Consider the following 228,627-nt stretch of genomic DNA (forward strand, 5'->3'; position numbering starts at 1 on the left):
TCCGGAGGAGACCCGTTAGGGGAAGGGCTCTATTCTATCTACATCGCCTCTGAGCGCAATCACCTCTATATTTTCCTAAAAATAGTAGATGTTCTCTGGTTGAGAGGAACAAGTTGAGGGCCTACTAGAAATAAGATCTTGACCGATTTCACAAACACATTCGCCTTATTTCATTTTGGGACCTCATAAAAACAGGTTTGTTCTAGCAGTATAATTTCCCCGTTAAGGCTGGGGAGATAGCTTAGAGTTTATGGGAAAGGCTTTAATGCCTGAGGCCCTGAAGTCCACGTTTAAACCCAGGACCTAGAGCAGCGTTCTGAAAAGTAAACACAAAAATTAACTTCCCGGGTGTCCGGCGGTAGCGCAGCGGGTTAAGCGCGCATGGCGCAAAGCTCAAGGACACGCTTAAGTATCCCTGTTCAAGCCCCCCGCTCCCCACTTGCAGGGGTTTGCTTCACAGGCAGTGAAGCAGGACTGCATGTGTTTTTCTCTACCCCTCTCTGTCTCCCCTCCTCTCTCAATTTCTCTCTCCTGTGCAACAACAGCAGCAATGACAACAATAATAATAACGACGACCACGAGGGCAATAAAATGTGAAAAATGGCCTCCAGGAGCAGTGGATTTGTAGTGCAGCCACCGAGCCCCAGCAATAACCCTGGAAGCAAGTAAATAAATAAATAAATAAGTGTTTAATAAATTAATTAAAATTAAAATTAACTTCCCAACAAGTCACAGAAGGAATAAAACATTGCCATTAGGCTCACTACTCAATAGTTTATGAAGAGATTTAGATACTTTACATTTGTAGTGTTGAGTATCTATCTATATGTCAACAGGCAACATCCTTTAAACTTAAAAATCTCCAGGGCTGGGGAGACATAGTTATCAGGACACTAGACTTGCACACTTGAGGTTTTCCCAGTGGGATCCCTGGCACTGCAAGTACCAGAGCAGTGTGCTCTGATTTGTCTCTCTTTGACTTTGCCACATTTAAAACTCTGACGTGTAATAAATGATCTTTATTATCTCTAGATACTTTTTTAAAAAGATTTATTGGGGGCGTGGTGGTGGCGCACTTGGTTGAGCGCACATGTTATAGTGCGCAAGGACCCAGGTTTGGGCCCTTGGTCCCCACCTGCAGAGGAGAAGCTTCACGAGTGGTGAAGCAGGGCTGCAGGTGTCTCTCTGTCTCTCTCTGTCACCCCCCTCTCTCTCAGTTTCTGGTTTTCTCTAGCCAATAAAATAAAGATAGCAAAAACAAAACCCAACTTGGGAGTCGGTCGGTAGCGCAGCGGGTTAAGCGCACATGGAGCAAAGCGCAAGGACCGGCTTAAGGATCCCACTTTGAACCCCCGGCTCCCCACCTACAGGGGAGTCGCTTCACGGGCGGTGAAGCAGGTCTGCAGGTGTCTGTCTTTCTCTCCCCCTCTCTGTCTTCCCCTGCTCTCTCCATTTCTTTCTGTCTTATCCAACAACGACATCAATAATAACTACAACAATAAAACAACAAAAGGGAATAAATAAATAAATACATGAATAAATAAATATAAAAAAATTATTTAGGATGGGAACATGGCAAAAGATTATGCCTGAGGGCCGTGTTAAGCACACATATTATGAAGCCCAAGGACCTGCGCAAAAATACTGGTTTGAGGGGGCCAGGTGGTGGCGCACCTGGTTGAACACACATGTTACAGTGTGTGAGGTCCCAGGTTCCAGCCCCTGGTCCCACCTGCAGGGAGAAAGCTTCACAAGTGGTGAAGCAGAGCTGTAGGTGTCTCTCTGTCTCGCTCCTTCTCTATCTCCCCCTTCCCTCTTTGTTTCTGGCTGTCTCTATCCAATAAATAAATAAAAATAAAGATAATTTTTAAAATATTTTTAAAAATTACTGGTTCGAACCACCCCCTCCCAACCCGCTCGTCACCTGCGGGGTTCTCCTCCCCTCACAATTTCTCTCTCTTATCCAAAAAAATCGAAAAAATGGCCTCCACGAGCAGTGAATTTGTAGTGCAGGCACTGAGCTTCAGTGATAACCGTGGAGACAAAAAAAAGATTATGCCCGGAGTTAGACATCCCAAATTCAATACCTATCAGTACCGTAAATCAAAACCGACCAGTGCTCTAGTAAAAATAAATAAGATTACACTGAAAAAATGAATGTGGGGCCAGGCAGTGGCGCACCTGGTTAAGCACTCAAACTACAGTGTTCAAGGACTCAAGTTCAAGCCCCTGGTCCCCACCTGTTGGGGGAAAAGCTTCATGATTGGTGAAATAGGGCTGCAAAAGCCTTTCTTTCCCTGTCTATCTCCCACTCTCCTCTCAATATCTCTCTGGCTCTAGTCAATAATAAACAAACAAAAATATTAAATAAATAAATGTAACAGGAGCGGGAATATATAGCATAATGCCTATGAACAGATTAAAGAGATTGTCGCGGGTCGGGTGGTAGGGCAGCGGGTTAAGCGCACGTGGCACAAAGCGCAAGGACCTGCGGAAGGATCCCGGTTCGAGGCCCGGGCATCCCAACTTGCAGGAGAGTCGCTTCACGGGAGGTGAAGCAGGTCGGCAGGTGTCTGTCTTTCTCTCCCCCTCTCTGTCAGAGAGGGAACCTCCTCTCTCCATTCCTCTCTGTCCTATCCAACAACGAACGACATCAACAACAATAGTAACCACAAGGCTACAACACGGGCAACAAAATGGGGGGAAAAAAAGAGATTGTCATCCCTGAAGCTCTTATATCCCAGGTTCAGTCCCTGGCACCACCATAAACCAGAGCTGATTAGCACTCTAGTAAAACAAAAAAATAAATAAATTTAACTAACATCCAGCTATTTTGAAGTGCATTTGCCCTAGTCCTTTACCATTGCTCCTAGTTACTGCAGCTAAAGGACATTTTGTGGATGAACATATTAATTCTATTAAGATAATCCAATGATAGCTGGGAAGATAAAATAGCTGTTTATGTAACTCCCATGCCCAAGGTACTAGAGGTTTACATTCAATCCTTGGCACTATCATAAACCAGAACTAAGCAGTGCTCAGATTAAAAATATGAATTAATTACAACAATAAAAAACAACAAGGGCAACAAAAAGGAAAATAAATAGATATAAAAAAATGGGCACCAGTAGCAGTGTCATCATAATGCAGGCAGCAATAACGCTGGCTGTGCTAAAAAATTAAAAATAAATTTAAAAAATATAAATTGGGGAGTCAGGTGGTAGCTCAGCGGGTTAAGCGCAAGTGGCGCAAAGCACAAGGACCAACTTAAGGATCCCGGTTTGAGCCGCCAGCTCCCCACCTGCAGGGGAGTTGCTTCACAGGCAGTGAAGCAGATCTGCAGGTGTCTTTCTCTCCCCCTCTCTGTCTTCCCCTCCTCTCTCCATTTCTCTCTGCGCTATCCAACAACGACTACATCAACAATAACTACAACAACAATAAAAAAAGGGCAACAAAAAGAAAATAAATAAATATTTTTAAAATCTTTAAAAATGAATTAAATTCCAAATGGAAAGTATACAAAGGTAGTTTCAGTTTCTCACATTGTTCACAAATAAAGTATTTTTGATAACTGAAAAATAAAGAATTAATTAACTAATTAATTATAGTTGTTCATTTAGCAGCCTGGAAGGCAGCACAGTGGTAGAATTTACTTTATGCTTTCATTATTCTTTTAGTGATAGAATTTTGGATTTGTGATCATGAAGTCCTGAGTTTGATGTCCAGCATCAAATGGGGTAGAGTAATGCTCTGGTTTACTCTCTCCCTCTCATTAATATAGATCTAAGTAAACAAATACTTAAAACTTTTGGGGCCAGGTGATGGTGCATCTGGGTAAGTGTCTCATCCTCACCTGCATGGAAAAAGTTTCAGGAGGCTTCAGGAATGGTGAAGCAGGGATGCAGGTGTCTCTCTGCATCTCATTCTCTATCTCTCCCTCTCAATTTCTCTCTGTTCTATCAAATAAAAGTAAAGTTTTAAAAAAAGATTTATATAAAAAAAAAGACTTTTGGGTGGGGGAGTATAGCATAATGGTTATGCAAAGAGACTTTCATGCCTGAGGCTCTCAAGTCCCAAGTTCAATCCCCCATACAGCCATAAACTAAAGCTGAGCAGTGCTCTGGTAAAAAAAGAAGAAATTTTTTTTAAAATTATTTATTTATTCCTTTTTTGTTGCCCTTATTGTTTTATTGTTGTTGATGTCATTACTGTTGGATAGGACAGAAAGAAATGGAGAGAGGAGGGAAAGACAGAGAGGGGGGAAGAAAGACAGACACCTACAGACCTGCTTCACCACTTGTGAAGTGGCTCCCTTGAGGTGGGGAGCTGAGCTGGAACCGCCGGCATCCTTACACCACCGGTCCTTGCGCTTCGCACCACATGCACTTAACCCACTGCGCTACTGCCCAACTCCCAAGAATTTTTTTTTAACCTTTATTTATTGGATAGAGACAGCCAGAAATCAAAATTCATTGTTTTTTTTTCCCTTTTGTTGCCCTTGTTTTTCATTGTTGTTGTAGTTAATATTGTTGTTGTTATTGATGTCGTCGTTGTTAGATAGGACAGTGAGAAATAGAGGAGGGGAAGATAGAGAAGGGGAGAGAAAGACACCTACAGACATGCTTCACAGCTTGTGAAGCGACTCCCCTGTATGTGGGGAGCCAGGGGCTTGAACTGGGATCCTTATGCCAGTTCTTGCACTTTGCACCACATGCGCTTAACCCGCTGTGCTAACGCCCGACTCCCCTTTTTCTAATTTTTAAAATATTTTTAATATTTATTTTCTCTTTTGTTGCCCTTGTTGTTTTTCATTCTTGTTGTAGTTATTGTTGTTGTCGTTGTTAGATAGGACAGAGAGAAATGGAGAGAGGAGGGGAAGACAGAGAGGGGGGAGACAAAGACACCTGCAGACCTGCTTCACCGCTTGTAAAGTGACTCCCCTGCAGGTGAGGGCTCAAACCTCGATCCTTAAGCCGGTCCTTGCGCTTTGCGCCACCTGCAGTTTGACTCGCTGAGCAACCGCCCGACTCCCTGTGGTTATTATTCTTGTTGGATAGGACAGAGAGAAATCAAGAAAGGAGGGGATAGATTAGAAAAGAAAACACAAGTCGAACCTGAAATGGAATTGGAGTATTACACCAAAGTAAAAGACTCTGGGGTGGGTGGGTGGGTGGGTGGGGAGAATACAGGTCCATGAAAAATGATGAATGAAATAGTGGGGGTTGTATTGTTAAATGGGAATCTGGGGAATGTTATGCATGTACAAACTATTGTATTTACTGTTGAATGTAAAGCATTAATTCCCCAATAAAGAAATAAATTATTAAAAAAAAAGAAAGAAAGAAAGAAAGGAGGGGAAAACAGAGGGGGAGAAAAAGATAGACACCTGCAGACTTACTTCACCGCCTGTGAAGCGACCTCCCTGCAGGTGAGGAGCCAGGGTCTGGAACCCCGATCCTTACTCTGGTCCTAGCGCTTTGTGCCATACACACTTCACTTTTTATTTTTATTTTTTTATGTACACTTCACTTAACCCGCTGCGCTACCACACGACCCTTAAATAAATAAATAAATAAATAAATAAAAGACTTCTAATGGTGCTGGGAGGGGCACACCTGGTTAAGCACACATGATACAATCGCTAAGGACCCAGGTTCAAGCCTCTGGTCCCCATCTGTAGGGGGAAAATTTCACGAGTGGTGAGGTAGTATTGCAGGTATTTCTCTGACTCTCTCCCTCTCTATCACCTCTTCCCCTCTCGATATCTGGCTGTCTTTATCCAATAAATAAACAGATAATTTAGTGGGCTGGGAGGTGGCGCAGTGGATAAAGTATTGGACTCTCAAGCATGAGGTCCTGAGTTCAGTCCCCGGCAGCACATGTACCAGAGTGATGTCTGGTTCTTTCTCTCTCCTCCTATCTTTCTCATGAATAAATAAATTCTTTTAAAAAAGTAAAATAAAAAGATAATTAAAACATATATATATGTATATATATATATATATATATAGAGAGAGAGAGAGAGAGAGAGAGAGAGAAGAGAGAGAGAGTATAGCATAATGGTTATACAAAGAAGAGACTCACACTTGAGGCTCCAAAGTCCCAGGTTCAATCCTCCACACCACCAGAAACCAGAGATGAGCAGTGCTCTGGTAATAATAATAATAATAAATAAAAATAAAGAAAACTTTGTTTATATTTATTTATTTTCCCTTTTGTTGCCCTTGTTTATCATTGTCGTTATTGTTATTGTTGTCATTGATCTTGTTGGATAAGAGAGAAAGATATTAAGTGAGGATGGGAAAATAGAGAGGGGGAAAGAAAGATAGACATCTGCAGACCTTCACTGCCTGTGAAGCAAACTCCCTGCAGCTGGGGAGCCGGAGGCTCGAGTCAGGATCCTTATGGGGCTTGAGTCAGGATCCTTATGCCGGTCCTTATGCTTTGAGCCACCTGCACTTAACCCGCTGTGCTACCACCCAACTCCCTTTTGTTTGTTTTTTATCAGAGCACTGCTGCTTCAGGAGATTAAACCTGGGCCTTTGAAACCTCAGGCATGAGGGTCTCTTTGTATAACCATTATGCTATCTACCCCTGAAAAAAAAACTTTTATTAATACGAGACAGAACAATTCAGAACTTAACTGTGCCAAATGTAATGCAAGTGATTAAACTTGGAACTTCATGCTTTTAAGTTACATGCTATATCCACTATGTAGTCTCCTAAATCACTCATTTCTCTCTTTAGAAAAATTAAAGCAGGATGGGGGGTGTCGTGGGTATGGGCGGTGGTATGCACAAAGTACTAAGCTGGGCAAGGATCCAGCAAGGATTGGGGTTCAAACACCCACTCCCTACCAGGAGGGAGTGGGGTGGAGGGAAGCCTCACAAGCAGCAAAGCAGATCTGCAGGTTTCTATCTTTCTCTTTCCCTCTCAATTTCCCCCTCCTCTCAATTTCTCTGTCCTATGCAATAAAATGGGAAAAAAATCATCAGAAGCAGTGGATTCATAGTGTTGGCACCGAGCCCCAGTGACAATCCTAGAGGCAAAAGAAAAAAAAAATTAAAGGGGTTGAACAGTGGTGCACCAACTAAAGTATACACATTACAGTGCATAAGGACCTGGGTTCAAGCCCTAGTCCCCATCAGCTAGGGGGAAGCTTCATGAGTGGTGAAGCAGTGTTGCATACTGACTGCCCCATTCCCTGCTCTCTCTCTCTCTCTCTCTCTCTCTCTCTCTCTCTCTCTCTCTCTATATATATATATATATATATATATATATATATATATATATATCTCCACCATAAACCAGAGCTGAGCACTGCTCTGGGTAAAAATAATAATAAACTAAAAGTTAAAAAATAAAAGAAAAAAATAAAATATTTTAAACTGTCAATTTAATGGGAGGGAAATACAGAGGGAAAGAAACAGGCAGGAGTAGATAGCATAGTGTTTATGCAAACAGACTGTCATGCCTGAGGCTCCAGAGTCCCAGGTTTAATGCCCTGCACCACCTTAAACCAGAGCTGATCTGTGTGCTAGTAAAAAAAAAAAAAAACCTGGTTCCAGCCTCCAGCTCCCCACCTGCAGGGGAGTTTGTTTCACAGGCAGTGAAGCAGGTCTGCAGGTGTCTGTCTTTCTCTCCCCCTCCTCTCTCCATTTCTCTCTGTCTTATCCAACAACGACAACATCAATAACAACAGCAACAATAAAAACAACAGGCGAAACAAAATGGAAAATAAATAGATTAAAAAAAAAAAAGGAAAGTTGTCTGGGAGGTGGTGCAACTGATAGAACACTGAACTCTCAAGCATGAGGTCCTGAATTCAACCCCAGGCAGCACATCAAATCTGGTTCTTTCTCTCTCTCCTCCTATCTTTCTCATAAATAAATAAAGATCTTAAAAAGGAAAGAAACAGAAATAGACCAGAACACTGCTCAACTCTGGTTCTCTGGTTTATGGTGGTGCTGGGAATTGAACCTGAGACCTTAGAGCCTCAGGCACAAAAGTCTTCTTTGCATAACCATTGTGCTATCTCCCCAGACCCTATTTTTTTTTATTATTATTTTTGTTCTTGTTGCCTGGGCTTCACCCCTTCAAACTAACTTTCTTTAATTCTTTTTTAAATATTTATTTATTTCTTTTTGTTGCCCTTCTTGTAGTTATTATTGTTGTTATTGATGTTGTTGTTGGATAGGACAGAGAGAAATGAAGACAGGGGGTGGGGAAGACAGAGAGGGGGAGAGAAAGATAGACACCTGCAGACCTGCTTCACTACCTGTGAAGCGACTCCCCTAGGTGGGGAGCCAGGGGCTTGAACCTGGATCCTTACGCGGGCCCTTGCGCTTTGCGCCACCTGTCTTTCTTTCTCTTCCTATCCTCCCTTCCTCTCTCAATTCCTCTGTCTCATCAAAATAAATAAATTGTGGATGGGGAGGGAGCATAATGGTTATGCAAATAGGCTCTTATTCCTGATGCTTCCTACACTACCAGAAACCAGAGTTGAGCAGTGCTCTGAGGGTAAAAGAAAAGTAATTTAGAAAAAAAATAAATAAAAAATTTAAAAAGTAATTTAGAAAAAGAGGGAAGGAGACAGAAAGAGGGAAGATAGCACAGCACTGAAGCTTTCTCCAATGTAGCAGAAGCCAAACTCAAATCTGGATCTTACACGTGACAAAGCCGGTGCCTATCAGGTATTCTGTCTTGCCAGCAGCAGTGTTTCAGTTATTGTGCTAATTAGGCGTGTAGGGAATAAAGATAATATAGTTGTTGAAACACATGATACTCTCTAATTAATACTTGGCTAAGTTAATATCTTCAACTGTGTTCCAGGACTGAGAAATCATGTTGGTTAACTTAATTTGTGTTCATTTAGCTTCATAATCCCAATTTTTGCAGAGGCTATTCAGTTTCCAGATCTATCAGCATTTGTTTCTGTATTATCACGTTTGCAGTAGAAGTCTCTATTTATTCTGTGTTGTGGGGCAGAAATGAACAGAAAATTGACCACCTACACTGACCAAATAAATGCACACTCCCCTAAATGGTTCCTAGATGGACCCAATTGGCCAACTCTAAAGGTGCAGTAAAGATCCTTACCACTAGGTGTCTCAGTGGCTGTGCCACTACTTCCATCTCCTTGCAAAGCTGCTCCCTGCTCTCCCTCCATTACTCATCGAGTCTCCAAGTGAACAACCTTAACGAAGAAGAGATGATTTCAATACCTGGGTAAAATTTCCAGCAGATCTAATCAGCGTCTTGATCTCCTGTCTCAATAATAAAATACTGGCTTAACTACAGTGTCTCAGTATTATTTCCTTTCCTTTGTTTAGGGATGACGTGTTTGTTATCAGTGTATTCATGGTATTCATTCATTCATTCATTCACTCATTGATTTATTATGGGGTACATTTGCTTTAATTAGTTTCCTATTTATTTTTTATGAAATTCATCTTAACCTAAAGTAATTATGATGACATGATCTTATAATGAACTTTATAATGAACTAAATGTTCATCTAGGCTTTGTCCACATATGTACTATGATCTTGAAGGCATTCATTAGTTATTTTTTTTCTTTGTGGGCCCCCATATGACCTTGCCCTCAACCTGGATCAACAATGGTAGAGAATGTTCCATGCTCCGAAGGGAGGATGGACAACATACTCTGTGCTACACCTGAGGAAGATGAGTTAATATTGGGGCAGCATGGAATGTCCCTATTCATGACCACAGAATGTGAGCTCAGATCTAGAGGGATGTAGAGGTCACACAGACTCCTAAGCTGATTATGAGCCCCAGATCACATCAAATTGATGGGGTTTAAAGTAATATTTATACCCCTTTCCCATATTAGGGAGCTACTCTCTTCCCTGATCTAGCTTTCTGGTCCTCTTCCCAGCCATGACATCATCTCCCCAGACAATAATTGGGATTCACCTGGATATAAGATTTCAGGCTCAGGCAAAAAAAAAAAAAAAAACACCAAAAAACAAAAACAAACAAACAAAACTCATATAGCTACAGGCCCTTTGAAATATAAACAGCAGCAAATGCTGGAAAGGGTGTGGGGTCAAAGGAACCCTCCTACACTGCTGGTGGGAATGTCAATAGATCCAACCTCTGTGGAGAACAGTCTGGAGAACTCTCAGAAGGCTAGAAATGGACCTACCCTATGACCCTGCAATTCCCCTCCTGGGGATATATCCTAAGGAACCCAACACATCCATCCAAAAAGATCTGTGTACACATATGTTCTTGGCAGCACAATTTGTAATAGCCAAAACCTGGAAGCAACCCAGGTGTCCAACAACAGATGAGTGGCTGAGCAAGTTGTGGTATATATACACAACGGAATACTACTCAGCTGTAAAAAATGATGACTTCACCGTTTTCAGCCGATCTTAGATGGACCTTGAAAAAATCATGTTAAGTGAAATAAGTGAGAAACAGAAGGATGAATATGGGATGATCTCACTCTTAGGCAGAAGTTGAAAAACAAGACCAGAAAAGAAAACACAAGTAGAACCTGAAATGGAATTGGAGTATTACACCAAAGTAAAAGACTCTGGGGTGGGTGGGTTGGTGGGGAGAATACAGGTCCATGAAAGTTGATGAATGACATAGTGGGGGTTGTATTGTTAAATGGGAATCTGGGGAATGTTATGCATGTACAAACTATTGTATTTACTGTTGAATGTAAAACATTAATTCCCAATAAAGAAATAAATTATTTAAAAAAAAAGAAAGAAATATAACTATAATATGCCTTCTAGCTATCTACAAAATGGAGAACCCCCAATGCTTCACCTGCACTATTCCAGCCTTTAGGTCCATGATTGTCCAACAATTTGTTTGGCTTTGTTTATTAACTCTTTTTTCAGCCACCAGGTTCCAGATGCTAGAAGGATGCTGACCAGACTTCCCTGGACAGACAACCCCACCAATGTGCCTTGGAGCTTGGCTTCCCAAGAGCCCTTCCCCACTAGGGAAAGAGAGAGACAGGATGGGAGTATGGATCCATCTGTCAACACCCATGTTCAGCAGGGAAGCAATTACAGAAGCCAGACCTTTAACCTTCTGCATCCCACAATGATCTTGGGTCCATACTCCCAGAGGGTTAAAGAGTAGGAAAGCTATCAGGGGAGGGGTTGGTATACAGAGGTCTGGTGGTGGGAATAGTGCAAAGTTGTACCCCTTTTATCCTATGGTTTTGTCAATGATTCCCTTTTATAAATAAATTTTTTTAAAATGCTACAAATGTTTATCTGGAATGACAAAAGACCTAGAATTGCCAAAACAATCTTGAGAAGAAAAAACAGAAATGGAGGCATCTCACTCCCAGATCTCAAATTGTATTATACGGCCATTGTCATCAAAACCGCTTGGTACTGGAACATGAATAGACACACTGACCAGTGCAATAGAATTGAGAGCCTGGAAGTAAGCCCCCACACCTATGGATATCTAATCTTTGACAAAGGTGCCCAGACTATTAAATGGGGAAACCAGAGTCTCTTCAACAAATGGTATTGGAAAAAATGGGTTGAAACATGCAGAAGAATGAAACTGAACCACTATACTTCACCAAACACAAAAGTAAATTCTGAGAAACACATGAAAAAATGCTCCAAGTCTTTGATTGTCAGAGAAATGCAAATAAAGACAACAATGGGGCCAGGTGGTGGCACACCTGGTTAAACACACACATTACAGTGCACAAGGGCACAGGTTCAAGCCACTGGTCCCCACCTGCAGGGGGAAAGCATCACAAGTAGTGCAGCAGGGCTATAGGTGTCTCTCTGTCACTCTCTCTCTCTCTCCTTTCCCCTCCCTTTTCAGTTTCTCTCTGTCTCTACCCAATAATAAATAAAATAAATAAAATAAAAAGATTTTAAAAGAGACAACAGTAAGATACCACTTCACTCCTGTGAGAATGTCATACATCAGAAAAGGTAACAGCAGCAAATGCTGGAGAGGGTGTGGGGTCAAAGGAACCCTCCTGCACTGCTGGTGGGAATGTCACTTGGTCCAACCTCTGTGGAGAACAGTCTGGAGAACTCTCAGAAGGCTAGAAATGGACCTACCCTATGACCCTGCAATTCCCCTCCTGGGGATATATCCTAAGGAACCCAACACATCCATCCAAAAAGATCTGTGTACACATATGTTCTTGGCAGCACAATTTGTAATAGCCAAAACCTGGAAGCAACCCGGGGGTCCAACAACAGATGAGTGGCTGAGCAAGTTGTGGTATATATACACAATGGAATACTACTCAGCTGTAAAAAATGGTGACTTCACTGTTTTCAGCCGATCTTGGATGGACCTTGAAAAAATCATGTTGAGTGAACTAAGTCACATATGTTCTTTTTTTTTTTTTTAATAATTTCTTGTTGGTATGCATGAGACCCCTTCTGTTTCATTTGGTTTAAATCCCCCCTGCTTAACACTATTCTATTTACATAACCACTGCATTCTATTTACATAACCACTATTAACAAGCACCACCCTCCCTCCAGGGCATTGGTGGTTCAGTGATAGGATTCTCCCCTGCTCTGCCCCCTCCTTGTCACACTCTGATTTTCACCAGTCACTTTTCTCTCCACCCTCTCTATGTCACATCCTGTTTCCACCCTACTTGGCAAGTATATATAAAGACAGCATTGTGAGTTTTAGGGTACCTTGAGTTTAGCTTAGCTCGGCTTAGATTGGGCTGCGTCCTGAATGAATAAAGAGATACTGCCTACAGCTCAACCATGAGTCCCTGGTCATTTGTTACCTGCCCGTGAAGCCAGCCTGGTGAAAACAACATAACCCGTTGAAAACAACAATTTCTTTCTTTATTGGGGAATTAATGTTTTACATTCAACGGTAAATACAATAGTTTGTACATGCATAACATTCCCCAGATTCCCATTTAACAATACAACCCCCACTATGTCATTCATCATCTTTCATGGACCTGTATTCTCCCCACCCACCCACCCACCCCAGAGTCTTTTACTTTGGTGTAATACTCCAATTCCATTTCAGGTTCGACTTGTGTTTTCTTTTCTTCTTTTTTTTTTTTAATAATTTATTTCTTTATTGGGGAATTAATGCTTTACATTCAACAGTAAATACAATAGTTTGTACATGCATAACATTCCCCAGATTCCCATTTAACAATACAACCCCCACTATGTCATTCATCATCTTTCATGGACCTGTATTCTCCCCACCAACCCACCCACCCCAGAGTCTTTTACTTTGGTGTAATACTCCAATTCCATTTCAGGTTCGACTTGTGTTTTCTTTTCTAATCTTGTTTTTCAACTTCTGCCTGAGAGTGAGATCATCCCATATTCATCCTTCTGTTTCTCACTTATTTCACTTAACATGATTTTTTCAAGGTCCATCTAAGATCGGCTGAAAACGGTGAAGTCACCATTTTTTACAGCTGAGTAGTACTCCATTGTGCATATATACCATGACTTGCTCAGCCACTCATCTGTTGTTGGACACCTGGGTTGCTTCCAGGTTTTGGCTATTACAAATTGTGCTGCCAAGAACATATGTGTACACAGATCTTTTTGGATGGATGTGTTGGGTTCCTTAGGATATATCCCCAGGAGGGGAATTGCAGGGTCATAGGGTAGGTCCATTTCTAGCCTTCTGAGAGTTCTCCAGACTGTTCTCCACAGAGGTTGGACCAATTGACATTCCCACCAGCAGTGCAGGAGGGTTCCTTTGACCCCACACCCTCTCCAGCATTTGCTGCTGTTACCTTTTCTGATGTGTGACATTCTCACAGGAGTGAAGTGATATCTCATTGTTGTCTTGATTTGCATTTCTCTGACAATCAGAGACTTGGAGCACTTTTTCATGTGTTTCTCGGCCTTTTGGATCTCTTCTGTGGTGAATATTCTGTCCAAGTCCTCCCCCCATTTTTGGATGGGGTTATTTGTTGTCTTGTTGTTGAGTCTGGCAAGCTCTTTATATATGTTGGTTATTAAACTCTTATCTGATGTATGGCATGTAAAGATCTTCTCCCATTCTGTGAGGGGTCTCTTGGTTTGGGTAGTGGTTTCTTTTGCTGTGAAGAAGCTTTTTAATTTGATGTAGTCCCATAGGTTTATACTTGCCTTAGTCTTCCTTGTAATTGGATTCTTTTCATTGAAAATGTCTTTAAAATTTATGCAAAAAAAAGTTCTGCCAATATTTTCCTCTAAGTATCTGATAGTTTCTGGTCTAACATCCAAGTCCTTGATCCACTTGGAATTTACTTTTGTATTTGGTGAAATACAGTGATTCAGTTTCATTCTTCTGTATGTTTCAACCCATTGTTTCCAACACTAAGTCACATATGTTCTTATCCTCACAATTTGTAATAGCCAAAACCTGGAAGCAATCCAGGTTCCAACAACAGATGAGTGGCTGAGCAAGTTGTGGTATATATACACAATGGAATACTACTCAGCTATTAAAAATGGTGACTTCGCCGTTTTCAGCAGATCTTGGATGGACCTTGAAAAATTCATGTTAAGGGGGTCGGGCGGTGGCTCAGTGGGTTAAGCGCATGTGGCGCAAAGCGCAGGGACCGGTGTAAGGATCCCGGTTTGAGCCCCCGGCTCCCCACCTGCAGGGGAGTCGCTTCACAGGCGATGAAGCAGGTCTGCAGGTGTCTATCTTTCTCTCCCCTTCTCTGTCTTCCCCTCCTCTCTCCATTTCTCTCTGTCCTATCCAACAATGAATTGTGTCAACAAGGGCAATAATAATAATAACCACAACGAAGCTACAACAAGGGCAACAAAAGGGGGAAAAAAAAACGGCCTCCAGGAGCAGTGGATTCATGGTGCAGGCACCGAGCCCAGCAATAACCCTGGAGGAGGAAAAAAAAAATTCATGTTAAGTGAAATAAGTCAGACCAGAAGGATGAATACGGGATGATCTAATTCTCAGGCACAAGTTGAAAAACAAGATCAGAAGAGCAAACACAAGTAGAACCTGAACTGGAATTGGCGTATTGCACCAAAATAAAAGACTCTGTGTGTGTGTGGCGGGGGTGTGTGTGTGGGGGTGGGGGGTTAGGGGTGGGAGAATACAGGTCCAAGAAGGATGACAGAGGACCTAGTGGGGGTTGTATTGTTATATGGAAAACTGAGAAATGTTATGCATGTACAAACTATTGTATTTACTATCGAATGTAAAACGTTAATACCCCAATAAAGAATTTTTTAAATTATATTTTTTTATTATTTATTGGATAGAGACAGAAATTGAGAGGGAAGGAGGAGACATGAGGAGAGAGAGAGGAGAGAGAGAGAGAGAGAGAGACTTGCAACACTACTTAACCATGTGTGTCTTCCCCCTGCAGGTGGGGGTTGGGGATTTGAATTCAGCTCCTTGTGCATTGTAACATGTGCACTCAACCTGGGGTGCCACTACCTTGCCCCTGGGATTTTCATAGATCTGAATTTGAATCCTAACTTCATCAGTCATGTGCCCCTAGTAAATCAGTTTCAGTCGCTTCACCTAATAACAGGTGATAATCACTTCCTCCTAACATTGATGAGAGAATTAAATAGGAAGGTGAGGCAGGCAAAATAGCTCACATGAATAGTGTGCTGTATTGCTAGTCTTAAAAAATTTTTTTAAATATTTATTTATTTATTTATTTTACCAGAGCACTGCTCAACTCTTGCTTATGGCGGTGTGGGGGGATTAACCTGGGACTTGAGAACCTCAGGCATGAAAGTCTCTTTGCATAACCATTATGTTACACCCTCACCCATCTTTATTTATTTATTGGATAGAGACAACCAAAAATTGAGAGGGAAGTGGGAGATGGAGAAGGAGAGAGTCAGAGAGACACCTGCAGCACTGTTGCACCATTTGCAAAGCTTTCCCCCTGCAGGTGGGTACCACAGGCTCAAACCGGGGTTCTTGTGCATTGTAACATGTATACCACCACCTGGCCCCAAATGTTTTTATTTATTTATTATTGAGTAGAGACAGAGGGAAATTGAGAGGGCAGAAGGAGAGAGACAGCCCAGATTCAACAGTCATGAAGCTTCCCCTGCAGGTGGGGACCAGGGCTTGACCCTGGGGGTTCTATGAGCACTGTAGTTTGTGTGCACAATCAGATGTGCCACCACCTGGCACCTGTGTCCTGCATGGCCATGTGTGCAACCCAGGTTCAAACTCATCCCCCACTGCACTGGAGGAAATTTCAGTACTGTAGTCTTCTTTTATCATATTTCTCCCTGCCACAGCCTCTACCTCCTTCTCTTTCTCCTTCTTTTTATTTATTTATTTAAATTATTTACTCTGTAAATATTTATTTATTTTCCTTTCTGTTGTCCTTGTTTTATTATAGTTATTGTTGTTGTTGTTGTTGATGTCGTCGTTATTGGATAGGACAGAGAGAAATGGAGAGAGAAGGGGAAGACACACAGAGAGATAGACACCTGCAGACCTGCTTCACCGCCTGTGAAGCGACTCCCCTGCAGGTGGGGAGCTGGGGGCTCCAACCGGGTTCCTTGCGCAGGTTGTTGCACTCTGCACCACGTGTGCTTAACCCATGGTCTTTCTTCCTTTTTTTTTTTTTTCTTTTTTTTTTTTTTTTTAACCAGAGTGTGTGGAGGAGACAGTTCTGTGTCAGGTATAAAAGATGGGAAAAGGTTGAGGGGGCACACTGCTGCCTGCAGGCCACTGTTGGTGGCACACCCTTTTGCAAAAGAATAAAATGCCTTGGGGTGGTAGGGCAGTGGGTTAGGAGCATGTGGCACAAAGCACAAGGACTGGCAGTAAGGATCCTGGTTAAAGCCCCCGGCTCCCCACCTGCAGGGGAGTCGCTTCACAGGCAGTGAAGCAGGTCTGCAGGGGTCTTTCTCTCCCCCCTCTGCCTCCCCCTCCTCTTTTCCACTTCTTTCTGTGCTATCCTGGATGACATCAATAACTACAACAATAAAACAAGGGCAACAAAAGGGAATAAATAAATAAATAAATAAATATTAAGAAAAACAGAAAAAATTGCTTCACAGGCGGTGAAGCAGGTCTGCAGGTGTCTATTTTTCCCTCCCCCTCTCTGTCTTCCTCTCCTCTCTCAATGTCTGTCCTATCCAACAACGATGACATCAATAACAACAATAATAACTACAATAAAAAACAAGGGCAACAAAAGTGGAAATAAGGGAGTTGGGCGGTAGCGCAGCAGGTTAAGTGCACATGGCACAAAGCGCAAGGACAAGAGTAAGGATCCCGGTTTGAGTCTCCCCACCTGCAGGGAAGTCGCTTCACAAGCAGTGAAGAAGCAGGTCTGCAGGTGTCTATCTTTCTCTCCCCCTTTCTGTCTTCCTTCCTCTTTCCTCTCCATTTCTCTCTGTCCTATCCAACAATGATGACATCAATAACAACAATAATAATAACTACAACAATAAAACAACAAGGGCAACAAAAGGGAATAAATACATACATAAATATTTTAAGAAGGGAAAATAAATAAATAAATAAATAAGAAAAGTTCAATGTGTATATTCAAGTCCTCTCATGTTATACCATAATATATGAAAATAACATTTTACTTAGGGTTAATTAAAGGAATACTACTCACAGGAGGGAAATTATAAACTAGGAGTCATCAGAGAGACTGGCTTCAACTGCTCTCTCAGACATTACCAGATCTCCCCAGCCTACTTCACAGACTCTAATAGACTCCTGCTAAGTGCATCCTCCTCCTCCCCTGGGGCTACATTGTGAATCGCCCAAAGCCGATCTAAACTGGAAATAACTCAGGATTCTTCAATCTTGGTGTGTGTGTGTGTGTGTGTGTGTGTGTGTCTGAAAGCAGGGTGCTGCACCTGAGGATATCAGATTTTAAATACACATACAATGGGGCATGGTGGTGGTGCACCTGGTTGAGCGCACACGAGCACACAAACACACACACGTTAAATACACATACATTAAATCAGATAGCGAGTTCAATGTGTTGAGGAGGGAAGATAAATGAATTTTTTATTTTAATTAAATTTTGTGTGGTCTGGGAGGTGGTGCAGTGGATAAAGACTAGATTCTCGACCATGAGGTCCTGAGTTCAATCCCCAGCAGCACATGTACCAGAGTGATGTTTGGTTCTTTCTCTCTCTCTCCTGTCTTTCTCATGAATAAACAAATAAATTATTTTTTAAAAATTGTTCTTATTTTTTTAATTACCTTTATTTATTTATTGGATAGAGACAGACAGAAATCAAAGGTGAAGGTGGTGATAAAGAGGGAGAAAGACTGAGACACCTGCTTCACTGCTTCACCACTCGCAAAGCTTTCCCCCTGCAGGTGGGGACTGGGGGATCGAACCTTGGTTCTTAAGCATTGTAACATATGCATTCAACCAGATTCACCATCACCCAGCCCCTGGATTTTTTTTTTTTTTTTGCCTCCAGGGTTATCACTGGGGCTCCTGGTGCCTGCACTGTGAGTCCACTGCTCCTCGAGGCCATTTTTTCCATTGTTATTGTTGCTGTTGCTGCTGTTGGACAGGATAGAGAGAAACTGTGAGAGATGGGGAAGATAGAGAGGGAAAGATAGACACCTACAGACCTGCTTAACTGCTTGCCAAGCAACCCCCCTGCAAGTGGGGAGCCAGGGGCTCGAACTGGGGTCCTGGCGCCAGTCTTTGCATTTCTGACTATGTGCATTTAACCTGGTGCGCTTCTGCCCAGGCCCCATAAATGGAATTTCTTTTTTTTTATTTAATTTTTATTTTTCCCCTTTTTGTTGCCCTTGTTGTTTATATAGATGGAATTTCTAAGAACTCCCAAATAAATCAGATTCCAAGATTCCATAGCTGCTCTTTCCCCTAAATATTGTATGATCCCCTTTCCCCACTCCCATACTGTCTTTACTTGGATTGCTGAATTTAAACCAGGAATCACGTGTCTGATGCCTCTTCCAAACCCTCCAGGGAGTAAGAATCTGATGCTTTTGAAGCAGCCTGGTGCTCCATTGCACAAAATACTCCATATGCTTCAAACACTGTGTAGGAATGGACACAGCTATTGAAGAAATGACATTCAGTAGCCTAAAAGTCTGAATAACCTACTGGTTAAACTCCATCACCTGCCACCAGCCCCCTTGAATTATTATTTCACTACATATCCACCACTTTCCATTGCTTGCTTCTGCTTGCTGCTTATCCAACTGCTGCCCACTCATTGGAGAATAGCCTCACCAACCCCCACTGTTTTAGAAGAATTAGGAAAATTTGCAGGGGCTGGAGAGAAAACATAATAATTCTGTAGGGGCTGGGAAGATAGCATTATGGCTATAGCAAAAAGACCTTCATGCCAGAGGCTCCTTCAGTCCCAGTACCACCTTAAGCCCAGACCAAGCACTATTCTGGTTTTAAAAAAGTAATACTAGGGGGTCCGGCAATAGTGCAGCAGGTTAAGCACACGTGGTGCGAAGCACAAGGACCTGCTCAAGGATCCGGGTTCAAATCCCCGGCTCCCCACCTACAGGGGGATCACTTCAAAAGCAGTTAAGCAGGTCTGCAAGTGTCTTTCTCTTCCCTTCTCTGTCTTCCCCTCCTCCCTTCATTTCTCTCTGTCCTACCCAACAATGACAACATCAATAACAATAACTGTAGGGCAACAAAAGGGAAAATAAATCTTTAAAAAAAAGTAATACTAATAAAAAAAATAGAATCCGCGGTCAGAGAGTCATCATTCTCAGTAGAACAGCCTCAGGTCCCAGGGGTCCCAGATTCAACTCGCAGCACCACTGCATGAATGAGCTGAGCATGATACGGTCTCTCTGTATCTCTCTCATTCCCCATTCTTTCAGGACAATATATCTCACAGCAGCCTATGACACGGTCTGGCACCGTGGTCTCCTAGTTAAGATATCAAGATACCTGCATCCATGGGTGGCCAACACTATATCATTTCTTCTCCAAAACAGAAGATTCCGGGTGCATCTGGGTGACAAGTCTAGCAGATGGAGACTTGTCTCAAGTGGCCTCCCCCAGGGCTCTGTTCTGGCTCCTACGCTATTTAATATTTACATCAATGACCTTCCAGAAACTTCTTCAAGGAAGTTCATCTACGCCGATGACATCTGCTGTGCAACTCAGGCATCCAAGTTCGACATCCTCGAGGAAACAGTCACGAAAGACATGTCTCTGATATCTGATTACTGTAAAAAATGGCGACTAATCCCCAGCACTGCAAAAACGGTATCATCTGTTTTCCATCTACACCATGCCTCGGCCTCGCGTGAGCTTAATGTGCAGCTTGACAATACGAGAATCCGGCATTAAGCCCAGCCAGTCTATCTTGGCGTTACTCTCGATCGCACTCTGTCATTTCACGAACATCTCATAAAAACTGCAGCAAAGGTGGGCGCGAGGAATAACATCATTGCAAGACTGGCCAGCTCCTCATGGGGCGCGAGCGCTTCCACACTACGATCATCATCTCTGGCATGCTATTCCACTGCAGAATACTGTGCCCCAGTATGGTTCCGTAGCCCCCATGTCCACTTGGTCGATTCCAAATTATATTCCTCCATGAGGATAATTTCGGGAACCATCCGTTCCATCCCGGTTCCATGGCTGCCAGTTCTTAGCAACATCGCCCCGCCAGATATTCGTTGGGATGCGGCATCATCTAAGTTCATTTCCCACGTCTACGCTCGACCGGACCTGCCAATATACGCGGATATCTTCGCCCACCCTGTCCAACGCTTGACGTCTTGTCACCCAATCTGGTCCCCTATGCCTACACTGAACTTCTCTATTCCAGTCTCTTGGAAACAGAGTTGGAAGTCAGCTGAGGTAAAGAACAAACACCTCATCACAGACCCCTGCAAGCCTCAACCCGGCTTTGACCTAGCACGTTATGACTGGGCCCTCCTCAATCGCTATCGAACAGGCCATGGCCGGTGCGCCGCTATGTTCCATCGCTGGGGAGCCAGAGACGACCCGAACTGCCCCTGCGGCTACAGACAGACTATGACCCACATAGTCAACGACTGCCACCTCTCCAGATTCAAAGGAGGTCTCGAAACTTTACATCAGGCTCAACCTGATGCTGTTGACTGACTACGGAAGGAGGGCAAACGCTAGAAGAAGAAGGACAATATATAAAATCTTTAAAAGAATATATTAATCAGGGGCCAGATGGTGGGGCACCTGGTTCTGCACAATGTTACAGTGCCCAAGGACCCAGGTTTGAGCTCCTGGCCCACCCTTCAGGGGGAAAGCTTTCCAAGTGGTGAAGCAGTGTTGCAGGTGTCTCTCTGTCTCTCTCCCTCTCTGTCTCCCCCTTCCTCTCAATTTCTGGCTGTCTATCTAGTAAATAAAGATAATAAAATAAAAAAGGAATATGTTAATTACACAATTCTGTAGCCATACCTTTGAAAAAGTTAAAATATATATATATATATATATATATATATATTTTTTTTTTTTTTTCCCTCCAGGGTTATTGCTGGGCTGGGTGCCTGCACCATGAATCCACCGCTCCTGGAGGCCATTTTTTCCCCCTTTTGTTGCCCTTGTTGTTGTAGCCTCATTGTGGCTATTATTATTGCCATTGTTGATGTTGTTCGTTGTTGGATAGGACAAAGAGAAATGGAGAGAGGAGAGGAAGACAGAGAGGGGGAGAGAAAGATAGACACCTGCAGACCTGCTTCACAGCCTGTAAAGCCTGTAGGTGGGGAGCCGGGGGCTCGAACTGGGATCCTTGCACTTTGAGCCACATGCACTTAACCCACTGTGCCACCACCCGAACCCCTCTATTTTCTTTTTTAAAATCTTTTTATTTATTTATTATTGGATAGAGAGAGAGATAAATTGAGAGGGGATGGAGAGATAGAGGGGGAGAGAGAGAGACAGAGAGACACCTGTAGCACTGCTCCACCACTTGTGAAGCTTTCCCCCTGCAGGTGGGGACCAGGCGTTTGAACCTGGGTCCTTGTGCACTGTAATGTGAGCTATTAATCGGGTTGCTACCACCTGGTAATATATAATAATAATAATAATAATCATCATTATTATTATTATTGAACCAGAGCACTGTTTAACTCTGGCTTATGGTGGCGTAGGGGATTGAACCTGGGAACTTGGAGCCACAGGCATGAGAATCTCTTTGCATAACCATTATGCTATCTACCCCCAACCTACTATTATATTTTTTCATTTGGTAGGACAGAGAGAAATAAGAGGGAAGGGGAGATAGAGAGGGAGAGAAAGAGAGACATTCACAGAACTGATGAAGCTTTCCCTCACCCCTTACTTGCTCACTGGTTGGGCTAGGGTTTGAACCTGGGTTATTAGGCATGGTAATGTGTGTACTTAACCAGGTGTGCCACTTCCCAGCCTGTAGAACCTTTTTTTAAAAAAATATTTATTCATTTATTTATTCTCTTTTGTTGCCCTTGTTTTATTGTTGTAATTATTGTTGTCGTTGTTCGATAGGACAGAGAGAAATGGAGAGAGGCGGGGAAGACAGAGAGGGGAAGAGAAAAATAGACACCTGCAGACCTGCTTCACCACTTGTGAAGTGACCCCCCTGCAGCTGTGGGGGTGGGGTGGGCTGGAACCCTGACCATTGAGCAGGTCCTTGTGCTGTGCGCCATCTGTGCTTAACCCGCTGCGCTACTGCCCAACTCCCCTGCAGAACCTTTTCTAAAACACTAGACTTCAACCTCTTTGGAAGAGATTCCCTTTCTTTCTTTCTTTCTTTCTTTCTTTCTTTCTTTCTTTCTTTCTTTCTTTCTCTCTTTCTAATATTTTTTATTATCTTTACTTAATCGAGACAGTAGGGGAGATAGAGAGGAAGAGAGAAAGAGAGGCGTCTGCAGACCTGCTTCACCGCTTGTGAAGTTTTCCCCCTGCAGGTGGGGACTAGGGGCTCAAACCTGGATCCTTGAGCACTGTAACTAACATGTGCGTTCAACTAGGTACGCCACCACCTGACCCCTATTTTCTTTCTTTTTTTTTAACCATATATGTGAGTGTGTGTATGTGTATATATATGAAAGATATATGTGTGAAGCTTTTCCCCTGCAGGTAGGGACCGTGGGCTTGAACCTGGGTCCTTGTGCTTTGTAATTGTGCCATTAACCAAGTCCTTGTGCGCTTAACCAGGTGTGCCATTTCCTGGTCCCAGAGTTTCTTTTCCCCTTCCTTCTTTTCTGCCCCCCACTCCTTTTTTTTTTTTTTTTGCCTCCAGAGTTATCGCTGGGGCTCAGTGCCTGCACTACTAATCCATTGCTCTTGGCGGCCACTTTTCCCATTTTGTTCATTTTGTTGTTATTGCTGTTGTTGTTGGATAGAACAGAGAGAAATCGAGAGAGGAGGGGAAGACAAGAGGAGAGAAACATAGACACCTGCAGACCTGCTTCAGCGTTTGTGAAGTGACCCTCCCTGGAAGTGGGGAGCTGGGGTCTCAAACAGGGATCCTTATGCTGGTCCCTGTGCTTCTCACCACATGCCCTTATCCCGGTGTGCCACCTACCACCCTCCCCCCTTTTAAAGAATTTTGGGACTGAGGAGACAACATAATTGTTATGCAAAATGTTTCTCAGGGTTGCAGGTTCAATCACCAGCATTACCATAAGCCAGAGCTGAGCAGTGCTCTGGTTTTTCTCTATCTCTGTATTTCTGTATTTCTCTCTCATTAAAACAATACACTTTCACTTCACATATACTCCCAACTGCATGACCTTCCCACCTATACCATCCCATTCTTCTTCTTCCTCTCAAGAATAAAACCAAACCATTCCATTAATTTGAAATTGTCTATTTAGTCACAGCCATGCCCCTAGGGTTTCACTTTCTACTTGAATAAGGTTCTCAAGATAATTTTCTGTTATAAAAATCATTTTTTAATTTATATATTATTGAGAGGGATAGGAGGAGAGAGACAGGACGAGACATCACTCTAGTACATGCGCTGCCAGGGATCAAACTAAGGACCTCATGCTTGAGAGTTCAATGCCTTATCCACTGCACCAAGTACACACCACTCAAGATAATTTTCCAAAGGAAAAAAATAATATTTCCTTTATTTATTTATTTATTTATTTATTTTTTTATTTTGCCTCCAGAGTTATTGCTGGGGCTAAGTGCCTGCCCCATAAATACTTTGCTCCTAGAGGCCTTTTTTTCCCCCCGCCTTTTTGTTGCCCTTGTTGTTGTAGCATTGTTGTGGTTATTATTGTTGTTGTTGATGTTGATGTCATTGATTGTTACATAGGACAGAGAGAAATCAGAGAGGAGGGGAAGACAGAGAGGGGGACAGAAAGAGAGACACCTGCAGACCTGCTTCACGGCTTATGAAGCGACTCCCTGCAGGTGGGGAGTCGGGGGCTCAAACTGGGATCCTTACACAGGTCCTTGCCCTTTGTGCCATGTGTGCTTAACCCGCTGCGCTACCGCCCAACTCCCAATATTTTATTTTTTAAAAACTATCTTGGTAATCCGGGAGGTGGCGCAGTGGATAAAGCGCTGGACTCTCAAGCGTGAGGTCCTGAGTTCAAACCCCGGCAGCACATGTACCAGAGTGATGTCTGGTTCTTTCTCTCTCTCCTCCTATCTTTCTCATCACTAAATAAAATAAATAAAATCTTTAAAAAAAAAAGTATCCTGATTTATTTATTGGTCCCTTGCACACTGTAACATATGTGACCAACCAAGTGTGTTACCACCCTGGCCCCGAAATTGTAAGCTTTTTCTTTTATTTCTTTTCTTTTTTTTTCTCAAAAAAAAATTTCCCCTCCAGGGTTATTGCAGGGGCTCAGTGCCTACACCACGAATACACTGCTCTTAGAGGCTTTTTTTTTTTTCCTTTTATTGCCTTTTTTTTTTTTTTACCATTGTTGTGGTTATTATTGTTGTTACTGATGTCATTGTTGTTGGATAGGACAGAGAGAAATGGAGAGAGGAGGGGAAGACAGAGATGGGAGAGAAAAATAGATACCTGTAGACCTGCTTCATTGCCTGTGAGGCAACTCCCCTACAGGTGTGGAGCCTGGGGCTCAAACCAGGATCCTTACTCAGTTACTTGTGCTTCACGCCATGTGAGCTTAACCCGGTACACTACCTCCCGATCCCATATTTTAATATTTTTAAAATATTTATTACCTTTTGTTGCCCTTGTTGTTTTATTGTTGTATTTATTATTGTTGTTGTTATTGATGTCGTCATTGTTGGATAGGACAGAGAGAAATGGAGAGAGGAGGGGAAGACAGAGAGGGGGAGAGAAAGATAAGACACCTGCAGACCTGTTTCACCGCCTGTGAAGCGACTCCCCTGCAGGTGGGGAGCCAGGGGCTCAAACCGGATCTTCATGCTGATCCTTGTGCTTTGTCCCACATGCACTTAATCTGCTGCACTACTGCCTGATTCCCATATTTTATTTATTAATAAGAGGGATAAGAGCTGAGAGAAAGAACTAGACATCACTCAGGTACATGTGTGGCTGGGATGGAACTCAGGACCTCGTGCTTGAGAGTCCAAGGCTTTACCCACTGCTCCACCACTCAAACCACATAAAACATCTATTTTAAAGATTTTATTTATTTATTCATGAGAAATGATAGGAGAGAGAGGAAGAACCAGACATCATTCTGCTACATGTGCTATGGGAGATTGATCTTGGAACCTCGTGCTTCAGAGTCCAAAGGCTTATCCACTGAGCCAACTCCTGTACCACTGTAAAATATTTTTTCTTTTTTTTTAATATTTATTTCATTTATTTATTCCCTTTTGTTGCCATTGCTGTTTTATTGTTATAGTTGTTATTGTTGTTGTCGTTGTTGGATAGGACAGAGAGAAATGGAGAGAGGGAGGGGAAGACAGAGAGGAGGAGAGAAAGATAGACACCTGCAGACCTGCTTCACCGCCTGTGAAGCGACTCCCCTGCAGGTGGGGAGCCGGGGTTCAAACCGGTATCCTTATGCCGGTCCTTGTGCTTTGCTGTAAAATATTTTTTAAAAAAGAATCTATTTTGGGCATAGGGTAGATAGCATATGGTTATGTAAACAGACTCTCATGCCTGAGGTTCCAAAGTCCCAGGTTCAATCCCCCGCACCACCATAAAATCAGAGCTGAACAGACAGTGCTCTGGTTAAATTAAAAAAAAAAAAAAGAATTTTCAAGATTGATTTTATTTATTTATTACTGGAGCACTGATCAGCTGTGGCGTATCACAACTTAAGTAACAAGAGGAGAGAACATTTTTTATGGGGGGGAGGGTCCAATTTAGCATTCTGCCTACCACAGTATGGAAACCCTTTTTTTTTTTTCCAGAGTACTGCTCAACTCTGGCTTACAGTGGTGTTGGGGATTGAACCAGAGACTTTCTGTGCCTCCAGCTTGAAAATTTGTTTGCATAAACATTATCCTATCTCCTCAACCCTTACAACCCTAAATTTAAAAAATAAAGAAATACGGGGCCAGGCAGTGGCACACCTGGTTAAGCACACACATTACAGTGCACAAGGACCTGGGTTCTAGCCTCCGGTCCCCACCTGCAGGGGGAAAGCTTCACAAAGCGGTGAAGCAGGGCTGTAGGTGTCTCTCTGTCTCTCTCCCTCTCTATTAGCTCCCTTCCTTCTCAATTTCTGGCTGTCTCTATCAAATAAATAAAGTTAATAAAAATTTTAATTAAAAAATAAAGAAATACATTGGAGTGGCTGAGTGGTGGCACACCTGGTTGAGTGCACATGTTATAATCTGAAAGGAACCAGGTTCGAGCCCCCAGTGTCCACCTGCAGGGGGAAAGTTTTGTGAGTGGTGAAGCAGTACTGTAGGTGTCTCTCTATTCCCCCTTCCCTGTTGATTTCCTTTCTTTTGTTTCTTTTTAAAATATTTATTTATTTTCCCTTTTGTTGCCCTTGTTTTTTTAATATTTATTTATTTATTTATTGCCTTTTTTGTTGCCCTTATTGTTTTATTGTTGTAATTATTATTGTTGTTGTTATTGATATTGTGGTTGTTGGATAGGACAGAGAGAAATGGAGAGAGGAGGGGAAGACAGAGAGGAGGAGAGAAAGAGAGACATCTGCAGACCTGCTTCACCGCTTGTGAAGCGACTCCCCTGCAGGTGGGGAGCCAGGGGCTTGAACCGGGATCCTTATGCCGGTCCTTGCACTTGGCACCAAGTGTGCTTAACCTGCTGTGCTGCCGCCTGGCTCTCCCTGTTGCCCTTGTTTTATTGTTGTAGTTATTATTGTTGTTATTGATGTCGTTGTAGTTGGATAGGACAGAGAGAAATGGAAAGAGGAGGGGAAGACAGAGGGGGGAGAGAAAGATAGACACCTGCAGACCTGTGTAACTGCTTGTAAAGCGACTTCCTTGCAGGTGGGGAGCCGGGGGCTCGATCCAGTATCCTTATGGAGGTCCTTGCGTTTCGCGCCATGTGTGCTTAACCCACTGCCTTACCACCCTACTCCCTTTTAAAAAAATATTTATTTATTTATTCCCTTATGTTGCTCTTGTTTTTTATTGTTGTAGTTATTATTGTTGTTATTGAACCGGGATCTTTAGGCCGGTCCTTGCCCTAACATTTAAGTTATTTTGGAAGCAAATGTTTGCTTCAATTATTTTTTCATTCATCCCCTTTTTTTTCCTGAAATTGACATATTCCGGAGTTCCAGCATTTCATACTAAGTTCCTTCTTTACATGAAGTTTATTTATTTATTTTCCCCCTTTTGTTGCCCTTGTTTATTGTTATTGTTGTTATTGCTGTTGTTGTTGGATAGAACAGAGAGAAATGGAGAGAGGAGGGGAAGACAGAGAGGGGGAGAGAAGAATAGACACCTGCTTGATTTCTTTTCTTTTCTTTCTATTTTTTTTATTCCAGGGTTATTACTAGGGCTTGGTGTCTGCAGTACAAATCTACTGGAGGCCATTTTTTTCCATTTTGTTGCCCTTGTTGTTGTTATAGCTGTTGTTGGATAGGACAGAGAAATTGAAAGAGAAGGGGAAGTCAGAGAGGGCGAGAGACAGATAAACACCTGCAGACCTGCTTCACCACTTGTGAAGTGATCCCTGTGTAGGTGGGGAGCCTTAAACAGGCTGGCCTCTTTGCACAACTGTTAACCATTATGCTGTCTTCTCAGCCAAGGCATAACTATTGTGTTATCTGCTCAGGCTACTCCTCCTCCACCTTTTTCTTTTTCACACCAGGGTTACTGCTAGGGTTCAGTGCCTGCTCAACAAATCCACTGCTCTTGGTGGCTTTTTCCCCCCTATTTCTCTTTCCTCACTTTTTCTTTTCATTTTAAAAAAATATTTCATTGATTTTATTTTTAAGAAGAGAGATGAAGAGAGAGAGACACACAGAGAGAAACACTAGAACACTGCTCAGCTCTGGCTTATGGTGGTGCAGGAGACTGAATCTGGGACTTTGGAGCATCAGGCAGGAGAGTCTGTTTGCATAACCATATGCTATCTCTCCCACCCTTTCTTTTCATTTCTTACAAAGACAAAGAGAAATAGGAATGAGGAAGAAAGTCAGGAGAAAGAGAGACACCTATAGTACTGCTCCACTATTTGTGAAGCTACCCCCTGCAGGTGGGGCCTTGCACCTAGCTCCTAAGGGACTATTCTACCTGGTGCACCAAGACCCAGGCTTCAAAGAAACACTTTTTTTCCCCTAATAGTTTTTTTTTATCACATTCCTTCACCTAAATTATTATTATTATTACTATCTTTAACTTTTTGTCTTGCTGGGGTTCAGTACCTGCATCACAAATCCACTGCTCCTGAAAGCAATTTTTCCATTTTGTTGCCCTTGTTGTTGGGCTTGTTGTAGTTGTTATTATTTGTGAAGCCGCTCCCCTGCAGGTGGAATTGGGATCCTTGCGCTTTGTGCCATGTGTTCTTAATCTGCTGAGCTACCACCCAGCTCCCTCACCTGAATTATTTTAAGAATGAAGAGTTGGGGCAGTCAGGTGGTAGCTCAGCGGATTAACCGCAGGTGGCACAAAGACCAAGGACCAGTGGCATAAGGATATGGGTTCAAGCCACCGGCTCCCCACCTGCAGGGGAGTCGCTTTACAAACGGTGAAGCAGGTCTGCAGGTGTCTCTCTTTCCCCCTCACTGTCTTCCCCTCCTCTCTCCATTTCTCTCTGTCCTATTCAACAATGACGACATCAACAACAATAATAATTACAGCAATAAAACAACAAGGGCAACAAAGAGGAATAAATAAATAAATATAAAAAAAGAGGGATGATAGTCTAGCATAATGGTTATGCAAAGAGACTTTCACGCCTGCGGCTCTCAAGTCGTGGGTTCAGTCCCCCACACCGCCATAAGCCAGAGCTGAGCAGTGCTCTGGTAAAAAAAAAAAAAAAAAAAAAAAAAGAATGAAGAGTTGTAGGAGTCGAGCGGTAGCTCAGCGGGTTAAGCTCTGGTGGCATAAAGCGCAAAGACCTGCATAAGGATCCTAGTTGGAGCCCCTGGCTCCCCACCTACCGGGGAGGGGGTTGCTTCACAAGTGGTGAAGCAGGTCTGCAGGTATTTATGTTTCTCTCCCCCTCTCTGTCTTCCCCTCCCCTCTCCATGTCTCTGTCCTAACAAGACAACATCAATAACAACAATAACTACAACAATAAAAAAACAAGGGCAACAAAGGGAAAATAAATAAATATAAAAAAATTTTAAAGGGGTGGACTCATGATGCAGGCACCATGCTCCAGCAATAACCCTGGAGGCAAAAAAAAAATTTTTTTAAGGCAGGGGTGGGGGGGATAGATAGCATAAAGGTTATGCAAGAGACAATCATGCCTGAGGCTCCAAAGCCCCAGGTTCAATCCCATGCACTACCGTAAGCCACATAGTCAACGACTGCCACCTCTCCAGATTCAAAGGAGGTCTCGAAACTTTACATCAGGCTCAACCTGACACTGTTGACTGGCTACGGAAGAAGGGCAAACGCTAGAAGAACCGTAAACCACAGCTGATCAATGCTCTGGTAATAAAGAAATAAATAAAATTGATCTTTAATTTTTAAAAAAATTTATTTAACCAGAGCACTGTTTAGCTCTAGCTTATGGTGATAAGCCACAGCTGATTAGTACTCTGGTAATAAATGAAGTATATAAATAAGTAAATAAAATCAATGTTTGTGGTTTCTATAAATATGATGGAATATCACTCTGCAATTAGGTGATCTGATAAGACAAGATGAGGGGATTCTGGAGATTAAATTAGGTCTCTACTCAGCTAACTCTTAGATAATCAAAAAGAAAATTATCCTGTGTAAGAGATGGTTATGTTTTTTTTGTTTTTAACCAGAACACTGTCAGCTCTGGTTTAAGGTGGTGTGGGGGATTGAACCTGGTACTTTGGAACCTCAGGCATGAGAGTCTCTTTGCATTATGCTATCCCAGAGATGGTTATGTTTTCACTTTATTTTATTTCTTTAAAGTACTGTAAAAAAAAATTTTTTTATTTATTTTCCCTTTTGTTGTCCTTGTTTTTTTTTTTTATTTTATTGTTGTAATTGACATCGTCGTCAGATAGGACAGAGAGAAATGGAGAGAGAAGGGGAAGACTGAGATGGGTAGAGAAAGATAGAGACACCAGCACACCTGCTTTACCGCTTGTGAAAAGACTCCCCTGTAGGTGGGGAGCCGGGAACGCGAACCTGGATACTTACGGGCATGGCGGCATATGTGCTTAACCTGCTGTGAGACCGCAGACTTCCATGTTTTCATTTTAAAGGAACTTGAATACAACACTTGTTTAGGTGGTCCGGAAGGTGGCGCAATGGATAAAGTGTTGGCCTCTCAAGCATGAGGTCCTAAATTCAGTCCCTGGCAGCAGAGTGCCAGAGTGATGTCTGGTTCTTTCTCTCTCCTCCTATCCTTCTCATTAATAAATAAATAACATATTTTTAAAAAAAGAACAATTGTTTAGTACATTTTTAAAAAATAAATCGTTATCTAAAGCTGCCTGTGCCCACTAATTCCACATTCTTTAGGTTCAGATAATATTTACTTTCAGTGCTCACTGATCTTCCAAGAGAGACCCTCAGGTTCTCTTCTTTTCATTATTTAGACAATGGAAAGACTGTGAGTTCTGAAGTCCCGCCCAAGGCTGGGAGAGACAAATCTGTGTCAGGTACAAAAGAAGGGAGAAGAGTGTGGGGGTTGTGCTGCTGTCTGACTGCCACTGTTGGCTGCATGCCCTTTTGCAAAATAATAAATGCCTTGTTTCAATTCCTTCTCTTTTGTCTTGACAATTCATTTTACTAGGATGTTATCTATACCATCCCGGATAGGTCTTTCCTAATCCACTGAACTCTTTAAAAAGATGTTTGTGGGGGAGTCAGGCTGTACTGCAGCGGGTTAAGCACAGGTGGCACAAAGCGCAAGGACCTGCGTAAGGACCCCAGTTGGAGCCCCCGGTTCCGCACCTTCAGGGGAGTCGGGTCAAAAGCGGTGAAGCAGGTCTGCAGATGTCTCTCTTTCTTTCCCCCTTTCTGTCTCCCCCCCTCTCTCTATTTCTCTCTGTCCTATCCAACAATGACGACATCAATAATGACTACAACAATAAAACAGCAAGGGCAACAAAAGGGAAAAAAATATTAAAAATAATAATAATAGTAGGGAGTCGGGCAGTGGAGCAGCGGATTAAGCGCACATGGTGCAAAGCACAAGAACCGGCTTAAGGATCCGGTTGGAGATCCCGACTCCCCACCTGCAGGGGAGTCGCTTCACAGGCAGTGAAGCAGGTCTGCAGGTGTCTGTCTTTCTCTCCTCCTCTCTGTCTTCCCCTCCTCTCTCCATTTCTCTCTGTCCTATCCAACAACAACGACATCAATAGCAACAATAATAACCACAACAATGTTAAACAACAAGGGCAACAAAAGGGAAAATAAATAAATAAAAACAAAGAGAGGGGAGTCGGGCTGTAGTGCAGCGGGCTAAGCGCAGGTGGCGCAAAGTACAAGGACCGGCATAAGGATCCCAGTTCGAACCCCGGCTCCCCACTTGCAGGGGAGTCGCTTCACAGGCGGTGAAGCAGGTCTGCAGGTGTCTATCATTCTCTCCTCCTCTCTGTCTTCCCCTCCCTCTCTCCATTTCTCTCTGTCCTATCTAACAACGACAACAACAATAATAACTACAACAATAAAACAACAAGGGCAACAAAAGGTAATAAATAAATAAAATAAATATAAAAAAGAAAAAAAGATTCGTTAAAAAAACAAAGATAATAATAACAAAAGGGAAAATAAATAAATATAAAAATAATAATAATAAAAATAAAAAGATGTCTGTGGGATAGGAAGATAGCTCACTTGTTAGCGTGCAGAGGTTACTAAAGGAAAAGACCTGGGTTTGAGTCTATACCAACCACATGGGAGTACCTGCTCAGGGAAAGTTTCCCAAAGTGGTGGAGCAGAGCTGTGGTGTCTCTCCATTAGGCCTCTCTTTCTGTTCCTCTCTGTTTCCTCATCCTTTATTCAGAAAAAAAAAATTACTTAATCTTAATTTTTTTCATCTAAAAATGAAGAACTTGGGGGTTGGGCGGTAGCGCAGTAGGTTAAGCGCACATAGGGCTGAGCGCACATAGGGCTGAGCGCACATAGCTCTAAGCGCTGGGACTGACATAAAGACATCAGTTTGAGCCCTGGCTCCCCACCTGCACGGGGGTCGCCTCACAAGCAGCAAAGCAGGTCTGCAGGTGTTTATCTTTCTCTCCCCTCCATCTTCCCTCCTCTCAAGTTCTCTCTGTCTTATCCAACAATATCATCAATGGCAGAAATAACAATAACGACAACAACAAGGGCAACAAAAAATGGGGAAAAAATGGCTTCCAGGAGCTGTGGATTCCCGGTGCAGGCACTGAGCTCCAGTGATAACCCTGGAGGCAAAAAAAAAGTGAAGAACATAAAGGGAAACTAAAAGCAGGATCTGATTAAATTGAGAGTAGGGCACCAAAGTAAAAACCCTGTGGTGATGGGGAGGGTGAACATTAGGCATCCGGGGGCAGCAGGGATGATGGTGGGGTGGTGGTGGTGGGATGGGACACAGTCTTTTGGTGGTGGGAATGGTGTTTATGTACACTCCTATTAAAGTGTAGTTATATAAATCACTATTTAATAAAAATTTTTAAAAAGTGAAGAACTTGTTTATCTCAAGTGCTTTATTCTGGTAACATACATAACAAAATTTATCATTTTAACTATTTATGTGTGCAGTACATTCATATAATTGTGTTACCATTGTTATCAAACACCTGCACAACTTCTTTTTTTGTCTGTTCCTGAACACTGCTCAGGTTAATGGTGGTGCTGAGGATTAAACCTGGGATCTCAGAGCCTCAGGTAAGGAGATAATTTGCATAAGCATTATGCTATCTTCCCAGCCCTGTCTGCACAACATTGTCATCTTTCTCAACTTTGCAGCTGTTGTGAACTAAATCTACATTCCATTCTCTCTGTCTTCTTTTGGCAACCACCATTCTACATTCTATCTTTTTGAATCAGGCTAATCTAGATGCATCATAAAAGTAGAATTCTGGGCTGTTGGGCGGTAGCCTAAGAACCAGTGTAACCATCCAGTTTCAGCCCCGGGCTCCCCACTGGCTGAGGAGTCAATTCACAAGGATTCACAAGCGGTGAAGCAGGTCTGCAGGTATCTTTCTCTCCTCCTCTCTGTCTTCCCCTTCCTCTCTCCATTTCTCTTTGTCCTATTCAACAACGACGACATCATCATCAACAATAATAACTACAACAGCAACAAAACAAAAACAACAATGGCAACAAAAGGGAAAATAAATAATACTAATAAAAATTTTTAAAAGAAAGAAAAGTAGAATCCTCAAGGTTGGGGAGTAGAGCACCAGGTTAAGCATACATGGCGCAAAGCACAAGTAGCAGCATTAATGATCCAGATTTGAGCCCATGGCACCCCCCCAGGGGTCTGCACCTGCGGGGTAGGGGGTCCCTTCATAGGCTGTGAAGCAAGTCTGTAGGTTTCTATCTTTCTCTCCCCCTCTTTGTCTTCTCCTCCTCTAGGTTTTTCTCTGTCCTATCCTACAGCAATAACAGCAACAACAAAATGGAGAAAATGGCCTCCAGGAACAGTGTATTAATAGTGCAGTCATCAAGTACCAGTGGTAACCCTGGAGGCAAAAAAAAAAAAAAAGAGAATCCTTCAATACTCTCAAGCAGGAGGTCCTGAGTTCAGTTCCCAGCAGCACATGTACCATTGTGATGTCAGGTTCTTTCACTCCTCGCCTATTTTTCTCATGAATAAATAAATAGATTCTTACAAAAAAAAAACACGTGACATAGAGGTTGTGCAGGAATAATATTAAGGTGAATAGAAAGTTTGTTGGGATCAGAGCCTACAAGGGATATGAAGAGAAAGCAAAGGTGTGCCTACTCATTTTTTCCTTTGTTTTAAATTCCTGATCCTGAGTAGGGATAGATAGCATAATTATTATGCAAAAAGACTCTCGTGCCTGAGGCTCCGAAGACCCAAAGTCAGTCCCCACACTACCATAAACCAGAGTTGAATAGTGCTCAGGTCAATTAAAAAAAAAAAAATTCTGATCCTCATCAAGCCTGGTTCTGGTCCTCACTGCTTCCCATTGGTCCCCTGAGATCATCTGTCTTTCCTATTAGGTTACAGTTTCCCAACCTTTTTAAAATTTATTCCTTTGTGCTTGACAGAAACCAGAAACTGCCCTACTATTTCCTGGTGTGCTACCTCTATGTTCTTCCCCACTGGTATGGGGAAACACTTAACAAAAAAGAAAGTGACCATGTCCTGGCTACTTGGTACTTCAGGCCCCCTGTCTCCTAGAACTGCCTCTAACTATTGTAGAATAGACCTTTTTTCCTCCATGGAATACTTTAGTGGATGTATACTTGTGGGTTTATTTATTTTATTTTATTTTGCCTCCAGGTTTATTGCTGGGGCTTGGTGCCGGCACCATGAATCCACTGCTCCTGGAGGCTATTTTTCCCCCTTTTGTTGCCCTTGTTGTAACCTTGTTGTGGTTATTGTTGTTGCTGTTGATGTTGTTTGTTGTTGGATAGGACAGAGAGAAATGGAGAGAGGAAGGGAAGACAGAGAGGGGGAGAGAAAGATAGACACCTGCAGACCTACTTCACCACCTGTGAAGCGACTCCCCTGCAGGTGGGGAGCCTGGGGCTCAAACCCTGATACTTACCTTTGCGCCACATGAGCTTAACCCGCTGCGCTACCGCCCGACCCCCTGGGTTTATTTTTTACTTATTTTTTTAAAAATAATTTATTTATTTATTCATGAGAAAGACAGAAGGAGAGAAAGAACCAGCCATCACTCTGGTGGCACATGTGCTGCCAGGGATCGAACTTGGGATTTCATGGTTGAGAATCCAATGCTTTATCCACTGTGCCACCGGACCACCCTGGGTTTATTTTTTTAGGCCCTCAGTTTTGTTTCATTGGTCAGTGTTCATTTTTATTTAAATACCACACTTTAAAAAATTTTTTAAAGATTTTATTTATTTATGAGAAAGATAGGAGGAGAGAAAAAGAACCAGACATCACTCTGGCACATGTGCTGCCGGGGATCGAACTCAGGACCTCATGCTTGAGAGTCCAAAGCTTAACCACTGTGCCACCTCCCAGACCACTATACCATGCTTTTTAATTACTATTACTTTATAGTATTAACTGAGGTTGAGGAGTATACCTCTATTCTTCCCTCCCTCTGCCTTTTTTTTCCCCTCAGAAGTGCTTTGACTACTAGTTTTGTTTGTTTCTTTTGTTTTAGGGTTCCACACAATTTTTTAAAAATTAATTTCTTTATTTATTCCTGAGAAAGATAAGAGGAGAGAAAGAACCAGACATCTTTGTGGTACACATGCTGCCGGGGTTTGAACTCAGGACCTCATGGTTGAGAGTATAATGCTTTATCCACTGCGCCACCTCCTGTACTACTCCACACAAACTTTTGAATAAGCTATTCAATTTCTTTGAAGAATGTCATTGGGATTTCCATAGGGATTGCTCTGAGTTTGTAGATCACTTTTGGTAGAATGACCATTTTAATAATATTTGTTCTCTCAATCCATGAACAAGGATGTTCTTCTGTTGCTTTGTGTGGCATTCTTTCTTTTATTTGATAGCAAAGAGAGAAATGGAGATGAGAGAGGTAAAAAGAAAAAGAGAAAAAGTGAGACTTATAGCACTGTTTTACTGCTTAGGAAGCTTTCCACGTGCAAGTGGAGACTAGGGACTTGAACCTGGGTCCTTGAACATGCTAAAGTATGTACTCAATATGACCCCTCTATTTCTTTTAACAATATACGATAATTTTCTTTTTTTTTGTTTTTTTTTATTATTTTATTTTTTAAATTTATTTCTTTATTGGGGGATTAATGTTTTACATTCAACAGTAAATACAATAGTTTTTACATGCATAACATTCCCCAGTCTCCCATTTAACAATACAACCCCCACTATGTCATTTATCATCCTTCATGGACCTGTATTCTCCCCACCCACCCACCCCAGAGTCTTTTACTTTGGTGCAATATGCCAATTCCATTTCAGGTTCTACTTGTGTTTTCTTTTCTGATCTTGTTTTTCAACTTAATGCCTGAGAGTGAGATCATCCCATATTCATCCTTCTGTTTCTGACTTATTTCACTCAACATGATTTTTTCAAGGTCCATCCAAGATCAGCTGAAAATGGTGAAGTCACCATTTTTAACAGCTGAGTAGTATTCCATTGTATATATATACCACAACTTGCTCAGCCACTCATCTGTTGTTGGACCCCTGGGTTGCTTCCAGGTTTTGGCTATTACAAATTGTGCTGCCAAGAACATATGTGGACACATATCTTTTTGGATGGGTGTGTTGGGTTCCTTAGGATATATCCCCAGGAGTTCTCCAGACTGTTCACAGAGGTTGGACCAATTGACATTCCCACCAGCAGTGCAGGAGGGTTCCTTTGACCCCACACCCTCTCCAGCATTTGCTGCTGTTACCTTTTCTGATGTATGACATTCTCACAGGAGTGAAGTGATATCTCATTATTGTCTTGATTTGCATTTCTCTGACAATCAGAGACTTGGAGCATTTTTTCATGTGTTTCTCGGCCTTTTGGATCTCTTCTGTGGTGAATATTCTGTCCAAGTCCTCCCCCCATTTTTGGATGGGGCTATTTGTTATCTTGTTGTTGAGTCTGGCAAGCTCTTTATATATGTTGGTTATTAAACTCTTATCTGATATATGGCATGTAAAGATCTTCTCCCATTCTGTGAGGGTCTCTTGGTTTGGATAGTGGTTTCTTTTGCTGTGAAGAAGCTTTTTAATTTGATGTAGTCCCATAGGTTTATACTTGCCTTAGTCTTCTTTGTAATTGGATTCGTTTCATTGAAAATGTCTTTAAAAATTTTTTTTTTTTTTCTCCCTACCCACCCACCCCAGAATCTTTTATTTTGGTGCAATACGCTAATACCATTTCAGGTTCTACTTGTGTTTTCTTTTCTGATCTTGTTTTTCAACATCTGCCTGAGAGTGAGATCATCCCATATTTCCCTTTCCCATTTTTTTTTTTTTTTTTAGTGTTTTGATCATAAAGGGATGTTGTATTTTGTCAAAGGCTTTCTCTGCATCTATTGATATGACCATGTGGTTTTTGGTCTTGCTATTGTTGATGTGGTGGATCACATTGATTGATTTACGTATATTAAACCAACCTTGCATGCCTGGGATAAATCCCACTTGGTCATGATGAACAATTTTTTTGATATACTGCTGTATCCGGTTGGCTAGAATTTTGTTCAATATTTTCGCATCTATGTTCATCAGAGATATTGGTCTGTAGTTTTCTTTTTTGGTTGTGTCCCTGTCTGCTTTTGGTATCAGAGTGATGTTGGCTTCATAGAAGCTGGCAGGGAGTATTCCAGTGTCTTCAATCTTCTGGAAGACTTTTGAAAGTAGAGGTATTAGTTCTTCTTTGAAAGTTTTGTAGAATTCGTTTGTAAAACCATCTGGTCCAGGACTTTTATTTTTGGGAAGATTTTTGATAACTGTTTCAATTTCATTAGCTGTGATGGGCCTGTTCATGTTATCCACTTCCTCTTTACTTACTTTTGGAAGTTGGTAGGTATCTAGGAAATCATTCATTTCTTGCAGGTTCTCTAGCTTGGTGGCATATAGTTGTTCATAGAAGCCTCGCATGATATGTTGAATTTCTGCAGTGTCTGTTGTGATTTCTCCTCTTTCATTTACTATCCGATTTATTTGGGTCTTCTCCCTTTTTTGTTTTGTGAGTCTGGCTAAAGGTTTGTCGATTTTGTTTACTCTTTCGAAGAACCAACATTTACTTTCATTGATCTTTTGTATGGTTTTCCTATTCTCAATGTTATTTATTTCTGCCCTAACTTTAGTAATTTCTGTCCTTCTGGTTGCCTTAGGATTCCTTTGTTGTTCTTCTTCTAGGTCTTTAAGATGTGCAATCAGGCTGTTTATTTGTGCCTTTTCTTGTTTCCTAATGTGTGCTTGTATAGCTATGAACTTCCCTCTTAGGACTGCTTTAGCTGTGTCCCAAATATTTTGATAGCTTGTGTCTTCATTTTCATTGAACTCTCGAAACATTTTGATTTCTTCCTTGATTTCCTTTTTGACCCAGAAGTTGTTAAGAAGTGTACTGTTGAGCTTCCACATTTTGGCACTGTTACTAATCTTTTGTTGATTGTTAAGTGTTAGTTTAATTCCACTGTGGTCTGAGAAGATGCTTGGGATGATTTCAGTGCTCTTGAATAGGCTGATGCTGTCTTTGTGGCCTAACATATGGTCTATCCTTGAGAATGATCCATGCGGATTTGAGTAAAATGTGTATTCCAGTTTCTTGGGATGAATGACTCTGAAAATGTCCAATAGTTCTAGTTTATCTATCTCTTCATTTAGCTCCCTTATGTCTTTACTGATTTTCTGCCTGGATGATCTGTCAAGTTGAGATAGTGGGGTGTTGAAGTCCCCTACTATGATTGTGTTGCTGTTAATATATTGCTGTAGCTCTTTCAGTAGAAGTTTGATGTATTTAGATGGCTTCTCATTGGGTGCATAGATATTAATAATTGTTAAGTCCTCTTGATTGACTGATCCTCTGAGCATTAAGTAGTGTCCATTCCTATCTTTTTTAATCTTATGTATTTTAAAGTCTATCATGTCAGATATGAGAATAGCTGCTCCTGCCCTTTTTTGTGGGCCATTGGCTTGAATGATAGTTTTCCATCCTTTCACTTTAAGTCTGTGTTTGTCTTGTTGAGTTAGGTGAGTTTCCTGTAGACAACATATTGTTGGGTTGTGTTTTCTGATCCATCTTCCTACTCTGTGTCTTTTAATAGGTGAATTCAGGCCATTGACATTTATTCATATCAAAGATTGAAGATATTTTAACGCCATTCTTGTAGAGTTTTAGAGTGTTTTGATATATGTCCTATTTGTGGTGGTCTGGTTGTTTATAGGAGACCTTTCAGAACTTCTTTCAGGGCAGGCTTGTTGATGGTTGCTTCCTTCAACTGTTGCTTGTCTGAGAAGGTTTTGATGCTTCCATCTAGTCTGAATGACAATCTAGCAGGATATAGTATTCTTGGCTGAAAGCCTTTCTCATTGAGCACTCGATAGATATCTTGCCATTCTCTTCTGGCCTGTAGTGTTTGTATGGAGAAGTCTGCTGCTAATCTTATGGGTTTTCCTTTGTAGGTGACTCTTTGTTTTTCTCTTGCAGCCTTCTCGATCCTTTCTTTATCCTTATTCCTTTCCAATCTAAGTATGACATGTCTTGGTGTCTTTAGGTCTGGGTTAATTCTGTTTGGGACCCTCTGGGCTTCTTGAATCTTTATGTCTTTGGTGTTATCTAGACTAGAGAAATTTTCAGCTATTATGGCCTGGAGAATGCTTTCTTCCTCCCCTTCTCTTTCTTCCTCTGGTAAGCCAATAATGCGTATATTGTTTCTTTTGAAGTCATCCCATAGGACTCTGTTGTTGTTTTCAGAATCTCTTAATCTCTTTTTGAGATCTCTTACTTCTTTTTTAGTTGTCTCTAATTCATCCTCAATCTTGCTAATTCTGTCTTCAGCCTCATTGATTCTATTCTCTCTGCCCTCTACTGCTTTCTGGAGTTCATCTATTTTGTTGCCCTGCTCTGATACTGTTTTAGCTTGTTCAGCTAGTTGCCTTCTTAGCTCAGCGATTTCAGCTTTCAGCTCTCTAATAACCATGAGATAATTAGAATTTTCTTCCATATTCTCATTTGTTGTTCCTGCATTTCTGATTGCAATTTTTTCAAATTCTTTACTCACTCCTGTTATTATTTCCTTAGCTAATGTTTAGATGTTGAACTCGTTGTTTTGTGCTTCACCCTCTGGAGGACTTTTAGCTGGACTCTTGTCCTGGTTCGAGTCTCCAATATTTTTTCTTGTTGTTTTAACCATTTTATATAAGTTAACAGTTTTTTCAATCCCTAAGTTGGAGTTCAGTGGTGTAAAAGCCTTTTTTTTTTTTCCCCTGTAGGCTATGGGAGCCTGAGTGCTTTTAAACTATCAATAGGCTTCTTAGCTTAATCGCTGACTCCTGACCAAGAGATAAAGCAGGGTGTGGCAGAGATAATCCAGTGGTTATGCAAAGAGACTTTCACAGCCCCTCAGCTATGCCACCAAGGTATAGGTCTTCTCCTGAGTTTCCTGGTTAGATCTCTGTACCCTGGTGTACCCTGGTGTCCCTCCCTGTTGCTGCTCCAGATTCTGAGGGTAGTAGCAATGGAGACTCAGAGTTGCACTTGGTGAGTCTCTGGGGAGTCCTTTCCTCCCTTCAGCTGTCCCCTTGTTGGTGGAGCAGACTGGAGGTGGTGTCTCCACTGACGAAACTGTTGAACTGTTAGCAGTCACTTAGTCTCTCCTTAGGCCCCTCTCTCCTCTCTGTCACCAGCCACGTGTGTTTGTACTCACGGGTGATTTACTGGGTTTCTGTGGTCATTCTAGTCCTGTCTTGTTTCGGTCCGGGTGGTCTCCTTTGGTATTCCTAGTTGATCCGGGAGAGGAGAGGAGAGGAGAGGAGAGAAAGCGATCTGCTGCTCGTAGCTCCGCCTCCGGAAGTCCAAAATGTCTTTAAAATTTATGTGGAAAAGAGTTCGGCCAATATTTTCCTCTAAGTATTTGATAGTTTGTGGTCTAACATCCAAGTCCTTGATCCACTTGGAATTTACTTTTGTATTTGGTGAAATACAGTGATTCAGTTTCATTCTTCTGCATGTTTCAACCCATTGTTTCCAACATCAATTGTTGAAGAGACTCTGCTTTCCCCATTGAATAGTTTGGGCCCCTTTGTCAAAGATTAGATTTCCATAGGTGTGGGGACTCATTTCTGGGCTTTCAATTCTATTCTACTGGTCAGTGTGTCTATTCATGTTCCAGTACCAAGCAGTTTTGATAACAGCGGCCCTATAATACAGTTTGAGTTCTGGGAGTGTGATGCCTCCAGTTCTGTTCTTTTTTCTCAAGATTGTTTTGGCAATTCTAGGTCTTTTCTGGTTCCAGATAAACATTTGTAGCATTTTTTCTATTCTCCTAAAAAATGTGCTTGGGATCTTGATGGGGATAGCATTAAATTTGTAGATGGCTCTGGGTAATATATTCATTTTGATGATGTTAATTCTTCCAACCCATGAACATGGAATATCTTTCCACTTCTTTGTGTCTTTTTCAATTTCTTTGAGTAGTGACTCATAATTTTCAGTATACAAGCCTTTCACTTCTTTGGTTAGGTTTACTCCTAGATATTTTATTGTTTTTGTTGCTATAGTAAAAGGAATTGATTTCTGGATTTCAATTTCTTCTAAATTAGTGTTTGCATAGAGGAATGCCACTGACTTTTGAATGTTAATTTTGTAGCCTGACACCTTACTGTATTGCCTGATGATTTCCAAAAGCTTCTTGCTGGATTCCTTAGGTTTTTCCATGTATACTATCATGTCATCTGCAAATAAGGAGAGTTTGACTTCTTCTCTTCCAATCTGTATCCCTTGAATTCCTTGCTCCTGCCTGATTGCTATGGCAAGAACTTCCAACACTATGTTGAATAGTAATGGTGATAGTGGGCAGCCCTGTCTAGTACCTGATCTGAGTGGAAATGCTTCCAGTTTTTCACCATTGAGTATGATGTTGGCTGTAGGTTTGCTATATATAGACTCCACTATCTTCAGGAATTTTCCATCTATTCCCATTTTTTGTAGTGTTTTGATCATAAAGGGATGTTGGATTTTGTCAAAAGCTTTCTCTCCATCTATTGATATGACCATGTGGTTTTTGGTCTTGCTTTTGTTGATGTGGTGGATCACATTGATTGATTTATGTATATTAAGCCAGCCTTACATGCCTGGGATAAATCCCACTTGGTCATGATGAGCAATCTTTTTGATATACTGCTGTATCCGGTTGGCTAGAATTTTGTTCAATATTTTAGCATCTATGTTCATCATAGATATTGGTCTGTAGTTTTCTATTTTGGCTGTGTCCCTGTCTGCTTTTGGTATCAGGGTGGTGTTGGCTTCATAGAAGCTGGCAGGGAGTACTCCAGTGTCTTCAATCTTCTGGAAAACTTTTAAAAGTAGAGGTATTAGTTCTTCTTTGAAGGTTTTGTACAATTCATTTGTAAAACCATCTGGTCTAGGACTTTCATTTTTGGGGAGATTTTTGATAACTGTTTCAATTTCATTAGTTGTGATGGGCCTGTTCATGTTATCTACTTCCTCTTGACTTGTTTTGGAAGTTGGTAGGTATCTAGGAAATCGTCCATTTCTTCCAGGTTCTCTAGCTTGGTGGCATATAGTTGTTCATAGAAGCCTCGCATGATATGTTGAATTTCTGCAGTGTCTGTTGTGATATCTCCTCTTTCATTTACTATCCGATTTATTTGGGTCTTCTCCCTTTTTTGTTTTGTGAGTCTGGCTAAAGGTTTGTCGATTTTGTTTACTCTTTCGAAGAACCCACATTTACTTTCATTGATCTTTTGTATGGTTTTCCTTTTCTCAATGTTATTTATTTCTGCCCTAACTTTAGTGATTTCTGTCCTTCTGGTTGCTTTAGGGTCCCTTTGTTGTTCTTCTTCTAGGTCTTTAAGATGTGCAATCAGGCTGTTTATTTGTGCTTTTCCTCGTTTCCCAATGTGTGCTTGTATAGCTATGAACTTCCCTCTTAGGACTGCTTTAGCTGTGTCCCAAATATTTTGATAGCTTGTGTCTTCATTTTCATTGAACTCTCGAAACATTTTGATTTCTTCCTTGATTTCCTCTTTGACCCAGAAGTTGTTAAGAAGTGTACTGTTGAGCTTCCACATTTTGGCACTGTTACTAATCTTTTGTTGATTGTTAAGTGTTAGTTTAATTCCACTGTGGTCTGAGAAGATGCTTGGGATGATTTCAGTGCTCTTGAATTGGCTGATGCTGTCTTTGTGGCCTAACATATCGTCTGTCCTTGAGAATGACCCATGTGGATTTGAGTAAAATGTGTATTCCAGTTTCTTGGGATGAATGACTCTGAAAATGTCCAATAGTTCTAGTTTATCTATTTCTTCATTTAGCTCCCTTATGTCTTTACTGATTTTCTTCCTGGATGATCTGTCAAGTAGAGAGAGTGGGGTGTTGACGTCCCCTATGATTGTGTTACTGTTAATATATTGCTGTAGCTCTTTCAGTAGAAGTTTGATATATTTAGATGGCTTTTCATTGGGTGCATAGATGTTAATAATTGTGAAGTCCTCTTGGTTGACTTATCCTCTGAGCATTAAGTAGTGTCCATTCCTATCTTTTTTAATCTTATCTATTTAAAGTCTATCATGTCAGATATGAGAATAGCTGTTCCTGCCCTTTTTTGTGGGCCATTGGCTTGTATGATAGTTTTCCATCCTTTCACTTTGAGTCTGTGTTTGTCTTGTTGAGTTAGGTGGGTTTCCTGTAGACAGCATATTGTTAGATTGTGTTTTCTGATCCATCTTCCTACTCTGTGTCTTTTAATAGGTGAATTCAGGCCATTGACATTTATTCATATCAAAGATTGAAGATATTTTAACGCCAATCTTGTAGAGTTTTAGAGTGTTTTGATATATGTCCTATTTGTGGTGGTCTGGTTGTTTATAGGAGAACTTTCAGAACTTCTTTCAGGGCAGGCTTGGTGATGTTTGCTTCCTTCAACTGTTGCTTGTCTGAGAAGGTTTTGATGCGTCCATCTAGTCTGAATGACAGTCTAGCAGGATATAGTATTCTTGGCTGAAAGCCTTTCTCATTGAGCACTCGATAGATATCTTGCCATTCTCTTCTGGCCTGTAGTGTTTGTATGGAGAAGTCTGCTGCTAATCTTATGGGTTTTCCTTTGTAGGTGACTCTTTGTTTTTCTCTTGCAGCCTTCTCGATCCTTTCTTTATCCTTGTTTCTTTCCATTCTAAGTATGATATGTCTTGGTGTCTTTAGGTCTGGGTTAATTCTGTTTGGGACCCTCTGGGCTTCTTGAATCTTTATGTCTTTGATGTTGTCTAGACTAGAGAAATTTTCAGCTATTATGGCCTGGAAAATGCTTTCTTCCTCTCCTTCTCTTTCTTCCTCTGGTAAGCCAATAATGCGTATATTGTTTCTTTTGAAGTCATCCCATAGGACTCTGTTGTTGTTTTCAGAATCTCTTAATCTCTTTTTGAGATCTCTTACTTCTTTTTTAGTTGTCTCTAATTCATCCTCAATCTTGCTAATTCTGTCTTCAGCCTCATAGATTCTATTCTCTCTTCCCTCTACTGCTTTCTGGAGTTCATCTATTTTGTTGCCCTGCTCTGATACTGTCTTAGCTTGTTCAGTTAGTTGCCTTCTTAGCTCAGCGATTTCAGCTATCAGCTCTCTAATAACCATGAGATAATTAGTATTTTCTTCCATATTCTCATTTGTTGTTCCTGCATTTCTGATTACAATTTTTTCAAATTCTGTACTCACTCCTGTTATTATTTCTTTAGCTAATGTTTGGATGTTGAACTCGTTATTTTGTGCTTCACCCTCTGGAGGACTTTTAGCTGGACTCTTGTCCTGGTTCGAGTCTCCAATATTTTTTCTTGTTGTTTTAACCATTTTATATATTATGTTATGAGTTCCCTTTATCAGTACTTTTCAAATTATTGATCACTATTGCCTGGATTGACTTGTGTCTAAGTAAGTTAATTAAAGGGTTTACAGTGGTGGAAATTAACAGTTATTTCAATCCCTGAGTTGGAGCTCAGTGGTTTAAAAGCCTCTTTTTTTTTTTTCTTCCTGTGGGCTATGGGAGCCTGAGGGCTTTTAAACTATCAATAGGCTTCTTAGCTTAATCACTGACTCCTGACCAAGAGATAAAGCAGGGTGTGGCAGAGATAATCCAGTGGTTATGCAAAGAGACTTTCACAGCCCCTCAGCTATGCCACCAAGGTATAGGTCTTCTCCTGAGTTTCCTGGTTAGATCTCTGTCCCCTGGTGTCCCGTCCTGTCGCTGCTCCAGATTCTGAGGGTAGTAGCAATGGAGACTCAGAGTTGCACTTGGTGAGTCTCTGGGGAGTCCTCTCCTCCCTTAAGCTGTCCCCTTGTTGGTGGAGCAGACTGGAGGTGGTGTCTCAACTGATAAACTGCTGAACTGTTAGCAGTCACTTAATCTCTCCTTAGGCCCCTCTCTCCTCTCTGTCACCAGCCACACGTGTTTGTACTCACGGGTGATTTACTGGGTTCCTGTGGTCATTCTAGTCCTTGTTTCTTGTCTTGTTTCGGTCCGGGTGGTCTCCTTTGGTATTCCTAGTTGATCCGGGAGAGGAGAGGAGAGGAGAGGAGAGAAGAGGAGAGGAGAGGAGAGGAGAGGAGAGGAGAGGAGAGGAGAGGAGAGGAGAGAAATCTATCTGCTGCTCGTAGCACCGCCTCCTATCCTCCCATAATTTTCATTGTAAGGATTGTTCACCTCCTCTATTAGATTCACCCCAAGTTGTTTTATCTTTTTGGTTTCAATTCTAAATAGGATTGATTCCTTCAATTCCCCTTCATCTGACTCAGTTATGTGTTAATATTGATGACCTTCATATTGATTACATGTTAGAATGTTGATAGTATGATATACTGGTTTATTACAGTTTTGGTTTCTCTAGTCACCAGTGATACCAAACATGTTTTTCTATGCTTGTTGAACATATGTATGTCTTTTATTTACTTTTTAAATTTGTATTTTATTATTACTATTATTTTTGTCTTCTCTTTTTTTTATTGGGGAATTAAAATTTTACATTCAACAGTAAGTACAATAGTTTGTACCTGCATAACATTCTCCAGTTTCCCATATAACAATACAACCCCCACTAGGTCCTCTGAATCCTTCTTGGACCTGTATTTTCCTCACCTACCCAACCCAGAGTCTTTTACTTTGGTGCGATATGTACTATTATTATTTTTTACCAGAGCACTGTTCAGCTCTGGCTTATGGTGGTGCGGGGACTGAACCTGGGACTTTGGAGTCTTAGGAATGAGAGACTGTTTTTTTTCCCCTCTAGTGTTATTGCTAAGATTCGGTGCTGACACTGTGAATCCACTACTCCTGGAGGATATTTTTTTCCCCCACTTTTGTTGCCCTTGTTGTTGTTATTATTATTGTTGTTGTTGTTATTTATGCCATTGTTGTTGGATAGGACAGAGAGAAATGGAGAGACTAAGGGAAGACAGAGCTGGGGACACCTGCGGACCTGCTTCACCGCCTGTGAATCAACTCCCCTGCAGGTGGAGAGCCCGGGGCTTGAACTGGGATTCTTATATGCTGGTCCTTGCGCTTTGTGCCACTTGCACTTAACCCGCTGCGCTACCACCGGACTCACAGGCATGAGAGGCTCTATGCATAACCATTATGCTATCTACCCTCTGCCCTCTTTTTAAATTTTTATTTATTTACTTGTTAGGACAGAGAGAAATTGAGAGGGAGAGGAGAAATAGAGAAGGAGAAACAGTGACATGAGAAGCAATGTTTCACCACTAGTGAAACTCCCCTCCTGCAGGTGAATTTATTTAATTTTTAATGATGGAACTTGGTGGTGGCACACTATTGAGTGCACACCTTACAGTATACAAAAATTGGGCAGGGGTAGATAGCATAATGGCTAGCAAAGAGACTCTCAAGCCAGAGGCTCCAAAGTCCCAGGTTCAATCCCCTGCACCATCATAAGCCACAGCTAATGAATGCTCTGGTTTAAAAAAAAAAAAAAAGTAATAATAAGATAAAAGAAAAAGAAAAAATACAGGATGTGTGTATGTGTGTGTGTGGGGGAGGTAGATAGCATAATGGTCATACAAAGAAACGCTCATGCCTGAGGCTCCAAAGTCCCAGGTTCAGTTCCCTGTACCATGATAAACAAGAGCTGAGCAATGCTCTGATGGTGATGATAATAATAATAAATCTAGTGCTTTAAGGTCTTGGTCCCCACTTGCAGGTATAATACTTCATGAGTGAGTTTCATGAGGTGTATTTCTTTCTCCCTCTCTGTCTCCCCTTCCATCTCAATTTTTCTGTCTCTAACCAAAAAATTAATGAATAAATAAACAAAAATTTAAAAAAGGCGTGGTCCAGGAGGTGGCGCAGTGGATAAGGCTTTGGACTCTCAAGCATGAAGTCCTGAATTCGATCCCCTGCAGCACATGTACCAGAGTGATGTCTGGTTCTTTCTCTCTCTCCTATCATTTCTCATGAATAAATCAATAAAATCTTTTTTAAAGAATGGTTCAATTGGGGGTTGGGCGGTGGCGCAGTGGGTTAAGTGCATGTGGAGCAAAGCGCAGTGACTGGCGTAAGGATCCCGGTTCGAGCCCCCGGCTCCCCACCTGCAGGGGAGTCGCTTCACAGGCGGTGAAGTAGGTCTGCAGGTGTCTATCTTTCTCTCCCCCTCTCTGTCTTCCCCTCCTCTCTCCATTTCTCTCTGTCCTATCCAACAACGAACAACATCAACAATGGCAATAATAATAATAATAACCACAATGAGGCTACAACAACAAGGACAACAAAAAGGGGGGGGAAATGGCCTCCAGGAGCAGTGGATTCATGGTGCAGGCACCGAGCCCAGCAATAACCCTGGAGGGGGAAAAGAAAAAAGGTTCAATTACTATGCACTTCTAATTTTTTTAATTTCTTTTTTTGAATTTTTATTATTTATTGGATAGACACAGCCAGAAATAGAGAGGGAAGGGAATGAGAGAGAGAGAGAGAGAGAGACACCTGCAGCACTGCTTCACCACTTGTGAAGCTCTCCCCCTGCAGGTGGGTACTGGGGACTTGAACCTGGGTCCTTGCTCACTGTAACATGTGCACTCAACCAGGTATGCCACCACCTGGCCCCTGCACTTCTAATTTTTAGTTTGGTTTTTTTTTTCTCTTTAGAGGTAGAGAAAGAGAGACCACAGCACAAAGTTTCCTTTAATGTGATGAGGGCTGGGCTCAAACCTGGTTCACATATATGACAAAGCAGCATACTATCCATGTGAGCTATTTCGTTAGCCCATTCACTTTAAACTTTTTTTGCCTCCAGGGTGCTTGCTGGAGCTCAGTGCCTGCACTACAATCCCACAGCTCCTGGAGGCTATTTTTCTCCTTTTGTTGCTTATTATTATTGTAGTTATTATTATTGTTGTTATTGCTGTCATTGTTGTTGGATAGGACAGAGAGAAATGGAGAGAGGAGGGGAAGACAGAGATGGGGAGAGAAAGATAGACACCTGCAGACCTGCTTCACCTCTTGTGAAACGACTCCCCTGCAGGTGGGGAGCAGGGGGCTGGAACTGGGATCCTTACTCTGGTCTTAAGCTTTGTGCCATGGCACTTAACCCACTGACCCCCCTCCCCTTTTAGGAGACCACTGATCAACATTTTCTTAAGGTGGTGCTGGGGCGATTGAACCTTAAACTTTAGAACCTCAAGTATGAAAGTCTTTTGAAATACTGCTTCACTGTTTTTGAAATTTCCTCCTAGCAGATATAGACCAGGGGGTTGAACCTGTGTTCTTTTTTTTTTTTTTTTTACCAGAGCACTGCTCAGCTCTGGCTTACAGTGGTGTAGGGGATTGAATCTGGGACTTTGGAGTCTCAGGCATGAGAGTCTGTTTGCATAACTGTTATGTTCTCTACCCCCACTGTCCTTGCACTTTTTAATGAGAGCACTTAACTAGTTTTGCCACCTCCCGACCTCAATTCAAATTTTTCAGCAAATGATGTTGAGAAAACTCAATAGCCTTACACAAGACTGCAGTTGGACCCACACTGTACACCATCCACCTGAAAAATTCTAAATAGATCAAAGTTCTTTTTTTTTAAGATACATTTTTATATACAAGGACACATTTAAAAAATATTTATTTATTCTCATTTGTTGCCCTTGTTTTATTGTTGTAATTATTGTTGTTGTTATTGATGTCGTTGTTGTTAGACAGGACAGAGAAAAATGGTGAGAGGAGGGGAAGACAAAGAAGGGGAGAGAAAGATAGACACCTGCAGACCTGCTTCACCATCTGTTAAGCGACTCCCCTGCAGGTGGGGACCTGGGGGCTCAAACCAGGATCCTTACGCTGGTCCTTGTGCTTTGCACTGCCTGTGCTTAACTCGCTGCACTACTGCCAGACTCCCTAGATCAAAGTTCTATATATAAGAGCTAGAGCTGGAGTTGGGCGGTAGCGGGAATTAAGCGCAAGTGGCGCAAAGCGCAAGTACCAGCGTAAGCATCACGGTTCCAGCCCCCCCTACCCTGCTCCCCACCTGTATGGGATTCACTTCACAAGTGGTGAAGCAGTTTATCAGTTGTTTATCTTTCTCTCCCCTTCCTCTTTCCATTTCTCTCTGTCTTATGTAACAACGATGACATCAATAAGAACAATACTAATAACTACAACAATAAAAAAAAATAAGAACATCAATCAGTAGGGAATAAATAAATAAATATTAAAAAATAAAAGAGAGAGAGCTGGAGTTATGCCTGAAAAATAGCACCCTTGAAGAGTATGCTGCTTTCCCATGTGCATAACCTAGTTTAGAGCCCTAGCCCCACCACACCGGAGGAAGTCTTGATGTTGTGATCTCCTTCACTTTCTCTCTACCTTACTGTCTGTAAAGAAAGTGTGAAAAGAGGGAAGGAGAAAGGTCAAAGAGAGTGATAAAGTTCTCATAAAACAAATTAGAGGGGGCCAGGCAGTAGTGCACCCGGTTAAGCACACATATCATCATGAACAAGAACCCAGGTTTGAGCCCCAGCTCCCCATCTGTAGGGGTGATGCTTCACAAACAGTGAAGCTATTTTGTAGGTTTCTGTCTTTCTCCCTCTCTATCGTCCCCTCCCCTCTCAATTTCCCTCTGCCCTGTCAAATAAAGTGGAAAGATAAAAGTGTAAAAAATGGCCACTGTAGGGGGTTGGGCGGTGGCGCAGTGGGTTAAGCGCATGTGGCACAAAGCGCAAGGACCTGCGTAAGGATCCCGGTTCGAGCCTCTGGATCCCCACCTGCAGGGGAGTCACTACACAGGCAGTGAAGCAGGTCTGCAGGTGTCTATCTATCTCTCCCCCTCTGTCTTCCCTTCCTCTCTCCATTTCTCTCTATCCTATCCAACAACGAACAACGTCAACAATGGCAATAATAATAACCACAACGAGGCTACAACAACAAGGGCAACAAAAGGGGAAAAAAATGGCTTCCAGGAGCGGTGCATTCATGGTGCAAGCACGGAGCCCAGCAATAACCCTGGAGGAAAAAAAAAAATGGCCACTACAAACAGTTAAACTCATGTTAGTTCAGAATAGCTACTGTGAAATCACTTTCTCTGCTCTCCTCTCCTCTCCTCTCCTCTTCTCTACTCTCCTCTCCCGGATCAACTAGGAATACCAAAGGAGACCACCTGGACCGAAACAAGACAGGACTAGAATGACCACAGGAACCCAGTAAATCACCCGTGAGTACAAACACGTGTGGCTGATGACAGAGAGGAGAGAGGGGCCTAAGGAGAGATTAAGTGACTGCTAACAGTTCAGCAGTTTATCAGTTGAGACACCACCTCCAGTCTGCTCCACCAACAAGGGGACAGCTGAAGGGAGGAAAGGACTCCCCAGAGACCCACCAAGTGCAACTTTGAGTCTCCATTGCTACTATCCTCAGAATCTGGAGCAGCAACAGGGAGGAACACCAGGGGACAGAGATCTAACCAGGTAACTCAGGAGAAGACCTATACCTTGGTGGCATAGCTGAGGGGCTGTGAAAGTCTCTTTGCATAACCACTGGACTGTCTCTGCCACACCCTGCTTTATCTCTTGGTCAGGAGTCAGTGATTAAGCTAAGAAGCCTATTGATAGTTTAAAAGCCCTCAGGCTCCCATAGCCTACAGGGAAGAAAAAAGAAAAAAAAAGAGGCTTTTAAACCACTGAGCTCCAACTCAGGGATTGAAAAAACTGTTAACTTCCACCACGGTAAAACCTTTAATTAAATTACTCAGACACAAGTCAATCCAGGCAATAGTGATCAATAATTTGAAAAGTACTGATAAAGGGAACTCATAACATAATATATAAAATGGTTAAAACAACAAGAAAAAATATTGGAGACTCGAACCAGGACAAGAGTCCAGCTAAAAGTCCTCCAGAGAGTGAAGCACAAAACGAGTTCAACATCCAAACATTAGCTAAGGAAATAATAACAGGAGTGAGTAAAGAATTTGAAAAAATTATAATCAGAAATGCAGGAACAACAAATGAGAATATGGAAGAAAATTCTAATAATCTCATGGTTATTAGAGAGCTGAAAGCTGAAATCGCTGAGCTAAGAAGGCAACTAGCTGAACAAGCTAAAACAGTATCAGAGCAGGGCAACAAAATAGATGAACTCCAGAAAGCAGTAGAGGGAAGAGAGAATAGAATCTATGAGGCTGAAGACAGAATTGGCAAGATTGAGGATGAATTAGAGACAACTAAAAAAGAAGTAAGAGATCTCAAAAAGAGATTAAGAGATGCTGAAAACAACAACAGAGTCCTATGGGATGACTTCAAAAGAAACAATATACGCATTATTGGCTTACCAGAGGAAGAAAGAGAAGGAGAGGAAGAAAGCATTCTCCAGGCCATAATAGCTGAAAATTTCTCTAATCTAGACAACATCAAAGACATAAAGATTCAAGAAGCCCAGAGGGTCCCAAACAGAATTAACCCAGACCTAAAGACACCAAGACATATCATACTTAGAATGGAAAGAAATAAGGATAAAGAAAGGATCGAGAAGGCTGCAAGAGAAAGACAAAGAGTCACCTACAAAGGAAAACCCATAAGATTAGCAGCAGACTTCTCCATACAAACACTACAGGCCAGAAGAGAATGGCAAGATATCTATCGAGTGCTCAATGAGAAAGGCTTTCAGCCAAGAATACTATATCCTGCTAGACTGTCATTCAGACTAGATGGAAGCATCAAAACCTTCTCAGACAAGCAACAGTTGAAGGAAGCAACCATCACCAAGCCTGCCCTGAAAGAAGTTCTGAAAGTTCTACTATAAACAACCAGACCACCACAAATAGGACATATATCAAAACACTCTAAAACTCTTCAAGAATGGCGTTAAAATATCTTCAATCTTTGATATGAATAAATGTCAATGGCCTGAATTCACCTATTAAAAGACACAGAGTAGGAAGATGGATCAGAAAACACAACCCAACAATATGCTGTCTACAGGAAACCCACCTAACTCAACAAGACAAACACAGACTCAAAGTGAAAGGATGGAAAACTATCATACAAGCCAATGGCCCACAAAAAAGGGCAGGAACAGCTATTCTCATATCTGACATGATAGACTTTAAAATAGATAAGATTAAAAAAGATAGGAATGGACACTACTTAATGCTCAGAGGATCAGTCAATCAAGAGGACTTCACAATTATTAATTTCTATGCACCCAATGAGAAGACATCTAAATACATCAAAAGTCTACTGAAAGAGCTACAGCAATATATTAACAGTAACACAATCATAGTAGGGGACTTAAACACCCCACTCTCTCTACTTGACAGATCATCCAGGAAGAAAATCAGTAAAGACATAAGGGCGCTAAATGAAGAAATAGATAAACTAGAACTATTGGACATTTTCAGAGTCATTCATCCCAAGAAACTGGAATACACATTTTACTCAAATCCACATGGATCATTCTCAAGGATAGTCCATATGTTAGGCCACAAAGACAGCATCAGCCAATTCAAGAGCACTGAAATCATCCCAAGCATCTTCTCAGACCACAGTGGAATTAAACTAACACTTAACAATCAACAAAAGATTAGTAACGGTGCCAAAATGTGGAAGCTCAACAGTACACTTCTTAACAACTTCTGGGTCAAAGAGGAAATCAAGGAAGAAATCAAAATGTTTCGAGAGTTCAATGAAAATGAAGACACAAGCTATCAAAATATTTGGGACACAGCTAAAGCAGTCCTAAGAGGGAAGTTCATAGCTATACAAGCACACATTAGGAAACAAGAAAAGGCACAAATAAACAGCCTGATTGCACATCTTAAAGACCTAGAAGAAGAACAACAAAGGAATCCTAAAGCAACCAGAAGGACAGAAATTACTAAAGTTAGGGCAGAAATAAATAACATTGAGAATAGGAAAACCATACAAAAGATCAATGAAAGTAAATGTTGGTTCTTCGAAAGAGTAAACAAAATTGACAAACCTTTAGCCAGACTCACAAAACAAAAAAGGGAGAAGACCCAAATAAATCGGATAGTAAATGAAAGAGGAGATATCACAACAGACACTGCAGAAATTCAACATATCATGCGAGGCTTCTATGAACAACTATATGCCACCAAGCTAGAGAACCTGCAAGAAATGAATGATTTCCTAGATACCTACCAACTTCCAAAAGTAAGTAAAGAGGAAGTAGATAACATGAACAGGCCCATCACAGCTAATGAAATTGAAACAGTTATCAAAAATCTTCCCAAAAATAAAAGTCCTGGACCAGATGGTTTTACAAATGAATTGTACAAAACCTTCAAAGAAGAACTAATACCTCTACTTATAAAAGTCTTCCAGAAGATTGAAGACACTGGAATACTCCCTGCCAGCTTCTATGAAGCCAACATCACCCTGATACCAAAAGCAGACAGGGACACAACCAAAAAAGAAAACTACAGACCAATATCTCTGATGAACATAGATGCAAAAATATTGAACAAAATTCTAGCCAACCGGATACAGCAGTATATCAAAAAGATTGCTCATCATGACCAAGTGGGGTTTATCCCAGGCATGCAAGGTTGGTTTAATATACGTAAATCAATCAATGTGATTCACCACATCAACAAAAGCAAGACCAAAGACCACATGGTCATATCAATAGATGGAGAGAAAGCTTTTGACAAAATCCAACATCCCTTTATGATCAAAACACTACAAAAAATGGGAATAGATGGAAAATTCCTGAAGATAGTGGAGTCTATATATAGCAAACCTACAGCCAACATCATACTCAATGGTGAAAAACTGGAAGCATTTCCACTCAGATCAGGTACTAGACAGGGCTGCCCACTATCACCATTACTATTCAACATAGTGTTGGAAGTTCTTGCCATAGCAATCAGGCAGGAGCAAGGAATTCAAGGGATACAGATTGGAAGAGAAGAAGTCAAACTCTCCTTATTTGCAGATGACATGATAGTATACATGGATAAACCTAAGGAATCCAGCAAGAAGCTTTTGGAAATCATCAGGCAATACAATAAGGTGTCAGGCTACAAAATTAACATTCAAAAGTCAGTGGCATTCCTCTATGCAAACACTAATTTAGAAGAAATTGAAATCCAGAAATCAATTCCTTTTCCTATAGCAACAAAAACAATAAAATATCTAGGAGTAAACCTAACCAAAGAAGTGAAAGACTTGTATACTGAAAATTATGAGTCACTACTCAAAGAAATTGAAAAAGACACAAAGAAGTGGAAAGATATTCCATGTTCATGGGTTGGAAGAATTAACATCATCAAAATGAATATATTACCCAGAGCCATTTACAAATTTAATGCTATCCCCATCAAGATCCCAAGCACATTTTTTAGGAGAATATAAAAAATGCTACAAATGTTTATCTGGAACCAGAAAAGACCTAGAATTGCCAAAACAATCTTGAGAAAAAAGAACAGAACCGGAGGCATCACACTCCCAGATCTCAAACTGTATTATAGGGCCATTGTCATCAAAACTGCTTGGTACTGGAACATGAACAGACACACTGACCAGTGGAATAGAATTGAGAGCCCAGAAATTAGTCCCCACACCTATGGACATCTAATCTTTGACAAAGGGGCCCAGACTATTACATGGGGAAAGCAGAGTCTCTTCAACAAATGGTGTTGGAAACAATGGGTTGAAACATGCAGAAGAATGAAACTGAATCACTGTATTTCACCAAATACAAAAGTAAATTCCAAGTGGATCAAGGACTTGGATGTTAGACCAGAAACTATCAGATACTTAGAGGAAAATATTGGCAGAACTTTTTTCCGCATAAATTTTAAAGACATTTTCAATGAAACGAATCCAATTACAAGGAAGACTAAGGCAAGTATAAACCTATGGGACTACATCAAATTAAAAAGCTTCTTCACAGCAAAAGAAACCACTACCCAAATCAAGAGACCCCTCACAGAATGGGAGAAGATCTTTACATGCCATACATCAGATAAGAGTTTAATAACCAACATATATAAAGAGCTTGCCAGACTCAACAACAAGACAACAAATAACCCCATCCAAAAATGGGGGGAGGACTTGGACAGAATATTCACCACAGAAGAGATCCAAAAGGCCGAGAAACACATGAAAAAATGCTCCAAGTCTCTGATTGTCAGAGAAATGCAAATCAAGACAACAATGAGATATCACTTCACTCCTGTGAGAATGTCATACATCAGAAAAGGTAACAGCAGCAAATGCTGGAGAGGGTGTGGGGTCAAAGGAACCCTCCTGCACTGCTGGTGGGAATGTCAATTGGTCCATCCTCTGTGGAGAACAGTCTGGAGAACTCTCAGAAGGCTAGAAATGGACCTACCCTATGACCCTGCAATTCCCCTCCTGGGGATATATCCTAAGGAACCCAACACATCCATCCAAAAAGATCTGTGTACACATATGTTCTTGGCAGCACAATTTGTAATAGCCAAAACCTGGAAGCAACCCAGGTGTCCAACAACAGATGAGTGGCTGAGCAAGTTGTGGTATATATACACAATGGAGTACTACTCAGCTGTAAAAAATGGTGACTTCACCGTTTTCAGCCGATCTTGGATGGACCTTGAAAAAATCATGTTGAGTGAAATAAGTCAGAAACTGAAGGATGAATATGGGATGATCTCACTCTCAGGACGAAGTTGAAAAACAAGATCAGAAAAGAAAACACAAGTGGAACCTGAAATGGAATTGGAGTATTACACCAAAGTAAAAGACTCTGGGGTGGGTGGGTGGGTTGGTGGGGAGAATACAGGTCCATGAAAGATGATGAATGACATAGTGAGGGTTGTATTGTTAAATGGGAATCTGGGGAATGTTATGCATGTACAAACTATTGTATTTACTGTTGAATGTAAAGCATTAATTCCCCAATAAAGAAATAAATTATTTAAAAAAAAATCAGCTAGGCAGGTTGGGTAGATAGTGGTTCTGCAAAGGACTCATGTCTGAGCTTCTGAGTTCCCAGGTTCAAGTCCCAGCACCACTAGAAACCAGAGCTGAGCTGTGCTCTAGTCTCTGAATCTTTCTCTGTATCTCTCATTAAAATCAAATAAAATATTTTTTAAAAAAATTTAAAAAAAATTAAATAAAAGTATATTTAAAAAAAAAGAATAGCTACTGTGTCTCTTCCCAGACTACAGTGAATGATACAGTTTATGGCTTTAAAAGCAATTGTGATGCAGCCTGAGAAGTGGCACCCTCAAGTATGAAGTTCTGAGTTTTATACCTGCTATCACAATATGCCAAAATGATGTTCTTGGTCTTTCTTTCTCCTCCTCTTTCATAAATAAATAAGTCCATTTGTTTGTTTGTCTGTCTGTCTAATTTTCCATATGGGTGTGAGGATATTTCAGAACATTTTATAGAAAAGATGGTTGCGGGGGCCAGGTGGTGGCCCACCAGGTTAAGTGCATATAATGCAAGGACCCATGTTAGGATCCTGGTTCCAGCCCCCGGCTCCCCACCTGCAGGGGAGTCACTTCACAGGTGATGAAGCAGGTCTACAGGTGTTTTTCTTTCTCCTCCCCTCTCTTGTCTTCCCTTCCTCACTCCATTTCTTTCTGTCCTATCCAACAACAATGACATCAATAACTCCAACAAAAAACACACGGGCAACAAAAGGGAATAAATAAATAAATATTAAAAGGAAAAAAAGGATCCTGGTTCGAGCCTCCAGCTCCCCACCTGCAGTGGGGTAGCTAGCTTCACAAGCAGTGAAGCAGGTCTGCAGGTATCTTTCTCTCCCCCCTCTTTTTTTTTTTTTTTTGCCTCCAGGGTTATCGCTGGGGCTCAGTGCCTGCACTAGGAATCCACTGCTCCTGGAGGCTATTTTTCCCTGCTTTGTCACCCTTCTTGTTGTCATCATTATTGTTGTTATCATTGCTGTTGTTGTTGTTGGATAGGACAGAGAGAAATCGAGAGAGGAAGGGAGGTAGAGACGGGGAAGAGAAAGACAGACACCTGTAGACCTGCTTCACCATTTGTGAAACGACTCCCCTGCAGGTGGGGAACCGGGGGCTCGCACCAGGATCCTCCAGCCAGTCCTTGTGCTTTGCACCATGTGCGTTTAACCAGCTGCGCTACTGCCCGACCCCCCCCCCTCTGTCTTCCCCTCCTCTCTCCATTTCTCTCTGTCCTATCCAACAACGGCGACATAAATAACAATAATAACTACAACAATGAAACAAGGGCAACAAAAGAAGATAAATATAAAAAAAAAACAAAGGAAACAAGAAAAATTTTAAAAAAGCCTCCAGGAGCAGTGGATTCGAGGTACAAGCGCCAAGCCTCAGCAATAATCCTTGAGGTAAAAAAATAAATAAATAAAATAGAGAAAAAAGGAACCAGGCATGTACTGCAGAGGACTCAACTCAGGACCTCATGTTTTAGAGTTCAGTGCTTTATTTAATGCACCATCTCCGGAACCACCGTTTTTCTTTCTTTCTTTTTTTTTGTCCTTCAGGATTATTGCTGAGGCTCAGTGCCTACACTACAAATCCACTGCTCCTGGAGGTCATTTTTTTCTCTTTTTTTGTTGCCCTTGTTGTTATTGCTGTTGGATAGGACAGAGAGAAATCGAGAGAGGAGGGGAAGACAGAGAAGGGGAGAGAAAGACAAACAGCTACAGACCTGCTTCACCACTTTGAAGCCACCTCCCTGCAGGCCAGCCACCTCCCTGGGCTCAAACCGGGATCCTTACTCTGGTCATTGTGCTTTCCGCCATGTGAAATTAACCTATTACGCTATCGCCTGGCTCCCTCCATGGGTTTTCTTTTTCTTTTTTTCTTTTAATGTTTTATTTATTTACTCCCTTTTGTTGCCCTTATTGTTTTATTGTTGTAGTTGATGTTGTTGTTGGGTAGGACAGAGAGAAATGGAGAGAGGAGGGGAAGACAGAGAGGGGGAGAGAAAGAGTCACCTGCAGACCTGCTTCACCACTTGTGAAGCGACTCCCCTGCAGGTGGGGAGCCTGGGTCTCCAAACAGGATCCTTATGCCAGTCCTTGGGCTTTGGGCCATGTGCGCTTAACCTGCTGTGCAACCGCCAGAGTCCCTAGTTTTGGTTTTGTTTGTTTGTTTGTTTGTTTTACATATTTATTTATTGGGGCCAGGTGGTGGCGCACCCACTTAAGTGCACACATTACAGTGCACAAGGCCCCAAGTTCAAGCCCCTGCTCCCCACCTGTAGGGGCAATCTCCACAAGTGGTGAAGTAGGGCTGAAAGTGTCTCTCTGCCTTCCTCTCTCTCTCTATCTCCCCCACTCTTCTCAATTTCTCTATCTCTACCCAATAATAAATAAATAAACAAATAAATATTTTAAAAAGAATATTTAAATATATATTTATTTATTATTCCCTTTTGTTGTCTTTGTTTTTATTCTTATTGTAGTTATTATCGCTGTTGTTGCTGATGTCTTCGTTGTTGGACAGGACAGAGAGAAATGGAGAGAGGAGGGGAAGACAGAGAGAGAGGGGAGAGAAAGACACCTGCAGAGCTGCTTCACTGCTTGTGAAGCCACTCCCCTGCAGGTGGGGAACTGGGGGCTCTAATGGAGATCCTTATACCAGTCCTTGCGCTTAACCTGCTTCGCTACTGCCACACTCCTGAGTCCCTAGGATTTCTTAACTATATTCAGGAATTGAGGATCATACGTTGTACCATACTTGCATTCCTCATGCTTGAGAGTCCAATGCCCCGTCCACAGCGCCACCTCCCGGACCATACTTGCATTCCTATGGTAAATTTTACTTGGTCATATGTACAATTCTTTTAATATTCTTTTTTAAAAATTTCTTTATTGGGGAATTAATGTTTTACATTCAACAGTAAATACAATAGTTTGTACATGCATAATATTCCCCAATTTCCCATATAACAATACAACCCCCACTAGGTCCTCTGTCATCTTGGATCTGTATTCTCCCCACCCACTGACCCCAGAGTCTTTTACTTTGGTGCAATATGCCAATTCCAGTTCAGGTTCTACTTGTGTTTTCTTTTCTGATCCTGTTTTTCAACTTCTGCCTGAGAGTGAGGTCATCCCATACTCATCCTTTTGTTTCTGACTTATTTCACTTAACATGAATTTTTCAAGGTGCATCCAAGATCAGCTGAAAACGGTGAAGTCACCATTTTTTACAGCTGAGTAGTATTCATATATATACCACAGCTTGCTCAGCCACTCATCTGTTGCTGGACACCTGGGTTACCTCCAGGTTTTGGTTTTGGCTATTACAAATTGTGCTGCCAAGAACATATGTGTACACAGATCTTTTTGGATGGGTGTGTTGGGTTCCTTAGGATATATCCCCAGGAGAGGAATTGCAGGGTCATAGGGTAGGTCCATTTCTAGCCTTCTGAGAGTTCTCCAGACTGTTCTCCACAGAGGTTGGACCAATTGACATTCCCACCAGCAGTGCAGGAGGGTTCCTTTGACCCCACACCCTCTCCAGCATTTGCTGCTGTTACCTTTTCTGATGTATGACATTCTCACAGGAGTGAAGTGGTATCTTACTGTTGTCTTTTTAAAAATCTTTTTATTTTATTTATTTTATTTATTATTGGGTAGAGACAGAGAGAAACTGAGAAGGGAGGGGGAAGGAGAGAGGGAGAGAGAGACAGACACCTACAGCCCTGCTGCACTACTTGTGATGCTTTCCCCCTGCAGGTGGGGACCAAGGGCTTGAACCTGTGCCCTTGTGCACTGTAATGTGTGTGTTTAACTGGGTGTGCCACCACCTGGCCCCATTGTTGTCTTTATTTGCATTTCTCTGACAATCAAAGACTTGGAGCATTTTTTCATGTGTTTCTCAGAATTTACTTTTGTATTTGGTGAAGTATAGTGGTTCAGTTTCATTCTTCTACATGTTTCAACCCATTTTTTCCAATACCATTTGTTGAAGAGACTCTGGTTTCCCCATTTAATAGTCTGGGCACCTTTGTCAAAGATTAGATATCCATAGGTGTGGGGGCTTACTTCCGGGCTCTCAATTCTATTGCACTGGTCAGTGTGTCTATTCATGTTCCAGTACCAAGTGGTTTTGATGACAATGGCCGTATAATACAATTTGAGATCTGGGAGTGAGATGCCTCCAGTTCTGTTTTTTCTTCTCAAGATTGTTTTGGCAATTCTAGGTCTTTTGTCATTCCAGATAAACATTTGTAGCATTTAAAAAAAAATGGTCCCTACCTGCACGGGAAAATTTTCAGATGTCTCTCTGTCTCTTTCACCTATCTCCCCGTACCCTCTAAATTTCTCTCCATCTCTATCCAATAATAAATAGATAAAAAGATTAAAAAGAATTTCATTTTTAAAAAAAGAAAGTAGGAAGTCAGGCAGTAGCGCAGTGGATTAAGTGCAAGTGGTGCAAAGCGCAAGGACCAGAATAAGGATTCCGGTAGGCCCCCCCCTTCCCCCCCACCGCAGGGGTGTCACTTTACAGGCTGTGAAGCAGGTCTGCAGGTATCTGTCTATCTTTCTCTCCTCCTCTCTGTTTTCCCATCCTCTCTCAATTTCTCTCTGTCCTGTCCAAGAACAATGACTGCTATGGCAACAATAACAACTACAAAGGCAATAAAATGGGAAAAAAGGCCACCAGGAGCAATGGATTTGTAGTGTAAGCACTGATTCCAGCAATAACTCTGGAGGCAAAAATAAATAAATAAATATTTAAAAACTGATTTTGAAAAAGAAATATACAGTACCCTTACAATGCATATTGATAGGGCTCCTAAGATAATCAGACATGGGTGTTGAAAGTCTAAGTTGATAACTTTCTGCAAGACAATCTGTTAAGATGTATCAAAAGACTTCAGCAATGCTACATCTAGGAATTTATCATAAGGAAATATTTCAGATTTTGGCAAAACTGTGTATACAAGGGCCTTTCGTGAAATGTTGCTTAAATAACAAAAGCTTGGAACCACCAAATGTCCCAAAAAAGAGGGACTGATTAAAAATAATATGGTATAGCCATCTCACAATATATGTAGCCATCAGAAATTTTGTAGGATAATTTTTATTGGTGTGGCAATATTTTTATAGTATATTAAGAGAAAAAACAGGCCTTTTCTCTGCCATCATGATGGTGGACTGACTTGTCCTTGCCATGTCTTCCCACAAGACTTTCAGAATCAAGAGTTTCCTGGCTAAGAAACAAAAGCAGAAACATCCTATTAGCCAGTGGATTTGGATGAAAATTGATAATAAAATTACATACAGAATGAGACACTGGAGAAGAACAAAGCTGGGTCTATAAGGATTCCTGTAAGATGCACACACGTTTATGTTGGGCTAGGCCCACAGTATCTTGAGCAAAGCACTGTTGTCTTGCACACTTAATTAGGAACCCACTCGGCTTTGTATCCCTTTCTGTTTTCTGACTCAGTAATAAATGTTTGAGCACCCAAACCAAGAGACGCAGACCCCTCACAGAATGGGAGAAGATCTTTACATGCCATACATCAGACAAGAGGCTAATAACCAGAATATATAAAGAACTGCAAATCTCATCAACAAGACAACAAATAACCCCATCCAAAAATGGGGGGAGGACATGGACAGAATATTCACCACAGAAGAGATCGAAAAGGCCAAGAAACACATGAAAAGATGCTCCAAGTCTCTGATTGTCAGAGAAACGCAAATCAAGACAACAATAAGTTGCCACTTCACTCCTGTGAGAATGTCATACATCAGAAAAGGTAACAGCAGCAAATGCTGGAGAGGGTGTGGGGTCAAAGGAACCCTCCTGCACTGCTGGTGGGAATGTCACTTGGTCCAACCTCTGTGGAGAACAGTCTGGAGAACTCTCAGAAGGCTAGAAATGGACCTACCCTATGACCCTGCAATTCCTCTCCTGGGGATATATCCTAAGGAACCCAACACATCCATCCAAAAAGATCTGTGTTCACATATGTTCTTGGCAGCACAATTTGTAATAGCCAAAACCTAGAAGTAACCCAGGGGTCCAGCAACAGATGAGTGGCTGAGCAAGTTGTGGTATATATACACAATGGAGTACTACTCAGCTGTAAAAAATGGTGACTTCACCGTTTTCAGCCGATCTTGGATGGACCTTGAAAAAATCATGTTGAATGAAATAAGTCAGAAACTGAAGGATGAATATGGGATGATCTCACTCTCAGGCCGAAGTTGAAAAACAAGATCAGAAAAGAAAACACAAGTGGAACCTGAAATGGAATTGGAGTATTACACCAAAGTAAAAGACTCTGGGGTGGGTGGGTGGGTTGGTGGGGAGAATACAGGTCCATGAAAAAGAAGGAGATAAATATAAACAATAAGACAGCAGAAAGATGTCTGGGAGATAGCACAGTGGATAATGCAAAAAATTTCCCTGCCTGGGGCTTGACATCCCAGGTTCTATCCTATGTATCACAATAAACCAGAACTGAGTAGTGTGCAAGTGAAAATAAACAAATTTAAACAAACAAAACAGAGAAATTCGACACTGATTTGGCTAATGGGAATAATTTGTTGATATTTCTTTCTTTATTGGTGGGTTAATGGATTACAGTATAGTTGTTGACACATAGGTGATAGTTGTCTGCAAAACACTTTCACTCTCTTGTTGATTTTTATTTTTATTTATTTATTTTAAGTATTTTATTTTTTAATGAGAAAGATAGGAGGAGAGAAATAGTTAGACACGACTCTGGTTCATGTGCTGCAGGGGATTGAACTCAGAACCTCATGCTTGAGAGTCTAGCACCTCATCCATTGTGCCATATTCCGGATCACCTTTTGTTGATTTTTCATTTCCATTTTTTTTTTAAACCAGAGAGCACTGATCAGCTCTGGCTTATAGTGATGTGGGGGACTGAACCTGGGACTTTGGAACTTCAGGCATGACAGTCTGTTATATAACTGTTATTTAAAAAATAAATAATCATAAAAAAATTATTGAGGGGGCCGTGTGGTAGCGCAGCGGGTTAAGTGCACATGGTGTGAAGCCAAGGACCGAAATAAGGATCCCAGTTAGAGCCCTGGCTCCCCACCTGTAGAGGAGTTGCTTCATAGGTTGTGAAGCAGGTCTGCAGGTGTCTATCTTTCTCTCCTCCTCTCTGTGGATAAAGCATTGGATTCTCAACCTCTCCATTTCTCTCTGTCCTATCCAACAACAGCAATAATAGCAATAATAATAACAACAACAATGATAAAACAACAAGGGCAATAAACAAAAGGGGGAAAAATGGCCTCCAGGAGCAGTGGATTATTGATGCAGGCACCAAGCCCAGTAATAACTTTGGAGGCGGAAGGAAGAAAGAAAGAAAGAAAGGAAGGAAGGAAGGAAGAAAGGAAGAAAGGAAAGATATATATCAGCAGACCTGCTTCACCACTTGTGAAGCGACCCCCCTGCAGGTGGGGAGCCAGGGCCTCAAACTGTGATCCTTACACTGGTCCTTGCACTTTGTGCAATGTGCACTTAACCCACTGTGCTACCATCCAGCCCCCTATTTTAACTTATTTTAAAATATCTTATTTATTTATTTATTAAAGAATTTATTTATTTATTTATTCCTGAGAAAGATAGGAGGAGAGAAGGGACCAGCCATCACTCTGGTACATGCGCTGCTGGGGATAGAATTTATGACCTCAAGGTTGAGAATCCAATGCTTTATCCACTGTGCCACCTATTGTACCACTATTTATTAATTTAATTTAAATAAATAAATAAATTTATTTATTCCCTTTTGTTGCCCTTGTTTTTTTAAATTGTTGTGGTTATTATTATTGTTGTTATTGATGCCCTTTTTGTTGGATTGGACAAAGAAAAATGGAGAAAGGAGGGGAAGACATTGAGGGGGAGAGAAAGACACCTGCAGACCTGCTTCACCCTGCAGTTGGGGAGTCTGGAGCTCGAACCGGGATCCTCACAATGGCCCTTGCGCTTTGTGCTTAACCCGCTGTGCTACCACACAACTCCCTATTTATTTATTTTTAATGAGAGAGAGAATGATATTAGAGCACTGGTCAGCTCTGGCTTGAGATGGTGCTGGGAGCTGAACCTGGGACTTCAGAGCCTTAGGCATGAAAAACCTTTTGCATAACCATATACTGTCTCCGCAGTCTGAGAGAGATTTATTTTAAAGAACTGACACAGTTCTGGAGATTGTTTAATTCAAAGGCTTTCTGGAAAGTATCAATGGTCTGTCAATAGTGGAAAGTAGTTGAATTTAAGATGTTTTAGAGGGGGTTGGGTGGTGGCACACCTGGTTGAGCACATGTATTACAATATACAAGGACCCCGGGTGCTGGGCTAACATGGGGGTGCCTCTTCCCTGGACGCGTGCTCTCAGGGTTGGAGAGAACTCGACTGGACTCAGCCTGGGCTGCTACTCACCCAGGACAAGGGAGATAGATGACTCAGGAACTCCTGGCAGCGTGGTAATGCAAAAGGATCTATTGATCAGAAAGCCAATGCTTTTATAGGATAAAACCAGAAGTGGCAAGTCGGAAATGGAAATGGCTAGGAAAGGGGGTGGAGAAAGGCAAAAGGAAGCTGGGAAGGTGGAAGCTTCCTTAGCAACTGTGTGGGGGTTTTAATATGTCGGATTAATGTACCCTGCAGGCAGGGCGGGTCTCGAGGTAGAAAGAAGATAGATCAGTGGGATGGGTGGGGATCTTTCAGGCAAAACAATGATTATGTAAATAGGCCATAGTATCAGCAATGCAGGATGGAGGTGGGGGGGCTGGCTTAATGCTCAACACCTGGGTTCGAGGCCCTAGTCCCCACCTGTAGGGGGAAAGCTTTAGGAGTGGTGAAGCAGGGCTGCAGGTCTCTCTCTCTCTCTCTCTCTCTCTCTCTCATCCCCCTCCCTCTTGATTTCTGGCTGTTTCTACCCAATAAATAAAGATAATAAAAAATATATTAAAAAAGAGTGAAGATATTTTAGAGGAATTCTGCCAGCTATCAGTCTTAGTACTTGAATTACAACACTGGTTCTTCCATTTAGTCTCCAAACTGCTTTTCTCTCTCTCTCTCTCTGTCTCTCTTTTTTCCCTCTTCTATCTCTCATAATTATAGTCTTTTATTTATTTATTTATTTTAGATTTTATTTACTTATGAGAAAGATAGGAGGAGAGAGAAAGAACCAGACATCACTCTGGCACATGTGCTGCCGGGGATCGAACTCAGGACCTCATGCTTGAGAGTCCAAAGCTTTATCACTGTGTCACCTCCTGGACCACTTAAATACAGTCTTTTTTTTTTTTTTTAATAATCTTTTTAATGTATTTATTTATTTATTTATTTTCACTTTTGTTGCCCTTGTTCTTTTTTCATTTTTGTAGTAGTTGTTGTTGTCATTGTGGCTAATAATAATAATCATATGGGCTGGGTGGCACAACTGGTTGAACACATGCATTACCATGCAGAACGACCAGGGCTCAAGCTCTCAGTCCCCACCTGCAGGGTGGAAACCGCACAAGCAGTGAACCAGTGTTAAAGGTGTCTCTCTCTCTCTCTCTCTCTCTCCCTATCTTCTCTTCTCATCTCAATTTCTCTCTGTCCTGTCAAAAAAAATATTTAAAATGAAAAAAGTCAATAAAAAATCATTCCTCTGAGTAATAGCCTCTTTTGTAAAAATAATAAATAAAACTCAAAAAAAGTAAAAAAAAATAAGAGAAAAAATAAAACTCAAGTCTTTCATATAGTGGTTCTCTTTTACTATGCACATTTTTAAGATGGTGTTTATAATGTATGAAACATTATTTTGTTGGGAAGCCTAAGAACTTGAACTCATTTGGTTTCTTGTACTACTCTTTGTTTTCTCTGGATACTTAGCAACGTTTTGGTCACTGAGTGATGTATCTTGTAGCCTGACTTCTCTATCTTCACTAAGATCAAGAGGCAAACTTCTGTTCTTTCTGAGGTCTGGCTGTTAACTACTTTTTGTTCTGGATCCAGTGATATTTACAAAGCTACTTCTCAGTACTCTTGCTTTACCTTCCCCATACTTTCACAGAGTATATGGGAATATGTGGGTACATTCTACGTCATACAGGCCCTAAGGATACCTGCATAGCTCCTTCCAACACCTTGAATTTAATTTTTCACTTGTAATTTTGCAAATATTCTTTAAAAATTTCCACTCTAGTGGTCCGGGAGGTGGCGCAGTTGATAGGGCATCAAATTCTTGAGCATGAGGTCCTGAGTTCAATCCCCGGCAGCACATGTACCAGGGTGATGCCTGGTTCTTTCTCTCTCCTCCTATGTTTCTCATTAATAAATAAATACAGTGTTAAAAAAAAATTTACACTCTACTCTTTTTTAAATATATATATTTATTTTCCCTTTTGTTGCCTTGTTTTTCATTGTTGTTGTAGTTATTGTTGTTATTGATGTCGTCGTTAGATAGGACAGAGAGAAATGGAGAGAAGAGGGGGAAAACAGAGAAATACACCTGCAGATCTCCTTCACTGTATGTGAAGTGACTGCTCAGCAGTTTGGGATATGGAGGCTTGACCCAAGATCCTTCTGCGGTCCTTTGTGCTTTGCGCCACGTGTTCTTAACCCACTGCACTACCGCTGGACTCCCCCCTCTCTGCTCTCATCACGTGAGTTTCAAAATTCACAAAACCAGGATTCATCCCTTGATAGAAGACATTTCATGGGGCTAAAGGTAGGCTTTCTCTCTCTTCCCAACTGTACTTGACCATCACTTTTACTTCTTCTTTTTTTTTTTTTTAAAGATTTTATTTATTTATGAGAAAGATAGGAGGAGAGAGAAAGAACCAGACATCACTCTGGCACATGTGCTGCGGGGGATCGAACTCGGGACCTCATGCTTGAGAGTCCAAAGCTTTACCACTGCACCACCTTCCGGACCACCACTTTTATGTGGTGATTAGCTTACCTTTTATTTAAAAAAATATATACTTTTAAAAAAAAAGTATTTTATTTATTCATGAGAAATATAGGAGGAGAGATTGAACCAGACATCACTCTGGTACATGTGCTGCTAGGGGATTGAACTCAGGACCTCATGCTTGAGAGTCAGTGCTCTATTCACTGTACCACCTCCTAGACCATATTATTAGCTTACTTTGCAAGCCATATTTATTTGGAGTCCCAAACGGAAGCAAAACAAGAGTGCTTTCTATTTTGAAGAGTTGGTGTGGACATATAGATACAAATGTCTCAGTTGCTGCCTCTCATGCCTCTTTTACTTATTTCTTTATTTGTTAAGTTATTTCTTTACCTGTTAAGCTACTTTATGTCAAGGCTTCATGGCTTAGCTATTATAGATGCAAGGGACATCTCCTCTAGAGACCAGAAGAACTTGAGAGTCTTTATATGTTTTGAACTTCATCAGATAAACAAAATTAAGGAAATTAGCTCTTTCTTTCTTTCTTTCTTTCTTTCTTTCCCTCCCTCCAGGGTTATCACTGGGGCTCCGTGCCTGCACTACAAACCCACTGCTTCTGGAGGCTATTTTTTCCCTTTTGTTGCCTTTGTGGTTTATAATTGTTGTTGTTATTATTGTTTTTATTATTATCTTTTCAGATGAATTTGAAGTATTTATTCACACAAGCACATAGAATAGCCATTATTGCAAACTTACACATGCGAAGACACAGAAACTGACACACACACAGGTTCCCCCCCTCCCAAGCCGTAGTGCCAAATGTGGCCCCTCACTTGAGAGACCTGTTGTCAAGTGAGAGACCTGTTGTTACTATTGTTATTATTACCATTGTTGATGTTGTTTGTTGTTGGATAGGACAGAGAGAAATGAAGAGAGGAGTGGAAGACAGAGAGGGGGAGAGAAAGATAGACACCTGCAGACCTGCTTCACTGCAGGTGGGAAGCCAGAGGCTCCATCCTTGCTCTGGTCCTTGTGCTTTGCTCCACACGCCCTTAACCTGCTGAAATACTGCCCGACCTACAGTTCATTTAAATTTTTTTTTTTTTAATTATTTGGAGTCTGGCGGTAGCACAGCAGGTTAAGCACCGGTTCAAAGCGCAAAGACAGTTGTAAAGACCCCGGTTTGAGTCCCAGGCTCTCTACCTACAGAGGAGTCGCTTCACAAGTGGTGAAGCAGGTCTGCAGGTGTCTATCTTTCTCTCTCCCTCTCTTTCTTCCCCTCCTCTCCCCATTTCTCTCTGTCCTATCCAAACAACAACGATAACATTCATTTCAACAATAAAACAATAAGGGCAACAAAAGGGAATAAATAAATACTAAAAAAAAGTCAGAAAGAATGTTTGATTTTTGCAAAATATAACCATAGTAAATTATCACATTTTTAGTGAAGCCAGAAATTGGGATTTGCATGAGAGAAATAGGCTATTTTGTTGGAAAACAATTAAAATATATAATATAAAATAATAAACTGTTGTGATTTAGAGCTATTACCCAATCTTCCAAACAATCCATATTACAGAAAACTGAGGTACAAAGCAAGTAATTTCACTAAGATCACATAATTGACCAAACTTATGTCTGTGGGACAGATTTTCTGCGAGGTCCCCAATTTGTAGCCCTTATTTATGATGTGGTCCAATGAGTCAGGAGGAAAAAAAGTTATGAAATCTAGCTTAGTTTCTCTGTTCAACAACCTTAAACTATTCTCTCAGCTAAAATTAGGCTAGTTTAATTAACCTTGTATTGCTAACTACTGATTTCTCCCCCTTTATTTCATATGGATGATTATACTGAACATTCAACATATACTGGTGTAGTAATTAAATGCACAAATCCTACCTATTATTCAAGACCCAACATGTTCCCAACACCAGTAGAAACAATCTGATACAGGAAACAGTTCTGGAATGGGGAAAAAATAATCCTATTTTAATCTTGATACTATTACTAGTCCTTTGTGTGCTCACAAGCAAGTCATCTCTCTGGGCCTTAATGACTCTACTTTTAAAATATAGAATTGGATTAAATCAGTGACTTAAAACTGAATTTTGAGAAGTGGTGAGAGGGAGAATGAAAGGAAAGGACAACTTTTTTTTTTTCTTCCAGGGTTATTGCTGGGGCTCTGCTCTACCAATCCACTACTCCTGGAGGCCATTTTTCCCATTTTGTTACCCTTGTTGTCGTTATCATTATTGTTGTCATTGTTATTGTTGGATAGGGCAGAGAGAAATCGAGAGAGGAAGGGAAACAGAGAGGGGGAGAGAAAGACAGACACCTGCAGACCTGCTTCACCACTTGTGAAGTGATCCCCCTGCAGGTGTGTGGGGGGGCTAGAACCAGGATTTTAACGCAAGTCCTTGTGCTTCATGCCATGTGTGCTTAACCCACTGCACTACTGCCCAGCCCCCAGGATCTAAGATGTTTTTAAAAATTCTGACTTAACTATTCATATTTAGTGGTAATTCTTTTTTTTTTTTTTGAAAAAATCATGTTGAGTGAAATAAGTCAGAAACAGAAGGATGAATATGGGATGATCTCACTCTCAGCCCGAAGTTGAAAAACAAGATTAGAAAAGAAAACACAAGTCAAACCTGAAATGAAATTGGAGTATTACACCAAAGTAAAAGACTCTGGGGTGAGTGGGTGGGTGGGGAGAATACAGGTCCATGAAAGATGATGAATGACATAGTGGGGGTTGTATTGTTAAATGGGAATCTGGGGAATGTTATGCATGTACAAACTATTGTATTTACTGTTGAATGTAAAACATTAATTCCCCAATTAAAAAAAAAAAGACAGACACCTGCAGACCTGCTTCACCACTTGTGAAGTGATCCCCCTGCACATGGGGGGGGAGGCTAGAACCAGGATTTTAACGCAAGTCCTTGTGCTTCATGCCATGTGTGCTTAACCCACTGCACTACTGCCCAGCCCCCAGGATCTAAGATGTTTTTAAAAATTCTGACTTAACTATTCATATTTAGTGGTAATTCTTTTTTTTTTTTTGGCCAGAAGTTAAAGATGGATAGTTCTATACAAGAACCAGTATGGACACTTAAAGCAATTTTACAGGTATTTTTCTCCAAAATGTGATGGATTTGGAAACTTCTTAGTTTCAAAACAGCTATCAAGTGACACATACATACATAGAAGTTATATTTCATTATCCTGTTAAATGTTGCATGTTCCAAGCTTAATGTTTCTTGTTATGATTAATGAACTTCAGGAGGCACCTTCTATGTATTTCTTACTTAAATCATTGCCCCTAACCTATGATTATTTTTCTCTACCTAGAGTAGGGGAACTGGAATGAATCAAGTCATCATTCTCTGTTATCTGTCAAATTGAGCAAGATAGACTTAAACTTATTTTTCAGTTTCCTTCTTAGAGAATGCTTATTCTTTAAGTCATATTCATGAAGTTCTGTCAATGAAGGTGAATGAGAATATACAATATTTGTCAATCTTCACACATCTTCAGAGAATGTTCTTGAAATATCATGACACTTTCATTTTTGATTTTCTAGATCAAGATGACTTTATTTCCCTTTGCAGACAGACAGGTTGGTACATTGAAAAGCCTGAAAGGTTGTGAAGCGAATCATGATGCTAGACCAGGCTGCAGTTTTACCGTTGGGATCACTGGAGTAAATGAATTCCAAGATACTCTTTGATTTTGACATTTTAAAGACAAACCACTGTTGAGGCAATCATTTCCAGTTGTTGATTCATCTTCAAAATCACTAGAGGACCTGATGAGAGGATCTGATTAGAGGCTAGGCTACTAGTCTTGATCCCTGATGGTCTATGATCATTGATTCAAGTAGGCCTGCCTAAAGGCAGGAAAGTTGAGTTTCCTTGAGATGACTAGCTTGTTCTCTCTTTGGTTGGGATGTTTTATCTCTAGAGGTTCTCCACTGGGAACAGTGCCTTTTCAAAGCTACCTTAGTAGCCAGGTGTAAGATGGTGTCTTGGATCTATGACTGATGGTTCACCCAGTTCTTCAAAGGGCCATTTCAGTCATTTCTTTCCGTCCATCTTCATCACTACGTCATGGTCCCTTTAAGGCAGCGGCCATAGTTGAGTGGTGGGAGCAACTGCTGGCAGCAAAGAGACTTGCAGGATTTGGCCTACCCTGGGCAACTCACCGCGCACGCTCAGGACCGGGGGCTTGGTGGGAAAGGAAGGAGGGGCTTAAGATGCGCCTGCGCATCAGGGGCGCGCGCAAGGGGCTGATTTGGTGATCCCTTTAAGAAACCGCAGGCGGAGGAATTTCTCAGAGAGAAAATAATCCTACTCAGGGGGCCCCTAGGAGGCCATTACCCCCCCCCGACCCCGGCCCCCCCACCTTGTCCGGGCAGGTTCTATAGCCCACGGGCGCACCCGTGGGACCCGAAGGTCTCCAACCCTGCGCGCGGCATCCGCGGCGCCCTCCCCGCTCTCAGCGTCGGGCCCGATCCGGTCCGGGGTAGCTGCAGCGAGGCGGCCGTGCCTGCAGTGTGGGCGGGGGCCGGGGGCCCGAGAGGTTCCGCCGTCACCGCGTCGGGAGCCGCAGCGGTTCCGAGTGGGGCCCAACATGGCGGAGAGAGAGGTGGAGTCCGGCCCCCGAAAGAGGGTAGGTGAGGTGAAGAAGAACTCGGGCGGCGGGCGGCGGGCGGCGGGGGGCGGGGCGGGACCGCGTCCCGGCGCGGGGAAGGGGCCGCGCGCTGGCCCATGGAGGGGCTCCCAGGCCCGGCTGGGAAAGGCAATGCCGGCGGGGCTGCAGCGCCCTGGAGAGTGGTCCTCGGGAAGGTGGGACAAAGATTTGCTGCTGGGAGGAGGGGGAGGGGGCTGTTGTTTGCTTTAAAAAATATCTATGTAACTGGAGGTGGATCTTCTGCAGCCGGGGAGGGAAGGTGTCAGGGTTTTTAGTGCACCTTTAGTAAATCAGAGTCTGGAAGTTGAACTGGGGAGAGGTGGTCAGGTGGTGGTGGCGGGAATGAGCCGTTGGGGGGGGGTTCTCTTGAGGAATAACCAGGAGGGCTTCTTCCGTAGACCATCACGAAGGCATTTTCTTGCCTCCTTTTCCCCTCCCCCTTGTAACCATTATCAAGGGGGGAAGGTTGAAGTGGCTCTCTTAACCTGTGGAAGAGTGGTGGGGTCGTTGGCATGCCCTGATTTAGCAGAAAGGTTTTTTTTTTTCTTGACAATTAGAAATGTCATGTACTACTTAGGCTTCTTGATCAACAAAGACAGTGGAAGAGCATGACAAGTTTTTATAATAACAAGGATGTAGCCAACCAACCTGCAGAGAGAGGTGAAGCCATTTCTTCATAGGAGTTGTTGAGTATCTTTTCAAGTTTGTCTTGGAACTTTTTTTAATTTTGAATGTTTTTTTATTCTCGATGGAGAACAATACTGTTGATTGAGCGGTGTCTTCAGATTTTTTTTTTTTTTTAATTTCTGGCGGGGGTGGGGAGAGGTGGATGGTGTCCACCTTCCTTAACATATTGTTAAGCATAAGTTTCCATGCCTTTACCTTTTGGAAATGGCCTCACAGTGATCAAATTATTGTTAAGGCAAACGTTTAAAAGGTACTTCTTGATCTTGTATTGAGACAGTTCTTCATTTTAGCATAAATTTAACAATCTCAGTTAGCTTTCCGAGTGTTTACTGTGTGCCTAGCATTGTGCTTGACGGGAAGAACTTAATGCTACTGCAACTCTGTGTAAGAGCCATATTTTGCATGTGAGGAAATGTAGGCGTAGGGAAGTTAGTAGTCTTTTTTTCATTTTATTATTATTTTAAAGATTTTATTTATTTATGAGAAAGATAGAAAGAATCAGACATCACTCTGGCACACGTGCTGCCGGGAATTGAACTTGCGACCTCATGCTTGAGAGTCCAAAGCTTTACCACTGTACCACCCCACAGACCACTTTTTATTTTATTTTTTTAAATTATCTTTACTTATTTGATAGAGATAGCTAGAAATTAAGTGTGGGAGGTAGGGAGGGAGAGACAAGAGAGATACCTGCATCCCTGCTTCACCACTTCTGAAGCTTTTCCTCTGCAGGTGGGGACTAGGGGATTGAACCCCTGGCCTTGTGCATTGTAACACAAGCACTCACCCAGGTGCACCACCACCCGGCCCCAAGAGAGGTTAGTAATCTTTATTATTAAGACACATTGTGAGCTTTTTCAGGGGATAAGAGCCCATCTCACTACTTTTTGCATTTCCACCACTTTTTTTTTTTTTAACTGAAACATTGCTCAGCTCTGGTTTATGGTGTTGCTGAGTATTGAACCTAGAACCTATGGTACCTCAGGCAAAATTTTGCCTAACCACTCTGCCACCTTCCCAATTCTCCATCACCTTATAAACTTCACATAATAAGTACTTATGAGACTTATAGTGAGTCAGCCATTAATGAGCTGGGATCTGAATCCAGGTTTATTTATTTAAAAAACAGTTTTATTTATTGGGTAGAGACAGAGAAATTGAGAGGGGAGGGAGAGAGAGAGACAGAGAGACACCTACAGCACTGCTTCACCACTTGCAAAGCTTTCCCCATGCAGATGGGGGTCGGGGGCTTGAATCTGGGACCTTTCGGTTTGCTCAACCAGGCATGCCACCACCTGGCCCCTGAACCACAGTGGTTGTGTTAGTGATTTTTAAAATGTTAGTTCTCTGGTGTAGAGATAGGCTCTACGGTCCCAAGTTCAACAGCAGGGAAAACACAAAGCAGATCTTGGACTAGAGTTGGTGTTTTACACCAAAGTAGTAGAAGTCTCTGGGGTAGAGGTTGGGGTGTTCAGGTCCTGGAACATAATGACCGAGGAGGACCTAGAGGGGGTTAGATTGTTATGTGGAGAACTGAGAAATGTTATACATGTACAAACTACAGTTTCTTTTCTTTTTTTTTTTTTAATCAGAGCAGTGCCCAGCTATGGTTTATGGTGGTTCAGGGGACTGAACCTGGGACTTTGGAGCTTCAGAACTGAGAGTGTCTTTGCATAACCATTATGCTATCTACCCCTACCCACAAACTACTGTATTTTACTGTTGACTGTAAGCCATTAATCCCTCAATAAATAAAAAAAAATCCTTAAATTATAACTAAAGACTGGGCACAATTCCCACCTGTATAGCTTTACAAGTTATAAAGCAGTGCTGTAGCTTATCTCTGTCTCTTTCCTTATCTGCCACTTTCCTCTTGATTTCTCGCTGTCACAATCCAAAAAATAAAGATAATTAAAAGAAAAAAAGACTGGGCACGAAAATACTCACTTGGAAGGTGAGCTAGCTCTTTGCCATATGCAGACCTAGGTTCAAGCCCCACCCACACATGGTAAAGGACACTATTGTGGTCTCTTTCACTCTCTTTATTAAAAAAGCCACAATTAAAGACTTCTTTCTTTTTTTAAAAAAATATTTATTTTATTTATTTATTCCCTTTTGTTGCCCTTGTTGTTGTAGTTATTGTTGTTGTCGTTATTATTATGTAGTTATTATTATTGTTGTTGGATAGGACAGAGAGAAATGGAGAGAGGAGGGGAAGACAGAGGAGGAGGAGAGAAAGACAGACACCTGCAGACCTGCTTCACCGCCTGTGAAGCGACTCCCCTGCAGGTGGGGAGCCAGGGTTCGAACCGGGATCCTTTCGCCGGTCCTTGTGCTTTGCGCCACCTGCGCTTAACCCGCTGCGCTACAGCCTGACTCCCCCCTTTTTTTTTTTTAATTTTTAAAAATATTTATTCCCTTTTGCTGCCCTTGTTTTATTGTTGTAGTTATTATTGTTGTTATTGATGTTGTTGGATAGGATAGAGAGAAATGGAGAGGGGAGGGAAAGACAGAGGGGGGAGAGAAAGATAGACACTGCTTCACCGCCTGTGAAGCGACTTCCCCTGCAGGTGGAGAGCTGGGGGCTTGAACTGGGATCCTTATACCGATCCTTGTGCTTTGTGCCATGTGCGCTTAACCCCCTGCGCTACCTCCCAACTCCCAAGACTATTACTACTATTTCTTTTTTTAAAAATAATTTTTTAAAGATACTTATTTTTTATTTATCCCCTTTTGTTTTTTATTGTTTTAGTTATTATTATTTAGTTATTTAGTTATTTAGTCATTATTGGATAGAGCAGAGAGAAATGGAGAGAGAGGGGAAGACGGGGAGAGATAGACACCTGCAAGAATGTTTCAGCGCCTGTGAAGTGACTCTTGCAGGTGGGGAGTCGGGGACTCAAACTGGGATCCTTATGCTGGTCCTTGTGCTTTGCGCCATGTGTGCTTAACCCCCTGCACTATCTCCCAACTCCCCAGACTACTACTACTTTTTTTTTTAAAAAAAAAGTTTTATTTATTTATTCATGAGAAATGATAGAGGAGAGAGAAAGAACCAGATATCACTTCCGGGGATTGAGCTTGGGACCTCATGCTTGAGAGTCCAAAGCCTCATCCACTGTGCCACCTCCCAGACCACTTCTTTCTTTAAAAAATAATTTTATTTATTTATTTACTTACTTATTTATTAATGAGAAGGATAGAAGGAGAGAGAAAGAACCAGATATCGCTCTGGTACATGTGCTGCCGGGGATTGAACTCAGGACCTCAGGCTTGAGAGTCCAATGCTTTTTTTTTTTTAAATTTATTTATTAATGAGAAAGATAGGAGGAGAGAGAAAGAACCAGACATTACTCTGGTACATGTGCTGCCAGGAGTTGAACTTAGGACCTCATGCTTGACAGTCCAATGCTTTATCTACTATGCTACTTCCCGGATGCTTTATCCACTTCTCCATATCCTGGACCACAAGACTCTCTTAAGTAGTACTTTTTCAACAAATTAAAAGCAAAATTGGTAAAAATTATTAGGAATATCCACATACCCAGTTCCTAGATTCAACCATTATCATTTGCCATACTTATATGTATTTATTAACAGGTCTGCCCTTTTATCCATTCAGTTATTTTAATACATTTCACAGGATTTAAAATTTAATATTTGGCGGGGGAGATGGCATAATGGTTATGCAAAGAAACTTTCATGCCTGAGGCTTTTTTTAAATATATTTTTTCAATATTTTATTGATTTATTCATGACAAATGATAGGAGAGAGAGAAAGAACCAGACATCAGTCTGGTACATGTGCTGCTGGGATTGCACTTGGGACGTCAGTGTTTGAGAGTCCAATGCCCTACCCAGTGCGCCACCTCCTGGACCACATGCCTGAGGCTTCTAAGTCCCAGATTCAATCACCATAAGCCAGAGATGATCAGTGGTCTGGTAATAAATAAATAAATAATAAAAATTAAAATTAAAAAATTATTTATTTTTTATTTTTGAGAGAGATTCAAAGAGAGAGAGACATACACAGAAACACCAGGGCACTGCTCAGCTCTGGCTTGTGGTGCGGGGGATTGAACCTGGGATTTAGGAGCCTCAGGCATGAGAGTCTGTTTGCATAACCATTATGCTGTCTCCCCCACCCAATAAAAATAAAATTTTATGTTGACCATCTTCGGCTTCTAAAATTTTGTTTCTTGGGACCTGGTGGTGGCTCAGCAGGTTAAGCACACATAGTATGAAGCGCAGGGATTCCCATTTGAGCCCCTTGACGCCCCATCTGCAGTGAGTTCGCTTCACAGGCTATGTAGAAGGTCTGCAGATGTCTTTCTCCCTCTATATTTCTCCTTCCTCTCTCAATTTCTCTTTTTTTAAATAAAATTTTATTTATTTATTTATTTATTGGATAGAGACAGCCATATATTGAGAGGAAGGGGGGAGATAGGGAGAGAAAAGGAGACACCTGCAGCCCTGCTTCACCATTTATAAAACTTTCCCCCTGCAGGTGGGGACCGGGCTCTTAAAGGCAGGGCCTTGTGCAGTGTGTGCTTAACCTAGTGCAGTACCACCTGGCCCCCTTTCTCAGTTTCTCTCTGTTCTGTCCAATAAAATAGAAAAAATGGCCACCAGGAGCAGTGGATTCGTAGTGCTGGCACTGAGCCCCAGTGATAACCCTGGAGGCAATAAATAAATAAAAATTTGCTTCTTTTCATGCAATCGTCCATGATGGGACAAATTAATCAATTTTAAACTGGATCCTCACATTTGAGTAGAAAGCATAGGGTATGGTTTATCAATTACAATATAGAGGGTAAATGATTTTCTTTAAATTTTCATGAGCTGGGGCCTCATGCATGCTCAGTTGCTCCAGTGCTGAGTCACTTTTTCACATTCAACCCCCTCCCCCCCACATTCTTACATGGTGCTGGGAGTTGGGCCTTGGCATGGCAAGGCACCTGGTGCCCTACCTAGCAAATTATCCTTCTGATTCTGGTAAATTACTTTAGAAATGTAATATATATATATATTTTAATATTTATTTTATTTATTTATTCCCTTTTGTTGCCCTTGTTGTTTTATTGTTGTAGTTATTATTGTTCTTGTCGTTGTTGGATAGGACAGAAAGAAATGGAGAGAGGAGGGGAAGACAGAGAGGAGGAGAGAAAGATAGACACCTGCAGACCTGCTTCACTGCCTGTGAAGTGACTCCCCTGCAGGTGGGGAGCCAGGGTTCGAACCGGGATCCTTATGCGGGTCCTTGTGCTTTGCGCCACCTGCGCTTAACCCGCTGCGCTACAGCCCGACTCCCTGAAATGTAATATTTATTTACGATATCTAAATATAGTTATTAATGCTGTTTTCATTTGTCTTAAAAAGATCCCAGAAAAATCTGTATATTTTGGTAAGAACAGCTAGTTTTTTTTTTTTTAAACACCAGGGCACTGCTCAGCTCTGGCTTATGGTGGTTGGGGGAATTGAACTTGGGATTTAGGAGCCTCAGGCATGAGAGTCTGTTTGCATAATCATTATTCTGTCTCCCCCACCCAAAACAGCTAGGTTTTAAATATATATTTTTTACTTGCACACTTAAAGGTCCTACACTGGTAGCAGTCTAAGATTTTATATTTAAAACTTACTTTTTTTTTATTTATTGGATAGAGACAGAAGTCGAGGGGGAGGGATAGGCAGAGATAGGAGTCAGCGAGACACCAGTGACACTGCTTCACTGCTTGTGAGGCTTCTCTGCTGCAAGTGAGGCCTGGATCCTTGTGCATTGTAACCTGGGTGCTTTACCGGGTGTGCTCCTGCCCAGCCCCTAAACTTTATTTATTTTTTGTAGAGGTTTTTTTTTTTATATTTATTTAATTTATTTATTCCCTTTTGTTGCCCTTGTTGTTTATCATTGTTGTTATTATTGTTGTCATTGCTGTCGTCGTTGTTGGATAGGACAGAGAGAAATGGAGAGAGGAGGGGAAGAGAGAGGGGGAGAGAAAGACAGACACCTAAAGAAATAAATTTAAAAAAGAAAAAAAAAGAAAGACAAACACCTGCAGACCTGCTTAACCGCCTGTGAAGTGTCTCCCCTGCAGGTGGGGAGCCTGGGACTGGAACCGGGATCCTTACACTGGTCCTTGTGCTTTGCGCCACGTGTGCTTAACCTGCTGCGCTACCTCCCGACCCCTGTAGAGGTTTTTTTTTTTTTAATTTATTTTCCTTTTTGTTGCCCTTGTTGTTTTTCATTGTTATTATTGATGTCATTGTTGGTAAGACAGATAGAAATGGAGAGAGGAGGGGAAGACAGAGAGGGGAGAGAAAGACACTTGCAGACCTGCTTCACTTCATCTGACTTCAGCTGTGAAGTGACTCTCCTGCAGGTGGGGGGGGGCTCGAACTCTGCTCAACTCTGGTTTATGGTGGTGTAGAGAACTGAACCTAGGGCTTTGGAGCCTTAGGCATGAGAATCTCTTTGCATAACCATCATGCTATTTACCCCTACCATTAACTAGTTTTATTGTGGAGAAAGATAACAATCAGTATCTTTTTTAGACTCTAAAACTTTTTTTTTGCCTCCATGGTTATAGTTGGGGCTTGGTGTTGGCAGTTAGAATCCACTGCTCCTGTGGCCTTTTAAAATTTTTTTTTTTTTGATAGGACAGAGAGAAATTGAGAGGGGAGGGGAAGATAGAGAGGGGGAGAGGAAGACACCTGTAGAACTGCCCCTTCGGCTACAGACAGACTGTGACCCACATAGTCAACGACTGCCACCTCTCCAGATTCAAAGGAGGTCTCGAAACTTTACATCAGGCTCAACCTGACGCTGTTGACTGGCTACGGAAGAAGGGCAAACGCTAGAAGTGCTTGTGAAGTGACCCTCTTGTAGGTGGGGAGTCTGGGGCTTGAACCGGGATCCTTGCACAGGTCATTATACTTCATGGTATGTGCACTTAACCCGGTGTGCCACTGCCCAGCCCCTCTTTTAGACTCTACAGCCACGTATACATATACATATACATATACATATACATATACATATACATATACATATACATATACATATACATATACATATACATATACATATACATATGTATGTGTATATATATATATTTATATATAGATAACTTATTTTCTTGGTGGTGTGGGGGATTAAATTTAGGACTTAACTAGCCTTAGGTATGAGAATCTCTTTGCATAACCATGATGCTATTTACTTCTGCCCTTATTTATTTAAAGAATTTTTTTTTACATGAGAAAAACAGGCAGAGAGAGAGAAAGAACCAGACATCACTTTGGCTCATGTGCTGCCACGGATTGAAATTGGGATTTCATGGTTGAGAATCCAATGCTTTATCCACTGCACCACCTCCCGGACCACCCTATTTTATTTATTTTTAAATAATTATTTTACTTTCTTTTTCTTTTGCTTCCAGGGCAATCATTGGGGCTCAGTGCTGGCACTATGAACCCACTGCTTCTGGTGGCCAATTTTTCCTTTTTTAATTTTTTTTAAATTTTTTATTTTATTGGATAGAACAGAGAAATTGAGAGAAGGGGCAGATTCAGAGGGAGAAAAATACCCCCCAGCCCTGTTTTCACCACTTGTGAAGCTTCATTCCCCCCTGCAGGTGGGGAGCTGGGGACTCCAATCTGGACCTTGCTGGTCCTTGTGCTTAGTAATAGTAGTCCTTAACTGGGTGTGTCACTGCCTGGCCCCCCCTTAATAATTATTTTTATTTAGTTATTGTTGTTGATGTCATCATTGTTGGACAGAGAAATGGAGAGAGGAGGGAAAGACAGAGGCAGGAGAGAAAGAGAGACATCTTCAGACCTGCTTCATTGCTTGTGAAGCTACTCTCCTGCAGGTGGGGAGCCAGAGCTCTAACTGGGATCCTTAACGCCAGTCCTTGCACTTCGCGCCACGTGCACTTAACCCGCTGCACTACGCCCGACCACCACATAAAAAAAAATAATAATTTTATTATTGTAGTTATTATTGTTGTTGTTATTGATATCATTGTTAGATAGGACAGAGAGAAATGGAGAGAGGAGGGGAAGACAGAGAGGGGGAGAGAAAGACAGACACCTGCAGACCTACTTCACTGCCTGTAAAACGACTCCCCTGCACGTGGAGAGCGGGGGGTGGTGGTGGGGGTTTGAACCCTAGTGCTTCGCTTAACCCGCTGTGCTACCGGCCGACTCCCTCACAATTAATTATTATTATTTTAATAATAAAAAAATTATTATTATTTTAATAACAAAAATTTATTCCCTTTTGTTGCCCTTGTTATTTTATTGTTGTTATTGATGCCGTTGTTGTTGGATAGGACAGAGAGAAATGGAGAGAGGAGGGGAAGACAGACACTTGCAGACCTGCTTCACCCCCTGTGAAGTGACTCCCCTGCAGGTGGGGAGCTGGGGGCTCGAACTGGGATCCTTACGCCATCCTTGCGCTTTGCCATGTGCGCTTAACCCACTGTGCTACCTCCCAACTCCCACAATAATTATTTATTTATTTTTTATTTGTTTGTTTTTTTCACAATAATTATTTTTATGTGAGTACTGTTCAGCTCTGGTTTATGGTGGTGCTAGGGATTGAATTTAGGACATTGGAGCCTCATGAATGAAAATCTTGCTTAACTATTATGTTTTGATATATTGTTTTTGATGCTTGTATAAGATATTGAGTAGGGCTTTTATTTTTATTTTTTTAAATTTCTTTATTGGGGAATTACTGTTTTACATTCAACAGTAATATTTTTATTTATTTATTTTGGATAGAGACAGAGAAATTGAGACAGCAGGGGGAGATAGAGGGAGAGAGACAGATGCCTGTAGTCCCACTTCATCGCTTATGAAGCTTTCCCCTGCAGGTGGGGACCAGGGGCTCAAACCTGAGTCCTTCTGCATTGTAACATGTATGCTTCACCCTCACCCCCTTGGGCTGTCTTTTTAAAATTCATTTATTTTATTGCAGCCAGGCTTATCAATGGGGCTTAGTATTTGCTGGATGAATCCACTGTTCCCAGCAACCATTTTCTACATTTTTTTTTGTTTTCTTTAAAAAATTTTTTTTATTATCTTTATTTATTTATTGGATAGAGATAGAAGACGAGAAGAAGGGCAGACAGAGAGAAGGGGAGACACCTGCACCCCTGCTTCACCACTTGCAAAGCTTTCCCCTGCAGGTGGGGACTGGGAGCTTGAACCTGGGTCCTTGCACATTGCAACATGTGTGCTCAACCAGGTACGCCACCACCTGGCCCCTTATTTTCTTCATTTTCTTTGTTTTTTTGGATAGAAATAGAGAATGGGGTTGAATTGTTATGTAGAAAACTGAGAAATGTTATGCAGGTACAAACTAATTAATTAATTAATTAATTTTTTACTTGAACATTGATCAGCTCTGGCTTATGGTGGTGTAGATGATTGAACCTGGGACTTTTGGGCCTCAGGCATGAGAGTCTCTTTGCATAACCATTATGCTGTCTACCCCTGCCTACAAAATATTGTATTTTAATATCAGCTATAAATGACTAATCCCCTAATAAATAAACAAAAAATGTTTAGAAAAAAGAGAAATAGGGAAAAGGGAAAGACACATGCAGCTCTGCTTTACTGCTTGTAAAGCTTCTCTTGCAGTTGAGTACTGGGGGCTTGAACTCAGGTACTTGGCTCTGCTCATGCGTGCTCTTCTGGGTGTACTGCTGCCCTGCTCCAAGTTGGGCTGTCTTAAATGGTATACAAGCTACGTATGCTTCTCTCGTTTTGCTTTTGGTGTGTTGTGTGTGTGTGTTAATTTCCACATGGATTCTATATATTGAGTCTGTGCTGTACAATGCCTTCTAAAATAACCTGCTTGAGATACTTAAAACAGCTACATATATGTAGACAATAACTTTAGGTTGTTTAATCTGAAATTTCATTAATGACTTGGATTGTTTTTATGGTGCCTACTCTCTTTGGCTTTTATAATCATAAATTAGAAAAAGTGTTGATCATCTGTGCTAGTTCATGCGCTATATTCTAGGCATTACGCTATGGTGCTTATTATTATTATTATTATTTTAAAGTTATTTTAAAAATATTTATTCCCTTTTGTTGCCCTTGTTTTATTGTTGTAGTTATTATTAATGTCGTTGTTGGATAGGAAAGAGAGAAATGGAGAGAAAGATAGATACCTGCAGACCTGCTTCACCTCTTGTGAAGCAACTCCCCTGCAGGTGGGGAGCTGGGGCCTGGAACCGGGATCCTCACGCTGGTCCTTGGCTTTGTGCCACGTGCGCTTAACCCGCTGCGTTATCACCCGACTCCCGGTGCTTTTTATTTTTATTTTACTAACATGTGAGAGAAGAAGAACATCAGTCAATCCCTGACTCTACTCACTAACTCAAGACCTCTGCTTGTAAGTTCTTTGCTATGCCTGCTTTACCACTTCCTGAATTGGAATATGCTATGATACTTAAGGTCATTTAGGGATGGCAGCTTCAGAGGTGGTGCAGTGGCTAAAGCACTGAATTTAAAAGCACGAAGTTCTGAGTTTGATCCTCAGCATTGCATGTATTAGGGTGATGTTCTGGCTCTCTCTTTCTCATCTTTCTCCTTCATAAATAGATCTTTTAAAAAAGGTGATTTGGGGGAGTCGGGCTGTAGCGCAGCGGGTTAAGTGCAGGTGGCGCAAAGCACAAGGACCGGCATAAGGATCCCGGTTCGAATCCCGGCTCCCCACCTGCAGGGGAATCACTTCACAGGCGGTGAAGCAGGTCTGCAGGTGTCTGTCTTTCTCTCCTCCTCTCTGTCTTCCCCTCCTCTCTCCATTTCTCTCTGTCCTATCCAACAACGACAACAACAATAATAACCACAACAATAAAACAAGGGCAACAAAAGGGAATAAATAAATAAAATAAATATATATATATATTTTAAAAAAGGTGATTTGGCAGCGGGATAATCTCAGGTGGCGCAAAGCACAAGGACCAGCCTAAGGATCCCGGTTCAAGACCCCAGCTCCCCTCCTGCAGGGGAGTCGCTTCACAAGCGTTGAAGCAGGTCTGTAGGTGTCTGTCTTTCTCTCCCCTTCTCTGTCTTCCCCTCCTCTTTCCATTTCTCTCTGTCCTATCCAACAATGATGACATCAACAACAACTACAACAACAATGAAAAACAAGGGCAACAAAAGGGAAAATAAATAAATACATAAATACATTAAAGGTGATTTAGGGATAATATATACTGGTTTTTCTGTTAAATCATGTGCTCATTTAGGACAGTATCTTATCTTATTTATTTATTTATTTATTGCTTTTCTAACTAACACCTGAGTCCTCAACATAGTAAGTATTCAAAAGACATTGATTTTGGTAAGAGAAGTATACCTGTTATATTTGAACTATGGCTTGGATATCAAGTAAGCTGCTTTGTAATTTGGGAGCTTTCATAAGTATACCATCCTTTATACTTTGTAGAGTTTACTCCTCTAGATCAAGATTTAGGGATTTTTTTAAAAAAAAAATCTATTTATTATTGGATAGAGACAGAAACTGAAAGGGGAAACTGAAAGGAGATAGTAAAGAAGAGAGACAGGGGTCGGGTGGTAGCATAGTGGAATAAGTGCAGGGATGGGCTTAAGGATCCGGTTTGAGTCCCCGGCTCCCCACCTGCAGGGGACTTGCTTCACAGGCCATGAAGTAGATTTGCAGGTGTCTGTCTTTCTCTCACCTTCTCTGTCTTCCCCTCTTTTCTCCATTTCTCTCTGTCCTATCCAATAACGATGTCAACAACAATAATAACCACAACAATGCTAAAAACAAACAAACAAAAACCGAGGGCAACAAAAGGGGGAAAAAGGTAGCCTCCAGGAGCAGTGGATATATGTTGTAGGCACTGAGCCCCAGCAATAACCCTGGAGGCAAAAATAAATAAATAAATAAATAAATAAATGAATGAAAGGAAGAAAGAAGAGAAACAGAGACATCTGTAGCCTGGCTACAGGTCTTTCTCTCCCCCTCTCTGTCTTTCCCATCTCTCTCCATTTTTCTCTTTCCTCTCAGACAACGACGACATCATTAACAACAATAATAACTACAACATCAATAAAAAAACAAGGCCAACAAAGGGGAGAAAAATAAAAAAAATAAAAGAGGGGGTGCTGGGCAGTAGCGCACTATGTTAAGTGCATGTGGAGCAGGGATGGGCCTAAGGATCCAGGTTTGAGACCCCCACCACCCCACTTGCAGGCCGTCGCCTCACAGGTGGTGAAGCAGGTCTGCAGGTGCCTCCTCTCATCTTCCCCCTCCTCTCTCGACTCTCAGTTCCTCTCTGTCTTATTCAACAACAACAACAGCTATAACAGTAACTACAAGGGCAACAAAATGGGAAAAATGCCCTCTAGGAGCAGTGGATTCGTGGTGCAGGCACAGCCCCAGCGATAACCCTGGAGGCAAAAGAAAAAGAGAAAGACACCTGCAGCCCTGCTTCACCACCTCTTGAAGCTTTCCCCCTGCAGGTGGAGACAAGGGGCTTGAAAAAGACTCTGCCTTTCTCTTTTTCTTTCTCTCTCTTTCTATGTTTCTCATTAACAAATAAAATCTTGGGGGTTGGGCGGTAGTGCAGCGGGTTAAGCGCACATGGCGCAAAGTGCAAGGACGAGTGTAAGGATCCCAGTTCGAGCCTGTGCTCCCCACCTGCAGGGGAGTCGCTTCACAGGTGGTGAAGCAGGTCTGCAGGTGTCTCTATCTTTCTCTCCCCTCTCTGTCTTCCCTTCCTCTCGATATCTCTCTGTCCTATCCAACAATGACATCAACAACGACAATAAAAACTGCAACAAGGGCAACAAAAGGGGGAAAAATGTCCTGCAGGAATAGTGGATTGATTCATGGTGCAGGCACTGAGCCTTAGCAATAACCCTGGAGGCAAAAATAAATAAATAAATAAAATTAAAAAAAAAATTTATTCCCTTTTGTTGCCCTTGTAGTTATTATTGTTCTTGTTATTGATGTCATTCTCAGATAGGACAGAGAGGAATGGAGAGGAGGGGAAGACAGAGGGGGAGAGAAAGATAGACACCTGCAGACCTGCTTCACCACCTGTGAAGCGACTCCCCTGCAGCTGGGGAGCCCGGGCTCGAACTGGGATTTTACGCAGGTCCTTGTGGTTTGCGACACGTGCGCTTAACCCACTGTGCTACCGCCCGACTCCCAATAAATAAAATCTTAAAAAATAAAAAAAGAAAGAAAGCATATGTAGGTAGAATGCTTCTAAATTTATAAAAACAAAATGATCTTTTTCCTTAATTTTTTTCAACTTTTTTTGTTTATTTGATAGAGACAGCCAAAAATCAAGAGGAGGGGGGGTTATAGAGAGGGAGAGAGAGAGAGAGGCACTTGTAGCACTGCTTCACCACTCCTGAAACTTTCCTTTTTCAGGTGGGCCTTGAGAGCTTGAACCCAGGTCCTTTTGTGCTCAACCAGGTGTACCACTGCCCAATCCCCAAAGTGATCTTTTCCCATTTCCCACATATAGACATACTTAGGCATATATGAACTTGGAGAATGTTGGATGGGTACTTATTTTAATGTTGATTACCAACAAGGGGTAGAATTGAGAAAGGAAAGGGAGGATAAAGGAAAACCGTCTTCAAATTGGAAAAATATTCATGGTAGAGTTAAAAAAAAAATTATTTCCTTTTGTTGCCCTTGTTCTATTGTTGTAGTTATTATTGTAGTTATTGTTGTTGTTATTGATGTCACTGTTGTTAGACAGGACAGAGAAATGGAGAGAGGAGGGGAAAGACAGGGGGAAGAGAAAGATAGACACCTGCAGACCTGCGTCACTGCCTATAAAACTGTCTTGTGAAGTGACTCCTCTGCGGGAGGGGAGCCGGGGCTTGAACCGGGATCCTTACACCGGTCCTTGTGCTTTGTGCCACGTGCACTTAACCTGCTGCGCTACTGCCTGATTCCCTCATGGTAGAATTTGAAGTGAAAATGTAGATAATTTTTTTCTATACTCTGTATACATGTAAAAATTGAACATGCATGTAGGAATAGAAAATAATATGAACAACTGAAAACACTGATTTTACTGCATTATGGAATAGTGGAGGAGTTTTGCTTTGGGTTTCTGTTATTTTATCATAAAATTATAAGAGATTGTTTCTTCTTAATTTTTTTTTTTTTTCTTTCCCTGTTCTTTCTTTTTTGCCTCCAGGACTGTTGTTGGGGCTTGGTGCCTGCACTACAAATCTACTGCTCCTGGAGGCTTTTTTTTCCCATTTTGTTGCCCTTGTTGTCGGTATTCTTATTGTTGCTGTTGCTGTTGTTGAATAGCACAGAGAGAAATCGAGAGGAGAGGGGAAGAGAAAGATAGACACCTGCAGACCTGCTTCACCACTCGTGAAGCGACTCCCCTGCAGGTGGGGAGCCGGGGGCTCAAACCAGGGTCTTTAGGCCAGTCCTTATGCTTTGTGCCATGTGCGCTTAACCTGCTGCGCTACTGCTTGGCCCTTTTTTTTTTTTTTTTTTTTTTTTGCCACCAGAGTTATAGTTGGGACTCAGTGCTTACACAGCAAATACCCCACTCCCAGTGGCCATTTTTCCCCTTTTTATTTGTTAGGATAGAGAAATTGAGAGGGAAGGGGAGAATAGATAGATAGAAAGATAGGTAGGTAAGTAGGTAGTTAGATGGATAGATAGAGAATGAGAGAGAAAGCATTGCTTCACCGATTGGAGTTGTCCTTGGGCTTGGACTTGGGTCCTTGTACATGGTAATGTGTGGGTGTGCCACTGCCAAGCCCCACCTCTTAATTTTGTTTATTATTTCCTTCCTTTTAAAATATATTTAATTATTTGTTTTGGATATAGATCACGAGGTGTTGGGGGGATAGATGGCTGGGTGGTGTTGCGCCTGGTTAAGTGTATCGTATTATCATGCACAAGGACCCAGGTTCAAGCCCGTGGTCCCTATCAGCAAGGAGAAAGCTTCATGAGTGGTGAAGCAGTGCTATTGGTCAGTCTCTCTCTTTCTCTATCTATCTATCTATCTATCTATCTATCTATCTCCCCATCCCTCTCAAGTTTTCTCTGTTCTTTTTTTTTTTTAATTTATTGGGGAATTAATGTTTTACATTTAACAGTAAATACAATAGTTTGTACATGCATAACATTCCCCAGTTTCCCATATACTATACAACCCCCACTAGGTTCTCTTGTCAGCCTGCTTGGATCTGTATTTTACCCACCCACCCACCCCAGAGTCTTTTACTTTGGTGCAATTTGCCAATTCCAGTTCAGGTTCTACTTGTGTTTTCTTTTCTGATCTTGTTTTTCAACTTCTGCCTGAGAGTGAGATCATCCCATATTCATCCTTCTGTTTCTGACTTATTTCACTTAATATGAATTTTTCAGAGTCCATCCAAGATCGGCTGAAAACGGTGAAGTTACCATTTTTTATAGCTGAGTAGTATTCCATTGTATATATACCACAACTTGCTCTTACTAAGCTCCCCACTTGCAGGTTGGGACTGGGGACTTGAACCTGGGTCCTTGTACATTGTAACATATGTACCTCTACCAGGTGTGCACCATTCATTTTTGCTAAATAGGTTACTTACAACACAGTGTGATATGGACTTGGGAGATAACATAATAGTTATGACCTGAGGCTCCAAGTTCCCAGCCAAAGCTGAGCAGGGTTTTGGTCAAATGAACATTGTGTTACATATTATTTTGGATGTAAATATTGATATAAATTGAAAGTTTAGGCCTAGGAGGTGACTCAGCAGTGGAGCACATATACTTTTACGTATGTAAAGCCAGCCCTGTGTTTGGTCTCTGGCACCACATGAGAAAGCATCACAAGCAAGTAAAACTCTATGGACCATGAGCTGACACTTTGACCTCCTTCACGCTTATCAAAAATAAGAATTAGAGGGCTGGGTGGTGGAGCACATACCATGCTCATGTCGAGGTGGAGGGGTGCTGCAAGTATCTCTCTTCCTCTATCTCCTTCTTTCTTCTTGATCTCTCTGTCTTTACTCAACAAATAAGTAAAATATATTTTTTAAAATTTTATTTTATTTTCCCTTTTGTTGCCCTTGTTTTATTGTTGTAGTTATTGAGGTCGTTGCTGTTGGATAGGACAGAGAAATGGAGAGAGGAGAAGACAGAGAGGGGAAGAGAAAGATAGACACCTGCAGACCTGCTTCACCGCCTGTGAAGCGACTCCCTTGCAGGTGGGGAGCTGGCGGCTCGAACCGGGATCCTTACGCCGGTCCCTGCGCTTTGCGCCACATGCGCTTAACCCACTGCGCCACTGCCCGACTTCCCCCCCCCCCCAGTAAAATATTTTATAAAAGTCTTAAAAAGAAATAAAAATTAGGGAAGCTGGTTCCATGTTAGAGCTTGTGTTTCAGTTTTTTTTTTTTTTTCCTCCAGGGTTATTGCTGGGCTCGGTGCCTGCACCATGAATCCACCGCTCCTGGAGGCCATTTTTCCCCCCCTTTTGTTGCCCTTGTTGTAGCTTCGTTGTGGTTATTATTATTGCCCTTGTTGACCCAATTCGTTGTTGGATAGGACAGAGAGAAATGGAGAGAGGAGGGGAAGACAGAGAAGGGGAGAGAAAGATAGACACCTGCAGACCTGCTTCATCGCCTGTGAAGCGACTCCCCTGCAGGTGGGGAGCCGGGGGCTCGAACCGGGATCCTTATGCCAGTCCCTGCGCTTTGTGCCACATGCGCTTAACCCACTGCGCCACCGCCCGACCCCCTTGTGTTTCAAATTTATCCTGGGTTTAGTCCTTATATTGCGTTAAAAATGTTTGTACTTTATATGTATACAAGGAGTGTGTAAATCTTATTTAAGGAGCTGGTGATGGTGCACCTGCTGGAGCGCACATGTTATAGTGTCAAGGACTGGGGTTCAAGCCACCCAATCTCAGGCTGTGGGGGAGGGAGGCGTGACATGGACTTCACAAGTGGTGAAGCAGTGCTGCCGGTGTTTCTCTGCTGCTCTCTATCTCTCCCTTCTCTGAATTTCTGACTATCTCTATCAAATAAATAAAGATACTAAAAATAAACTTATTTAAGAATGGATTAAGAGGAAGTCGGGCAGTAGCGCAACAGGTTAAGTGCACGTAACACAAAGCACAAGGACCTGCTTCACTACTTGTGAAGTGTCCCCTCTGCAGGTGGGGAAAAGGGGCTTGAACCTGGATCCTTGCTTTTTGTACTATGTGCGCTGAACTGCGTGTGCCACGGCCTGGCCCCTTTAAGGTTTATTTATTTATTTTAATCATTTTTACCAGGGAAAAATGGTTTACAGGACAGTTATTGACACTTGGGTATGATTTCTCATCTTATGATGGGTGGTCTGCACACTACTCTGACCATCAAATTAAGTCATTCACTTTTAAAATATTTATTTATTTATTTATTCCCTTTTGTTGTCCTTGTTCTGGACTCAGTGATATTTACAAAGCTACTTCTCAGTCAGTACTCTTGCTTTACCTTCCCCATACCTTCACAGAGTATATGGGAATCTGTGGATACATTCTACGTCATACAGGCCCTAAGGATACCTGCACAGCTCCTTCCAAGACCTTGAGTTTAATTTTTCACTCGAAATTTTGCAAATATTCTTTAAAAAATTCCCTCTCTACTCTTTTTTATATATGTTTTCCCTTTTGTTGCCCTTCTTGTTTTTCATTGTTGCTGTAATTGATCCCCCCCACTTTAAAAAATTATTATTATTATCTTTTTGCCTCCAGGTTATTGTTAAGGCTCAGTGCCTGCACTATAAATCCACTGCTCCTAGAGACCATTTTTCCCATTTTGTTGCTCTTGTTGTAGTTGTTATAGTTGTTGTTGTTGGATAGGACAGAGAGGAGGGGACGACAGAGAGGGGGAGAGAAAAATAGACACCTGCAGACCTGCCTCATTGCTAGTGAAGCCACTCCCCTGCAGGCCGTGTTCCCCTGGGCTAGAACCAGGATCCTTACTCAGGTCCCTGCGCTTTGCATCACATGTATTTAACCCGCTTTTCTACTGCCCAGTTCCTTAATGTTTATTTTTATATCATTATTATTCCTTTGTTCTTACTTTTTTTTTAAAAAAACTTTTACTTATTTATTTTGAATAGAGACATAGAGAAATTGTGAGGGAAGGGGAAATAGAGCGAGAGAGAGACAGACAACTGCAGACCTGCTTCACCACTCTTTAAAAAAAATTTTTTTTTATTATCTTTATTTATTAGATAGAGACAGCCAGAAATTGAGAGGGTAGGGGAGATAGAGAAGGAGAGAGAAAGAGTGACACTTGCAGCCCTGCTTCACCACTTGCAAAGCTTTCCCTCTGTCGGTGGGGACCAGGGGCTCAAACCTGGGTCTTTGAGCACTATAACATGTGGCTTCACCATTCTTGAACCTTTCCCCCTTCAGATGGGACCAGGGGCTTGAACCCAGATCCTTGCACACTGTAATGTGTGTGCTTAACTAGGTGTGCCACTACCTGCCACCCCATTTTTCCTTCTTTTTTAAAAAAATATTTATCCCCTTTTGTTGCCCTTGTTGTTTTATTGTTACAGTTGTTATTGATGTTGTCATTGTTGGATAGGACAGAGAGAAATGGAGAGAGGAGAGGAAGACAGAGGGGGAGAGAAAGATACCTGCAGACCTGCTTCACTGTCTATGAAGCGACTCCCCTTTAGGTGGGGAGCCAGTGCCGGGTTGTGTAACGGAGGAAAGAGAAGAGACCAGGAACTCGTGGCTGAGCCGAACGCAATGCAATGCCTTTATTGATCAGAGACGACGCTTTTTATATGTCTCTTTAACTGGAAGTGGCAAGTGGGAAAAGGAAATGGCTAGGAAAGGGGGTGGAGAAAAGAAAAGAGTTCGAACGTAGAAAGCTTCCATAGCAGCTGTAGCGAAAGTTTTAACCAATGGGATAAACGGGTCTCAGGCAAATCAGTGACTATGTAAATAGACCATAGTATCAATGGTGTAATGCCCAACAAGCCAGAACTTGAACGGGGTCCTTAAGCTGGTCCTTGGGCTTTGTACCACGTGCACTTAACCCACTGCGCTACCACTGACTTCCCCATTTTTCCTTCATTACCAGAGCACTGCTCAGCTCTGGTTTGTGGTGGTGCTGGGGAATTTATTTGTTGGAGCCTCAGATGTGAGAGTCTCTTTGTATTACCATTATGCTATCTACCCCCACCCAAATTAAGTCCTTCTTCACCATGATGCACTGAGTCATCAACTCCCTCTCTAGCTCCTCACACCTGCCTATACACACCTGTTGTCTTGCTTTGCTACAATGCACCACACCCAGCCCAGGTTTCACCCTACGTTTCCCTCTTTTCCCCCTTGTTTCTTAAATTCTACTTATCAGTTAGATCACTCAGTACTCCCCCTCCTCTTTCTTCTTGTATCACTTAACATGATTCTTTCAAGTTTTTTTTTTAGATATTTATTTATTCCCTTTTGTTGCCCTTGTTTTATTGTTGTTGTAGTTATTACTGTTCTTGTTATTGATGATGATGTTGTTGGATAGGACAGAGAGAAATGGAGAGAGGAGGGGAAGACAGAGAGGGAGAAAGCTAGACACCTGCAGACCTGCTTCACTGTTTGTAAAGTGACTCGCCTACAGGTGGGGAGCCAGGGGCTCGAACTGGGATCCTTCTGTTGGTCCTTGTGCTTTGTGCCACCTGTGCATAACCCACTGTGCTACCACCCAACTCCCTATTCTTTCAAGTTTTATCCAGGATGAGGCAAAAGAAATGATTTCATCAACAAGAGCTGGTGAGGATGTAAGGAAAAAGGAATCCTTTTGTACTATTGGGAGGAATGTAGGTCCAACCCCTGAGGAAAAGTCTGGAAAAGAGCTTTTTCAGAACACTAGAAACAGACCTACAGTTATTTTCATAGGGATCTACAGAAAGAACACAAAACATATATCCAGCGAGATCTATGCACACATAAGTTCATTGCAGCACATCCTGTTTTTTTTTTTTTTTTTTTAAAGGGGGTGTTGAAGAAGAGAGAGTTTAAGAGCCCACAAGATTGAATCTTCCTTCAGTGCAGTGCAGGTCAGCACCAAGCCTGGGTTGCAGATGGCAGTGCAGCACACTCTTCAAGATAGCAGTGGCATTTGTAATGTCTCAGACTTAGAAACAACTCAGATACCCAGTAGCAGATGAGTGACTACAAATGTTGTGGTATATATAAACACTCATCTGTTTTATTTTTGTTTCTGGGCTTGAGTCTTTAAAGATGCTTCTGAAGCAAATATTGTGAAATGAATCTTTTGCCAATGTTTTCGTCTATGTATTTGATAGTTTCTCTGGTCTACTATGTGAGTCTTTGCTCAGTTTGGAGTTTTGTACATAGTGACATGTGATGATCCTCTTCATACTTCTGTATATTTCTCTTCTCTCTCTTTTACTTCTGTATGTTTCAACACAAATTTCCCAGCACCATTTGTTGAAGGCATGCTCCTATCTCCATTTAATGTTTTGCTTCCATATCAAAAATTAGATGACCATAGATTTTGTTTGTTTTTGGTTTTTTGGTTAGTGGAGCTTTACCTATCAAGCCTGGTTTTTAGATACAGAGGGAGAGAGGGAAAGACACAGCACAGTGGCCCCAGAGGGGGATGCAGTGGACAATGCATTGGACTCACAGACATGAGGTCCTGAGTTTGTGTGCCATAGTTATGCTCTGGTTGTCTACTCTCCCTTATCTTATTAACAAATAACTCTTAAGTGGTCCTGGAGTTGGTGCAGTGGATAAAATACTAGACTCTCGAGTGTGAGGTTCCTAGTTCAATCCCCGGCAGCACGTGTAACAGAGTGATGTCTGGTTCTTTCTCTCTCTTCTCCTCTTTCTCATGAATAGCTAAATAAAAAAATAACTCTTAAAGTTTTTTCTGTTTATATAGTTACATAATTTATCAGATAGGGGAATAGCAAAATAGTTATGCAAAAAAGACATGCCTGAGAGAGCAAAGGTTCCAGGTTCAATCTCCAGCACCATCATAAGCTAGAGCTAAGCAGTGGTCTGGGGGATGGATATATAAAGTTACTGAGAGATTTATTTAATTAATAAACATTTATTTATTTCATATGGTAGAGTTCACATGAGAAACAAGAAGCCAGAGTACAGAGCACCACTTTTGTCCATTTGGTGCCTGAGAGTGAGTGAGGAACCCATGGCATGTATAGCCTATGTTCTACTAGTTGAGCTAATCCCTGGCTGGTTTTTTTTTTTTTTTTTTTTTTTTTTTTAAAACCAGAGCAGTGCTCTGCTCTGACTTATGGTGCAGGTGATTGAACCTGGGACTGAAGAGCTTCAGGCGTGAGTGTCTGCATAACCATTATGCTGTATACCCCCACCCCATAAGCATTCATTAATTTGATGTAGTCCTATTTATTTTTCCTTTTTGGATAGGACAGATAGAAATTGAGAAAGGAGGGGGGAGACACAGGGAGACACCTACAAACCTGCTTCACTACTTGTGAAGTGACTCCCATACAGGTAGAGAGTGGAGGGCTGGAACCAGGATCCATGCACAGGACCTTGTGCTTCATTTTATATGCACTTAACCCAGTGTGCCGCTGCCGGCCCCATCCCATTTATTTTTCTTGTCTTAGTTTTCTATGACAGTGGGTTAAATCTCTTAAGTACATCTCTAGTCACACAGTGTTTTCTCCTTTCAGATCAGTTATCTTTATCCATTTGAGTTACTTATTTTTTTTTTTAAATTTTTGTATTTATTTATTTTCCCTTTTGTTGCCCTTGTTGTTTTTTATTGTTGTTGTAGTTATTATTGTTGTTATTGATGTTGTTGTTGTATAGGACAGAGAGAAATAGAGAGAGGAGGAGAAGACACATAGGGGGAGATAAAGATAGACAGACACCTGCAGACCTGCTTCACCGCCTGTGAAGCGACACCCCTGCAGGTGGGGAGCCCGGGGCTTGATTCGGGATCCTTCCCCGTCCTTGCACTTTGCGCCACGTGCGCTTAACCTGCTGCGCTATCGCCCAACTCCCTATTTTTTTATTTTTATTTATTCATTCCCTTTTGTTGTCCTTGTTGTTTTTTATTGTTGTAGTTATTATTACTGTTGTTACTGATGTCGTCATTGTTGGATAGGACAGAGAGAAATGGAGAGAGGGAGGGGAAGACAGAGAGGAGGAGAGAAAGATAGACACCTGCAGACCTGCTTCATCTCCTGTGAAGCGGCTCCGTTACAGGTGGGGATCCGGGGGCTCGAACCGGTCCTTGAGCTTTGCACCACCTCTGCTTAACCCGCTGCGCTACTGCTCGACTCCCCCAATTTTTTTTTTTTAGTGAAATACACCTGTATTTTACTATTCATTAGTGAGGGAGAGGGCTGGGGAGGTCACCATAATGTTTATGCAAAAAGCCTTTCCTGCCTGAGGCACCAGAGGTTCCAGGTTTCATCTCCAGCACCACCACAAGCCAGAGTTGATCTGTGCTCTGGTAAAAGGAAACAAAACAAAACAAAACAAAACAAAACAAACAAGAAAGCAAGAGAGAGAGAGACCAGAACATTACACTAACGTGTCATGCCAGGGGTCAAGGTTGGAACCTTATTATTATTTTTTTCTTTCTTTCCTTTTATCAGAGCACTGCTCATCTCTGGCTTATGGTGGTACAGGGGAATCGAACCTGGGACTTCAGAGCCTCAGGCATCAGAGTCTTTTTCCATAACTATTATGCAATCTACCCCTGCCCCAGGACCTTATTCTTGAGAGTACAGTGCTTTATTCACTGGGCAACGCCTTGAGCCACTCTTAACAGTTTTTCAAGGAACAGAAATTAGGATCGATGCTGTTGAGTGCACACATACACAGGAACTAGTGTAATTGTATATGAATCAGCAGATAATATCTGCAGATCCAGGAGGGAACATACGGTGACCCTGGAGCAAAACATATGATATCCTGTATGTGAGATTCTCCTCCTAACCCCTTTCCTTACTGTTTACTAAGGCTTTACTGGCTCTTTATGCCTACATGATTCCATTGCTATGGCGGACTTTTTTTTCCCCCCAGATAAGGGGTGAGAGGGAGAGAGAGAGAGACAAAAAAGGAGGAAACATGCCACAGAACTGATTCATCTCTTGTGAAGCTTTTTCTTTGTGTTGTGCTCCCATGTAGTGGCCAGACACTGGAACTTGGATCATTGTGCATGTTAAATATACTCTGTGGAATGAGCCACCTGGTTCCCATGTGCGTGCGTATGTGTGTGTATTTTTTAATATAGGCAGAGAGGCAAAGGGAGAGTGAAAGAGACCAGCACAGAACCTTGTTCAGTTCAGTAGGGGTTAGTCTGAGCCTGGGTTGCTCATATGGCAAAGCAGCACACTAAGTAAGCAGTTTTCCCTCCCCCAGTGTGTATGTTTTTAATAGCAGCATGTCTCAACTCCCCTAGGAAATTCCATCTCCCCTCCCTTAAAATACGTAGAGATGTCCTTGTCTGTATTTTGCTTGTCTAAGCTTGTCTAAGACCTTCTTAAAAGAATATGAGGAAGAAGATGAGGAATTGTAGGCTAGGCACCATCTGTAGTAGAAGATGACCCTGGTACTAAACCACATCAGGGTACTGCTAACAAAATACTGCCTCTTAGTAGGTTTTAATAGGTTAATGCTTTTGAGTAGCTAGCATGGTATTTTCTTTCTTTTTAAAAAATATTTTATTTATTTTGATAGAGACAGAGAAATTAAGAGGGGGTGAGGAGATAGGGAGAGAGACAGACACATCTGCAGCACTGCTTCACCACTTGTGAAGCTTTCTGCAGGTTCGGGCCAGGGGCTTGAACCCAGGTCCTTGTGCACTCAGCCAGGTGTGCCATGACCTGCCCCTTCCCCCAATATTTTCTCCAGTCAGAGGAGATAGAGTAGGAGCTAAGCATCATTATGGAAGCCTTACAAGTGATTCCCAAAAAGGGGCTGTAATCATTTATGTTCAATTCTGAGTAACATTTAAATTCTTCTTCTTCTTCTTATTTTTATTGTTGTAGTTATTATTGATGTCATCATTGTTGGATAGGACAGAGGGAAATGGAGAGGGGAGGGGAAGACAGAGGGTAAGAGAAAGATAGATACCTGCAGACCTGTTTCACCGCCTGTGAAGCAACTCCCCTGCAAGTGAGGGGCCGGGGGCTCGAACAGGGATCTCTAGGCCGGTCCTTGCCCTAACATTTAAATTATTTTGGAAGCAAATGTTTGCTTCAATTATTTTTTCATTCATCCCCTTTTTTTCCTGAAATTGACATATTCCGGAGTTCCAGCATTTCATACTAAGTTCCTTCTTTACATGAACTTTATTTATTTTCCCCCTTTTGTTGCCTTTGTTTATTGTTATTGTTGTCATTGTTGGATAGGACAGAGAGAAATGGAGAGAGGAGGGGAAGACAGAGGGGGAGAGAAACATAGACACCTGCAGACCTGCTTCACCGCCTGTGAAGTGACTCCCCCTGCAGGTGGGGAGCTGGGGGCTCAAACCAGGATTCTCATGCAAGTCCTTGCACTTTGCGCCACATGTGCTTAATCCACTGTGCTAACACTCGACTCTTCCCCCCCCCCCCTTTTTAACAGAGCACTGCTCAGCTCTAGTTTATAGTGGTGTAGGGGATTGAACTTGGGACTTCAGAGCCTCAGGCATGAGAGTCTGTGTGCATAACCATTATTCTATCATCTCCATATCCCATCCCATCCAAATCCATTATTGGGGCATGAGGTACCAGGAATAGGCACAGAGTCTTCTCATTGCACAACTTGTTCATGGTGCTACTTCCTGCCTGCTGTGGCTTCATCTAATTGGGCAGCGTTGGCTGGCTGGAGAGGGTCTGAATGGGCAGGATCTCAAATGTACTGAGTAATAAGTTCACACTTACCCAGGGCCTTTCTGTATAAGATCATTTTGACTTTGTAACTAGTTGTTTGCACAGGTACATTTGCATTTGTTTTTCAGCAAGGGTTCAGGTGGTTTTTAGAATCAGGAAATTTCTTCAGCAGTAGCTTGCATGTTTTGCATCTATGAGACCTTGAGCTGAGTTTCAGGCATTGCAAACAATGGCAGAGTAGTGTTGTGGACTCTCTCTCTCTCTAAATTTAAAAAAGAAATATTTTTCTTTTTGAAGGGGGGGTTGATATTTACATCAGAACCAGGACCATATACATCTGAAGCCGTTACTGGACCACTGAACAGCATTCTTGACCTCAAGAGATTTACTTACACTGTTATGAAAGTACTTTCGTTCTCAGACTGGGCTTATGACCTGAGAGTTAATAGACCTGAACTTATTATTTCTGCTTGTAACTGCTTGAAAATACTTTGAGAATCCATCTCATATAGCAGACATTCTTGACATCATTACTGCCTTTATTGCCAAGTGCTACTTAGATCCCAAAGCACTTGTGTTGGTTGGCATAAGTTAGAATCAACAACAGGGTATAGCTTGATTAACACTGATGCTACTATATGCTACAATTACTACTATACTGTTCTTTTATTTTTTTGGACCCTTAAATTTAAGCCCAAGGATGCAATCAAGCCAATGCTCAAATCCCATTTTTGTTGGTCTGTCTGTTGTGACCAATGTTAGTGCCTGTCCTTTATTAATCAAATGTTAGAAAACACAGTAATTTGAATAAGAATCAACAGCAGGGGGCCGGGTGGTGGCTCAGAGGGTTAAGCACACATGGCCTGAAGCTCAAGGACCTGTGCAAGGATCATGGTTTGAGGCCCCAGTTTAAGCCTCCTGCTCCCCTCCTGTGGAGGCTGGAGGTCGTTTCACAAGTGTCTTCCCCTCCTCTCTCAATTTCTTTCTGTCCTATTTAACAACAACAACAATAACAACAACAACAACAACAACAACAAAATAGAAAAAATGGCCACCAGGAGCAGTGGATTTGAAGTGTAGGACCAAGCCCCAGCGATAACCCTAGAGTTAAAAAAAAAAATCAACATCAATGAGTAAGAGTTAACCAGTTACAAAATTAGGCCTAAGGATTTGGAAGGTATACTGCACAGCACGTTGAGGGAGCAGCCACTATTATTAACACTGAGACACAGTAGGAGAGGTTGAATGCACACATTACAATGTACAAGGACATGGGTTCAAGCCTGATGTCCCCACCTACAAGGGGGAAGCTTCATAAGTGATGAAACAGCTCTGTAGGTGTCTCTCTACCTTTTCTTCTCCCCTGGCAAAGTAGAGTGCCTCACTGGTATGTGACACACTGTGCTTGATCCCAGATCCACATGAGACCAGCAAAGAAAAATAAGTTCATCGATGGCGGAGTAGTGCTTCGATTTTTCTGTCTCTACTCATTAAAAGTAAAACGAAAAATTGGACCAGGGACGTATTGGATTTTTGGAAGTCATTACATAATTTTTCTGTTTGTCTATGCAAAAAATGCATCATGACTTTTCTGACAATTCTAGTAACTCATCAGACTTCCACATTAAAAGTCTGGATTGCTCAATTGGTAGAACATCATATTTCTTCATCCGAGGGTCCTGAGTTCTTGTCCTTTTTGGGCAAGAATTACTTGTCTATTTTTTCCTCACAATTGGGAGATGGTGCAATGGATAAAGTTTTAGACCCTTGAGCGTAAGTTTCTGAGTTCAGTCTCTAGCATTGCATGTGCCAGAATAATGCTCTGATTTGCTCTAATTAATGAATACATTTAAAAAAATGTTACGGGGGGGTCGGGCGGTAGCACAGTGGGTTAAGCGCACGTGGGGCAAAGTGCAAGGACTGGCATAAGGATCCCGGTTCAAGCCCCTGGCTCCCCACCTGCAGGGGAGTCACTTCACAGGCGGTGAAGTAGGTCTGCAGGTGTCTGTCTTTCTCTCCCCCTTTCTGTCTTCCCCTCCTCTCTCCATTTCTATCCAACAATTTCTGTCTTTCTCTCCTCTCTCTGTCCTATCCAACAATGAACGACATTAACAACAACAATAAACCACAACAAGGCTACAGCAACAAGGGCAAAAGAAAGGGGGAACTAATGGCTTCCAGGAGCAGTGAATTCATGGTGTAGGCACTGAGCCCCAGCAGTAACTCTGGAGGCAAAAAAAAAAAAAAAGAACAAAAAAATGTTATCAGGAAGGTGCCATTGATGATGATGAATCTAGCTGATAAGACAGCTGGAGTACTGGTATACTTCTCTGGGTTGTTTCCTTCCCATTGGAGTGCTCCTGAAACTTTCTGGGCAGCTACCGTTTGAGATCCTGACTAAACTTGTTAGGAAACTACCCATGGAGTTGTATGTATGTGTCACCAAGACTTGGGAAATTGTTGTCTGGGGAGAGGGCCTTTGGGGTACTATTACACATCATTAGCTTCTGTTGGAGCAGGCAGAGTAGTGCACAAGAGAGAACCACCTTCCTTTTGTCACATTTCTTCAGTGCCATCTTCTGACAAAGGTGAATATGGTGTCAGCTGACAAAGGAGAAGTGTTTATAGTTGCCAAATCCATTATGGAAGAACAGAAAATGTGAATTTGAAGTTGAGAGTCAATACATTCATAACTTAAGTTTGTATATTTTATTTTAATTTAATCAGGGTTATTGATGGGGCTTGGTGCCTGCATTGCAAATCAGTGGCCATTTTGTCTTTTCTTTTATCTACTTTTTTTAAAAATTAGGATATAGAAATTGAGAGGGGAGGGGAGGGAGATACCTGCAAACCTTCACCGCTGGTGAAGCAACCCCCCCTCCCCACCTCAAAGGTGGGGGAATCTGGGCTCAAACGGGTCCTGCACATGGTAATGTGTGTGCTTAACCAGGTGTGCCACTGCCTGGCCCCATCTGGTACTCTTTTATTTTTTGCTTTGGGTAGACCTACCTGTACAAGCGATGTAGTTTTTTTTTTTTTTTTAATATTCCCTTTTTGTTGCTCTTGTTTTTACTGTCGTAGTTATTTTTGTTGTTATTGATGTCGTTGTTGGATAGGACAGAGAAATGGAGAGAGGAGGGGAAGACAGGGGGAGAGAAAGACAAACACCTGCAGACCTGTTTCACCGCCTGTGAAGCGACTCCCCTGCAGGTTTGGGACTCTTAACTGCCGGTCCTTGCGCTTTGCACCAAGTGTGCTTAAGCTGCTGCGCTACCGCCCGACTCCCGTGATGTCATTTTTCTTTCTGAAAGATTTACCTGTAGTACTTGTGCTGATCTATGAATTATTCCAGCTTTCATACACCCGAAAAGCATTTGTATTTTGCCTTAAAAAGTACAGTGATCGGGAGTCCGGCGGTGGCGCAGCTGGTTAAGCGCAGGTGATGTGAAGCGCAGGACCAGCGTAAGGACCCCAGTTCGAGCCCCCGGCTCTCCACCTATGGGGGGGGTCGCTTCACAAGTGGTGAAGTAGGTCTGCAGGTGTCTATCTTTCTCTCCTCCCCTCTGCCTTCCCCATCTCTCTCTATTTCTCCATTTCTCTCTGTCCTATCCAACAACGATGACATCAATAACAACAAAGAACAACAATAATAACTGCAACAATAAAACAGCAAGAGCAATAAAAAGGAATACATAAATATTAAAAAAAAAAAGTACAGTGATCGGGGCCGGGTGGTGGCGTATCTGGTTGAGTGCACAAGTACCTGGGTTCGAGCCTCCGGTCCCCACCTACAGGGGGAAAGCTTTGTGAGTGGTGAAGCAGGTCTGAAGTTGTCTTTCTGTCTCTCTCCCTATCTCCCCATCTCCTCTCAATTTCTGGCTGTCTCTATAAATAAATAAAGATAATAAAAAAATAGAGCTATCATAGGTGCCAGGTGGTGGTGCACCTAGTTAAGCGCACACATTACAATGGACAAGGACCCAGTCCAAGCTACAGGTCCCACCTGCAGGGGAAAAGCTTCATGAGTGGTGAAGTATGACTACAGGTGTCTCTCTGTCTCTTTTCCTCTATCTTCCCCATCCCTTTGAATTTCTTTTTGTCTTTATCCAATAATAAAAAATAAAAAATAGGGAGTCGGGTTGTAGTGCAGTGGGTTAAGCGCAGGTGGTGCAAAGCACAAGGACTGGTGTAAGGATCGCGGTTCAAGCCCCCAGCTCCCCACCTGCAGAGGAGTCGTTTCACAGCTGTGAAGCAGGTCTGCAGGTGTCTATCTTTCTCTCCTCCTCTCTGTCTTCCCCTTCTCTCTCCATTTCTCTCTCTCCTATCCAACAACGACATCAATGATGACTACAACAATAAAACAGCAAGGGCAACAAAAGGGAATAAATAAATAATAAAAAATATTTTTAAAAAAGTAAAAAATAAAGTGATCATAAAATACGTATAGCAAAATTACCATTTGATGCACTTTAGGTTTATAGTTAAGTGGCATTAAATGCAATTATTATTTTATTTATTTTTTAACTGAGCCCTGCTCAGCTCTGGCTTGTGATTGTGTGAGGGGTTGATCCTGGGACTTTGGAACCTCAGGCATCTCCCCTACCCCTTTAAATGCATTTATAATGATGTTTAATCATTGCTATCATCAGTCTCTGTTGCTCTTTTTTGTCTTGTAAAATTGAAACTCCATACCCATTAAAGGATCATTCTGCATTCCTCCCAGCATTTGGCAACTGTTCTCAAGTTTCAGCCATGTTGTGCTATGTGCCAAAATGTCCTTTCCTTTGAAGGGTGAAGACTATTCCATTGTATGTTTATACCACATTTAGTTATCTCTGTTGATGGACACTTGATGATTTCCATCATGTTTATTTTTTTTTTAGCCATGAACTAAAGTAAACGATGCTATAGGTGTCCTTTAGTATCTTGTTTGAACCTTTTTTTTTTTTTTTTTAAGTATGTATCATGAATTGGAATTACTGGAGTACATGGTTATACCTGGACCTCTGTGCCCGTATGGCTCCACCAGTCTAAGTGGACTCTCTTTTTTCCTCCTTACCCTCCTCCTCCTTTTATAGAGGATGAGAAAAAGTGAGAGGAAAGAGACCTCATTACTGCTCCACTGCTTATGAAAGTTCCCTTGTGCAGGTTCTCCTATGTGGTGGCCTGGGACACGACCCCAGTTCTTGTGCTTGGTAATGTGTGTACTCTTATCAGGTGAGCTATTTTCCTGACCCCCACCCTTAAATTTTTTTTTTGAGTAACTGCCATATTCTTTTCTATGGCAATTGTATCTCTTTTACATTTACACCAACAATGCACAGACTTCTCAGTCTCTCACAAGATTTATTTATTGTTTTTTAAAATTTTTTAAAATTTTATTTATTTATTTATTTATTTATTTATTTATGTATTTATTTATGTATTTATGTATTTATGTATTGGATAGAGACAGCCAGAAATTGAGAGGAAAGGGGTGATAGACAGAGAGACACCTGCAGCACTGCTTCACCACTTGTGAAGCTCTTCCCCCTTGCAGGTGGGGACCAAGCGCTTAAACCTGGGTCTTTGCAAATGTATCATGGGGACTTAACCAGGTGTACCACCACCCAGCCCCAAGATTTATATATTGCATTAGAGTTGTACATAACTTAGAAAGAAAGGAGAGCGAGCGAGCAAGGCAGACAAGCCAGGACACTATTCTATTATTTGTAGTGATAGGGATTGAACTGGGACCCTCCGGCAGGAAAGTCCAATGTTACACCAATTAAACTATTTCCAATAGCTGTAGTTTAGACCCCCCCCCCCAATGATTAGTGATATTGAGAAAGTGTGTGTGTGTGTGTGTGTGTGTGTGTGTGTGTTTCTCAAAAAAAGTCACAGTGGATAGTTTAATAAACACAAGACAATTACAGGACAGTGGAGGGCAGAATTACAGCAGATGGGTTTATATTCTTCACCCTCATCCTTTCCATCAGCACTGTCCTGTCCAGGCAGTAGAGCTCCAAGAATTACAGATCTGGATTCCAGCCTGAACAACATGGGTGGAAATGCATTCATATTTGAGTAGGATAGGATGCATATGGCTTTGCAGAACTGGAAGGGTGGATGACAGTATTCTTTCCCTGGCAGACTACCAAGGAGTCTGAGAGAGAAGAAAGAGAGAAGACCGCCCAGATGGATTCTCTATACTCTTTCCCCTGACCATTAAATGGAAGGTGGGCACCTCACCCTGACCCCTGATAGTGAGCATCTTTCTATTTGCATGTTGGTCTCCTGTAGCACCACTTCACTGCTCTTGAAGTTTCTCCCCTCAAGGTGGAGACTGGGGACTTGAACTAGGGTCCTTGTGCATGGTAATGAGTGAACTTCAACCTGTCTTCCCTTTTCTCTTTCAGCACTTTGAATCTATCAACACATACTGGTTTCTACCTCCAAGGTTCTTGATGAGAAATTTGCTCATGTACTGAGCTCTTATATGTATTGAGTCATTTCTGTTTAGCAACTTTTTTTTCCCCGTCTCCATGGGTATCACAGGGGCTCCGTGCCTGCACTAGGAATCTGCTGCTCCTGGAGGCTATGTTTTCCCCTTTTTTGTTACCCTTGTTGTTTATCATTGTTGTTATTATTGTTGTCATTGTTGTTGGATAGGACAGAGAGAAATTGAGTGAGGGGGAGAGAAAGATAAACACCTGCAGACCTGCTTCACTGTCTGTAAAACGAACCCCCTGCAGGTGGGGAGCCGGGGACTTGGAATTGCTGGCCCTTGCACTTCGCGCCATGTGCGCTTAACACACGTATTTTCTAGTTTCTCTTTGTTTAATTTTGGAAGCTTGTAGGTATCTAGAAATTTGTCTGTTTCTTCCAGTTCTCTAGCTTGGTGGCATATAGTTGTTCATAGAAGCCTTGCATGGTACTTTGGATTTTTTAAAAAAATTATTTCTTTATTGGGGAATTAATGTTTTACATTCAACAGTAAATATAATAGTTTGTACTTGCATAACATTCCCCAGTTTCCCATATAACAATACAACCCCCACTAGGTCCTCTGTCACCCTTCTTGGACCTGTATTCTCCCCACCCACCCACCCCAGAGTCTTTTACTTTGGTGTGATACGCCAATTCCAGTTCAGGTTCTACTTGTGCTTTTTTTTTTTTTTTTTTTTCTGATCTTGTTTTTCAACTTCTGCCTTTTTTTTTTTTTTTTTAAATATTTTTATTTACTTTACTTTTTGTTGCCCTCATTGGTTTTTTTTTTTTTTTTTTTTAAATCGTTGTTGTGGTTATTATTGTGGTTGTTGATGTCATTGCTGCCGGATAGGACAGAGAGAAATGAAGAGAGATGGGGAAGACAGAGGGGGAGAGAAACATAGACACCTGCAGACCCGCTTTACCGCTTGTGAATCAACCCCCCCTGCAGGTGGGGAACCGGGGGCTTGAACCGGGATCCTTGCGTTTTGCACTACCTGCGCTTAACCCACCACGCTACTGGCCTACCCTCAGCACTTTGGATTTCTTTGATATCTGTTGTGATATCTCTTCTTTCATTTATAATCCTATTTATTTAAGTCTTCTCACTGTTTTGTGTGCCTGGCTAAGGGTTTATTTTGTTTACTCTTTTGAGGAACCAGCATTTAGCTTTGTTTATCTTTTGTATTGTTTTCTTATTTTCAGTGTTATTTATTTCTGCTCTAACTTTAGTTATTTCAGACATTCTGGTTCCTTTAGGGTTCCTTTGTTATTAGTCTTTAAGGTGTATAATTAGGTTTTTTTTTATATAATAGGTTGTTTATTTGAGCTTTTTCTTGTTTCCTAATGTGTGCTTTTGTCTATGAACTTTTCTCTCTGTACTGCCTAGCTATGTCTCAAATATATTGATAGCTCTTGTCTTCGTTTTCATTGAATTCTCAAAGGGTGGGGGAGATAGCATAATGGTTATGCAAAGAGACTCTCATGCTTGAGGTTCCACTGTCCCAGGTTCAATCCCCCATACCACCCTAAGATAGAGCTGAGTAGTGCTCTGGTTAAAAAAAAAAAATCTTTATTGAATTCTCGAAATAACTTTGATTTCTTCCTTAACTTCCTCTTTGACCCAGTAGTTATTAAGTAGTGTACTGTTGACTATCCATATTTTGGGACTTTTACTAATATTTTTATTTGTTGTTAAGTGCTAATTTAATTCCACTGTGGTCTGAGAAGATGCTTGAAATGATTTCAGTGTTCTTGAATTTGTTGACACTGTCTATGGTTTAATATATGGTCTTATCTTTGTGAATGACCCATGAGGACTTGAATAGAATGTGTATTATAGTTTTTTGGGGTGAATGACTCTGAAAATGTCCAATGGTTCTAGCTTACTTACCTGTTCATTTAGCTCCCTCGTTTTAATTTTTTTAAATTATTTTATTTATTGAATAGAGACAGCCCGAAATCTGGAGGGAAGGGGGTAATAGGCATACAGAGGGGGGAGGGGAGAGAGACACACCTGTAACATTGCTTCACTACTTGCAAAGCTTTCCCCCTACAGGTGGGGACTGGGGTCTCGAACCCAGGTTCTTGCGTATTGTCACATGTGTTCAACCAAGTGTGCCACCACTCCCTTGTTTCTGTATTGATTTTCTGCCTAGATGATCATCTAGTTGAGAGAGTGGGGTGTTGAAATCTCCTACTATTACTGTGTTGGTGTTAATATATAAAATGTGTTGCTGTTAATATATTGCTGTAGCTCTTTTAGTAGATGTTTGATGTATTTAGATGGCCTCTCATTAGGTGCATAGATGTTAACAATCGTTAAATCCTCTTGATTGACAGATCCTCTGAGTATTAAGTAATGTCTGTCTCTATCTTTTTAATTTAATTTTATTTATTTTAAGGTCTATTGTGTCAGATATGAGAATAATTGTTCCTACTCTTTTGTGGTCCATTGGCTTGTATGATGGTTTTCCATCCTTTCACTTTGAGTCTATGTTTGTCTTGTTGAGTTAGGTGGTGGGATTCCTCCAGACAACATGTAGTTAGGTTGTGTTTTCTGATCCATCTTCCCACTCTATGCCTTTTAATAGGTGAATTCAGGCCATTGAGATTTATTGATATTGTAGATTTAAGATACTTTAATGCCATTATCCAAAACTTTGAGAGTGTTCTCATATATGTTTTTTTTTTGTTTGTTTGTTTGTTTTTTTGCCTTCAGGGATGTTGCTGGGGTTCGGTGCCTGCACCAGAAATCTACTGCACCTGGAGGCTCCCCCCCTTTTGTTGCCCTTGTTGTTTTATCATTGTTGTGGTTATTATTGTTATTGATGTCATTGTTGTTGGATAGGACAGAGAGGTGGAGAGAGATGGGGAAGACAAAGGAGGAAAGACACCTGCAGACCTGTGTCACTGCTTGTGAAGTGATCCCCCTGCAGTTGGGGAGATGGGGCTTGAACAGGGATCCTTAGATGGGTCCTTGCGGTTTGTGCCATGTGCACTTAACCCACTGCGCTACCACCTGACCTATGATATATGGCATGTTTATGGAGATAGGATTGTTTTTAGGAGACAATTCGGAACGTCTTGCAGGGCAGGCTTGGTGATAGTTGATTCCTTCAACTGTTGATTGTCAAAGGTTTTTATGCCTCCATCTAGTCTGAATGACAGTATAGCAGGATCCAGTAGTCTTAGCTGAAAGCCTTTCTCATTGAGTGCTCAATATATAGCTTGCCATTCCTTTCTGGCCTTCAGTGTTTGTATGGAGAAATCTGCTGCTAATCTTAAGGGTTTTTCTCTCTCTGTAAGTGACTCTTTCTCTTACAACCTTCAGGATTTACAAAAAAAATTTTATTTTATTTTTTATTCATGAGAAATGATAGGAGAGAAAGAACCAGACCTCATTCTGGTACATGTGCTGCAAGGGATTGGACTCAAGACCTTATGCTTGAGAATCCAGTGCTTTATTTACTGAGCTACCTTCCAGACCACCAGGATCCTTTCTTTATCCATATCCCTTTTCATTCTAAATATGATGTGTCTTGGTGTCTGTAAGTCTGGGTTTATTCTGTTTGGGACCCTCTGGGCTTCTTGAACCTTTGTCTTTTATGTTGTCTAGAGAAGGAAAGTTCTCAGGTACTATGTCCTGTAGAATGCTTTCTTCCTCTTCCTCTCTTTCTTCCTCTGGTAAGTCAGTAGTGCGTATATTACTTCTTTTGAAGTCATCCCATATGCCTCTTATTAGTTTCAAGTATCTCTTAATCTCTTTGAGATCTCTTTCTTAGTTTCCTATAATTCATCCTTGATCTTGCTAATTCTGTTTTCCTCACTTATTCTGTTCTCTCCCACCTGCTGTTGTTTTCTGAAGCTCAATTATTTTGTTACCCTGTTGTGATATATTAGTTTGTTCAGTTAGTTATGCTCTTAGCTATTTCATTTTTCAGCTTTCTAATCACCTCAAGATAGTGTTTTCTTTCATAGTCTAATTTGCTGTTATTTGATACTACTTTCAAAAGTTTTCCTCTCTCCTGTGACTAATGCCTTAATTTAGTGTTTGGATATTGTCGTCATTCTTATGTGCTTCTACCTTTGGGGGGCTTTTATCTGGGCTTTTGTTCTGTTCATTTCTCCAATGTTTTTTCTTGCTTTAACCATTATAAATGGTGTGTTATGAGGTCCCTCTCAGTATTTTTCAATCCAGTGACCACACTTGCCTGGATTGATTTGTGTGTAAGTAAGGTACATAAAGAGTTCACAGTTGTGGAAATTAACTGTTGTTTCAGTGTTATCTCTATTCCTGAGGTGTGAATCATAGTAGCTGTTAAAAGCCTCCTATGTTCTTTATCTTTCCTGCAGGTTGATGATGGGTTTTTCTATGCAAAAATCCATCTTGACTTTTCTAGTCTCAACTTTTATTCCTCCTCTTTTATTATCTTTTTATATTTATTGGATAGGCAGAAATCAAGTGGGAAGGGGGAGATAAAGAGACAGACTCCTGCAGCACTGCTTCACTACTCACAATGTTTTTATTGCAGCTGGGGACCAGGGGCTTGAACTTGGGTCTTTGAGCATAGTTACATTTGCTCAACCAGGTATGCTACCACATGACCCTTCTTCCTTTTTTTTTTTTTTTTTTTTTTTTACCAGAGCACTGCACAGCTTTGGCTTATGGTGGTGTGGGGATTGAACCTGGGACTTGGAGGAGGCTGGTGGGAAAGAACAAGTCAGAGCAAAAACCTGAGACTTGAGAGCCTCAGGCATGAAAGTCTCTTTGCATAACCATTATGCTACCCTCCTATCTTCCTTTTTATTAAGGTTTTGTTTCTTCATTTGTTTCTTCATTTTCTTTATTCCTTACTCTCTTTCTCTCTTTACCAGAAAACTGCTCAGCTCTGGCTTATGGTGGTGTGGGGGACTGAACCTGGGACTTTGGAGCCTGATCATATTAAGAGTCTCTTTATAACCATTATACTGTCTACCCCTACCCTTATTAAGATGTCCAGAAGTCAAATCTAGGACTTCAATCATAAAAATTTTGCAATATCTCTTTTGCCATCTATCTTTTCTTCATTTTTAAATTAATTAATTATTTCATTATATTTTAACCAGAGAACCGCTCAGCTCTCATTTATGGTGGTGCAGGGGATTGAACCTGGGACTTTGGAGCCTCAGGCATGAGAGTCTCTGCATAACCATATGCTATCTTCCCCCTTTTTAAAAATAGTTTTATTTATTATTGGATAGAGACAAAGAACTTGAGAGGGGAGGGAGGAGATAGAGAGGGAAAGCGACAGAGACACCTGCAGCCCAGCATCACCACTTGTGACGCTTTCCCCTTACATTTGGGGACCAGGGGCTTGAATCTGGGTTCTTGCACACTGTAATGTGAGCACTTAACTAGGTGTACCACCACCTGTTCCCCATATTTCTTTTTTTTTTTTTTTCTCCAAAATTTTTATTTATAAATTGGGAACACTGACAAGACCATATGATAAGAGGGGTACAATACCATCCAATTCCCAACACCGGAACTCTATATCCCATTCCCTCTCCTGATAACTTTCTTATTTTTTAACCCTCTGGGAGTATGGACCCAGGGTCATTATGAGGTTCAGAAGGTGGAAGGTCTGGCTTCTGTAATTGCTTCCCAACTGAACATGGGCGTTGACAGGTCTATCCATACTTCCAGCCTGTCTCTCTCTTAACCTTGTGGGGGAGGGAGCTGGGGAGGTCTGTCTGTCTGTCTATCTTTCTTTCTTTCTTTTTTAAATTTTTTAGTTATCTTTATTTATTTATTTGATAGAGACAGCCAGAAATCAAGTGGGAAGGGGGAGATAGGGAAAGACAGAGACACCTACAGCTTTGCCTCACCACTTGCAAAGCTTTCTCCCTGTAGGTGGGGATCAGGGGCTCGAACCTGGATCCTTGTGCATTGTAATAAGTGTGTTCAACCAATTGCGCTACCACCTGGCCCCATATATATATATATATATATATATATATATATATATATATATGTATGTATATATATATATATGTATATATATATATATATATATAAAATTTTCCCCTTTTGTTGCCTTTGTTTTTTTATTCTTGTAGTTGTTGTTGTTACTGATGCCATTTGTTGTTGGATAGGACAGAGAAATGTAGAGAGGAGGGGAAGACAGAGGGGGAGAGAAAGATAGACACCTGAAATTCTGCTTCACGCTTGTGAATCGACTCCCCTACAGGTGGAGAGCAGAGGGTTCAAACCGGGATCCTTAATGCCAGTTATTGTGATTTACAGCCAGTCATTGCGCTTTGAGCCACGTGCGCTTAACCCGACATGCTATCGCCTGACTCTGCATTTCTTTCTTTCTTTTTTTTTTTTTTAAAGGCAAAGCCTTATTTATTTATTTTATTCCCTTTTGTTGCCCTTGTTGTTTTATTACTGTAGTTATTGTTGTTGTTGATGTTATTGTTGGATAGGACAGAGAGAAATGGAGAGAGGAGGGAAAGATGGGGAGAGAAAGATAGACACCTGCAGACTTGCTTCACTGCTGTAAGTGACTCCCCTGTAGGTGGGGAGCAGGGGCTAGGGGATCCTTACCCTGGTTCTTGTGCTTTGTGCAGCCTGAGCTACAGACTGACTCCCTCCCCATTTCTTTCTTTCTTTGTTCAAAGCACTACTCACTCTTGTTGATGTTGGTTCTCGGGACTGAACCTGGATCCTTATAAAGCCTCAGGCTTGAGGATCTTGTTGCATAATCACACTGTGTCACAGCTCCTCTTTGTTCTTTTTGATTGCTATGTTTCTTTTTTTTTTCTTCTTGTTTTATAGTATTTATTTATTTGTGATTGTGAGGGAGATAGTGAACCAGAACATCACTCTGGCCCTGGGAATGCTGTAGAGTGATTGTGGGGACCTGATGCTTGAGTGTCTAATGTTTTATTGATGGTACTTACTAGGCTGTTATGTCTTCTTTTTCCTTGCACTGTTGAACTGGTTAAACTTCTTGGTACAATTTTGAGTGATAGTCCTCACCTGTCGGAAGAAAACTTTGTGAGTAGTGAAGCAGTGTTGCAGGTGTTTCTTTGTCTCTCTCCCTTGATTTCTGGCAGTCACTATTCAATAAATAAATAAAGATAATAAAAAATAAAAATCAAAGGGAAAGAGACAAATACTTGCATCCCTGCTTCAACACTTGTGAAGCTTTCCCCTTGTAGGTGGGGACTAGGGGCTTTAACCTGGGTCCTTGCACACTTATGTATATGCTCAACCAGGTGCACCACTGACATGCTTTTTTTTTAAAGAAACTTCATTATTTATATTTTTTGTTGTCCTTGTTTATCACCATTATTGTTGTTGTTATTGTTGTTGTTGAATAGGACAGAGAGAAATCGAGAGAGGAGAGGAAGACAGAGGAGAGAGAAACACACCTGCAGACCTGTTTCACCGCAGTGACTCGAACCCCCTGCAGGTGGGGAGCCAGGGGCTCAAACCAGGATCCTGATGCTGATCCTTGAGCTTTGTGCCACTTGTGCTTAATCCGCTGCACTATCGCATGGCTCCCCTGACATGCTTTTTGAATTTGTCTTTAGTCTTAACAGCAAAGCCTATTTGCAGCTGTTTGTTTTGTTATTTCCCTCCCCTCCCCTCCCCTCCCCTCCCCTCCCCTCCCCTCTTCCTTTAAAAAACTTTTTATATTTATTTCCTTTTTGTTGCCCTTGTTGTTTTATTGTTGTAGTTATTATTGATATCATTGTTGTTGGATAGGACAGAGAGAAATGGAAAGAGAAGGGGAAGACCCGGGTTGCACTACTGCCTGACTCCCCTCCCCTCTCCCTCTTACCTCCCCTCTCCTGCCCCTCCCCTCTCCTGCCCCTCCCCTCCCCCTCCCCCCTCCCCTCTCCCTCCCCTCTCCCCCTCCCCTCTCCCCCTCCCCTCTCCCCCTCCCCTCTCCCCTCCCCTCTCCCCCTCCCCTCTCCCCCTCCCCTCCCCCTTTCCTCTCCCCTCCCCTCCCCCTCCCCTCCCCCTCTTCCCTCCTCCTCCCCTTTCCCCTCCCCCTCCCTCTCCTTGCCTCTCCTTTCTCTTTTTTTCTTTTTTGTTCTTTTACCAGAAGACTGCTTAGCTCTAGCTTCTGGTGATGTGGGGGTTTGAACCTGGGACTTTGGAGCCTCAGAGAGATAGACACCTGCAAACCTACTTCACTGCTTGTGAGGCAGCCCCACAGTAGTTAGGGAGCAGGGGCTCAAACTGGTTTCCTTGAGTGGGTCCTTATGCTTTGTACTATGTGCACCTAACCCGGTGTAACACTGCCCGGCCCCATAGTTTTGATTAGATAATTCATAGACTTCTCAGTATTAGTTAATTTTTAGTAAATTATTGTCAGTTTTCTTTTATTTGTTATTGCAGGTTTATATGTGTATATATGGCCCTTATTTGTCATATAAAAAGTAATCTTAAAAAATAAATTTTTGGGAGTCGGGCTGTAGTGCAGCGGGTTAAGCGCAGGTGGCGCAAAGCACAAGGACCGGCATAAGGATCCCCGTTCGAACCCCGGCTTCCCTCCCCACCTGCAGGGGAGTCGCTTCACAAGCGGTGAAGCAGGTCTGCAGGTGTCTATCTTTCTCTCCTCCTCTCTGTCTTCCCCTCCTCTCTCCAGTTCTGTCTGTCCTATCCAACAACGACGACAACAACAATAATAACTACAACAATAAAACAACAAGGGCAACAAAAGGGAATAAATAAATAAAATAAATATTAAAAAAAATAAATTTTTATCATTTTATCCTGAAATTTTTGAGTTTTGATTTGGGCGACTTAGACTTAGGACTTTTTAATCATTCTTAATTGCATTTTGCTTTATTTGGCAGCTCTTTATAGTGTAGATTTTGGGCTGAAAGTGCAGTTCATGGGGAAGTGGGACGTCTAACAAAAGTATGATAGAAGAATATGAAAATAATGTGTACTTTTCTCTTTCCTTTTTTGCTTTTTCAGTTTGAGCAGAAAACTGGTGCAGTTTTTGATGAAATTGTAGAGAACTGTAAGTACCATTTTAGAAAAAGAAATTATGTCTTTAGATAGATGATAAATATAAGTCTAGACGGAACATTTGACTTTAACAGTGGGCTAGCTAAAGTGCTATTCTACTTTGATTTAGTTTAAATTTCATCACATCCTGCTGGTGTTTTTATCAAGGTTATCTGGATTGTAACTGTCTACCTCTTTTTTTTTTTTAAAAAAAATAAAACATTGTCATAATTATTAATATAGCCACACTGAATTGTGTAGAGATTTCTACTTGCCATTCATACTTTTTTATTTTGTTTATATGGTCTCTTTATCTTCTCTATATTCTTTCTGTTTCTTATGATTATAAAAGTAATACATTTCAGTTTTATAATACAAAAGTGAATAAAGTAGAAAATAAAGGCTTTTGTCTTTAACATTCTCCAAACATACCCAATTAAAAAAGTTTAATATATATCTTTCCAGACTTTTTTCTGTGAATGTATATGTGTGTGGTCATAGATGCATTACATATATGTGATGGCTATGAATTTGTATATGTGTTTTAGGTACTGTATGAATACTGTAATTGTTTTTTTGTTTGTTTCTTAACTACTTAGAAATCTATGTTCTTGGATATAGACTAATTGTATTCTTTCTAATAGCTTCTTAATGGTTTAGTGTGTGACTGTATCATAATTTAATTAATTTGTTTATGTTTGTAAATTGTTTTCAGTATTTCACTATGGTATATACACAGTATATGCCCCTTATATACATGCTGTTTACTTATTGATGTGCTTTTGTAGCATTAAATCTAGGAACAAAATTGATGTCATCCAATGATGTTTGTATACTTGTTTGTGAATTTCTACATCAAAGGGGAATTTGTCTTTATTTTTTCATATGTCTACTTCCACTGGCAGAATCTGAATATTTTTTTGTCTTTAGAAATAATTGATTTATGATTGTGAGTAATTATCATTTCTCTAGACTACATAGTGAGAGATTGTTGCAAGCCAAGAAAATCAATTCTAGTTAGCTTATCTTGGAGAAATTTGAGCAGCATATTAGGATATATTTTTTTAATTTTTTTTTAATGTTTATTTAATTTATTCCCTTTTGTTGCCCTTGTTGTTTTATTGTTGTAGTTATTATTGTTGTTGTCGTCGTTGTTGGATAGGACAGAGAGAAATGGAGAGAGGAGGGGAAGACAGAGAGGAGGAGAGAAAGATAGACACCTGCAGACCTGCTTCACCGCCTGTAAAGCGACTCCCCTGCAGGTGGGGAGCCGGGGTTTGAACCGGGATCCTTATGCCGGTTCTTGTGCTTTGCGCCACCTGCGCTTAACCCACTGCGCTACAGCCCGACTCCCACATATTAGGATATTTTATAGAATTTAGGGAAAACATAAAGAATAAATTCACTCCAGAGATTTCTGTGAAAGATCTTGGGCCTGCTGTTTATAGTAATATCAGAAAGCAATTAAGGCTCAATAACTTTTAGTCTTTCTGCAGATCCATCTTAAATTTCAAGTTCCTAGGAAAAATAGTATGATTAAGCCATCGTATCCCTGATGTTTTGTTTAAATGTCTACTGTCAGGTAAGATAGGATCAAATTTTAAAACATGACTGTTAGGAGGCATCCATAGCCATTATTTCTCATCTTCACCAATTTTTTTTTCTCTTTTTGACCACCTGCTTTTTGAACATACCTTTGCTTAATGAGTCTATATACTGATAATAGAAAGTAATCAATTATTGTTCAGTGAGGGCCATACTCTGCTGACTTATTTATGTAGATGTTATAGTAATAGTTATCTTCAAGTGGTAGCAGGCAACCTAAAGCAGTACCAAACTTCTGTGATCAGGGTCCATACCCTCTACTTGCTGGTTATATTTCTTGTGTCTGGCACTTATATGCTACACCTTGAAACATTTTTTGGCAGGTTTATAAGCTGAGGATTTTATACCAAATGTTGAGTGTAGATGGTTTAGTCAGTATTTCCTTTCTCTTTCTTTTTAAAGATTTATTAACACAGAGAGAAGGTGAGAGAACCAGAGCATCACTCTGGTATATGCATTATCAGGGATTGATTTAGTGCTCACCGTGCCACCCCTCAGCTGCAAGATTACTTTACATTTCTCCCTTTTTAGTAGTCATTTGGGGACTGTGGAAGGCTCTAAAGGTAGAGAAGTGGCTAGCTACAAGAGACTGGTCTCTAGTTATGGAAGGAATTCAGACTGCTACTCAGCTCGTATTCAGGTTACCACCTATTCCAAAGAGAGTCATATGAAGCCCGCCATTTTCTCTTGAGGTCCATGTCCAGAAAATAATGGAGTTTTACTGTTTCTCAGGCAAGTTCTTCAGAATACCTCACGAGCAGCCAGGAAGGTGACAACATGGATACAACATTGGACTTTCAAGCATGAATTCCTAAGTTTGATTTCAGGCATTGCATATACCCAAGTGATGATGTTCTGGTTGTCTCTCTTTTTTTAATTTTTTTATTTATTATTGGATAGAGACAGAGAAATGGAGAGGGGAGATGGTGATAGAGTGGGAGAGAGACAGAGAGGCACCTGCAGCCCTGTTTCACTGCTCATGAAGCTTTTCCCCCTGCAGATGGGGACCAGGGGCTTGAACCCAGGTCCTTGTGCACTGTAATGTGAGTGCCTAACCAGGTGCACCACCACCTGGTCCCTCTGGTTGTCTCATGAGTTAAGCAATCAGTCAACCAGATAATTAATCAGTGTTTTTCCCCCTCTCTTTTCTCTTTCTTTTTGCCTCTAAGAGTTATAATTGGGTGGGAGTGGGGGGAATGAGGGTGGTGCTCCATGCCTGCACTATGAACCTGCTGCTCATGGTGTCCATTTTTTCTTTTCTTTCTTTCTTCTTCTTCTTTTTTATTTTTTATTTTTACTTTTGCATGGGACAGAGAAATTAAGAGAGGAGGGGAGATAGAGAGGGGGAAAGATAGACACCTGCAGACCTCCTACACTGCTTGCAAATCGACCCTGCAGGTGGGGAGCGGGGAGAGGGGGACTTGAACAGGATTCTTGTGCACATCCCAGTGTGCCCGACCTCCACGCACATTTTTTAATATTTATATTACTAATAATATTTGGCTGATAATATAAGAATACTGAGTCATACTATGCACATAAATTATAGACTTTATTAACTTCTGTAAAAATTTAAAAACAAGATGTAATTGATTACTACAAATAGAAATGTTAAATCTAGAACTACTTAGTACATGTGAAGAAATAAACATCTGTATATGAAAGACACTTTATTATTATTATTATTTACTATATAACGTTACTGAACCAGTTTGCATTTTCTCAAATGGCGAATGAGACACAGATTAAGATACCTCTTTGGTTTCTGATAATGTCAGCACCATCTGTCTTTTGGAGGGTTCACTTTCTTTTTTTTATTACCATTATTCATTTATTGGCTAGAGACAGCCAGAAAGTGAGAGGAGGAGGGGAGATAGAGAGGGAGAGAGACAGAGAGACACCTATAGACCTGCTTCACCACTCACAAAGCTTTTCCCCAGCAGGTAAGGACTGGGGACTCCAACCCGGGTCCTTCTGCACTGTAACATGTGCGCTCAACCAGGTGTGACACCACTCAGCCCCGGGTTCACTTTCTTCTTCCTCTTCTTCTTCTTCTTCTTCTTCTTCTTCTTCTTCTTCTTCTTCCTCTTCCTCTTCCTCTTCCTCTTCCTCTTCCTCTTCTTCTTCTTCTTCTTCTTCTTTTTTATTTATTTATTCCCTGTTGTTGCCCTCCGGGTTCACTTTCTTTCAACATTTATGATACTCTCTACAAGGACACCAGTGGTGCTTGGTAGTAAAGAATGCTCTGCTAAGTTGCTCTGTTGTGGGTCCATTAAATTTTTTTTTTTTAATTTGTGATTAATAGTACAAGATTATAAGATCACAGTGCGTAGTTGCACACCACATCCTCCACCAAAGTTCTGTGTACCCACCCTCCCTCCTTCCATTGTCTATCATGGGTGTTTGTTCCACGTCTTCACCTTTAAAAAAAAAAAATTATTTATTTATTCCCTTTTGTTGCCCTTGTTGTTTTAGTCTTCACCTTTTTCTTATAATCTAGTTTTCAGCACTTGATCATGCGTCTCTCCATTAGTATGCACGGCATCTGTAGTGTAGCAGGTTAAGTGTACATGGTGAGAAGTGCTAGGAGCAGTGTAAGGATCCTGGTTCCAGCCTTCGGCTCCCCACCTGCGGAGGCAGGGGGCGTTGCTTCGCGGACAATGAAGCAGGTCTGCAGGTGTCTGTCTTTCTCTCCCCTTCTCTGTCTTCCCCTCTCTCCATTTCTTAGTCCTATCCAACAACAATGATGGCAATAGCAACAACATTAATAACAACAACGATTTAAAAAAAAAAAAGCCTACAGGAGCAGTGTATTCATAGTGCAGGCACTGAGCCCCAGCAATAACCCTGGAGGCAAAAAAAAAAAAAGACTGTCATGCTCTACCTGTTATTATAGGACATCTTTTAGCATATTTAGAAGACTATTACCATAGAGCATTAAATAAAACACTTGTTATATTGAAAGAAAAAAAATCCTTTGCTTCATTACCCAACTTTATGAATATTATCCTCAAGCCTGTAAGTCTCTTTTTCTCTTCTCTAAACAGGTACCCATTATCTTGATTATTTATTTATATAATCACATTTTCATTATTAGTCAATATCTTCTTTTTTTGAATCATATCATATTTGTTACCACTCTTCATTATAAATTCCTGAAGTTTGATTGTAGAGCTGCATCTAACTCTCACTAAGTAAGTCATCACTATTTTGTAGTAATTCTTTATGTAAATGTAATATTGTGATAAAAAAATACATATTTGGGGGTCCAGGTGGAACACCTGATTAAGTTCTCACTTTACAGTACCTAAAGACCCAGCCTCAATCCCCGGTCCCCACCTGCAGGGGCAAAGCTTCAGGAGTAGTAAAGCAGGGCTGCAGGTGTCTCTGTCTCTCTCTACCTCTCTTGTCTCCCCCTCCCTTTCAGTTTCTGTTTCTATTCAGTAATAAACAAACAAATAGAAACATGTGTTTGATCATTTATCTGTAGTTGTTTATCCATAGCTGTGAAACTCTTGGACTTTTCCTTCATGGCTAGAGTAATAATTGTCTTTTGCTCTGTAAATGAGATGACTTTCTGCTTTGCTTTAAGATCTTACTTATTTAGTGAAAAAGATAGGAGAGACCAGATATTACTGTACACTGCAGAGGATTGAATTTAAGACCTCATGCTCGAGAGTTCAATGCTTTACCAACTGCACCATGTCCTGGGCTGTTTTTTCTTCCTATCTAAAAATGTTAACCTGGTGCAGTAAAGTTCTTGTGATAACCAAACAAAAGAAAAAAAAAGAAAGCCAGTTTAAAATTTGCCATTCGACCCTGGAGGTGAAGTGGTGCAATGAATAAGACATTAGACTCTCAAGCATTAAGGTCCTACATTTGATCCTGATATTCCCAGTGTTTATTTTTACTCTTGTTGCTAGATGCAAGAATTACTGACTAAACAAACATCATGACATTTTTCTTTTACTTATTTATGTATTTATTTATTCCTTTTTGTTATCCTTGTTTTATTGTAATTATTATTGATGTCGTCGTTGCTGGATAGGACAGAGAGAAAAGGGGAAGATGGGGGGGGGAGGGGAGAAAGATAGACACCTGCAGACCTGTTTCACCACCTGTGAAGTGACTCCCTTGCAGGTGGGGATCCAGGGGCTCGGACCGGCATCCTTAAGCTGGTTCTTGTGCTTTGCTGCCACCTGCAATTAACCTGCTGCGCTACAGCCCGAGTCCTGTGAAGTTTTTCTGTCTTCTCCTAGGAGTTGTATAGCTTTAGGTCTTTTTTTTTGTTCATCTCTGGTTTTTACATAACCATTATGCTATGTCCCCAGCCCTCATCTCTGGTTTTTATGGTGGAATGGGGATTGAACCTTAGACTATGGAGCCTCAGGCATGAGAGTTTCTTTGTGTAACCATTTTGCTATCTACCCCCATCCTTTAGGTCTTTTGTTTAAAATATAATTTATAAATCTGGCCTGCTGTGAATATATTTTATGATTTTTCCTAGTGTTCTATCATAAAGTTCTCATCTATGAATATATTAATTTTATTTATTTAGAGACAGGCAGTGTGAGACTACAACACTGAAAGTTCTTTTTTTTTCCCCCCACTCCAAGGCATTTTTTTTTTTTTTTGGTGATTAATAGTGTTTTTGTTCCCCATTGCACCCACCACCAAAGTCCCCTGTACTCACCCTCCCAGTGATAATCACCATAGCTCTCACAGTCTTAAGACAGTTTGTTTACTTCTGTTTATCTTTTTGCAAGTTTGTTTTATTTGTTCTTTAGATATACATATGAATGAAACCACCCCCCTAAGTATAATCATCTAAAGTTTTATCCATTTTCTTCCCCAAAACACATGCTATCTTTTTTGGTTTCATAGTAATCTTTCATGGATTATACATCCCATAACTTAATACATTTATTTATTTTAAATTTATTACCTTTATTTATTTATTAGATAGAAACAGCTGGAAATTGAGAGGGAAGGAAGAGATAGAGAAGGAAAGAGACACCTGCAGCCCTGCCTCACCATTATTTGCAAAGGTTTCCCCTGCATGTGGGGATTGGGAGCTTGAATCTGGGTTCGTGAGCATTACAATAATGTGCACTCAGCAGGTGCACTACCACTTAGTCCCTTAATTTTTTTTTTCCTAGAGCACTTCTCAGCACTGGTTTATGGTGGTGCTGGAGATTGAACCTGGGATTTTGGAGGCTTTGGCATGAGGTTCTTTACATAACCATTATGCTATCTCCGTGCCCCCATAATATTTTTTTTATACAGTCAAAACCTCTTTTGAGTTCCAGAGATACTTATATAAGTTAATTAATATATTACACCATATCAACAATAGGAAAACCAAAAGATGTATGATTGTTTCAGTAGAGGAAGCTTTTTACTGAGATTAAACAACCTTTTTTTAAAAAACATTTATTATCTTTATTTATTTATTGGATAGAGACAGCCAGAAATTGAGGGGGGGGAGAGAGAGAGAGATACCTTCACACCTGCTTCACCACTCGCAAAGATTTCCCCCTGCAGGTGGGGACCAGGGACTCGAACCTGGGTCCTTGTGCACTGTAATATGTGCGCTCAACCAGGTGTGTCACTACCCGGCCCCTAAACAACCTTTTATGACTATGACTGTCTTAAGAGAGCTAGAGATTGAGGGAATACTCCTTATTTTAGTATAGATTATATGCAGTGAATTCATAGCCAACACCATATTCAGTGGTGAGAAATGAAAAGCTTTCCCTTTTAGTTCAGGAAGGTAAGATCATCCACTAGTTACTATTCAGCATAGTCTCAGAAGTTTGAAATGTAACAATTTTAAAGTAAAAGAAATAAAAGGGATCCATAGTGGAAAAGAAGTAAAATAATCACAATTTGCAGATGACATAACAATATACAAAGGAAATTCCAAAGAACTTAGAAAGCATTAGGTGGCAGATTTTAAAATGAACATATAATTTTGGTTCACATTCCTCTGAGCAAGTAATAAACTAGAAGCATAATTTAATCCTATTTATAATAGTGTGAAAAACTTAAGTATATATATTTAGCAAAAGAGGTAAGAGACCTGATGAGATAGCATAATAATTCAGCAAAAAGATCTTCATGCCTGAGTCTCTGAAGTCCTAGGTTCAGTCCCCAGCACCATCATAAATCAGAGCTGAGCAGTCCTCTCGGGGGGGGGGGGGGTAAAATGAATACTTGTACATTGAATGTTATGAATCAATACCAAAGGAAATTAAAGAAGATACATGTGAATGGAAAGGTGTTCCATGCTCTACATCAGAATGTTTTACATCATTAGAACGATCATCTTATCCAAAGCAATAAACTAGCTTAATAAATTTCCTATCAAAATTCTAGTGAACTTCTTTAAAAGAATAGAACAAGTGGGGGTAGGTAGCATAATGGTTGTGCAAAGAGAGTCATGCCTGAGGATCCAAAGGCTCAGGTTCAGTCCTGTGCACTGACGTAAAGCAGAGATGAACAGTACTCTGGTAATAAATAAATAAATAAATAAATAAATACTTTTAAAAAGGAGGGAGTGAGTGGTGGTACACTGGGTTAAATGCATATAGTATGAAGTGCAAGGATCCGCATAAGGACCCTGGTTCGAACCCCCAACTCCCCATCTGTGGTGAAGCAGGTCTGCAGGTATGTCTCTCTCCTCTCAATTTCTCTTTGTCCTATCCAATAATAATAATAAAAAATAAAAAAAAGATGGAAGGAAGAAAGAAAGAAAGAGTGGCCACCAAGAGCAGTGAATTCTAGTGCCAGCATTGATCCCCATCGATAAACCTGGAGGCAAAAAAAAAAAAAAAGAACAAATGGTATAGATAGATGTTCATCTACATCCACAAAAGACCCCAGACTCAGAAAAGCAAGTTTTGAGTAAAAAAGAATATGAATGAAGACATGCTTCCTGACTAAAAACTATACTACAGAGCACTAGTAATAAAAGCTGTGGTACTGGAATAAAAAATAGACTCTCAGATCGATGTAATAGAATTTAGAAGCCAGAAATAATCCTTTGTACAGATGGACTGTTATTTACAATAAGGTTGTCCAGAACATTAAATGGAAGAGAGTCTCTTCAGTAGATGGTGTTGGGGTAATTGAGTAGCCACATGCAGAAGAGCAAAATACCACTACTTGTCACCATGTGCAAAAGTCAACTCAAAGCAGATTTAAATGTCATACTGTGATGCTGCTTTCCAAATATCAGAGTCCTCTAGTAAGGAAAACAAAAGCAAAATTAAACTAATGGGATTACATCAAATCTGAATGTTTTTGCATAGCAAAAGGAATCATTACCAAAACCTGTCTTCCTGTTGTATAAAGGAGATACTATATCCCTTACATCAAAGGGCTAATCTAACAGACTTCATCAGTGAAGATAAGCAGAAGGCCATCAGGAATGTGAAAAACTGCCCAGTCATTGGCTATCAAAGAAATGCAAATCCAGAAAACAGTGAGATACCAGGAAGCCCAGAGTGAATGACTTACATCAATCCTGAATGAATGACCTACATCAAAAAACAGAAATAAGTGCTGTTGAGTATACTGAGAGAAAGAAACCCTTTTATACTGTAGGTGCTCCTCCTGTGGAAAATAGTTTGGCAATTCCTCAGAACATTTAAAATGGACCCATTGGCAGGGGAGATTGCATAATGGTTAAGCAGAAAGCTTTTATTATCTATGGGTCTGAGGTTCCAGATTCAACCCAGATACCACCATAAACCAGAACTGAGCAGTACTGTGGTTTATTAGAAAGTTAGAAAAAGGACCTGCCATATATATAGAAGAGATGATATCTCTTCTAGGCATCTATCCAGAGGATTTTGAAATGCTTACCAAAGAGGTCCATGTACACCTGTGTTTATGGGAATGTTATTGGTAATAGCATGAAAAAACACCAAGTTTCCAACTAACCCAAGTGTCCAACAACAGATAAGTGTTTACGGAAGTTATAGGTATGTTATACACAGTGGAATATTACACAGCTGTAAGAAATGGCATTTTTCTCTTACTACAACATTGATGAAACTGGAGTGAATCATGTTCATGAAAGAAGCCAGAAAGAAGGACAAACATTAGGTAAGCTCACTCATATGTGGTACCTATGAAACAAAGCAAGGGGTAATGCTGTGGTCTATTATAGTAGAATCAGGGATGGAGTAACGGGTGGAGGTGGGGGTGGAGTGGGAGGAGAGGGGTCCTAAGGGAGCCTAGGGAATCTAATGCTCTGGGTTTGTCTAGCTGTTGGAGGAAGACAGTGGTCTGGTGGAGGCTGAAGTGTACTGACGTCTATCTTGTATTTACATGATGACAACCCTGTAAATCAACATTTTCTCAATAAAGTGATGTTGAAGTTGAAAAAATTATATATAAAAATCAAATTTAAGGCAGAGGGTAGATAGCATAGTGGTTATGCAGACAGACTCTTAATTTAAGTCTGAGGCTCCAAAGTCTGATCCCTCCAAAGTTTGATCCGTCGCATCATCATAAGCCAGAGCTGAACAGTGCTCTGGTTTAAAAAAAAAAGCAAAAAGCAAATTTAAGGGATCAGTGGGACTCTTCACCTTGGGAACTGGCTAATTTTACCAAGTGCACAACTCAAGTTGGAGCTTCAGGTTTACCACATGGAGGAAGCTTCAATGCCTGGCCTGTCTGTCTGCTGACCGTCAAACCCATGACTGGTGCCTCAGAGAAAGAATAGTTTCCCTTAGTGGTCTGGGAGGTGGTGCAGTGACAAAACTTTGAACTCTCAAGCAGGAAGTCCTGAGTTCAGTCCTCTTGCATCACATATGCCAGAGTGATGTCTGGTTCTTTCTCCTCCTATCTTTCTCATTAATAAATAAAAGGGAGTTGGGTGGTAACGCGAAGATCGGTATAAGGATCCCAGTTTGATCCCCCGGCTCTCCACCTGGAGGGGAGTCGTTTCACGGGTGGTGAAACAGGTCTGCAGGTGTCTCTATCTTTCTCTCTCCCTCTCTGTCTTCCCCTCCTCTTCCCATTTCTCTCTGTCCTATCCAACAACGACGACGTCAATAATAACTACAGCAACAAAACAACAAGGACAACAAAAGGGAATAAATAAATATATATAATAAATAAAATCTTAAAAAAAGAATAGTTCCCCTTAAAAGATGTGAACATGAGGCTGGGGAGATAGCAAAATGATTACGTAAACAGACCCTCAAGCTTGAGGCTCTGAAGGTCCCAGGTTTACTCCCAGCACCACCATAAGCCAGAGCTGAGGACTGCTCTGGTTGAAAAACAAAACAGGGGACCGTCCAGGCAGTAGCACAGAGGGTTAAGCACAAGGACTGGCCTAAGGATCCAGGTTCAGGTCTACAGTTATCTTTCTCTCCCCCTCTATCTTCTCGTCCTCTCTCAATTTCTCTCTGTCCTGTCCAACAACAGTGAAAGCGATAACAACGATAATAACAACAATGATAAACAACAAGGCCAACAAAATGGGAAAAATGGTCTCCAGGAGCAGTGGATTCATAGTGCAGGTACTGAGCCCCAGCAATAACCGTGGAGGCAAAAAAAAAACCAAAAACCTGATGATGAACCTTAAGTCATCATCTTATTGACCTGTGACTACTTTATAGGAAACCAGTAAATGCTTTAAGTAGTGGTAATATCTAGGAGAGCACCAGTGTCATATACTTCTGATCAAAACTGGTTGAGAGTCTGATCAAGAGGGGAGAATTCCCTCCATTAGGGGAATCATTATTTATGCTGGATTTCATACCTAATACCTAATTAATAGTTTAATACCTAATTAATAGTTTCTCTTAGCGGGGTAATTTTAAATCAGTTGAAGTTTTCTGATTAGCAATAAGTGAAGAAATCAGCATCTTCGGTTCCCCTACTTAACTATAAATAACCTTTCGCTAACATCTAGCTATGCCTTCTTTGTGGGAAATCACTTGACTTTTTTTTTTTTCCCCTTTGGGACTTTGTTAGGAAGTGAACCTCCTGGAATGGAATTAGAGAATACCATGAAAAGAAAGGTCTCACCCGAGTGATGAGGGTAAAGGGTTGGCAATCCATGCCTGATGTCTCTGTACACAGTCTGAGGTGAAGCATGCTGAGATGGTACTTGTTGCATTGATTAGGTTGGAATTGGCAGATGCAATATCATTTGGTATGACATGATAGAAGCATTCAGGGAAGTGAGCCCCACCCCAGAGGTTCCAGGACTGGGAGAAACAAAGGCTCTGTAGAGGAAGCGGAGATTCCTGTTATCTTAGGATTTAAGAAGACAATAGATACTTCTTTCTTTTTAAAATCTTTTTTGTTTAATATTTATTCCCTTTTGTTGTTTTATTGTTGTACTTATTGTTGTCATTGTTGGATAGGACAGAGAGAAGTGGAGAGAGGAGGGGAGGGTAGAGGGGGTAGAGAAAGATAGATACCTGCTGACCTGCTTCATCGCCTGTGAAGTGACTCCCCTGCAGGTGGGAAGCCGGGGGCTCGGACTGGAATTCTTACACCGGTCCTTGCACTTTGTGCCATGTGCGCTTAACCTGCCGCGCCACCACCCGACTCCTAATAGATAGTTATTTCAGTAATCACATTGTTTGGCAATTGGGTTGACTTTGAAAAATCCCTTTGTTAGGATTTGCTGTATCATACACACCATCACCATATTTTATGTCCTTTGACATTTGCATATAGTTACGCCATCGGTTGCGTTTGTTCTTCCTGGACTAAGCTTTTAAGAGAGTCAACATATCAAAGACTCAGCCTATGTATTAAAAAGACTCAGTCTGTGCTTTAACACAGGTCTGTGCTTGAGACCCCACCAATGTGTCCTGGAGCTCTGCTTCCCCAGAGACCCACCCTACTAGGGAAAGAGAGAGGCAGACTGGGAGTATGGATTGACCAGTCAACGTCCATGTTCGGCGGGGAAACAATTACAGAAGCCAGACCTTCCACCTTCTGCAACCCACAATGACCCTGGGTCTATGCTCCCAGAGGGATAGAGAATGGGAAAGCTATCAGGGGAGGGGGTGGGATATGGAGATTGGGTGGTGGGAATTGTGTGGAGTTGTACCCCCTCCTACCCTATGGTTTTGTTAATTTATCCTTTCTTAAATAAAAAATAAATAAACAAAAGAAGTTTGAGATAGTCAGTTTTTCCCCTCTCACATTAAATAGTGATTTATATGACCACAAATTAATAGGAGTGTACATAAACACCATTCCCACCACCAAAAGACTGTGTCCCCATCCCATATCCCCTCCCTCCCCCCCATGAAGCTGAACATCCACCCTCACCCTCCACCCAGGGTTTTTACTTTAGTGCCCTACTACAGATTTATTCAGATCCTGCTTTGAGTTTCCCTTTCTGTTCTTCTTTCTCAACTTCTATTTATGTGTGGGATCACCCCATACTCATCTGTATCTTTCTGGTTAGCTCACTTAACAGAATTCCTTCTAGCTCCATCCAAGATGGGTCAGACAAGGTGGGTTCATTGTTCTTAATAGCTGTGTAGTATTACATTGTGTATATATACCACAGCTTTCTCAGCCACTCATCTGTTGTTGGGCACCTGGGTTGCTTCCAGGTTTTAGCTATTATGAATTGTGCTACTATTGTGCTACATAGGTGTACACATATCTTTTTGGTTGCGTGTTATGGAGTCCTTGGGGTATATCCCCAGGAGAAGAATTACTGGGTCATATAGAAGGTCCATGTCTAGTCTTGTGAGAGTTCTCCAGACTGCTTTCCACAGAGGCTGGACCAATTTATAGTCCCACCAGCAGTGCAGAAGGGTTCCTCTGTCCCCACAACCTCTCCAGCATTTGTTGCTGCTGTGAGAATGTATGTCATTCTCACAGGAGTGAGGTGGTATCTCAATGTCTTTATTTGCACTTCTCTGACAATCAGCGACCTGGAGCAATTTTTCATGTTTTTTAGCCTTTTAGATCTCTTCTGTAGTGAATGTTCTCTTCATATCCTCTGCCCATTTTTGGATAGGGTCATTTGCTTTTTTGTTGCTATGTTTGCTTAACTCTTTGTATATTTTGATTACTAGTCTCTGTCTGATGTATGGCATGTGAAGATCTCCCATTCTGTGAGGGGTTTCTTTGTTTGTGTGATAGTTTCTTAGGCTGTGCAGAAGCTTTTCAATTTGATATAGTCCCATTGGTTTGTTTCTGCTTTAGTCTTCCTTGCAAAACAAGGTTTGTTTCATCAAAGATATCCTTGAGATTCAGGTGGGAAAGTGTTCCACCAATATTTTCCTCTAAGTATTTGATAGCTTCTGGTCTAACATCTAGTTCCTTGATCCATTTGGAGTTGATTTTTGTTTCTGGTGAGATATGGTGGTTCAGTTTCATTCTTCTGCATGTTTCAACCCAGTTTTCCCAGCAACATTTATTGAAGAGAGAACCTCCTTCCTCCATTTAATACTTTGGGCTCCCTTATCAAAGATTAGATGTCCATAGGTGTGAGGGCTTAGTTCTGGGCTTTCAATTCTGTTCCACTGGTCTGTGTGCCTGTTTTTGTTCCAATACCAGTACTAACATTTAGCTATGCCTTCTTTGTGGGAAAACACTAATTTTTGAGCCTTAACATAATTCCAGTGAAAACGCCAGCAGGATGCTTCTAGAAATTGCTTGAACTGCAAAAGATCTAGAATAGCAAGAGGACATTGAAAAATATGCTTTTGATATATAATATAAAACCAATGAAGATCACAAAGTGCAAAGACCATTGGAAGGATCCCAGTTCGAGCCCCCAGATCCCCACCTGCAGGGGGGTTGCTTCACAGGTGGTGAAGCAGGTCTGCAGGTGTCTATCTTTCTCTCCCCCTTTCTGTCTTCCCCTCCTCTCTTCATTTCTTTCTGTCCTATCTCACAATGATGACATCAATAACAACAACAATAAAAAACAAAGGCAGCAAAAGGGAAAATAAATAAATATTTTAAAAAATACCAATGAAGATAACATATTCTCCACCTGCAGGGGGAAGTTTTATGAGCAGTGTTAATCAGATCTGCAGGTCTTTCTTTCTTGCTGTCCTCATCTCTTTCTTCCCTCTCAATTACTCTTTCTTGTCAAAAAGAAAAGTGAAAAAAAAAAAAGTAGTATTAACCTAAGGATGAACATACATATCCATGGAGTAGAATAGTACAGAAATAGATCCAAACACACAAATCAGTATATTTTCAACAAGGTGCCAGGCTGGGGAGTCAGGCAGTAATGCAGCGGATTAAGCGTAGGTGGCATAAAACACAGGGACTGCCATAAGGATCCTGGTTTGAGTCCATCTGCACAGGAGTTGCTTCACAAGCGGTGAAGCATGTCTCTCCCCATTTCTTGCCTTCCCCGTCTCTATTTCTCTCTGTCCTATCTGACAACAACGACATCAGTAAAAACAATAATAACTACAACAATAAAACAAGGGCAACAAAAGGGAGTGAATAAATAAAATATAAAAAACCTAAAAAAAAATGGGGGTTGGGCAGTGGCGCAGTGGGTTAAGCGCATGTGGCGCAAAGCGCAGGGACCGGCGTAAGGATCCCGGTTTGAGCCCCCGGCTCCCCACCTGCAGGGGAGTCGCTTCACAGGCGATGAAGCAGGTCTGCAGGTGTCTATCTTTCTCTCCCCTTCTCTGTCTTCCCCTCCTCTCTCCATTTCTCTCTGTCCTATCCAACAACGAATTGCGTCAACAAGGGCAATAATAATAACCACAACGAAGCTACAACAAGGGCAACAAAAGGGGGGAAAATGGCCTCCAGGAGCGGTGGATTCATGATGCAGCAATAACCCTGGAGGAGGAAAAAAAAAAACAACCTAAAAAAAACAACCAAATGAACAAAGTACCAAGCTAAACCAGTCAAATCCATCTCAGTAAACGGTGCTGATACAACTAGATATCCAAACATGAAAAAAATTTGACCTTTACAATACATATAAAATATGAATGCTAAACCTTTAGTCATTAAGACTAAAATGGGAAAGACAGTAGGAAGAAAAAAAGTAGAAATATTCATTACCATGAGACTTCTTATTAGAACACAAACACAGATATATCATCAGTGATACATACCATTGAAGTTCAAAACTTGCACATTTCAAAAAACCCGATAAGGGCCAGAAGACATTTTACTCTGTAGAGCAAGTGCTTTAGCTCTGAGTTTAAGTCCTGACACCACACAACTTAAGTACTCTGGGGATTGGCAAGAAGGATGGGAGTTGCTATACTTCAGTGCTGTGTGTCTTTACCCCTCTTTTCTCTGAAAATGACCTAGACCTGTGAAACCCCAGTTAAAGCTATGAAAGGAAGAAATGATAGTCTTCCTGAGAAACTTTATTTATCTTTATTAGAACTTAACAGAAACAGTCCTGGTAGGTGATTGATCCAATTTACGTAAATGGTTCATCTGTGGCTGGTGATTCATCTTTGCTGGGAGACAATTCAGAAGGTTGACCATTTGGTGGAAGATTTGTGTAAGAAATTCAACTATCTACAGTTTGATAAATTGCTTTTAATCTTTGAGCATAGTGATTTATTGTCTACAGTTTATGTCTGTTTCATAAAAACACCTGAAATCCTAGTTTGTGAATAAGTAGTATTTTTATTAGCCCCCCGGGGGTATGTTAGAAATAAATTATTGGGTACCACCTGTCAAGCACTGAACTCAAGAATCTGTTTCCAAAAAGTTTACCAGGAGATTCTGGTGCCAAGTGACCATTGAGAAGTGATCTTGAGTTCATTTATCCTCATGCATTATTGTGCAACAGAAACACAATTATCAAGAGGTACTTTAAAATTTTAATTGTGATATAATTATTATAAGGTTTTGTATTTATTTTAATAAAATATTGTATTTAGGTATGAAGGATAATGACGTGATTATGTATTCGTATATTGTCAAAATGGTAGTTGATATCTTTTTTTTAAGTTTTTGAAGTATTTCTAGGAATATATTATACTGAGATTTGTTTGTTTATAAATGTTTCTTGATGTGTTAGGAAGGTGAGGAAAACTCATCCTTTTTCCTTCAAGATTATTTTGGTTGCTTTAACCATTAAACCAACATAAGACAGATCGACAAAATGTAAATTGGATTTTGTATTATTATTGGGAGCTCACACAGATATGAGGGGGCCCAAAGACAGAAAGAAATAGGTTTTATAAGTCATATTTTTCTTTAAAAAGCTGTTTATTTTATTTTATTTATTCCTTTTTGTTGCCCTTGTTTTATTGTTGTAGTTATTATTGTTGTTGATGTCGTTGTTGGGTAGGACAGAGAAATGGAGAGAGGAGGGGAAGACGGGGGAGAGAAAGATAGACACCTGCAGACCTGCTTCACCACCTGTGGTGGGGAGCCAGGGGCTCGAACTGGGATCCATAGGCCGGTCCTTGTGCTTTGCGTCACCTGCGCTTAACCTTCTGCGCTACCACCTGACTCCCCTGTTTATTTATTTATGAGCGATAACCAGAGCATCATTCTGGAACATGTGATGCTGGGGTATGAACTCAGGATCTTATGATTTTCAGTTCAGTGCTCTAGCCACTGTGCTACCACCCGTTTTTTATTTTATTTTATTTTGTTTTATTTTTTTCACCCGGTTTATTTTATGAGTTGGTTCACTTTATGAGTTATCTTGAACCAAGGGTTAGATAGGGGCCTAAGATTTCAAAGGGTGGAGTGTAATCCACAGGACAATAAGAGCAAGTTTTCTTTAAGTAGATGTTTGCTCTACTATGCAGATAGGCCATAAAAAGCTGTTTCTTGTAATAACTATAATTCTGGGCAGGGTTCCCTATTTAAATTATTCTAGGTAGTTAAGGGTGAGGTTAAGTTTGTTCCTGAGTTTGTTGGGTCTTAATTACTTTTAGTTCAAAATAATATACATGTCAAATTGACTGTCTTGAGAAGATTTGTTCTGGACTTACCCAATTTCTTATTGTCATTCTGAGTGAGTTATTAAAACAATTTTGGGGTGATAGTGGTGGTATACATAAGAGCCTGGGTTCAAGCGCCCTCTAACCCCCTTGCTGGGGAAAAAAAACAATGCAGCCTCTCTCTCCACCCACCCTGTTTCTCTGTCAAAGAAAGGTTAAGAACAAGAGAGCATGGGGGTCACTGGGAATAGTAAGATTCCTCCTGCAGCCACTAAGACTCAGCAGTAGCCCTGGATGATAGAGGAGATACTCTGTCTTTCTCTCTCTTTAATAAATAAATGAATAAATATTTAATAAGAAAGTATAGCAATAAAAATGTTCCAGATTTATATTTAAGTTCATTTATGCGAAGAGAGGTAGAGGGGGATAGTCAGAGCATTACTCTTCAGTTCTCTGAGTTAAACTTGAGATCTCATGCCTGAGAATCCAACACTTATACTCCACCTCCCCGGTCACAGGATCCAAATTTCTGTCTCATTTCTTGACTAGTCTTCTTTTTGCCACCAGGGCTATCCTGGTGGTCCTTTTCTTCTCCTTTTTCTGTCTTCCTCTTTCTGAGAGACAGAAACAGGGAGAGAGATAGGGAGAGAAACAGAAAGATACCTGCAGCCCTGTTTAACCACAGTGAACTTCCCCCTGCTTCTTGGAGATCAGGACTTGAACCCAGGTCCACTCCTATGGTATTGTGTAGGCTCTAGTCAGTATACTAGTCCCTGAACCCTACACAAAAATTGTTTTACTTCAGATTTGTAGCCCATAAAACACTTATGTTACATATGTTTTGGCTTTAGGCAACTTTGACCTGAATATAGCTGTCAGGTTATTACCAAGTTCTTTCACATTATCAGTTAGCTCTGTGAACATGGTATCTCATTTCATTACTAATTTGCATTTCACTTATGAGCAAGGTTTAAGTGTTTCTTTTTGTGTGAAAATACTGGTTCAAACAGTTTGCATATATTTGTACACACACACACACACACACACACACACACACACACTCTTTAATTTTAAACAGCACTGCCCAGTTCTGGCTTATAGTGGTGCTGGGGATTGAACCCTGAACCTTTGGTGCCTCAGGCATGCATGGTTCTTTGCACAACCACTGTGTTGGCTCCCTAGCCCACATTTTGCTTTTACTTAGATATTTTGGTTTGTGTCTTTTTTTTTTTTTTAATGATTTTCATTTATTTATGAGAAAGATAGGAGAGAGAAAGAACCAGACATCACTCTGGCACATGTGCTGCTGGGGATCGAACTCAGGACCTCATGTTTGGGTCCAAAGCTTTATCACTGCTACCTCGCGAACCACTGGTTTGTGTCTTTATGGAACTACAAGAGGCATATCTTTATCCATTTAGGGAAATTATCCTTTCTGATATAAAATGTTTTGATCTCTTATAATAGTTTATAAAGAAGGCTGTCACCCTAATCTTTTTTTTTTAATTTTTAAATATTTATTTTCCCTTTTGTTACCCTTGGTTTTTATTTTTTTAATTTAAAAAATATTTTATTTATATTTTGAGAGAGATTCAGAGAGAGACACACAGAGAGAGAAACACCAGAGCACTGCTCAGCTCTGGCTTACGGTGGTACGAGGGGACTGAACCTGGGATTTAGGAGCCTCAGGCATGAGAGTATGTTTGCATAACCATTATGCTGTCTCCTCCCCCCCCTTGTTTTTTTATATTGCTGTTGTAGTTGTTGTTGTTATGGATATTGTTGTTGTTGGATAGGACAAAGAGAAATGGAGAGAGGAGGGGAAGACAGAGACAGGGAGAGAGACACTTACAGACCTGCTGTATTACCGCCTGTGAAGTGACTTCCCCACCCACCCTAATCTTTAGTTGACTATAGCCTGTTAGATTTGTTACACTATATTTTTGTGTCTTTTTTTTTTCTTTTAAAAAAGATTACCGGGGGTCAGGCGGTGGCGCAGTGGGTTAAGCGCATGTGGCGCAAAGCGCAGGGACCGGCATGAGGATCCCGGTTTGAGCCCCTGGCTCCCCACCTGCAGGGGAGTCGCTTCACAGGCGATGAAGCAGGTCTGCAGGTGTCTATCTTTCTCTCCCCTTCTCTGTCTTCTCCTCCTCTCTCCATTTCTCTCTGTCCTATCCAACAACGAATTGTGTCAACAAGGGCAATAATAATAGCCACAATGAAGCTACAACAAGGGCAACAAAAGGGGGAAAAAATTGGCCTCCAGGAGCTGTGGATTCATGGTGCAGGCACTGAGCCCAGCAATAACCCTGGAGGAGGACAAAAAAAAAAAAAGATTACCTTGTTATACAAATCATTTACATTAAACACCAAAGTTTAACCAAGATGTCTGAGGCCAAGTGTCTCTGTCTAGCTATGAAATCATGCCAGGCAGAGATAGTATGCATCAGTTACTCTAAGCAGTATTATTATTATTATTATTATAATCAGAGCACTGCTCAGCTCTGGTTTATGGCTGTGTGGAAGATTGATTCTGAGACTATTGAGCCTCAGACTTTAGAGGCTCCTTGTATAACTATTACGCTATCTAGCCTCGTCCTTGTGTATGTCTTAACATCTTTTTTTTTTTCTCTCTCTATAACTAGTTCTGTTGGTATGGAGACTTTCAAACTCATAGAATGTTTGAATATTCACATTATTGTGCACCCCTTCTGTGGTGTGCTATGTGAAAGTTGTATACATTTCTTAAAATTATATATTATTATTATTTCTCTTTCTCCTTTGCTAGCTTCTTCTTTTTATTTTATAGGACAAAGAGAAATTGAGAGGAAAGGGGCTGACGAAGGAGGGAGGTAGGGAAAGAGAGACTTGCAACATTGCTTCATCACTTCCTCCATATGTGTGGGGACTGGAGGCTTGAACCTGGGTTCTTGTGCTTTGCATAATGTGTGTTAAATTGAATGTGTCACTCACTGCTCAGCCCCACATCCCTATAATTTTAGTATTTGTTATTTGAATTGATTATTAGAGTAGAAAATATTTATTTTCTACATTTTGTCCATGCCTGTGAGAAAGATTCATACTGTCTTTTCATAATTTTATCCCTAGAGCTTAGTATACTTATTACACAGTCTATTAATGAGAAAGATAGGAAGAGAGAGAAAAAAACCAGACATCACTCTTGCACATGTGCTGCTGGGGATTGAACTCAGTATCTCCTGCTTGGGAGTCCAGTGCTTTATCCACTGCGCAACTTCCCAGACCACCACAAAAGTGACTTCTTGTTCTCCTTTTTAAGATTTATTCATGAATAAGATAAGAGGAGAAAGAGAAGGAACCAGACATCACTCTGGTACATGTGCTGCTGGGGATTGAACTCAGGATCTCCTGCTTGAAAATCTAGTGCTGTGGTCCAGGAGCAGTGGTAAAGCTTTGGACTCTCAAGCATGAGGTCCCGAGTTTGATCCCTGGCAGCATATGTGCCAGAGTGATGTCTGGTTCTTTCTCTCTCCTCCTATCTTTCTCATAAAAAAAAAAAATTAAAAAAAGAAAGTCCAGTGCTTTAGCCATTGCACCACCTCCCAGAACACCACAAAACTGATTTCTTTTTTTCCTTTTTAAGATTTATTCATGAATAAGATAAGAGGAGAAAGAGAAGGAACCAGACATCACTCTGGTACATGTGCTGCTAGGGATTGAACTCAGGATCTCACGCTTTAGAGTCTAATGCTTTATCTACATCCCAGACCACACCAAAAGTGATTTTTTTTTTTTCTTCCCTCCAGGGTTATTGCTGGGCTCAGTGCCTGCACCATGAATCCACTGCTCCTGGAGGCCATTTCCCCCCCCCCTTTTGTTGCCCTTGTTGTAGCCTCGTTGTGGTTATTATTATTGCCATTGTTGACGTTGTTCGTTGTTGGATAGGACAGAGAGAAATGGAGAGGTGAGGGGAAGACAGAGGGGGAGAGAAAGGTAGACACCTGCAGACCTGCTTCACTGCCTTTGAAGCGACTCCCCTGCAGGTGGGGAGCCGGGGGCGCTTTGTGCCACATGCGCTTAACCCACTGCGCCACTGCCCGACCCCCCAAAAGTGATTTCTTTTTTTTTTAATATTTATTTTATTTATTCCCTTTTGTTGCCCTTGTTTTATTGTTGTAGTTATTATTGTTGTTGTCGTTGTTGGATAGGACAGAGAGAAATGGAGAGAGGAGGGGAAGACAGAGAGGAGGAGATTAAGATAGACACCTGCAGACCTGCTTCACCTCCTGTGAAGCGACTCCCCTGCAGGTGGGGAGCCGGGGATCCTTATGCCGATCCTTATGCTTTGCGCCACCTGCGCTTAACCCTCTGTGCTACAGCCCGACTCCCCCAAAAGTGATTTCTTAGTATCTGTGAAGTGGATGAACTTAAGCACTGGGTAGCTACTGAATAATTTGAAGGGAAGATAGTGACTTGTAGTTTAGAAATATAATTCTGGAGAAAAGCATCTTGAAAAAGGCTTTTAAAAAAATATTTGGGGCCAGATGGTGGTGCACCTGGTTGAACACATGTTATAATGTGCAAGGACCCAGGTTCAAGCCCCTGGTCCCCACCTGTAGGGGGAATGCTTTGCCAGTGGTGAAACAATGTTTCAGGTGTCTCTATGTCTTTCCCTTTCTCACCCCCTTATCAATTTCTGGCAGTCTATACAATAGATAAAAATAAAGATAAGTAAAAGTTTTTTTTATTATTATTGCATAGAGACAAATTAAGAGGAGGGAGTCAGGCGGTAACCCAGCGGGTTAAGCGCACGTGGCGCCAAGTGGAAGGACTGGCCTAAGGATCCTAGTTCGAGCCCCGGCTCCCCACCTGCAGGGGAGTCACTTCACAATGGGTGAAGCAGGTCTGCAGGTGTCTGTCTTTCTCTCCCCTCTCTCTCTGTCTTCCCCTCCTCTCTCCATTTCTCTCTATCCTATCCAGTAATGATGGCATCAATAACAACAATAACTACAACAACAAGGGCAACAAAAAAGGGAAAATAAATAAATATAAAAAAATTAAGGGGAATGGGAGATAGAGATGGAGAAAGACAAGACATCTGCAGCCTTGCTTCAGCACTCATGAAGCTTACCCCCTGCAGGTGGGCACCAGGAGCTTGAACCTGGGTCTGTATGCATTGTAATGTGAGCACGTAACCAGGTGCACCACCCTCGGATAAAAAAGCTTTCACTTTCTTCTATCAATTATTACTCATTTACAACTAATTTATCTGAAACCTAATTACAGAAAAGTTAATTTATCATGAATCCTGGCATCCAGGGAATAATGTGAAGAATTGGCTACATGAAAGGTTCATCTGGACTTAAATAATAAAGGAAAACGGGTTCTGATGTCAGTAATCCTTTCAGTCTACTTCATTCTGTGATTTTTTTTTTTTTTTTTTCCAGTTTCAGTTTGCCTGCTTTTGGACCAGTTAAATATGGTTTGGAGGTAGAAACTGTAAAAATGTGATAGTTTTGGAGAGATCCATATAGAGTGAATTAGTATCTTAACAGGAAGATATGTGGGGTGTTGGAATGCTGCCAAATGAAGATGATTTAATTGAAATTAAGTGCAGTTGACAAAATCTGTGCAGGGAAAGAAGTGCTGGAGTGATTTTTCTCTTCTGTTTTGAGCATACTGTTGCTTTGGTGATGTTGTTAGGTGAGGAAAATAGGGAGTAGATCCCATAATGGTTATGCAAAGAGACTCTTGTGCCTGAGGCTCTGAATTCCCAGGTTCAATCCCCCACACCACTATAAACCAGAGCTGAGCAGTGCTAATAATAATTAAATAATATATATGAAGAATATACTTTAAATAAGCCTATGTTTTGTTTTAGAGATGGTACATTAAAGGTCCCTAGGCAGCCTGATCTTTAGAAGCTAGCAGCTCCTATAAAAATCTATATCTTGGGCTGTGTGGTGGTGCACCAGTTAAGTGAATGTAGTACCATGCATAAGGACTCAAGTTCTAGCCCCTAGCCCCCACCTGCAGGGAGTGGTGAAGCAGTGCTGAAGGTGTCTCTGTCTCTGTCCCTTTCTGTCTCCCCTCCCTTTCAATTTCTCTCTGTCCTATCAAATAAATAAAGTAAAAAAGAAGTAAATAAAGTAGGGGAATAGAAATAATTGAAGAAAGAAAAAATCTAAATCTTGGGATAAAGGAAGTCAACAGAAAATCTGTTTCCGTTTGGACAAAATATTTTGATTGTGTAAATTGAGAAGGGAACTTAAGTCTTGGAGAGAAACTCATACTGAGCACATGGATGGAGCAAAAAAAAAAAAGTATAGAATGAATTGTGAAATAAATTGATAGACTAGTTAGAAAGTTACAAAGAAGTAACAATGTCAAAAGAAACCAACCCTGAAGTTGATAACACAGAAGAGTTCACAAAAACAAAAAAAAAAATTGGATTTGACTATTAGGTTATTGATTATCTTGATGAGTGTAGTTCCAGTGGGCAGATGGGAATTGGGCTGCGTTGTTTTAGGGATTGATGTTTGTGAGATAAAGTAGAAACAAACACTAAATAGACTTTTCTTCTAGTTTATGAAAAAATATGGTTGAGCACAATAGAATTATAGACTTGGATGGCATTTTTAAAATTTATTTAATTGGAGAAACTTGGGCATGTCATTTCAGACAGTAGATAATTTTTTTTTTTTCCCTCCAGGGTTATTGCTGGGCTCGGTGCCTGCACCGTGAATCCACCGCTCCTGGAGGCCGTTTTCCCCCCTTTTTGTTGCCCTAGTTGTTGCCGCCTCATTGCGGTTATTATTGCCATTGTTGACGTTGCTTTTTTTTGTTGTTGGATAGGACAGAGAGAAATGGAGAGAGGAGGGGAAGACAGAGAGAGAGGGGAGAGAAAGACAGACACCTGCAGACCTGCTTCACCGCCCGTGAAGCGACTCCCCTGCAGGTGGGGAGCCGGAGGCTCGAACCGGGATCCTTACGCCGGTCCCTGCGCTTTGCGCCACGTGCGCTTAACCCACTGCGCCACCTCCCGACTCCCACAGTAGATTCTTCTTCTAGCGTTTGCCCTTCATCCGTAGCCAGTCAACAGCAAAGCTGTCAGGAGCTGCTTGTTGCTGGCTTTGAAAGTGACTGGGATCCATGTGGATTCAGTTGGCTAGGAAGGATCGTCAGTTTCCCCAATGAATGGGTACTCACGGGATGCACCACGAGAAGGTCGATCCAATGCAACCCCCACAATAGATAATTTTTTTAAAAAAAATTTTCTTGGGGAGTCTGTCGGTAGCATAGCGGGTTAAGCCCATGTGGCGCTAAGCGCAAGGACCGGCATAAGGATCCCGGTTGGTTCGAGCCCTGTCTCCCCACCTGCAGGGGAGTCGCTTCACAGGCGGTGAAGCAGGTCTGCAGGTGTCTATCTTTCTCTCCCCCTCTCTGTCTTCCCCTCCTCTCTCCATTTCTCTCTGTCCTATCTAACAACGACAACAGCAATAACAACAATAACTACAACAATTAAAAAAACAAGGGTAACAAAAGGGAAAATAAATGAATATAAAAAAATTTTAAAAAATTCTGATGGAATAAATTTTATTTCTCTGTTTTAATACTTATCCTTGAATACGTTAGATGCTGTGTTTATTAGAATTACTACACAATTGGACCTATGAGATCAGAGACCTGGGTTGAATCTTAGCTTCTCAAGGAACATATGAGAGAGAACCTAAAATGAGACACAGAGTGAGTGAATGAACATACCAGAAAGGAATCAGAACATCACTGCTATATGTGTGGTACTGAGGATTGAACTGGAAACTTTAGGCATGAAAATTCAAATGCATTACCAGTTGAGCTTCAGACACTATAATTACAACTTTTATATTTCCTTCAGTGGGGTCACATAGATTGTTTAATGGTATGCAAAAGACTCTCATGCCTGAGCCTCCAAGGCCCGTGTTCAATCCCCCGAACCACCATAATCCAGAGCAGAGCAGTGCTCTGGTAAATAACAGATTCTTTCTTTGTGTCACTCACAGTGTTAGATAGATTTTTTTTCTTTTATAACTTAAAAATATATGTTGAACATTCCCTTTTGTTGTCCTTGTTTTATTGTTGTAGTTATTATTGATGTCATCGTTCTTGGATAGGACAGAGAGAAATGGAGAGAGGAGGGGAAGACAAAGAGGGGGAGAGAAAGACAGACACCTGCAGACCTGCTTCACTGCCTGTGAAGCGACTCCAGGAGTCGGGGGGGCTCGAACCGGATCCTTATACTGCTCCTTGCGCTTTGCGCCACGTGCGCTTAACCCTCTGTGCTACCACCCGACTTCCTAGATAAATCTTGTGTGTTGCTATTCCTAGTTGTTACCACAAGCTAACTATGCATGTTGAGTATTTATACTTTGCAGAACCACATAGATTTTCATTGATCTTGTTATCATTTCAATACAGATATGGCTGATTCTGAAATTGGTATTCATTTAAAATTTTTTAATTACATTTATTTATTGGATAGAGACAGCCAGAAATCTAGAGGGAAGGGGTTGATAGGAGAGATACCTGCAGCCCTGTTTCACCATTTGCAAAGTTTTCCTCCTGTAGGCAGGGGCCTGGGGCTTGATCCCAGGTTCTTGTGCTTTGTAGCATGTGTGCTCAACCAAGTGTGCCACCACCTGGACCCCGGTATTCATTTCTTTTTCTATATCCCTTTTTTTCCCCTCCCCTAATCTGATTCTCAAAACTTAGGTTACTTTTTCCTTCTCTGTCAGGAGAAGTTGTTTCTGTCACACCTATGTGCTAACAAGAAACTGATGGTAATGTTATCTACATTTTGTCTGAAAAGGGGATTACATCTATTTGGGATAAAAACCAGACAGACCTTATAAATGTGCTCATCATTAGCACTATCGTTTGTCTAAACAGTATTTTACTTTTTAAGGTGGTGGTGTCATGGATACAGAAATGTCAGAAGATATAGACCACAACTTAACTCCTACCCTTGACAGCATGTCTTATGGAATGCCGAATCAAACAGGATCTGAAAATTCATTGCTGGATGAAGATGATTATTTTTTGAACTCTGGGGATCTTGCAGGAATTCCAGTCGTTGGTAGTGACAATGAGGATGAACAGGATTTTAGCTCAAAGGACAATCTTGTTTCTTCAATTCATACTGATGATAGCTTGGAAGTAGAGAGAAGAGTTACACAGCATGAATCAGACAATGAAAATGAAATACAAATTCAAAATAAATTAAAAAAAGACTTTCCTAAGCAGTTTGATCAGGTTTCTGTCTTTAAATCAATACGGAAAGATTTTAGTCTAGTAAGAGAAAACAGCAAAGAGACATTTTCTGGAAAGGAGAAAAATAGAGATCTAACTTACGAACGTGAAAAACGGTTGGATAAACCCCATAAAGAGTTGGACTCAAGGTTGAAAAGCAGTTTTTTTGATAAAGCAGGTAATAATTGTTTAAATAGAGCCATAAAGCACAATAAATAGCATAGTATTGGTAGTTATGTAGCTTTTATTCTGATGCTAAGAGAAGTATGAATAGTTAAATTCATTATAAGCTTGTCATTTTTTCTTTTATCCTTGTTCTTTACAGAGTGACTGAATTTCTCCCAGTAACTTTTGATAATGGTATAGATGGTTGAAACATAGCTCTAAACCTCATTTCTCCCTCCCCTGCTTGCAATATTTTGATGAGAAGGCAAGATACTTGAATCACCTGTTCATTTTCTTTGGTTGACCATTGGAAGCTGAAGTTGGATTTAACTTCTTTGTGCTGTAAGCACTAATTCAAACTGCTGTCCCACCAATTAGCCCAAATTAGGGAAGGTTTTTCTTTCTGGTTATTTACTGCTTTATGTTAAAGAAATTTCTTGAGGCTCTTCTTGAACCTTTTGTTCAGGGCACTTATACTTTTAACTCCAGTTTCATTCTTAAATATATATTTCTTTCTGTTGTGCCTTCCTTTTCTCTTGCTGCTATACTGCTTGCATGTCATTTTCTACCTTTTTTTGTGCTTGTTAAATATTTCCTACACGGCAACTAACTCAAACTCTTCTATTCTGTCATCCCTAACCTCTCTGTTTCAATTATGAATTGTCTCCTTATATAAATTACCATAGCATTTTGTTTACACCTCATTTGTAGTGCTACTTTTTGTGTAGTATTATACCTCTATACTTGTTTTGCCTTAATTGCTAGTACAAGAGTTTATTAAGGACCAGATTGTATTTTATTTATTCATCTTTGTATTCTTGGGGTCTGTTCACTTTGATTTGGTATAATGAAAATAGTAATATTTTGATACATCTTTCGTAGCTGCACAGTAAAACAAGATATACTATACAAAGTCTTGTATTCTGACAGTGGTAGGAAAAATATAGAACAGCTCATTGCTAAAAAGGATAAGTAAAGTATCCATTGTAATAGGGCTGTGCAAAAGCATACTGTATTTTCCAATATGTGTAACTCAGTCCATTCACTCTTAATATTCAGTTTTTATATAGTATTGAGTATTGTTCCATATTATTATATAGCATATTAAACATTAGGAGAGTATTTGTTTTCAAGGAACATAATACTTTCTATATTAATTTATTTTCACCAGAGCACTGCTTAGTTCTGACTTATGATGGTGCAGGGATTGAACCTGGCACTTTGGAACCTCAAACGTGAGAGTCTCTTTGCATAACCATTATGCTATCTATCTCTGATCCTAGATTGCTTTTATATAGCTGAAGCTGTCTTTTAGGGAATCTTAAGACTGAAAAGTGATTTTCAGTTCAGTGGACAAGGAGATCTTTTACTTCATTTCTTTAAATTGTTACTATTTATTTATTTATTTATTTTTGATAGGACAGAAAGAAATTGAAAGGGGAGGGCAATCTGTAGAGATGCCTGTTTCACTGCTTATGAAGCTTCTCCCCTCTAGGAGGAACCAAGTGCTTGAACATGCGTTCTTTAATATGGTGATGTGTGCACTCAACCAGGTGTGCTACCACCCAGCCCACATTTCATTTTTTTCATTTCAGTTTTTGAGAGAGAATAAATGTGCACCAAAGCTTGGTGGGGCCTGGGCTTGAACCTGGGTTACATTTATGGCAAACCAATCCAAGTAAGCTAACACAAGGAAATATTTTATAAAGGACAAGTGAATTTTGAATTGATCTGAGTCAGGAAGACTGTAAAGGTTAGATATTTAAGGGACTTTGAATGAAATACATAGAAATGAGTAAACAAAAATAACTTTAGTTTGAACAGGGCAAAAATGTGAGGAAATTCTATTAAGTTAAGTGAGGCCAGATTGTCTACTTTGATCAAAAACTGCCTTTTAAGTGTTTTCAGGACCCCATTCAGTATAATGAGCATCTTTGTTGGGAAAGAGAGATGATTACCAAATTATAGCTTTTTAGGTCACTCTTTGTAAAGTTTGTTATTCATATACATGTGTTTGTTTTGTTTTGTTTTGTTTTCTTTCAATAGCTAATCAAGTTGAAGAAACATTACATACCCATTTACCACAAACCCCAGAAACAAACTTTAGGGTAAGTTTTCAGTGTGTATGTAGATTGCTGTAACTGTGGCAAGTGTCAAAGTTTCCTTTGTGTCCCTTCTTAACTGTAACTAATACGTGTTAGGTAGAGTGCTAATCTCTCTTTTTTAATCTACTTTATTATTTGGGTAAGGACATCTTTGGAGATATTCTAAGAAGCCCCAGCTCACTATTAGTATTTGATATTTAGACATATATCACATTGACTTTTAGGCATTGGAGCTCTAATGAATGTCAATACATTTCTTCATTTCCAGTGAGCTTTTCTTTCGGTGTTAAACCTGAAGAGGAATAACTTAAATTTGATTATTTATTAATACTTTATATTGTGTTTTAGGATTCCAGCTATCCATTTGCCAATAAAGAATCCATTGGTTCGGAACTGGGAAATTCCTTTGCATCAAATATTAGAATTAAAGAAGAACCTTTGGATGATGAGTATGACAAAGCAATGGCACCACAGCAGGGACTACTAGACAAAATTAAAGATGAACCTGACAATGCTCAAGTAAACATTTCACCTTTTTTTTTATCCTTCTTTTTGTTTCACACATGAATTATTCATTTGAGAGAGAAAGTACTTGATTAAGAAGTGAAGTAGTTGACAAGTTGAGAGGAGACTCATAATGAAGACTAAGGCAATTTGAATTATTTTGTGAGAATTGTTCTAAGGAATGAGCTAGAGTGATGAAGCGTCCAGAATAGTAATTCAGTTTTTTAATACCACTGTTCTGTAATGTTTACAAAGCATTTCCATGCAGGATTAGGTAAAGTGTGAGTCTCCAAGGATTTGAGTTTGATACAGCAGACATAGTTGAGAATTTATGGAGTTTCGTGAGTATATAAAATAAAGTTATAAACCTTTTGTGCAGTTAGTACTAATCAGGTCTGGGCTAATGGACATGCTCTTTGGAAGTGTTACTTGGTTGAAGAACTAGTTCATTGGTTAGGTGGTAGAAAGTAAAAGAAGCTCTCAATGAGTGATATAGGACTTTAGGTTTGAGATTTGTGAATGACAATAGTAATTATAGATAATACTTCAAAATTGTTATGTAGGTAAAAGTGAGAGATTCTGTAATTGTGAAGTCCTGATGTCACCAAAGTTATCCATGCATTTAATGACGTTGGAGTGAGTGGTTGAAATGGAAGAAAGAAGTGTGTTAGATGCTCTAATTATTCTGGAAGATAGGAATGGGACAAGCAATGGATATATAATAGCAGCAATTAGAGTGGTCTATGCTTTACACAGATGGTGTGAATGCAGAGGCTGGGAGGTAAAGATACTATGTTCAGTAGTTACCTATGATGGAGTAGAATAGCTTTCATTTATTTCTCTGAAATGACATTTGATCTTGACAAATCTTTACCATTTCAGCATCTTTTTACTATAGTAGTGGGACTGATAATGTGAAGCTTCATTGGAAAATGAGTTTTCTTTTGGGCATGTTTGAGCATTGTTTTATAACTTAATATTTTGGCAAAGATGATTATTTGTTATGGGGGAACAGTCCTGTACATTGTAGGATGTTTAATAACATCCACGATCTTGACCAACTAGAAAATTGTACTTCTATCTCCAGATATTGCTAACCCTGCTAGGGAGGTGGGGGACTTTGTGCTATTGAGAACCACTGTTTTTAGGGTAAAGAGACAGGAGAATTTGTGTGACTCAGCTAAGTAAGAATTCCATGGTACTCAGTGGAAGATATCTGTACAACAGGTAGTCATGGTTGTGTATGAGTATGCATACTGCAAAGAAGAAGATGGTAGAGAAAATGAAATATGAAAGTATTTGAATAGGATTTAGAGTGAAACCATGTTAGTAAAAGCAGGTAATAAGGAGTTCTTCTATTTGTAAGTCAGAGATAGAGAAATGTTCTGATACCTAGGGTAGGTTCATGGGACAGTACAGAACACTACAACCTTATACATGGAAGATCTAGTATCTTTATATATCCCACTGTAGGCATAGGAAATCCACAGCAATTCATTATACTGGCAGGGTACCATTTTCTCTCTGTACATAACCCAGTGACATTTCCCTGAGAATGAAAAAATTAGTTATAGCAAAGGTCAAATACATTTGAGGAAGAGGGCATCAGGCTCTTTTAGTGATTTTGTTTTTGAAAACTGGTTCCACTGACTAGAGAATATAAATAAGATGAAACTGTTAGAACACAGTAATGCCTTTTTAAGCATATTTGTTATACACTAATTCAGAGTGTGATAATGTCTTTAGGACAGAGCTTCCACAAAGGCTCACCATCGCCTTATTGGGTTCCCAAGAATCAAGTAGGACTGTATCTTTAATGTAATGTTAGAAGATTCTTTACATTGAACCTCACAAAAGGCAATCCTAGAATTTGATTGGGTAATGCTAAGTTTAACCTCTTAATTAGCTATACTACGTAAGTAAGGTTCAGACTTTTGATAGTTCTTTAGAGATTTTCCAGGGGAACCTTACATAAATTATAGATACTAGATTTTTCCATTTTGTAATCTCTCCTTTTTTCCCCCTCTCTGCTATTTTTTCTCTCTTCCTCTCCCTTCCATCAACTATCTTCTTTCCTTCTCATTGTCATATTCTTTTAGGTATTTCTCTTCCATGAGGATTGGAAATCTGTATGCCTTTCTGTTCAACAGTGCACTCTCATTCATTTCACATAGACTAGAAAAGGGAAATTCAACGTATTAGTTTCTAAAACAGCACTCTTAGCCTAGTTATCATGCTTGAGAGTCCAATGCTTTAACTACTGCTCCTACCTCCTGGACCATTAACCTAGTTATTGTTAAATGCTTATGGATTTAACAGCTGTGGTCAACTTTTACTTTTGACTGTTACTAGTAGTAACTGTTTTTCTATGGTCAGTTAAATTTATAGCTTTTAGATCACGGCACCTTGTCAGAATTGCTTTTTGATCAACTTATAGTTTCACTTTCAACTTATTTCCAATTCCTTCTTTTCACACAATTCATTTTTGGCTTAGTTTTTTTTCTGTCCCATGTACCAAAATGTCTGTATTTAACTACTTCTAATTATTTTAAGTTATTTCTTCAGTTACTATTTTCTGGATTTATCCATTGTCATTTTCCTCTTACTGTCTTAGAATCATTTGGCCTCCCAGCTTTATTTCTTCATTAAAATCCCACTGCATGTTACTTTAATAAATTCTGTAGTATATTTTGCAGTTACGGATGCTTTTGCATATACTGTGTTGTTCTACCCTCTATAAGAAAACTATAGAGTAGATGACATTAACTGCATTTTCATTTGACAGAACTGAGATTCAGAGAGGCTAAGTTACTTGTATTCAAGCTCATTTGGTGAAAGATGATAGCTTAACCATAATCATTTTTATCCTACCAAATGTCTCTGTAAATATGTTATTTATAAGGAATGCCAAGAGAATATTTTAAAATAGAATCTTTAATAGCCAGTGACCTTAATTTTCCTGGTTTCTCTTTTCTATAGATTCTAAAAAGGTAGACATATAGTAAAGCTTACATTAAATTCTTGTGTTTTTTTTCCCCCCCTCTTTGCTCATAATAAAAGAGGAGAGCTAATTTTTAAATCTCTCAGTACTTTAAATGGATTAGGAAGGGAGAGCATATTGTCAAAACAATGACTAGTATAGTCTTGACTGTGATGATTAAATGTTGGAACTTTTTTTTTTCTATGTAAAGTTAACTTGGCTTGTAACTAGGCTCTTCATTTCTATAACACTGTCTTAGAGTACTGATGTCAGTCTTTCATTATGATAAAGAATATGATAAAGTGTTTTGTTTTGACACTTGTGTTTTTTTTATTTCTGAAAGCTTAGATAATTGAATTTCAATTCTCAAGTTAATTAGACATTTCTGTATCATCAATAAATATTTGTAAAGTTAGTCATTACTAAAGGAATACTAATATAAACATGATTCTGCTTTGAAGACACAGTGTGGTATGTAAACAGAATACTAAAATATACACACTTATTTTACTCTGTTTCATATGTAAGATGTAGATGAGGACTAAAGAGTTTTTCAGAAGTTTGTAATAACTTTCACAGACAAAAAGGAGAGATGACTGGAACTGCTAAAGTATGCTGATAAGCATTGACTTTTTTTCACCCTTCAATTTTCTGAGATTAAACACTTCTTCATTTGAAATTTGGGATGTGACAGTGAGTCACTACTAAAATATTTTGATACATTTATTTCATCAACAAGTCAAATAAAACTATATAGATATGTAGATATAGATGCCAAAAGACATCTCATGTGATTCATTATGCATTTCTTATAATAGATACTCTCTTGATCATGGTAAGGAAATATCTGCATCAGATCAATAACAGTCATTGAATTTAAAAGTAAAATGATGGAAATCTTCTGTTAATAATTACTTAAAAGAACACAAATTACTGATGTCAGCATTATTATTTAACTCTTGTTGGATTTTCGACCCAATACACATTAAAGAAATTACAAGAACAAATAATGGAAAAGGGCATACAAAATTGTCATCATTTGCTGGTAAGAGCCTTTATTAGAGAATTGATTGAATTTATCAAGGCGTAATGGGGCAGCTAGTTGAATTTTAGTTCCATAAAAGCAATATTTCTATCAATAATTTGGTTCCCAGTTACATAACACAATAAAAAGATATGTTGTTCCTTACAGTAACTAAAGAGAGTTGTGACAGTTGGGGAACTAGCTCTATTGGTAGAACCATACTAGTTCTATTGGTAGACCATAGGATATGTATTCCTGAGAATCCTGATTAGATTCCTGATGCTGCATCTTACCAGAGTGGTGGTGCTCTTACCTTTCTCTTTGTCTCTTAATCTCATGTGAAACTCTCTCTATACCTCATGAAATAAATAGCAACAAAATCTTTTAAAAAAATACCCAAAGTGATAGGTCAGATAAAGGACAACTTGGAGAGACTTCTTTTTTAAAATGTAAGACATCAGTTATTCCTAAATTAAGATACAATTGTAGTATGGCATTGACGAAAATGTAACAGGTCCTAAAGTTTTGAAAATAATAAATAGGCATGTAGATATTTTGTGTATTTTCTTTTTCATCAACATGCAGTGATATCACAAAATCAGTTCGATTGATAATGACACAATAGATGGTCACATAGTTATTGAAAAAACAGAAGATACTCATCATGAATCAAAATAAATAAGTTGCATGTAGACTAAAAGCAAGGATTGTCAAATAAGCAATAGGGTCAAGTCCAGCTAGCCTTCCTTCTGCTTCTCTCTCTCCCTTCCCCCCCTCCCTCTCTCTCTCCCCCCCTTTTTCTTTACCCCCTGTACATTATTTTTGTAAATAAATTTTTTAAAGCATTGCCACATTTATTCATTTACATGGTATCTTGGTGCTTTTGCTTATGTGAGTCAAAGTTGGTTAGTTGTAAAGGTATGGTTTGCAAATTAAAGAACTCTATTATAAAATTACTTTTTAGTGTTTCACTATAGAAGTAGAACTTTATAATGTATAAGGAATTACAAAACTGAAAACTGTCAGGTTTTTGGTATTAAACACACAAGTACATAAACATTTTGGTTCAAAGTATAAAGAGATGTTAGTAACATGTTAGACATTCTAACTGAATATTACAATATTATTGCATTATAGTGCTTTTTTGGTAAATGGATAGTAGAAGAATTGCAAATTGATATAGTAGTGGGGAAAAAACTGTTATGTGTCCTTTTCTCCAATTGGTAGAGTGGATATAACTAATTTTTAAAAAATAGTGTGTCATTATGTATTACAGGTCATTATTTTGTACCTTTTTACCTAATAATTCCACTTTAAGGATTCTTTCCTTAGGTGATAACCTAATATGAGAATGATTGCTTGTAAAGACATTAATTATGGCAATACTGATTTTGCTAAATGTGTGAAAACAAGAGAAACGATAGTGTACGTTGTGCCTTGCACAAGCACTAAATTGGAACCTAGGCCAAAAAAGAAATTAGTAATACTGATACTCTTATTTATTTAATGTTTTGGTATTTTGTTCATTGTGGATTTTTGACTTTTCAAAGATAATGTATAGACTATTGTGTTTTAATTACTGAGGTTTTTGTTCTTAATTTTTTTGGAGACAAATTCTTCACTCACCTAAACTGTCATCCTTGTGCAGTCTTTTGTCATATAATTAGCTTTGACTTACACACATAGACTTCTTACTAGGAAAAAAAATGTTGGAAATATCTAAAAATAAGGTCTTTTTCTTTCTTTCTTTTTTTCTTCCTCTTTCTTTCTTTCTTTTTCTTTTTTTTTGAAGAATTTATTTATTCACGAGAAAGTTAAAGAACCAGACATCACTCTGGTACATGTGCTGCCAGGAATTGGAACTCAGGACTTCATCTTGAGAGTCCAATGCTTTATCCACTGTGCCACAATCCAGACCACCTTCTTTTCTTTTTTTTTTTTTTAAACAATTTTATTTATTATTATCATTACTGTTTTTTTTTTTTTGTTTTTTTTTTACCAGAGCACTGCTGTGGTATGTGTGTAGAGGGGAGAGGGATTGAACCTGGGACTTTGGAGGCTCAGGCTCTTTGAATAACCATTATGTTGTTTACCCCTGCCCTATCTTTTTCTTATTTTAGTGTGATAAACAATGAGTTAAATATTTAATCTTTTTTAAATATTCAATTTTTTTCTTAATGCGCTAATTTAATTATAAAAGTGAGCAATAGCACAGAAACGTAGTATAAGCCAGCTATGTGGTGATTATTTATGTGCATGTATTAGAAGTTCTTTGAAATAAAAATAAAAGTTAAAATATTCTATCAGAATTCTCACACTCTCGAGAGTACTTCTAAAGACCTGAAGAATTATTGGATGTCAATTTAAGAAACACAGATATTAAACCACTAGCAATAGTTTGGAGTAATATGTAGTAATGTGGAAATATTCTCTCAAATGATGAAAAATCTTTTCTTAGGTATGGTATTTTCAATATAATTACAGATGTTAAAAAATAAGATTTAAGTACAGGAGGGGAAAAGGCTGGAAAGAAATATATCAAAAGAATAACAGTGATTGGTTTTCGGTGCTGAGAATATGATTAGAATTTTTCTCTTATTTATACTTGTCTAAATTTTGTATAGTGAGCTTGTATTACTTTTATAATAGGAAAACAGTCATTTTAAATATTTCATGATAAATTTCAAAATTTTAACTGACACAACTATAGGCTAGGTAACTATTTTCATCTTTTGCTTCTTTCAATGTTTACAAACATTTATTTATTTTAATTATATTTTTTCTTTCTATTATTTTTTGTTGATGCTAACATAGTAATCTCTCCACCCTTATATAGCAATAATAAAATGTCTCAAATGTCTGAATTTCTTTAGATACCTTGTTTTTATTCTTTTCTCTTCTACTTACTAATTTGTTTTCTTTCTTAAAGGAGTATAGTCATGGCCAACAGCAAAAAACTCAAGAGGGGGAACTGAAAATTAGTGCTGTGTTTTCAGTCAGTGGCAGTCCTCTTGGTAAGAAACAGAAGTGAATAAATGAATCATGTTTGTTCATTCTGACCTATGTGAGTGAAAGGAAGTAAAAAGGCCACTCAGAATGGCCCCTATTGTATATTGCAAAATTAGTGTTGGATTCCAGCACTACTTATAGAAGAGAAAGAAAGAATACGTTTTAAAATTTTATGATAAAAAGTAAAACATTTTCTCTCTCAATTTTTTTTTTTAAGCTCCACAGTTGACTACTGGCTTTCAGCCTTCACTGGCGTCATCTGGCATGAATAAAATGCTTCCTTCAGTTCCAGCTACAGCTGTTCGAGTTTCCTGTTCTGGCTGTAAAAAAATCCTTCAAAAGGGGCAAACTGCTTATCAGAGGAAAGGGTCTACTCAGCTTTTCTGCTCCACACTGTGCCTCACTGGATATACAGTTCCACCTGCCCGCCCACTGCCTCCTCCCACCAAGAAAACTTGTTCAAGTTGCTCAAAGTATAGCAGAATTATATATTACCTATTTTGTTTTCTTTCTTTTAAGATGCTTTGTTCTTAGTTGTATATTGCTTAATTTTCTACATTTACATTTAAAAAATTAATGTTATTTAGTATCAACAGGTTGCGTTTCCACTTTCTGGGCATGATGTACTCAGCTTTTAGCTTTAAAAATGTGTCTCATATATTAAGAGGGTTTTTTTAATTTTTTATATTTATTTATTTATTTATTTATTCCCTTTTGTTGTCCTTGTTTTATTGTTGTAGTTATTATTGATGTCATCGTTTTTGGATAGGACAGAGAGAAATGGAGAGAGGAGGGGAAGACAGAGAGGGGGAGAGAAAGACAGACACCTGCAGACCTGCTTCACCGCCTGTGAAGCGACTCCCCTGCAGGTGGGGAGCCGGGGGCTCAAACCGAGATCCCTCCTCCGGTCCTTGTGCTTTGTGCCACGTGCGCTTAACCCGCTGCGCTACCGCCCAACTCCCTAAGAGTTTGTTTTGAAATCAACTTTACATACTACTTATTTGGAGTACTTCATAAAACCAAAAAAGCTAAACCATTTAGGAATATCATATGACCACAATATTTTACATTGTAACAATACTTAAATCGAATACTTAATATTTAAGTCTAACCAGTATTTAAAGTTGTTTTTTTTAACATTTAATGAATGTTATATTCCTCCTTATATAATATTTTTGACTATCAAAAGTTTCATTTCAGTTTCATTTCAGTGTCTGATATAAAAAAAAACTATGGACTTAATGAGGCCATCATAATGTATTTTAGGAATTTTGAAGTATTATAGCTCTTTAAGAATTTGCCTGGCAGCTCTTCCAGTATGTTCTCGAAAGCCCCCTCCTGAACACCTTCACACCCCACCCCAAGCCCCATCCCTGTAAGGAGAATAAGGGATATTGAAACTAACTTTGTAAGGTGACTGATTGTTAGAATCGGTTTAAGTCAGATTAAATTGAATAATATTCCTGTTCTGAAACATTTGATCTCAGTCCTGTCCCATTGTCACCTGGCCACAGAGACATAAAAAGAAAAGCTGTAAGGACAGGCACTGGCACACCTGTGAAGTTCAAGCCCCAGTTCAACCTGTACAGGAGGAAAGTTTCATAGATGGTGCAGCAGTGCTGCATGAATCTCTTTTTCTTTTCTTCTTTTTTAAAAAATTTTTAAAAATATTTTATTTATTTATTCCCTTTGTTGCCCTTGTTGTTTTATTGTTGTAGTTATTATTGTTGTTGTCATTGTTGGATAGGACAGAGAGAAATGGAGAGAGGAGGGGAAGACAGAGACGAGGAGAGAAAGATAGACACCTGCAGACCTGCTTCACCACCTGTGAAGCGACTCCCCTGCTGGTGGGGAGCCGGGGCTCGAACCGGGATCCTTCTGCCGGTCCTTGTGCTTTGCGCCACCTGCGCTTAACCCGCTATGCTACAGCCCGACTCCCTTTTTTCTTCTTTTTTTAAAAAATACTTATTCCCATTTGTTGCCCTTGTTTTATTGTTGTTGTTATTGCTGTTGTCATTGTTGGATAGGACTTAGAGAAATGGAGAGAGGAGGGGAAAACAGAGGGGGAGAGAAAGATAGACACCTGCAGACCTGCTTCACCATTTGTGAAGTGACTCCCCTGCAGGTGGGGAGCTGGGTCCTCGAACTGGGATTACACCAATCCTTGCGCTTTGCACCACTTATGCTTAACCCACTGTCCTACCACCTGACTCCCTATGGATCTTTTTTTCTATCTCCTGTCTTCCCCTTCCCTCTCAATTTCTCTGTCTCTATAAAAAAATAAAATAAAAATGGCCACCAGGAGTGGTGGTGGGTTAAAAGAATGATAATTAAAAGAAAGCAAAAGGGAGATAAAAAGGAAAGAAGAGAGAGAAAATGAACGAATGAGTCTGTATACTTGCCAGAGAGGGCCCAGCACCAGTTTCCTCCAGTGTGTTAGGGACTGGGTTAGAACCTGGGTCGAATGCATGGTACAGCAGTGCATTATCCAAAGAAGCTATTGGGTTGTAGGAAAACCATGACATTTTTCTATACAAAATACATCATGGTTTTTCTGACAATGCAGTATTTTGCTGGCCCCATATGTATAATTGCTGTGTTCCAGTATAGTCATTATCAGTTTGTATGATTAAATCAACTTAAAAATTGTAATATTAAGTTTTAGTTTTAGAATTTTTTTTTTTTTTTTTTTTTTTTTTGCTATCAGGATTATTGTACTTGGTGCCTGCACATCTCCCTTGTATCTAGTGGCCATTCTCTCCCTATCTCCTAATCTCTCTCTCTCCTCTCTGTCTCTCTTTCCTTTTTATATAAAAGGTGTGTGGTCGTGGGGGGGTTAAGAGGAGACAGAGAAGGAAAGACACTGTACCTGTCCCCCCCATAATTTTTTGTTGACCACCTCAACAACAATTTTTAAGGTGAATATTACATAAAAACTAGAAAATTATATCTAGCATAGCAATCTTTACAATAATAATATGATAGAATATGTATGTATTGGTTTTAGTCCTAAAGTTTAACACATGTCCAAGGCTTTCCCCCCCCCTCTGCTGGGAAGAATTTATGGTTTACAGTTGACAATAAAGTACAGGAGTTTGCATATATGTAAAATTTCTCAATTTTCCACATAACACCCTTAATGCCCCCCACCCCACCTCTGCCACCACCACCTAGGATCTCCTCCTTTACTTTGGTGTAGTACATGTAATTTGTTTTTTGTGTGGGGTAGTGAACCCAGGTTGTGTGTGTCTCTGTGTTATTGCTGAGTGACCTCTTTGGTCCAAGGTTTTGTTCATTATTGTTTTGGGTGAGGGGGGCAAGCAGAGAGATGAAAGATCATACAGTATCGCTTTGTCATCCATGGAATTCCCGCAGTGCTGTTAGTATTGCTTCTCTGTGGTGCCAGTAGAATCTCACATACAGCAAGATGTATGCTTTACCAGGTGAATACTTTTTTTTTTTCCTTTTGATAGGACAGAGAGAAATTGATACGGGAGGGGGTGATATGGAGAGAGGAAAAGCCCCTGCAGACCTGCTTCACCACTTGTGAAGCAACCTCCCTGCAGGTAGAGAGCCAGGGGCTTGAACCAGGATCCTTTCACAGGTCCTGTGTGCCCCATACTTTGTGCGCTTCACATGGTATGCCACCACCTGGCACCCATGAACAATCTTCTCAGCTCTTAAAATCATTAAGTTTTTTTTTTTTTTTTCCTGTCAGGGTTTTTGCTGGGACTTCATGCCTGCAGATTCCTCTTTTTGCAGAGAGCAAAAGGGAGATGAGACACCACAGCACTATTCCACTACTGGGAAAGCTTCCCTTTTGCATGATGTTCCCATGTGGTGGCTGGGTGCTTGAAAACTGGTCGTAAAGTATGATAAAGTGTACAGTCTATTGGGTGGACTTTCCTGGCCCCAGCAAGTTTTTTGCTTGTTTGTTTGTTTTCTTTTTTGTATTGTTTATTTCTCTTTTTTACTTTGTCATGAAATACTTTGCATAATATTCTTTTAAAAAATTTTTACTTATTTTCCCTTTGTTGCCCTTGTTTTTTTATTGTTGTAGTAGTTATTGTTGTTGTTACTGATGCCGTCTTTGTTAGATAGGACAGAGAGAAATGGAGAGAGGAGGGAAAGATGGGGGGAAGAAAGATAGACACCTGCAGACCTGGTTCACTGCTTGCGAAGTGACCTCCCCCCCCTGCAGGTGAGGAGCTGGGGGCTCGAACCGGGATCCTTATGCAGGTCCTTGCACTTTATGCCACGTGTGCAAGAGATCTGGAGGCAAAAAAAAAAAGAATAGAAAATGAGGTAGGAGGGCTGGGTTGTGGTTTACTGGGTTGAGAGCACACATTACCATGTGCAGGGACTTGGGCTTGAATGGCTGATACCCACCTGTAGGTAGGTGCAAAGCTTCGTGAATGGTAAAGCAGGCCTGCAAAGTATCTTTCTTTCTTGCTCCCTCTTTACATCTTCTTGCCTTCTATTTTTCTTTGGCCTCTCCAATTCTCCAATGAAAGAAAGGAAGGAAGGAAGGAAGGAAGAAAGAAAGGAAGAAAGGCCCCCTAGAGTTGTAGATTCATAATACTGTAGGCACCAAGCTCCAGCAATAACGCAGGCGGCAATAAAAAAAATAGAAAAGGAAATGAGGTATAGAGCACAGTATCTGATGACTCTCATACTTACTATTATCTTTTACTGAAGTTGAAATATTTTAAATAATTTTATTTAAAAATTGCTTCGTACAGTCTTTAATATACAGGAGTGATTGTCACACTTTTATGTGGTGTTATTTATTACTACACACATTATTATGTAGGTGTTTTCTTATGGGAGTAAGTGCATTTAGAGAATTTTATTAAGGTATTTTCATTAATTTGCTTATTCATTAAATCATCTGTTGAAGGCAGGTGAAATAATTTACTTGGATTGTGTGTTGCTTTGTCATGTGTATGGCCTAGGTTTGAGCTCCACTCTTATATCGAAGGAAGCTCTGATGCTGTGGTCTCTTTCACTCTCTGCCTTTTTTCTTTCTTTCTTTCTTTTTTAAATTTTATTTATTTATTTATTTATTTGTTTATTCCTCTTTGCTTTCTCTGTCACTATTTAGAGAAAAAATGTGATGAATTGTTAGGTAGAAAGAGAGGTTTAGAGGTGGGATAAAGAGTGTGATGGGGATTGTAGGTGGTGGTGGTGCATCTGATGGGTACACACATTACAGTGCACAAGGACCTAGATTCAAGCCCCAGGTTGCCACCTGCAGGGGGAAAGCTTCACAGGTGATCAAACAGGTCTCTCTCTCCTTCCTTTTCCTCCCCTTTCTCTCTCTCCCTTCCTCCTTCCCTCTCAATTTCTTTCTCTTAGCAAAATAAGTAAATGTACTTTTTAGAAAGCTCTTTTAATATTTGTATTTGTTTTATTATTAGAGACAGAGAAATTGAGAGGGAGTGGGGACATAGAGAGATACCTGCATTCCTTCCTCACCACTTGTGAAGCTTCCCTCCTTATAGGTGGGGACCAGAGGCTTGAACCTAGGACCATGTGCACTGTAATGTGTACTCTTAACCAAGTGTGCCAACACCTGGGCCCAATAATTTTTTTTTTTTTTCCTCCTCCAGGGTTATTGCTGGGCTCGGTGCCTGCACCATGAATCCACCGCTCCTGGAGGCCATTTTTTCCCCCCTTTTGTTGCCCTTGTTGTAGCTTCGTTGTGGCCATTATTATTGCCCTTGTTGACGCAATTCGTTGTTGGATAGGACAGAGAGAAATGGAGAGAGGAGGGGAAGACAGAGAAGGGGAGAGAAAGACACCTGCAGACCTGCTTCACCACCTGTGAAGCGACTCCCCTGCAGGTGGGGAGCCGGGGGCTCGAACCGGGATCCTTACCCCGGTCCCTGCGCTTTGCGCCACATGCGCTTAACCCACTGCGCCACTGCCCGACCCCCAATAAATGTATTTTTTAAAAAGGAGTGTAATGTAATGGTAATGGTAGTGATGCTTAATTTTTAGGATTTTAATTTTTGCTGCCTTTGCCACTAGTGCCTGCACATTTAATTATTTAAATATGCAAATTATCATGTGGAATATATAGTGCATATTTTGAGTGTTTTTTTCTTTGTCTGTTTTGTTGTTTTGTGTTTTTAAACCAGAGCACTGTTCAGCTCTGTGGTTTATAGTGGTGCTAGGGATTGAACCTGGAACCTGAGTCTGAAGCATAACCAGTGTGCTATTTTCCCCACAGTGTATAGTCTGAAATGATTATTTTATATCATTACCTGTACTTCATTACTCTGAGCTGACTTTTTTCAGATAGCGACAGCAGGAGAGAGGGAAAGATAGCAACCAAACTTCCTTCATTGCATATGACAAGTCAGGTGAGCTATCTTATTGGCCCTGAAATTTATTATTATTATTTTTTTATTTATAAAAAGGAAACATTGACAAAACCATAGGATAAGAGGGGTACAACTTTGCACAATTCCCACCACCAGAATTCCATATCCCATCCCCTCCCCTGATAGCTTTCCTATTCTTTAACCCTCTGGGAGTATGGACCCAAGATCCTGAAATGTATTTTTATTGATAAAAGATAGGGACAGTGGTTTAAAATTTTTCCAAATGTAAGTTTTAAAATAAAACTGAAAAAAGAATTGTTCTATGTGTGTGCGAGTTTTGTGTGAGCTAGAAAAAAGCCAGAGCCCATGGCACCAGGCAGGGCTTGATTGTCAAGCACTGAAGTCTCTTGGTTGAGCTGTTTCCTCTGCTGCTAAAGAACATTTTGAAAATACTGAAGCACTCACAAAATTAAAGTCTCATAATCCCACCTACTGGAAATATGAATGTTAACTACTGGTTCTGTATTCCATTTATTTATTTATTTATTTATTTATTTATTTATGAGAGAAGAGAGGGAACCCCAGAGCATTAGTCAGGCAAATGTGATACCTGGGATTAAATTTAGGACCCCATATCTTTTAGTTTTGAGATACAGTATACTAACCTTACAAGAATTCTGTGAGGGAGTCGGGCTGTAGCGCAGCGGGTTAAGCGCAGGTGGCGCAAAGCACAAGGACCGGCATAAGGATCCCAGTTTGAACCCCGGCTCCCCACCTGCAGGGGAGTTGCTTCACAGGCGGTAAAGCAGGTCTGCAGGTGTCTGTCTTTCTCTCCTCCTCTCTGTCTTCCCCTCCTCTCTCCATTTCTCTCTGTCCTATCCAACAACGACAACAACAATAATAACTACAACAATAAAACAACAAGGGCAACAAAAGGGAATAAATAAATAAAATTAAAAAAAAGAAAGAATTCTGTGAAGTATATGTAGGTTACATATTCCCTTTTGTCGAAAATTACTGGGATGGATGGGGTAGATGGCATATGGTTATGCAAAGAGACTTTAATGCCTGAGGCTCCGAAATCCCAGGTTAAACCCCTTGCACCACCTTAAACCAGAGTTGATCAGTGCTCTGGTTAAATAATTTTTTTTAAAAAAGTAAACAATAATAATAATTATAACCCTTTAGAATCAAAGCAATTTGCTAGTTTGTCCAAGTTTTCTGATTTATATATGTTCTTCTTTTCCTTGTAATTTTTATCAGAGCACCGCTCAACTCTAGTTTACTAGTAGTGCTGGGGATTGAACCTGGGATATTTGGTGCCTCAGGCATGTAAGTCTTATTTGCAGAACCATTATAGTATCTTACCAGCCCCTAGCTGCTTTTTCCTTACAGTATAATCACCTCTTTTTACTCTACTAGTTTACAAATGGAAAAAAAGTAAGTTATTTTATAGCTAACTTTGCTCTGTTATCATTTTTAGAGACATTTTAAATCCAAAGGATGTGATCAGTGCCCAGTTTGAAAATACCGCCGCTAGTAAAGATTTTTGCAGTCAATCCTGTTTGTCAACCTATGAGCTAAAAAGAAAACCAGTTGTTACCATACATACGAATAGCATTTCAACCAAATGTAGTATGTGTCAAAAGAATGCTGTTGTAAGTTATCTTTTTATTTTATTGGGGTAGAGTCTCAAAAGCCTTACTTTTGATGAGTAAGCTCATTGCTGTTCTCTTAATTTCTAGATTCGACATGAAGTTAATTATCAGAATGTGGTACATAAACTTTGCAGTGATGCCTGCTTTTCTAAGTTTCGCTCTGCTAACAACCTCACTATGAATTGTTGTGAGAACTGTGGGGGTTATTGTTACAGTGGCTCTGGGCAGTGCCACATGCTTCAGATAGAGGGACAGTCTAAGAAATTTTGTAGTTCAGCGTGTATCACAGCTTACAAGCAGGTATGTTACCCTATTTGATCATTATGTTTTTGCTTATTACAGGGAGCTCTTAACATTTTTTGGTGGTACTCACGGAAAAATTGTCACAAGTCACTTCAGTAGTTTAGTCAGTACTTTTTTATATATAAATAGAATTTGTCAAATGAATATATGTTAGATTTATACTGGCCTGGGAGGTCACATAAAGTGCTATACTTAACAAGCATGAAGAACTGAGTTTTCCACACTCATGACTCAGGCTTGAGCCTGATTCTCATTGTTCTCAAGGAAGGTTTTCCTACCTGGAAAAAGGAAAGTCTGCCTGGAACAGTGAAATCCCAGTGATGACTTAACAAAAATCTTTTGTGGGGCCAGAGGGTAGCGTAGTGGGTTAATCACACATGGCGCGTAAGGATCCTGGTTCGAGCCAAGGCTCCCCACCTGCAGGGGGGTTGCTTCACAAGCTGTGAAGTAGGTCTGGTCTGCAGGTGTCTATCTTTCTCTCCCTCTCTCTGTCTCTCCCCCTCCCCCCATCTTATCCAACAACAACAGCAATAACAACAATAATAATAACAAAAAACCCCCACGATAAACAACAAGGGCAACAGAAAGGAAAAAGTAGCCTCCAGGAATAGTGTATTCGTAGTGTAGGCATGAGCCCCAGCGTTAGCCCTGGAGGCAAAAAACAAAAACAAAACCACATTTTTTGTGGCCCAAGCAGTGTTCCTATGGTAGATTCTGGACTTACAGTGATAGGGAAATGTAAGAACGTACAAAGAAGAAAATAATACATCTTCCAGAGATACCTAATCTCATCCTTTTGGTGTATGTTATTTTAACTTTCAAATAAACTTATTTGTATGTATATATACATACATGCTATTTTTCACAAATACAAAATAATGTTTACATTGCATGCTTGCCCTTCCTTTTCTTCCTCCCTCCCTCCCTCCCTCCCTCCTTTCTTTCCTGCTAGTCATCACCTGGACTTTGCTGCTCTAGGCCAACCTTTTCTGATGGAGTCATAGAGACAAAGATGCTGGGAAAGATTCATAACACCACTGTTTCCTCTAGTGTGATGGGAGCTGGACTTGAACCTGGGTCATGTGTGTGACAAAGCTGAAACACTACCAAGTGAATTATGTCACTGACCACATTGCTTATTCCCTAAATTTAACTTTTATGGTTGAAATTGCATTTTGGAAAATTAAAATTTTATCAGTAAAGGGTTTTCCTTTTTCTATATGAAATAGTAAAAAATGATCATGGCTTACCTATTTTGTAAATTGATGTTATTTGTTGAGGCCTAATTGGATGAATTCTATATAACAAATATCTTATGCTGGTTTGTATTATATTTCTATTAGTAAGATTTGATCAAATAATAGATTTTAACAATTATAAACCTGAAAGACTGGTAAGAACTTTTTTAAAAATTATCTTTATTTATTTATTGGATAGAGGCAGCCAGAAATCAAGAGGGAAGGAGGGGGATAGAGAGGAAGAGAGACAGAGAGACACACCTGCAGCATTGCTTCACCACTCGTGAAGCTTTACCCCTGCAAGTGGGGAGTAGGTACTCAAACCTGGGTCCTTGAGCATTGTAACGTGTGCTCAAGTACTTTTTATATTTTTAGTGTTTATTTATATATTGACACAAGCAGTAGTGGCAGTATTGATGGCATGTGGTGCCTACATGACACTACTACTCCAGGCTGCCATTTTTTGTTTTAAGAAAAAAATTTTTTTTTAATTTAAAAAAGAAACATAACCATAATTGTGACCATAGAGACATTTGCAGCACTGTTCCACCACTCGTGAAGCTTTCCCCTGTATGTAGAGACTGGGGCTTGAACCCCAGTCTTTGTGCACTATAGCTTTTATGGTTCTACCTGGTGTGCCACACCTAGCCCCATGCATTTCTAGTTCTTTTATATACTTTAGTGGGGAGTTTAATGGTTTGCAGTTTAGTTGATGTACAGACACAACCTGTCATCTCCCCCCATTTTTAAGCTTATTATGCCTTCTGTATTGCTGGACTTTTTTTGTTTTGTTTAGAATGCTACATTTTAATAAGTTCTTCTAAAATTGTTAATAATGTTGATTGGAAAATTTATTAAGATTTGTTATGTGGGGCTGGGTGGTAGTGCACCTGGTTAGGCACACATAATCACCATGTGCAAGGACCCAGGTTCTAGCTCCCACTCCCAACCTCTAGGAGGAACGGTTCACAAGCTTCAATTGCAGATGTCTCTCTTTCTTCCCCACCCCTCAATTTTTCTCTGTCCTAGTAAAAAAGAAAACATTTGTTTGTTATGTTCATTTTAAGTAAATTTGTATTTATAATAGATTTATGATTTACTTTATAAAGACTAAACATTCCTCTGACGTAATGTGGCACCAGACTTAGGGATTACATTTTGTGTCTCATGCTTGCAGTGAATATATTCTACTTCCTGAACCACCTACTAGGCTACAGCGACTTTTTTTTTTTTTTCAGTTTTATTTAAAATTTTTTACTAATTTTATCCATGGTATAGTATTTCTATGTATTTGTCAATGTGTGTACACTGTATGGGTATATTTACTTCTTTTAGATACACCTTGCTTTCCTTCTCACATGGAAAACAACCCAAATCATAGTACCATCACATTCCTTTATTCTTGTCCACAAAACTAATTTTCCTGGCAATTATATTAAGTAATAAAAATTACTCCAATTCAATCCATTAAAAAATAATTCATGACTGAAGATATTGTTCACCTAGTAAGGTGACCCACATTTGAGCCCCAGCATACCACATAAACCCTCAGGAAATTGAAGTGCTGTGGTCTCAGTCGGTCTCTCTCTTCTCTCCTCTCTCTCTCTCTCTCCCTCTCCCTCCTTCCCTCCCTCCCTCCCTCCGAAAAAGTTGGCCTGGATGTTGGAACTGAACTTATGCAATACCAACTACAAAGCTAGTTCATATTCTAGAGGCAGAGCTATAGATTAAAGTAGTTATAAAATTTCTTATGCACTATATATACTAGAGCAGAGACAAGTTGGATTTAGCATAGTAGGTCTCAATTTGATTCTCATACTTTCTTTTTTAATTTTAATATTTTTCATTTATTAATTACTTTAATGAGAAAGAGAAAGAGTAGACCACTGCAGAGCTCTGGCATATAGTGGTGCTGGGAATTGAACCTCGGAGCCTCAAACACGAGAATTTTTTTCGTATAATCATGAATGCCCCTCACATGATCCTCAGAATTTGTATTCAAATGGAATGTTAATGTAGGGAATGAAATTATGCTACTTGACTCGATTTTCTTATATCTAAATGGTTATTATGCCACCTATGTAAATGGCATGTCTTAAGTATGATTCAAAATGAAAATGAGAAAACTCCAGTCAGAAGTTGGCACATAAATGGTCTATTTTTGGTCCTTTATGATATAACTAATTCAATAAATATTAGATGTGATTTCTGTTTTTAGTGGTTATATATCTCCTGAGGGTGACACATACACACACATAGACATAATTAAAGTTACTATGTGTAAGAATTGTGGGGTAGACTGGAGTACAGGGGAAAAGGGTCTGTACTACCTGATAAAGCAAGTTGATCCTATCAGCAAAAAAAAAAAAACTTAAATTAAGTTCATGTACACTGAAGAAGTAAAAGATATTAGGATTGGGAATATTAATGATATTTCAGTATGAAGCTCATTTTTTTTCTTGCCTCCAGGGTTAATGCTGGGGCGCAGTGCCTGCACTATGAATTTACACTGCAGGTCCTGGAGGCCATCCCCCCCCCCATTTTTGTTGCCGTTGTTACTATTGTTATTGTGTTATTGCTACCATTGTTTTTGTTGGATAAGACAGAGAGAAATCTAGAGAGGAGGGGAAGACAGAGAGAGGGAGAGAAAAATACTCACCTGCAAACCTGCTTCACTACTTGTGAAGCGACCCCCTGCAGGCGGGGAGCCTGGGCCTCTATGCAGGATCCTTATGCCAGTCCTTATGCTCCTTGCCATGTGCACTTAACCCGCTGTGCTACCGCTCTGCTCCCTGAAGCTCACTTTAAAAGTATATCTATAAGCAAATCTAACAAATTTATCTTTAAGGGAATAATTGGTGATCACAGAATATTCTGATGTATGCTAAATATATTTTATAAGGTTTTCTGATTGTAGGATATGTTAATAATATTTAGTGTTCCTTGTTGCTGGATCCCTGAGTGGGGAACTTAAAGTAGCAGACTTTTCTGGTTGATTATTTATTCAGATACTTTTGATATCCAAAGTTAGTTGTTTATAGCGTACTTTGCTGCTTTTTGTGGTAGGAGATTTGACTGTGAGTTTGTGAGTTAATTTATTGCTAGGTTATGAATAGTATTTCACCTCTTGAAACTGAATGAAAAATATCAAAGCGTAATGTAAGTCATTAAAAATATATTTTTAAATATTTTATTATTTACTTATCTCCTTTTGTTGCCCTTGCTGTTTTATTGTTATAGTTATTGTTGTTATTGATGTTGTTGTTGGATATGACAGAGAGAAATGGAGAGAGGAAGGGAAGACAGAGGGAGTAGAGAAAGATAGACACTTGCAGACCTGCTTCACCACCTGGGAAGCGACTCCCCTGCAGGTGGGGAGCCGGGGCCTTGAACCTGGATACTTATGCCAGTCCTTGCGCTTTGCACCACATGCACTTAACCTGCTGCATTACCGCCCGACTTCCTAAATATATTATTTTATGAAATCGTTTCCAGCTCCCAGACTTAATTATATGACTACCTTAAATTATATATATATACATAATCACCTTTTCGGGGAAGAGACTCTTGCAGTTCTTAGGTTAGTATAAGAATCTGAACTTCCTGGTAGAGGATGATAGCATAGTGGTTATCAGAGAGACTCTCATGCTTGAAGCTCCAAAGTCCCAGGTTCAGTCCCTGCACCACCATAAACCAGAGCTGATCTGGCTCTGGTAAAAAAAAACAAAACAAACAGACAAAAAAACCCCATGAACTTCCTGGAGTGGGGGAAATAGCAAATGGTTATGCAAAAAGATGCTCATGCCTGATGCTCCAAGGTCTCAGGTTCAGTACCTCTTACCATCATAAGCCAGAGCTGATTGGTGCTCTGGTTAAAAAACTAAAGAAACAGATAAATAAAAAACAAACAAAAAGACTTGTTTTATTTTTCTTACTTTTTAATAACAATTTAAAAAGTACATTTAGGTTCATTAGTAGATATTGCTAGGTTGTGAGTAGCATTCCATTTTATGAAATAGAATAAAAAATATTAAAGCATAATAAGTCATTAAATATATTGTTTTATGAAACCTTTTCCAGTTTTATACACAAGCCCCAAACCTCAGGAGGTATGTATATACTAGGTCTCTTGATGAAACTTATTTCTTACTGAGGATTACTATAACCACGAAAGTTTGAAAACCACTAATTTAAAATTTCTGACAGTGTTAAAACTATAAACTTTTTTACATGTTATGCTTTTTTTCTTGCAGTTTGGTGAAAATGAATATTTTTTTATTCTCTTAATAGAAATCAACCAAAATTACACCATGTGCACTTTGCAAATCATTGAGATCCTCACTAGAAATGATTGAAAGTACCAATAGCTTGGGAAAGACAGAACTTTTCTGTTCTGTTAATTGCTTATCTGCTTACAGAGTTAAATTGGTTACTTCTGCAGGTAATATTAGTTTCATAAGCTATATAGGTTAAACGGTCATTGCTTTTATAGTACAAGTTTCTATCTAAATTTAGTTTATTTTTAAATCAAATTTAAAATACTTCAGATCTGTATTATAAAATGTCACTACCTTGATTGCTTATTTTTAAATCTTTGTAAAGTTTTTGTTTATTTTTTCAATGTCTTTTAAAAATTTTATTAAGGAGATAATGATTTAGAAGACATTAGTTGTCATATGAGTACAATTTCTTATCTCCCTGTGGTAGGCGTCTGCACACCACTCCGACCACTAACCTAAGAGTACTGTCTTGGACTGGGTCCCCAATGTCCTCCTCGTAAACCCCTTTCCCTGCTGCTTATTTTATGTTCAATTTACTTTCTTGCTTATTTGATTATTTCTCCTTAACAAAATAGTTTTATATGGCTTCTTCAATGTATTTTCTTTATTTGTAGTTGATTTATTCTAAGATTCATTTACAGAATAGTTTCAAGGTGGATGTGACAACTTTAAATCGAAAAATATTGTTGATACTATATTAGCCGGTTTTTATATGCTTAAATTTAGTTTCAGTTCCTGCACGTTGGCCCTTGAATTTTCAAGGCCCTTCAGTATATTGTATAATATTTATTATCTCACACATCTGTATATATTTCTTACTAGTTTTTAATTTTGATTTGCTAAGGTATACAAGTTCAGTGTAACAGTTGTAAGACCTCAGCAATCCCTCAGTATCACCTAGCCATGTCCGATGGAAGTATACGCAACTTCTGTAGCTACAGCTGTGTGGTAGCTTTCCAGGTATGGCTTCAGGAATCTTCCTGTTTTCCAGTCACTGAGTTGCCTGCTTTAGTAAGACAAATTTATTAGGTGCTTGCTAGTGCCTGGATTGCTTAAATTTCTGATTCATGTTATATTTGGAGGCATGTCTGTCTTAATTATTATTATTACTAAAATTAAGTTATAATATTACTACTGTGACCATCTATTGGAAGGATATTTTCAAAGATTGTTAGCTAAATCATCCCCTAAAACCCTTCTCATAGTTTTAAGTTGGTCCAAAGCAGAAATTTTTGCCAGCTAATGAATGTTCTTAAATGCCTAGATCTGTGCTTGACATACTAAGTTACTTAGGCACTTGGTTCTTATTTGCTTGAGCAAATGATTAGATTGACTTTTTTTTCCCTCCCAGAATTTGTTCAACAAACCAACAGGAATGAATTCTTCAGTAGTGCCCTTATCACAGGGCCAAGTAATTGTAAGCATCCCCACTGGTTCAACAGTGTCAGCTGGAGGAAGTAATACCTCTGCTGTTTCTCCCACTTCCATCAGTAGTTCTGCTGCAGCTGGTCTCCAGCGTCTTGCTGCTCAATCCCAACATGTTGGGTACACAAGGAGTGTGGTCAAACTCAAATGTCAGCACTGTAATCGTCTTTTTGCCACAAAACCAGAACTTCTTGACTATAAGGTAAATTATAGAATCATGATAAAGGGTTTAAGTATAAACTAGCTTATCTGTGAAGTTATTTTTAGAGTTGCCTTTCTAAAAATTACAATTTTTTGAAAGCAGGAGGGATAAAGATTTCCATAAAATATAACCAAATATTTAAATAAGCACTTAATGGTTATATCTTTACAGGGTAAAATGTTTCAGTTCTGTGGCAAGAATTGTTCTGATGAATATAAGAAAATAAATAATGTAATGGCCATGTGTGAATACTGTAAAATTGAGAAAATTATAAAGGAGACTGTGCGGTTCTCAGGTGCTGACAAGTCATTCTGTAGTGAAGGTAAAAATAGATAACAATATGTAGGCTTTAAAAGTTGTTGATTTAAATTGTTATTGTTTATCTATAAAACCAAATATTAAAAGGGTATGGGGGTATAGCATAATGGTTATGCAAAGAGACTTATATGCCCGAAGCTCTCAATTCCCAGGTTCAATCCCCCACACCGCCAATAAACCAGAGCCGAGTGGTGCTCTGATTTAAATTTAAAAAAACCCCAACAATTAAAATACTTTGTTTACACTTGATTTGCTCCTTTCTTATTTAATTCTTCATATTACATAGCTATTCAAATGAAGGAAAAGAAAGACCAAGATAGTATAGTGGTTATGCAAACAACTTTAATGCCTGAGGTTCCATGGTCCCAAGTAAATCCCAAGCACCACCATAACTCAGAGCTGAACAATGCTCTGATTTTTAATATAAATGAAATAATAAATGAAAGTAACAGTCTGGGGGAGGTAAATAATAGTTTTGCAAAAAGACTTTTACACCTGAGTCTTCAGAGTCCCAAATTCAGTCTCCCTCATCACCCTTTGTCAGAACTGAGCAGTGTTCTGGTATGTGTGTCCTCTCCCCCCTTCTCCTTTTCTCTCTCTCATTAAAATAAAAACAAGTAACATATACTTTAAAAAAGAAAAGATCAGAGGCCAGGTGGTGGCACCCCTGTTTGAGCGCACATGTTACAGTGTGCAAGGACCCTGGTTCAAACCCCTGGTCTCCACATGCAGGGGGAAAGGTTTGTGAGTGGTGAAGCAGGTCTGCAGGTGTGTGTCTCTCTCCTTATCTCCTCCTTCCCTCTTCATTTCTGACTATCTCTATTCAATAAGTAAACAAATATAATTAAAAGAAAAGTTAAAAAATAAATAAAAGACCAGGGACCAGGTGGTGATGCACCAGGTTAAGTGCACATAGTACCAAGCACAAGAACTCGTGCAAGGATCCTGGTTCCAGCTCCCTACATGAAAGGGGATGGCTTCAAAAGTGGTGAAGCAGGTCTGCAGGTGTCTTATCTTTCTCTTTTCCCCTGTCTTCCCCTCCCCTCTCAATTTCTCTCTGTCCTGTCCAAAAAGAAACAAAAAAAACATGGCTACCAGGAGCTGTGGCTTCATAATGCAGGCATCAAGCCTCAGCAATAATCATGGAGGCAAAAAATAAGTAAATAAATAAATACTGATAGTTTAATGCAGAGGTTGGTGATGATTAAGAAAACCTTTAATATTTAAGTATGTATCTGTTCACCACACTTACCTTCAAAGTCCTAGTGCCATCAGACTAGAGATCCTTTAAGCTCTTCCCATTACTTTCCCTCTTTGTTCTGTCTGTTAGCCACCATAGTTCTCATAGTCTATTAGTGATTAGTACTTTATTTTTTCTCCAAAAGTTGATTTGTTCTTGTTATTTTTATTCAAATTATGAGTGAAGTCATCTGGTAATTATCTTTCACTTTTTATTTCACTAAGCATGATCACCTTGATTTTCACCAAGTAATAGTTACTGGGCTAGGGAAATAGCATGATTCTGTAAAAAGACTTCCATGCCTGAGATGCCAAAGGTTCTAGGTTCTTCTGATTCCCAGTACTACCATAAGCCAGAGCTGAACAGTGCTCTGATAAAAAAATCAATAAAATAAAATAATTTATTATGTATGAGAGGTGAAAAAGAGCCAGAGTACTGCTCAGTTCTTCTATAACATGGTGCCAAGGACTGAATGTAGGACCTTTGGTGCCCCAGGTATGAAAGACTTTTTGCATAACCATTATGCTATCTTTCCAACCCTCCTGATTTTATTTTATCTTATTTTAAATTTTTAAAAAATATTTAGTCCCTTTTGTTGCCCTTGTTGTTTATTGTTGTTGTTGTTGTTATTGATGTCATCATTGTTGGAAAGGACAGAGAGAAATGGAGAGAGGAGGGGAAGACAGAGGGGGGAGAGAAAGACAGACACCTGCAGACCTGCTTAACCACCTGTGAAGCGACTCCCTTGCAGGTAGGGAGCTGGAAGCTCGAACCAGGATCCTTAAGCCGGTCCTTGTGCTTTGCGCCACCTGCACTTAACCCGCTATGCTACCGCCCGACTCCCTATTTATTTTATTTTTTATTATCCTTACTTGTTTATTGGATAGAGACTGTCAGAAATGGAGATGAAAGGGTGATACATAGAGGGAGAGAGCCAGAGAGACATCTGCAGCCCTGCTTCACTTCTGAAGCTTTCCCCTGCAGGTGGGGACTGGGGGCTTGAACTGGGGTCCTTGAGCACTATAACATGTGCATGCATTCAACCTGGTGCACAACCATCCGGCCCCGGATTTTATTTTTTGAAGGACCAACAAACCCTTTTCCAGAAGAACTGTACAGTTTGCGTTCCCACCAACAGTATTCCTTTTTCTCGCAAGAGCTTTTGAGCACTTGTTTTTTCCTAATTTTTTTGATGACCATTTTCACAGTTGCAAGATAGCATTGTATTGTGATTTTAATTTGCAATCACTGTATTTCTGGATGTAAATATATATATATGCATATGTGATTGTTTCTTTTTAAGTGGCTATTTTATTTTTTAAATATTTTACTTACATCAATGAGAGAGAGAGAAGTGTCAAGATCCAGAGCACTTTTCAACTCTGTTTTATGATGGTGCTAGGGATTGAACCGGGGCTGGGACCTGTAAGCCATAAATAAGAATGTGAGTCTTTAAAAAAATTTTTTTAATGTTACTTATTTATTCTGAATAGAGAAAGAGAGAATTCGAGAAGGGAGGGGGATAGAGAGGGAAAGACAGAGAGACACCTGCAGACCTGCTTCACTGTTTGTGAAGCAACTCCCCTGCAGGTGGGGAGCCAATAATGCAGCGGGTTAAGTGCAGGTCGTGCAAAGCACAAGGACTGGCATAAGGATCCCGGCTCGAGCCCCCAGATCCCCACATGCAGGGAAGTTGCTTCACAGGCAGTGAAGCAGGTCTGCAGGTGTCTATCTTTCTCTCCCCTCTCTGTCTTCCCCTCTTCTCTGTCCTATCCAACAATGACGACAACGATAAGAACTACAACAATAAAACAAGGGCAACAAAAGGGAATAAATAAATGTTAAAAAGAGAACTGACTTTAAAAAAAAAGATTAGGTTCTTTGACTAGAGGCTTTCAAATCCTTTGACCATAGCACAAGAAAAAAGTGTATGGAATATTTTACATCGTGACTTCATATATTATCACATGCACAATTATGACAAAAGTTCCATAAAATACTGTAAGTAACAAGCTATACCTTCTGACTTATTTTTAAAAGAACAGTGATAACATCCTCTAAATTGATAGCTTATTATACTAAGTTATGAGGAGTCAGGCCTGAAAACTATCATTTGAAGATGTCAATACTGAGTATTTCTCCTTAGTGCTAATTTTATCTTTCTTGTTTTTAGGTTGCAAATTGCTTTATAAACATGACTTGGCAAAACGTTGGGGAAATCACTGTAAACTGTGCAGTTATTGTTTACAGACATCTCCCAAACTGGTGCAGAATAATTTTGGTGGGAAAGTGGAAGAGTTCTGTTGTGAAGAATGCATGTCCAAATATACAGTTTTGTTCTACCAGGTAAATATAATTCACATTCCTGAGTTTTTTTTGACTTAGGGATATATTATTCTTTTATCCTTTCATATAGTATAGAGAACTGTTTAGTTATTTAAAACTTTCAAATTTTAAATATGTTATATTCTCTCTAATATAAATTCAGGGTGAGTTTACTGTCACTGAAGTTACATACCTTTTTTATTTCCTTAAGAAAAAATACCAGGGGTGGGGGATCAGGCAGTGGCACACCTGGTTTAGTGCACATGTTATAATGTAGAAAGACCTAGGCCGAAACCTCCAGTCCAGAGGGGAAGCTTTACTAGTAGTGAAGTAGTGTGCTGTAGGTGTGTGTCTCTCCTTTTCCTCTCTTTCTCCTTTTGCCCAGTTGCCCTTCTCCCTTTTTTCCCTGTCCCTCCCTATTTCTTTCTGTCCTATCAAATAAATAAGTAAAAATAAGAAATGCAAATTAGAAACAAGAAGAAGATGGAACATTGGGACCAGTCAGTGGTGTACCAAGTAGAGTACACACATTATCATATACAAGGCCCAGGTTGAAGCCTCAGATTCCCACCATTAGTGGGTGGGGTAGAGAGGAGATGATGACACCTCTTTATGAGTGTTGAAGGAGAGCTACAGGTGTCTTTCTCTTCCTTTTTTTTTTTTTTTGATTAATCTTTTTAATATTCATTTTCCCTTTTGTTGCCCTTGTTTTTTTATTGTTGTTATTGTTATTGATATCTTCGTTGTTGGATAGGACAGAGAGAAATGGAGAGAGGAGGGGAAGACGGGGAGAGAAAGACACCTGCAGACCTGCTTCACCGCTTGTGAAGCGACTCCCCTGCAAGTGTGGAGCCACGGGCTCAAACCAGGTCCTTGCGTTTTGAGCCACATGCGCTTAACCGCTGTGCTACTGCCCGAGTCCCTAAGATATTTTTTATCAGAGCACTGCCAATACTGTGGGAAGCTGAAGGTGAGACTTCTATGAGAAAGATGGAGGAGAGAGAACGAACTAGACATCACTCTGGCACATGTGCTGCGGGGAATACTCAGGATCTCATGCTTGAGAATCCTAAGTTTCATCACTGCGACTCCTCCTGAACCACATGTGCTTGTATAACCATTATGTGAACACTCTCACCCTCTTTGGATCTTCAGTAATGTACTTACGCAGTAGACACTTATAGACCTGCTTCACTGCCTGTGAATCGACTCCCCTGCAGGTGGGGAGCCAGGGGCTGGAACCAGAATCCTTACGCCAGTCTTGTGCTTTGCTCCTCGTGTGCTTAACCCGCTACACTACCGCCCGACCCCCTATTAATTTTTAACTTAAAAAAAATTTATTTATTTTCCCTTTTGTTGCCTTTGTTGTTTTTTTATTGTTGTAGTATTGTTGTTCTTGATGTCGTCTTTGTTAAGACAGAAATAAATGGAGAGAGGAGGGGAAGACAGAGGGGTAGAGAAAGACACCTGCAGACCTGCTTCACTGCCTGTGAAGTGACTGCCCTGCATGTGGGGAGCCGGGGGCTCAAACTGGGATCCTTAGGCCAGTCCCACATGCTGAGGGAAAGCTTCACAAGTGGTGAAGAAGAGCTTCAGGTGTCTCTCCCTCTTTCTGTCACCCCCTACCGTCTCAATTTCTGGCTGTCTCTATCCAATAAATAAAGATAATAAAAAAAAATGTGGGCAGAGGTAGACTGCATAATGGTTATGCAAAGAGACTCTCATGTCTGAGGCTCCAGCGTCCCAGGTTCAATTCCCTGCGCCACCATAAACCAGAGCTGAGCAGTACTCTGGTAAAATAAGTAAAATGTGGGAGTCAAGTGGTAGCGCAGCGGGTTAAGCGCATGTGGCGCAAAGCGCTAGGACCGGCGTAAGGATGAAACTTAGGACTCATGTAGGAAGGCTTGTGCTATACCCAGTTAGCCTTCTCCTGACACACTGTTCCCCTACCACCCATGCTTTTTATTTCCTGGATTTTTTTAAAAGGATTTATTTATTTCATGAGTGATAGATATATATTGAAAGAGACCGGGGGTCAGGCGGTAGCGCAGCAGATTAAGCGCACAAGACGTGAAACACAAGCATCAAGGCAAGGATCACTGTTTGAGACCCCGGCTCCCCACCTGCAGGGGGGTCACTTCACAAGCGGTGAAGCTGGTCAGCAGGTGTCTGTCTTCCCATGTTCTCTCTATTTCTCTCTGTCCTATCCAACAACAACAGCAATAGCAACAACGATAATAATAACAAGAGCAACAAAAATGGGGTAAAAAAAAAAAAGGTCTCCAGGAGCAGTGGATTCATGGTGCAGGCACTGAGCCCCAGAATGAATAAAAAAAAGAGACCAACTAGAGCAGCAATCTGGACTATGCTGTACTAGGGATTGAATTTGCGACCTTGGGCTTGTGAATCCAACACTTGAACTATCTCTACACTTCCTAGGCTCCTACTATTTATTGGTATCTTTTTTATTATTATTTCTTTATTGGGGAATTAATGTTTTACAATTGACAGTAAATACAGTAGTTTGTACGTGCATTACATTTACCAGTTTTCCATATAGCAGTACAACCCCCACTAGGTCCTCTGTCATTATTGGTATCTTTATAATTTGATTTAAAAAAATTATTTATTATGAAATCAATTTAGGGCAGTCCACCTTCATTTTTATAATCTGAATTCTAACTTCATTTATTATGAGTATACTGCTTTCATTTTGTGAATCACAGGTAATTTATTTTTCTCTTTTGTGATTTTATTTTTCCAGATGGCTAAATGTGACGGTTGTAAGAGACAGGGTAAACTCAGTGAGTCCTTGAAATGGCGAGGAGAAATGAAACATTTCTGTAATCTACTTTGTATTTTGATGTTCTGTAATCAGCAAAGTATGTGTGACCCACCTCCCCACAACAGTACAGGTAAAGTGAAACTTAGATATATGCTCGAGTTAGCTCCTAGTCTGCAGATTCAGAACTCTAAAAATGCTATTCATAGGGTTGGGGAGACAGCATAATGGCTATGCCAAAGGACTTTTTAAAAGGTATATTTATTTATTTATTCTCTTTTGTTGCCCTTGTTGTTTTTATTGTTGTAGTTATTATTAATGTTGGATAGGACAGAGAGAAATGGAGAGAGGAGGGGAAGACAGACGGGGAGAGAAAGATAGACACCTGCAAACCTGCTTCACTGCTTGTGAAATGACTCTCCTGCAGGTGGGGAGCTGGGGCCTTGAACCGGGATCCTTGTGCTTTGCGCCACCTGCACTTAACCCACTGCGCTACCCGACTCCCGCCAAAAGACTTATGCCTGAGTCACCAAAAATCCCAGGTTCAACCCTTAGCACCACCATAAGCCACAGTTGAGCTGTGCTCTGGTTAAAAAGCAAAAACAAAAAACAATAGCAACACACACACACACATGCACACACGTGTGTATGTATGTATACACACATGCGCATATATGTATGTGTGTACGTGTTTGTGCATATGAACAAATTTCATTCTTTCTGGAGCCTCAGGCAAGAGTGTCTCTTTGCATAACCATTATGCTATCTCCCCCAACACAGATTTCATTCTTTTTAAATCACTTATTCTTTTATCTAATGCCTTAGATTAAAGCCAAGTAAAATTAGATCTTATATTTTTTTCCTGAGCATTCTGAATCAGATAAATTCTGTAAGAACAGCAAACAGTGCTTTGTTGTTGAACACATACCTTTAATTATTTCTTCCTTTTTTTTTTTTATATAACCAGAGCGTTACTCAGCTCTGGCTTATGGCGGTACATGGGTATTAACCCTGGGACTTGAGGAGCCTTAGGCATGAGAGTCTCTTTGCATCACTATTATGTTAGTTACCCCCACCCCAACGTTAATTCTTTAAGGAATTAAAAATAAAAATTAAATTAAAGGACATAAGAGATTTAAGTCATCTTTTAAATATTCTGTGTGTACACTTAGCACATGATAAAGAGTATGGACTAGTATTTTTCATTAGTTTGGAAAAATATAAAAAGCCCATTTAATTCTAAAGTGATTCTGTTCCATTAGAATATACTCTACCAAAATCATTATTTTAACCTCCTTCAAATGTTGGTTTCTTTGTATTTGCATGTAAATTATATTAAGTTTTTCTGATTTTTATTTAATCAGCAAGTATTTCCATGATGCCAGCTACTTCGGCAGGACCTCCATCTCTAAGAAAAGATTCAACGCCAGTTATTGCCAATGTAGTTTCATTAGCAAGTGCTCCTGCAGCTCAGCCCACAGTGAATTCCAACAGTGTTTTACAAGGTATGGCTTCATTTGAAAGCATTTAGCATCTATGAGTTGACTACAGTGGCAAGCTATCTTTTTTCCATAGTCATCAATTTCATGTTTGATATGTTCATATTAGGATTGTTGACTCATTGTGGGCTGTTAGCAGAATTAAATCATGTTTTCACTGTTTTACTATGAGACTTAATGTTTTATGGCCAGTTTTTAATGCTAGCATTTAAATAGCTATATGAAATCTCACATGCATATTTTTATTTATATCAGGTGCAGTTCCTACAGTAACAGCAAAAATCATTGGAGATGTAAGTATTATTTTTATTGGTATTTTTATTGCCACTGTATTCTTTGCATGTTTATGCAGTATAAATATGCCAAGCTAATTTTTCCTCCTTTGTTCTTATATAAAATAAAATCCCTGAATATTTTAAATCTTTGTTCAGGAATACAGTCTTTTATTTAGTTAGGCCTTTAAGTTCTTTCTTTGAATGCTTATTATCTTTAATTACTGAAGAGCTGACTTTTTGTACAGAGTGAGTATAAGTTGTACATAATTTGGGCATATGAGGATCTTTTGAGGTTTTGTAATGTTATCAGGTTGTAAATAAAATATTTGTGCAGTGCAACTTGTTTTTTGCCTAGGTCAGATTTTATTGTAAATACCCATTTTTAGTCATTATTTTCTGCTTTGTCTATTAAAAGACTAAATAATGAGGAAAACTTAGGACTAGCACAATGACATCTCTGCAGTGTTTCTTGGTGTCTGGAATAACCTTTACACTTTTTTTTTTTAAAGTTATTTATTGGGGAGTCAGGCTGTAGCGCAGCGGGTTAAGCTCAGGTGGCGCAAAGTACAAGGACCGTAATAAGGACCCTGGTTTGAGCGGCCGGCTCCCCACCTGCAGGGGAGTCGCTTCACAGGCGGTGAAGCAGGTCTGCAGGTGTCTTTCTCTCCCCCTCTCTGTCTTCCCCTCCTCTCTCTGTTTCTCTTTGTCCTATCCAACAACGATGACAAAAACAATAATAACTACAACAATAAAACAACAAGGGCAACAAAAGGGAATAAATAAATAAAATAAATAAATATTAAAAAAATTAAAAAAGGTATTTATTCCCTTTTGTTGTCCTTGTTTTGTTGTTATTGATGTCGCTGTTGTTGGATAGGAAAGAGAAAAATGGAGAGTGGAGGGGAAGACAGAGAGAGGGCGAGAAAGATAGGCAACTGCAGACCTGCTTCATTACCTGTGAAACGACTCCCCTGCAGGTGGGGAGCCACAGGCTTGAACCAGGATCCTTATGCCGGTCCTTGTGCTTTGAGCTACTGCACTTAACCCACCCGTGCTACTGCCAGACTCCTAGCCTTTACACTTAAAAAAATTATTTATTTGTTTACTTATTTATTGGATAGAGACAGAGCGAAATTGAAAGGGGGAGGGGAGGAAGAGACACAGACACACACCTGCAGCCCTGTTTCACCACTCGTGAAGCTTCCCCCTGCAGGTGGGGGCCAGGGGCTTGAACCCAGGTCCTTGTGCACTGTAATGCACAGTGCACAGTAACCAGGTGCACCACCACCTACCCTCCACTTTTTTTTATATAAGATAAGTAAAAGCTTATAAATGACTTTATTTTTTTCTATTTATTTTTGGACTTCTTGGTGCCAGGGAGCACCTGTCTTGCTTTCTTTGAGGCACAAAAACAAATAGAAGTCCATGGAAGGAGAGCAGTATCTTACGTTCTCTTTCTGCCTCTCCCCTTCATTCTCTTTTATAAAATAAAATGGGCTAGGAGATAGCTCTCTTGGCAGAGTGCACACATTACCATGCACACGTTAAGTCCCCCCACAGCATTTCTCTGAGAACGTTGCATGGGCAGATACTATGGTGTTTCTCCTTTTCTGTCTCCCATTTACCTTTATTAAAATGGGAGTAAGAATAGAAAGAGACTGCTTTTGAGCCAGACACATGGTTTAGTGGATTACTATGTCATATGTGTGACCAGAGATCAAACTCAAGATCTTAGGCTTCTCCGTGAAATACTTTATCCACTTCGCCAAGTCCTGGCCACCCCCCCCCCCCACCTCCCAATCTTTTTTGGGGGGTGGGCAGGCTGGGTGATGGCACTTCTAGTAGTAAGTACACATTACTGTGTGAATGGACCTAGGTTCAAGCCCATGGTCCCCACCTGCAGGGGGAAGCTTCATGAACGCTAAATGAACTCGTGTGTGTGTGTGTGTGTGTGTGTGTGTGTGTGTGTGTGTGTGTGTCTGTCTGTCTGTCTGTCTTTCTTTCGCGCCCCCCCCCCCCAATTCTCCTGCTATATATCTCCCTTTCTTTCACTCTCTATCTCTCTCTTTGCTACCAACATTATTGCTGGGCTTAGTGCCACCATGGTGAATCCAACACTCTTGGCAACCTTTTTTTAAATTTTTTTTTTTTTTTATTTGATAGGATAGAAAGAAACAGAGAGGAGGAGATAGAGAAGGAGACAGAAAAATAGTCAACTCCAGGCTTGTTACATCTCGTGAAGCGTCTCCTCTGCAGGTGCAGAATAGGGGCTTGACTTGGGTCGTTGTGCTTGGTGATGTGTAGGCTCATTGGGTGCGTCACTGCCCGGCCCCTCTCCTTCCATCTCAATTACTATGTGGTTATCAAAAAAAATTTTTTTTAATTTAAAAATTTTAATAAATAGAAACTTAAGTTCATTGTGAATTCTTTCTGCCAAGAAGTACCAATTCTCATTTTAATATATCTATCAAAGAAATTGAATCTTGGGGACCAGGTGGTGGTGCACCCAGATACACACACATAGTATTAAGCACTGGGACCCATGCAAGGATCTAGATTTGAGTCCCCAGCTCCTCTCCTGCAGTGGGGATGCTGCAGAAGCGGTGAAGCAGATCTGCAGTTGTTGCTCTGTCTCTCCCTCTCTCTCTTCACTCCCCTCTCGATTTCTCCCTGTCTTTATCCAGTAATAAATAATTATTTTTTAAAAAATGAAGTTTAAAAAAGAAAATAAAATGATCCCTTTTTAGGGGCTGAGCAGTGGCTCACCTGGCAGGGTACATGCCTTGCCATACACATGATCCTGTCTGAGCCATGGCACAGTAGATGTATGACAGTACTTGGTAAGCTCCAGCACTGTGGTATCTCTTGTGGTCTCCTTGTCTATCTCTGCAGTAAAATGAATGAGAAAGTCAGTGCAGAAACAGTGAAATTTCTGTGGAAGAAAGAAATGTATTGTGTTTGGTGATTTACTTCAATAAAGCTAGCTTGATAAAACATGTACATAATCAGTGACAGAGTAGGAAATAATATTATTATGAACTCAGTTTTTTTTTTTTAATTTACCACATTCTGTTTTATTTCAATTCTTTAACTATTTTACCAGAATACTGTTTAACTCCTGCTTATGGTGATTAAACCTTGTTCTTCAGAGTGTCAGGCATGAAAGTCTTTTTGCCTAGCCACTACGATAGCTCCTCTGCCTATATCTAGAATTATTAATGATTTATAGTAGAAATAATGTTTTTCTTGGCAAATATAAAAGGTTGATGCATTCAGAATCAGTATAGTTATCAAGATATTTCTTGTTGATATTTCAGAAACAGTATAATTCTTTTTTATTTTCTACTTAAAAATTTTTATTTATTAATAAGATAGTTAGCAGGAGAGAGTGAAGGAACCAGACATCATTCTGGTACATGTGCTGCTGGGGATTGAACATAGAACCTCCTGCTTGAGAGTTCAGTGCTTTTATCTATGGCACCAGCTCCCAGACCACGAAATAGTATATTTCTTTCTTCTTCTTTTTTTAATTTTAATTATTTAAATTTATTTATTTTATTTATTTCTTTATTGGGGAATTAATGTTTTACATTCAACAATAAATACAATAGTTTGTACATGCATAACATTCCCCAGTTTCCCATTTAACAATACAACCCCCACTATGTCATTTATCATCCTTCATGGACCTGTATTCTCCCCACGCACCCACCCCAGAGTCTCTTACTTTGGTGAGATATCCCAATTCCATTTCAGGTTCTACTTGTGTTTTTGTTTCTGATCTTGTTTTTTAACATCTGCCTGAGAGTGAGATCATCCCATATTCATCCTTCTGTTTCTGACTTATTTCACTCAACATGATTTTTTCAAGGTCCATCCAAGATCTGCTGAAAACGACGAAGTCACCATTTTTTACAGCTGAGTAGTACTCCATTGTGTATATATACCACAACTTGCTCAGCCACTCATCTGTTGTTGGACACCTGGGTTGCTTCCAGGTTTTGGCTATTACAAATTGTGCTGCCAAGAACATATGTAAACACATATCTTTTTGGATGGGTGTGTTGGGTTCCTTAGGATATTTCCCCAGGAGAGGAATTGCAGGGTAATAGGGTAGGTCTATTTCTAGCCTTCTGAGAGTTCTCCAGGCTGCTCTCCACAGAGGTTGGACCAATTGACATTCCCACCAGCAGTGTAGGAGGGTTCCTTTGACCCCACACCCTCTCCAGCATTTGCTGCTGTTAACTTTTCTGATGTATGACATTCCCCCAGGAGTGAAGTGATATCTCATTGTTGTCTTTATTTGCATTTCTCTGACAATCAGAGACTTGGAGCACTTTTTCATGTGTTTCTCAGCCTTTTGGATCTCTTCTGTGGTGAATATTCTGTCCAAGTCCTCCCCCCATTTTTGGATGGGGTTATTTGTTGTCTTGTTGTTGAGTCTGGCAAGCTCTTTATATATGTTGGTTATTAAACTCTTATCTGATGTATGGCATATAAAGATCTTCTCCCATTCTGTAGGGGTCTCTTGATTTGGGTAGTGGTTTCTTTTGCTGTGCAGAAGCTTTTTAATTTGATGTAGTCCCATAGGTTTATACTTGCCTTAGTCTTCTTTGTAATTGGATTCGTTTCATTGAAAATGTCTTTAAAATATATGTGGAAAAGAGTTCTGCCAATATTTGCCTCTAAGTATCTGATAGTTGGTGGTCTAACATCCAAGTCCTTGATTCACTTGGAATTTACTTTTGTATTTGGTGAAATACAGTGGTTCAGTTTCATTCTTCTGCATGTTTCAACCCATTGTTTCCAACACCATTTGTTGAAGAGACTCTGCTTTCCCCATTGAATAGTCTGGGCACCTTTGTCAAAGATTAGATTTCCATAGGTGTGGGGCCTCATTTCTGGGCTCTTAATTCTATTCCACTGGTCAATATGTCTATTCATGTTCCAGTACCAAGCAGTTTTGATGACAGCGGCCCTATAACATAGTTTGAAATCTGGGAGTGTGATGCCTCCAGTTCTGTTCTTTTTTCTCAAGATTGTTTTGGCAATTCTAGGTCTTTCTGGTTCCAGATAAACATTTGTAGCATTTTTTCTATTCTCCTAAAAAATGTGCTTGGGATCTTGATGGGATAGCATTAAATTTGTAGATGGCTCTGGGTAATATATTCATTTTGATTATGTTAATTCTTCCAACCCATGAACATGGAATATCTTTCCACTTCTTTGTGTCTTTTTCAATTTCCTTGAGTAGTGACTCATAATTTTCAGTATACAAGTCTTTCACTTCTTTGGTTAGAGTTACTCCTAGATATTTTATTGTTTTTGTTGCTATAGTAAAAGGAATTGATTTCTGTATTTCAATTTCTTCTAAATTAGTGTTTGCATAGAGGAATGCCACTGACTTTTGAATGTTAATTTTGTAGCCTGACACCTTACTGTATTGCCTGATGATTTCCAAAAGCTTGCTGGATTCCTTAGGTTTTTCCATGTATACTATCATGTCATCTGCAAATAAGGAGAGTTTGACCTCTTCTCTTCCAATCTGTATGCCTTTAATTCCTTGCTCCTGCCTGATTGCTATGGCAAGAACTTCCAACACTATGTTGAATAGTAATGGTGATAGTGGGCATCCCTGTCTAGTACCTGATCTGAGGGGAAATGCTTCCAGTTTTTCACCATTGAGTATGATGTTGGCTGTAGGTTTCTATATATAGACTCCACTATCTTCAGGAATTTTCCATCTATTCCCTTTTTTTGTAGTGTTTTGATCATAAAGGGATGTTGTATTTTGTCAAAGGCTTTCTCTGCATCTATTGATATGACCATGTGGTTTTTGGTCTTGCTTTTGTTGATGTGGTGGATCACATTGATTGATGTACGTATATTAAACCAAACTTGCATGCCTGGGATAACCCCCACTTGGTCATGATGAACAATCTTTTTGATATACTGCTGTATCCGGTTGGCTAGAATTTTGTTCAATATTTTCGCATCTATGTTCCAGTATCAGAGATATTGGTCTGTAGTTTTCTTTTTTGGTTGTGTCCCTGTCTGCTTTTGGTATCAGAGTGATGTTGTCTTCATCGAAGCCAGCAGGGAGTATAATAGTGTCTTCAATCTTCTGGAAGACTTTTAAAAGTAGAGGTATTATTTCCTCTTTGAAGGTTTTGTAGAATTCATTTGTAAAACCATCTGGTCCAGGACTTTTATTTTTGGGAAGATTTTTGATAACTTTCAATTTCATTAGCTGTGATGGGCCTGTTCATGTTATCTACTTCCTCTTTACTTACTTTTGGAAGTTGGTAGGTATCATCCATTTCTTCCAGGTTCTCTAGCTTGGTGGCATATAGTTGTTCATAGAAGCCTCGCATGATATGTTGAATTTCTGTGGTGTCTGTTGTGATATCTCCTCTTTCATTTACTATCCGATTGATTTGGGTCTTCTCCCTTTTTTGTTCTGTGAGTCTGGCTAAAGGTTTGTCGATTTTCTTTACTCTTTCGAAGAACCAACATTTACTTTCATTGATCTTTTGTATGGTTTTCCTATTCTCAATGTTATTTATTTCTGCCCTAACTTTAGTGATTTCTGTGCTTCTGGTTGCTTTAGGGTTCCTTTGTTGTTCTTCTTCTTTAAGAAGAAGATGTGCAATCTTTAAGATGTGCAATCAGGCTGTTTATTTGTGCTTTTCCTTGTTTCCTAATGTGTGCTTGTATAGCTATGAACTTCCCTCTTAGGACTGCTTTAGCTGTGTCCCAAATATTTTGATAGCTTGTGTCTTCATTTTCATTGAACTCTCGAAACATTTTGATTTTTTCCTTGATTTCCTCTTTGACCCAGAAGTTGTTAAGAAGTGTACTGTTGAGCTTCCACATTTTGGCACTGTTACTAATCTTTTGTTGATTGTTAAGTGTTAGTTTAATTCCACTGTGGTCTGAGAAGGTGCTTGGGATGATTTCAATGCTCTTGAATTGGCTGATGTTGTCTTTGTGGCCTAACATATGGTCTATCCTTGAGAATGACCCATGTGGATTTGAGTAAAATGTGTATTCCAGTGTCTTGGGATGAATGACTCTGAAATGTCCAATAGTTCTGGTTTATCTATCTCTTCATTTAGCTCCCTAATTTCTTTATTGATTTTCTTCCTGGATGATCTGTCAAGTTGAGAGAGTGGGGTGTTGAAGTCCCCTACTATGATTGTGTTGCTGTTAATACATTGCTGTAGCTCTTTCAGTAGAAGTTTGATGTATTTAGGTGGCTTCTCGTTGGGTGCATAGATGTTAATAATTGTTAAGTCCTCTTGATTGACTGATCCTCTGAGCATTAAGTAGTGTCCATTCCTGTCTTTTATAATCTTATCTATTTTAAAGTCTGTCGTGTCAGATATGAGAATAGCTGTTCCTGCCCTTTTTTGTGGGCCATTGGCTTGTATGATAGTTTTCCATCCTTTCACTTTAAGTCTGTGTTTGTCTTGTTGAGTTAGGTGGGTTTCCTGTAGACAGCGTATTGTTGGGTTGTGTTTTCTGATCCATCTTCCTACTCTATGTCTTTTAATAGGTGAATTCAGGCCATTGACATTTATTGATATCAAAGATTCAAGATATTTTAACGCCATTCTTGTAGAGTTTTAGAGTGTTTTGATATATTTTTGGTCTCCTATAAACAATCAGACCTATTTGTGGTGGTCTGATTGTTTATAGGAGACCTTTCAGAATTTCTTTCAGGGCAGGCTTGGTGATAGTTGAGTTGATTCCTTCAACTGTTGCTTGTCTGAGAAGGTTTTGATGCCTCTATCTAGTCTGAATGATAGTCTAGCAGGATATAGTATTCTTGGTTGAAAGCCTTTCTCATTGAGCACTCAGTAGATATCTTGCCATTCATTCTTTTCTGACCTTTAGTGTTTGTATGGAGAAGTCTGCTGCTAATCCTATGGGTTTTCCTTTATAGGTGACTCTTTGTTTTTCTCTTGTAGCCTTCAGGATCCTTTCTTTATCCTTATTCCTTTCCATTCTAAGTATGATATGTCTTGGTGTCTTTAGGTCTGGGTTAATTCTGTTTCGGACCCTCTGGGCTTCTTGAATCATTATGTCTTTGGTGTTGTCTAGACTAGAGAAATTTTCAGCTATTATGTCCTGGAGAATGCTTTCTTCCTCTCCTTCTCTTTCTTCCTCTGGTAAGCCAATAATGTGTATATTGTTTCTTTTGAAGTCATCCCATAGGTCTCTGTTGTTGTTTTCAGCATCTCTTAATCTCTTTTTGAGATCTCTTACTTCTTTTTTAGTTGTCTCTAATTCATCCTCGATCTTGCTAATTGTGTCTTCAGCCTCATTGATTCTATTCTCTCTGCCCTCTACTGTTTTCTGGAGTTCATCTATTTTGTTGCCCTGTTCTGATACTGTTTTAGCTTGTTCAGATAGTTGTGTTCTTAGCTCAGCTATTTTAGTTTTCTGCTCTCTAATAACCATGAGATAATTAGTATTTTCTTCCGTAGTCTCATTTGTTATTCCTGTATTTCTGATTACAATTTTTTCAAATTCTTTTTTTTTTAATTTTTTTAAAAAATATTTATTTTATTTATTTATTCCCTTTTGTTGCCCTTGTTGTTTTATTGTTGTATTTATTATTGTTGTTGTCGTTGTTGGATAGGACAGAGAGAAATGGAGAGAGGAGGGGAAGACAGAGAGGAGGAAAGATAGACAGACACCTGCAGACCTGCTTCAACGCCTGTGAAGCGACTCCCCTGCAGGTTGGGTGCCAGGGTTTGAACCGGGATCCTTATGCTGGTCCTTGTGCTTTTTGCCACCTGCGCTTAACCCGCTGTGCTACAGCCTGACTCCCAATTTTTTCAAATTCTTTACTCACTCCTGTTATTAATTTCTTAGCTAATGTTTGGATGTTGAACTCGTTATTTTGTGCTTCACCCTCTGGAGGACTTTTAGCTGGACTCTTGTCCTGGTTCGATTCTCCAATATTTCTTCTTGCTGTTTTAACTATTTTATATATTATGTTATGAGTTCCCTTTATCAGTACTTTTCAAATTACTGATCACTATTGCCTCGATTGACTTGTGTAAGTAAGTTAATTAAAGGGTTCACAGTGGTGGAAGTTAACAGTTGTTTCAATAGTATTTTAATCCCTGAGTTTGGAGCTCAGTGGTTTAAAAGCCTCTTTTTTTTTCCCTGTAGGCTATGGGAGCCTGAGGGCTTTTAAACTATCAATAGGCTTCTTAGCGACTCCTGACCAAGAGATAAAGCAGGGTGTGGCAGAGATAGTTCAGTGGTTATGCAAAGAGACTTTCATAGCCCCTCAGCTATGCCACCAAGGTATAGGTCTCCTGAGTTTCCTGGTTAAATCTCTGTCCCCTGGTGTCCTTCCCTGTCGCTGCTGCAGATTCTGAGGGCAGTAGCAATGGAGACTCAGAGTTGCACTTGGTGAGTCTCTGGGGAGTCCTCTTCTCCCTTCAGCTGTCCTCTTGTTGGTGGAGCACACTGGAGGTGGTGTCCCAACTGATAAACTGCTGAACTGTTAGCAGTCACTTAATCTCTCCTTAGGCTCCTCTCTCCTCTCTGTCGCCAGCCACATGTGTTTGTACTCAACGGTGATTTACTGGGTTCCTGTGGTCATTCTGGTCCTGTCTTGTTTCGGTCCCAGGTGGTCTCCTTTGGTATTCCTAGTTGATCTGGGAGAGGAGAGGAGAGAAAGCGATCTGCTCCTTTTTTTTTTTTTTTTTAATGTTAGAGATAGTTTTCTTTTCTTTTTTATAAATTTTTTTTAATTATCTTTATTTATTGGATAGAGACAGGTGGAAATTGAGAGGGAAGGGGATGATAGGGAGGGAGAGATACAGAGACACCTACAGCCCAGCTTCACCACTTAAGAAGCTTTCCCACTGCAGGTAGGAACCAGGGGATCGAACCTGGGTCTTTGCGCATTGTAACATGTGCGCTTAACCAGGTGCACCACCACATGGCCCCGATAGTATATTTCCTACATATTTTCTTGAATAGTTACTGTGTTCTATGTTTTCTAGTAACTTTAATATTTCTTTCAAAATTGTAATATTTCTTGTGATTTATGATAAAAAAACTTCTGTTGCTATGTCTGCTTTTCTTTTGTGTAGGCAAGTACACAAACAGATGCCCTGAAATTGCCTCCATCCCAGCCTCCAAGACTTTTGAAGAATAAAGCTTTATTGTGCAAACCCATCACACAGACTAAAGCCACTTCTTGCAAACCACATACCCAAAACAAAGAATGCCAGACAGGTATGCTTTTTGTATTTCCTCTTTATTTCTCTTTTTATGGGGGAAAATCTATTTACTTGGAGTGCCTACTTTTTCCTAGATGTGTTTGCTTGCCTACTTTTTAGTTCTCATACATCCCTGAGTGAAGTATTTTCACCATCTGAAACTTAGCAAATTGTAGCAAAAGTTTAGTTGATGATATCATACTTTCAACACTTCATTTAGTTTTCTTATTAATGATGAATGATATTATTAATCAAGCACAGATGTTAGGATTATAGACCGTGGCACAAAGTGCAAGGACCAGCGTAAGGATCCCAGTTCGAGCCCCCGGCTCTCCACCTGCAGGGGAGTTGCTTCACAGGCGGTATAGCAGGTCTGCAGGTGTCTTTCTCTCTGTGTCTTCCCCTCCTCTCTCCATTTCTTTCTTCCCTATCCAACAACGATGACATCAAGAATAATAACAATAATAACTACAACAATAAAACAACAAGGGCAACAAAAAGGAATAAAAAAAGAACTCTAAAAAATTAAAAAAAAAAAAAAAGAAGAAAGCATAATGGTTATGTAAACAAATTTTCATGCCTGAGGCTCTAAAGCTCCAGGTCACATTCCCCGTAAGGCAGAGCTGAGTACGGCTCTGGTTAAAAAAAAAACAAAACAAACCCCAAGGATTATGTAGAGAGGGTCTAAATATTGGGGATTATGGGGTTGACTGTAGAGCACATACCTGGCATGCTGTGACTGGGTTTTAATTGTTCTATTCTATCTTTTTAGAAAGGGGGAGGGGGAGGGCTCCCGTGCCCATGTGCGGGGAAAAGCAATTTTGTGGGAACAAGAGACAGAAAAAGGGAAAGACACCACAATATCAAACCTTTCTTCAGTGTTGTAGTACTCACATGTGGTGTAAGGAAGACTTGAAAGTGGCCCCACCCCCATCCCCATGTCCTGTGCTCTGCCCAGGTGAGCTGTCTTGCGCGCCCCTAAAAGTAATTTTAAAATGTATATCATAGGGGCTGGGCGGTAGTGCAGTGGGTTAATTGCATATGGCATAAAGCACAAGGGCTGGTGTAGGTATCCCGGCTTGAGCCCCCAGCTCCCCACTTGTTGCAGGGGCTCGCTTCAGAAGCAGTCAAGCAGGTCTGCAGGTGTCTGTCTTTCTCTCCTCTCTGTCTTCCCCCCTCTCAATTTTTCTCTGTCCTATCTAACAACAACAACAACAACAGCTGTGACAATAAAAATAATAACGGCAACAGAATGGGAAAAATGGCCTCCAGGAGCAGTGGATTTGTAGTGCAGGCACTGAGCCCCAGCAATAACCCTGGAGGCAAAAAAAAATGTATATTATATACTTGGACAAATTTTATTTCTATCTATTCAATTTTTCTTTGATATGACATAATTATTCATGTTAAGGCATTTCTCATGTCTTCCTTCTAAGATCACTGCTGTTTTTCTTTCATCCATTCAAATTATAACCTTCATCTTAGCATACATTGCCTATATTATTTCAAGGCTATTTTCAAACATTTTCTGCTTTAGTTGTTTCTCCTTTCTATGATCTATTGTCAGATTAAACCTACTTTATACTAGAAACTTCTATTTAAATTCTTAAACTGTTGTTCTAACGCTGTTTTATGATTTTTTTTTTCTTTTTCTCCATTAGAAGCTACTCCAAGTCATCCCCAGATCATTGTGGTGCCAGTTCCAGTACCAGTGTTTGTGCCCATACCTCTTCATCTTTATACTCAGTACGCACCAGTCCCATTTGGAATTCCAGTTCCAGTGAGTAAACATTTAGAAATTAAGACTAATTTAGTATACATCTTCAAGTAAAACTTTGTGTTATGGCCAGTTGTTGGGTGGCACACCCAGTTGACCACACACATTAGAGTGTGCAAGGACGCTTCTCAATCCCCTAGTCGCCATTTGCAAGAGGGAAGCTTCATGAGAAGTGAAGCATTGCTCCAGATGTTTATCTTCCTCTCTTCTTCCCTCTCTCCCCCTCCTCTCTATTCCTGTCTGTACTATCAAATAAATATGATTTAAGAAATGCTAACCAGTTTAAAAAAAAAAACTTTACATCTTGGGGGCAAGGTAGGTGGCTTGGAAGGTAAAGTGTAGCGCTAAAGTCTCTAGCACCACTTAAGCCAGAGTGATCCTCTGATTCTTTGCCTCATTAATTAAAAATAAAGATGAACGTGGTCTGGGAGGTGGCCCAGTGGCTAAAGCACTGGATTCTCAACCATGAGGTCCTGAGTTCAATCCCCGGCAGCACATGTACCAGAATGATGTCCAGTTCTTTCTCTCTCTCCTATCATTTCTCACTAATGAGTAAATAAAAAATATTTTAAAAAATAAATAAAGATGAACATTTGGTAAAATGAATAACTGTATACCTGAAACAAGTAGTGTTGCTGAAAATTTTTCCTCTATAGTTTTTCTATTTAAAAGATTTTATTTATTCATTAGATAAGAGAGAGTGAGATACTGATATGGAAGGGGTAGAGAATGAGAGGCTCTTGCAGTACTGCTTCACCACTTGGGACGCTCTCCCCACCCTCAAAAGTGGGAACCAGGTGCTTAAACCTTGGTCCTTAAACATACTAGCAGGTTCACTCTACCAGATATATCACTGCTCAGCCCCAGTAATTTACTACTACTGCCACTGCCACTACCACTATTACTATTATTTTAACCTGAGCACTGCTTTGCTTTGGATTATGGTGGTGCTACAGATTGTACCAGGGACTTTGGAGCCCGTGGCATGAAAGTATTTATTATTTTTTTTGTATTATCTTTATTTATTGGATAGACACAGTTCAAAATTGAGAGGAATGGGGATGATAGGGAGAGAGACAGAGACACCTACAGCCTTGCTTCACAACTCACAAAACTTTCCACCTGCAGGTGGGGACCCAGGTCCTTGCACATTGTACAGTGTGTGCTCGGGGGTCGGGCGGTGGCGCAGTGGGTTAAGCACATGTGGCGCAAAGCGCAGGGACTGGCATACACATCCCGGTTCGAGCCCCCCCGCTCCCCACCTGCAGGGTCGCTTCACAGGTGGTGAAGCAGGTCTGCATGTGTCTGTCTTTCTCTCTCCCTCTCTGTCTTCCCCTCCTTTCTCCATTTCTCTCTGTCCTATCCAACAACAAACAACATCAACAGTGGCAATAATAATAACCACAAGGAGGCTACAACAACAAGGGCAACAAAAAGGGGGAGAAATGGCCTTCAGGAGCGGTGGATTCATGGTGCAGGCACTGAGCCCAGCAATAACCCTGGAGGAAAAAAAAAATGTGTGCTCAACCACGTGCACCACCACCCAGCCCCAAGCATGAAAGTCATTCTTCAGGAGTCAGGTGGTAATGCAGTGGGTTAAGTGCAGGTGGTGCAAAGCGCAAGTACTGGCGTAAGGATCCCAGTTCGAGCCCTCAGTTCCCCACCTACAGGGGAGTCCTTTCACAGGCAGTGAAGCAGGTCTGTAGTGGTCTGTCTTTCTCTCTCCCCTCTTTCTTCCCGTCCTCTCTCCATTTCTCTCTGTCCTATCCAAAAACGACAATAACAATAACTAAAACAATAATAAAAAAACAACAAAGGCAACAAAAGGGATATATATATATATATATATATATATATATATATATATATATATATATATAGTCTTTGTGCATAACCATTATGCTATTCTCCCCCTCCCCCAAGGAGTGTTTTTTTTGTTTTTTTTTTTTTAAACATAATTATTGCTGTCTAGACAGGGATGTGGTACAATGGTAGAGTGCAAGGTTTGTCAGTGTAAGATCTTTGCTTTTAAGTCCAGAACTATATATGCTAGAGTGATGCTCTGGTTCTGTCTCTTATCTTTCTTCCCTTCCCTGCTGTTAATAAATAAATACATTTTTTAAATATATATATATCTTTATGAAGCCAATGAAAATTTTCAGTGGGTAACATACATGATTTCCATGTATAAAGTTCAGTGTTTCATTCTCAGCATTGCTCTGATCTTTGTCTCTCTCATACCTTGATAAAGTAACATTTATTGGGGCCAGGTGAAGAGTTGGGGGGGGTCCTCCATTTTTTAGATAGCTGACATATTTTAGTTATATTCCAAAGGGCCTGTGGCTACGCTAGGGTTTTGTTTTGTTTTGTTTTTCTTCTTTCTTTTTCTTTTTTCCCCGAGCCTGAAATCTGATATGCCGGTGGATCCAAGTTATTATCTGGGGAGATGATGTCATGGTTGGAAAAAGGACCAGAAAGCTGGATCAGAGAAGAGAGTAGCTCCCTAATATGGGAAAGGGGTATAAATATTGTTGTCTGTAAACCCTGTCGATTTGATGTGATCTGGGGGTCTTATTTCTTTTTTTTTTTTAAAATCATCTTTATTTATGTATTATAAGAGACAGCCAGAAAACGAGAGAGAAGGGGGAGATAGAGAGGGAGAGTGACAGAGAGACACGTGCAGCCCTGCTTCACCACTTGCAAAGCTTTCCCCCTGTAGGTAGGTATGGGGGCTCAAACCTGGGTCCTTTTGCTCAACCATGTGCACCACCCCCGACCCCTCTTTATCTCATTTCTTTATTGTAAGACCACACCCATTTAAAAAAACCTGTTAAATAAAGACATTTAAGTAAGTGCTTCTGTGGATACTCAGTGAAGTATTTATGTGACTCCTCTTAAGTAATAATTATGATAGAGTTGAGAGTGCATTAGGAACCAATAGTATGATGGTTGAGGAGAATTTAAACTGCTGATGGGAGTTCTGTGGAGTCTCCTATTATGGGAAGATAAAATTTTGTTCTTCTGTAAGAATTACTGTCTTGTAAATCATTATTCCATTTTACAATAACTAAAATAGCCGGATTGATTAACAGTGGAAATATCTTAAATTTGTTTCTTATTTAAGTAATAAGGTTATTTTTCAAATAGCTTTGATGATGAACTTACTGCCTAAGAAACCTTTATTTTATCTTTGGTCTTTCAGATGCCTGTCCCTATGCTTATTCCATCATCAATGGATAATGAAGATAAAGTTACAGAGAGTATTGAAGACATTAAGGAAAAGCTTCCCTCAAATCCATTTGAAGCAGATCTCCTTGAGATGGCAGAAATGATTGCAGAAGATGAAGAGAAGGAGAAAACTATATCCCAGGGAGGTTGGCATCACTTTAAAATAAAGAAAATTTCACCTACATATGTTTAATTAGATTGAGTAATTTTAAGTATCACTCTAGATCTTTCTCTTTCTTCTTGAAATTTATTTGTGAAAGGGAGAGAAAGATTGAAGAGGAGGTGGAGGACAGTGAAGCAGAACATCATTCTTGATATGTGATGCTGGAGGTCAAACTTGGAACCTCATGCTTGAGAATTCAGTGTTTAATCTACTGTACTACCTTCCAGGCAGCTCACGGTGACTTTTTTTTTTTCCAAATATTTATTTATTCCCTTTTGTTGCATTGTTGTAGTTATTGTTGTTGTTATGGATGTCGTCGTTGTTGAGTAGGACATGAGGGGGAGAGAAAGACAGACACCTGCAGACCCACTTCACTGCCTGTGAAGTGATTCCCCTGCAGGTGGGAAGCCAGGGGCTCGAAATGGGATCCATAGGCTGGTCCTTGCACTTCTCACCACCAGCGTTTAACCCGCTGCGCTACCGCCTAACTCCCCTCACAGTGACTTTGAAAGGCAGCTTGGGAAATGGTATAGTTCTTAAAGTTCTAGACTTAAAAGCACAAGGTCCCAGGTTCCCTGCCTAGCATTGAGTGTGCCAGACTGATGTTCTGGTTCTCTTTTGTCAATTCATAAGCAAACAAAAATAAATAAATACACCTTTTTAAAAAATGTTGTTGTTCAGTGCACTGCTTTACCATGTGCACTGCCCTGGTTAAAGCCTGGTCCCCTCTGAACTGAAGGACGTTTTGGTGCTGTGGATCACCAGTTGGTTGGTTACTCACTCTCTTTTTCTTTCTTTTTTTAAATTTTTATCTTTATTTAATAGAGACAACAAGAAATTGAGAAGGAAGGGGATGATAGAGAGGGAGAGAGACACTTGTAGCACTGCTTCACAACTCATGAAGCTTTCCCCCAGCAGGTGGGAACCGGGAGGCTTGAATATGGGTCCTTATGTACTGTAACATGGACGCTCAACCAGCTTTGCCAAAAATTGGCCTCCTCATTCTCTCTCTCTCTTTTTTTTTTTTTGCTTTCTCATTGTTGAGCAATAAGTGGCATGTCAGAGGGTAAATTGAGTCACTTTGTTTTATTTTTGAATTAGTTATTTGCTATTATTTTTTACTGCTGGATAGAGACAGCCAGAAGTTGAGAGGAGAGGAGGAGATAGAGAGCCAGTTGGAACTCTGTTTCACCCCTGTAGGTAGAGACTAGGGGCTTGAACCTGCATCCTTGCACACTGCAGTAAGACGTGGATATTATTTCAATTCTTCATTTAGAAAGTGAAGCATTATACTTGCCCTGTGGCTATGTGGTCAGTAAATGATAGAGCCAGTACTTAAGTGTATGATAGTAACCAGAACTCAGTAATATCTATATTTGAGAAAGGTTGATATTTTTGATTACCACCTCCCTGATATTTCAGGAAGAGTAGAGATACAATTATTAGAAGAAATAGAATGCTTAAGACAGTTAAAACATACAGATGAATTTTTTTTTTCAGTGTTGGATTTTAGGAAAGCTAGTCACTTTTGATTTTGTATGATAAACGTTAGATTTTGTATAGTTTTGTATGATAGTGCAAGGGAGGTGGTTTATCAGATAAGAGTAAAAGATTGGATGCATGAGATGCTGAGTTGAATTCCCGGCATCATGTGTGTCAGAGTGATGGCTTTGGGTCTCCAGGTCCTATCCTGTTTCTCTTTAATGATCAAATGCATTTTAAAAAACATTCTAGGGACCAGGTAGTGGCACATTCAGTTGAGTGCACAAACCAAAAATATTCTAAATTCTCAGAGTACTGTGGCATTTGCAAAAACTCAACTTAAAAATTTTTTTTGATTGTCTTTATTTATTGGATAGATACAGAAATTGAGAGGAAAGGGGGAGATAGAGAGGAAGAAGGACAAAGAGACACCTGCAGCCCTGCTTCACTTGTGAAGCTTCCCCTTGGCAGGAGGGAGGGGACAGGGGGCTCGAACCTGAGTCCTTGTGCATTACATGCAACATGTGGGCACAATCAGGTGTGCCACCACCTGGCCTCAAATACTCAACTTTTTTTGTGTTGCCTGTCAGTTTTACAGTTATGTGTATTCTTTGAGATGGATAAAAGATTACTGTTATTATTTCAGTGTGTCTGCTCTCATTTTGTTGTTCAGTGTATAATCTTATAAGTCTTAGTCATTAATATGTGGATTTTAATGTATTAGAAAATTGCCACTCTGCTAACTTATAATATTACATATAGTATAGCAATTCCTGATATAATTCCTTCTTTGGTTATTTCTTGCCGCCACCAGGGTTAGTTCTTGGGCTCAGTGCCAGCACACAAATTCACCACTCCTCGTGGCCTTTTTTCTTCCTCCTCTATTTTATTGAATAGAATAGAGAGAAATTGAGATAGGACGGGCATATAGGGAATGTGAGAAAGATAGATACCTTCAAACCTGCCTCACTGCTTGTGAACCCCCCTGCAGACTTGAACCTAAGTCCTTGTGCGTGGTAATAGTTGTCCTTAACCTAGTGTGCCACTGTCCAGCCCCTAATAATCTTGTTTCATGTTGATCTTTCCATGCACATCAGTAGTTAATATATATCAAGGGTCTCCTCTTTATAAAAAAATGTACTTCTATCATTGAGTTGGACACAAAAAAACTTTAAAACTTTTTTAAGCCAGTCATAATCATGTCATTATAGGTAAAATCAGGTGAGTAGGAAATAAATGATTTCATTTTCAGCTGAAAGGATCTGGCTAATTTTATCTTTGATCTCTGTGGAAAGTAACATTTTTATTGGATTTTTTAAAAGCATTATTATTATTGTTTTTTAATTCTTGTGCTTTTATATAAGTTTGTAAATGTTAAAACTGTATCCTATTTGGTTCTGTGAGATTATATGACTATATGTATTTCCTGTGATTGAGTCTGTTCAATCCGAATATTTTTTACACATTTGTATTTCTAGTTTTTTTTTAAATTTTATTTATTTATTCCCTTTTGTTACCCTTGTTGTTTTATTGTTGTAGTTATTATCGTTGTTGGATAGGACAGAGAGAAATGGAGAGAGGAGGGGAAGACAGAGAGGAGGAGAGAAAGATAGACACCTGCATACCTGCTTCACCGCCTGTGAAGCGACTCCCCTGCAGGTGGGGAGCCGGGGTTCGAACCGGTATCCTTATGCCGGTCCTTGTGCTTTGCGCCACCTGCGCTTAACCCACTGCGCTACAGCCCGACTCCCCACATTTGTATTTCATGGTATGAATCTGTACAAGTGTATAAGATTAAGAGTAAAGACCCTTTTCCTGCTGCCTTGGAGTAGTATAATCACTGCTAACATTGGTAATTTGTTTATTCCATTTAACTCTAATGCCTGGTTTTATTAGTGAATTATTTCTGTATATAAAGGATATTTATTTAGAATTTTTAACATATATATATGTTACATATATATGTATATATATATATATATAACATATATGTTATATATATATACACACATACACAAATTTAAGATGTGATTTTCTCTCTGTATATATAGAAACTGTTTCATCATCTTTTTTTTTTCCCTAGGCTCCCAAGCTTCTGAACAGGAACTGTTTTTAGATACCAAGATATTTGAAAAAGGTTTGTAATTGTGAATGTATTTTGAAGGGCTGGGCAGTGGTGCACTTAGTTAAACATATACTTTATCATGTTGAGTGCACATTTTACCATATGCAAGGATCCAGGTTCAAACCCCTAGTCCCCACCTTTAGAGAGCTAAAGCAGCGCTGCAGGTGTTTCTCTTTCTCTCTTTCTCTCTATCTCACCCTGCCCTCTCAATTTCTCTCTGTCTTATCAAGTATAAGAAAAATAAAATAAAATAAAATTTTTAAAGAACTCTTTAGTGGTCTGAGAGGTGGAAGAGTGGATAAAGTGTTGGATTCTCAAGCATGAAGTCCTGAGTTTGATCCCCAGTAACACGTACCAGAGTGATATCTGGTTCTCTCTCACTCCCCCACCCCTCTCATAAATAAATAAATAATAAATATTCCCTTTTGTTGCCCTTATTTTATTGTTCTAGTTATTGTTGTTATTGATGTCATTATTGTATAGGACAGAGAGAAATGGAGAGAGGAGGGGAAAACAGGAGGAAAGACAGACACCTGCAGACCTGATTCACTGCTTGTGAAGTGACTCCCATGCAGGTGGGGAGCTGGGGGCACGAACTGGGATCCTTACGCCAGTCCTTGCGCTTTGTGTTTATTCATTTTTTTAATGAGTGGGAGTTACAGAGAGAAAGAACTAGAGTCAATGAGACCTGGTCAGAGCACTGGTCAGCTCTGGTTTTGGTGGGGCTGGGGATTGAACCTGAGACCTCAGAGTCTCAGGCATGTGTCTTTTGCATAACCATTATGCTGTCTCCCCAGCCTGATATATATGATTCTATAGCAGTTTGTAATGAGAATGATAGAAACTGCCTTGTTTTTAAAGTATTAATTGAGATAATGTGTTAGAGTATTGAAGCTTAAATCGCTTCTTTAGACTGGTTGATCACATCACAGTTTTTAGTGTTCAGCTATATTAACAAGCATGTCAAAAAGCTGTCCAATTTTACGGACTTGTCTAATTTCTTTGTATTTCAGATCAAGGAAGTACATACAGTGGTGATCTTGAGTCAGAGGCTGTATCTACTCCACATAGCTGGGAAGAAGAGTTAAATCATTATGCCTTAAAATCCAGTGCTGTGCAAGAGACTGATTCAGAATTGAAGCAATTCTCAAAAGGGGAAACTGAACAGGATCTGGAAGCAGATTTTCCATCAGGTTTGTGCAGTGTAACCTGTCTGCCTAAAGTCATTCTTACTTTGGAAGATTAGTTCCACTCTGAATTGACAATTTGAAGAAGTTTTAACACTTCAAAGACATTAATCATTGGCACCAGATGGTCTTTGCCTTTGAAGGTATTAATTACACTTTATTGTTCTTTTAAGTTATTCTTTATCTTTTTCTTTTTCTTCTGTCCTTTTTATAGTAACTTTATAGGGTTTTACTTGATTGTTAATTCATTTTTTTTTTCATTTAACTACACATCTTTTAGTTTCTTCCTTAAGTGTATAAGTAAAATTATTACCACAAACAAAATAATGAATCTAGTGGTGGTTGTCTGTTAGTGATCAAATCTACTCCCAATTTAAGTCCATTGAGTTAATTTCCTCTTACAGTGCTCTCTGCTGATTGTTATTATAGAATCCTTTGACCCACTTAATAAAGGACAGGGGATCCAGGCACGTTCTCGAACACGACGACGACACAGAGATGGCTTTCCCCAGCCAAGACGAAGAGTAAGCAGCATTTTAACTTTTCCGAGGTTTTCATTCCTTTATTTCTTAGTTCATGCTGTTTTCACGCAGCCAGAGTTGCATCATTTCCATACTTTAAGGCTTCATATTTTTGTGATTTTTCTTTTTTTAATGTGGTGCCAAACCTGAAAATACTACTGAACCATTTTTCCAGCCCAATTTTTATTTTTTTTTCTTGTGCTTTATTTGTTTTTTTATTTATTGGCTAGAGACAGAATTTATTTATTTATTTATTTATTTATTTATTTATTTATTGGCTAGAGACAGAAACGGAGAGGGAAGTGATAGACAGAGGTGAGAAGAAAAAGAGACAGCTACAGCTTCACTACTTGTAAAGCTTCTCCCTGCAGGTGATGACCTGAGGGCTTGGACCTGGGTGCACTCTAGCAGATGCACCACTGCCCCACTCCCTATTTTTAAATTTTTTCTGACTGAAAGAATTAACAGACAGGGAGCACACACAAAGCTGCGCTTTACCATCCATGAAGTTCTTTTTGATGCTTTTGTGCTATGGATTGGATCTATAAGCCTCATGGAGCCTCCCTGCTCCAGATGTTTTTTTTTTAAGAGAACCATAGTTTTGCATAAAAAAATGTTTTTGCCACATGTGTATTGTTTCTTAATGAAAGCTTTTCGTACTTTTGTCATGAACTCTTTTTTTCTTTTTTTCTGGAACCAAGATCATGTGCATCCCCAGTTTTACCACCCTGAGCTACTTTTTTCATTCTGATATGAGAGAGTTTCTTCCAGTGCCATAGCACCTCCCATGTGGTGTTGGGGTCCGAACATTTATTCATTTATTTATGAGAAAAGAGGAGGAAATAGAGGACCAAAGTGTCACTCTGGCATATGTAATGTCAGAGATCAAACTTGGGACCTCAGAGTCTCCATGTTTTATCTGCTGTGCCACCTCCTAGGCTATTGTTTAACATTTGATGGACAGTATGTTTGTTTCCAATTGGGATATTTTGAGTAAATCTACAGTAAACATTTTAGTATCAAATCTGTATTTATTTATTTTCCCCCTTTTTGTGGAAACTGAGGCCTTGCACTCCAGGCCACTTTTTTTCCATTCAGATATAGAGGGATGAGTCACCACAGCAATGAAGCTTCCTCCCTGGCCTTATCACCTCATGTGTGCTGCAGGGGCTCAAACCTGGCTTGAGCACAAGGCAGTACAGGCTGCTTACCTGATGAGCTACCTTTTTGACCCACAATGTGTTTTATGTGAAGAAAAATAATTAGTGGGAGTGGAATTGCTTAGATATTTAGTATCTGCATTTTAACTTTGTGAGAAAGCTTCCAAAGTGCATCTATCACTGTTTTTGAATTTCTACCAGCAACATGTGGTTCTGTCTGCTCTGTGACTTAGCAAACATTTAACTATGTCAGTTTTTAATTGTAGCCATTCTAGTGGATACATAGTGATATCTCATTGTGTGTTTAATTTGTCTTTCTAGTGACAATGTTGAGTTCCTTTTTTGAAATGAATACTTGCCATATGTCTATCTTTTGGGGGCAAAATGTCTATTCAAAACTGTTGTACATTCCTGAGTGGATTAATCATAATCCTAGTGATTAGTTCATTTTCTTCACTATATTCGTTATCCTCTACAAATTTAGTTTTTGCTTCTATTTTGTGACCCTTTTTTAACCTTTTTTAAGAATTCAAGTGACTGGGGCCAAAAATAAAGCTCTCCAGGTAGGGAGCCTGCCTTGCCATACATGGCCCAGGTTTGAATCTTGATATACCAGAGTAGGATGTTATAGTGGCAGTGGGAGAAACCATAGAGCTTTGATGTGTTACCTGCTCTTTCTGAATGAAAAAAATCAGCAGTAAAATTGCACATGTGTGAAACTACAGTGAAACCAAGAAAATAATACTGTCAGACTCAACTAAACATATCTGTGTCAGTTTATTTATGGAATTCTTTATTCTGTTCCATTAACTCATATTTTTACATCTTTTCTTTTTTAAATTATTTTTTATTTTATTTTACATTTTTATGGGAGATTAATGGTTTACAGTAAATACAGGTATTGTATATTCTTTCTGTAAATTTCTTTCTTTTTTTTCTTCTAGAGCACTGCTCAGCTCTGGCTAATGGTGGTGCTGGGGATTGAAGCTGGGACCTTAGTGCCTCAGGCTTGAGAGTCTCTTTGCATAACTACTGTACTATCTGCCCAGCCCTATAAAATTTCTCATTTTCCACAAAACTCTCACCCTTATCCTAGGTCATCTTCTACTAGGACCAGAAAGCCTTCCACTCCCGCCCCACCCACCTCCCAGAGTTCTTTGCTTTGGTGGCAATACAGCAAACCCAGTCTAAGTTCTGCATTATGTTCCCACTTTCTGTTCTTATTTCTCAACTTCTGTCCATGAGTGAGAGCATTCCATATTCATCTTTCTCTTTCTTTCTTATCTCATTTATTCCTTTAAGCTCCAGCCAAGATGGGGTGAAGAAGGTGAATTCCTCATTCTTAATAGCTAAGTAGTATTCCATTGTGCTATACTCAAACTCTCTTAGCCACTCATCTGTTGTTGGACACCTAGATTACTTCCAGATTTTGGCTATTATAAATTGTGCTGCTATGAACATAGGTATACATAGATCTTTTTGGGTGGGTGTGTTGGGTTCCTTAGGATATATCCCCAGGAGAGGAATTGCGGGGTCATAGGGTAGGTCCACTTCTAGCCTTCTGAGAGTTCTCCAGACTGCTCTCCACAGGGGTTGGACCAATTGACCTTCCCACCAGCAGTGCAGGAGGGTTCCTTTGTCCCCACAACCTCTCCAACATTTGTTTTTATTATCCTTTCTGATGTATGGCAGTTTCTCAGAGGTGAAGAGGTATCTTATTGTTGACTTTATTTGCATTTCCCTGACAATGACTTGGAGCATTTTTTTCATATGTCTGTTGGCCATTTGCATCTCTTCTTTGGTAAATAATACCACTCATATCCCCTTCCCATTTTTGGATAGGATCATTTGTCTTTTTGTTGTTGTTGAATTTGGCGAGCATTTTATATATTTTGGTTATTAGCCTTTAGTCTGTATAGCATGTAAAGATCTTCTCCCATTCTGTAAGGGGGCTCTTTGTTTGTGTGGCTGTTTTGTTTTTTTTTTGTTTTTTTGTTTTGTTTTCTTTTGTGTGTGTGTGTGTGTGTGTGTGTGTGTGTGTGTGTGTGTGTGTGTGTGTGACTGTTTCTTTTGCTGTGCATGAGTTTTTCAATTTGATGTAGTTCCATTGGTTTATTTTTGTTTTTGTCTTCGTTGCAGTTGAATTTGTATCATTGAAGATGCCTATAAAATTTAGATCAAAAAGAGTTGTGTCAGTATTTTCCTCTTAAGTATTTGATAGTTTCTGGTGTTACATCCAACTCCTGATCCACTTGGAGTTTACTTTTGTGTGTGATGAAATATAGTTCAGTTTCATTCTATATATTTCAACCCAAGTTTTCCAGTACTATTTGTTGAAGAGATTCTACTTTGTTTTAAATGTTTGGGCCCCCTTTTCAAAAATAAGATGTCTAGTTTTGGGAGACAACTTCTCTTTTTTATACCAACAGTTTTGACTATTGTAACTTTATACCAAGTCCTCAAGTCAGGAGTGCAATTCCCCTAATTTTGTTCTTTTTCAAAATGACCATGTATATTATATATATTTCCCACTAGGGTTATTGCTACTGCTTCTTAGTGGCCATTTTTCCTTTTTTTTTTTTTTTTAATTGGATAGAACAGGGAGTAGAGGGAGAGAGAAAGATAGACACCTACTGACCTGCTTCCTGCTTCACCACTTGTGAAGCATTCTTCCTACAGGTGGGTAGCCAGGGGCTCGAATCTGGATCCTTGTGTGGGTCCTTGTATTTAGTACTATGTGAGCTTTAACCGGGTGTACCACCTTATGGCCCCCTCCATATAATTTTTAGAATTGATTTTCTATTTTTTTCTCCCCCAAGGATTTAATTATTTATTAGCATGAGAGATAGGTAGATAGATAGATAGATAGATAGATAGATAGATAGATAGATAGATAGGTGCATACATACAGGCAGGCAGACTGACTGACCACTCTGGTATATGTGATGCTGAGGACCAAACTCTGAACCTCATGCCACTAAGTTCAATGCTGTAGTCACTACACCACCTCACAAGTCATAAACTTTCTAATTTCTTTTTTAAAACCTGCTCGAATTTATATTAGGAATTTTCTGAATCTGTCCATCAATTTACACAGAGGGTTGATATCTAAGCAGTCTTTTGATGTGTTGTCCAAGAAGATATCTTCCTCTTTAATTTAGATAAGGTTAAATTTCTCTCATTTTTATGCTTTATTGTATAACTTTCATACTTTGTTAAATTTATCTGGGGGAGACATAGAACTTTGCTGTTAAATGCAATGTGTAACTATATATATACCCCATAGTCTTAAATTTTTTATTTTTAATCTTTATTATCTTTATTTGATAGAGACAGCCAGAAATTGAGAGGGAAGGGGGTGATAGTGAGGGAGAGACAGAGAGACACCTACAGCACTGCAGATGGGGGCCGGGGGCTCAAACCTGGGTCCTTGCACACTGTAACATGTGTGCTCAGCTAGGTACACCACCACCCAGCCTCCAGTCTTAAATTTTTAAAAAATCATTGTTATATCATTAATAAAAATAGTATTAAAACAGAGTAAGCAGATAAATAACCAGCTTATAAGAATCTATATCACTGGGCCAGGCAGTGGTGTACTTGGTAGAGTACACAAGTTACCTTGTATGACAACCAGTTTTCAATGCCCTGTCCCCATCTGTAGTGAGGAGCTTCATGAGCAGGGCAGCAGGGCTGCATATATCTCTGTCTCTTTCTGTACCTCTGTCTTTCACCCTCTATCAAAAACAGAGAGGGAGGAAGATAGTAACTGGGAACAGTAGAATTGTATAGATACCAAACCCCAGCAGTAACCACGGGGTTAGGGAGAGTAGAGGAATTTCACAGTTTAAAAATGTTTTGACTCTATTGTAATTATTTAAATTTTCTAGTATTTGTTGTTAGCATAATAAAAGTAAGATTATTTTTATATTAAGTGTATGTACTGTACATAGTTTTTTTTTAACTCAGAACAATTTTTTTTCTTAATTCTCTTTTGACCAGAACACTTCTCAACTCTGGTTTATGGTGATGCCAGGAATTAAGTCCCTGAGATCACCTAACCTAAGATCCCACTGTGCCTTCTCCTACTATGAATCCACTGCTTCTGGAGGCCTTTTATCTTTATTTGTTGGATAGAGATAGTCAGAAATTGAGAGGGAAGGGGGTGATAGAGAGGGAGAGAGATACCTGCAGCACTGCTTCACTAATATGTGCACTCAACCAGGTGCACCACCACCAGCCCCCCCCGTTGTTTTTGTTTTTTTTTTCCTCTCCCCCATTTTTGTTGCCCTTGTTCTTATTGTTATTGGATAGGACAGAGAGAAATCAAGAGAGGAGTGGAAGACCGAGAAGGGGAGAGAAAGATAGACGACATCTGCAGACCTACTTCACTGATTGTGAAGTGACCCCCCTGCAGGTGGGGAGCTGGGGGTTCCAGCCAGAATCCTTATGCCAGTCCTTGTGCATTGTGCCATGTGTGCCTAACCCTCTTCACTACCCTCGGCCCCCTATTCCCAATTCTTAACTAAAAATTTTAAACTTTTTAAGCAGGCCCTTGTATGTTAATCTTTCCCAATCTGATAATGGTCTTTTTTTTTTTTTTTTTTTTTAAATTAATGAGAGGGATAGGAGGAGAGAGAGAAGAAACCAGACATCTGTCTGGTACATGTGCTACTGAGGATTGAACTCAGGACCTCATGCTTAAGAGTCAAACACTATATCCACTGCGTCAACTCTTGGACCACATAGTCTTTTTTTTTTTTTTTTTTTTTCCTGTGGTGTTGGTTGTGGGGTGTTGCTTGTTTACTAGAACACTGCTCAGCTCTGGCTTATGGTGGTGTGGGGGTTTGACACTGGGACTATGGAACCTCAAGTGTGAGAATCTCTTTGTATAACCATTATGCTATTTTCTTCACCCTTCTTAATCTTTATTTATTACATTAGGAAGCATCTTCTGTAAAATGGTAAGATTTTAATGATGAGAGCAGACTTCAGTATGTCTTGTCCCCAGATTTTAGGCAACTTTAAAAATACGTAACCTGTAATATTTCACTAAATGGCTTCTATCAGGTTGGAGAAGTTCTACTTAGAATTGACGAGGAGATTTTATTATCCATATGCTAAATTTTTTCCATATTTTTTCAATCTGTTGAATACCTGCTTTTTCTAAGTCTTAAAATGCTAATATACATTGACATTCTTTTCTCTTTCTACACTGACACTTCTATTTTTATTTATTTATTTATTTTCACCTCAGCACTGCTTGTCTCTGGCTTATGGTTGTGCTTTGGATTAAACTTGGGACCTCAGAGTCTCTGGCATGAAGATATTTATGCATAACCATTATGCTATGTTTATATATTGCTGGATTTAGTTTGCTAACATTTTATTAAGCAGAAGTTTAGGTAACTATGCTTCTGTTTAAGAAGGATACTAATAAACAGTTTTTTGCTAGCTTGTTTTGTTGTTTTTAAGCACTTCATCTGACTTTGCTGCTGGGGTAATGTGACATCCTAAAGTGAGTTAGTGATTCCTCTTATTTCCTCAGTACAAATTATATAATTAACAATTTGTAAAATCTAATAATGTAGCCATCTGGGCATGATTTATTTTATTTTGTTTTATTACTTTAGAGCACTGCTCATCTCTGGCTTATGTTACTATAGGGGATTGAACCTGGGACCTTAACACATCATGCATGAGAGTTTTTACATAACCATTATGCTATCTTAACCAGTCTTAGGTCTGATTTTCATGTGTGGGTAGGTATTAATACAATTCCAATAGCTGCCTAGTTAATTTCACATAGAATAAACTTGTTAGTTTGTTTTTATTAAGAACTAGGTTAATTTCATCTAATAGTTTTGTTGATATAAAGTTGTTCTCAATGTTCTCTTACTATCCTCTTAATGCCTATAGGATCAGTTGGTAAATAGTGTCTTCCCTCTTTTTTCCTTGATCACTCTAACCAGAGTTTTCCCCATTTTTAAAATTATTTTTTAAAAAACAGCTTTTATAGTTGCATTGTTTTCTTTACTATTTAAGAAATCATGTGGCCAAGAGATACCTCATTTAGTTAAGAATACACCTTAGCATGGGTGAGGATCCACATGGGAACATCATGCAAAGAGGAAGCTTTATAAGTAATGGAGAAGTGCGGCGGTATCTCCTCTCTCTCTGTCTCTCACCTTCTGTCTTCTCCCTGCCCCAGAACTACTCAGTTCTTGCAGTAATTTTTAAAAATTTCATTATTTATTCCCTTTTGTTGCCCTCAGTTTTTTTTGTTGTTGTTGTTGTTGTAGTAGTTATTATTCTTGTTGTTGTTGGATAGGACAGAGAGAAATGGAGAGAGGAGGGGAAGACAGAGAGGGAGAGAGAAAGATAGACATCTGCAGACCTGCTTCACCACCTGTGAAGCAACTCCCCTGCAGGTGGGGAGCCGGGGCCTTGAACCAGGATTCTTACACCAGCCCTTGTGCTTTGCACCACCTGCGCTTCACCTGCTGCGCTATTGCCCAGCTCCCTCTTTTTTTTTTTTTTTAAGCATTTTATTTATTTTAATGAGAGACAGAGATCCAGATACACAGAGAGGACCAGAGCACTGCTCAGCTGTGGTTTATGATGGTGCTAGCGATTAAACTTTCAACCTCAGAACCTCAGGCACAAAATTTCCTTTGCATAACCATTATACTGTCTCCCTACCCTATATATATATATATATATATATATATATATATATATATATATATATATATATATATATAATTTTTATTTTTAATGAAGGACTAGCAGATTGCATAATACTTATGCAAAAGATTCTCATGCCTGAGGCTCTGAGGTGTCCCAGATTCAATCTCCTAGCCCCACCATAAGTGAAAGCTATGGATCAAAAAAATTTTTTAACTGATTTTGCTATTATTTATTATTTCCTTAATTTTCATTAGTATAGATTTTAATGTGTTCTTTTTCTGGTCTCACAAAATACAATCTTGAGGATTTTTTTTTTTAACCTTTTTGATTTCCTATTGAAATACTTTATACTGTGAATATTGCTTTAGCTCAAACAATTTTCGAGGACCAGCAAAATAGCTCACTTGGATAGTGTCCTGCTTTACCATGCATCATACTACCAAGGTCTGAGCCTGGCCTCCTCTGGACAGATGCTTTAGTGCCCTGGCCCCCTGTTCTTGGTGTTTTTCTGTCATTCAGTCTGAAAGAGTCATCCTGGAGCAGTGAAACCTCAGTGATGACAAAAGGCAGTTTTGGATAAGTTTGGATAAGTTTTCATTGTTGGATTTTTTTTTTTTTTTTTTTTGAGGAGTAGGTTGTAACAAGTAGAGTACATTTTGTTTAACTTAAAATGTTTTTAGTGGCCAAGGAAGTGGCATTGCAATCGAGCACTAGCAGTTATGAGGTTCCAGGTTTAGTTCCCAACACTACATATGCCAGAATGATGCTCTGGTCTTTCTCTCTCTCTCTCTCTCTCTCTCTCTCCCTCCCTCTCTCTCTGTTTCTCTCTCTCTTATGAAATAAATGTTAAAATAAAATTTAAAAAAGGGAGGTTGGGAAAAGAGATTAAAAAATTATAATTGAAGTTATGGAGTCTTATCCATAATAGGCTTTATAAGTGTGTTGTTTAGCTCACTCTTTTTTAAAGTTTTATTAATATTATTTTCTTCTATAATTCCATTTCAGTTTAGGATTCATTGAGGGCAATTTTATAGTCTGCCATATGACTTTTCTCATGTGTTTCATTAAATAGACCTTTATGATAATAACTTATTCATACTTTGCTGGGTGAGTTCGTTATCTGAAAGATAGTACTCAAATGTTAGCTGTTTATAGTCCTTTTAAAATTTTTTTGTCATTTTTATAGTCTTCTACAACTACTTTCTCCTCTTTATTTTTGTATTTGGAGTGGATTTATGATCTTTTTTTTAATATTTTATTTATTAATGAGAAAGATAGGAGCAGAGAGAAAGAACCAGACATCACTCTGGTACATGTGCTGCCAGAGATTGAACTCAGAGAACTCATGCTTGAGAGTCCAATGCTTTATCCATTGCACCACTCCCAGAACACAGGAATATATTATCTATAAACTTTGTTTATGAAAGAGAGAAAACCAAAGTATCACTCTGGCACAAGCAGCGCTGGGGACCAAATTCAAGACTTCATGCTTGAGAGCCCAGTGCCTTATGTACTGTTAGCTCTCTAGTTATAATATAGAGTTAGATATAAAAAAGAGCTTTATATTCTAAGATTATAAATTTGCTTCTTTTTAGCTTTTAGACTCCTGATTCTTAAAAACTGAAAATTTTCTGTCTTAAATATGCACAACTATGCCAGTCCCAGACTTAAATATTTTTTATCTCCCCCCCCCCCCCCACTGAAGGGGAGATGGGAGAGACAGCACAATACCAGAGCTGTGGGACTCCCATGTTGTGCTAGAGTTCAAACCTGAGCCCCAGGCAAGGCAGACCTTTCCCTAGTGGATGAGCAACTTCCCAGCTTCCCAAAGCTAAATTTTTATATTCTATATTTATGAAATTTTTACAGGGACGTAAGAAGTCTATAATGACTATGGAGCCCAGGAATCTTATTCAAGGAGCCTTTCAAGGGTGTTCAGTGTCTGGGATGACTCTGAAATACATGTATGGGGTAAATGCATGGAAGAACTGGGTTCAGTGGAAAAACGCCAAGGAAGAACAGGGGGATCTGAAATGTGGTAAATATACTTCATAATTTTTTGTCCTGGGGTGGGGTAGGGTAAAATATGCAGATAAGGGGCTGGGCAGTAGCGCACCGGGTTAGGCATACATGGTCTGAAGTGCAAGGACCCACGTAAAGATCCCGGTTTGAGCCCCTGGCTCCCCACCTGCAGGGAGGTAGCTTTACAAGTGGTGAAGCAGGTCTGCAGGTGTCTTTCTCTCCCCTTCTCTGTCTTCCCCTCCTCTCTCCATTTCTCACTGTCTTATCCAACAATGATGACATCAGTAACAACAATAACCACAACAGTAAAAAAACAATAAGGGCAACAAAATGGTATAAATAAATATATTTTTAAAAAAGAACATGCAGATATTATTTAAAAGGCGAGGCCCCCAGCAGTGGCGCACCTGGTTAAGAGCACACATTACCATGCTTAAGGACCTGGATTTCAGCCCCCACTTCCCAGCTGTAATGGAAAGAGCTTCATTAGCACTGAAGCAAGTACTGCAGATGTCTCTCTTTCTCCCTCTCAATGCCCCCTCCCCCATCAATTTTTGTCCTATAAAATAAAGAAGAAAAACATGGTGCCTGGGAGTAGTGGTCTTCGTGTGGCCACCAAGCCCCAGTAATAACTGTGGTGGCAAGAAAAAACAAAGTGAGGGGCGTGGGGGGATATAAACGCTAGGGCAAGAAATTGGCTTGGGTTTTAGTTAAAATGCAATTTATTTTTGTTTCCTCAGGACTTGAGCATGCCTCATCTAGCCCATGTCCTGAATCCTTAGGAAGTTCTCAAGACCATGTGCTCTCTCAAGAATCCTTGGAGCCAGGCTGTAGAGGTAAGATTAACTTCTCTGTATGATCAATTTAGATTTATAACATATTGTACTAATTTGAAAAGAATTTGTTGTTGAGGCAAGGTATTTTTCTATTGTCATGAATTTATAAAACAAATGTAGGGAATTCTGATTTGTTTTCCTTTTTTCTGTGCTAGAGTCTCATATGTCTTTTTGAGTGCTATGTATCTTCTTCAGCTGGTTTGTATAATAATCCTTATTAAACTCAGTGTGACATTTTTTTCCCTCTAACTTTAGAGAAAAGTACTTTTTCCTAACAACAATTTTTTTTTTCTGTCTGACCATGTGTGCTTGTAGGTTTTACTTTGGGTGTCAGGAAATTGGGAGTCAAATTGTTAATAAAGATTATCATTATATGAGTTTAGAGCCCATAGTGGTTTTCTTCTCCTCCTCTCTCTTTTCTTTCTTTCTTTTTTAAATTGATGCTGTTATTATTATTGGTGTTAGTGTTATTGCTATTGTTGGATAGGACAGAGAGAAATTGAGAGGGAAGGTGGAGAGAAAGACAACATTTGCAAACCTAACTCAGGAACTTCAAATTATCTTTGTTTGTTGTGTTGCTCTAAAGCAAATGACTTTGACATGGTGGAGAGTTTTCAGGTCCTGGTGCATAATGGTAGAGGAGGACCTAGGCTGGGGGTAAAAGCGTTTTGCAGAAAATGGAGACATTTTGGACATGTATCAATAATTGTATTTACTATAAACCATTAATCCCCCCAATTAAAAAATTGAGAAAAGCAATTATCTTTGTATATTTGCAGTCTTTACTAAATGCAGAACTATAGCAATAATTATAGACAGAAGATTAACTTTGATGTTACAAGCCTTTCTATATTTAGAGGTACAATTCTCACATCCTGAAGATGCACCACCACCACCTTAAAAGAACCATTATCCCTTCATCAAAGTCTCTTGGACCACTTACGACCCTACAGCTGCCCCCAACCCTAACCAACCCTTTGTTAACTTCAGTTCTGTTGAGTCCATGGTGTTCATTGGACTTTGCTTATTTTTCTGCTTTTATCTTTTTCCCCCCATGAGTGAGGCCTTTCTTTCCCCTTCAGAAATCTCAATATGGCATTGCCCTTCTTGCTTTTATCCTGTTAACCTATGCCCCCTGAATCTTCATTTATCTAGACAAATAAAGATGTTGATATTATTTAAAGTTTCTGTATTTGAGTTAAAACTAATGTGGACTAGACAAATAACTTTCTCGATAAGTTTTTTTTTTTCCCCTTTTGTTGCCCTTTTTTTTTTTTTAATTTTCTTTATTGGGAAATTAATGTTTTACATTCAACAGTAAATACAATAGTTTGTACATACATAACATTTCTCAGTTTTCCATATAACAATCCAACCTCCACTAGGTCCTCTGTCATCCTTCTTGGACCTATATTCTCCCTACCCACCCACCCCAGAGTCTTTTACTTTGGTGCAATACGCCAATTCCATTTCAGGTTCTACTTGTGTTTTCTTTTCTGATCTTGTTTTTCAACTTCGGCCTGAGAGTGAGATCATCCCATATTCATCCTTCTGTTTCTGACTTATTTCACTTAACATGATTTTTTCAAGCTTCACCCAAGATCGGGCCCTTGTTATTTTTCATTGTTGTTGTAGTTATTTTTGTTTTTATTGATGTCATCATCGTTATATAGGACAGAGAGAATGGGAAGACAGAGGAGGAGAGAAAGACACCTGCAGACCTGCTTCACCACCTGTGAAGCGACCCCTCTGCAGGTGGGGAGCCGGGGGCTCGAACCGGGATCCTACGCCGCCCTTGTGCTTAACCCACTGCGCTACCGCCTGACTCCCTCTTGATAGTTTTTTTAAGATTTATTCATGAGAGAGACAGAGAGGAGGAGAGAGAGGCCACACCAGTATGCAAGAAAGCACTTTAGAGCATCACTTGGACATATACGCATTGGAGACCAAATTCAGAACCTTATACTTGAGAGTTCATTGCTGGGAGTAGCTAGCATCATGGTTCTACAAAGAGACTCATTCATATTTGAGGTTCCAAAGGCCCAGGTTCAATCCTCAGCAAAGCAAGAACTGAGTAAAATAAAATAAAATAATAATTCCAGGGTGAGGATATAAAGACTTCCAAATTATATTTCACCAAATTTAAGTTTCATGGGAGGTGGAAAAAACTGGATTTCTATAATCTGATACATTTTAGAAACCAATAGCATATTATTCCACAACATTGCACAATGAAATCTGATGTAATATCCTCAAAAAAGAATGGTGGGAACCACTAGGTGGCTCTCTCTATAGACCTTGCATTTTACTATGTATGAGAGCCTGGGCCCAGTCCCCAGCCACCACAGAGAAACACTAGTAAGGGGAAACGTCACAGTGGAGTATTACTGCAAAGTCTTTAGTTTTCTAGTCTATAACTTAATATCTGGAAAAAATAAAAATGTTCATTGGGATGGTGGAATAATACAGACACTGAGCCCCAGTGGTAACCATCCTTGAGGGGGGGCAGAGAAAAGAAAGAACTGCTTAGCCTGTATTTTGTTGTTGTTTTGTTACTGCCAAGACTTCAGTGCTCCAGTCCAGTATTTTCAAAACAAAGACAAGATAGAGGGAGAGAGGGAAAAATACAGTGCCAGACTTCTCTCAGAATAGCGGGAGCCAGGCTCAAACCTAGGTTGCAAGTATAACAAAACAGACATCCGCGGGACCCGGGAGGTAGAGCAGTGGATTAAGCAATGAGCTCTTTTCAGCATTCTTCTTATTCTTCTTGTCTTTTCCCCTTTAGAACCTTTATTACCTCAATCATGAAAGACTTTTGCATAGTCATTATGCCATTCCCTCTACACTGGGTTTTTTTTTTTTAATATTTATTATTCCCTTTTGTTGCCCTTGTTGTTTTATTGTTATAGTTTTTATTGTTGTCATCATTGTTGGATAAGACAGAGAGAAATGGAGAGAGGTGGGGGAAGACAGAGGGGGAGAGAAAGATAGACACCTGCAGACCTGCTTCACCACTTGTGAAGTGACTCCTCTGCAGGTGGGGAGCCAGGGCTCGAACTAGGATCCTTACACTGGTCCTTGCACTTTGTGCCACCTGCACTTAACCCACTGCACTACAGGTTTTTTTTGTTTGTTTTTTCTTAACCTGGCCAGCTGTTTAACTTTGCTTGCATCTTTTAGTGTTTAGAGTTAAGACTGCATTTTCCAAAATCTGACTTGACCTTCCTTTTTTTTTTTTTCCCCTCCCTCTGGTTTCACTGCTCTGGGCTGACTTTTCAGGTAGAAAGAGAGAGAAACCACAGCACCAAAGCTTCCTTCAGTACAGCAGGGGCTTGGCTCAAACCTGAGTCACTCACATGGCAAAGCTAAAAAAAAGATTACTAAGTGAGCTTTTTTGCTGACCCATCTCCATTTATTAGATGCCCCTTCTTTGCATTCATAAAATTCTGTTTAAAAGTATCATCATGGGATTCGGGTGGTAGCACAGAAGGTTAAGCGCACGTGGCGTGAAGCACAAGTACCAGCTTATGGATCCCAGTTCAAGCCCATGGCTCCCCACCTGCAGGGGAGTCACTTCACAGGCAGTGAAGCAGGTCTGCAGTTGTCTTTCTCTCCCCCTCTCTGTCTTCCTCTCCTCTCTCCATTTCTCTCTGTCCTATCCAACGATGACATTAATAACTACAACAACAAGCAACAAGGGCAACAAAAGGGAAAATAAAGAAAATAAAATAAATCTTTAAAATAAATAAATTTTAAAAAATATCATCATATGTGTCACACTGTTTTTATTTCCTAAACTGAAAGGTCTTGGGGTACTATTTTTTTTTTAAGCTGTATTTCTTTACTAATAATTCTTTACTATATTGCTCAGTCATGTGCAGTACTGTGATTCATAACAAGATCTCAACATTTGCAAGTTCTACATTCCATCACTATGCCACCTCTCATACTATACCATATATCTTTAAAAAAAAAAAGCATATGTGGTGCTAGAGATTGAACCCAGTGCCCCATGCACGCGTGTATGTATGTCAGCCTTATAGTTTCACTAGTTTACATTGCAATGTCTAGGCACTGTAGTAGTCAGTGTTTATTCAGTGAATTAAATAGTGCTGCTGTTTCTTACAAATTAATGTTCTATATATTTTCTACCTTTCCACAGTCCGATCTATCAAGCTGAAGGAAGATATTCTGTCTTGCACTTTTTCTGAGTTGAGTTTGGGATTATGCCAATTTATCCAAGAGGTGCGGAGACCAAATGGTGAAAAATATGATCCAGACAGTATCTTATATCTGTGCCTTGGAATTCAGCAGGTATCAAAGAATTTCTAATAGATATATTGCTTTTTAATAATTCTTACAGAATGGATGCATTTAGATAACAAATTATAATGTATATTGGTTGTATATTCTCTTCTCATTGAACCAATGATCCTCATTTAAACTTGACCTTAGGAAAAAAATTTGACTCTAATAGTCAGGAGATAGCTCATCTGGTAGAGCATGCATATTTAAAAAAATTATTTATTTACTTTGGATAGAAACTGAAAAATTGAGAGGCACGGGTGAGGTAGAGTGGGGGAGAGAGATACCCGCAGCACTGCTTCACCACTCATCAAGCTTCCCCCTGCAGGTGGGGACCGAGGGCTTAACTTGGGTCCTTGTGCACTGTATTGTATGTGCTCAGCTAAGTGTCCCACCACCCGGCCTTCTAAAGAATGCACTTTCCCATACACAGGACCTGGGTTTAAACCCCCAGGCCACCACATGCAGTATTATGCAAAGGAGAAGCTTTAAAAGTGGTGAGGCAGTACTGTGGTATCAGTCTTTCTATGTCTTTCTTTCCCAATACATGTTTCTTGCAACATGCTTTCCATATATATGTATGTATGTATGTATGTATATCCCTCCAGGTCAATACAGATCAAACTACTTCCTTAAAAAAAAAAAAAAGAAAGAAAAAGAAAGAGGAAAAAAAAGTTTCGTGATATTGCATTGTTTATCAGCTATTCCACCATTTCTCTTTAGATATTCAAATTTTTCCTCTTGCTCTTCAGTAAATACTTACTTTGCATATCTAGTAAATGATGGGGTACATGTCTTACCATGCATGATGCCATGGGTTTAAGCCTGGGTCCACATGGGACCTCTATAGCACCCTGGGAAAGTTCTGGGCAAGGAAACAAGAGACGGTTAATAGGAAAAATGTACAAGTAACATCTAATTTTATCAAGTACTATGTATGCTTATACTTTGTAGTACTAATATAAGCATCTTCATGTGATAAATAAATTGATAGTGTGACCTTAAAAAGTAATAGCCCTGTTGGCAGGAAGAATAAATTTTTAAAAGATATAAGAAAAAAAAGAAAGAATCTGGAGCTCCAGGAATGCCCAGATGGTGGTAAAACAAAACTAAAAGTTTGAGGCGGTAGAATGCAGGCCTGTCCTGCCTGAGGCCCTGGGTTTTTCTCCAAGCACCACATAAACCAGTGTGGAATAATACTCTGGCTCTCTTTCTCGTTACTGACTGAGAATTTTGATATCAGATATTTCTTTTATTTATTTATTTTCCTTTTGTTGCCCTTTTTTTTTTAGTGTTGCTGTTGTTGTTGATGTCATCATTGTTAGAACAGAGGGAAATGGAGAGAGGAGGGGAAGACAGAGAGAGGGGGAGAGAAAGATAGACACCTGCGGACCTGCTTCACCGCCTGTGAAGCGACTCCCCTGCAGGTAGGGAGCCAGGGGCTCGAACCAGGATCCTTACGCGGTCCTTGCACCTTGCACCACCTGCGCTTAACCCCTGCGCTGCCACCCCGATATTAGATACTTTTAACTGTATATGTGCTTCATTAGAGACATTTTTAGAGGATTAGTTGACTACTGTTGTTATTGAAACTCTAAGTGAATATGAGTTCTTCAGCTTAGTAAATCCATTAATCTGTGTTTTATCCCAAAGAAATGCTCGTTCATAAAAAGTAGGACAGCAGTCTGGGAGGTGCCATACTTTAAAGTCTTGGACTTGCAAACCTGAGGTCCTGAGTTAGATCCTGGCATTGTATGCAGCATAATAATTTTCTAGCTCATTCACTCACTCAGTTACTCACCCACAGGTAACTTTCAAAAGATGGAAAGAAAGGGATACAGTTGGGGCCAGGTGGTAGTGCACCTGGTTGAACGCACGTTACAATGCGCAATCCCGATTAGAGCCCCTAGTTCCCACCTGCACGGGAAAGCTTTGCAAGTAGGGAAGCAGAGCTGCAGGTCTCCCCCCCACACTCCCTTTTTTTTTATCTCCCCCATCCTCTTGATTTTTTATTGTCTCTATCCAATAAATACAGGTAATAATAAATTTCAAAAAAGAAAGGGGGTTGGGGGTAGATAGCATACTGGTTATGCAAACAACTGTCATGCTGGAGGCTCCGAAGTCCCAGGTTCAGTAACCCTCACCACCATAAGCCAGGGCTAAGCAGTGCTCTGGAAAAAAGAAAAGAAAGGGATAGAGTAGCATTTCATCGTAACTTCATTTTTTTTAATTGACTAATTTAAAGAAATTGAGAGGGGAGAGAGAGAGATGAGACAGAGAGACACCTGTAGTCCTGCTTTACCACATATGAAGCTTTCCCCTTGCAGGTGTAGATCAGGAGTTTGAACCTGGATCCTTACACACTAATGTGTGCGCTTAACCAGATGCACCACTGCCTGGCCCCTCATAACTTCTTTTTTTTTTAATGTTTTATATTTATTTATATTTATTTTTCCTTTTTGTTGCCCATGTTTTTTATTTTTTATTTTATTGTTGTTGTCAATGTTGTCATTGTTAGGACAGAGAGAAATGAAGAGAGGAGGGGAAGACGAGGAGAGAAAGAGACACCTGCAGACCTGCTTCACCACCTGTGAAGCAACTCCCCTGCAGGTGGGGAGCTGGGGGCTCGAACTGGGATCTTTCCTCTGGTCCTTGTGCTTTGTGCCATGTGCACTTAACCCACTGCGCTGCCGCCCGACTCCCCATAACTTCATTTTAAAAAATTTATTTATTTATTTATCTCCTTTTGTTGCCCTTATTTTACTGTTGTAGTTATTGTTGTTATTCATGTCAGTGTTGTTGGATAGGACAGAGTGAAATGGAGAGAGGAGGGGAAGACAGAGAAGAGAAGAGAAAGATAGACACCTGCAGACCTGCTTCACTGCCTATGAAGTGACCCCCATGTAGGTGGGGAGCTGGGGGCTCAAACCAAGATCCTTACTCTGGTCCTTGCGCTTTGCGCTACCTGTGCTTAACCCACTGTGCTACTGCCCAACTCCCCATAACTTCATTTTTAACAGCAGAAAATTGGCAGTAGTTTATCAGAAATTATGGTGCAGGGGCCAAGAAGTAATTCAGCAGGCAGAGTGCATACCTTCCTGGTGAAGCTTTGGGTTTGATCTCTATCATTACCTGGAAGCACCATGAACAGCACCAAGATGACTTCATGATGGTGGAGTAGTGCTGTGATATCTCTTTCCCTACCCCTTACCCCCCCCCCCACTTCTGCCTCCTTCTCTCTGAAGTAAAAGAGTGAGAAAAACTGACCTAGGGAGGCTGTTTAATCACACATTTGTGAGGCCCCGGGTTATTTCAATATAGGTACACATAAAATTTTTAAAAAGTATAACTTAGTAACAGGCTCTGCTGTCATTACTTAGTAGAACATTAATAATAACAGAATAATCTTTTTTTTTTTTTTAAACCTCCACGGTTATTGCTGGAGCTCGGTGCCTCCACTACAAATCCACTGCTTCTGGAGGCTTTTTTCCCCCTTTTGTTGCCCTTGTTGTTTATCATTGTTGTTGTTGTTATTGTTTTTCTTATTGCTATCATTGTTGGATAGGACAGAGAGAAATTGAGAGAGGAGGGGAAGACAGGGGGACAGAAAGATAGACACCTACAGACCTGCTTCACCACTTGTGAAGTGACCACCCTGCAATCCTTGTGGTTTTCGCCATGTGCGCTTAACCTACTGCACTACCGCCCAGCCCCCAGAATCATACTTACTTATTAGTTTTTAAATATTTTTTAAATATCAGTGAGAGGGATAGGGGGAGAGAGAGAAAGGACCAGACATCACTCTGGTACATGTGCTGCCAGGGATTAAGAGGTCCAATGTTTTATCCACTGTACCACCTCCCGGACCACTTTATTTAATTTTTTTGTTATTGCCAGGACTTCCCTGCTCTGGACCAACTCCATGTATATATGTATATGTATATGTATATGTATATGTATATGTATATGTATATGTATATGTATGTGTATATATGGGGGGGCGAGAGGGGAAGAGGGAGACTATAGCACTAAAGCTTTTTCCAGTGCTAGGTTATGAGGTTCAGACTTGAATCGGGGTCACTGCCTTACTGACAAGGTTTAATCAACTGTATGTAGAAAGTATTGGGTTGTCAAAAGAGTCATAACATGTTTTTTCATAAAAAAAAAATAGTAGCTTTTCTGACAATCTAATTAACTCAGTTGAGTGGAATTGCAATCTGGGAGGTGACAGTGCATCAAGCACAGGACTTTCCATCATGGCCCCCAGCTCAGTCCCTAGCACTGCATGTGTCACAGTGATCTGGTTGTCTTTCTTTCTCTGCTCTGATTAGTAAATAAGTCTTTAAATGGTTCAGTGATACTAGTGCATTTATTATGTCATACTACTGTCAGCCACTATCTAAGCTCATGATTATTTTATTCACCCCAGTAGGAACCCTCTGCCCATTAAGCAGCACTTCTGCCATCCCCTCCATCTGGTCCCTGGCCAACCACAAATCTGCTCAGACATGAGAGTTTCTTTGCATAACCATTATGCTATACCCCACCCCACAAATCTACTTTTTAAAATTTATTTATCTTATATGCTAGGACAGAGAGAAATTGAGGTGGAGAGAAAGACACCCGCAGTCTTGCTTCACTCCTCTTGAAACTGCCCCCCTGCAGATGAGGAGCTGTGGTTTGGACCCAGGTCCTTACACATGGTAACGTGTCCACTCATCCAGGTGCACCACTGCCCAGCCTCCTCAGATCTGCTTCTATGACTATGGGTTTGCCTGTCCTGGATATTTCACACAAGCGAAACTATATATGTGACTTTTGGTGTCTGATTCTTTCACTTAGTTGTTTCATGCTACATTAATATAGTACTAGGAATCAGTTCTTCATTCATTCTTATGGCCAAAAGAAATTCCATAAAAAATCCCAATGACCTTTTAGGGCAGAAGTAGAAAGGCAGGTCCTAAACTTCACATGAAATTAAAAGCTTTTGTGCTTCATACTGTGTGTACTTAACCCACTCTGCCACTGCCCGACCTTTTTGGTGAGTTTATTAATAGATGTATAATAGTTTATTAATAGATGTTTACTAATAGATGTGGTTGGCAAGGGCCTCTTAATAGATGTATGATGCATTAAGTCATCTCCCATTAGATATCCTTTTATTTTGGTAATGGTTCCTTTTTCTGTGAGAAGTTGTTCTGTTTGATGCCTCACTGGTTTATTTTTGTGTTTGTTTTTCTCCCTGCTAGACAACATTAGTTTTTCTTACTATTTGAATATATTTCCAAAGCAATTGTGAAATGGTCAATCAGCGTTTTCTTCTATGTACTTGTGATGGTTTCTGGTGTAACCCAGAATAATTATAAAGTCTTTTATTCATTTGGAGTGGACTTTTGTATGTAGTGACGTGTTCTTTTTCACTCTTCTGTATGTTTCAGCCTGATTTTCCCTGTACCATTTTACTTATTTTCAATAGTTTAGTTTTATGTCTATCTTTACTTTTGATAGAGTGAGGAGAAATCAAGAAGGTAAGGGGAGGGAGTCGGGCAGTAGCACAGTGGGTTAAGCGCAGGTGGTGCAAAGTGTAAGAATCCCGGTTCGAGCCCCTGGCTCCCCACCTGCAAGAGGAGTGGCTACACAGGCGGTGAAACAGGTCTGCAGGTTTCTGCCTCTGTCTTCCCCTCCTCTCTCCATTTCTCTCTGTCCTATCTAACAATGACATCAATAACAACAACAATAAAAAAAAGGGAAAATAGGAAAAGGGAAAATAAATAAATATTAAAGATTTTTTTAAAAAAAGGAGGGTAAGGGGAGATAGAGAGACCTCCAGCACTGACTGCTTCACTGCTCAGACTTCACCCCTGCTGGTGGGGATTAGGGGCTTAAGCCCTGGGTACTTGCACATTGTAACATACATGTTCAACCAGGCCCAGCATCATTTATTGAAAAAAATCTCCATTAACGAAAGATGAATCCGAGTTACTAATTTTTATTTCACAGTCAATAAGTAAATTGAGTGGGGCTTGGGGGAGGTCAGAACAGCACTCCAGCATATACAGTGCCAGAGATTGAACTCAACACCTCCATGCTCCTGAGTCTAGCCTACCGCCACCTTCCATGCTGCTTCATTTTATTTTCTGAGCCTCCTTGTAATAAATCAGTTGTCTATAGGTGTAAGGGAGCTAACTTTATTCTTAGTTTTACCTTTTTGATACAGTTGTAAATGGGATTGCTTTCTACATTTCATTTTTAAAAATTTATTTACTTATTTATTATTGAATAGAGACAGAGAGAAATTCAGAGAGAAGGGGGAGATAGAGAGGAAGAGAGACAGAGATGCCTACAGACCTGCTTCACTACCTGTGAAGCAACTCCCCTACAGGTAGGGAGCCAGCGGCTTGAACCAGGATCCTAACCAGTCCTTGGGCTCTGCGCCATGTGCGCTTAACCCACTGCGCTACCACCCGACTCCCTTCTATATTTCATTTTTAATAAGACTTTTTGTGTTTTTTGCTTGAACCCTGCAACTTTTAACTGACTTGTATGTTTTAGAATTTTTTACATACAGGATCATGTTACTAACAAATGGAGATAGTTTTATTTCTTCAATTTCTATTTCAGTTTTATTTTGCATAATTACTCTGACTAGAGATTTTAGTCAACTGTGAAATATACGTAACAAGAACAACTACTCTTGTGAGCCAGCAAAATAATTCAACTTGGATAGTGTGTGTTTGCCATGTGCACGACCCGCTTCAAGCTCAGCCTCCATTGCACTGAAGGAAGCTTTGGTTTTGTGGTCTCTTTCTCTGCTTCTCTTTGTCTTTAAATCGTTTTGTTTTGCTTGCTTCCAACTTAGCAGTGAATATTTTTTAAAATAAATAAAACAAGAACATATCACTCTGGAGCATGTCCTTCTAAGGAATCAAATGATGGTCCCCAGGTTTCTAAGTCCAGCACTCTAGAAACTGCTGCCTCCTGGGGTGGGTGTCCTAGCATTCTGACATAGACCTTTAAAATGCTTAGCGTTGAAAATAGTTGGCAGTGTTGTAAGGGCTAACATTAAGAGTGGACTATGTTTCTTATTCTTTAAAAACATACTTGTTTTCTTTGTATCAACATGTGTTTTATTTTTTTTTCTCTTGTAGTACCTGTTTGAAAATGGTAGAATAGATAACATTTTTACTGAGCCCTATTCCAGATTTATGATTGAACTTACCAAACTCTTGAAAATATGGGAACCTACAATACTTCCTAATGGTAGGATGATTTTTTTTTAAATGTTGATTGCTTTCATGATATGCTTTTTATGTTTCTTAAATTGCATGGTTATGTTTTTGTGTTTGTCCTGATTTATAACATATCTGGACTTTTGAGTAGAACATCTTTGGCTTAATATTCCTTTAGTGAGACTATAGCTTTTTTGTATAGGTTCTAATGGTTGAAAATGAAAAATAATTTGAGGTTGCATTTACTTTTTAGGAATTGTTTTTGATCTGGTAGTGTTAAAGTTGCACATTGTGTCAGTGTACTCTACTTCTAGGCTCTACTTTTGAGCAGTCATTGTTATTTAAATAGTTTACTGGGGGCCAGGCAGTATAGTACAGTGGGTTAAGCACATGGCGCTGAGCGCAAGGACCAGTGTAAAGATCCCAGTTTGAGCCCCAGCTCCCCACCCGTAGGGGAGTCACTTCACAGGAGGTGAAACAGGTCTGCAGGTTTCTGTCTTTATCTCCCCCTCTCTGTCTTCCCCTCCTCTCTCCATTTCTGTCTGTCCTATCCAACAACGACAGCAATGACAACAACAATAACAATGAAAACTAAACAACAAGTGCAACAAAAGGGGGAGAAAATGGCCTCCAGGACCAGTGGATTCATAGTGGCGGCACTGAGCCCCAGCAATAACCCTGGAGGCATGCATAAATAAATAAATAAATAAATAAATAAATAAATAAATAGTTTGTTATAACAATAGACTTAACTAGCTGTTAACAGAGATGTTTTCATTCATAGAACTGTCTTTGACCATATGTCTTTGGACAGATTCCTAGTTTAGCCCTTGTCTTAGCCACCTCAGGTGTAAATGGAGAGGTTGAATGGGATGCGCGGAAATTTGTGTCCCAGGTGGAGGATAGATAGCATAATAGTTATACAAAGAGACTCTCATGTTTGAGGCTCCAGAGTCCCAGGTTCAGTCCCCCATGCTGCCATAAACCAGAATTGATCAGTGCTTTGGCTAAAGAAAGAAATTTAATGTCTTTTTCCGTTGAACTATGTTCTGGTGGGTACATTGGAAACACTCTAAACAATATGGTGGTTTGGTGGATTTAGCATTCAGAGGGACTAGAGATATAGACTTGGAAGAAATAAATTCACCTTAGTCGATAATCTCCCCTGGAACAGAATTCAGAAGGGGCAGCCAAGAAAACTAAGGAGAGAACATTAGTAGGGGGTGGCAGTAGATAGCATAATGGTATGCAAAGAGACCATCATGCCTAAGGCTCCAGAGTCCCAGGTTCAATTCCCTGCACTACCATAAGCCAGAGCTAAACTCTGGTAAAAATAAAAAAAAAAACAAACAGAACATTAGTAGGAAAAATCTGTACTTACGGGGTATCGTGAGAAAGAGTCATTTTATTTAATAACCAGAGCACTACTCAGCTTTAGTTTATGGTGATGCAGGGGATTGAACCTTAGACTTTGGAGTCTCAGGCACCAAAACCTTTTTGCATAACAAGGATACTATCTCATTCACCCTAGCACATACTTATTTTAATTCTTTTTTTTTTTAAATATTTATTAAATTTATTCCCTTTTGTTGCCCTTGTTGTTTTATTGTTGTAGTTATTATTGTTGTTGTCGTTGTTGGATAGGAAAGAGAGAAATGGAGAGAGGAGGGGAAGACAGAGAGGAGGAGAGAAAGATAGACACCTGCAGACCTGCTTCACCACCTGTGAAGCGACTCCCCTGCAGGTGGGGAGCAGGGGTTCGAACCGGGATCCTTATGCCGGTCCTTGTGCTTTGCGCCACCTGCGCTTAACCCACTGCGTTACAGCCCGACTCCCACTTATTTTAATTCATAAAGTTCTTTGTTTTTCAAGAATTCTGGCTAGGCCATCACAAATAAACACTTGTCATGTAAATTATAAATAAGAATGGGAAGAAGGGAGAGAACTGCCAACTTTCTGGTGGTTTATTGAAACATTTAGCAGCAAGTGTAGTGATCTTAAGTCATACTTCATAAACTGTGGCTCATACTGCAGTTCTAACTGTGACCTTCTTTGTACAGTTTACAATCTAAAAATGGCTCTGACATCTTTTAGCCATTAAGAAAAAAAATGAAAAATATGGAAATTATATACAACTAAAATGTCTGTAAATAACATTTTTATATATTTATTTACTTTTGCCCTTTTGTTACCCTTATTGTTTTTCATTGTTGTTGTAGTTATTTGTTATTGATGTCATTGTTAGACAGGACAGAGAGAAATGGAGAGAGGAGGGGAAGACGGAGAGGAAGAGAAAGATAGACACCTGCAGACCTGCTTCACCTCCTGTGAAGCGACTCCCCTGCAGGTGGGGAACCGGGGCCTTGAACCGGGATCCTTATGCTGTGTAAATAACATTTTATTGGTATATAGTTATGTGTGTGTGTTCCACAGTTCTTTTTCTTCTATGGTGGCAGATTTGTTCATAGCCTGTGTGTCCCACAGTGCTTATAATATTTACCACCTGACCCTTGACAGAAGAAATTTGCTAACCTTTGCTGTAAAATAATATTAAATTAAAACTATTCCAGAGGGATGCTCGTGATGTCTACTGTGAGATCCTCTGCCCTACTATTTGCAGTGCCTTTTCTTTTTCTTTTCTTTTTCAAAACAGGCTATTGATGAAATTGGGAGAGGGAGTAAGAATTCCACTACTTTGGCACATCTAATACCAGGAATTGAACTCAGGACCAACACTTTATCCATTATGTCACCTTCTAGGCCTGTTTCAGTTTTTCTTTGTAAGGAAAACAGAAAAGAGAGCAACTGTCTTTTCCTTCATATCTCCCTCTCTGAGAATTTGAGAGGCGGCTTAAACCTGTCTAGCAGGAGCTCAGTGCTGTTTCTGCTTCCTTTGCCAGGCTACATGTTTTCTCGCATTGAAGAAGAACATTTGTGGGAATGCAAGCAGCTGGGCGCTTACTCACCAATTGTCCTCTTAAACACCCTCCTTTTCTTCAATACCAAATACTTCCAACTGAAGAATGTCACTGAGCACTTGAAGCTTTCCTTTGCCCACGTGATGAGACGGACCAGAACTCTGAAGTACAGTACCAAGATGACGTATCTGAGGTTCTTTCCACCTTTACAAAAGCAGGAGTCAGAACCAGGTGTGTGATTTATATGATTTTCATTTGAGGGCTGGGGAGGTAGCATATGTTTATGCAAAAAAACTCATGCCTAAGGCTGTAAGGTTCCAGGTTCAATCGTTACTAGCACCACTGAGCAGTGCTGTTGTAGAATAATTAAGAAAGAGAGGATTTCTGCTTGAAGCCTTATTCGTATTCAAGCAGAGACCAATTGTAGAAGAGCAGGGTATATATATATATATATATATATATAAAGGATACACTGGGGAGTCAAGCGGTAGTGCAGCGGATTAAGCACACATGGCACAAAGCACAAGGACCGGCATAAGGATCCTGGTGGCACACCTGGTTGAGCACACACTTTACAGTGCACAAGGACCTGGTTTCAAAACCCTGGTCCCCACCTGCAGAGGGACTTGACAAGTGGTGAAACAGTGCTGCAGGTGTCTTTTTCTTCCTTCTTAGTTTATCTCTGTCTCTATTCAAATTAAAAAAAAAAACATTTTTTTTCCTCCTCCAGGGTTATTGCTGGGCTCGGTGCCTGCACCATGAATCCACTGCTCCTGGAGGCCATTTTTTCCCCCTTTTGTTGCCCTTGTTGTAGCTATTATTATTGCCCTTGTTGACGCAATTTGTTGTTGGATAGGAGAGAGAGCAATGGAGAGAGGAGGGGAAGCAGAGAAGGGGAGAGAAAGACAGACACCTGCAGACTTGCTTCACCGCCTGTGAAGCAACTCCCTTGCAGGTGGGGAGCCGGGGGCTCGAACCGGGATCCTTACGCCGGTCCCTGCGCTTTGCGCCACATGCGCTTAACCCGCTGCGCCACCGCCCGACCCCCAAAAAAAACATTTTTAAAAGTGAAAAATTATGATTCAGGGGCAGAGAGTAGATAGCATAATAGGTATGCAAACAGACTGTCTTGCCTGAGGCTCCAGAGTCCCAGGTTCACTCCCCCGCACCACCATAAGCCAGAGCTGAACAGTGCTCTGGTAAATATATATGATTCAGTTGGTCTCAGCATGCAGATAATCTGCACTTAAAACTACCCATGCGATCTAGGAGGTGGCTTACTGGCTTGTGGGGGACTTGCAGACATGAAGCCCAGATTCGACTCCCAGCTCAGTTGAATATGCTTGAGTCATGTCTGGCTCTCTTATTAATCTTTTTTTTTTTTTTTTTTTTAATGTGTGTCCTAGGAAATTTAAATACACCACCAAGGTTTAGAATTACTGATTTAGAGGGATCCATTGCTAGTTACAATCTCAATTCTTAGGTTTTTTGTTTCTAATTTTTTTTTTAAGATTATTAACTTTATATGGTAGAGAGAGTACTATATACTAGATATATACTAGATATATACTACAACAGTACTCTGGTATATGCGTTATCAGGGATTGAACTCAGGACTTCATTCGCGCCTACAAGTCCAAAGCTTCATCACTACTCTATCTACTGGGGCTCTGTAAACCTTTTTTGACCAGAGCATCTCTTTTTTGTTAACATTGAAAATTCTGGAATTTAAAAGTTATCTTATAGCAGCCTGGCCCAGGTGTGGGGTGGGGGAGGTGGCACAGTAGACCTTTAAGTAAGGGGTCTCAGGTTTGATCCTTGGCATTGCATGTGTCAGAGGATAGTCTGGTTCTTTCTTTGTCCTCTCTCATCAATTTGTAAATACAAAATAAATAAATAAAAATAAAAGATTGATTCATTTGTTAATGAGAGAGGGAGAGAACCAGAGCACCCTTTGGTACATGTAATGCCAGGGGTCAAACCCGGGATCTCCTGCTTGAGAGTTCTACACTTTATCTTCGGTGCCATCTCCTAGGCTACTAACCATTCCCTCCTTCCCTCCTTTCCTTTTTTCCTTCCTTCCCCTCTCTCTGTCTTCTTCTTTTTTTAATATTTATTTATTCCCTTTTGTTGCCCCTTTTTTTTATTGTTGTAGTTATTGTTGTTATTGATGTCGTTGTTGGATAGGACAGAGAAAAATGGAGAGAGGTGGGGGAGAGAAAGACACCTGCAGACCTGCTTCACTGCTTGTGAAGTGACTCCCCTGCAGGTGGGGAGCCGGGGGCTCAAACCGGGATCCCTGCGTGGGTCTTTGCACTTTGCGCCACCTGTTTTTAACCCACTGCGCTACCACCAGGTTCCCCTTCCCCTCTCTCTTTCTCTATTTCTAGGAAAGCTATCCTGGAGTGCTTTTGTATACAATGGAATAATATCAATGTCAAACTTAGCTACTTAAGGGAGTTGGGTGGTAGTGCAGTGGGTTAAGTGCATGTGGTGCAAAGTGCAAGGACCGGCTTAAGGATCCCGGTTTGAGCCCCCGGCTCCCCACCTGCAGGGGAGTCACTTCACAGGCGGTGAAGCAGGTCTGCAGGTGTCTATCTTTCTCTTCCCCTCTCTGTCTTCCCCTCCTCTCTCCATTTCTCTCTGTCGTATCCAACAACGATATCATCAACAACAACAATAACTACAACAACAATAAAAACAAGGGCAACAAAAAGGAATTAAATATTAAAAAAAAAACTTAGCTACTTAAAAGTTGTTGGTCTTGCATGCCAAAAACATTCTTCTTAATAGTTTGTTTTTAATGTATAAGTTACTGTTTATATTATGGAACTAATAAATACATTGTGACTTGTTAAAATTCGTAAGCTCTAGCCTGCCGGGCTAGCTTCAGGGCGGTTAACAGAGACGCGGAGACAACGGCTGGGCAGGGAAGCTGTATTTCTTTATTCAGGAACAACGATTCATAAACTAAGACAAACTAATCACCAAACAGAACTCTGCTGTCTCTTTGCGGCGGCACAAGCACTCTCTCTTACTCTGGAACTCAGGAACCCAAGAACTCTGTCACTCTGGAACTCTGGCGGGTTTCTTAGGGGCGGGGCCAAGCGGGCCGCGAAATTAACAGGACTGATCTAATTCTCTTGGCGGGGGAGAACTAGAACCCAATGTAAAGCATACAACAGTGACTCCACAGATGGTGCTATGGATAAAATGTTGCACTCTTATGAATAGATCCTGAGCCCAATCCTTGGTATTGAGTGTGCCAGAGTGAGGCTTTTGTTCTTTGCCTCTTTTTTTTTTTTTTGCCTCCAGGGTTATCACTGGGGTTCAGTGCCTGAACTTTGAATTCACTGCTCCTGGAGGCCTTTTTTTTCCCTTTTGTTGCCCGTGTTGTTTTACCATTTGTTGTTGGATAGGACAGAGAAATCGAGAGAGGAGGGGGAGACTGAGAGCGGGAGAAAAAGACAGACGCCTGTAGACCTGCTTCGCAGCTCATAAAGCGACTCCCCTGCAGATGGGGAGCCAGGGGCTTGAACCGGGATCCTTACACTGGTCCTTGTGCTTTGAGTCATGTGCACTTAACCTGCTGCACTACCGCCTGACAGCCTTTTTTTTTTTTTTTTGCCTCCAGGGATATTGCTAAAGCTCAGTGCCTTCTGCACTACAAATCCACTGCTCTTGGAGGCCATTTTTCCTCCCTTTTTGTTGCCCTTGTTGTTTATCATTGTTGTTATTATTGTTGTTGTTCTTATGTCTGTCCTTACACTTCATGCCATGTACGCTTAACCCAATGCTGCCCCACCCCCTTCTTTATATGGCTTAAAAGCCTTGTGGTCCAGGAGATGGAGCAGTGGATAAAGCATTAAACTTTCAAGCATGAGGTCCTTAGTTTGATCTCTGGCAGCACATGTACCAACCAGAGTGATGTCTGGTTCTCTCTCCTGTCGTTCTCATTAGTAAATACAATCTTAAAAAGAAAAAAAAAATCTTATTCCTAATAATTTCGCTTAGCAAAATCAGGTTCAGAATTGAGATATACTCTCCAGAACTTAAGTTTTTCCATGGTACCCATCACTTAGGTGAGCAGAAGAATGTAGCTTATATAAGACAGGGTTTTTTTTTTTTCCCTTTTGTTGCCTTTTTTTTTTTTTTAATTTATTTATTTATTCCCTTTTGTTGTTGCCCTTGTTGTTTTATTGTTGTAGTAGTTGTTGTTGTTGTTGTATAGGACAGAGAGAAATGGAGAGAGGAGGGTAAGACAGAGAGGGGGAGAGAAAGATAGACACCTGTAGATCTTCTTCACCACTTGTGAAGCAACTTCCTTGCAGGTGAGGAGCCGGGGGCTAGAACCAGGATCTTCACACAGGTCCTTGGGCTTGGCACCATATGCGCTTAACCCGCTGCGCTACAGCCCGGCCCCCAAGGGCTTAGTTTTACTTAGTGTTATAAGCTCTGCACTTAAATCAATATCTAGCATTTCTATGTTCTTTCTGAGTATTTATTGAATGATTTGAAAGATGGGAGGAAATGGTAACTCTGTCTTGAAGTGAAACCTCACCTGAGTGTTTTAAAACCTGGAGAGAATGATTGAGTATCTTATTCCCACTTCAAGATAAGCTAACTGTGGGCAAGAGGAAACGAAATGAAGATGATGAAGTTCCAGTGGGCGTGGAGATGGCAGAGAATACTGATAACCCGCTAAGATGCCCAGTTCGACTTTATGAGTTTTACCTGTCAAAATGGTAAGTGCTCTTCCTCTGAAGTATATACTCGGATGTTAAGAGAAGTTAACATAGTTTGAATTTCAGATGCTTGGATATCTGAACTGTGTTCTGGCCTGTGACTTCAGACAATGATTTATTTCATTTCCTCTACCCTATTCTAGTATCCTTGGATTTTAAGCCAAGGAATAGATTGTTTTGTTTTGGTAATTTTTTCTGAATATATTTTGAAAAGAATGACTGCCACTGTTTGATCTGTACAAGTGTTGTTTGGCTTTTATGTGATACCTACACTGCTTTGTTTTCTTTTTTTGTTTTTGTTTTTTCACATAAATGGAAGTATAGAGGAGAGGCTGTACTGCTGAACCTACAAATGAAAAGACTGTTTTTAAGGGACTGAAATTTTTCAAGTGGTCTTTCTCTTACAGAAACTTTGACTTTAGAGTTGTGGGATTCACACTAAAGCACTTTTTTCTCAGAGTTATAATGACTGGGTTTGCTCAATTGATAATATGTATTGAGTGCTCTTGGGGTTCATTCCAGGATATTGGGCGCTGAGGATATGTGGTTCTTAGCCATAGTGTCACATGTGAGTTGAATTTTCTGTTGCTCCTAATGCTTTTAATGTTTTAAGTACTAAAGTTTGTGAAGGATTTACATTTTGTCTTCTATTAACATTATACTTACTTCCAGTCCAGTGTGATTTCTTGAGTGTGAGAGGAAAGATACGGAATTATAGGTTGCCTGGGGGAATACATATTAATATATGTTCTTTTTGTGGGTATATTGCTTTTTATGATATGAATCAGTAAGGATAAATACCATTTATTGATATATTAACATTAGTGACATGTTTCCTACAATCTTTGACTCCTGATTTTCTCTTCTTTTTCCCCATGGATAGTTCTGAGAGTGTGAAGCAGAGGAATGATGTGTTTTACCTTCAACCTGAGCGCTCCTGTGTTCCGAATAGCCCCATGTGGTACTCCACCTTTGCAATAGACCCTGGGACCCTGGACACCATGTTAACACGTATTCTCATGGTCAGGGAGGTACATGAAGAACTTGCCAAAACCAAATCTGAAGACTCTGATGTGGAATTATCAGACTAAAGTGGAAGTAGGGTTCCTATTTTCATACACATTGGTGTGCACCAAACTGTGAATGCTTCCGACTTTGGATAACAACAAGTCCAAGTCCTCTTGACTTAAGATAATGGAAAACAGAAAACCCGTAAGCCACAGTGTGGATATACAGAAGGAAAGAATATGAACTGAGAGAGGTTGTTCTTTGGCAGTGATGTAGTTCTTAGAGATTTTCAGAATGACTAACCAATTTCTCTGCGTGGTGCATAATCTTATTTTGTTTGGGAATAACAAATTGTGGAATATTTTTAAGGAAAACTATTGTATAAAACTCTACCATAGTAACCTTAGACCTTAGAGAGTTAGCTTTGGAGTGAAACCTTGGCTGCAAAAGGCTACTTGTGCAAGCCCAGTATAAAAGTCAAGGGAGAAATCCTTACAGAGCTAATAACGACATCAGATAAGGACTGTGGAACCCAGACTTGACGACCCAAGATAAATATTCAATCCCCCCCCCCCCCAAAGGTAGAAAGTGAAGCGGTCTTTGATTTTCACTGCCAAGCCAGTCGGTGAAGGATAGAAGCCCCTGGTGCTTTTGCCATTGGCCCCTCATGTCAGGGGAAAAGCCTTCACTGCTGTTCACACAGTAATGTGTCCCTTTCACTTTCTGGCTCTAGAAGTCTCAGTTGTGGGTCTGGATGTGGGTAACTTAAAGTGGCTGAAACTGCAAGGTGGTTATGCACACAGAAAATCTGTGGGGCCCATTAGACCCCAGGCATCTATTAAAATGTTTCTAGAAAGCCCACTAAAATGCCCACCTCTTTGGTGTCAGCCGTTATTGCTGCTGTCTCATAGCATGGGCTGTGTTACACAGAAATGGGGGGGGGTCTCCTTTTGTTTTCACTTTATACCCAAAAGGCAGCTTTTCTCCCGTTGTTTTATCTTCCTATTTTCCAAATAATTCCTCTTATTTGTGTCTTTTGCACTAGTTCCAGAGGCCCTTGTCATTTCAAAAAGAATAGTCTCTCTCTTTACTCTGGTTATCCTGTGGGTGGTTCCCCAGAGACACAGTATTACTTAGCTATTGGAATTATGGTAGGAAAGGTCCTAGTAGGTTCCTATGTAAAGCATTTGGAAAACGACCTTGTGGCCCTAAAAAACTTGAAATTAGGGATTCTGGGTTAGGATACAAAGACAGAAATTTTCTGTCTTATATGTCCACAGGCAGGTCTTTAGAGCATTATTCCAAACACTGGCTGTTTAGTTCTATGAGGATTGCAAGTCATAGGTGTGTTTGGCATATTGATCCGTCTCCCTCACATCCATTCTCAAGTTTCTTCCCCACAGAATTTTGAATCAAAGCTTTGATGTTGTTGACCAACACAGAACTTCTTTAACTGACATTAATTTGACCCCCTTATAGTAGAAATAAGAAGTCAAAAAAACCTCTTAGAAATTTTAACTTTGAAAGACTTCAGTATGTCCTTTTTTATAAAGTGGATTGGCAGGTGGTTTTTTTTTTTTAAGTAAATAAAGTCATTTAACTACAATAAAAATTTTAAAGTAGACATTTTGACATTGTGTACTTGATGATTCTTTTCCTCTGCTTGTAACATTTCATCTTTGTTACCAAGAGCTTTGTGAAAGTAAATCTGCCCAGTTCTGTATAATTAATTCCATCTGTGTTTGTCATTTCTGAATGAAAAACTTCCTATTTCTAGCCCTTGTTTGATACGGAGGAAAAACAAATGGATTGTTTGATAAGTCTGCCAATAAAATATCCAGAAACATCAAGTGTAATAGTCCCCACTACACAAATTTTAAGGTTTATATAAACACTACCATTTCTCCCTTCTGTAGTTGTATGAAAAACAAATACTGTTGGCATAGTATGTAAATTGTTACAAATCACCAGAAAGAAAAAAATGTATCTTTTAACAAAGAACAACCAATACTTGCATTGATGACTGTGTCAAGATTTCATTTGCATGTTAGTCCACAAAGTCACCCAGACCCATAAGACAAGATCTTGATCAATTATTGGTCATTCTTCATAAGTGTAGCTGTTTATCTGTGTGTCAAGACTATTTGCCTTTTTAATTTTATTAAAATCATGTGAAATTACATTTTTCCCTCCAGGGGAGAACAGAATATCAAATAAGAAAAACACCCAAATTATATTTCTATTATTTTTCCTTTCAACTACATTTGGGTTCCCTTTGCAGAAATCACAGAAATATACCCTTAGAATAAAATAGTATATTTGTATTTGATGGGTGAGATTCCTTTTTTTTTTATGTCTTGAAATAATTTTAAATACTTTTGTTCCCTATTTGATTCTACTGGTATAACCCACTCGTCAGTAAAATTACAAAGAAAACCAGCAGTTTTTAGAAATAAATTATTTGGCTCTTCTTGAGTCTAGTAAATATACTGTCTCATTGCAGAAGTTGTTTTTTTTCCCTATCAAAAGACTTGTTCCATTTTAACTTACTATATATGTATATATAATTTAACTATAATGTATAATATACATGTGTATAATTTAATCAAAACTAGCTAGCATGCATATATTTTATTTCAGGTAAAATTTTAAAAGAATTAATGGGGTTTTGGGGGGGTAATTTGGTGTACAAGTCTGTTTCATCACTACAGTTCACCAGTAAAGCACCGATGTCTCCACCAAAGTACACTGACCTCTTTTGCCTTTGCAGGGCTCTTCCAGCCACTGACCCTGTTTGATAATCTCAGCTTAGGGTTGAGGCCAAAGGCTTGCCTTCATTTCACTCTGCTTATTTTCTTGCTGGTTTTTTTTTTTTCCTTCCCCTCATTATTTCCTTCACAAGAGAACATTCAATATTGATTTTCCTTTTGTCTAAGTCCCTCTTTCAGTATTTCTTGTATCTCTGCATTCAAGCCCAGCACTTTCTGGACTGCCCTTATATTTCTGGTTTAGCGGTAGGGAATTCCTTTGACTGTTGCTTATCTGAAAAATCATCACCCTTCCAACCTGATTGATTCTGTGGAAGTTTTCCATTGAAAACTGAATATATCCCACCAGTTCTTTCTAGATTTTAGTTTCTGTTGAGAAAGTCTTATATAAGTCTCACTTTTTCTTGCTGTGTTTAATATTATCTGTG

The 228,627-nt window shown here is 40.1% G+C and overlaps 1 protein-coding gene and 1 non-coding gene across 11 annotated transcripts; both read left to right on the forward strand.

The window, feature by feature from the left end:
- Nucleotides 1–71,756: 71,756 nt before the first annotated feature.
- On the forward strand, nt 71,757–227,755 carry ZMYM4 (zinc finger MYM-type containing 4). Of its 10 annotated transcripts, none has more exons than XM_060205862.1 (31): nt 71,757–72,299; nt 73,740–73,825; nt 113,327–113,372; nt 139,781–140,302; nt 142,336–142,397; nt 142,743–142,913; nt 149,832–149,916; nt 150,129–150,384; nt 157,724–157,898; nt 157,986–158,198; nt 163,730–163,880; nt 164,564–164,679; nt 165,071–165,346; nt 165,518–165,668; nt 169,078–169,250; nt 171,994–172,144; nt 173,376–173,516; nt 173,766–173,803; nt 183,907–184,051; nt 185,697–185,815; nt 189,015–189,186; nt 192,769–192,822; nt 193,824–194,003; nt 194,427–194,521; nt 204,238–204,406; nt 205,131–205,226; nt 209,389–209,540; nt 216,680–216,791; nt 219,661–219,909; nt 224,294–224,423; nt 225,307–227,755. In XM_060205862.1, exons 4-31 carry the CDS (start codon nt 139,792–139,794, stop codon nt 225,512–225,514), a joined length of 4,551 nt encoding a protein of 1,516 aa, XP_060061845.1. In that variant the 5' UTR covers nt 71,757–72,299; nt 73,740–73,825; nt 113,327–113,372; nt 139,781–139,791; the 3' UTR covers nt 225,515–227,755. The 10 variants fall into 10 exon arrangements, with proteins under 10 accessions (XP_060061845.1, XP_060061843.1, XP_060061844.1 ...); XM_060205860.1 differs by lacking the exon at nt 73,740–73,825 and adding an exon at nt 104,008–104,093; XM_060205861.1 differs by lacking the exon at nt 73,740–73,825 and having other exon boundaries at nt 71,757–72,303.
- Nucleotides 151,186–151,247, forward strand: LOC132532532 (U7 small nuclear RNA). The gene has a single exon (XR_009544479.1). It is a non-coding gene; the product is annotated as a U7 small nuclear RNA (small nuclear RNA).
- Nucleotides 227,756–228,627: the final 872 nt, after the last annotated feature.

The sequence above is a fragment of the Erinaceus europaeus genome, chromosome 13, assembly GCF_950295315.1.
Source record: "Erinaceus europaeus chromosome 13, mEriEur2.1, whole genome shotgun sequence".
Taxonomy (NCBI): Eukaryota; Metazoa; Chordata; class Mammalia; order Eulipotyphla; family Erinaceidae; genus Erinaceus; species Erinaceus europaeus.

Coding starts and splice junctions, on each gene's coding strand:
- ZMYM4 (XM_007533098.3), top strand. CDS start 72,261: ATGGCGGAGAGAGAGGTGGAGTCCGGCCCCCGAAAGAGG. Junction 169,251..171,993: donor ATACAGTTTTGTTCTACCAG/GTAAATATAATT, acceptor TTATTTTTCCAG/ATGGCTAAATGTGACGGTTG. Junction 192,823..193,823: donor TACCAAGATATTTGAAAAAG/GTTTGTAATTGT, acceptor TTTGTATTTCAG/ATCAAGGAAGTACATACAGT.